Raw genomic sequence first — 284,928 nt, 5'->3', positions numbered from 1 at the left:
TGATGCTGTGGTGTATGGGAAAGTGTCCTCATTGAGTGACTGTAGGAGGATACATGATGACTTAGACTAAATTTATAGTTGGTGTGATGAATGGTAGCCAGTTTTAAATGTAGAAAAATTAGGTTAATGCCAAAGAGTAGGCCCCTGATATTCAAGTACAACATTAGTAGTCTGCTACTCAACACAGGCATAATATTCCAATGTGTTATTAAATGGTATGAGAATATAAGGATTGTGGCAGGGAAAGTGAATGTTCAACTTCAGTTTATTAGGAGAATTTTATGAAAGTGCAGTTCATCTGTAAAGGAGAATGCATATAGATCACTAGTGCAATCCATTGCTGAGTTTGGAATCCACACTAGGTCAGATTACTGGAAGACATTGAAGCAGTTCAGAGATGGGCTGCTAGATTTGTACAATGTACATTTTGCATTAGGGCATGAAGATAAGGTTAGAGAAATTAGGGCTCATATGGAGGCATATAGACTATCATTTTTCCCTCACTCTGTTTGCAGGTGGAACAGGAAAGAAAGTAACTAGTGGTGGTATAGAGTATCCTCCACCACACACCACACTGTGGCTTGTAGAGTATGTATGTAGATGTAAATGTAAAATAAAATGCAGAAGTAGTTGTAATAATGAATAAGAAATTAGCAATGTAGGTAAGCTTCTATTAACAACAGACTTATCGCATTATCATAGTGAACATAGACACAAAGCCAATACTCACCACATCAGTAAAAGTTTATATGCCAACTAGTTCCATAGATGATAAAGGTGGAAGGGATGTATAATAAGATAGAAGAAATTATCCAGATAATTAAGGGAGACAAAAATCTCAGTGTGATAGGGGACTAGAATTCAGTAGTAGGAAAAGGTAGAGAAGTAAAACATAACAGCAGAACATAGACAGGGGGAAGTGAATGAGAGAGGAACCCATCTAGTAGAATTTTCCACAGAGCATTCATTGCTAATATTTGGTTTAACAATGCTACAATTGCTAATATTTGGTTTAAAAATCATAAAAGGAAGTTGTATACATTGGAGAGACCTAGAGAAATACGAATGCTTCAAATATACTACATAATGATAAGATAGAGATTTTGAAACCAGATATTTAACTGCGAAACATCTCCAGAGACAGATGTGGACTCAGATCATAATTTATCAGCTATGAACTGCACAATAAAACTAGACAAATTGCAGAAAGATAGGCAGTTAAGGCATGAGACCCGGGCAAATTGAAAGAACCAGAGCTTTTTGAGAGTTTTAAAGAGAGCACTTGGCAATGATTGACTAAAACAGGAGTAGGGAATGGGAATGAAGATGAATGTGTGGATTAATGAAAGTAGAAAAAGATGAAACAGGCAAAAAGACCAAGTCTAGTCAATATCCTTAAAACAAGATATCACCCTAACTCATGTAAAGATAAAATATAAAAATGCAGCAAATGATGAAGAAAAAATGGAATACAGACGTTTAAAAATGAGACTGACAGAAAATTCAAAGTGGGAAAGCAGGGATGGCTAGATGAGAAATGCTAGGGTGTAGAGATATGTGTAACTAGTGCAAAGATAGATGACATCTATAGGAAAATTCAAGAGAAATTTGGAGAAAAAGAGAAGCAATTCTAGAATATAAAAAGTTCAGTTAAAAAAAATAGAATGGAAATCTGAAAGGTGGAAGAAATATATAGAAAGATTATATAAGGGAAATGAATTTGAATTAAATATAGAAAGGGAAAACAAAATAGATGAAGATGACATGAGAGATATCATATTGTGAGTAGAATTCATGACTTCAAGAATAATGTAACCATAGTGACTGTGATTTGATGAAAGATCAAAAATGACCCAAGAAACCAATTAGAGCTGGCCAACTGGCCTAGAGTTGTCAACAGTGGAACAGTCAATACAAACAGAAGACAACAATGAGGAAAATGGGCAGTGGAGATGGCATTAAAAAACAAACAAGTCCATTGGGAAACCATTAATAGTGAAAGGGGACCAAGGAACAGTTGTGTGTAATGGCTAGTGATACATCAGCAAGTGAGTACACCAATGAAAGCACGACCACCGTGTAGCAGAACCAGCATGGCGATGTTTGCACTCACAGTTATGCCTAGTGGCCGTGGTTGAGATCCATGCCTTCTGGCAGGCCTTCACAGTCTCTGGGCCAAGACACAAGAGTAACAATTCCAAAAAGGCAAGTGCTGACAGGTGTGATTATTACTGTGTCAGTTTAATTTGTCATGTTTGCTAGTACTAACATGAATTTGTACAGGAGAATGGAAAAACTTGTAAAGGTTGATTTTGAGGACAGTCAGTTTTGTTTCCATAGCAAAGCAGGAACATGCAAGGCAATACTGGCCATTAAAGAAACCAAACCTACATTTATTGCATTTGTAGATTTTGGCAGTCTGACTGGAATACATTCTCTGAAACTCTAAGGTGGCAGTGGTATAATACAGGGAGCAGAACATTATTTATAATTTGTACTGAAAACAAAGTGTAGTAAAAAGGACTGAAGGACATAAAAAGAAAGTAATGTTTGAGAACAAAATGAAGCGTGGTTGTCCACTATCCCCAACTTTATTTTCCCTCCAATCTGTACATTGAACAAGTAATAAAAGCAACCATAGAAAAAAATGGAGAAGGAATTAAAGTCCAGAGAGAAGAAATAAAAACTTAGTAGTGTGCCAATGACATAGTAATTTTATCAGTGGCAGCACGGTATTGAAAGAGCACTTTAACAGAATCAACAGGGTCTTAAAAAGAGGTTGTTAAGATGAATGTATAAAAAGTAAAACCAGGGTATTTATTTATTTATTCATCCATGGAACAATAAATATTGTATGGATGTCGTCAGTTTACAACACATGAGCACAGATTTACATTTACAATTATACAGGTTTCTCATATTTTGTGTAGTTTTTATAACTAGTCATACACACATTTATAATTACATAATATTTTGGTGATAATGTCATATGTTGCTAATAATCTACATCTATGTTAAATATTCTTTTACCGTATAACAACTTTTACTTACTAAAAAGGTTTCAAGCTTTTGTCTGAAAGTGAGGGGCTCATTTATTTCTTTAATTTCTTGTGGTAATTTGTTATACAGTTTTATCCCATTATAAAATACACTTTTTTGCGTCTTTGCCTTGTTCTTTCTGTGTAGATGGAGGTGGTGACAAGCTCTTGTTTCATGGTCATGTATTAGGCTGTTTGTGTTGTACATGTTGAGATTTTTCTTAATGAACATTATGTTCTGAAAGATATACTCACAAGAAACAGTTAGAATGCCTAGCTTTCTAAATAATTCTAGACAGTGGGCCCTGTTGTTGCTGTTTGTTATTATCCTTATGGCTCTTTTTTGTACTTTGAACACAGTTTGTATGTTACTGGCACTTGTTCCCCAAAACATGATCCCATAGCTGAGGACTGAGTGTAGATATCCATAATACGTTATTTTAAGACAGGTATTATTGCAGACCGGTGCAAGGATTCTGAGAGCATAGCATGCTGTGGATAATTGCTTTGCCAAAATGTTGACATGGTTTGTCCATTTCAATTGGCTGTCTACATTCATCCCTAAGACTTTGGTACTTGTTACACGTTCTAATTCATCATTATTAACTTTAATTCTAGTGGAATTGTGTTTTTTGTTCAATTGGAAGTTAATATAGTTACTTTTCTTTACATTTAGGGTTACTTTATTTTTTAATGACCAGTGACAGTTGTGTTGGATTTTCACCTGTTATTACTATGTTGCTGTCATCAGCAAAAAGTATTTTTTCTCCATGTCTGATACTTTGTGGGAAGTCATTAATGAATATAAGAAACAATATTGGGCCTAATACGCTTCCCTGTGGGACGCCTGTATTCACATTTTCTGGGTCAGACAGGTGTTTTATAAGGGAATTGTTTGAAACTTGTGATATCTCAACTCGTTGGACTCTGTTTTCCAAGTATGATTTGAACCACTTCTTTGTCACACCTCTTATTCCTATTTGCCCTAATTTATGAAGTAAGATTTTGTGGTCAACTGTATCAAAGGCCTTGGACAAGTCTGAAAAGATACCACTTACATTTTCACCTTTGTCCAGTGCTTCTAAAATTACTTTAGTGAACTGTGCTATAGCAGATTGTGTGCCTTTTCCGGCCCTAAAACCAAATTGGTCATTAGAAAGAAGGTTATATTTATTCAGGTAATTTAGCAGTCTCTTTTTGACTAGTATTTCTATCATTTTAGAAATTATAGACACTATAGATATCGGCCTGTAGTTCTCTACATTTTCCACATCTCCGTTTTTAAGGATAGATACAACTTTTGCTTGTTTTAGGTACTCCGGAAAGTATCCAGATTCGAAAGATTCATTAATTATGTCTGTTAATGGGCCCTTTATGGAGTCTATACATTCTTTAATTACGCAGACTGGGATTTCACCAAGTCCTACTGAAGTTTTATTTTTTTAGATGGTGTACTACTAGTGCCACTTCCCTTTCTGTAGTTGGCAAGAGCACCATTGAGTTTGTTGGCTGGTTCTGAGTAGGTAAATCATATGTATCTGGAAATTTCTGCTGTAATTTTTTTGCAATACTACTGAAATATGAGTTTACAAAATCAGTTAATTTTTTAGGGTTACCTACTGGTACATCTTTGTTTTTAATATGTGAATTGAGGTCCTTTTTAGCAGAGTTAGATGTTTCCTGTTTGACAATGTTCCAGGCTGCTTTGCTCTTGTTTTCAGCTTCAAGTAATATTTTTTTGTTTGAAAGTTTTTAGATACAGTCAAATTAAATTGTTATTCTAAAGAAATTAGAAAAGGAAGTAATACACTAAAAGTAGTAGTTGAGTTTTGGTGTTTGGGGTGCCAAATAACACATGATGGCTAAGGTAGAGAGGATATAGAATGCAGACCTGCTGCAGCATAAAAAGCATTCCTGAAAAATAGAAAACTGTTAACATCTGATGTAAATGTAAGTGTTATGAAGGTATTTATCTGGAGTGTAACCTCATGGGGAAATTTGTGGTGAGTTCCTATGGGATCAAACTGCTGAGGGCATTGGTCCCTAGGCTTACATACTACTTAAACTAACTTATGCTAAGGACTACACACACACCCATGGTCGAGGGAGGAGTCGAACCTCCGACGGGGAGAGCCACATGAACCATGACAAGGCACCTCAGACTGCACAGCTACCCTGTACGGCAGCCTCATGGAGAAGAGAAACAGGGATGATAAGCAGTTCATACAAAACTGGAATAAAAACTTGAAATATGTTGTTGCAGAGGAATGTTGAGGATTAAGTGGGTATATTAAGTTACTAAAGAGGAGGTACTGAATAAAAGAGTGAAAAAGAGAAATTTGTGGCACAAATGGATTAGAGAAGGGATCAGTTGACAGGTCACACCCAGCATCTTGAAGGAATCATCAGTTTGGCAATGGAGAGAAGTGAGGGAATAAATATTGCAGAGGGAGACCAATGATGAATATAGTAAGTAGGTTCAAGTGGATATAGGTTGCGGAAGTTATTCAGAGATGAAGAGGACTGCACAGGTTAAAGTAGGCTGGAGAGTTGCCTCAAACCACTCTTCATGGTGAAGATGTCAACAACAACAACAAATAACTGACACACACATTGGTTTACAATCATTTGACATGTGGGCCAGAAACACCAAGTAAAGATGTTTTAGTGGAAAGGTATTTTATTCAATAGAAAATTTAAAAAAGTGTGTTATAAATGACTGATGTATTAATCAAACGATGAAAAATCCAGGTTAAGGCCAGGAGGGCCATGGGAATGTAGGATATATTGCAGTGAAAGTTCCCACCCGCACAATTCAGAAAAGCTGGTGTTGGTGGGGAGGATCCATATGGTACAGGTTGTGAAACAGTTATTGAAATGAAGTGTGCTCAGCAACGGGGTGGTCCACTTGTTTCTTGACCACAGTATGTCGGTGGCCATTCATGTCGACAGACAGCTTGTTGGTTGTCATGCCCTCATAGAATGCAGAACAGTGGTTGCAGATGAGCTTGTCAATCACATGATTCATTTCACAGGTAGCCCTGCCTTTGATGGGATAGGTGATGTTTGTGACTGGACTGGAGTAGGTGGTGGTGGGAGGATGTATGGTACAGGCCTTGCATCTAGGTATATCACAGGGATATGAGCCACGAGGTAAGGGGTTGGAAGCAGCGGTTGTGTAGGGATGGACGAGTATATTGTGTCGGTTTGGTGGACGGTGGAATACCCTTGTGGGAGGGGTGGGGAGGATAGTGGGCAGGACATTTCTCATTTCAGGGCAAGGTGAGAGAGATAGTTGAAACCCAGGAGGAAAATATAATTCAGTTGCTCCAGTCCTGGGTGGTACTGAGTTACTAGGGCAATACTGCTCTGTGGCCAAGCGGTAGGACTTTGGGAGGTGGTGGAAGATGGAAAGATAAGGTACAAGAGATTTGTTTTTGTACAAGGTTAGGAGGATAATTATGGTCTGTGAAGGCTTCAGTGAGACCCTAGGTATATTTTGAAAGGGACTGCTTGTCACCGCAGATGCAACAACCACAGGTGGCTAGGCTGTATGGAAGGGACTTCTTGGTATGGAACAGGTGACAGCCGTCAAAGTGATGGTGGTCAGTAGGCTTGATACGGACAAAGGTACTGATGTAGCCATCTTTGAGAATCTTTGAAATGGAGGTCAACATCTAGGAAGGTGGCTTGTTGAGTTGAGTAAAACCAAGTGAAGCAAATGGGGGAGAAGTTGTTGAGATTATGGAGGAACGTGGATAGGGTCTACTCACCCTCGATCCAGATTGCAAAGATGTCATCAGTGAATCTGAACCACGTGAGGGGTTTAGGATTCTGAGTATTTAGGAAGGAATCCTCTAGATAGCCCATGTACAGGTTGGCATAGGATGGCGCCATGTGGGTGCCCATAACCATACCCCAAATTTGTTTGCAGGTAATGTCTTCAAAGGACAAGTAATTGTGGGTGAGGATATAGTTGGTCATGGCGACTAGGAAGGAGGTTGTTGGTTTGGAATCTGTCGGGCATTGTGAAAGGTAGTGTTCAATAGTGGTAAGGCCATGGGCATTAGGGATATTAGTATAAAGAGAGATTTCATCAATAGTGACGAGCAGGCCACTGTGTGGTAAAGAGACATGAACTGTGGAGAGTCAGTGGAGGAAATGGTTGGTATCTTTTATATAGGAGGGTAGGTTCCAGGTAACAGGTTGAAGGTGTTGGCCTACAAGAGCAGAGATTCTCTCAGTGGGAGCACAGTAAATGGCCACAATGGGATGTCCTGAGTGGTCGGGTTTATGGACTTTAGAAAGCATGTAGAAGGTAGGAGTGTGGTGAGAGGTAAAGTTGAGGAGAGAGATCGACTCTGGAGAGAGGTTCTGGGATGGGCCTAAGGATATGAGGAGTGACTGGAGATCCTGCTGGATTTCTGGAATGGGGTCACTGTGGCAAGGTTTGTAGGTGGAAGTATCTGACAGCTGGTGGAGTCCTTCTGTCAGGTAATCCTTGTGGTTTGAAACAACAGTGGTGGAGCCTTTGTCCACAGGTAGGATTATAAGGTCGAGATCAATTTTTAGATGGTGGACTGTGGTATTAACTAATGGTATTTCATTTATGCTGTACATGGATGTGATGCATATTATGTATTGTATGGTGGCTAAACCATATTTTTATCAGTAATAGTAAATGTCTACTAACAATGTTCTGATATCTATTTCACAGTGTATTTACATATTCATACTTGTATGTGTATACATACACAAAGTAACACAATCAACTGAATTTATTTGCTTAAAGATGGATAATAAATAAAATAATTAGCAACAGTTATTTTACAGTATGACACTGCTCTACAACTGAACTGCTCGTGTAGTTTAATGCACTGTGTATTTGGTTTACAAGGCACATATGTCAGCCAGATTTCAATCAAATTTGCATGACAGTCTGTCCTAGCACACTGGCCAACTTGAGCGTGATTTTGATGCAGTTTGCCACACTCTTTTTAGACAGATGCTGATTTGGTTCCCAATCTCCATGTCATGGAATGCAATACACAAACTGTTAAAATATGATAACACACAGGACAAAGTTGATACTATTCACAGAGAGAAGACACACCTAACTTCCCTCCCTTAGATTAACTTAGGGCTGTGGCAACAGGGAGGACTTTTGATTCTAAATTAAAATAAAATAAATTTGCCAGATCATGTCAAACAGGAGACCCCCAATGAAGAAATAAATACTAAGAACGAGAGTGAGGGAGGCACTGCTCTAGACTCAGAAAACATTTTTGTTAACTGTAAAGGAAGCTTATGAGAATGTGGTCCAAATTACATAGTTACTGAAGCAGCTGTTCTACATCTAGATCTATACTTTGAAAGTAAGTTGTGGTATGTTGTAATTAAATAGGTGCATAGTGGTAAGAAATGTACAGTGGCTCCTTACGAACTTGAAAAAGGCATTTTCATACCTTTGTTTAACTCTGAATGTTCTGTGGAAGATGTAGATGTTGGTAGTGATTACTCTGGTATTGGTATTTTAATGCACTCTCAGCAGGTGACTTTTGTGGCTAATTGTGATGAGGAGGGGAGACTTCTCCTGTGTCAGTAGTGGTGGAAGTGTGTGACACCCATGTGAGTGGTGTTAGCACTAATGATTTAGTGGTTGTGGTTGAAGCTGAAGCTGATACACTTAATTGAGGAGAGCTGAATGGCTGAATGGCATGGTTTATGTTGAAGTAATTGATCATGATCGGGCCAGTGTTGAGGCTGAGGAGAATCAAATTGTTCCAGTCGACATTAGTCATATTTTGTGTGAATGACAGGACATTAGAACACAGCATTGTGAGGTAAATAAGAACATTTAAGAGGTGTTGATAAGGATGAGTCAGATTCCACTTCAGATAAGACAGTTTATTGATCATTCTCAGCCAGATTTTACTTGCAACACTAAGGAGTACACCTATTAAAATCCAATTTGTGAGTCTGATCAAGCATTAGAAGTTATTCATGACACAAGCACATAGGTACCACTTTGCCCTATGCAGCTATATAATGATAATGAGAATCATTTGCAGAAAGATTTTTATTTTGAAGACATAGAGCATGATTTGCTTAGAGAAACTAATATTAACAAACAGCAGGATTTATGTGGCAGTTCATACATCAAATTCAGAGTTGGTGATTAGCATTGTTATTGTTTGAGTGACACAAGTAGTGCAATTTCTATTAATTCTGAAAAATTCAGGAATAGAGTTAAGCAGAGTTCTGAGTACATTGTATTTCCTATAACAGGAGCTAGGATTAAAGGTGCTACAGGTAAGTTTAGTAAAGTTGTAAACAAACAAGCTTTAATCAGATATCATGTTGATAATGCCATTTTTGAGCAAGTACGCTTAGTGTCAGTGATCTGAATAAGGAGATATTGCTAGGCAAGGACTAGATATTGAAAAACAATGTAACATTTGACTGGATAAAGTTCAGAGTAAATTTTTCTAATGCCAGTACACATTTTTCTGGTTATATTAGGTTACACTTAAGTGACATAGATAGAAAGATGCTATATAGATGATGATGATGATGTTGATGATGACAGTGATGATGATGATTTATCCAGTAATGATTCAACTGATAGGGATTTTGATCAACCTGTTACTGACAAAGTAAAAGAAGCAGACAAGCTTACTGGAGATGATAAATCAGAACCAGAAGAAGTATTGAGATCCTATAAAGATATATTTAGTGAGAAACCAGGTAGAGTTAAGAACTATGCATCCAAGGCTTAAAGACCACCAGCCTTTCTTTATAAAACTGTACTCAGTTCCTATTTGTAAAAGACAGGTCATGGAGAGAGAGATTTGCAGAAGATGCAAAAGTGGAGGATTATTGAAAGGAGTACCAGCCAATACAACAACCCTCAGGAGGGTGTACAATCTTTGTGTACCATGCATGTGGCAAATGCAAGGTCCGTAGCTAAAGCCCGGGTCATGTAGGGAGATGGCCCAATTTTCAGCCATTCTGCATATCCCCCTCCATTAGCTGCTGACAGCCACTAATATTCATTCTCTATCCGAGCTGATAGCAGTGAGTTAGGCTGCATTCACAGTGGTACATACTACTGTCTTCAGACATTGTCCCAGAGGTCGCCTGATAACATCGTCCGACAGCATGGTCATAGTGCATCTGATATCCATCATCAGTTTTTGGCAGGGTCAAGGAAGTTAGGTTATGTTACATCAGAATCTATTTTATGTATGAAGTAGGTTGGATTTTAACCTCTTATGGTGGGTACCACAATGCCTCTGTGCTTGGATATAAGTGCTGCATAGTGGTTTCCGTTATTAAAGAGAGATGCCGAATGCATGCGAATGAGCTTTCCTCTCTTGTTAAGAACATGGCTAGTACTGTACACTATGTCCTCAGTAATTGGAATAACCAGACAAGTTTCACAAGTATATGTGATGACAGGAGAAACATACTGTTATACACTCAAAATAATCCACAGTGACCTTGCAAAGCAAATTATAAACACTCTGTTTCACTGTACTTATTTAAAGTTGTGCAGACATACATCAGTTAACCTGCAATGGCTGTTATTTAGCACATGAGTGCAAGACAAGCCTAAGGTTGTGCATGAGATACTCCAAAAACCTAAAGCACTTAATGGTGGAAATACATACCATACACCACATTTGCAAACCTTTTCATATTAATAGAATCATTATCCTACTGGTATAAAATGCTAATAAGCAGTAATGATAATAAAAGAACCAGTACAGTAGCTATAAGCATATAAGGTACATCATCCTTTCCACTTGAACAAATTATTTTTTGAGGTTATAATCTATGCCTAATATTTCCAGTAAAGATTTTGCGTATTTGAGGTTTCGATTGAATCTGCGATTTCAGTGCACAGATTCCAAACTGTAACCCGATTATGATATTTTCATCCTCAAGATGCCACAAACTCACTCTTTCTTGGACTAAACTCATCAGTTTCTCACGCTCCAGATTTCATGTGTGAGAATGTTTGTCAATTTGACTGAAGAAAACAAACTGATTTGAATTTCATCGATTGTCATTGGAAGCCTATACATACTGGATCAGCTATAGTGTGACCGCACATCTAGTGGCATACTGATTTGAAAAGATGGGCCTTCTCCGGCCGATGTCGGTCGTCGATGGAATCCACCGGTATCAGAGCCACTGTGACTGCAGCCTTACAGCTAGATTGCGAAAATCTCACTCCTGCATGCTGCACTGTTGCTGTATATCACTACAGCCAATTTATTCATTCAACAGTCAGCTGTTTCTTCTTTTTCTTTTGTTCCTTGTACCAATATAGCTATGAATGTGTATCTGTAAAAGTTTTAGTGCAATTAAAAAAAAAGTCACATGACAGCATAAACGTGAAGTCTTCACATGCAGGGGAGGGGTATTATTTACCACATTTATAAATTCCTAAAACTTGAATTTGAAAGCAGGTCTCCTACCGTTGACATTTGAAGATGCAAGAACAAACTACACAAGCATGAGAATTGTAAACGAAAGTGTCAGAGCTGTAGAAAATGTTGGTTTAGTGTCACCTGGAAAGCATCAAAATCGCAAGAAACCTGTAACACAAATGGATGGTTTTAACAATGATATTTTAAAGTGTTCCATGTAAATTGTAAATGCTCACCATCACAAAAAATAGTTATGGTTGTGCATGAGAAAATTGGCTTTAGATGTAGCACTTTGTCAATGTAAAAGAATGTTAAAAGACATTGGTTCCAGATATGTTAAGATTGAACCTGTTTTTAGCTTAAAGAAGTTACACAGATGCACCATGAACTACATCCCTATAAAGAATCATGATAAAAGAGAAAGAGGTAGTTCAACTGTGTATTACCTTTATGAAACATGGGTTGATCAGAATCATTCTAGGAAGACCTGCTGGAAAATGAGTGACTGTACTGGTGGTTTTAAAGCTTCTATAGTAATAGGTATTCTGCATGCTGGCTCTTCTTCTGGTTTTGTTCCTGAGAGTAAACAGCAATGACTACCATTCAGAAATGAACGGTCAGATTCATGACAGGGTTCACAATTCTTGTCATACCTTGCTTCAAACTCAGTTATTGTAACATGCCTTGCCAGTTATAATTCAGCTGTTATAGAGAAAACACCAAATGCAAACACCAGAAAAGCAGATATTTTTCCCTGGCTTAAAAATAAAAATATTTTGTACAGTATAAACTGGACTCGTGCTGATCTCCTGCAGTGCAGCTTGTTATTTATACAAATCACATGACAGGATGTACAAACTTGACTTCCTTGCATAGGTATGGGGTCATACAGTTTTAAATTTATCCACATATCACTGTCAGTATAACCCCATGGTATTAATTTGGGCATAGGATAAAGGCTGTGTGGGAGAAAAAAAAAAGAAGGAAAAAAAAAGCAATCAAGATAATAGACACTGAATCACTTGTGCATGAGGCAATAGACAACATCGCCCCTTTACTGTGGGTACAGTCTGTGCGGCATGCTGAAAAGCTTCAGAAAGAAGAATTGGACAGGAAAGTGATGATGGATGAAATAGCAGTGATGATGCTATTACGATGTAGACGTCGGAACAAATTAAAGTAATAATATTTCTTAGATTTAAGGACTCGTGGTTTAAAAATGTGTTTGTCAACATATCAGTTGCATACATAGTAATGAGAACTTCCTAGCCTTTATTGATTAGGAATTTGTATCCTATGAGTTATGCAGACTATAATGTTCAACATACTGCCCAAGGAGAAGTTAAGCTTCTCCTAGCATGTTGTATACTCTAATAACACATGAGAATGTGACCAGACAAATTCGCCAGAACTACGATATTTATGCAGGTAAATCCCTGTCATTTTCAAGGCACAAACTGGAAAATGCGTTAAAATGACTGTAACTGTTCCTTGCCAAGATATAAGTGGTTTTCAGTGTTGATGGCCAGCAATTCCTTGAGTTACTCGCAGGTGATAGTTAATTGTTTGTTTGTTCAATGATTATAAATGCAGTCTCTCACTTTAATGTCAAACGCGTTAGTTTACATTCATAATGCCTACTGACAGCAAACAGTATGAAAACACACTGTTCATTTTTACAGACACACATTCACACATACACCTTATAAAGATTTTTAAAAATTCTATTTAATAGAAACAGTCATCAAACAAGTACAATCATTTCCGTTTGTGCTCGAAGTTAATTTTGTTGTGTATTAAACTTTCACTTCTGAAACAGTTTAAGTCCCAAAAATGACAATTACTGCAAGCAGTTTCAATGCTCTTGTCGTTAGACAATTGTCATTTTGAGAAAACTTGTACTTCACATCTTCACAAAGCTTTGTCAGCTGTTTTCGCCTCCTGACATCATGCGGATTAAAGCTGTGGAGCAGGAATGGAACATTGTCAATATGTGAATTAATATTTCTCTCATGATGTCTGATCAAAATCAGTTTTAAAATTTATTATTCCCCTTATAGTTTTGAATGTATAGTACAATGTACTATAGGCAAATGAACCTGTTTATTGTCCGCAGCATCACAGTTTGGAATTGTGGACTTTGTTTATCTACTCTGTGCTGCCACACATGCGCAATTCTCATCCCTCTGCACTTGCACAGTGCTCCACCTCTATGCGCAGAAGTGCCATCCAATGTGATGCGGGGTATAGTGTGGTATTTGCTTCTACAGTTTTACACATCAATACCACATTCGTTTTACACGAGATTACATAAATCTTTCCTTATGATTCTGGATATTATGGATTGTCAGTAGAACTGTGGAGGATTTGATAACTGAGCTTACCTTATACTTGTTACATAATCATTGGGAATATACCCATATACATGAATATAATACTCCTGAGAGGTACTTATGCTTTGATAATGGTTATGATTGACACATGCTTATTATGCTTTTTCACTAATATGCCTTTATGCTTTTCACGTACATGAATACAATACTTTTGAATGACTGTTATGGCTTGTATTGACAGTCATTATACACCTGATACACTTTCATACAGAATGTTATGCTTACTGGATGATGCCTTGACAAGGAGGTAATGAACCATATTTATTATTCTGTAGATTTTGATACAATCGTTCTTTGTGGTATGACTTTATGAAGTATATGATGGGATTCTGTCATTCTATTGAATTCTTATGAGGAGGATATGAATGTAATGATTTTGTTTCTATAACTGACTCCATCACTCTGCTGAGTGTTTGGTAGTGTGTTCTCTGATTTGACCTTTATGCTTGTAGCTTTCTGCATTGTGCTTGTGTGACAACAGAAAATGTACCTAATTATTCTCTGACTTGACCTTTATGTTTTGCTTCTTTCTGTTTTGTCCTTGTGTGACAACAAATAATTCACTTAATTGCATTATATTTCATTCTTTATTTTCATTTTTATCAGTGTTTGCCCATGACTCTATGAACTTGCTCAACTGTGTATGATATTTAGATCTATTGGACTAGGCACTTATATACTCTTGGATCTTTCTTGTTTTCTTGTATTTAATGGTACTTTTGTCTAACTTGAATTTCTTCTTGTTTCTGGCTTTGGTGCAGGAAGCCTTTTAGATTTCAAACATTTTGTGTGTGGTTGATGAACCTTGGGTGTTTGTTCACTAATACTATTCTGTATAGCGGAAATAAGATTTAGGGAGATGGTATTTTTGGTATTTTGAGTTGATATTTGATGTGACATTCTTCAAATGAACTGTTGATGATATCTGAAACTGATTGTTCCATATACTAATGGAAAATCCAGAATGGAATGTAACAATGCCAGAGAAGGAAAGTTGCTTCTCACCATATAGCAGAGATGCTGAGTCGCGATAGGCACAATAAAAAGATTCACACACTCATAGCTTTTGGCCATTAAGGCCTTTGTCAGCTGTAGACACACATACACACACGCACACATGCACTCACGCAAACGCAAATTGCACACACGTCTACAGTCTCAGAGAGCTGAAACTACACTCTCTGAGACTGCAGATGTGTGTGCAAGTTGCATTTGCGTGAGTGCGTGTGTGCACGTGTATGTTTTTGTGTCTACGGCTGACAAAGGGCTTAATGGCCGAAAGTTATGAGTGTGTGAATCTTTTTATTGTGCCTATTGTGACTCAGCATCTCCGCTATATGGTGAGTAGCAACTTTCCTTCTCTGCTATTGTTCCATATACTGATGTATATGCTTTAGTCCTTCTTGACTCCTGGTATCTTGTTTTGTAATTTTGACTCTTATGTTTGTATCTTATGCTATGTATAATGACTGTGATAGTGGCATGAACTTTATGTTCCACCTTATGGTTTTTTATGTCTAGAATTTTGGTTTTCTTCTTGTGTAGACACAGAGAGTATTTAAGTTTGTTTTCAATTTTCAGTAGCATGTTAGGGTTAGTCTGTTTAAACCCCATCTTGTAGTATTACCATGTTAATCTTATATTACACAACCTCTTATGCTAGTTTTTTGTAAGTCATTGTTTGTAACTGTATGACAACACCTAAACACCTACATCCGGGAGCACCTTTATTGACATTGGGGGGGGGGGGGGGGGGTGTATTCAGGAAAATATATAGGGGAATCTGTCTTCTATTTTTTTGCATTGGTAACATTCAGAAAGTTTTTTTCTATCTTTTATATTATGTCATCCGTATGATGATCACCCAACGGGTTTATCTCTTTTTCTTATGCATATGTTTGTATCAGTGAAATCCCTCTCATTGTTATTGTTATTGTCATTGTGGTCTTCAGCCCAGAGACTGGTTTGATGCAGATCACCGTGCCACTCTATCTTGTGCAAGCCGCCTCATCTCTGAATAACTACTGCAACATACATTCTTCTTTATCTGCTTAGTGTATTCATCTCTTGGTCACCCTCTACAATTTTTACCCACCACACTTCCCTCCAATACTAAATTGGTGATCCCTTGATGCCTCGGAACATGTCCTACCAACCAGTCCCTTCTTCTAGTCAAGTTGTGCCACGAATTCCTGTTCTCGCCAATTCTATTCACTACCTCTTCATTAGTTACCCATCTTATCTTCAGCATTCTTCTGCAGCACCACATTTTGAAAGCTTCTATCCTCTTCTTGTCTAAACTATTTATAGCCCATGTTTCACTTCTATACATGGCTACATTCCACGCAAAGAGTTTCAGAAAGGACTTCCTGACACATAAATCTATACTCGATGTTAATAAATTTCTGTTCTTCAGAAACACCTTCCTTGCCATAGCCAGTCTACATTTTATATCCTCTTTACTTTGCCATCATCAGTTATTTTGCTCCCCAAATAGTAAAACTCATCTACTACTTTGTGTCTCACTTCCTAATCTAATTCCCACAGCATCACCTGATTTAATTTGACTACATTCCATTATCCTCGTTTTGCTTTTGTTGATATTCACCTTATATCCTCCTCTCAAGACACTGTCCATTCCGTTCAGCTGCTCTTTCAGGTCCTTTTCTGTCTCTGACAGAATTACAATGTCGTTAGTAAACCTCAAGTTTTTTATTTCTTCTCCATGGAATTTAATTCCTACTCCAAATTTTTCTTTTGCTTCCTTTACTGCTTGCTCAGTATGCAGATTGAATAACATCAAAGGGATAGGCTACAACACTATCTCACTCCCTTCTCAACCACTGCTTCCCTTTCATGCCCCTCGACTCTTATAACTGCCATCTGGTTTCTGAACAAATTGTAAATAGCCTTTTGCTCCCTGTATTTGACCCTTGCCACCATCAGAATTTGGAGACAGTATTCCCAGGATAGATACAAGTTCTGGAAATCAGGGAATTCCAAATGTGACAGGGTAAACAGGGAAATTCCGGGGGGGAATGGAAAAATCTCATTTTTGTATTTTTGTATCAGTATATGAAATGGTTTGTTTACTGAGATGTCATGCACCGTTGCTGGTTGGGTGCAGCTGAGTACATGTACTGCTTCCCTACTCCCTCATTCTTATTGCTTCTCCCATTTCTACCATACACGTCATCTTGCTGTCAGTGCTGGCACCACTTCTTACTGCTAACCTAGCAGCTGCTGATGAGAGGCAGGCAGGCATGAGGAGTGGTTTGTTTGGATCTGATTCTCAGACTGTTGATGCAGCGGCTGGAGATATGGTCATATGTGCATGAATTGTCTCTTAGTGATTGTGTGAATGTGTATGTACTTTCATTTTCTGACAAAGGCTATGGCCAAAAATTTAGTTGTGAGACTGTGATTGTCTTTGCTACATGCCTGTCTGTGGCTCAGCAATTATCTTTATGGTGAGTTGCTACCTATCCTCAATAGTTTTGATTATCAGAGTATTCCCACAAGTTATCTGTTGCATGGATTGATCACTGCAGTCTCATTTCATTTCATCAACATGGTGTCTGTGACACGTGAATAGCTGGCCACACGAGTGGACTTCAAAACAGGCCAAAACCAATTTTTGTGGGTATCTCTAATGGATCGGGACTGCCGATCTGAAGCCCATCGTTTCCCACTAATGTGCAGGCCCTGCCCGTTGTATCTAGTCTCACTAGTCTCACCGATCTACCCACAGCCCAGGTCTGTTTGTGTGTGGCATAATGCAGTGGATTTTCATGGTTTATCCATGGATCCAGCATGCAGTGCTCTTCGGCAAGCCAGAGAGTGATGGATTTCAGAACTGTGACTGTCTCACTGCAAGTCCATTGTACAGTGCAGGCTTTTACAAACATTTTATTTATTCTAGTACATTTTGACACTTCAAAAGTAGTTTATATATTAGAAAGCATGGACGATAAAAAGAAGTAAATTTTGGCAGTTGCTGGCAGTTCGTACACTATGTGCTCATGTATTTCTTAATAGAAAAATTGCACAATACTTGTAAAGTAATAGACATAACACAGTGAGTAATAACTGACAATAACAAACATAATAGAACCAACATTTTATTGGCAGTCACCTATAATGTTGGTTTACACAGCTCTTCCCCACTTTATGCATATCTTTGAAGAGGCCCACTTTTTTGTTGTTGTCGTTGTTGTTGTTGTTGTTGTTGTGGTCTTCAGTCCTGAGACTGGTTTGATGCAGCTCTCCATGCTACACTATCCTGCGCAAGCTTCTGCATCTCCCAGTACCTACTGCAGCCTACATCCTTCTGAATCTGCTTAGTGTTTTCATCTCTTGGTCTCCCTCTACCTACATCCTTCTGAATCTGCTTAGTGTATTCATCTCTTGGTCTCCCTCTATGATTTTTACCCACCACACTGCCCTCCAGTACTAAATTGGTGATCCCTTGATGCCTCAGAACATGTCCTACCAACCGATCCCTTCTTCTAGTCAAGTTGTGCCACAAACTCCTCTTCTCCCCAATTTTATTCAATACCTCCTCATTACTCATGTGATCTACCCATCTAATCTTCAGCATTCTTCTGTAGCACCACATTTCGAAAGCTTCTATTCTCTTCTTGTCTAAACTATTTATCGTCCATATTTCACTTCCATACATGGCTACACTCCATACAAATACTTTCAGAAACGACTTCCTGACACTTAAATCTATACTCAATGTTAGCAAATTTCTCTTCTTCAGAAACACTTTCCTTGCCATTGCCAGTCTACATTTTATATCCTCCCTACTTCGACCATCATCAGTTATTTTGCTCCCCGAATAGCAAAACTCCTTTACTACTTTAAGTGTCTCATTTCCTAATCTAATTCCCTCAGCATCACTCAACTTAATTCAACTACATTCCATTATCCTCATTTTGCTTTTGTTGATGTTCATCTTATATCCTCCTTTCAAGACACCGTCCATTCCATTCAACTGCTCTTCCAAGTCTTTTGCTGTCTCTGGCAGAATTACAATGTCATTGGCGAACCTCAAAGTTTTTATTTCTTCTCCATGGATTTTAATACCTACTCCAAACTTTTCTTTTGTTTCCTTAACTGCTTGCTCAATATACAGATTGAATAGCATCGGGGAGAGGCTACAACCCTGTCTCACTCCCTTCCCAACCACTGCTTCCCTTTCATGTCCCTCGACTCTTATAACTGCCATCTGCTTTCTGTACAAACTGTAAATAGAATTTTGCTCCCTGTATTTTACCCCTGCCACCTTCAGAATTTCAAAGGGAGTATTCCAGTCGACATTGTCAAAAGCTTTCTCTAAGTCTACAAATGCTAGAAATGTAGGTTTGCTTGTGTCTGGATATGTGTGTGTGTGCGTGAGTGTATACCCGTCCTTTTTTCCCCCTAAGGTAAGTCTTTCCGCTCCCGGGATTGGAATGACTCCTTACCCTCTCCCTTAAAACCCACATCCTTCCGTCTTTCCCTCTCCTTCCCTCTTTCCTGATGAAGCAGCCGTTGGTTGCGAAAGCTAGAATTTTGTGTGTATGTTTGTGTTTGTTTGTGTGTCTATCAACCTGCCAGCGCTTTTGTTTGGTAAGTCTCATCATCTTTGTTTTTAGATATATTTTTCCTACGTGGAATGTTTCCCTCTATTATATTCATATTTATTTATTTATTTATTCCATGTGATCTGATGGTACACAGTGTGTTGCAGATGTCGGAAAATATCATTTAACATTGTTAACATATATTAACATAGGCCTTAGTATCCTAATGTATTATATTGCTCAATGTTTTCAATTTAACACAAACAGCAAGGTTACTGTTCTAAGTATTCATTTACAGAGTAAAAACAGTGACACAACAAATATGACTTCATGACACAACAAATATGACTGCAAGTACATTGTACAGCATGGTATTTTATACACATTTTATTTGTTATAGTACAGTTTGGCACTTCAAAAGTAGTTTATATGTTAGAAACTATGGACAATAAGAAGAAGAAAACTGTCAGTTGCTGGCAGTTTGTATGCTATGTACTCATATATTTCTCGAAAGTAAAATCTCACGTTATCTGTAAAATAATAGACATTGCACAGTGGGTAATAATCAACAATAATGAAGATAGCAGAACCAACATTTTATTGGTGGTCACCTACAGTGTTGGTTTACACAATTCTTCCCCACATTATAAACTTCTTTCAAGAGGCCTACTTTTTTCTGAGGTTATTTCTGAAACCAGTGAAGGTATTTTAAATCTGTCTTGCGACTCCAAGGGAATGCATATTTTTGTCACCAAATGTGTTTCATTTTTATTGAAATAAAGTAACATCAGTGGTCTTAATGATATACCATTTGGCTTCCGCAACTTCACATACAGAGCTTGATTTTGCTGTAGATTAGTTCTCACTGCTTCATGCAATTTAGAATTCTTTCATTTATGTGCTGTAATTAATAAAACATAATTTTGTTGGCTTCCCCAAGGAGTTGTATTAATATAAAGCTCTTGGTCTGCTAGTCAGAAGATTTTGCTAGTTACATCAAAACTTTTGATGACTTGACCTTGATGTAAATCTAAGAAATTTGGCAAAGAAAAGTGATTAAACAAAAGCCCCAAATGTAAACTTATGGAGCCACGTATATACCATGCTGATTCGAAAGAGTGGAAAAAAAAGGCCAGCCCAAAATGTGGTTTTGGAATTTCTGTGACAACAAATCTACTTGTGGATCAACTACTGTAAAATGAACAACTGTGTAAATATTTTCAGCCAGCTGGAGAATGCCACTCACTACACATTTAACATGAACATGAGTTCATAACGTGCTCAGTGAGGAGAGGACAGTCACCAATATCAGTAAAATATACTGGCCTTTAAGACCACCTGATTGCTCTGCTTGTGGTTTTACCTGTGTGGCAAGTTGAATTGTCAAGTGTATTCAGATAATCCCTGCGCACTAAAAGAGCTATGATGGAACAGTGAAAATGCTATTGCTGCTGTTACTCAGTTAGAGCTTTTAAGCGTATACATTGTGATCTCAACAGAGGCCATTTACAGCACTGTCCATGAAGAGCAATTCTCCCTGACTTAACTTATTTCCTGTCAGTCTGATATACACATTTCCCAGCCAGTTTTCTCTTGACCACTGTACATGTCATATGAGTGCATCATGTCTGCTGAAAACATTATAATGTAAGTCAACTGTGAAGTTAGAGTAAAGCTGTGTATATAGATGATCCCCCCTTTTTTATTTTTATATAAGTTCCAATACAAGTGAGAGCCAAACTTGCTATTGAACTGGTTGGTATATGTTCTTTGCTGTAACTGGAACAAACCAGGATATGACAACATTCTGCTTCTGACTGATGGATTATAGAACAAATGTAACAGTTCAGAAAATATTCACTTGGTTCCTAGACTAAACTCCTCTCTCTCTTTCTTTCTCTCTCTCTCTCTCTCTCTCTCTCTCTCTCTCTCTCTCTCATTCTCTCTCTCTCTCTCTCTCTGGTATCTGGCAATTGTTGTTGTGCTGCTGTGAACTTTTCTTTACATACTGTGATAATTCCACCATTAAAAAAGCTTTTTTTTCCTTTTCTTTAATATTTCAACATCTACATACAAATTGTGTAGTAAGTCCTGCATCAAAAGTTTTTTTTTTTTTTTTTTTTTTTTTTTTTTTTTTTTTTTTTTTTTTTTCATTATTCAATATCTACATACAAACTCTGGAAACCACTCTCAAGTGTATGGCAGGTGATAAGCGCAGCATCATCTGTTATGCTTTCTTCCCATACAAGTCGCATATGGAGTTAAGGAAGAATGACTACTTAAATGACTCTGGCTGTGCTGTAACTAGTCTAATCTTACTTTCACAGTCCCTACAGCACTGATACACTGAGAGATGAATATTTCTCAACTCTTCACTTAATATCGGGTATAAAACTGTATAATAAACATTTTTGAATTAATCGATGTCTGTCTTCAAGCATTTGCCAATTCAGGCTTTTTGTGACAGAAAAAATAAAGGTAACCGTCCACTGTAGAGTTGCAGTGGTGTAAAGTCAATGCCAGGTATGCAGTATTTGACAATGAGTGAAATTACAAAAATGTGTGTGTATGTGTGACCCCTCCCCCCATGTGCGTGCTTGCATGCGTGGGAGTTCTTCCAATGCACCAATTTGCAGTGGGTGCACGGGGGCACACATGCATGCCCACCCACATGCATGCACCCACCCACATGCATGCACCCACCCACATGCCCACTCATGCAGCTGCAAATTGGTGTGTTGGAAGAGCTTCCGAGAGTCTTGAACCTGTGATACCTCTACCTGATTACTACCCTCTCCCATGGATCCTGTACCCTCTGCAGAAAGTACAGGACCTGTTATACTCATCCACTTGAGTGCAAGTGGTGTGTCAATTGTAGATCTAGGCATCCTGTACTGGGTGGATGGGAACCAGGGAGGACTCAGGGTGCTGCACCGATCCCCCTAACCAACAAGTTTGAGGTGCTGTCTTTCACTGAAGCTGAAACTGAACCAGTGGGACTCACTTCACCTGTTTTGGGAAACCTGTTTTGTACAGTGTCAGGAGGAGGCAAAGGCAAAAGTGTAGGGGTTTATAAATCATCAGCAGTTCAAACATATGGCAAATGATGGTAACCCTTAGGTAAATAGCAGAAAGGGACGGGAGAGGACACCAGGTGCACTCAGTGTGTATGCCAGGGGGCCTCATTCAACATGCTGAAGAGGCTACTCCAGCAGCCATTGAGGGAAAATAGTGCAACCAACTGCAGATTGTGTTGCACATAGGAACAATTGATGCCTGTCATCTGGGCTCTGAGGCCATTTTTGGGTCACTCCAGTGACTGGCAGAGAAGGTTGAGAAGACCAGCCTTGCACATGGAGTTTCAATGAAGCTCACAATTTGCAGCATTCTCCCTAGAACTAATTGTGCCCTTTGGTTCTGAGTCAAGGAGGAGGACTGAACCAGAGACTTCAAAGGTGCTGTAACAAGCTATGCTGTGACTCCTTGGACTTGCACCATAGGGTTGAGAACTGTAGGGTCCCTATAAATGGGTCAGGTGTACACTACACATCAGAGGCTGCTACTCAGGTACCTGAATATGTATGGGGTGCAGACAAAGGATTTTAGGTTAGGTGACTCTCCATCCAATCCAGATAATCATAGCTGTATAAAATACCACCTTTAAATGTCGGAGAGGAGAGAAGCATTTTAATTATCACTAATGTTAAATGAGAATAAATTACATGGTTTCTGTAGTTCTATCTATTATTGGACAATGGTAATAATGAATTCTCAGTCGTGCCAGTGGATCAACTTGGGACATTACTTATTGAACGACCGTCGTAGTTTGGGCCTCCACCATTCACCACTACAAAGACAAGTGAAAACCAGAAAATTTCTCTCACAGTTAATAAAAGTTCCATATCTTACCTTAGCTGCTGCATATGATTATTCAACTTTGGTATCCTCAGGCATTGTTGCTTCAGGAAGTCCCAGTGTTCGAAGTTGCTGATGTACTAATTTTTTAAATAAAACATGGCGTATATCACTTTTCTTGTTTTGTATTATGAGCAATTTGGATGTACATTGAAGATGTATACATTTCTTGTCTGACAGACTCCGAAAGTGTCTCTCACAAACAGCTTCTGAAAGACAATAATGCAGACTCACTGACTGACTGACTCTCTCCCTGCCTCTTTTACGTGCCAATTTCTTACTGATTCTCTTCGACTTACTCTATCCCTCGTGGCTCATGAACCATTTTTTTTTAAAATATAAAACTGAACAATCGAATGCACTGTTAAATGTAAGATTTACAAATTAACAATTAAAGACATTAGAAGTTTTTCATTACTTACATCAAAAAATGGGCCACATATTGCCTTACATGTTCTGATGTGCGTTCTGGACGAGTTTACTTAATTTCATACACAATTTGAATTAATTTTACAGAACAACAATTTAAATTACATTTTAGTTAATTATAAACTTTGAATAAAATATTGTTAAGGGTATTTTGGACAGCTCTCAAGTAGTGCTATCCTTTTAAATAACCATAATGAGTAAACATCATAGCTTTTCAGAAATAGGGAAGAAGTAAATTTTCATGGCTGCACAGTTCATATCACAAAATTTCAAAGTAGGGTTATTAACAAATGGCTTATCCCTTTAGTTGCTGATATAAATCGAGTAACATATTAATGTGAAATTTGATCTGAGGTAGTAAACTCATGTGTACTATTTTTTTAAAGGGCAGTTTACTACTGGAACTGGGTATAGACATAACAGTGTAAAGTCCAGAAAGCTAGAAATTCAAGCTAAAATGACCTCTTCAGAGAATTTTTGATGCGAGGAAGGAATTTCAGATACGGCTGGGAAGGTTGTCCCATTTCAGTACCCCCTCAAGAGGTTTTCCTAACCAAAGGTTAGTGAAATGCTCTTCTACTATCCTGGAAGTGGAATGTAGACAATTTGGAAAAAGAATTACAAGCCAGTACCCAGAGGTAAATTACCGAATACAAAAATAGTGAGATACAGGTGGTGTCAAGCACCAAAAACATTAAATCATTAAATTATATAAAAGAAATCATGGGTGACACACAAAACATATAAAATTATACAGGTATAGCTTTAATAGTGTGTAACACTTTATAGACAAACAATCTGAAATATAAAAATTTACTGTGGTATGAGAATTCAATTACAACAAAACATCCTAAATAGCACATATGAGACACACCCATGGTGTGAATCAAAATGAAGTCCAAAATAGGTAACATAGGATTCCCACCTAAGTTATAGAAAACACATTTTTACATTCATCTTGAAATTTCATTTCCTTATGTAAGTTATTTCTTCTGGTGGGATCTCCATCCTATACAGTCCAATGTGGAACTTCGGGCAACACTGTCTTTTCAGCACCTGATACCACACACATTATAAGTTTGCATCCTAATGGATGAGATCACATACAATAAACAAAAGTTTCAGTCATTTATGTACATTCATGATATTATTTTTCTATTTAACTCACTTCTCACTTCAAAAAGTAGTTCTTGAAATAGGTCATATCACCACAATACTAGGCAAAACACATAGTAAAAATAATATATAAGAAATAGTAAGATATTGACTTAGAAAAGTGTAACCATCATATTACACATTGCATTGGTATCCTAAAATTGGATGATTTTCCTTCCCCTGTATACACAGAAACTCAGAGTCAACGGATAAGTCTAGTATGAAAGCAAACAGGTAGATCAGCATCAACCTCACAGTGGTCCAAACAGGAAACTTCCATGAGACAAAACGCTTAGTCAGCCTGACACCTACATAATATCTCAAGTGTGACTCTAACCCAAAAATATATGTATGTGTAATATCAAAAATCATACATAATGATTGTGTATAAAGTGTCCAGATCAGAATTATCATCTTTGTGTTATAGAAGTACAGTCTCAATGTACGTTTTACCATCTTCAATCTGCATCACAGGATCCACAGCATCATCTTGAAGTTTCTTGAAAAATACATATTTTTAGAAGAAAGGCTGTATGACATAGCAGTAAACTTAGCTTTAAATTCCAAATTTTCCATACAGCACTTAGGATCTAGAATGCTCATACATATTATATTATAAAAGTGAGAGTTCCTTGACCTAGTCTTGGCCAGATGTGTCATTCAGTTAGCATATAATTAATCAGTTACTTATATAATAGAGGGAAACATTCCACGTGGGAAAAATATATTTAAAAAGAAAGATGATGAGACTTACCAAACAAAAGCGCTGGCAGGTCGATAGACACACAAACAAACACAAACATACACACAAAATTCTAGCTTTCGCAACCAACGGTTGCCTCGTCAGGAAATAGGGAAGGAGAAGGAAAGACAAAAGGATATGGGTTTTAAGGGAGAGGGTAAGGAGTCATTCCAATCCCGGGAGCGGAAAGACTTACCTTAGGGGGAAAAAAGGACAGGTATACACTTGCACACACACACATATCCATCCACACATACACAGACACAAGCAGACATTTGTAAAGGCAAAGAGTTTGGGCAGAGATGTCAGTCGGGACGGAAGTACAGAGGCAAAGATGATGTTGAAAGACAGGTGAGGTATGAGCGGCGGCAGATTGAAATTAGAAATTAGCGGAGATTGAGGCCTGGCGGATAGCGAGAAGAGAGGATATGCTGAAGGGCAAGTTCCCATCTCCGGAGTTCTGACAGGTTGGTGTTAGTGGGAAGTATCCAGATAACCCGGACGGTGTAACACTGTGCCAAGATGTGCTGGCCGTGCACCAAGGCATGTTTAGCCACAGGGTGATCCTCATTACCAACAAACACTGTCTGCCTGTGTCCATTCATGCGAATGGACAGTTTGTTGCTGGTCATTCCCACATAGAACGCTTCATAGTGTAGGCAGGTCAGTTGGTAAATCACGTGGGTGCTTTCACACGTGGCTCTGCCTTTGATCGTGTACACCTTCCGGGTTACAGGACTGGAATAGGTGGTGGTGGGAGGGTGCATGGGACAGGTTTTACACCGGGGGCGGTTACAGGGGTAGGAGCCAGAGGGTAGGGAAGGTGGTTTGGGGATTTCATAGGGATGAACTAAAAGGTTACGAAGGTTAGGTGGACGGCGGAAAGACGCTCTTGGTGGAGTGGGGAGGATTTCATGAAGGATGGATCTCATTTCAGGGCAGGATTTGAGGAAGTCGTATCACTGCTGGAGAGCCACATTCAGAATCTGATCCAGTCCTGGAAAGTATCCTGTCACAAGAGGGGCACTTTTGGGGTTCTTCTGTGGAAGGTTCCGGGTTTGAGGAGATGAGGAAGTGGCTCTGGTTATTTGCTTCTGTACCAGGTCGGGAGGGTAGTTACGGGATGCAAAAGCTGTTTTCAGGTTGTTGGTGTAATGGTTCAAGGATTCGGGACTGGAGCAGATTCGTTTGCCACGAAGACCTAGGCTGTAGGGAAGGGACCGTTTGATGTGGAATGGGTGGCAGCTGTCATAATGGAGGTACTGTTGCTTGTTGGTGGGTTTGATGTGGACGGACGTGTGAAGCTGGCCATTGGACAGGTGGAGGTCAACGTCAAGGAAAGTGGCATGGGATTTAGAGTAGGACCAGATGGAACCAAAGGAGTTGAGGTTGGAGAGGAAATTCTGGAGTTCTTCTTCACTGTGAGTCCAGATCATGAAAATGTCATCAATAAATCTGTACCAAACTTTGGGTTGGCAGGCCTGGGTAACCAAGAAGGCTTCCTCTAAGCGACCCATGAATATGTTGGCGTACGAGGGGGCCATCCTGGTACCCATGGCTGTTCCCTTTAATTGTTGGTATGTCTGGCCTTCAAAAGTGAAGAAGTTGTGGGTCAGGATGAAGCTGGCTAAGGTAATGAGGAAAGAGGTTTTAGGTAGGGCGGCAGGTGATCGGCGTGAAAGGAATTGCTCCATCGCAGCGAGGCCCTGGACATGCGGAATATTTGTGTATAAGGAAGTGGCATCAATGGTTACAAGGATGGTTTCCGGGGGTAACAGACTGGGTAGGGATTCCAGGCGTTCGAGAAAGTGGTTGGTGTCTTTGATGAAGGATGGGAGACTGCATGTAATGGGTTGAAGGTGTTGATCTACGTAGGCAGAGATGCGTTCTGTGGGGGCTTGGTAACCAGCTACAATGGGACGGCCGGGATGATTGGGTTTGTGAATTTTGGGAAGAAGGTAGAAGGTAGGGGTGCGGGGTGTTGGTGGGGTCAGGAGGTTGATGGAGTCCGGTGAAAGGTTTTGTAGGGGGCCTAAGGTTCTGAGGATTCCTTGAAGCTCCGCCTGGACATCAGGAATGGGTTACCATGGCAAACTTTGTAAGTAGTGTTGTCTGAAAGCTGACGCAGTCCCTCAGCCACATACTCCCGACGATCAAGTACCACAGTCGTGGAACCCTTGTCCGCCGGAAGAATGACGATGGATTGGTCAGCCTTCAGATCACGGATAGCCTGGGCTTCAGCAGTGGTGATGTTGGGAGTAGGATTAAGGTTTTTTAAGAAGGATTGAGAGGCAAGGCTGGAAGTCAGAAATTCCTGGAAGGTTAGGAGAGGGTGATTTTGAGGAAGAGGAGGTGGGTCCCGCTGTGACGGAGGACGGAACTGTTCCAGGCAGGGTTCAATTTGGATAGTATCTTGGGGAGTTGGATCATTAGGAGTAGGATTAGGATCATTTTTCTTCGTGGCAAAGTGATATTTCCAGCAGAGAGTACGGGTGTAGGACAGTAAATCTTTGACAAGGGCTGTTTGGTTAAATCTGGGAGTGGGGCTGAAGGTGAGGCCTTTGGATAGGACAGAGGTTTCGGATTGGGAGAGAGGTTTGGAGGAGAGGTTAACTACTGAATTGGGGTGTTGTGGTTCCAGATTGTGTTGATTGGAATTTTGAGGTTTTGGAGGGAGTGGAGCTGGAAGTGGGAGATTGAGTAGATGGGAGAGACTGGGTTTGTGTGCAATGAGAGGAGGTTGAGGTTTGCTGGAAAGGTTGTGAAGGGTGAGTGAGTTGCCTTTCCGGAGGTGGGAAACCAGGAGATTGGATAGTTGGATAGTTTTTTAAGGTGGAGGGTGGCATGCTGTTCTTAAAAAACTATCCAATCTCCTGGTTTCCCACCTCCGGAAAGGCAACTCACTCACCCTTCACAACCTTTCCAGCAAACCTCAACCTCCTCTCATTGCACACAAACCCAGTCTCTCCCATCTACTCAATCTCCCACTTCCAGCTCCACTCCCTCCTAAACCTCAAAATTCCAATCAACACAATCTGGAACCACAACACCCCAATTCAGTAGTTAACCTCTCCTCCAAACCTCTCTCCCAATCCGAAACCTCTGTCCTATCCAAAGGCCTCACCTTCAGCCCCACTCCCAGATTTAACCAAACAGCCCTTGTCAAAGATTTACTGTCCTACACCCGTACTCTCTGCTGGAAATATCACTTTGCCACGAAGAAAAATGATCCTAATCCTACTCCTAATGATCCAACTCCCCAAGACACTATCCAAATTGAACCCTGCCTGGAACAGTTCCGTCCTCCGTCACAGCGGGACCCACCTCCTCTTCCTCAAAATCACCCTCTCCTAACCTTCCAGGAATTTCTGACTTCCAGCCTTGCCTCTCAATCCTTCTTAAAAAACCTTAATCCTACTCCCAACATCACCACTGCTGAAGCCCAGGCTATCCGTGATCTGAAGGCTGACCAATCCATCGTCATTCTTCCGGTGGACAAGGGTTCCACGACTGTGGTACTTGATCGTCGGGAGTATGTGGCTGAGGGACTGCGTCAGCTTTCAGACAACACTACTTACAAAGTTTGCCATGGTAATCCCATTCCTGATGTCCAGGCGGAGCTTCAAGGAATCCTCAGAACCTTAGGCCCCCTACAAAACCTTTCACCGGACTCCATCAACCTCCTGACCCCACCAACACCCCGCATCCCTACCTTCTACCTTCTTCCCAAAATTCACAAACCCAATCATCCCAGCCGTCCCATTGTAGCTGGTTACCAAGCCCCCACAGAACGCATCTCTGCCTACGTAGATCAACACCTTCAACCCATTACATGCAGTCTCCCATCCTTCATCAAAGACACCAACCACTTTCTCGAACGCCTGGAATCCCTACCCAGTCTGTTACCCCCGGAAACCATCCTTGTAACCATTGATGCCACTTCCTTATACACAAATATTCCGCATGTCCAGGGCCTCGCTGCGATGGAGCAATTCCTTTCATGCCGATCACCTGCCGCCCTACCTAAAACCTCTTTCCTCATTACCTTAGCCAGCTTCATCCTGACCCACAACTTCTTCACTTTTGAAGGCCAGACATACCAACAATTAAAGGGAACAGCCATGGGTACCAGGATGGCCCCCTCGTACGCCAACATATTCATGGGTCGCTTAGAGGAAGCCTTCTTGGTTACCCAGGCCTGCCAACCCAAAGTTTGGTACAGATTTATTGATGACATTTTCATGATCTGGACTCACAGTGAAGAAGAACTCCAGAATTTCCTCTCCAACCTCAACTCCTTTGGTTCCATCTGGTCCTACTCTAAATCCCATGCCACTTTCCTTGACGTTGACCTCCACCTGTCCAATGGCCAGCTTCACACGTCCGTCCACATCAAACCCACCAACAAGCAACAGTACCTCCATTATGACAGCTGCCACCCATTCCACATCAAACGGTCCCTTCCCTACAGCCTAGGTCTTCGTGGCAAACGAATCTGCTCCAGTCCCGAATCCTTGAACCATTACACCAACAACCTGAAAACAGCTTTTGCATCCCGTAACTACCCTCCCGACCTGGTACAGAAGCAAATAACCAGAGCCACTTCCTCATCTCCTCAAACCCGGAACCTTCCACAGAAGAACCCCAAAAGTGCCCCTCTTGTGACAGGATACTTTCCAGGACTGGATCAGATTCTGAATGTGGCTCTCCAGCAGTGATACGACTTCCTCAAATCCTGCCCTGAAATGAGATCCATCCTTCATGAAATCCTCCCCACTCCACCAAGAGTGTCTTTCCGCCGTCCACCTAGCCTCCGTAACCTTTTAGTTCATCCCAATGAAATCCCCAAACCACCTTCCCTACCCTCTGGCTCCTACCCCTGTAACCGCCCCCGGTGTAAAACCTGTCCCATGCACCCTCCCACCACCACCTATTCCAGTCCTGTAACCCGGAAGGTGTACACGATCAAAGGCAGAGCCACGTGTGAAAGCACCCACGTGATTTACCAACTGACCTGCCTACACTGTGAAGCGTTCTATGTGGGAATGACCAGCAACAAACTGTCCATTCGCATGAATGGACACAGGCAGACAGTGTTTGTTGGTAATGAGGATCACCCTGTGGCTAAACATGCCTTGGTGCACGGCCAGCACATCGTGGCACAGTGTTACACCGTCCGGGTTATCTGGATACTTCCCACTAACACCAACCTGTCAGAACTCCGGAGATGGGAACTTGCCCTTCAGCATATCCTCTCTTCTCGCTATCCGCCAGGCCTCAATCTCCGCTAATTTCTAATTTCAATCTGCCGCCGCTCATACCTCACCTGTCTTTCAACATCATCTTTGCCTCTGTACTTCTGTCCCGACTGACATCTCTGCCCAAACTCTTTGCCTTTACAAATGTCTGCTTGTGTCTGTGTATGTGTGGATGGATATGTGTGTGTGTGCAAGTGTATACCTGTCCTTTTTTCCCCCTAAGGTAAGTCTTTCCGCTCCCGGGATTGGAATGACTCCTTACCCTCTCCCTTAAAACCCATATCCTTTTGTCTTTCCTTCTCCTTCCCTATTTCCTGACGAGGCAACCGTTGGTTGCGAAAGCTAGAATTTTGTGTGTATGTTTGTGTTTGTTTGTGTGTCTATCGACCTGCCAGCGCTTTTGTTTGGTAAGTCTCATCATCTTTCTTTTTAAATATAATCACTTACTTAGTTAAACAAGCAAAAATCATCACAAATGGTATTCTCAAAATAAATGAACGTAACACACTAGCACTTAGTCTAAATGGGTCATGAAAAATCAGATAAGTATATATAATTCCAGGGTTGCCACAAGTTTCCCAAAGTGAAATTCCCTGATATTTCGCTGATTTCCAGGCAAGTTTCAACATTTTTCCCTTACAAATTTTGAGATCTCGAGGGTAAGTTAAGACAGAAGTCTTTGCAACTACAGTATAGGAAACAATAGTACAAATGAGGAGAAAATATCTATTAAAAAAAAAATTGCAAGAATATGGCATTTCCTGGTGTGAGCAAAAATCTTAAATACTAACTTCGACATCTTTTGTAATGAACTTTTTTTAGATGGAGAAAGCAAGCCAAACAGTATATCATTAAGACCACTGATGTTACTTTATTTCAATAAAGATGAAACACATTTGGTGACAAAAATATGCATTCCCTTGGAGTCGCAAGACAGATTTAAAATACCTTCACTGGTTTCAGAAATAACCTCAGAAAAAAGCAGGCCTCTTGAAAGAAGTTTATAATGTGGGGAAGAATTGTGTAAGCCAAAACTGTAGGTGACCACCAATAAAATGTTGGTTCTGCTATCTTCATTATTGTTGATTATTGCCCACTGTGCAATGTCTATATTTTACAGATAACGTGAGATTTTACTTTCGAGAAATATATGAGTACATAGCATACAAACTGCCTGCAACTGACAGTTTTCTTCTTCTTATTGTCCATAGTTTCTAACATATAAACTACTTTTGAAGTGCCAAACTGTACTAGAACAAATAAAATGTGTATAAAATACCATGCTGTACAATGTTCTTGCAGTGAGACAGTTGCAATTCCTGAAATCCATCGCCCATGGCCTCCAGCCTGCTGAGGAGCACCACAGTCCTGGATCCATGGATAAACCACGAAAATCCACTGCATTACGCTACACACAAACAGATGCAGCCTGCAGCCAGATTGCTGAGACTTGACCCGAGGGGCAGGGCCTGCACATTAGAGGGAACTGGATGGCTTCAGATCGGCTGGCCCAGTCCATTACACATACCCGCAGAAACGGCCTGCAGTTTCCAATGTTACGGAAATCCAATCTGTGGCCAGCTATTCACGAGCCACAGACAGCATGTTGATGAAATGAGACCAATCCATGCAACAGATAAGTTGTTCAAATACTCTGAGAATCAATAATAATGAGGATGGGTAGCAACTCACCATACAGATGATTGCTGACCTGCAGACAACCACACAGAAAAGAAAATCACACTCTTGCAATTAAATTTTCAGCCATAGCTTTTGTCAGAAAACAAGAGCACACACACATTCACACAATCACTCAGACACAATTCATGTACACACAACCACAATCTCTGGCCGTCCCTCCCTCTCTTGTATAATTATGATATGACACCCAATGACTTCTCCCTCTTTCCTCAGATGAAGAAACAATTACATAGGAGGTATTTACAGGATGACACCACGGTGATTTTCAATGTAGAACTTTTCCTGATCAGCCAAAATGCAGACTACCGTATTTACTCGAATCTAAGCCGCACTTTTTTTCCGGTTTTCGTAATCCAAAAAACCGCCTGCGGCTTAGAATCGAGTGCAAAGCAAGCGGAAGTTATGAAAAATGTTGGTACGTGCCACCACAGCTAACTTCTGCCGTCGAATATATGTAGCGCTACGCGGGCATGCTTTGTAGGCACAAAGATAAATACTGGCGCCAAAACCTCTGCGTCAGTAAATAATTTTTTTTAAAAAAAGTGGAAGACGAGCTTTTTTTCTCCGCTGCGAGTTTCGACCGCTGCATTTTCATACATTATCCAACGAAGTAAATACAAATTCCGTGTTGTTCATCTTCGAATGTAGCACAATTTCAGTGTACTACGAAAATCTGACTGGCAAGACTGTTTGGGATGTTTGTCAATATGGCCAACTCTATGTTCTGAATTTTTTCCTATCTTTGAGAAGAGATGGTTGCTAATACGAACCTGATAAAATTTGAATCACATACAGTATTCTCTTCACCATAAGAATAATACGAATTAAACATTTTGCCATGTATTCTTTCGTGTTTGCTGCTATCTCATTTAAATCCTTCTGCCTAATAAACTACGAAACTAGAGTGAGACAACAGCAAACGCGGAAGAATATACGTATCGTGTCATGTTTATATTCGTATTATTCTTATGCCTAATAGTGATACAGTCAGAAATGAAGCACGGCAAGTGACTAGATTTTTAAATCTAAGATGACTCAAATTTCTGTGCAGAATTTTATGTAATAAAGAAGCGGCCGCAAAGATTTTCAAACGGAGAAAATTTTCGCCAAACTCTCGTTCAGAACATGTTCCATCATACGCAGTCTATTATTTGATTCTTGTTGATCATTATCAAAGAAAGCAGCAGTGTAAGTAACGTCTCTTGCCATTGTTTCACTAATGAGACGATTCCTCTCTCTCTCTCTTTTGTACGCGGCGGTAGCGCGCGTAAAAGCAAGCCATACCGCGAGCCGCGACAGGCCGTTAAGCACGCACTATCAGAATGCGACAAACAATGCATGACACAGTGCAGTAATGCATTTTCAGCTTAAGAGTGACGCAAACACCTATAACAAAGAAAACGGCACTTATCAAATCAAAGCAAAATAAACAATCGATTCAAACCAGCCGAAGCACGTGAAAAAGGAGGGGTACCCGTATAAATACGGACGGAGCGCCTGACGCATAGCAATGGCTACCTGGTAAAGCTTAACTGCTAAGCTTACGACTCGAACCAAACTACTGTAGCTGTATCGTCATTCATTCGACCTAAATTGTGTCTCATATTACAATGGACCAACTTTGTTTCGATTTGGAGGTGCGGCCTAAAACTTTTCTCTCCCCTTGAATTTCGAGTCTCAAATTCCAGGTGCGGCTTAGATTCGGGATTTTTTTTTTTTTTTCCCTTTATTTCGAGTCTCATTTTTCAGGTGCGGCTTAGATTCGAGTGCGGCTTAGATTCGTGTAAATACGGTATTACCAACATGGTCTTTGCCAAATCACCCATCACTGGGAAAAATGTATTGAAGAGTACATATGTCAGAAAGGAGTAACACCATCAGCAAGTTCTGTGGTTGTAGCTTGATTTTTTCAGTCCATTAATTATAATTTAACGTCTACCCTTCACAAACATTAATGGCCATACACTAAACAAATATTTTATGTACAAAATTAAGTAGGGCTTTGCTAACTAACAAGCTAAAATTGAGTCAACATGTACATGTAGTCAAATTAATCAGGAAATGCAATCACCACGTTAGTTCTCTCATTGAGTTGGCATGAGAGGCGGGTGTTATTTTGTATGCTTTAACTCCCTGTTGTCTTATTGATTTATCCTTTTGTCAATGCATCTACTGTGGGTAGTACACTCACTCAGCAAAAGCAAGAAAAAGGAATGTTGTGCAAAGTAAGTAATAAGACAAGCAGTACAGTCCATTGTGAACTGCCATCTATTGTTCCAGCTACTGTTCCCTGTTAATCTTTGAAAAATATTTTTCAGGCATTTGATACCAACTTCAATATAAAACTGCCTCTAATCATTTTCTAATTTCATCCAATAATTTTCTATTATGTCTTTTTGTATCTCCAGAATACAGCAAAATACTCCCTTGGTTCTACCTATCATCCATTTGCTGGCTATGTGATGCACCCATTTCATTGTCATTGCAGTCATAATTAATTCCACTATGGTCTGTTCCCTGAACAATTTGTTTGTTTTCCTCTCTCTTCTAGACATGTCTTGCCATTGGTCACATAGCTGAACATTAGCTTTGAATGGGTTTCACACTATTGTCTGTGTGTCATGGCCAGAAGCTGAAACTGGTAATACACTCTGATAGTGAACTTTCTGTTCTAGACACAATTGAGTCTCCATTTTGAACACTTTACTATGTAACTAAAGTACTCCAAGCCATTTTTACTCTTCTATTTATTTCTTTTGCTTTCAATCTAGTCTTTATCTACAACTGCCCTAAGAATAAAAACTCACTAACTATTTCTATGACTTCATTCTAGAATTGTACTTTTTGTACAACTTAGGAAACTGCAGTTTCTTTCATAGTGGCACCTTCCCTGCTAATCTTGTTGTACTACATCCACATCTATAGATACTCCGCAAGCCACTGTACAGTGCATAGCGGACGGTACCCTGTAACACTACTTTCCCCTCCTGGTCTCCTTGCAAATAAAGTGAGGGAAAAATGACTGACTGTACGCCTCCGTATGAGCCCTAATTTCTCATATCTAATCTTCGTAGTCCTTACGTGCGATTTATGTTGGTGGCAGTAGAGACGTTTGGCAGTCAGCTTCTAATGCCAGTTCTCTAAATTTTGTCAATAGTGTTTCTCGAAAAGAACATTGCCTTCCCTCCAGGGATTCCATTTGAGTTCCTGAAGCATCTATGTAACACTTACATGTTGTTTGAATCTACCAGTAACAAATCTAGCCGCCGGCCTCTGAACTGCTTCCATGTCTTCCTTCAATCCGACATGGTACAGATCCTAAACACTCGAGTAGTACTCAAGAATAGGTCACCCAGGTGTCCTATATGAGGTTTCCTTTACAAGTCAACCACTCTTTCCTAAAATTCTCCCAATAAACTGGAGTCATCCATTTGCCTCCTGTACCACAGTTTTCACATGCTTGTTCCACCTCATATCACTTTGCAACATTACATCCAGACATTTAACCCTTTGTCTTACAATTTAAGTTCCGTTAGCGTTAGCCGTAAGTGGCTGCAAGATACAGATGCGCCTTACGATTCCCAGTGCTTACACATGCTAAGGCTGCGGTGCACTACGCCTGGTGGCATCCGAAGTCGTGCAGACGCCCTCGGGATTTGTAAGTACATGTGTGAGATACCAGTAACGTGACATTTCTACAGGTATCATAAATAATGACGATTAGTTGCCCATTGGAAACGAAACATTCATTGTCTCAAATGCAACAATATGTTCACAAGCATCTTATTTCCCTTTATAAGCAAAGATACATGGATGAAATACATCTTAATAATAATATTCACAACAATGCAATGATCTAAGACTGTATAATATTTTGTTCAAAACATTCTGGGACCTGTTACATTAGTACGTTGGCAAACATATTTTCAAATGCAACGGCTTCACAATGATGTGTACATGAATTTAATAGTCTTTGATTGTATGACATCGTTCAAAACAATCTGTCACATGTAATGCAACCCTGCACTTTTTGCATTCCCAACTTGTTTTGCTGCACACTACACAAGCTCTCACAGGATTTACTTTTGTTGGTGTTGGATCAATACATTTGGGAAAATGCGCCCAATGTTACACATGCAGTCTTTGTGGTATATCGCCGGATGCTAATCGTCCCTTTCGATTATATTCCGGTAAAGGTATAGTTTTCAACAATGATTCTGCAATGTGAATCCTATATTGTGCGTAGCTCTGTTGTTTGCCGCAATGTATTTTGTAATACAAAATGTACGTGTTAAATAAAGCAACATTAAATAGGTAAAAGAATATCTTGCGGTATCCTTTCATACATTTTCTCATAGCAGGGAAGCATGAGCATCTGATCTTGACGATCAATTCCAATAATGCCTCTACTGTATTCGATGACACATTTCGGTTTCCACGACACATTGCGGAGAGGTGTATCTGTGGCAATCATTTCTGCTGTTGAATGTTTTGTGGAAAGCATGTAAACATGTCATTTATCTTTCCATTTTAGTGCCAATATTCCATTACAACTCCGCACTGTATATTCTCCCTTCTTTAATTTTGTCTTCAGGAAGAATGTGGGCATATTTTTTCTGTTTGAGCACACTGTTCCAATCACATTAGTTTTATTGGTGAGGAGAGTTTTGTAATGTTTTGGTGAAGAAAACCAGTTATCTAAATACAGAGTATACCATTTGTGTAATACCGACTGTGATAGTTCTAGAACTACACTTTCAAAGGCACTACTACTAGCATCACGTTTGTTACTACCCGTGTATATCTTAAAATCATAGCAGTATCCTGAACTTGACTCACACAATTTATAAATTTTAATACCAAATCTCGCTCTTTTTGATGGGTTAAATTGTTTGTAGGATAAGTGCCCCTTAAATTTCATTAATGATTCATCAATGGCAATATTCTCTTGCATTGTGTACACTTCCTTACATTTTTGATTGAACATATCTATGACTGGTCTTAGTTTGTACAGCTTACCTGTGTTGTTAGCTAAACTGTTATTCGCTAGATGCAGAAATCTACTAATGTGCAGAAGTCTCCTGAATGGTACCGTCTTCCTAAATATTGGCATTTCTATAACGGTTTCCTTACTTCAGCCATGATCATACATAGAGCAATGTATATTTTTATTTCATCACACCCGATAGGAGACCACTTTTGGTCTATTTTTCGTCTCTTCCGTTCATTGTTGAGTATGTCTTGTGCATATCTATTCGTCTCACTTACGATGTTTTCCCAAAATGTACTATTAAATATTAAATAGAAAACGTCTAATTCTATTATGCTTGTACTCAAATGCTGTAAAGCTGCTTCCTTTATTCCGCATAGTTCCATATATGTCCAGATTGTTGGTTCATTGTCTTCCTTTTGCCACATCCACAACTCAGATTGTTGCTGGTAGGTTTGCTCTTCTTCGTCGGTATCATCTTCAGTCACGAGCCACTTACACAGTTTTCTTACAGGAGGTAAAACATCGCTACCACTGTCACTGCCGCTGTCAAAATATCCTGCAAAATCATTGTTGGCTATGCCACCACATGTCTCCCTTTCCTCATGAACACGTTTGCTACACGTCGGGAACATTGTGAGAGTATTTTATGATTAACCATTAATACCATACATTTTCTGTCTTTCTTTTCTGAATATGCTATTTGATAAGCTACATTTATTTCTCAGTCATTAGTGTCAACTTTTAATGTATAAAATGTATTTTGCAATGCATTCCAACATTTATTACATCAATTTATATTTATTGCGTTACATAAATGTATTACATAAATGTGACACAAGAATTGCACTTGGAGAACAAGAGCCATAACACGAAGTATATGATATATATATATATATATATATAGACACACACACACACACACACACACACACACACACACACACACACACACACACACACACACACACACAGGGAGAGGGGGGGAGAGAGAGGGGGGAGAGGGGGGAGGGAGAGAGAGAGAGAGACAGAGAGAGAGAGAGAGAGTGAGAGAGAGATTAAAAATCAATCTAAGTCAGACAAACATATCAACCTTAACATTACTGACAAAAATCTGAGCACCATATAGAACAACATCTTGCAACCAACCTACATATCTGAAATACAATGCCAATGCATTAATTTTCAGTCATAAGCTCCACTCACATATTAGTCAGTATTACACAAATGACAGAAGAGAAAAATATGGAAAATAAAATTCTCATCCACTTTCACCCAGTAACACCTGAAGCCAATGTATACAGCAAAACATATTTTGCTGGTGCAGTTGTACTTAAATGTTTTGTCAATCATCCAATGCTAACTGAGCAAAGTAAACACTTACAAAAAAGAAACAAAAACAGTAAATGAAACAACTATTTCTAGAATATAATGTGACAGCATAACTTCAACATTATTAATAACATAAATAGTGTGATAAACTCTCTCAGTACAGTAAGACAGTTTTAAAACTTTTTGAAGCAATTACAAAAAATAACATTATGATTATGACAGACCTAGTAACACAAGCAGAGCTAAAAGACCATTCAGTCATAGACAGCTATATTGTAAAGCTTTAAGTATTCAAGCCTTTAATTTACTCCCTCTACATACTAGAACAACAGACAATAACAACAGACAATATACATATGACATCAACAAAATATTTTTAAACTACAGTTGCACTACATAGACCAGTCTTGAGGCATGTAACATAATTTATCAGTTTATCTAGGCACTTATAATAACAAAATTGTTCTAGAAGCATTACAAAAAGAAGCTTCAAATTTTATGCAACGCAATTTGAGTAAGTGATAACTACAGTCAGTAAACTTTTTCTTTGGGCTCATATGGAGTGTCACGCAGGAAGCAGAGAGACAGAGACTGCTATGAGAAGGGGGAAGTCCCCACCTTCTTCACACATTACACCCACTAACACTTAGGCTTTGTGCTTCATACTGATCATCTACTGTCATCATTGTTAACAAGCTTTCTTTTTAAGAAGGAATTGTAGGCAGTGCCCGTAATGGAACTATAATCGCCAAATGTACATTTGTAGCATCTGTAGATTTAGAGATAGCTTTTGACAATGTTCACTGGAACACACACTTTGAAATTCTAAGGTTATCAATAATAATTTACAGAGAGTGAAAGTTGTCTACAATTTCTACAGAAACCAGACTGCAGTTATGAGATTCTTACATGGAGACCCCCCAACACAACACAGAAAAATGAAACACAGAACTCAATATTGACTACTACAGTGCCACTGCACACAGTGTTATTTGATAACAAAGGTTGGGAGGGTTGGACACAAAAAAATAGTGCCTCAAAGTCTTCCAAAATTTACCAATTCTTAATTATGGAGACACGATCTGTCCCAATTAGATCACTGTCTGGGATACATCAATAAGTAAATCATAGATAAAGTTCTCCCTTTTCTGTTGTAACAATTGCTTATTATGAAAATAACTTATCTTACAGAATACAGAGAGAACATTACACTCTGAAAAATAAATGCATTATAGATCTGTAAAATCTAAACATTCTAACCATAAAAATAGTCACAAATGATTGTATCAGGTATACTGTCATGTTTGGCAAATGTAGAATTGGGTTAATGCCGAGGTGAGAAAAAAGTTACACTCTTACAGCACTGTTGGGTAGGGCACCCCGAGATGTAAGTTGGGACACCTAATTGGAAAGGTTTTCTTTCTTCACACACAATGGCACTTTTCCTTTGTAAAGTACGAGTGCGGCATCTCAAGTGTATTAGTGGAGTGTAGGTGACTTTGATGAGTGCATTTATAATGTAGTGTAATGTCTGTGTTGTTGTTGTTGTTGGTGGTGGTGGTGGTGGTGGTGGTGACAGAGAATGGGGAAGATGAAACCCTCTGCCAGGAAACTATGCTAGTAACATCAACAGGACAGGAAAAGTTGAAGTCCCCAGTTATGTAGTTACAAGCCACTAGTAATTCACTCCTATTCCTTGTAAAATAAAGAGGCAAAATAAATAAGCAAAAGTAGGCCCCATGGTTTGCAGAGGACTGTGTAAACATTCAAAACACAGAAATAGAGCAAAAGGGAAACATTAGCTGATATTTAGTTGTTTCTCTTGATCTCTTATAATGTATGATGTATTTAGCCACATGAAACCTCATCCTATTTTTGTTCTTTTCTCCTTCCACTCTTCTTGATATTTCAAAAAGAAACCTACTCATCTGGAAATTAAAAACAAACTGTAATCATTCTGTGGGATTGGCAAGCAGATCACAATACATACATTTTATTACTGTGTTATCTTTTATACAAACATGAAGCTTTCCATGTTACTTTCTTTTGCTCTTTTTCTGACACTTCTATGAATTAGTTGTTTGTATGAACTCTCCACTACATCAGAAAACACAAAAAATACATATTAATGTAACAAAACAATTTTCACCAGTCCCAAATGCTTCATACTTTGACACACTTCCCATGCTATGGTATGCAACTACTGCAGAAAATATATAATTGAAAACATGTCACTTATCAATATACAGTACTTGTCAATGGAATATAGTTACAAAAATCACCAACTCTATTACAAAATTTATGCATAACATAGATATTATATAGCACCATAAACTAGATTAGTAAAAGAAATGAGCATATGTAAACAGTCTTTATAACAAAGGAGATTTCTTCAATTGAGAGTTTTGAGAGGCATTTCACTGGAAGTGTTGTGCCTGAATATCTAGCACTCACTCTGAAGATAAGGTACTTGGAATCAAATATATGAAAGCATTGTAACACCTTTTCTCAGGCTTCATGAAATTTTAAACCAACTGCCACAGATCAATAACTTCTTGTCACAACATTCAGACAGTCTTCTGGCCATCTTCATGTGTATTCAAAATATTGTGGCAAGAAATTATTGACATCTGGCAGTTCACCTGACATTTCATGGAACGGCCTGCACTGTCTGTCCAGAAAGTTCCAAGACTGATTTTATTCCCACCAGTTACAAGAAGAAGTACCTCCTCCTCCTCCTCCTTCTTCTTCTTCTTCTTCTTCTTCTTCCTTTTTTTAAAGTAATTAATGAACTTTGAAGTCCAAATTCTTTATTTGCTTTCACTTCTCTCCTTCTATTAGAGATCCAACTGAAGAGTAAGTATCTAGCCTCATGTATATATTAAATACAAATAAAAGTTTTTGCTCAGCATTCTTGAGATCACCGACTTCATCCTCTACTTTTTTGCAGCATTCTTATTTATGTAACAATATTAAGTAAAAAGATATACATTTTATCTTCATAACTGTTCCCAAGACAATTAGTCCATCTAAGGATATACTTTCAAAAAGTCAGGAAAGCATTTCATCAGAGCCTATGTTCATTAACACTGAGCTTTACAAAAAAAAATCATAATGCTTCACAGAAGAAACATGTTTGTGATCTTCTGCAGTTATCTTGTGAATGAGCAACACTCACTCATAATCAGAGTGAGTGTTCAAACATAACTAGGCAATTCCAGTAGTAAGTGAAATCTAATACATTCAAACAAATGAGATAAAATTTCACAGAGAGGCTAAAACACTAGTGGCAGTGTTTTTGTGGCAGCTAATGCCGACTCTACCACACTTCATTTATTCATAACATTATGAAAAGCCAGTCTACTTTTTGTGTCTGAAATGTTGGCTATTTTGTATTAGTGAAATACTTAATTTTCCTGAGGATTTGTGCAATAAAATATAAATTAACAATACCTGCTGCGCCTTCATCAACTGCACGAATCAAAGTGATGAAACAACACATTTTTCATCTTACAACTAAGCACATTAGTATAAAAATAAAATCTGACACATATTTTTAATGTTAATGAAAGAGTCATTGACTATATCGGAATTGGAATTATGCTTAAGATAATTGCAGGAAAGTAATCTGGTTTTTAATAATTACAGATTTCCTTTAAACAACAAGGAGCTTGCAAAAATATGGGCTGTAACTATGAAACAAGACTAATGGTTTCTACTATAGCCAATTATCTCTGCTCAACTCATTTTGAAGAAAAATACATATATCAGACAAATGGGCAAAGGTATGTTTTGCACAAATCAATACCAACTATTAACTATTCCACCACATAAAAAAAATCTTATAACCACTAGACAGAAAGCAAGTTTTCGACAATTTGCAAGACAATGGTATCAATGAAGCATCAGTAGCACAGAGTAAGTCTATAATTTAATTTTATTCCATGTTCTTATTACATTAACAATATAATGAAAATGATAGTCGCTACTCACCATATTGTGGAGATGCTGGGTCGCAGAAAGGCACAACAAAAATACTGTTGGAAAGTAAGCTTTCAGCCAACAAGGCCTTTGTTGAAAGTACACAACATACAAACATGCACATCCTCGGGCAAACGCAACTCGCACACACATGACCACAGTGTCTGGCAGCTAGAGCCAGAGACTGTGGTCATGTGTGAGTGAGTTGTGTTTGTGTGAGGGTGTGCATGTTGTCTGCTTTTGACAAAGGCCTTTATGGCTGAAAGCTAACTTTCTGATAGTCTTTTTGGTGCCTTTCTGCAACTCAGCACCTCCACTACATGGTGAATAGCAACTATCCTTTTCATTATATTATTATGTTCCATCCTGTATTTTCCTTTGTTTTCTTATTACACTGATACAGATGATTTCTATTATTTTTATGTAGAAAAATTATTATTAAAGCCTTATGGTGGAAGTTAATTCTTCCCGTGCCAAGTTCAACTGTTCATGAACAGTGGTTCTTTACAACAACTGAATTTGGTGAAGAAACTGATAATGCGAAACTTACAAAACGGCTCCTCAAGTATTATTTTATCTGCAGAATAGATAATTTATGTGAATCTGAAACGTTTGAGCAAAGAGGCAAGGTTGTAAGATAAGTATATACCAAGCCTATCGGAATGTGAAAATGCAATGTTAATGAAAACATTGTAAAAATGAAATGCCCATGAAAACATTGTAAAAATGTAATACCCATAAAAACATTGTAAAAATGTAATGCCCATAAAATCATCATAAAAATGGAATTCCAACTAAACATTCAAAAAATGAAACATCATTAAATTGTTTTGTCATCTTATAAGTCATTGTCATTATTATTATTATTATTATTATTATTATTATTATTATTATTATTATTTAACTTTCTTGTATTAGTTACTTGTAACATGTAAATTTATTTTTTTTTTTTCAAATATTCTCTTCTATAATGGACTGGTTTTTGTGGCTTACGCTTAAAATACCAACAAAAGTACAGAATTTCTGTGCCAATCACCACAAAACATTTCGAAGTTTACACCATAATCTTCAGGTGGTATCTGTTCAAATGGCATTGATTTATGTTCAGCTTGTGAACAATGAGTACAGTTATTATGGTAGGACAAACATGATGTTTTCAGTCATCTTGCAGCTTTATATGCATAGAAAAGATTCCACATTTTAACTAAATTTTCCTTGTTGTAGCCAATATACACAGAAATTGTCACTGTCTATAGTTTTTTGAGATAAAGTGACACTAGTGTACGCTGTTTCAACTTAGTTGAAGGCAATTTCAAGGGCACATGGCACAGCATTAACATCCCTGTCCGAAAAAGTGGCAGACGGGGTTTCAATTTGTTTCACACATGGTGGACATATGGCCACTCTATGAAAGTTTATCTTGTTGATTCAAACAATACAGTCTACAGTTGACTCTGAAACTATACTTCTCATAAAAATGTTGATCATTATATTAATGACAAAAAAAGTAGATTAAAATCAACTGAATTGAGCAAGAACAGCTTCTGAGGCAGCACATGTATATCTATCTCAGGAGCCCACAAGGGCGGGCAAGTGAGGGCATTTGTCACTGCCTCCCTCCCGGAATCAGGAGTATAGGTGTTTTATTCATATATTGAGTGAATAACCACCAGTTCTCTAGGATATAGTTAGTTTTTTTTTTTTTTTTTTTTTTGGTGTCACCTCCAAAAATTAATTCCTGTGGCAGGATATGTCCTGCAATTGACCAACTCGTCTATATTAAAAAATGACAATTTTACAGTCTTGTAAGCACCCAGCCCCCCCCCCCCCCCAGGAAAATTTCTGTGGATGACAATGACTGTGGTACTTAAAATCAACATCAGAGGAAACAGTTCAATGTATCAGTACAAAGGCAGATTCCCCACAGCTAATCAGTTACAATTATTTCTTGGTGACATGAAGAAAATACCTACTATCAAACTTAGTGTGCATTGTGGTGTTCTGATTTACATGAGATTCTATATCTGGATCAGAATGCCAATGTGATCTGGCAGTCGAGCACAACAGAGTGATATTTGGGCAGATATTGTCAGTTCACGATGACTTGTGCATAAAATATCATAGCTGTAGCAGCCACTGTGTGGTTCTGAACTGTGTATGTTAACACAGCTCCCATTAATGAACAGTATTGAACCCGCTTTGCAGGACTGTAAGTGACTCAGCACTTTTCTGCATGCTCTTGCTGGTAGTTGAATGCATCAGTTGTATTAAATTAAATTCCTACACAGAAAAAAAGAAGTTCACAGTAGAAACAAATCTTACATTTATGTTATCAGCCACAATCATAATCTGTAATTGATGGCACCTGCGCAATATGATTATAGTGGAACGAGTACATGATGTGATATACCTCATTCTCTGATTGGTTATTGCTATGGCATCTGTCCAGGTAGCAAATTACTGTCAAACACTGCTATCCTGATCTAGGTATAGAAGCATTTACTACACTGGCAGTGAAGCTCTTTAAATTATTCCTTCTTATGTAGTGAAATCCTTTCTTTTTTGTTATACTAAGTACCATATTGATATCCGTCACCCTGTCCAAAGGGTATATGACAAAATGTTTGGAGCTATGAAACATAAGCGGAAAAAGTCATCTGTTGCCAAGTGATAAAATAAACTATTGATGAAGGAAATTTTGTGCCAGGGGAAGAGTGGGACAAGGGAGATACTACTATCCTACAAGAGAATAAACAATGGCAAAAAAAATGGCACATTTAAATCAGAGGACAAAATCATGTAAAAGATCCTGCATATCCTCTTCCTGCACTTCTTGTTGCTCATCTGGCTCCTTTTCCTCATCATCAGACTTCAGTAGGTTAAGTTCATCAATGCATCCAGGAAACGCCTTATTAGTGACAATCTGCCTTTGTCCAGGAAGCTCACCAGTGGATTTCTCAAGGCTAATTTCCATCTGAAGTGGAGATTTTTGTTTTACTGGAATTTCCAATTTAGATAAATTTGAATGCTCTGGACATGGTCGTTCCCAGGGAGAGAGGGACCCTGGTGCGGGTGGCCGTTCCCTCAGATCTCGCTCTGCTGCCTTCATGGCAGCCCACACTCGAGTGTGGGCTTCTGCTCTATTACGTTCTGCTCCAGGAGGTGGTGGCAAGCATGGAAGAACTGTACCAACACCGCGCAGTGCTCGCAGCATGGGTTCCAGTTTTGTGGGCAAGCAGTAGGTACGAAAAGTGCGGATTTCTGGTGGCAAATGCTGGACAGTAGTGCCAGGAGGTAGGCAAACTACAACGCGAGGTCGTCGTCTAGCTAGACAAGGTGCTAGTAACTGCATCGACAAAAGGTCCGGATCAACTAATGATTCCCCTGCTCCATGTTCCAGGTTGAACGCCGGATGTAGACAGCCAAATTTATCAGGAATCCCTGGAGGAGGTGGTGAAGCAACCATCAGAACATAATCTGCAATTCCCAAGGATGTGGTGTACCAGCGGACGGGATCCTGCACAAAATCACATACATTTCAGTTCATTGATTTATTTAAACACATAATACTAAGATAAAATGCACCAAATCTCACAGCAAGCTAGGCAATATTACTTGCTTCAACAACTATTTTCACATACTTCCAACTTCAAATCCAATAGCTAGTGTGAGCATTGCACTATTCTTAATTATTAGTCACACTTACATCTGCTACTTTATTTCCAATCTTAACGACATAACATGAGGACTCTATATGAACTTGAAGGCTGGCATGAGTTGCACAATATTCACTAGGCAAGCCTTCTTGAGGCAGTGTGGCACTGTTGTATTTTGATGATCTGATGACGTGAACTGACTTATCCAACCAGTTATACGAGAACCTACAGTTAAATATGGGATTTATAACACAGTTCAAAAAAGTTTTCATCATGTCTAGCTTCACCTTTGCCAGACATGAAAGTTGTATTAAGCTGAACAAAAAAATCAGAGAGCACACAATGGATTAGATGATGGACTACTGCATTTGTAATCTGCTCATAAGCTTCCTTTAAAAATGATAGGTTATGAGAATAAAGCACAAAATTAAGACAATTGTGGCAGAAAGCGAAATTTCATATTATGGGTATGATTATTATATCTATGAAAGCTGGACAGGCATAACTGATTGCTATTATAATGGAAACACCAAGTTAGAATAACAACAATATAAGGAATAGGATAGATTGCTACTCGCCCTAAAGATGACCCTCGAATTGTACACAAGCGCAACACACATATTCACACTAGTAAGTACACCTTACGCACACTTGGCTGCCACCACCGGCAGCTTTGGTGAAATGTGAGTGTCATGTGAATAGCAATCTGGAGTGGGATGTTGAAGGGAGAGGGATAGTAGGATATGGGTGGAGGAAGAGAAGAGTGCTGTCTGGCACGGCGTGCAAGGACTAGAGACTGCCAGGCACAGTGTCAGGAGGTGGGGTTTGGGGGAGGGGAGGAAAAGGGGGGAGCAAAAATGGAGGAGGGCAAATAAGGAGAAGGGTGGAAGAGGAAGGGAGTGCAAGAGGAAGGAGAGCACAAGGGGAAGGAGAGCACAAGGGGAAGGAGAGCACAAGGGGAAGGAGAGCACAAGGTGAAGGAGAGCGCAAGGTGAAGGAGAGCACAAGGGGGGGGGGGGAGAGCGCATGAGGAGGAGAGCACAGGACGAGGAGATCACGAATGTAAAATTAGAGAGATTAGAGCGCGCACAGAGGCTTTCAGACAGTCGTTCTTCCCGCGAACCATACGCGACTGGAACAGGAAAGGGAGATAATGACAGTGGCACGTAAAGTGCCCTCCGCCACACACCGTTGGGTGGCTTGCGGAGTATAAATGTAGATGTAAATGTAGATGTAGACGAGGAGAGCGCAGGAGGCGGAGAGCGCAGGAGGCGGAGAGCGCAAGAGGAGGAGAGCGCAAGAGGAGGAGAGCGCAAGAGGAGGAGAGCGCAAGAGGAGGAGAGCGCAAGAGGAGGAGAGCGCAGGAGGAGGAGAGCGCAGGAGGAGGAGAGCGCAGGAGGAGGAGAGCGCAGGAGGAGGAGAGCGCAGGAGGAGGAGAGCGCAGGAGGAGGAGAGCGCAGGAGGAGGAGAGCGCAGGAGGAGGAGAGCGCAGGAGGAGGAGAGCGCAAGAGGAGGAGAGCGCAAGAGGAGGAGAGCGCAAGAGGAGGAGAGCGCAAGAGGAGGAGAGCGCAAGAGGAGGAGAGCGCAAGAGGAGGAGAGCGCAAGAGGAGGAGAGTGCAACAGGAGGAGAGCGCAAGAGGAGGAGAGCGCAAGAGGAGGAGAGCGCAAGAGGAGAATGGACAAGTACATTGGCAGAGAGCGGCACACAAAGGGGATGAGGGAATGTGAGAGGGGAGGAGATGATAGGACAAAGGGCAGAAACTATTGGGTGAGGTGTGGGGCAGTAGGTTACTGTAGGCTGAGGCCAGGGTAATTTCAGCAGCAGTGAATGTCTCGTAAGGATAACTCCCTTCTGTGTAGTTCAGGGAACCTGGTGGTGGAGGGTAGGATCCAGATGGCTTGGGTTGTGATGCAGCCATTGAAATCAAGCATGCTGTGTCTGCAGCATGTTTGTCGCAGGGTGATCTACTTTGCTTTTGACCACAGTTTGGCACTGCCCCTTCATCCTGATGGGACAACTGGTTGGTAGTCATTCCAATATAAAAAGCTTTGCAGTAGTTGCAGCGGAGCTGGTGCATAACATGGCTGCTTTCACAGGTGGCCCGGCCTTTGTTGGGGTGAGTAAGCCTGTGACAGGACTGGCATAGGAAGTACTCGATGGGTAGATTGAGCAGGTCTTGAACCTAGGTCTTCCACAGAGATATGATGCCTGTGGAAAGAGATTGGATTGGGAATGGCATAGGGATGGACTAAGGCATTTTGGAGGTTGGGTTGGTAATGGAACACCACTTTATGAGGGGTGGGAAGGATCTTTGGTACGATGTCCCTCATTTCGGGGCATTATGAGAGGTAATCAAAGCCCTGACAAAGGATGTGGTGCAGTTGTTCCAGTCCAGGATGGTACTGGGTGATGATGAGAGCATTCTTTTGCAGTTGTCTCACCCAAGAGCACAACATGCTTGATATCAATGGCTGCTTCACAACCTGAGCCATCTAGGAGGAGTCAACTACAGAAGAGTGCTCTCTTCGTCACTCAGTACCACTGCAGAATGGAACAACTAAACCACATCCTTTGTCAGGGCTCTGATTATTCTCATCATGGCCTGACATGAGGGACATCCTACCCAAGATCCTTCCCATCCCTTCAGAAATGGTGTTCTGTCGCCCACCAGGCCTCCACAACATCCTACTCAATCACTATGCCACTTCCAATCCCAATCCCTTGCCTCAGGGACTATATCCCTGTAGAAGACCTAGGTGCAAGACTTGTCCAATCCACACACCAAGCACTTCCTATTGCAGTCCTGTCACAGACTTACCTTACCCCAACAAAGGACGGGCCACCTGAGAAGGGAGCCACGTTGTGTCGCAGTCGTGCTGCAACCACTGCACAGCTTTTTATATTGGTACAACTACTAACCAGCTGTCCTCCACAATGAACATCAACCGCCAAACTGTGGCCAAAAGCACAGTAGACCACTCTGTGGCAAAACATGCTGCAGAACATAACATCCTTGATGACAATCCAGGCCATCTGGACCCTCCCCTCCAACACCAGATTTTCTGAACTACACAGATAGGAGTTATCCTTACAATACATTCTCCGCTCCCGATATTATGCTGGCCTCAACCTATTGTAACCTACTGCCCCCACACCCCTCATTCAACAGTTTACACCCCCTTCATCCTATCACCTCCTCCTATCTCACATTCCCTCATCCTCTTTGTCTGCCACTCTCTCCCAATTTACCTGTCTGTCCTTTCCACTTCCCTGCTTTTCCACTCCTTTCCTTCTCTGCTCTGCTCTTTTTCCCCTCCCCTCCCCCTTTTTTTTATGCACCCACACCCCATGCCCTGATGCTGTGCCTGGCAGTCTCTAGTCCCTGCATGCCCTGCCCTGCCAGGCAGTGCTCTTCCGTCCCCCCCCCCCCCCCAACTCCATACCGTACGCTGCTATCCCTACCCCTACCCCTTCCCCTTCCCCGCCCCACTCCAGCTAGCTGTTCACGTGAAATTTGCATTCTGGTTCAAGCTGCCAGTGGTGAGGCTGAGGATGCCTGAGGTGCGCTTCCTTGAGTGAGTGTGTGTAAGTTTTATTTGCTGAGGACGGCTCTGGCTGATAGCTGCATGTGTATCAGTCTTTTTGTTGTGCCTGTCTGCAACTCAACAGGTCATCTTAATGGTGAGTAGCAATCTCCCTATTCCTTATATGGCTTACTATTATATTAATGATGACATTGATGATGATGATTTGTGGTGGAAAGTACAAAACAGCAAGTTCATAAGGGTCCTTGCATTAAAGATATACTGATGAAAATTGTGAAAATCTATAGAAAACTGTCAAATAAAATGGAAAACCAAGTTTCAGCCCCCCGCAAGAATCGTAAGGCAACCCCAACATGATGAGCTTCAGAAAATCCCGTAATAAAATCCCAACGTTGAGTCTCTGTATGAGTAATAAAATTAAATCTAAAAACATGATTAATAACGGTGAATTCCGCTTTAACAAACTGTATTGTGTGTCGTCATCGGGCAAGAACTGCTCAACCCTGGAGACTTGTGTGGTGAAATTAGAAGTCGGGCATCTAAAACAAACTTAAAAATCCATTCAAGCTACAGTGGAGTCAGCACAACACAATGTGGGCAGTTATAGATGGTGCCCAACGTTCCTTTGTTTAACTGCGCGTCATCAAAATAAGTATGAAATGCTAATGTTCTTGCAATACATAATGTCGACTGTTGAGTGAAAGTTCGTACCTATTTTGCCATTTTAGAGAAGAGAAACCTTAAGCGCTTCTGCTTCTATAGTCTCAGTATCAAATGTTCACTAATTTCAATTTACTTCCTATCTCAGTTCAGTATTTAACACAAATTATATATCAATGTCATTTCAGAGATATTATGTCGGTTCCACACTAACGGAATAACACGTAATTGTCATTTAACATCACTTTTATTAATAATCCTTTTTCTTATGACGTAAATGTTAATGAATGATCACTATCTAGGAGGAAAGAGGGATTGATCCTAAACATGAGATAATAGCTTTTAATGAGCCCGCAATCATTAATTAAACAAAAAGTCACGTTCAAGGATGATATGCGAACAACTTTCGTTACGTCCATTTTCACATATGTGTCAAAACTAATCCTGTCGCCCGCAATTCAAATTAGCACTGACATTAACCCCTTTTGTCTGAACATCGAATCATAACTATTATGTGAAAGTTTATTATAGTCCCCGAATTAACTCCTTTCAGATACACGCACGACCGAACAGCAGAACGAAACACAAACGACTTGTTTTAACAACTGAACAACGCAATGACGTTACATTACGACAATGTCCGCCCAATGAACATCTCTTTGACTTTATCTTCTCTACTCTGCTTACTTAAATTATTCCTAATTACAATTTATTCAGCTATTTAACGAAAACATCTAACAAAAATTAAATAAATTTATCCCAACGTAAAAGATCCGTTATAAGGAGGAGTGAACAGCGAGCAGGAGGAGGAGGGGGATAGCCTTAGTAGTAGCCAGAGGGATGCCCTACTCCACCCCTGCCTTTAGACATTAATGCCCCTCACCTGTAATAACTCAAGGATTTCCTTTGCACTGATCCCAAATAGCTTTGTTGCTTGTGGCCGATGATTGAATGGCCATTCCAGTAGCGGCTGTACAATGTAGCTGGATGCTGGCCGTGTAGGAATGGACAATGCCCTATATGCTTGGCATACCACAAGAAGGATACATTGAATAGGCATCGGAGGTTCACCAGCCTCCACACACAAGCTAACAACAGCGGTCATGCATTAGGCCCCTGTTGACAGCCTAATACCCTTGTGGTGGACTACATCCAGCATTTTGAGGTATGGAGGCTTTGCTGGCCCACAAATCTGGCATCCATATTCAAGCCAGGGTTGCACAAAGGCCTGGAGCAGATGTGCCCTGTCAGCTCCCCAAGATCTATAACTGACACATTTAAGGATGCTTAAGGCCTTGAGACATCTAAGTTTCAATTCTTTAAGGTGTGGCACCCATGTTAACTTATCATCAAAAGCAAGGCCCAGATACTTCACCTTTTCCTTAAAAGTGAGAATGGTGTCCTCCAGTTTTAATACAGATAAATTAAACAGACAGCAGAAACAATTGAAATCAACACAAACTGTTTTCTCCAAAGAGAATGTAAATACCTGTAGTGTAAGATCACTCATCCAACTGCCTGATCGTCATTCGCAATTGCCGAGTAGCCCTTGCAAGGCAGGAGGATGCACAGAAAAAGGAGAAGTCATCCACAAACAAGGAACATAGTACAGGATGTTGCACTGTGGATGTAATACTGTTTATTGCAAAGGCGAAGATTAGAGATTAGATTAGATTAGTACTTGTTCCATAGATCATGAATACGACACTTCATAATGATGTGGAACTTGTCAGGTTAATAAAAGGTGTCTATAGAAGATATTACATTACACAAAATATTACATAACACTTAATTTTTTTTCCTTTGCTGTGACACTGAAAGCACTCCCTTAAGGGATACCCCTCTTCTGCTTAACATGGTCAGACAGAACATTCCCAACCTTGTATCTAAAGTATCTGTCTGAGAGAAAGGATTGTATGAGGGTGGGTAGGCATCTACAGAACCCCCACTGATACAGTTGCAATACAATATTACGCCTCCAGGTAGTATTGTAGACCTTTTCCAATTGAAGAAAACACTGATATGGTGTTCCTTACGAAGGAACACTTGAATTGCTGCTTTGAGCAGGGTAAGATTATCGAGTGTGGATTGATATCTCTTGAACCCACACTGAGAGTGACTGAGTAGGGACCTGGTTTTGAGAACACACACAAGGTGCTGATTGACCATACACTCCAGTGTGTTTCCTACACAGCTTGTCAGGCTAATAGTATGATAACTACTGGGGTCTATCCAATCCTTCACTGGTTTTAAAATTGGGATTGAAATACATCCTTCCCGTGAGTTGGGAAATTCATCCATCATCCAACTGTTTCAACAAGCTGTAGGTTATCAGGTGGTTTTGCAGGGCTGTATCACATGCTACTGACAATGCAGCATACAGCTCCCACAGAGAGAAAGGCTGGTTGTATTCCTCTATGTTGGTGGAACGGAAATCAAAATCAGCCTTCTCCTGTGTGTCTCAATATCGACGGGAAGTAGGATCCTGGCTAGAATCAGCCATTGTCTGAGATATGTCTGTCAGCAATGTTACAAGAGACCCCTGGTCGAGAGTTGCACCTTGAGATTCTCCTGAAAGCTTCCCATACTTTACTTGTGGATGTGGACCTATTGATGGAATTCAGGAACTCTTGCCAAAACCTCTGCTTTCTTTCCCAAATTACTTGCCTCGCCTTTGCACACACCATCCGAAAGTTTGCAAGATTCTCATCTGTAGGGCATCGATTCAATTTGTGCATAGCCACCCTCCTATGCCCGATTTCAGAAAGATACTCATCATTCCACCAAGGGACAGGTCACCTCCTAGGCATTTCCATTGACTTGGGATGGATGTATCAGCAGCACAGTGAATCACAGCTGTAATGCAATCCACGCAGTCTGGATGCCATCACACTGCTTGAAAACTGCTAGCTGCCTGCAAAGCATCCAGTTAGCCTTTCTGAACAACCATTTCGGTGGCTTCCTTTTGAGATCTGCTCCATCAGCAGCAGATGGATCCAGATAGGGTAGTGGTCACTATCATGAAGCTCATTGTTCACTGCCCTCTGAGTAGTGTGTGCAATGGCAGGCAAGCAGAAGGTGAGGTCTGTGGTTGGAGAGGAACCAGTAGTAGTGCTAAAATTTGTAACTTGACCCATGTTCATCATTATGACATCTATTGTGCGTATCAGATACTTGGAGCAAGTAGTGTTAGAGCCCCATAGTGCACCGCGTGCATTGAAGTCCCCTAAAAGGAGAAAGGGAAGGGACAGTTCATGAAGAAGATGAAAGAGGATCCCACTGTCAAGAGGCTCACGGGTTGGTAGGTACATAGAGCACACCATGATGACAACATGGGCCACTATTCAAACGGGAACCGCTTTTAGTATTGTGGTTAAGGAAACAGGTGAGGAGTGAAAAGTGTTCTTGATGAACACTGCAACCCGACGTTTCACCCTGTCACCAGTAAGATCGCCTTTTCTGTGAAGATGATAGCCTCCAAATACAGGTGTGTCATTCTATTTAAAACGAGTCTCTTTAATACACAGGCAAAAGGGTCTGCCCCGTACAAGGAGTCTCAGTTCCTCCAGATCCTACATCCATTTAAACTCCATTGGAGTAAGGGAGCCAATTCACCAACATGGTCTTGATTTGCCCCTGTCCTTGCAATGATGTCATAAAGCACTTGTAGAGGGAGGTGGGGTGGAGGGGCTGACTGAGTCTGGTAATGAGGCATAAAAATCCATGATGTCTGATGGTGTCTGGGACAGCTGTCGACCTGAATGCTGAGATCCTTTCCCTGCTCCCTTTCCCAGCAGGAATGAGGGGGAAACTAGGAGGTGAGAGCCACTTTTCCTTGAAGAAAGTGGGTGTTGAGAGGCACTGCACTTTTGGGATGCCTTTGGGATGCTCACTGCGAAAGCATTACTGGTCTCTTCCATCATAGCTGCCTCAATCACTATGTCTTTAACTTTGCTTTGGTACATGCAGGTACAAGTACAACTGCTGGTGGTGGATAATGTTATGCCGGATGTCATCTGTGTTGAAGAGTCAAGGGGTTTGATCATCTCGTATTCCTTTTTGGCTTCTGCTTAGGAGATCTGCTTGGTTACTTTTATTTCCTCTGCAAAAACAGGGCCATCTTGGCTCCAGACTGGGTGGCTCCCAGAGCAGTTAATGCAGACTGCTGGAGATGGACAGTCAGTCCCAGCTTCATGGGCTGGCTTTCCACACTTCCCCCACGTTGCTTTGCCTCTGCAACTCAACACTGTATGACCAAAACACTGGCATTTCAAGCACCACATAAGGTTAGGTACATAGGGCTAACCCTAAGTCAGAGGAAATCTGCCATGATGTGTTCAGGTAGTGTAGGAGTCACAATGAAGGTGGCAGTCTTATCAATTTCTTCATTGTTCTTGTGTGTCCTTTGCTCCATGTCTACTATCCCCTGTGATGCCTATTCTTGTTTGAGTTCGGCAATGTCGATTTATATAATATCACGGCAGGTGACCACCTTTGCCGGAGTTAAGGGAGTTATGCAACTCAACAGTGATGTCATACTCACCCAATTTTTGTGACTTCCTAAGTAGTGCCATCTGCTTTGCCTGGTTAGTCTTGACCAGCAAGGCACCATTTCACACTCACTTAATATACTTTAGGGTACTAGCAAGCCCTTCTAACCCTTTATGGATATAGAAGGGGGACACTTTTTCAAACATCTCCTCCTTCCTCTTGATCACTACAAAGCCATTCTGATTCATGACTCCTTGAGCCACTTTACTAACGACAAAATGATTATCAGGAAGACTAGCCTCCCTCATTCTTTTTGAAGAATGGGTGTGAGTACTCCCAGGCAGTACACCTTTCCCACTGGGAGGAGAAGAAGATTTCGAGGATTCCATCTCAGTCCCACGAGCAGCTATCAAAATAAGGGTCCATTCAGACGGAGATCCATGTGCCTGAGTAAGCCTCATACAACTGTTCCACCTCAACAGCCGTACGTCTCATCAGCTAGCAGCACACCTTGAGATTGAGAGGTATTTTTTTAAATATTATTATTAAAAAAAATAGAGGTTTATTCCATCCTCAGGATCTGGGTGCTAAAGCTAAGATCCCCATTCCCTGTGACACACAAGGTTCCTCTGCCACATCATATGGTGGTCACTGAATCATACTCAGAACTCATGGTGACAGGAATGGCAGTGCTTCACAGTTCCCAGTTCAGGAAATCTAGGTTCACCAAGCCCATACTCACCGAATGAGAACTGAGCCCCTGAGGGTATTATATTTTAATGACAATGATAAAAACCACTAAAATCAATCATACTTTTGTCAAACAAACAATTGATTTGGATGTAACTATGATCTAAGACAACCTTTAGGTGGCAGCTATTTATCATCTGAAAACTTCATGTTACTACAGAAAAAGAGTGCTTTTTCAAACAATTTATGAATACAAATGTGCCTTATAATTCAAAACAATGTACAGAACACATTCTGCAGTTTTTTTCTGTTGTAAATGTAAGTTGTGCATGTTTTACAACATATATTTGTTTGATCAGTCAAAAACCAGTTGACAAAGTAAATAAATATTGTAGATATACTATTTAATCAATCTGTGTTTGAGTAATTCATTGACACTCAAACCACACGAACTGTTAATTCAACAAAAATATTGTTAATTTTTTTTTCAATTTCATCCATTCAATGGCTGTAGTAGAACCAATTATTGCTAATGTAGAAATTACTAGCAAACAGGAACATGCAGTTAACAGTTTTAACGTAAAAACTGATGCCAGACATAATAATGCTGTCGAGATGTGAGCACATGGTATTTCAAAATGACCTAAGGCCAAAATTGTACAGCAGTGCATAAATGAACTAGAAATTAAACAGTTGCAAGTGGCAATGAGTTATTTAAGAAACTAGTTACAAAGTAAGATAACTACCAACAACTCAAAAATTGTGCTAAAATGTCATCCTGGAAAAAGTACTATTCACAATTTATTTTAAATATTTCAACCAGTTTTTAACTAAAGCATAAAATAACACAAATCAACAGAAATTTATACTATTTCTGATGACTTCACTACCAATGAAATATTACGCATGTCACAAGAACAGAAATGAAAGGAAATGATTGAATAATGACAAGGAGGTGATGACATACTGTATCACTCAACATTTCACTTACTGGATCTGGGCTGACTTTTATATCATCCAAATCAAAAAGTACATTCATACGACAATGCTCTCGTAGGAAGTTGACCAACTCTCGAACAGCTTTCACATGGGCACCTCTTGATGGGGAATACATAACCAATACATTCGGTTTACCTGAAACAAAATTGTTGTAAATTGGTTTTTGTCAATAATAAGAGAGTAAATGAAGCTTCATGTTGCATCTAATTTACATCTAACAAATAATTAGTTCATTCCATACTGACTGGCACTCCCTCTAAAACTCCTGTACAGTAGAAGTTTGAAATGTGTCTCAAGGTAAGCATGAGACAAACTATAGTGCTGTTTACTGCCACCAGATGGTGTTGCTGCTTCCCATAGGTGATACATTGCAGCAACATTTGTTCTGGCTCATGAATATGTGATAAGACAACGTGGAAGCAGACAAGCACAGGTAACAGTGGACAGTATGATTTCTCTGGAGGGAAGGCGTGACTGCTTCAGACATCCACAAGAGTTTAGTAGCCACGTGTGGGGACACAGCACTAAGTTGGAGATCAGTGCTGATGTCTGTCCAGTGTTTCAATCACTTGTAATGGAGCACAGGTGAAACACATTTGATGAACTAGAGACGACATCAGGTCCATCACGGGGAGCACTCCACACCATCATCCATGAAAATTTGAGGATGAGGAAGGTATGTACGCAATGGGTGCCCCAATCCCTCACGACTGTGCAGAAACAGAAGCTTGTGGAGATATGCCAACATTTACTGCAACAGCAGAGTGCAGAACCTGTTGAGTTCTTTGAGTGTCTGGTCACCATTGACAAGTCATGGTTCTTGCACGAGACTCTAGAAAAGAAATGTTAGTCTGTGGAGTGGAAGCATACTGATATTCGCCAGACCATTGCCACCATATGTAAATTATGGTTTAGGGTTTACTGTGCTGCTGTATGCTCCATATTTGCCGGATCTGGCTCCTAGCAACTATGCTCTATTCAGCGCAATTAAAAAGGTCATGTGAAGTAAGAAGTTCATCACCAATGACAAATTTCATGCAAAATGTGGCAGCTGCCAGAATGATGGCAAAAGTTGGGAATATCTGTGATATAATCCTTATTCATTTTTTCAATAAAGGGTTCCCATAAACAGAAAAAAATTGTAGTGCCAGTTGTGTTTACGCGCCCCAGTACATTCCTCATCCTAAGGCAGTATTGAAAGCATGCAGGTTTATAACTGATACTATGCTATTTTTTAATCCTATTTGCAGATGGCAATCAGTTGAAGTTATACATCACATGACAGATTACTTCTTATCTTTCTAAAGACTTGTAGCCACTTGAAGAATAATTTCCAAAAGCACTATGAACTAATTTATCTAATTTTAAATATTCATAAAATTAAATACTCATTAATAAAATATTCATTAAATATTCAAAAAATTGGTGCCTATAGTTCTTTCTCAGAGGAGATGTAGTATGATAAACAACTATATCGATGAGCAACTCGTAATCATGGATGAACGTCACCACTACCACTCACTGATAAGTTCTTTTATGACTTGACAACATCAATTATATTGTTTGTCGTGTCCTTCAGTTCAAATGCTACAGCCAGTCTGCATTTTATATCCTCTCTGCTTCAGCCATCATCAGGTATTTGCTGCCCAAATAGCAAAACCCATTTACTACTTTTAGTGCATCATTTCCCGATCTCACTTGATTTAATTTAACTACATTCCATTACCCTTGTTTTATTTTTATAGATCATCACCTTATAATCACTTTTCAAGACACTATCCATTCCAGTTAGCTGCTCTTCCAAGTCTTTAGCTGTCTCTGACAGAATCACAATATCACTGGTAAATTGCAAAACTTTTATTTCTTCTCCCTGAACTTCAATTCCATTTCTAAATTTCTCCTTGGTTTGCTCATTGTACAAATTGAATAACATTGAGGATATGGCTTCCCTTTCATGTCCTTTGATTCTTATAATTACAATCTGATTTCTGTACAAGTTATAAATAAATTTTTAGTCCATGTATTATATTCTTGCTACTCTCAAAATTTCAAAGAGTGTATTCATTTACTACAGGATCCTTGCTTGGACTCAGGTCTTTCTTCCAACTCACCTTTGTCTATTTCCTCTTCCCCTTCCATAATATTACCTTCAAATTCATTTCCCTTTTTATCCCTTCAACGTATTCTTCTCATCTTTCATATTTCCCTTCTTTAATGGCTTGGCAGTTGGGCTCTTGATATTCATACACTGCTCCTCTCTTCTTCAATGGTCTAAATTATTTTCTGACAGGTAGTTTCCAGCTTTCACCTAGTTTTATATGGCTTCTACAGCCTCGCATTAGTTTTTGAGTCCTGCTCAGCCATTTCTCACTTTCTACCAATCTCATTTTCCAGACCTCTGTATTCCGTTTCCCCTGCTTCGTTTTATTTTCTCCTTTCATGAACTGAACTCAGTATCTCCAGTGTTATCCAAGAATTTCTACTGGGCCTTCTCTTTTTGCATTGCTGTTCCTCTGCTGCTTTCACTATTTCATCTCTTTAATCTTTTTCTGTGCCTTCCACTTTATAGTCATAAAACAGCATGGAGTTTAATTCATGCACTGGCACCCTGTTGCAACATCTCAGTACCTCTGCTTTAGGTCAGAAAACTCTTTGGTTGAGATAGTTCAATATCTGTGGCTACAGAGAACAGAAAAAAATGGTGCACACTCACACCACTGAGTTTACAAGCTCTGCCGATGTGAAACGAAATAATTTTGAGTGTTTTTGATTTTTATAATCTGGTTTCGTATTGTTTTACTTAAAGTGAACTGATATTTCTAAAGCAAAGTAAATAATACTATCAGATATGATGAACACGTCCTTATAGGACTCAGAAATGACTTGTGTTTCATACATAAATGAAAACAAGAAAAAAGCAGAATCAAAATCTTTCCATTTAAGGGTGTTGCTGTGGCATATATGCAATGTAGCATGACTCCGATGAGCGTATATAAGAACTGACATGTAGACAAGGGATTAGTGTGGCATCCGTGTCCTTCGATGTACATGGGTTAAATGCGGAAATACGAACTACGGAAACATCGTTACCAAACATGTCCACACAGGACCAACGTTCTATCATTCTTTTCTTGGCTGCCAAAGGACAAACATCAGTAGACACACATCAAAGCATGAAGAATGTGTATGGGACAAATTGTCGAAGACCACCATGTGGAAAGTGCACCATGTTCTGTGCTGATAGATGCACGACACCATACCGTAAATGTCACAACACAGAAGTTAGACCAACTCAGGTGAGAGAAACTCGAGCACACGCCCTATAACCCTGATCTCTACAATGTGATTATCACTCCTTCAGTCCCTTAAAAAAGGCCTTGAAGTGTCTGCAATACCTGTCAGACAAGGAGGTGCAACAGGTGGTTACGGACTTCTTCACACATCAGGTCACAGTGTTTTACCAAATGGGTACTTCAACATTTCCATTGCTCGGACGACTGCCTCAATGCTCACAGTGATTTTCCCTAGTTGGTATAATGATTCTGGACTGTACAGCCTTTGGACAGAAACTTTTTTACTGTCCCTTACATATGTATTACATTGCGCTACTCTACTTTTAGTTGCATTTGTAATATTATCACCAAATATCAAATAATTTGGTACAGTTTTTGATACTTTGGCCAGAAAAGGGTTTAAGTCACCCATTTGTCTTCTAGTTATTCCTTTCCCCTGGTTTCAGTCAACTGTTGTCTCAAGTCCCCTCTAAAACTATCTACAACACCTGTTTTTTTTTTTTTTTCACCACATCCCATATCCTTAATTTTCAACCTTTCTGCTAGTTCTTCAGTTTTAATCTGCAGTTCATAAGCAATAAATTATAATCAGAGTCAAGATAAACCCCTGGAAACATTTTGCTGTTTAAAATCTGATTTTTACACCTCTGTCTTACTGTTAGGTAATCTATCTGAAACCATCTGGTGTCTCAAAGTATCATCTACACACAAAACCTTCTTTCACAATCCTTCAACAGAGTTTCAGCAATGATTAAATTATGCTCTGTCAGAATTCTACCAAGCAGCTTTCTCTTTCATTCTTTTCCCGCAGTCCATGTTCTACTATTATTTTTCCTTCTCTTCCTTTTCCTATTATTGAGTTCCAGTCACTCCTCACCATTAAATTTTGATTTTGTATTTATAACCTCATGTTCATCCTGCCACCATATTTCATAAATTCCCTGTTACAACTGAGTTCAACTTTTCACTTTTTAAATTTTCTAACCTAACTACCTAATTAAGGGATCTAACATTACTTGCCATGACCTGTAGAATATCAGTTTTGTTTTTCCTGATGATGACATCCTCCAGAGGAGTCCTCTACTGGAGATGAGGATGGGGCATTATTTTGCCTCTGGAATATTATACCCAGGGAGGTGCCATTATCATTAAGCCATACAGTAGAGCTTCATGCCCTCAGGAAAAATAACAGCTGTAATTTACCTTGGTTTCAGCCGGTCACCATACCAATAAAGTGAAGCCAATTGGTTAATGTTACATGGTCAGATCAGACAGCCAACCAGACTTTTGACTGTGCCACTACTGAAAAGGCAACAACCCAACTTCAGGAATTGTATGTTTGTTTGACCTCTCTCAGATTCACCTCTGCACCTATGGTATGGTTATCTTTACTGTAGAAGCTCACAAGCCACTCCACCATTGCAAGATGCTTGGTTCGTGGGGGACATCAATTACACCGAGAAGAAATGATTCACTCTGGAGCAGAGGGTGCATCAATTTGAAACTTACTGGCAGATTAAAACTATTTACCAGACTGGGACTGAATCCAGGAACCTTTGATTTTTATGGATAAATGCTCTGTCAACTGAGTTATCTCGGCACGAGTCACAATTCTCCTTCACAGCTTTTGCCTGGGTAGGGTAAAGGTTCTCAGTTCGAGTCTTGGCCTGACATACAGTTTTAAACTGCTAGTAAGTTTCAGATCAATGATATCTGTAAACTAGTAGCATAATGAAAGTTAGTGTGCCACTTTTACTCAAATTTCCAACACTGTTTCACGGCAAATGTATGTCTTCAAAACCACATTAATAAAGTGTCTTGTTTTACTGGATTGGCTTAGAAGGGTCACTTGCAGAAACTTTAGAAAAATGAATTTCTGCAATTACTAGACCAAGTCATAGTCATAGCATTTCAGTGTGCTGGAGACCCTGCACATTCTAATAATGACATGAAATGACTTTGGTCAAAGGTAACTCACATGCAAGTCCAGTAGCGGAAAACATTGAGGAGTATAAGAGCAACTAAATCTTACAAGTCTTTTGCATTACAATAATGGATGACACGGCGGTCAGTCGCCAGTCTGTGACCAGAACGGCAGTGCTGCAGATCCCTTATGAAGTACCTTTAGCAACAAAGGCTGACTAATACATTACGTGGCCTTAAGCAAACTGGGAGCAGCAGCAATTTTTTATTAAAAAAATGGAAAATCCAGGACTGAATGTAACAATATTATGAAAACCAAAGTTACAATTCACCATATAGTGGAGATGCTGAATTGCAGACAGGCATAAATTAACAAAAAGCCAGTAAGACCTCTCCCCTGCCCTCCGTCTAGCCTCCCAAATGCACATAGCTGCCCTAACCTCTCTCCACCTTGTCTCTGCACACTCCCCAGCAGCAATTCACTGTCCTGTGCTATGGGCACCTACCTACTCATGCTCTGAAATGAGAAATGTCCTGCCCACTATCCTTCCACCCCTCCCACAGTGGTATTCCACAGTCCATTGAACCTACACAATACACTCGCCCATCCCTACACAACCCTTGCCTCCAACCCCTTACCTCATGGGTCATATCCCTGTGATAGACCTAGATGCAAGACCTCTCTCTACCATACATACTTTGTTCATGATATCTGTATCATTAAATTACTCAAATCCCGATTTATAAGTATCATTACCCAGTCACCATCTGTGTCTTCATAGCCAGAGATTTGTTTCATAACATTGCTCAGACAACAAGGTGTATCACATTCCTCAGTTATGGTACTTTGAAAGCCATTTTTCAGCAGAAGATTTTGTCTTTTTTGTTTGTAAGTGAGCCATTTTCGCTAGCTTCACATTGTCCAAAACCCTATGAACACCACTGACTGCAATGGGTAAGTTCAGTGATTTCTAAACACTGGGATGTAGGAACCTTCTCACACAAGCTGTTTCATGATATTTGACTGGCAACGTTGTTTCATGGCCGTGGTTAGACCTTGGCCCACTGGCAGTATGAGTGATGTAACACAAGGTGGAAGGTAGCGCATAAAAGTCATTGTGTCATCTGAAACAAACACGTCATATGTAGGATGGCAAGATGTGTTGTGGAATAACAGAACATCTCTTTAAGGTAAACCTTTCCCTCCAAATATGTATGCACCGCAGGAACAACATAAAATGAAAACAGTTGCCGAAGACAGTAATGTACAGGGTGATTATAATCAAAGTTAAACTATCGAACCGCTATAGAAATAACACCAGTGGTCAGAATGACATCAAATTGCAATGGAATATTATCAGACTAGGGGGAAAATGTATGGTAGAACAAAAAAAATAGTTACAAAATGTAGCAACAGAGAGTGCTGTAAGCATCAGAATTTAATAGTAGTAGACTACAAATGACAAATAAATCATACAACAATGCCTAAGGTGTATGTCTGACATTGACTAAACTGTACTACTCAGTGTACATGGGTGTACAGGTGAGATACTGTCAGTTACATAATCCCATCCACCACAGCAAGATCTCATCACATCGGATGGGAAAAATCAGTGTTTTGTTGTCCTGAGACCAAAAACCACATAAAAAGCATCGATCACATGGGTTTTTAATTGTCCTCAGGTCAAAACTGCATAAAAAGCATCAATCACATTGGTTTTTAATTGTCCTGAGGCTAGAAACTGCATAAAGAGCATCAGTCAAAATCAAATTGGATAATTAATTTCCGTATGACTGGTGCAAAACATGTTCAACATGCTGTCCACACTTTTCTGCAACAAGTTGAAATCGAGAAACAGCATGTTCCACAACTGATCGAAGTGTTTCCGGGGTCATGTTCAGAATGTGTTGCACAATGCATGCCTTTAGTGCAGCTAAGTTTGCAATCGGAACACTGAATAGAACATCTTTCAGACAGCCCCACAGCCAGAAGTCACATGGATTAAGATGAGGTGATCAGGACGGACAGGCTGTAGGGAAATGGCAGCTGATAATTCTAGCATTTCGGAAATGGTGCTTCAGCAGCTGTATAACTGAATTTGCAATGTGCACAGGTGCACCATCTTGCATAAAAATGATCCCATCCACACTGTTAGAGAACTGGAATGACATGGTTGGGCAAAAGACATTCATAGCGCTTACCAGTGACTGTACAGATAACAGGACTGGAAGCACCTGTCTCTTCGAAAAAATATGGCCCTCTGATAAACGATGCCGTAAACCTGCACCACACAGTGACCTATTCAGGATGAAGTGGCACTGATTGATTTGTGTGTGGATTTTCCATTGCTCATATTCAACAATTCTGTATATTGACATATACTGTCAGATGGAAGGGGGCTTCTTCTGTCCACAAAATCTTCCACGCGAGCAACAAATTATAAAGCAAAGGTCTCTCTTGCTGGCAGATAAACAGGAAGCAACTCGTGCACACGGGTAATTTTGAATGGATAGCAAAGAAGGATATTTTGTAGGATTTTACGCACTGTGCTCACGGGTATGTCCAATGTTCAGGCAATTCTCCATGCACTTAATGTTTGCACACCACCACACATCCCCTCTTGCACTGCTGTGGCCACTGCTTCCACCGACAATTCATTTACTCCCTCTATCAGGTTGCACACCAAAAGAAACTGTCTTTTAAAATTTCTGAATAATTTTCTCCAGATCTATGGAAGTCATCAGACCAACGTCTTTTTTCAAATCCTTCAGTGTCCAGAACTTCTGCAGAGTGACTTGTGCAGTCATCATTCTCGTAATACAGCTTTCCAAGCAGAGCGCGATCCTGCATTGAGGCTGTCATGGCGAACGTCACAGATGTGAAAGGAGGGAAAGCCGTGTACCCGGTGTGTTTATACCAACTTCAATTGGTCGTGCGAACGACAGGTGTTTTCTTTTTCATATTCTAACACATACTGCACCATCTACTAATCAATTTTCACACTATTCTTTTTTCTTCTGTTATACTTCTCCCCCTTCTCCGATAAATATTCTGTTGCAATTTGACATCATTCTGACCAGTGGTGTTATTTCTACAGCATTTTGAAAGTTTACGTTAAATTATAATCACCCTATACATAGGGGCTTCTTTCTTATATATGTATTAAAATGGTAAATTATTATTTCTTTGAATTCATGTGCTTTTTTTATTTACCAATAATGACTGGCAGCAATTTCTGTTCACCAACTGAATTTGTGCAGAAAACAACATTTAGCTTTCTTTACTAGACTCATGTCTGGTAGTGTACATTTCAGTCTGAGGGGCTAAATTTAGTATGAGCATGCCCTTCCAGGACAGTCCAGATTCATTGGTGTTGTAAATCTGCTCCGATAGAAAATTGTTCTGTTCAATGTAATCATATAATCCATCACAGAAAGCATCAGTTAGGTCTTTGTTAGGACTAAGTTTCTCGCCCTGGACAACAATTTTTTTGAATTCCATAGTAATGAAGCATTAAATGTTCCTTCAATCTTCAGGGCTTCATGTAGCTCTTGTGTTTCCCCTATTAACAATGGACCTGATATTGGAACTCTTTCTGCTGGAATCAGTGCAGTGCAGTGCAGTGCTTCATCTAGTTTTGTCAAGCTGACTTCTTCAGATACTTATGCTGAGATAATATGTCTTGGCTTACAGCTCTGGTTGCAAGATTTAACACGTTTTAAAAAATTCTGTTTATTTCTCACTGTTTGTTTATCCGTCCCATAAAGCAGAGAAAGGTTTACTGCTGATTCACCCTTTTCTAATTTATCTTCTTCTATCTGTATCAATACACATATAAATCGAATCCATTATAGTGGTTGTGCCTGTATGTTCCAACTTATCTCAGGAACTAATATAGGGATTCTGACATGATTTCACTAACAGATAATATGATTTATGTGGAAGATTTGCATGTATAACTTATGAATATTTCATGCAAATTGGCCAAACTATGATGGACTGATGTTGTCTCCCATTGTGAAAACAATGCCATTGCCATCTAGCAGTGAATGTCGGAACTCCTTAGAATTGTGGTAGCTCACATGTTGTGGCACTGTAATCCAGCAGCTTTATGCATATCTCCTGTGCACTTAGAGCACCCATGTCACTGTTGGGAGGCAGATGGTGCTATTAATACTGATGCTGTGTGTAAGAGGTTGTTTCCAACCAGTGTTGCATGGCAGAGGGTGTTTCATACTGATGTTATGTGACAAGGGGAGTTTCATACCAGGGCTGCCTGCAGGTTTTCATGTGGGTATGGGCAAACATTTTTTCCCTATGCATGTGATTTTAAAATTTTGAGAGCACTGTTATTTGATCATCATTTTATACGTATGTTAGTAAAACCTATTTTTATATTCTCAGAGTTTACATCTTCCCACCATTTACATTATTTTCTTTTGGTTTCATCATAAGCCCTGTTCCATCAATAAACTGTTTTCCTGCCATTAAAAATTATTTGAGAACATAAAAATATTTTTAATGTATACTTTACATAATAATCACTACTTATGCTGAGAATGCAACTGGATTTAAATTAACCGTCCGGAAAAAAACTGGTCATTACATTCAACTCTGTAAAGTTGGTTGAATTTACTTTCATTGCAGTGAAAGTGTCATTGAACGCAAGTAAAAACAGTTTTCTGAAATTATGATGTTAACTAACTGGAAATGACTGTTTCTAGTGATACACCCCACTCTGAAGTATGTACATCCCGAGTGGGCCTTCACTGTCTCAGACAAGGTACGAAGCTGCAGGTGCTATAGAACACAGCCTTGCAATCATTATACCATCTGTACTTCAATTAGATTTGTGAGTTGCCTACAAAGTGGGCACTCCATCCTTCTTCCAACAGTACAACGTGCTTATCTTTCCTGTCGAATGTCTATAAACCAGCACATTCGGAACCTTGGGACGTGTAACAGGAATGAAGCCTGGAAAAACAGGCAGCCCTTGTAGCTGCTAAAGTGACCGTTCGTTTCCAAGTCTTTTCCATTACAACTGGCACAAAAAAAGACTGAATAACCAACAAAGGGATAACATTCTATGTGTCGGAGCATGGGATGTTAGAAGTCAGAAGTAGTAAGTGAGCTATGCAACATTCTATGCATCGGTACATGGGGTGTTAGAGGTCTGAAATAGTAGGAAAGCTAGAAAACCTGAAAAGGGAAATGCAGGATTCAATATAAATGTAGTAGGGGTCAGTGTTGTAAAATGGACAGATGATAAGGATTTCTAGTTAGACAAATACAAGGTAATATCAATACCAGCAGAAAATTGTATAACTGGAGTAATACTCACTATGTATGGAAAGAGAGGGCAAAGAGTGAATACTGTTAGATTAGATTAGATTAATACTAGTTCCATGGATCATGAATACGATATTTCGTAATGATGTGGAACGAGTCGAATTTTTCAATACATGACATAATTAGGTTAATTTAACAACATACTTAAGTTAATATAACAACTTTATTTTTTTGTGTTTTTTATTTTTCTTTATTTTTTATTTTTATTTTTTTTATTTTTTAATAATTTTTTTTCTTAATTTATATCTAAAAATTCCTCTATGGAGTAGAAGGAGTTGTCATTCAGAAATTCTTTTAATTTCTTCTTAAATTCTTGTTGATTATCTGTCAGACTTTTGATACTATTTGGTAAGTGACCAAAGACTTTAGTACCAGTATAATTCACCCCTTTCTGTGCCAAAGTTAGATTTAATCTTGAATAGTGAAGATCGTCCTTTCTCCTAGTATTGTAGTTATGCACACTGCTATTACTTTTGAATTGGGTTTGGTTGTTAATAACAAATTTCATAAGAGAGTATATATACTGAGAAGCTACTGTGAATATCCCTAGATCCTTAAATAAATGTCTGCAGGATGATCTTGGGTGGACTCCAGCTATTATTCTGATTACACGCTTTTGTGCAATAAATACTTTATTCCTCAGTGATGAATTACCCCAAAATATGATGCCATATGAAAGCAATGAGTGAAAATAGCCGTAGTAAGCTAATTTACTAAGATGTTTATCACCAAAATTTGCAATGACCCTTATTGCATAAGTAGCTGAACTCAAATGTTTCAGCAGATCATCAATGTGTTTCTTCCAATTTAATCTCTCATCAATGGACATACCTAAAAATTTGGAATATTCTACCTTAGCTATATGCTTCTGATTAAGGTCTATATTTATTAATGGCATCATACCATTCACTGTACGGAACTGTATGTACTGTGTCTTATCAAAATTCAGTGAGAGTCCGTTTACAAGGAACCACTTAGTAATTTTCTGAAAGACAGTATTGACAATTTCATCAGATAATTCTTGTTTCTCAGGTGTGATTACTATACTTGTATCATCAGCAAAGAGAACTAACTTTGCCTCTTCATGAATATAGAATGGCAAGTCATTAATATATAATAAGAACAACAAAGGACCCAAGACTGACCCTTGTGGAACCCCATTCTTGATAGTTCCCCAGTTTGAGGAATGTGCTGATCTTTGCATGTTACGAGAACTACTTATTTCAATTTTCTGCACTCTTCCAGTTAGGTACGAATTAAACCATTTGTGCACTGTCCCACTCATGCCACAATACTTGAGCTTGTCTAGCAGAATTTCATGATTTACACAGTCAAAAGCCTTTGAGAGATCACAAAAAATCCCAATGGGTGGTTTTCGGTTATTCAGTTCATTCAAAATTTGACTGGTGAAAGCATATATGGCATTTTCTGTTGAAAAACCTTTCTGGAAACCAAACTGACATTTTGTTAGTACTTCATTTTTACAGATATGTGAAGCTACTCTTGAATACATTACTTTCTCAAAAATTTTGGATAAAGCTGTTAGAAGGGAGATTGGATGGTAATTGTTGACATCAGATCTATCCCCCTTTTTATGCAAAGGTATAACAATAGCATATTTCAGCCTATCAGGGAAAATGCCCTGTTCCAGAGAGCTATTACACAGGTGGCTGAGAATCTTACTTATCTGTTGAGAACAAGCTTTTAGTATTTTGCTGGAAATGCCATCAATTCAATGTGAGTTTTTGCTTTTAAGCAAGTTTATTATTTTCTTAATTTCAGAGGGAGAAGTGGGTGAGATTTCAATTGTATCAAATTGCATAGGTATGGCCTCTTCCATTAACAGCCTAGCATCTTCTAATGAACACCTGGATCCTACTATATCCACAACATTTAGAAAATGATTATTAAAAATATTTTCAACTTCTGACTTTTTGTTCGTAAAGCTTTCATTCAATTTGATGGTAATACTGTCTTCCTCTGCTCTTGGTTGACCTGTTTCTCTTTTAATAATATTCCAAATTGTTTTAATTTTATTATCAGAGTTGCTGATTTCAGACATGATACACATACTCCTGGATTTTTTAATAACTTTTCTTAATATAACACAGTAGTTTTTATAATTTTTGATAGTTTCTGGGTCACTACTCTTTCTTGCTGTCAGATACATTTCCCTTTTCCGGTTACAAGATATTTTTATACCCTTAGTAAGCCATGGTTTGTTACAAGGTTTCTTATGAGTATATTTAACTATTTTCTTGGGGAAGCAGTTTTCAAATGCATTTACAAAAATGTCATGAAATAAATTATATTTTAAATTGGCATCAGGTTCACGGTACACCTCATCCCAGTCTAACTGCTGTAGGCTTTCCCTGAAATTTGCAATTGTTAAATCGTTGACTGAACGTACTACTTTGGAGGACTGTTTAGTATTGCTGAATGGAGCTATGTCATATATTGTAACTAGATGTGCACCATGATCAGAAAGACCATTCTCAACAGGCTGAGCATTTATCTGGTTAAACTTATCTTGGTCTACAAAGAAGTTATCTATCAGTGAGCTGCTATCCTTTACCACCCGAGTAGGAAAATCAGTAACGGGTGTCAAATTGAAAGAACCGAGTAATACTTCAAGGTCATTTTTCCTATTACCCTCTTTCAGAGAATCTACATTGAAGTCCCCACAAATAATAATTTGCTTCCCCCTGTCTGACAGATAGCACAACAAGGAGTCCAAATTTTTCAGAAATAAATGAAAATTTCCTGATGGGGACCTATATACAGTTACAATTATAAATGTGCCTTTATTTAATTTAAGCTCACAGGCACATGCTTCTATATGTTTCTCTACACAAAACTTTTTTGTTTCTATACTTTTTGCACAATGATAACTTTTGACATATATGGCAACTCCTCCTTTCTCCATATTTTCTCTCATTACATGTGCAGAGAGCTTATAACCACTTACATTTACCTTATCCATATCAGTAACAATGTGATGCTCAGACAGGCATAGTATATCTATTTCATTCTCAGCTTCTAAATCTTCTAAACAAACCAGAAGCTCATCTACTTTATTCTTTAAACTCCCAATATTTTGATGAAATATACTTACATTATTTTTAATTATACTTTTATGAGAACCTTTCCTTATTCTAACATTTGCAGTACTCTCCTGTCTGAGTTTCTCATTGTGCTTAGGCCTAGTTCCTATACCAGTGGTCACATGGTGTTCAGAGAGGCAGATTATGTCAACTGGGTTGGGTGACTTTAATTCATCAATGCAATTACCTAGGACTGACATACAACTTGGTGGAGATAAAATTTCTGGTGATTGGTGAAAATTTATAATTGGTAGCTGTGATTGGTGATCTAATGTGCTAGAATTGTGCTGTTTAATTTCTTTCCTAAACTGAAGATTTGTTTCAATCCTGACCTCTCGTAGAACTTGACATCTTTCTGTCTTACCTATCCTAAAAAAGGTGCTGCTCCAACACCTGTAACCACTGGTATTTTACCATTCATGGCAGTGCCTCCCCCCCTTAAATTTCCTGCTATTACCCCAGCCAGTTTCCCCTTCCCTTTCCTGTTGAGATGTAGGCCGCGCCTGGTATAGTCCCACCTACTGAGATAATCAACAGGAACCACACCAATATGAGCCCCCGCACCTGACCCAAGCAGCCGTTCCAACTCCAAATTAACTCTCCCAACAGAAGAGTCCAAATGAGGCCGGTCATGGCGTCTCAGGACAGATACAAATTCAACATTGGTGTGTCTCGATGCCGACGCAATCTTTACCAGGTCACACTCTATACTGTACCCAGGATCTCTGTCGATGCTGTTCCCTGGCCCTCCCACAATAACCACGGTGTCTTCCCTGGTAAATCCTTTACAGAGTGAACCTAAATCCTCTGTCACCTGATCCACACTAGCACTTGGTTTGAAAAAAATTTGTGACCTGGTATTCTGGTCCTAATTCCTCCTGCAGAAGTTGGCCTACACCTCTGGCATGAGAACTGCCTAACAACAAAACTTTCTTCCTTTTCGATGACTTTCCTACATTTTTTTCAATTTCCTATTGAAAGTTTGTTGTGTCCTGTCTACACCTACCTACTGTGAACTGTTCAGTGACAGGGTTAGTCTCATCAGATTCAACACCAAGCCAACGCCAACAATGATAGTGTAGGTACACATAACTACAGTGCAGGCCAAAGATGAAGAGGTGGAGAAAGTATATAAGGATACTGCACAGGCTGAAAATCTAAAACCCATGGGGGATTGGAACGCTGTCATAGGAGTAGGTAAAGAAGAAAGGGCTGTGGAAGAATATGGGCTTGACAGTAGAAATGAGACAGCAGAAAGACTAACTGAATTCTGCAATAAATTTCAATTGGTAATAGTAAATACTCTGTTCAAGAATCACAAGAGGAGGAGGTATATGTGGAAAAGACCCGGGACATGGGATTCCAGCTGCATTAACCATGGTCAGAGAGAAATTCCAAAATCAAATACTAGCTTGTAAGGTGAATCCAGTAGCACACATAGGCTCAGATCACAATTTAGTAATGATGAAGAGTGGACTGAAGTTACAGGGAATCACCCAGAAGAATCAGTGTGGAAGGGAGTGGGAAACTGAATTACAGAGGAATGATGAGACATGCTTGAAGTTTATTAAGGATGCAGATACAGTGATAAGAAATACCACAGTTGGCAGTTCAGTTAAAGAGGAGTGTACATCTCTAAAAAGAGCAATTACAGATTTCAGACAGACAAACACATGTACAAAGAAGGTAACTGCAAAGAAACCTTGAGTAGCGGAAGAAATACTTCAAATAATTGAAGAAAGAAGGAAGTACAACAATGTTCAGGGAAAGACAAGAATACAGCAACATATAAGGTGCAATCAAAAAGTTTCCATTGTAAGGTTGTACAGCAGTCCAGAATCAGTACGCCAACCAGGCAAAATGGTCTTGAGCATTGAGGGAATGATCCCACTCAAGCACCAAGGTCAAGATACCTATTTGGTAAAATAACGTGTCTTGCTGTGCAAAGATGTCTGTAATTGCCTGCTGCACATTCCCATCCGACAGGTATCATTGACCCTTTTTGGTGGACAGAAAGCATTTTAATTGCATGGGGAAAGTTTACGTATCATTAGCCACCTGCTTGTCCATAATGGATGGGGCTGTCCTCTCAAATTGACTGGAGTCTTATGTCGAATCCTGACCAGCACAGAACTTGGTGCACCAGTCCATAACAGTGGTATTCGAAAGACTTGCTGTCCCATATACATTCATTCTCCAACAGATGTTTACTGGGGTTTGTCCTTTGGCAGCCAGTATGTTGGTCCTGTTTAGACACATCTGGTAATAAAATGACCGTAGTCCATGTTTCCACATTTACCGCTTATATGTCGGAAAGACACAAATGCCACACTAATCTCTTGCCTATATGTTGGTGCTCACTCACACACACACACACACACACACACACACACACACACACACACACACACACACATTGAAGTTGTGCCTCGTTGCATACACTCTGCAGCAAATAACTTAGGAACAAAATAAATAGGGAGCATATGGCAGCCAATGAGAAATGGCTGCAGGGAAAATGTGAAGAAATTGAAGAGAAAAGAAAAAAAATAAGATCATCAGAAGGATTGACTCAGCATGTAGGACAGTTACAACAACCTCCAGTGAAATTAAAAGCGGGTGGTAATATTAAGAGTACAATGTGAGTCCTGCTGTTGAAAGTAGAGGAGAGAGGGGACAGAAGGAAAGGATACAGAGAAGACTTCTATGAGGAGGAGGACTTGTCGGATAACTTGACAGAAGAAGAAGCTGGATCGATAAGGTAGACAAAAGTGAGTCACAGCATAAAAGAGCTACAGAAGGCATGAGATCAAATAATGTAAGAGGAATAAATAACATTCCATCAGAATTTTTAAAATCACTTGGAGAAGTCGCAACAAAACGACTATTCATCTTGGTGGGTGGAACCTATGAGACAGGCAAATTACTATCAGACCTTTGGAAAAATATTATCCACATTATTCTGAAGATATCAAGGGCAGGCAAGTGTGAGAACTATTGAAAAATCAGCATAACAGCTCATGCATCCAAGCTGCTGGCAGAAAAGTATACAGAAGAATGGAAATGAAAACTGAGAACCTCTTAGATGATGACTAGTTTGGCTTTAGGAAAGATAAAATCACCAGAAAGGCCATTCTGACATTGCGCTAGATAATTCAGCAAGACTGACAAAAAATCAAGACATTTTCACAAATATACAATATGTGCAAGACCCAAGAGGGAACAATAAGGTATGAAGGCCAAGAATGAAGTGCTCAGATTAAAAGGAGGTAAGGAAAGGTTGCCAGCTTTCACCTCCACTGTTCAATTTACACATCAAAGAAGCATTGACAAAAGTAACAGGCAGGGTCCAAAGTAGGATTAAAATTCACGGTGAAAGGATATCGATGGTAAGATTTGTTGACAACATTGCTACCCTCAGCAAAGATGAAGAAGTCTTACAAGATCTTTTGAAATGAATGAAATGTCTAGTAAACACAGAATATGGACTGAGGGTAAACTGAAGAAAGACAAAAGTAATGAGAAGTAGCAGAAATGAGAATAATGAGAAACTTAAGATCAATATTGGTGATCACAAAACAGACAAAGCTAAGGGATTCTGCTATCTTGGAACCCACGAGCAAGGAAGACACAAAAAGCAGAAGAGTACAAGCAAAGAGGATACTGCATGTCACGAGAAGTCTACTGGTGTCAAACATAGGTCTTAATTTGGGGATGAAATTTCTGAGAATGTAGATTTGGAGCACAGCATTGTGTGATAGTGAATCACTAACAGAGGGAAAACCAGAACAGATGAGCTGTGGTGCTACAGAAGAGCAATGAAAATCAGGCAGACTTCTAAGAGAAGGGAAGAGGATGTTCTCCGCAGAATCAGTGAAGAAAGGAACACATGGAAAACACTGATAAGAAGAAGGGATGAGATGATAGGATGTGTTAAGACATCACGAAATAACCTCCATTGTGCTAGAGAGACTGTAAAGGGTAAAATCTGCAGAGAAATGCAGAGACTGGAACACAACCAACATATAAATTAGGATGTAGGGTAGAACTGCTACTCTTAAATGAAGAGGCTAGTGCAGAAGAGGAATTTATGGTAGGTTGCATCAAATTAATCAGCAGACTGATACATCACAACAAATCCCACCTGTCACATCCAAACCATCATTATTTCACTAATCATCTCTCCCTAACCAAGTACTGGCATATCATGCTGTTCAGTGCCTCAATAGTTAACGTTATTCTCTGGTGTGCAATATTGAACTAAATGCCAACTGGCAATAAGCATTTGAGGTTTATGAAGATGTGCACACCTAGTGAAATGGGAACTTTCTGGTAGTTTTTGCATTCTCTAGAAAGGCGAAATTTGCAGATGGAATTCTCAACACGGATATCATTCTTAATGGGACCATGTGTGCAAATATAGTAGATTTTGAAACTTCCTGGTAGATTAAAACTGTGTGCCAGACCGAGACTCGAACTCGGGACCTTATTTTGTTACTCTGTCAGTAGCTCAATCTAATGGTGCCTTTCTAAAGCTGTACTGAGATCAGAAGACATGTCACCTTCCAAACCATCTGTCACCCTAATGCTATCAATAATACTTCCTACCATAACAATGTTCTTGTAAAGTTTTCTTTCCAGAATTCTCTTGATGCAGTGGATCAGCTATGCAGTGCACCAACTCTTGCCATGTGGCTCCTCCATCTGCAAACGGTCAAGGGCCAGAAGAGAGCTTTGTGGTATTTGAGCTACGAAATGATGTAACTGCCTTTTAAAGACCTCTTCTGCTTTTTGTTGTTCTGTAACAATTACAGCACTGGGTGAACTGATCTCTTATTAATCAAAACAACACCTCTGAACTGAATCTCAGAATGGAACAGAAGAGAATGACATTCCTCTTCAGCTTCTTTCAACTGTTTCTGGGCATTGTCATTGTAGACAGCACCTCTTGTTCTCTGCTTTGCAATACACTGCCAAGCGATGACACCAAAACATAAGCAATCCCTTCACGGCAGAAAGAGATACCCAATCGCCATCATGCCGCACTGACATTCAGCACTCACATGTCTCCTTCCAACTCTGTACATTTATCAAATCAGGGTGCACATAGTGTAAAGTTCTCTAGATGCAAACTATCTAAACATTTTTACATGAACATCTTTCATCTGATTGTGAGGAAAGGTGGAACAACTTCTTACACCACAGATCCCTCACTAAGAAGGAAGATGTCATGGAAAATAACTTACTAATTACAGTCCTTTTATAACCTTTAACTTTTGTTAACGTATCATCATGATTAAACTTAAGATCCATTAAAATCAAACTCAGTTTTATTCTTTCACAGTACAGTGCATGTATATTTCTTACTTCTGTCTTTTCACTTTTAGATTAATATCTTCAACAATGACTGCATTTCCCTTTGATTATGTCTTTAGTATGTATTTATGCTTATTTAGTTAAAAGATAAAGTGTCTTTTTCATTATCTCATATCATCAACATTTATAGTTTTCTTAAACCATTATTTCCAACTACTTTGTAACTACACTGTTAGATTTTTATAAATACAGAAAAGAAATTTGCCCTATGTGACCGGGCTTGATCATTATGTCATTACTTTTATTCAAAGATAATTTGCATCTCACTATTTGTAAATCATTGTCTACAACTGTACAAGGTTCTAAAATCTACAGAGCAAGAAAAGGTTCATGTATTTAACTAATGCAAGTAGTTACATGCTGACATTTTGCTCTTCACAACTTTCCACTAATTCAAATCTCAAATTTGTGATAAGTCAACACATACAAAAACAAATATTAAAATCATTACCCAGGTATGTCTACTTCCTTCTGACTATTTTGAAGAACACTTCATTAATTTGACTAGCAGTCACATTACAGTTTCCCACCTTTGTAAAAACTGCACTTACACCTTATACCTCAGGCAGATACTGTGTACATACATCATTGTCTTTGTGATGCAGCTGTCCCCTCTCCTTACTCCTATACATAAAAAAAACGGTACAGGTCATTTCTTCCATGGATTCATTTGACCAAGTGTTAGACCATCCTTTACCTGGGTTCACCTATCCTTTATCTCTCCCGTACCTATAAAAAACTGGATCCACCTCATCTTAATAATCTGAAATTGTGTGTACATTTCAAATGTGTATTCCCTAAACTGTGCTCCTGTCTCTATACTTGTCTTTAATAACTATTTGTTAGAACCTATTTACTGTTGCTAGAATATACTATTTTCTTCATTCTTTATTACTACCACAATTATAATCCTTACATTTGAAAAACCAGGCAAAAATATGTTACAGATGATTGTGATCCAATGTACGAGTATTGGTTGTCTCTTTTCCATTTATGCACACTCATATTCGCTACATTTATTGCATCATACATTACTATATCCTGTTGAGATACTTGCAACTTTGCTTTTAATTTTTCTTTGTAATTTTTAATAATTATAGGATACATAACCTTTTTTTAGCTCTATAAACCTCCCACTTTACATTAAAAGATGAAATATGTCATTAACCATTGCAATCTTCTAACATTTAGGCATTAGTGCACTCTCATAAGAGGTAATTATAATTAACAAGTCACTGGTGCTCTATTATCGTGCATGATATGAATGCCATCTACTGTGGAACCAGAAGAACAGTTCATGTTACATGCTATTTCATTTTCATGTACATGTTAGCACATCACCTTCTGCTTTAGGAGCAGTACTAGCACCCTTCCTCTACCCTCGTTCAAGTGAAGTTGCTAATACATGCTTCATACCACGATACTAACGATTTTCTTATGTACTTTGTGACACAAAAAAATACATCATTTGAATATATTTGCACACTGTTGGAAACATTGCTGCACACTGTACAGTATAGTCATAATGTACTGCAATACTGGCAGACTTATTGTACCTCTCCTATAGCAGATACATAAACTATCAATTTTGTAGAATAGGAAAGAAAAGGTAGAAAATGCCATGTACAAACATACTGAATCACCTCTTCTATATTCCATTTATGTAGATAAACTTAGTAACAGTATCTTATTATCGGTTTATTTAATTCAGTTTACAGTAAAATCTCTTGTTATTTTTAGTTTCAGTAATGCTGCGAGTCCACATAAAGGTTACTTTATACATCACTACTAAAAATCTACAACAGTTATGACATTTCTTTAATATCCATTCCCAATAAAGCGAATACCAAATTAAAATGATGTAACACCTTAGTATTTGTGATAAAAGTTGTCCAATGTTGAGCCTGTGCTCTATTTCTGAATAGTGCTTATATTTAACACTAAACTTTCTGCTAGAGCAGATGAAAACAAATGACCACCTAATATCATTCTTTACATTACATTTAAAAAATAAACTTTTGCATTCTTTTCATGTAAGTATTAATAGGTATTAAAATAACGCTAAATGCACATCAGGTAAGTAACTTCAATAACGAAAATTATTTAAGTCTCTATAATCAATTCCTGGAAAAAAAAACAAATTCTCACCCATTCTAATATGGACTATTTGAGTAATACTGCATCCATACTAATTATATGTGTACTAAATAGGAGGTCACATGATGAACACCAGGATTTGGACTGTAAATATACATTAAATCTTTCATCTTCCATCGGCTAGCAAACAATACAGTTCTCATTGTTAGATACAGTACACCTATCTGATGTAGGATACTTGATACAGTACAGAGTCATCTACCAATAACTCCTACTCACTTAATAAAGAATAAATGACTTGGAAATTTATGTAACTTGTATTCACAACTGAATTATCCACATAAATATTCATTCATACTCGTATGCTTACTGTAACAGAACTTAAAATTAGTACATACTTCAATATCTCCACTCACAGTTCTATTTTTCTGACCTCCAGTGTATCTCAAACCAAAATCTTCATTTGAAAACTTGTTATAGCTTAAAGCTTCCTTTAAATATTGATTTCCATTTGCAAATTATACCCACAAAGCTTAAATTCAGTAGACCTATACCTAGGGTTATTTTTACTAGTAAGATTACTTCTTCAACATGTGTTCAAATCAAAATTCATTTCCGTATTTATGTATTCACTGCAGCATAAACATTTCTCATAATGAAGTTTACGACAGCAGTACAATAACAGGTCAAGAAGTTGTTAAATTCTGTTACTGCTTTTGACCTGCAAGGCTGACTCTACAGTACGCATACAAATATTTTCTGGAATAAAAACTTCTCAGGTTTGCTGCTGGGTCACACTGTGTAAATTTCACAATATTTCCTCAAAACAACTCTTTAACACCTCTAGCAAGTAGCTATAGCTTGTGGCCACACTGTGGCAGTCTCCTCATGGATGTTACATTCTGGAAGTCGCACATGCATGATGAAATTGCATCCAGAACAATAACAGTAGAATGTTGAGAGTCTATATTGGGAACAAAGGTGTGGCTTTCTACATATACCAATGCTGATGCCGAGCATTTTTGTAGTAAAGTACCAGTCCTCAACTATGTTGTGTTGGTGTCATTATAGGAAATTCTTGTTTTTCTCATTGTGATCTGATGACAGTAAATTAAGGGTTCACTGCTGTATTTAATTGGAATACCAAATCAATACTGATAAAGGTGAATCTCTATCACTTCTTTTTATAAAATAGTCCCAAAAGAACAAAACTGACAATATAACCTTGGCCCTCTCATATATCATGTGATGACCAGTACAAATACAACACTTTGTTACTAGAAATCTGTCGATTTGGAACTCGCATGTATGACAATGATGTTGATAATAGTCTTGTATCTGCCCCATGTATGGCAAATATACTTGGTGTTTCAAAATGAATATGGTGGTTTTAAGGCTTTGTAGTATTTATTACATTCAACTTACATTTATAAATAATACATCAAATGAAAGAGCAACTCAAACTGTTTTTATTACAAGTCTTCAATGAGAGCAGCTTTTGTCACGTGGTGCACATAAAGTTGATAAGTGAGTTCTTCCCAAATCTTAAGCTGTGTGTCTAGAGTAATTGCAATACCATTTCAGTCCTGTTTCGTAAGTCAGGTAGAGCAGCTCTATGAAACACCAAAGGTAAAAATCACATGGCATCAGAATAGACGAATGTGGGGGCCATGCAAAACAAGTTTAGCCCTTTCCAGCCAATCCAGTGGTCAGGACAACAACATTTAACCAATCGTGTACTGACTTATGCCAGTAAGATGGGGCACCATCTTGCTGCTAAATAAAGTTCTGTGGTTCAGCTTCTTCCAGTTCATGAAAAGAGCCATAATTCTAGCATGTCAAGATAAGAAATACCAGCTGCAGTTGCTTCACTTAATAAGAGTGGATCACAAACTTTCCATCAACATAAGGCACAAGAAACATTCAATTAGGAGGATCTCATTGCAACTGTACCATCTCATGGAGATTTTCTGATTCCCAGATGTGCACATTATGCCACACAAATGTCACTGAAATTGCTAATTCGTGACTAGCCTCCCAATATGATTTTTTAGGGTTAGGTGTGAAAGCTCTCTCTGTTGTCCAACAAGTTCTTCAGTCACTCTTGGTCATCCCCTACTCTTTCCTTTGCAAAGACAACTGGCGTCTTCAAACTCATGATACCACCTACAGATACTATTTTTACTATTCAGTCATTGCAAACTGTAAAACATGAAGAGCTTTCTGTTCACTAGTGACCATCCTTGCTACTAGTGCTTTCTAACAGAAGACACAGGAAACAGCACATGAGCACAGGTACACAAACAAAATTGAGTTGCTCTTCCTTTTGCTGTATTATTTACTATTCTAAGTTGAATATAACATTGCTACAAACTCTTAAGGCCTTGATATTCATTTTGAAAAACCCAGTACGACATTCAACACTGATACATAATTTTGTAAATACCTTGTTTCTTAAGGCTCATATCATCTTTCATACAACCCATTATGTTCCTCAGTTTCACTGGTGGGTGAAATACACATCTTATGTTTTGTCTGTAAAATATTTTTCCAATTCTAGATGAATTACGATTGAAGCATGGTGGGAAGGCCATGACAGTGAGTGCCTCATCTCAGCCCCGGATATACAATATTTCCGAACTGGGGCAAAGACTCAATAGTGGTTCATCCCCCCACCCCCCACCCCTTCCACCACCATCAAGTGTTTGACATAGGATGCCAAAAATTTAAAAATAAAATTGATTTTTCAAAAATATATTCCTTTGTAGCGAATACCTCTGTGAAGAGATTGATAAGAAAAACATCTATGTTCAAGGAAATGTAAGACATGTTTTTTGGCCTTAATTATGCCAAAGCACAGTGCCACACCTCTTTACACAGCACACTTCTATCGCATATCATTGTGCTTCGCTCTGTGGAATTCAAACATGTATATTTTCTAATGGAAGCCATCAAACCCATATTCAGAACAGTGGAAATTAAATTGTCCTGCAGTGCCTCTCCTGCTCCTAATCAGATGATTTGACCTCCCTTACAAAAAAAAATTCACAACTAATAGTGGTTGGGATTACCTGTGACAGAGAGAATAAGAACTCATCAGAAAATCTGCTCTCTTTATTGCCTATTAGCTAATAACTTTCTCTTTTATGTGACATAAAATTAAATATAGGAAACACAAAACCAGACAATGGGAACTCCAGGATGGAATGTAACAATACCAGAGAAGGAAAGTTGCTACTCAGCATATAGCGGAGATGCTGAGTCGCGATAGGCATAATAAAAAGATTCACACAATCATAGCTTTCGACCATTAAGGCCTTTGTCAGCAGTACACACACACACACACACACACACACACACACACACAAACGCAACTTGCACACATGTCTTCAGTCTCAGAGAGCTGAAACTACACTGCAAGCAGCAGCACCAGTGCATGATGGGAGTGGTGACTGGGTGGGGGTAAGGAGGAGGCTGGAGGGGGGGGGGGGGGGGGGAGGGGGAGGGATAGTATGGTGGGAGTGGTGGACAGTGAAGCGTTGCAGTTTAGACAGAGGGCAGGACAAAAGGTGCGGAGGAGGGAGGGAGTAAGTAGCGGAAAGGAGAGAAATAAAAATAAAAATAAATTAAAAGACTGGATTTGGTGGTGAAATGACGGCTGTGTAGTGCTGTAATGGGAACAGGGAGGGGGCTGGATGGGTGAGGACAGTGACTAACGAAGGTTGAGGCCAGGAGGGTTACGGGAATATAGGATGTATTGCAGGGAAAGTTCCCACCTGCGCAATTCAGAAAAGCTGGTGTTGGTGGGAAGGATCCATATGGCACAGGCTGTGAAGCAGTCATTGAGATGAGGGGTATCATGATTGGCAGCGTGTTCAGCAACAGGATGGTCCACTTGTTTTTTGGCCACAGTTTGTCAGTGGCTGTTCATGTGGACAGACAGCTTGTTGGTTGTCATGCCTACATAGAATGCAGCACAGTGGTTGCAGCTTAGCTTCTAAATCACATGACTGGTTTCACAGGTAGCCCTGCCTTTGATGGTATAGGTGATGTTAGTGACCGGATTGGAGTAGGTGGTGGTGGTAGTAGGATGTATGGGACAGGTCTTGCATCTACGTCTATTACAGGCGTATGAGCCACGAGGTAAGGGATTGGGAGCAGGGGTTGTGTAAGGATGGACGAGTATATTGTGTAGGTTCAGTGGACGGCGGAATACGGGTGGGAAGGATAGTGGGTAGGACATTTCTCATTTCAGGGCACGACGAGAGGTAATCGAAACCCTGGCGGAGAATGTAAGTCAGTTGCTCCAGTACCGGATGGTACTGAGTTGTGAGGGGAATGCTCATCTGTGGCCGGGCGTTGAGATTTTGGGAGATGGTGGATGACTGGAAAGATAAGGCGCGGGAAATTTGTTTTTGTACAAGGATGGGAGGATAATTACGGTCCGTGAAGACTTCAGTGAGACCCTCGGTATATTTAGAGAGGGACTGCTCGTCACTGCAGATGCAACAACCACAGGTGGCTATGCTGTACGGAAGGGACTTCTTGATATGGAATGGGTGGCAGCTGTCAAAGTGGAGGTATTGCTGGTGGTTAGTAGGTTTGATATGGACGGAGGTACTGATGTAGCCATCTCTGAGGTGGAGGTCAACATCTAGGAAGGTGGCTTGTTGGGCTGAGTAGGACCAAGTGAAGTAAATGGGGGAGAAGTTGTTGAGGTTCTGGAGGGCTGTGAATAAGGTGTCCTCACCTTCAATCCAGATAGCAAAGATGTCATCAATGAATCTGAACCAGGTGAGGGCTTTAGGATTCTGGGTTTTTAGGAAGGATTCCTCCAGATGGCCCATTCTGAAAGCTATGATTGTGTGAATCTTTTTATTGTGCCTATCGCGACTCAGCATCTCCGCTATATGGTGAATAGCAACTTTCCTTCTCTGGTATTCAAACATAAAACCAGTGAAGACAAGAGACAAGCAAGACTACACATTTCTTCAATCCTTAGACCCCAGCTTTTTTTTCTCTCTCTCTCTACTCTTGCTACAGCTTTACATGGTGTGCTTTCCTTTCTGCAAAAGAATCTATTAATCACCAAAGTTCGTCAAAAGTTTTGTTACATGAAAAGTCAAAATGTTGTCTAACACCAAAAAAGCTGTTAATATGAATAGTACAAACAACTGGTGTGGTTTCTCTTTTTGATTACATCTATTTTGTTACTTTCTCCTAGATAAAACAAAATAGGCCTTCCTAATATTGTACCATTTGTAACGCACCCCAAATAAGTGAGACTGTTTTGGCACAAGTGGTCATTTTTGTCTACCTCATTTACATAAATAATACAACAGAATTTAATTCATGACATACCAAGGCTGGCTAAAAGCAGATAGTTTTGTTAGGAAATAGTTTCACATTTCACTCTTATGCTCCCGTTTCTCAACCATGAGGTCAAAAAGAAGCTGTAGTACAAAATTTTTATATAAATTTGTAATCGTCACATACTTCGATATAATTCATGTGATGTCTCTGTTTCTTCTCCTTCCTCAATCTAAAAAACAATCTTGTCATCACTATTTCTATAACTATTCCTCCCATCGTCAAAACTTATTCTCCGGTTAACCTCACTAACCCTGTCAGAATCACTGGTTCAGTTATCCCGTATTTATTCTGCAGTTAGGCATTATTACATTTCTGTACAACGCGTTTTCCGTGGTGTTCCAGAACAGAACTGAAAGCGGCTGCTAACCAGGTACCGCACAACTGGCTCTTAGTAGTGTAGCGAGCTGGCAAAAAATTTTCTGTAAAAATTTCATTTTCTTGTATACACCAAGAAGATAAGACATAATCTTTCTTACATTTTATCCCTGTTAGTCATTTATTTCCACTCTGGTAGTCTGAATCTATGGATTTTGCTAATAATTATAACAACAATTATCATTCACACACCCAACGAACCACATAAACAAACAGAAATTGCCAGTCACCCTTTCCAGTTTGTTTGGCTCAGCCCATGTAGTTCCGTCCCTTTTTGTCTGCAGGAAAGTTTTTTATTTCTAGATGCGATGGGGATTCCCCTGACAGAGACATCATGTGCACTGTGCACACATTCAAAAGTCAACTTATTATCTGTTCAGAAATCAACTTAGAAAGTGTTCAAAAATGTTTAAAAACCAGTAGGGATGCATTTCAAAACCATATGAATAATCAATAGACCAACATGCACTGGATGCTAGGCGCTTTGTGAAACTAAGTTTTTTTTCTTCAAGAATATGAATTTTGTGACCCCTGAAGTTGGTGCCTGGGGCAGACACCCTGGTTTACCCCCTCCTAGGTCCGGGCCAGCCTCCATTTCTTAATTTTGTTCTCTGTGCTGGATTTGGCTTAGCTGGAATGCACAATGAATTTGTTTTCCTGTACAGCCATCCAACTGAAAAACTGTCCTCTGATGCTAAGGGTCACGCAACAAGCTATCAGGATAAGGAACAAGGAGCATTTTCAGAACCAGAGAGCACAACACAGCAATACATTGTGCAAAGTGGTCACACTTTGTATTACACAAATACAGACTAGTAAGAGTCTGCTTGCAGTACAGGCTATGCTTAACATTATGCAGCTGCAGTGATACTCAATTTTCTTGCTGGGTGAATAGCATTTCTATCAATAAATGATACGATGAGTACTCAGCTATGTCATTGCTGCAACAGGTTGAGATGAGCTGAAGCAGGAAGACAGAGGCTAAAATATTAACTGGTGGAAGGATAATTCATTCTGAAGACTGTCAATTTATCCTTAAGATTGTGGACTGTGCATATGAGGAAACCTACTTTATCACAGGGTCCAAAATTAGTTGTGTATCCAAATGAGAAATAGTTTAAATATGGGTATCCATATATATTCATGTGTGGTACTGTGATCTGCCAAAAATGTGCAGATGACTTTGACAAGAAACTCAACTATAGAAGCTGAAACATGGTTCAAAGTAAGTCTCTGCTATTCATGAACTGAGACCAATGAGAATAAGAAAAGGAAAAGACACTGTTGTGAGAAAGATTAATTTGATCCTACTGATGACTATGTTGTTGTGGCAATTATCCAATCAGCACAAGAGAAACCACAGGATAGGATATCTTATTTACACACTCAGCCACAAAGCTGGTGTGGAGAATTTGCTGTTTATGGGGATCAAGCCAGACAGCACATAAGGTTTAATCTCATCTAGCTACTGCTGCAACAGTACTATTAAGGAATCCCATGTCTTTAGGGATCAAAACTATTTGACTTTACTAGGTGTGGTCAACTTATGTAGTTCTTGAGTCATTGTGTCTGGTACCTGTTCCCTGCACTACTCTGTCACTAGTAGTCAGCTGTGTGTGTGTGTTAATTTACTTATTAATTTACACATCTGGTTTTGCAGGGACAAATTGAGGAGCCAGTCTCCATGGTCGTGAAACAAGTCAATACATTAAACTGCATTAGAAAATGTAATAATAAATTAAATAAAATTTACAAATCCTATGCACGTAACAAGCTGCTGAGTATATATTAGCATAATCAATAATATACCACAGGAATTCTGTTAAATTTTTTACTAGAACTCCCCTGGCAGAATAGACTGATTGAGCCACAAGAAAATTCTTTGATTGTCACTTGAAAGTGCAATGATTAGTACTACGGCTTTTTAATTCTCATCGTAGCTTATTGAAAAAGGATGGAGCAGAACACTTTATCTTTCTGCACAAGAGTTTGTGGATTCAATACGTTGTATCAACCATGATTAACACCATCCTTGGACTCTTATTGCTCTACCGAGCCTCCACGTTAGTTTTTAGTCTGTTCTGTATCTCCAGCTGTGTACACGTTTATGACTAACTACGGAATATATCTCTATGTGGAATTTAATGGGGATAGTTATTGCATTCGACCAATAATCGTATCCTGCTCCCATACTGTTGACCCCGAAGTTTCTACGTCTTCCGCGACTTCCACGCCGGGTGTTGTAAATCAACAGGTTATGCGTACAACGCCATGGCTACCTCACTCAACACTTTGTTCGAAGATTTGGGGGCCCAACTGCGACAAACAGACCACTCCAATCTTTCGCCAATGGCCGGCTCCCCACTAATCGACAGTGATTCGCGATCTCCAACCAAGTTAACCTCAAACTTTGTTGCTCTACAACAGTTAAGTGCTACACTGTTAACTCAAACAACGGACTCAGGTTTCGTGTCGCCGGACTGTGCTCGCCAACATGTGAAATGTGAAGTGGATAATTTTCAGAACTGTGTAACTACCGATCGATCATGTAATGTTCAAAGTGATCTACATTTGCACATGTACTTTGACTGTCAATGTGCTGCAACATCAGTTACAGTCGTGCAATGTGCAATGCCGCCATTTGTGCAAAACGCACATGATATCAACCTATTCTGGCTTTGCCTCATTCACAAACTAACGATGGAAATTTTCATGCAGCAAATTCCCCTTTCTCACCCACCAGGCCTGTTGCTCAGTTTTTTGACCATTTGGGCTCGAGCACATCTTACGGGGCTTCGCCTTCCAGAAACATTTTACCACAATAATGTGGTCCTCAGCAAGTTTCACCGGTAATTTATAGTCCAACCACACAGGGCGTGTTCCCAATGTGCACAGAAGACTTACACTGCTGTCGCACGAAGTACCAACTCCCCCACCCCCCACCCCCCCACCCACACACACACGGGGGGGCCCCGATTCCGACTGTTCAGCCGCTCGCCTCTCCCACAGTTCCGCCTGTGTCTGCCGCACCAGGTGGACAATTTCAAATCTGTACCTCTAACCTCCGGTCCAGTTTATGGGACCACTACATATGTTGCGCAACCGCTCGTGCCCACAGTACCAACCGCGCCAGTCACATCGTGTTTTCCGACACGTCAAGGACAATGCAACCCGCTGTTGTTCGGACGTGCTTGCCAATAACACACCTACGCCTATGGCGACGGGCTGCAGTATGGCCCCACCTACCATGGACCAGCAGGCCTTCCAAGATACACTGAAGCCTCCTTCATCCCCCCCCCCCCCCCCCACTCCCCCGTCTCTCTGCCGAAACTGCTCCCTTTATACGAGGACAACCCCGTATCATGGTTTGTGCGTGTGGAGCATCTGTTGGAGTTAATCATGTGTCCAACTACAACTCTAAATTCCTATGTCTCATCACGCACCTATATGATCACTCGGACTTAATTTGTGATCTTCTCCTCTTGCCACCACCTCCACCGAAGTATGAGTTTGCAAAAAAAACAATATTGGACCGACTTGCCTGCGCACCACAAGAATTAATCATCAAGATCTTGTACGAGAAGCACCTGGGGGACCACACTCCATCACCATTCTTGTGAGTGAACACACGATGATGGACGTTACTCTGTAGGCAGTATGGTCCACCAAGTTACCTACCGACCTAAAGATTCACCTGGTACCACACTCCTTTGAGTCAATTGGCTCTCATCTTCTTATCGCAGACCAGCTGTATGCACTGCTACGACAACACCAACCAGCACACCACTCACCACTGGTTGGCACAACTGGTCCTGTTTAACAGCCGTCTGCGGGGCAAAGGCAGAGCTCGCTCCACCTCCGCGCCATCTACATTGCTGGCAGTATCAGCTCACTCTCTCCTACATCTGAGCACTCAAGAATCGTCCACGTACCATACGTGCCAGAATACATTCCAGAACAAATCAGTGAGGACAAGCCGCCTCCGCTGCCGCAGTCGCCGCCACCACCACATCTGACTCATCTGTATTGTTGGTACCACAAGATTTTTGGCGATGATGCCAAGAAGTGTCGATTACCTTGCCAGCACCAAAACGCTGACCGCAGGATCTAGAAGACGCTAAGTCCTGTGGGGAACCTCACAGACGTCCTCACACATTGCACTCTGTCCACTCGTCCACCCAACCAAGCAGTTGTTTATACGTGACCGACATTTCATCACAGCTTGTCTTCCTAGTCGACACAGGTGCTGACGTGTCTATCATACCCACATCGTTGGCTCCTCCCGCCTTTTCACCGATGAGGTCACTTGTACGAGCTGTCAACGCATCAACGTTACAAACCTCAGGCTCTGTCAAAGTTACGGTGCACCTAAATCCTTCTCTGTGTTTTCCGTGGACTTTCTACATTGCCGACATCAATGAACCAATTCTTGGTATGGATTTTTTGTCACATTACAAACTCTCTCCGAATGTGGTTCAGGGCTCAGTGCTACATCATCCCACTAACACTCAGATACTGCGCTCCTGCACTTAGGTTCCGTGTTCTGTTTCTCTTGAGACATGTGAGTTAGTACACGAGTGCTCCGCCCTCGCGGGCGACATTGTGACCTGCCTTACTAACCTATTGCCAGGATACGACTCGGCGGCACAACTCCGCTGGGAAAACAACAAGCTGAAACAACAAATAGCACACAATTACAATGAACTCGTAGCGGCTCGTACCTTGCTGCTGAAACTGCAGTACACAGTGCTGCCACCTAATTGTGTTTCTCCAGCAGACACCAGATCGGACACTCAGCAGGTTAGTCCAAAAACATTAATTGCATGTGACGATTTGCGTCCGGTAGACACCGCACCCCCGACGTGCTTGCCACATTCAGTGCCTTGTGTTTCAAAGAGTGCTTCTAATGACAGTCGCTCACGTGATACAACCACGTCCACCGCGCAGGCAGCCGCCCCCGCATGTTGATAAACATTCCTCCTCTCCCACGTGGAAGCCACGTGACTCGGCGGCCATCGCTCCCCCTGCACGACGCCAATGCCTGTCACACCCTCGCCAGTTACCCAAGGCCAGGCTGACAACAGAAAGTCGCTGCGCGTCCCGACCCACTCCGTACTGCATGCGCAGCTGACCTCTCTGAACAAGCGCACACCACGCTCACGTAATAGGCATGTGACTTTTGTGCTACCTTTTCCCACTTGCACTAACAGTTACGCCTCGTCACACCCCACTCATCCAAAAACTTCATGTCAGGATGTTGCTCAGTCTTGTATGCAGTTCTCAGTTTCTTCCATTACTGATGGAATGACACACAAGATAGTTACCACTGCAGGCCCTCCTATCAAGCACAAGGTTAGATGCCTCAACCCCATTAAGTTGCGTGCGGCCTGGCAGCAAATTAATGAACTTTTGGAGGCACGTATCCTGCAACTGTCGGACAGCAACTGGTCTTCACCGATTCACCTCGTCGCCAAATATGACGGTTCTTTCCAAATGTGCGGCAACTACAGACGCTTAAACACCCGTACCATTATGGAAAATTACCCAGTGCCGAACATAAAATGATTTTACTCATATGTTATCAGGCGTCACAATCTTCAGTGTTATTGACTGTAAATGTGCGTATCACCATATTCCCATAGCACGGGAAGACATTCCAAAGACAGCTATTATCATGCTGCTTGGTTTGTTCTGACAGTTCAAGTTTTGCTTTGCATATCTGGATGACATATTCATTTTCAGCAACTCGACTGAGGAACACGAAAATCATTTATCTAGGGTCCTCCAGACCTTGAACTCCAACGGCATCGAGGTCAAAAAGGACAAATTCCAACTGCGCCTGTCTTCTGTCACATTTTTTGGGTTACATCATCTCCACAGATGGAATACAGCCTCCCAAATCCCACGTGCAGGCCATTACGTCACTGCCACCTCCAGCTACTTACAAAGAACTCCGACATTTCATGGGTACAATAAATTACTACCGTCAGCATCTGCCTTCTGCCGCTGCCATGCAGGCCCCGCTGACAGACTCGCTGTCGGGCAAACAGACTATAGGCCTTAAACCAGTTTGCTGGACTGAACCTATGCTTGAGGCCTTCAAGGCTCTAAAAACTTCCTTAGCTCATGCCATGACACTCACCAATCCTGACACATCGGCCGTGTTGTTCATCACTACGGACGCCAGCGACATCGCGGTGGGGGCAGTACTACAGCAACACAAAGGCAACATGGTTTCTCCCCTTCATTTCTTCTATAAAAAACTGTCCACAGCTCAGAAGAAATATTCCGCTTTTGATAGGGAACTACTGGTGGTCTATGAAGCCATCGAGGGCCGTTCTTTCTTCATCCTTACTGATCACAAACCACTAGCAAACGTTTTCTGCAATCTTCCTGAGGACCCACCCCCTTGGCGTTTCCACCACTCTGATTTAGTCTCTCAATTCACAACAGACGTTCACTACATCGAAGGCACAGAAAACATCCCCGCTGATTTTTTCTCGTGGATCAATACTGTCTCACACATCATCGACTTATCCAAACTGGCCGCTCTCCAGGACTCTGATAAGGAATCTCAAGCACTCCTCGCAGATCCTCACACATCTCTTATGTTTACCAAAGCCAAGTTCCCCGGCGTTTTGGAAAAGGTGTGGTGTGATTCTTCTACCGGCACCCTGCGGCATTTGCTCCTGCCCATATTGCACCGGCAAGCCTTCGACGCCTTGCATAATCTCAGTCAACCTGGCGTCCGCACCACCACACGGCTCGTATCCGAGCATTTCGATTGGAAAAATATTAAACGGCACTGTCAGACCTGGGTACACAGCTGCGTCTCCTGTCAACACAACAAAATCAGCCGCCACACCTCCCCTCTACTAGGCAAGTTCTACATTCCACAAGAAAGATTTCGTCATGTACATATGGGCCTTATCGGTCCACTACCACTGTTGGAGGGCCACAGATATATTCTATCCACAATCGACCGCATGTCTTGCTGGGTAGAAGCTGTTCCTTTACCCAACATCACCGCTGAAACCGTGGCCAAGGGTTTCGTCTCCTCATGGATTGCCAGGTTCAGTTGCCCGACCACCATCACAACCGACGAAGGCCGGCAGTTCCAGTCCATCCTGTTCACCATTTTATGTAACATCTGCAGCATTAAAAAAATTCATACAACAACCTACCACCCGCAAAACAATGGGTTAGTTGAACGGGGGCACCGCACCTTCAAATCTGCCCTCAGGTGACATGACCGCCTCTGGTCCGAGGCGCTTCCATGGCCATTACCCGGTCTCCGTCCGACCTTTAAACCAGACTTATAGGGAACCATCGCTGAATTCGTTTTCGGGGAGAACCCAATCCTGCCAGGGGAACTTATCCTGCCTCACCACCTGAGGATTTTCCCCCCTTCCTAGATTTCATTAGTCGCATGCGCACTCACTTCAAACATGCACGGCTACACCCTCCTATCAGCCATTACCCGCCAGACATTTACATGCCAACCGCACTCAACATTTGCTCCCACGTTATGCTCAGGGATGATTCCGTTACACAACCCCTGCAATTACCCTACCTTGGTCCCTTTAAAGTACTCCAGCAAGGCGAACTAACGTTCGACATTATGGTTAAAGATCGTCCTCAAACTGTTTAATTGCACAGGCTCAAACCTGCTTTCGTGGACTCCGATGGCCCTCTGCCGTCTCAGTCGGACCCTCCTGACAACTTTTCCATCGCGGAGCCTGAAAATACTTTGTCTCATCCCCCAGTGCTGTTTCCTCCAACTCACAATTAGTTGTCATCACTCGCAGGTTTTCCAAGCACGTTGCTATCCACCCCACGAGTGGGTTACGCCGCCACTTCACCGACTGTGGAGACTCACTCTCCCACATTCAACCTGTGCTGTAACGTGCCACCACAATGCATGAACGACGTGTTTATCATCATCTTTGATGACCGTGTGCTCGTGCTCCTAACAGACACCACGGCCTCGCCCTCCAATGGACAGTTAAATGTCAGTGTAGTGCATAGCCTGTCCCTCCCCAGTGAGTGCGACCCATCAGAAATTCGCTCGTTCATCTCCTCGGATGGCTTGATCTGCATTTGGGGCAGGCACACCTGCACCACACCATAGGCCATTCCACATGCCTGCTCTTGAGCCGGCCGATGCATCGTCCATCCCCGCTGGTTGACTGACTATAACGTGGACCTCCGCCTCCGCACTCCGCCTCGACCGAGATGGAAATCCTGGTCGTGTGCCTGCCGCCTTGCATGACTACTACCGACGCCGACACCCACATGACCTCCACTGAAGCCTCACAGGTGGTACTCCGTACTGCGGGAGGGCTGTGTGGCATCGATAGGTCATATCAACCACAATTAACACCATCTTTGGACTCTTATTGCTCTGCCGAGCCTCCGTGTTAGTTTTTAGTTCTGTTCTGTATCTCAAGCTGTGTACACAATTATGACTAACTGCGAAATATATATCTATGTGGAATTTAATGGGGATAGTTATTGCGTTCAACCGATAATCATATCCCGTTCCCGTAAGTTAAACAGCTGTGATCCACATGCAGGTTATATTTCTGCCTAGTATAAGCACAGTGAAAGCAGTTAATTCTTGGAAACAAGTTCATACTGCTGACAACAACTGATGTAACAAAAAATGTGTACTGAGGCACCAGTGTCAGAATTTCCAGACTCTAGAACAGGGGTCAACATGAGATTCATGGATTTACACCACATATTGGTCGGACTCCCCATTTGTAAGCAAAAAATGCACTTTGTGGAATGAAAATTACACCCTCGAATTTGATGATGTAAGTCATAAGTGAAAGAGAATAAGCAAAGTAGACTAATTTTCATATTGGACTATCACTTACTGTAGATGTTGTCCTGATGGAAAACATAGTAGCATACAGTTTTTGAACAAAATGCTGAACATGAGTTTTCCATGACAGCTTAACATCTACCTGAAAACCTATGAATTTTGATTGTACAGACTCACTTATCGCAGACCGATTCTGTGTTATCAAAATGTCAGTTTTAGCTGAGTTGTGTGTTAGAAAGTGTAAAAATTGAGTCTTCCAGTGGTTTAGCATCAATGCTAAACCACTGGAAGACTCAATTTATTATCTGCAAGCCATGAACATATGTCCGGAACTGCACTATTTGACTGCCTATTTTACACTTGACTACAAGTTAGAAATATTTTAGAATCACCTACATTTAAATGTCAGAGCTTGAATCATCCGCACAAGACAGATGTATTTGTAAACATAAGGGAGTTCCTTGTGCAGATCCACACGAGTTCCAAAATAAATCCATTGGAATTCGATTACTCGATAAATAGTACAATTCTCAAGGCTGTCAATTCAACTAAGTACCTGGGTGTTAAAATTACGAACAACTTCAGTTGGAAAGAACACATAGATAATATTGTGGGGAAGGCGAGCCAAAGGTTGCGTTTCATTGGCAGGACACTTAGAAGATGCAACAAGTCCACTAAAGAGACAGCTTACACTACACTCGTTCGTCCTCTGTTAGAATATTGCTGCGTGGTGTGGGATCCTTACCAGGTGGGATTGACGGAGGACATCGAAAGGGTGCAGAAAAGGGCAGCTCATTTTGTATTATCACATAATAGGGGAGAGAGTGTGGCAGACATGATACGCGAGTTGGGATTGAGGTCATTAAAGCACAGACGTTTTTTGTCGCGGCGAGATCTATTTACGAAATTTCAGTCACCAACTTTCTCTTCCGAATGCGAAAATATTTTGTTGAGCCCAACCTACATAGGTAGGAATGATCATCAAAATAAAATAAGAGAAATCAGAGCTCGAACAGAAAGGTTTAGGTGTTCGTTTTTCCCGCGCGCTGTTTGGGAGTGGAATGGTAGAGAGATAGTATGATTGTGGTTCGATGAACCCTCTGCCAAGCACTTAAATGTGAATTGCAGAGTAGTCATGTAGATGTAGATGTAGATGTAGTTATGCAGGACCATACATCACGTATCACACGTAAGAGAGTGCTAGGTTTCCAACAGAACTTCCAGATATTTACTATAGAGAGTGGTGTCTATGAGGGTAATGAATGAGTTTAGAATTGTTGGATAGTGAGGGTATGCCGTGCTCGAGACGCTGTACTGGCTTCATCATATCTCATCACAAACAGCTCAGTGTTTCTGTACTGCTTAGCATTAGCATGCAGCCAACAGCAAAAGAAACTTTGATTTACTGCAATAGGTGGGTGTACTGCCATTTTTTCTTATTTTCATTATTTTTTAAATTTAACTAAGATACTTTGGAGTTATTTAATTTTTAGCTGGATTTGTTAGTAAAATACTTATATTATATGGAAGCTACGCTGAAAGGCACAATGGAACTTCAACAACTTTTATGGATTTGTAGTCCCCGTATACCAGCTGAAAAGTAATCGGTACCATAGAATGGACAGCCCCATCCATGTCATCTGCCGCTTCATGGGAAGGCCTGGGAATCAACATACATATCTTAGAGAAACCCCCCCCCCCCACACACACACACACTTTAGGACTACTACGAGGGTGGTTTGAAAAGCTCTCAGAATCACCATGAGAGGTCAGTGCTAGCAGAAAAAGTTGTTCACGTGACGTTCACTGGACTGTTGCCTGTAAACACGTGCCACATCTTCAGTGTTCTTGGAAGAGAGCTGTGGCGGTGAAGTGGCTCTGTTGTTGTTCCCGCTTAGTGATTTGCGAAGATGGAAAATAGAGATTCGAGCAGTGGTTAAGTACTTCATAAAGAAAGGTATGCAAGCAAAGGACATTCATGCCGATTTCCAGAATACACTGGGGGACTCTGCTCCTTCATATTCAACTGTTGCCAAGTGGACAAATGAATTTAAATTTGTTCTGGAGAGCTTAGATGATGATCCACGGAGTAGACTACCAAGATGTGTTGCTACTCTAAAAGCCATTGCAAAAGTGCACAAAATTGTCATGGAGGATCGATGATTGAAAGTGTGTGAAATTGCTCACACTTGCCAGATGTCATCTGAAACAGTATGTTGTTGTTGTTGTTGTTGTTGTCATCAGTCCTGACACTGGTTAGATGCAGCTCTCCATGCTACTCTATACTGTGCAAGCTTCTTCATCTCCCAGTACTTACTGCAACCCACATCCTTCTGAATCTGCTTAGTGTATTCCTCTCTTGGTCTCCCTCTACGATTTTTACCCTCCACGCTGCCCTCCAATGCTAAATTTGTGATACCTTGATGCGTCAGAACATGTCCTGCCAACCGGTCCCTTCTTCTTGTCAAGTTGTGCCACAAACTCCTCTTCTCTCGAATTCTATTCAATAACTCCTCATTAGTTATGTGATCTACCCATCTAATCTTCAGCGTTCTTCTGTAGCACCACATTTTGAATGCTTCTATTCTCTTCTTGTCCAAACTATTTATTGTCCATGATTCACTTCCACACATGGCTACACACCATACAAATACTTTCAGAAACGACTTCCTGACACTTGAATCTATACTTGATGTTAACAAATTTCTCTTCTTCAGAAACGCTTTCCTTGCCATTGCCAGTCTACATTTTATATCCTCTCTACTTCGACCATCATCAGTTATTTTGCTCCAAAAATAGAAAACTCCTTTACTACTTTAAGTGTCTTATTTCCTAATTTAATTCCTTCAGCATCACCCGACTTAGTTCGACTACATTCCATTATCCTCGTTTTGCTTTTGTTGATGTTCATCTTACATCCTCCTTTCAAGGCACTGTCCATTCCATTCAACTGCTCTTCCAAGTCCTTTGCTGCCTCTGACAGAATTACAATGTCATCGGCGAACCTCAAAGTTTTTATTTCTTCTCAATGGATTTTAATACCTACTCCAAATTTGTCTTTTGTTTCCTTTACTGCTTGCCCAATATATAGATTGAATAACATCGGGGAGAGGCTACAACCCTGTCTCACTCCCTTCCCAACCACTGCTTCCCTTTCAAGCCCCTCAACTCTTATAACTGCCATCTGGTTTCTGTACAAATTGTAAATAGCCTTTCGCTCCCTGTATTTTACCCCTGCCACCTTCAGAATTTGAAAGAGAGTATTCCAGTCAACATTGTCAAAAGCTTTCTCTAAGTCTACAAATGCTACGGAATCCAAACTGATCTTCCCCGAGGTCGGCTTCTACCAGTTTTTCCATTCATCTGTAAAGAATTCGCTGCTGTGACTTATTATCTGATAGTTCGGTAATTTTCACATCTGTCAACACCTGCTTTCTGTGGGACTGTAATTATTATATTCTTCTTGAAGTCTGAGGGTATTTTGCCTGTCTCATACATCTTGCTCACGAGATGGTAGAGTTTTGTCAGGACTGGCTCTCCCAAGGCTGTCAGTAGTTCTAATGGAATGTTGTCTAATGCCGGGGCCTTGTTTCGACTCAGGTCTTTCAGCGCTCTGTCAAACTCTTCACGCAGTATCATATCTCCAATTTCATCTTCACCTACATCCTCTTCCATTTCTATAATATTGTCCTCAAGTACATCACCCTTGTATAGACCCTCTATATACTCCTTCTACCTTTCTGCTTTCCCTTCTTTGCTTAGAACTGGGTTTCCATCTGAGCTCTTGATATTCATGCAAATGGTTCTCTTTTCTCCAAAGGTCTCTTTAATTTTCCTGTAGGCAGTATCTATCTTACCCCTAGTGAGATAAGCCTCTACATCCTTACATTTGTCCTCTAGTCATCCCTGCTTAGCCATTTTGCACTTCCTGTCGATCTCATTTTTGAGACGTTTGTATTCCCTTTTGCCTGCTTCATTTACTGCATTTTTGTATTTTCTCCTTTCATCAATTAAATTCAATATTTCTTCTGTTACCCTAGGACTTCTACTAGCCCTCGTCTTTTTACCTACTTGATCCTCTGCTGCCTTCACTACTTCATCCCTCAGAGCTACCCATTCTTCTTCTACTGTATTTCTTTCCCCCATTCCTGTCAATTGTTCCCTTATGCTCTCCCTGAAACTCTCTACAACCTCTGGTTCTTTCAGTTTATCCAGGTCCCATCTCCTTAAATTCCCACCTTTTTGCAGTTTCTTCAGTTTTAATCTACAGTTCGTAAGCAATAGATTGTGGTCAGAGTCCACATCTGCCCCTGGAAACGACTTACAATTTAAAACCTGGTTCCTAAATCTCTGTCTAACCATTATATAATCTATCTGATACCTTCTAGTATCTCCAGGGTTCTTCCATGTATACAACCTTCTATCATGATTCTTAAACCAAGTGTTAGCTATGATTAAGTTATGCTCTGTGCAAAATTCTACCAGACGGCTTCCTCTTTCATTTCTTACCCCCAATCCATATTCATCTACTATGTTTCTTTCTCTCCCTTTTCCTACTCTCGAATTCCATTCACCCAGGACTATTAAATTTTCGTCTCCCTTCACTACCTGAATAATTTCTTTTATCTCATCATACATTTCATCGATTTCTTCATCATCTGCAGAGCTAGTTGGCATTTAAACTTGTACTACTGTAGGAGTCATGGGCTTCGTGTCTATCTTGGCCACAATAATGCATTCACTATGCTGTTTGTAGTAGTTTACCCGCATTCCTGTTTTTTTTTTATTCATTATTAAGCCTACTCCTGCATTACCCCTATTTGATTTTGTATTTATAACCCTGTATTCACCTGACCAAAAGTCTTGTTCCTCCTGCCACCGAACTTCACTAATTCCCACTATATCTAACTTTAACCTATCCATTTCCCTTTTTAAATTTTCTAACCTACCTGCCCGATTAAGGGATCTGACATTCTACGCTCCGATCCGTAGAATGCCAGTTTTCTTCCTCCTGATAACGACGTCCTCTTGAGTAGTCCCCGCCCGGAGATCCGAATGGGGGACTATTTTACCTTCGGAATATTTTACCCAAGAGGATGCCATCATCATTTAACCATACAGTAAAGCTGCATGCCCTCGGGAAAAATGACGGCTGTAGTTTCCCGTTGCTTTCAGTCGTTCGCAGTACCAGCACAGCAAGGCCGTTTTGGTTAGTGTTACAAGGCCAGATCAGTCAATCATCCGAACTGTTGCCCCTGCAACTACTGAAAAGGCTGCTGACCCTCTTCAGGAACCACACGTTTGTCTGTCCTCTCAACAGATACCCCTCCGTTGTGGTTGCACCTACGTACGGCCATCTGTATCGCTGAGGCACGCAAGCCTCCCCACCAATGGCAATGTCCATGGTTCATGGGGGAGGGTGCTGAAACAGTATATCAAATTGTCAAATTGTAATTGAAATGGAAAAATTATCTGCAAGATGAGTGCTGTGACTCTTGATGCTGGATCAAAAACACATGAAAATGGACTTCAGAACAATGTTTGGCCCATTTTTGGAGAAACGAATAAGATTTTTTGCATCGGTTTGTGACCGCAGATGAAACTTGGGTGCACTACTAGACCCCAGAGACAAAACAACAGTCACAGCAGTGGAAACCTGCTGTTTCTCCGGCACCAAAGAAAGCACAGACAATTCCTTCAGAGGGAAAGGTCATGGCATCTGTATTCTGGCATGCGAAGGGGATTCTGTTTGTAGATTATCTCCCCACTGGACAAACAATTACTGGAAAATATGATGCTAACCTCCTGGACAAATTGCAATAAAAGATACGTAAAAAAAAAGGCCAGGTTTATCAATGAAGAAAGTCATCTTCCATCAAGACAATGTGCACCCACACATGTGCCGTCGCCATGGCAAAATTACACGAACTAGGTATGAATTGTTGCCAGACCCACCTCATTCATCTGCTATGGCTCTGTCAGACTTCCATCTCTTCCCAAAACTGAAAATTTTTCTTGGTGGATGAAGATTCACTTTAAATGAACAGTTGATAGCCGGAGTTGACAACTATTTTGCAGGCCTGGAGGAAACTCATTTTTGAGATGGGATCAAGGTACTGGAACATCTTTGGAGCAAGTGCATTAATCTACAAGGAGACTACATTGAAAAATAAAAAAAGTTTCAGTGATGTAAGTACTTTTTTTTTTCTATTCTGTTCCGAGAACTTTCCAAACCACCTTGTATATCTCATTGCCGGTAAACCCATAGTGACTGCCATTTTGAACTGGTGAAATGAACTAGTATCAGCAATGACATCCTTTTATCATCGTTGGTCACTGGCATTCTGAATTAATTTACTCACTACACTAAATTCTTCAAAACTGTACCTAGCATCAACAGGTACATACTGACACCTTCAGGTAGAGTGAGATGGTGGATAAATAAATTGACAGTGACAGAAAATGAACATCTCTTTTATCTTTGGTTGTTTTCAGGCTCGACTAGGGTCATTATCATATTATATAGAGTGAGTCACATAAGACATAACACCCCTTTTATTTCATGAACAGTGACAAAGACTGAATATGGTTTTCAACAAATGTTAGAGTTCGAGGGGCATGTATGGTTTTGTTTGGTTAATGTTTTTAGTGCTAATATCAATGGAGATATTGAAGCTAGTATTTTTTTTAAATGGAAGTGTATACTTTTGAGAACTGCATTTGATAGCTCTTGAGAAGACAATTATGTTTGTTAATGTTGACACTGAACTCTGTTGTAAAGAAATTCAAGAAATGTCCTAGAATTGAGAGCATTATGGCTGTAAACGGCATTTGCAGTGCAAACAATGCCAAGCAGGCATCTCGAACTCGGCTGTGTAGTTTTATACCATAAGGCAGGTCTGTGCTACAAGAATAAAGCTTAATTTCCCCTTGAACCAACTTACGACTTAGATGCAGGTTCACCTATGAATGTTGTATACATACATACGACACAGGCCTACAATCTAGCGTATAACAAAGGACTCAGGAAAACTACATTTGTGTATCCACCCAGGTGTACTGGAATTGAAACAGAGAAGTCAACTTGTAACACTGAAAATGCGGATAAAATACCCTCTGCACCATCCAAAATTTTCGCTGTTCAGTATCTGTTGATAAACTTGCACTGTGCTTTTGCTTCTGAGCTGTAAGCTATTACAGAAACTATATTTAATACATAATCGATGTATTAGTGTATTTATTTTCAACTGGATATGATTGATTGTAACTATAATGAAAATACTGTAAACTGCTGGGTAACAGCCAAGGGAACTTTATTGAAATTTATCGATAGCAATGACAAAATGGCAGTAGCAGTGCCGTTGTTTATCTTTGCATATGGAAAGTCTCTGTCGCATTGTAAGCAGAGAGTAAGCAGAGCAGCTTGAGTCATGAAAAAGAGCAAAAGTGTCTGTTGGGCACTCCTGCCATTGCAGTGAGCAGCTATGCCCGTGCCAATGTAGACGTGCCTGATTTGTTAACTCACGAGTATTGAGAGCATGGTAGGAATGGACAGGCGGAGGAAGCTGTAATTCCAACTATAGCCTGTCCCGCAATTATCCATGGCTCTGGAGACGACTCAGGGTTCTCATCAAACTGCAGCAGCAGCAACCACGGCAGTTCAGCATTGTCGTCAGCTACATTCCTCACTGTCCACACAGCTACAACATCGTAAGACTGTTAAGTGAAAAATTATGAATTTACCTTGGCATTGCCCAGTAACATTTCTTTCACAAAGTGTGAATAACTTGAATAATAACTTGAAATTGTTAAAACTTGCAGGGTGCCTGTGTTGTCATTGTCCTCAGACATTATTACCGAGTAGGGTATCTTTCCTTTCCATACAATCACCGATTGTCATAATAATTTGAAAACTGATTAAATATTTACTACCAATTTTGTATGTTTGCTAATGACCAGTTTCAGACTAAATTTTCTGCCTCAGTGACTGTTCATTCTTGTGTCACATAACGGAGGCTACTTAAAGTAAAGTAAAATTTCACTGGAAAAACTAATAACTAAAAATACAGCACAAATAAAGAGTGTGCAATTTCATTTATTCTGTATGTAGCTTAGCGAGTGACTTCTGCTGTCTTGGTATGTATTTTATTATTGTTATTTTAAAAGTAAAATCAATTGCTCCCTTGCTTAAGGTAAATTCAATTCAACCTATCAATAACTCTCTTGCCTTTTTCTAAATTTTGCATTACTTTACACTGAATTTACTGAAAGTTATTTTTTTTATATAAGAAAGTTTAAGCTAAGCCAGTCATTTATTTAACCAATAATTTTGTTTAACATTACTTTCAAATTTTAGTATTTCAAAATAAGTAACTGCAAACTCAGTGCTTTCTGACTGATTTATTTTCTCATGATATGTTGTGCTGTGGAAAAGCTGACAACCTTCTGCTGCCACACCAGTGATTATTTGCTTAAATTTCTATACCACTACCTTTCTCAAGATTCTGGAGATTCATTGCCCTAGTGGGCTGGCAGCCATTTAATTATCCCTTCTTTTTAGTTAATCAGTGTTTTCTTTGTGTTATCATTGATTTTTGTAGTAAATATTACATGGTACCCTTTTCCTCCTGCATAGTTCATGAGCGGTTGCACTATATTTCAAAACTATCATCAGTATTTACCTTAAGCTAAGAATAGATTCTTCCTTCAGAAGAGTCTGTTGTACACTTTCCTTCCAACTAAGCGGTGTTATTTTCCTCTGGTAATGATAGCCTTACTTACTGTACAATTTCTTTAGGCATATGAATCATGATCAGTTACCTCGCAATCCAGTACGTTGATTAGGAAGGGGGAAGTTACAAACTGTTCATTCTTCATAAATAAAGAAGTGTTATACACTGCAAAAAGCAACTACTGTGTTAAATACCTAACTGTTAGATGGATGATTTGACCTCTCTTTTCCTGTATGCGACTGTGTGTTCTTACACGTAAAACACATGCTGTCGGACAACTGTCTCTACCTACACCGCTCCGAATTACATCACACGCAATACATTCATTGAACTAAACATTTTATTAATAATACTTCTGTGATGACATGTACACCACAAAATAAATATTCTTCTTAATGAAACATCATTTCATATTGAATGTAAGTGCATAATAATAGTGTTACCAGCTATGCGCAATACACGCTGTTGACTTATTTGACATTGAAATGCAATTTCGCACACATATAAATGAAATAAACAAATTACTAACAATGATTTGGTAACCATCCAAATCATATAACATAAACGTTGTCTTCCAAAAAATAACTTTATCCTTTATTTCAGCATGTGTTCAAACTGTTGGCCATGGACTTGAAGGAACATTTGCAATTGCCATTTGAAGGAACAATGAACAAATGTAATTTCAGTGGATGATATGGAAGAGCATGCACTGGCGATTCGAGGGCAGATATCTGGTGTAGTCGGGGCTTCTTCATAGACTGCATCTTCAAATGTGCCCCAAAGAAAGAAATCGAGAAGAGTCAAATTGGTGGAACTCACAGACCATTTGACAATAGAATTATGTCTTAATCAACGTCCAGGAAAGTTCTCATTCAATATTTGAATTTAAAGATGGGATGAGTGAGCTGGACAACCATTGTGTTGCAGCCACATACACTGTCTAATATCTGGTGGTACGTCTTCTAGAAGAACCAGCAGACTGTTTGTAAGAAAGTGTGCATACAAATGTCCATTTACAATGCCTGTGATGAAATAAAGTACCACAATGCAATTTTCTATTATGCTGCACCATAAGTTGGCCATTGATGTTGCACCTGACAAAATCGGTGTGGATTTTTGGCTACCCAATAGTGCATATTACGCAAATTAGCATGGTTCATAAATGTTGCTTCATGGATAAAGAGCACAAATTGGAAAAATGTAGGGTTGTCTCTCAGTTGCTGAAGGGTAAACTGACAAAATTCTGTACAATGTTCAAAATCACAGTCATCGAGTGCCTAATGTAGTGATAGATGATAGGGATGAAAACTCTGTCAATGCATGATGTGAATAACACTCATCTGGCTGATTCCACATTCTTTGGCAGTGTGTTTCTTACCATTGCACAGATTCATTATTGTCATAGCCATAACAGCTTCTTTGTGCTCTCTGTCACTTGTAGTCACCTTTCTTAGTCTCCTTTTGATGTTCAAGCAGGTTGTCTGTACTAGTATCTTAATAATTCATGCAATTGCCTGGCATGGTGGACACTGGCAGCCCAACAGATAACCCTACACTGCTGTGCTGTTTTTATGGAATTTCTTTTACATTCACCATATATAGACAGTACATCCAGCTTCTCTTAATTGGCGCATGTCTGCATGCAATGAATGTTGAATCAGAAGTGAGCAGCTTGCAGTGCAGACAGTTAACAGGCAAATGTACTGACATTCTGACACAGCGAAGCACAAGAGGTCTGCTTGGCGGTGTTTCCACCACTAATGCTGATTCCAGCTAACATTCTCTCAAATTCTAGGACATTTCATGAATTATTTTTATGACAGGTTTCAATGTCAACGTTAACAAATGCCATATCACTGTAATTGTCCTATCAAGAGCTACTGAATTGTTTCAGTATTTCCATTGATACCAGTGCTTTTAAGAGAAAAACATGTCCCTTGAAGCTCTAACATCTGATGAAAACTGCATTTCGATATGTGTAACAATTCACGATATAAAAAGGGTGTTATGTCTTATGTAACTCATCTTGAGTATACATGACCTTTTCAGGATGGGTAAGTTTATAATGAACCATTATTTCCACTACTGATGCAGGCCATGTCATACATCATAACGAGCATTAACAGCACGTAAAATTTCCCCAGTGATGGATGCAGAAGTATTGTGTGTAGTGACTATAGTATCCTGTTTCTTGTCTATGGAAATTTGAAAAATTGCATGTTTGCCATCAGTTGTATCAATTAATTATTTATTTTCTACTAGTTGTGCTTGTCATGACCATTTTCACAGGAAGAGAAAAGGATGTGCACTAGATAGATTTGCAGTTCAACTTTCCTTTGCATATATATCTTATGTGCATCCTTTTTTTCCCTGGTAAGATGGCTGGTATGATCAAAACTGTTACAAGATAAATAATAAATTTTTACAGCTGATCGCAAGCATGCTGTTCTTCACAGTCTTGACAGGTGTATCAAGTCACCTCATTAAATTATCTGGAAATGTTTTATTAATCGGCTAAATCTTGGAAGTGAGGTAAGTGAACATTCACCCAGAGCAAAGATTGGATACATAACTGATATATTGAGCTTTGAATCAAGAGACAAAGTACTTCCTTTTTAGATCAATAAATCACATCACAAAATATTGTAGTCTTTTATTCTAATCAGAGCTGTGTAAAATATTTGTAAAACAAAGCAGAAGAAAAGAAATTACCTGAAAATGCACGGTACCACTGAGCTGTCATCCACAGAATAATCAGTACTAGAACAGACTGCAGGAATAGAACACTCAGGCTGATATACTGCAGCAAACGGGAGACAGGAGCTGCAACAAACAAATTTCAACATAACAAAGATGTACATCAAAATGCATGCAGTTCAAAAGCATTTTATTTTCAACTGCAAGTACAGAAAAATTAACAAGAAAAAAAACATTGCTGATTAAATTATCCATCTCTATTTATAATTAAAATAACTGAGTTTATGGAAGAATCAATGGGATATGACCCATCATCTACAATGGGAACTATATTTTAATTCCAGGAACCAAACACTGTTCCTAATTTTGTATTAAGGTACACAGAGTGCTCTAATAGGGCAATGTACAATACACTACTTTTTAAACCTATGTAAGTGATATCTAAAATGCTATTGTTAGGGAAAAAAAATTTATGAAGTTAATTGTCATTACTATATAACTGGCATCCTGTTTGCAGAAAATTTCTCCCGTTACATTATGTATGTCTTAATACAGGCATGAGCAACTGGATTACAGACAGCTACAGTGTTGGAGTGAGAGCACACCACATTTTGCACATCAGGTTACTGTTAAAGGTCACCAAACCTTTAACAGGAGGCAAGACATGGACATCAGTTCATTTGATTGTGTGTGCCTAATAGATAGAATGCTCCATCTCGAACGTGATGCTGGCACTGGCCTTTGCACATACCTCTATTTCAAGTATCTGTACTTGAGCAAAAATGCTTCCACCGGAATATAGTCAACCAGAGTGGGCAACACTATGTTGGCAACTGGGGTCACCATCAACTACAGGGGTTTGTAACAGTGGATAAAGCAATGAGCAGCTGTGCCATCTACAATCACCAGTTTGCCTTGCAGTACAAAAGCCATCACTCTGTGTACACGTGCGTGCGTGTGTGTGTGTGTGTGTGTGTGTGTGTGTGTGTGTGTGTGTGTGTGTGTGTGTTTGTTTTTGTTTGATACAGCCTAAGATTTCAAACAAGAGTAGACAATACATGATATTTTCTGAATTAGTCAATACATTATATATTTCATTGTTTTATACTTATGTTTGTGTTTATTCCTCTAAAAATATTTGGAATAATTGAATATCCTTTAAATAACAAATTAGCTACAATATTTCATCTGCAAAATTAATGACCAGAAAGTTCTACAAAAACACATCATAATAATGTGACCAATTATTGAAATTAAATAGTTCAATACATAATAATCTTTGACATGGTTTGTAAGACCGTTGGTTGTACGAAATAATGTAACTTAAGCATTAAAGCTTCTGTAAATGGCAGCAATTAAAATAATTGAGACGTTCATCAGTGATTTGCATATTTCAAAAGTAACTGTTCAAAATCATTATTTTATGTAATGTTGTATGAAAAACAAATGGTATAAGAAAACAAACTGTGTCAAATATTTTTCATTATCATAACATACACTCGAGTCTTTTCGACTGTGTAACTTTTCATTGTAACTTTACAGAAGCATCAATGCTAATAATAAATTTGTCAGCATGGATTTTTATGTTTTTATATAAGGGACAGTGCAAGATAGTTGTCAAGAGAAATGTTGTGGTGGCTGTTAAGATGTTATAAACATTTGAAATGAAAAATGAAAAAAAAATTATGCAAACAGAAAAATTTGTATGGATATGTTTCTGAAGATTGGGACAGCACAAGTTTTCACAAGCTCAAAATCAGCATTTCATTCTGTAGTCTGAAACTACGACCTGGACCTCTTGTTAAAAAAGATGCCAAGTCTACTTCAACAGATAAATACACTCCTGGAAATTGAAATAAGAACACCGTGAATTCATTGTCCCAGGAAGGGGAAACTTTATTGACACATTCCTGGGGTCGGATACATCACATGATCACACTGACAGAACCACAGGCACATAGACACAGGCAACAGAGCATGCACAATGTCGGCACTAGTACAGTGTATATCCACCTTTCGCAGCAATGCAGGCTGCTATTCTCCCATGGAGACGATCGTAGAGATGCTGGATGTAGTCCTGTGGAACGGCTTGCCATGCCATTTCCACCTGGCGCCTCAGTTGGACCAGCGTTCGTGCTGGACGTGCAGACCGCGTGAGACGATGCTTCATCCAGTCCCAAACATGCTCAATGGGGGACAGATCCGGAGATCTTGCTGGCCAGGGTAGTTGACTTACACCTTCTAGAGCACGTTGGGTGGCACGGTATACATGCGGACGTGCATTGTCCTGTTGGAACAGCAAGTTCCCTTGCCGGTCTAGGAATGGTAGAACGATGGGTTCGATGACGGTTTGGATGTACCGTGCACTATTCAGTGTCCCCTCGACGATCACCAGTGGTGTACGGCCAGTGTAGGAGATCGCTCCCCACACCATGATGCCGGGTGTTGGCCCTGTGTGCCTCGGTCGTATGCAGTCCTGATTGTGGCGCTCACCTGCACGGCGCCAAACACGCATACGACCATCATTGGCACCAAGGCAGAAGCGACTCTCATCGCTGAAGACGACACGTCTCCATTCGTCCCTCCATTCACGCCTGTCGCGACACCACTGGAGGCGGGCTGCACGATGTTGGGGCGTGAGCGGAAGACGGCCTAACGGTGTGCGGGACCGTAGCCCAGCTTCATGGAGACGGTTGCGAATGGTCCTCGCCGATACCCAGGAGCAACAGTGTCCCTAATTTGCTGGGAAGTGGCGGTGCAGTCCCCTACGGCACTGCGTAGGATCCTACGGTCTTGGCGTGCATCTGTGCGTCGCTGCGGTCCGGTCCCAGGTCGACGGGCACGTGCACCTTCCGCCGACCACTGGCGACAACATCGATGTACTGTGGAGACCTCACGCCCCACGTGTTGAGCAATTCGGCGGTACGTCCACCCGGCCTCCCGCATGCCCACTATACACCCTCGCTCAAAGTCTGTCAACTGCACATACGGTTCACGTCCACACTGTTGTGGCATGCTACCAGTGTTAAAGACTGCGATGGAGCTCCGTATGCCACGGAAAACTGGCTGACACTGACGGCGGCGGTGCACAAATGCTGCGCAGCTAGCGCCATTCAGCGGCCAACACCGCGGTTCCTGGTGTGTCCGCTGTGCCGTGCGTGTGATCATTGCTTGTACAGCCCTCTCGCAGTGTCCGGAGCAAGTATGGTGGGTCTGACACACCGGTGTCAATGTGTTCTTTTTTCCATTTCCAGGAGTGTATTATTAAAAAATTCAATACATACCTCTTGTCATAACAAAATGTGAATAATATGATAACTCTAGTTAATCTGCAACACATTTGCAGTTACATACACTGAGGTGACACAGGTCATGGGATAGCTCTGTACACATATACAGATGGCTGTAGTATTGCATACACAAGGTATAAAAGGGCACTGCATTGGTGGAGCTGTCATTAGTACTCAGGTGATTCATGCAAAAAGGTTTCCAGCATGAATATGGCTGCACGATTGGAATTAACAGGCTTTGAAAGGGTAGTGGTAGTTGGAGCTAGATGCATTTTCGGAAGCCGTTACGGAATTCAATATCCCGAGAACCACAGTGTGCTGAGAGTACCAAATTTCAGCCATTACCTCTGACCAAGGACAATGCAGTGGCCAATGGCCTTCACCTCATGCCCAAGAGCAGCGGCATTTGCATAGAGTTACGAGAGCTAATAGACAAGCAACACTGAGTGAAATAAATGCAGAAATCAATGGTGTACACATGGGAAATGTATCTATTGGGATAGGACGGCAAAATTTGTGTGTTAATGGGCTATGGCACCAGATAACAGATGTGAGTGTCTTTGCTAAAAGGACGGCATCACTTGCAGCTGCTCTCCCGGGCTTGTGACAATACCGGCTGGATCCAAGATGACTGCAAAACTGTGGACTGAAGGAGTTACATTTGAGTGCTCATCGCATGTCACTCATAGGACAAATGATCAGCTTAATTGGACCATCACCAGTAGTTTGGAAAAACACAGAAGAAAAAAATCAATTGATCTGTTGAGTCATTTACACCTTAGTAGACACCGTCAAGAACCAAATGAGGCAATACTTCCTGCATGCCAAAAGGGCATGTTTGGAACAGGCTTTTGCCTACTGCACCCCACAGAAGAGAATGCACCACTCCAGTGCTTCACAAATATGGTAGAATTGCTACAGGAACAATTTGTGGATATGAAAGAGGCTGTGTAGTTCTTCTCGTCACCTGACCTTAACCTCACTGAAAGAGGTTGTGTAGTTCCTCTGGTCACCTGACCTTAATCTCATTAAGAACGTGGATCAAACTGCAACCAGCATCTCTGATTTGTGGACACTAATTGAATGGTCATGAATCAGTATGGATTCCAACTGGTTTGGTGTCTTCCAGAATACATGTGATAATATGTTGCCACTATCTACATGGATGAAAGGGATTGCTATAAATGAAACAAAGAAAAAATGACTGTGTATGAGCTCTGATTCCTCTTGTCTTGTTTTCATGTTATTAAATGAGCTGTATGTTGGTGGCAGTAGAATCATTATGCAGACTGGCACAAATACCAATTCTTTAAACTTCACCAGTAATTTTTCACAAAACGAACATCCTTTTCCCTTCTGGGATGACCATTTGAATTCACAGTGCAATTTCATAACACCTAACCTACTGGTAGCTAACCCAGCATCTTCAATGTCTTTCTTTAATCCAAGCTGACAGCAATCCCAAGCACTCTAACAGTGCTCAAGTATGGATCATGCAAGAGTTCTGTACACAGTGTCCTTTACACATGTGCTACATTTTCCTAGAACTCTCCCGCTACCTCAAATCAGTCAACCACGTTTCCTGCAACCAACTTTATGTGCTCATTCCATATCATGTCATTGTCACATTCCAACTAGATATTTAATCAACATGACTTAGTCACATAGCACACCATTAATACTGTATTATAACATTACAGGATTGTTTTTCCTACTCATCTGCATTAACATTTTTTTCACATTTAGAGCAAGCTGCCATTCATCACACCAAATAGGAACTCTGTCTAAGTCATCCTGTATCCTTCTACATTTTCCTGCACACTACAGAATATTCAGAAAATAGTTATAGACTGCTACTCCATCCATCAGATCCTTAATGTACGTCGAAAACAATAGCAGTACTATCACACTCCCATGTGGTACTGTTGATGATACATCTGTCTCTGATGAGGCCTCACTATCTAGAACAGCAGAATGAATTCTATTATTTAAAAAGTCTTCAAGCCACTTACATATCTGAGAAACTATTCCGTATGCATGGATTTTTGTTAACAATCTGCAGTGTGTCACTGTGTGAAATACTTCCCAGATACCTAGGAATATGAATTCTGTCCATCAACCTTCATTTATGGTTCACAGGGTGTCTTGCAAGGAAAGGGTACACTAACTTTTGCACAAGCAATGCTTTCTAAATCCATGCTGATTTGTGGACTGAAGCTTTTTTCTCTATCCATGAAATTTATTATATTCTGAGTCAGAATATGCTCCAGAATTCCATGGTAATCTGTATTTTAGGATATTGGTCTGTAATTTTGTCAGTCAGCTCTTTCACCCTTCTCATGTGTGGTGTCATTTGCCCTTTTTTCCAGTCACCTGGGACTTTTCAGCGGGCAAGACATCCACAATAAATGCAAGCTACGTAAGGGGTCAATGACAAAGAGCACTCTCTGCAAGACGGAACTGGGAGTCCATCCGGACCTGGTGACATATTTATTTTCAACTATTTCAGTTGTTTCTATAGGCCAGGGGTGCCTATTTGTGTGTCCTCTGCATGGAAGTTTGTGCACCTGTTGAACAATGGATGTGTAACAATCTTCCTGCATGAATGATTTTTTTTTTTTTTTTTTTTAATGCAAAATTTAAAACCTTGGCTGTTCTTTTCCTGTTATCTATTGCTGCACCACACTGGGTTATAACTGACTGAATAGCAGCCTTCTATCCACTTATCAGTTTTATGTAGTAACAGAATTTTCTAGGATTCCTGGCAAGATCTTCCACTTATATATGACACATGCACTACGGCACAGTGGTGATCATCTCCGGCTGGCATGCTGCAGGTCACCAGTTCAAATGCAACTACCTAACTTGACCTATTTAGTATTTATCATTTCTGGAAGGTTCTTGAAATACTTCCTGTTTTTATATTCTCAAAGATTTGATGGTTGTATAAATAGCTGCTCTATCCGTCTAGGAGGTCATTTCTGTTCTGGCTATACATCAGCATCAATGATAAATGTGCTTTCATTTCTAAGTGTTGTACTTCACTTATGACTTTGCATTCAGATTTAGACTAACTAGCTTGTGATTTTGAAGTGACACTGTTTGGTGGAGAAGCTAGGTATTTCAAAACATCTGCAACACTGTGGTTTGAACACAAACACAATTGCCTGTACAGACAGGAACTGGAAAACAAGTAGTAAATCACTCCAAAGACCTCTATTTCGTTGAGGAGATTGATTTTAAAACATCAGTAAGTCAGATGAACATCAGGCATCCATCACTGTTTCCCAGAGACTCTGGTCAGGACATGACAAAATGGCTGAAAGGATTCAACTGAGATGCCAAATACAACAGGTGGGATAACATGATGTGTTCAGCAAATGCATACTTTTCCTTTGAGAGCACAGTGGTTTGAGATCAGTGAAGAGATGCTCAATAACTGCAACAAATTCCAGGCCACACTCAAGAAAACACTAGGTCAAAATTAACAGCACGCCCACTTAGCAGGAGAAAAATTTAAGAACAGTGCCCAGCATCATGGCAAAATGACATAGTCAAACATACAGAATGTTTTGGACCTTTACAATGTTGTGGATCAGAATACAAACAGAAACTGAAAAAATCTCACCTGATGAAAGGAGTCACTGAAGACAGTTACAAATCTCTTCTAGCAAAGGCTGTCACAACAACAGAAGAATTAATCTAGTGGTGCCAGCACATTGAGGGAATCACAGATACAAGTCGGACAAAAGAGACATGATTGACTGTCAAATGTGGTCCCTACAAAATCTGTGAAAGGCCACCATGATCTCACTTCTCTGACATGCCAGACTGCTGGACACAATTTTCACCAATCTCAACCACCAGGCGAATGACCCCTGAAGAATGAAGTCAGACTTATGTCACCACCATCAAACAGCAAAAAGCATCCAATCAATTCAATTACAACTAACTCCTCCACCAAGTAAAATGTCCCAAAAAAGAGCTCACATTTGGAGAAAAGTGTGCAAAAAGCCAGTCCGTTTTCACTGTGGATACCCTGGCTACATTGTATGGTACTGCAAAGAATGAAGACAAGTGTTCAATGACTATTATGCCTCAAGAAGCCAACTGTCACAACAGTTCCATTCATGTCAGTCAAATGCAAACACTTACACTGAGGTGACAAAGTCATGGGAGAGTGATATGCACTCATATAGATGGCTGTATTATTGCATACACAAGGCATATAAGAGTGATGCATTGGCGGAGCTGTCATTTGTACTCATGTGTTTCATGTGAAAGGGTGCCTAACATGATTATGGCTGCACAACGAGAATTAACAGAATTTGAATGTGGAATGGTAGTTGGAGTTAGATGCATGGTACATCCCAATTGGCAAATCATTAAGGAATTCAATATTGCAAGATCCACAGTGTGAAGAGTGCTCTGAGGATACCACATTTCAGGCATTACCTTTCACTACGAACAATGCAGTGGCCAATGGCTTTCACTTAATGACCGACAGCAGCACCATTTGTGTAGAGTTGTCAGTACTAGGGTGTCCTTGCCAACAGCATGACATCGCTTACAGTAGCTCTCCTGGGTTCATGACAATATCAGCTGGATCTTAGATGACTGGAAAACTGTGGCTAGGTCAGATGAGTCCTGATTTCAGCTGGTAAGAGCTGATGATAGGGTTCAAGTAGGGCACAGACCTCACAAAGCCATGGACCCAAGTTGTCAATAAGGCACTGTGGATGCAGATGGTGGCTCCATAATGGTGTAGGCTGTGTTTATGTGAAATGAACTGGATCCTCTGGTGCAACCGAACTGATCACTGACTGGAAATGGTTCTGTTGGGCTACTTGGAGACCATTTGCAGCCACTCACGGACTTCACGTTCTCAAGCAATGGCGAAATTTTTATGGATAACAATGGGCTACATCACCAGGCCACAATTGTTCTTAATTGGCTTGAAGAATATTTTGGACAGTTTGAGACAATTGTTTGGCCACCCAGATCACCCAACCCAACATGAATCCCATCGAACATTTGTCGGATATAATCAAGAGGTCGGTTCATACACAAAATCCTGTACCAGCAAGACTTTCGGAATTATGGATGGCTATAGAGGCAGCACGGCTCAATATTACTGCAGGGGTCCCAATGACTCACCGAGTTCATGCCACAGTGGCTGCACTATGCTGGGCAAAAGGAGGTCTGAAACAATATTCCAAGGTATCCTATGACTTTTGTTATCTCAATGTATAATCGGCCTGTGAACAAAGCCATTCCCGGCTGCCCTACTGAGGTGTCAGCCACTCACCTAGCTTCCAGATTCAAAAAATCTAAGCAAGACAACAATCGATGGAATCCTCCATGGATGACAGTTACCAAGATGACAGGGAATCTCACTGGTATCATCAATGGCCAACCAATCCAGGCACTGTACTGATCGATTTGGGGAACCTTTTTTTTCTGTACTGTTGAATGCTTATCTTCCCCCTCTAAAGGAGGTTACGTTCTGTGATACGAAAGTAATTGTGCTGAAGATCACAAATGGGAAATACGTCCAGCCAAAAGGAACATGTGTTGCAACAATAACTATCACTGACACTTAATGTACGGCTGAATTAACATTACAATGCTTGCAGGAGAAGGGAACGTGTCGCGGACATAATGTTATGTCATGCCAGTTATGATTTTCCATGGTGCTGAACACAGTTTTACAGCTCTCAGAATCATCTGTTAGGTCTGGAGGCGACATAGATGACAATAGTGGTATCACTTGAACAATTCAACATTTTTGAAACCTTTGTTATTGTCATTTGCTTCACAGACATTAAGTGATGTTCGAGTTCTGTTTCGTGAATTTTGTGTGCTTTTGGGTTGATTTTGTGTTCAAAATGTGCAGTGAAGGGGAGAAGTGATTGGAGAAAATGATTAACAAAGCCCTTTACAAGTTTACACATGATGAAAACGAAGTATTTGATGATTATTCAGATTACACATCATCTGAAAATTGTAATAATTCTAGACTTTTTGATGATGAATTGCTGCATACATTTATCATATTATTTTCACACATTAAGTTGCTACGCAAGATACATCAGGAACTGAATGCAAGTGTAACGGTACAGTAAAAGTAGTGTTGGGCTGTGTTTCTCTACATGTTTCAATTTGCATCACACCGCACTCCAATATGAATGCAAAATTTTGCTTTTATCTTTCATTTTGTGTGTTTGCTTTGATGTAGATTGGTTCTAAAAGAAATATAAACAAAAAGATCATGCATTTTCTTACATATCTGAATATTAGAATTCCTTTTCAATAGTTTTTCTGAGATAATTACTATTAACTTGACATTTCATTTGTTTATTCGAGATGTAACACTACCAATACCAAATTTGTGTTTTTAAAGTAGAATGTCTAATAAACCTAAAACTGTTTTGAAATTCCAACTATATATTTGTACACATGAAAAAAGAGTCACATATTTTAGCCAGGCCACAGTTAATAGAGGCTACCTAAGAGACCAGAACCGTAAGTGTTGAGAGAATGTAGTTATGATGTCACTTGTCAATGGCACTTCTTGTAGGCATCCTAAGCAATCATAGAATGTAGAAAGTCTGAGCTTCAGATTGATGAGGTCTTTCCAACAAGTAGACATATCAAAGATTGCTCTGGGTGATCACATCTCTCTGAAGACACGTTATTCTGTCTTCATCAATTAGACGAGTTCCAGTTGTCAGTTAAGATGCATAGTTGAACTGTTAAGCTTTTGATGATTGCAGAAGGCTACTCAGAGTCACAAAATACACCCAAACATCAGCAATGATCATACATACTGTTACTGGTCACGGAGAACTTTGGATCACTAATTGTCTTGAGCAGCAACAGCTCATCCCTAAAGATATGTTTGTCGGGACTGCTGCACCCATCCAACAAGGGCAGCTTACTGTCACTGACAAAGAATTGTGCTCCTTTACAACAACAGACAACACATGGGAGGAAGCTACAATCAAACTACCAATAGGATCAGGCCTGAGTGAGGAACAACACTGGCGACTAATAGGTGTTGTGCATCAGTTTTTGAATGCTTTCAAATTCAGAGTGGAGAAAAGACAGTCCAAGTGGCTCATGATACAACATCATATCAACACTGGCGATCATTCATCAATCAGCCAGTGCTAATACAGATTTTCGCCGGATGAACAAACACATACTCCAGGAGGAAGTGGAGAAGATGCTGCAAGATGACATCGTTGAACCTTTTGAGAGTCCTTGGTCCTCTCTGGTGGTCTCTGTGAAGAAGGATGCAAATGCTACTTCTGCAATGACTCTCAATGACTGAACAAAATCACAAGGAAAGATGTCTACTCACTGCTGTGAACTGCTGACATCCTGCACTGTTTGAAAGGAGCAAAGTATTTCTCAACTATAGACATGCAGACAGCCTATTAGCAAATCGAGTTTGATGAGACTGACCGTGAAAAGACTGCCTTCACAATTCCTGATGGCTTCTATGAGTTCAACGTTATGGCGTTTGGACTCTGTAACACTAACCATCTTTGAACATGTGATGGACAACTTTGCTTTGACACCTTAAATGGACAATGTTTCTTTGCTATCTGGATGAAGTTTTTTCTAATACACCTGAAGAACATCTAAACTGACTGACAACTGTGTTGAAGCATGTTCGCACTGCAGGTCTCTACATGAATCCAAAAAAGTGTTCATCACCCCAGAAATAAATGCATCACAATGCATCAATCCAGGGAACATAAGAGCAGCCACAGACTTTCCATCTCCTCAGCACACAAGTTTTCTGAGAATGTCTTGTACTATCAGTGATTCATGAAGGACTTCTGTACCAATCTTTGCAAGAACTACCACAGGGAGATGCCAGAGTTTCCTGGAATGAGGCATGGGAAAGATTCTTACTCGTCCTTATGGAAGTGCTAACATTTTATCCAGCTCTAGCATTGTTAGATGAGAATGCTGAGACAGAACTTCATATGAACACTAGGAGTTTTGGGGTAAGGGCAGTTCTAGTACAAATTCAGAAAGGTGCTGATAAAGTGAGAGTGTATGCTACCAGAGTACTCCCTAAGTCAAAGAAGAGCTACTATACAACTGAGACTGAGTGCCTTGTAGTTGTTTGGGTGATCAATAAGTTCCGGCCCTATTTACTTGGCTTACAACTCACTGTTGCAATAGATCACCACTCTATATGCTGGCTGATTACACTGAAGGATCTGTTGGGTCGATTGCTGAGATAAGCACTGTACCTTCACGAGTACATCACAAGGGTGAACAAAAACTGACACAAACACAAGGAAACTGACTGCCTTAGGGAATCCTTTGGTGAAACCAGCACCATGGATGATATCTCAGTCATCAATGCATTAAATGACATTGCTGCTGAATAGAGGGAAGATTCAGCAATACTGAAAACTACAGAAGCATTGAAGAATGTGTGATCAACCGAAGGAGGATTCCATTAGTAAATAGAAAATTGTGTAGAAGTAACTATGATCTTATGGGGTGGAAATGGTTGCTCATCATTCCAGCTCATCTACAGCCTGTGATCGTGAAGTATTTTCATGATGTCCCCGCATCTGGTCATCTGGGGGTTCATGAAGACTCTAGGCCAAATCAGATGCAGTTGCCACTGTCCAGGTGTCTACCAACCCTTTAGACATTGCAATTAGCTCTGGGATATCTGGTACCACTTGCAGCAGTACTGAATTGGAATAAACTCTTGGGGAGGCTTCCGAAGTTGACAAATGGGAAATGATGGATAACAGTTTGCACCGACTCGCCTGCTATATTGTCGCCAAAATTGTGCCGACTGCCGAAGCTCCAGAAATCACAAAGTTTCTTGTGGAAGATGTTATTCTGAGGAAAGCACTCTGTGTGATGATCTACGATTGCGGAAAAGTTTTCCAGTTGATGCTAGTATCAGAGGTAATTTCACACTGTGACAGAACCTGCTGGATGACAACTACCTACCATCCCGTAGAACACTTTAATAAGATGTTGGCAGACATGCTCTCAATGTGCATCTATTTCAAAGAGAGAGACTGGCAAACAGTACTGCCAGTTGCAAAGTTAGCTTCCAATACAGTGAAGCGAGAAACTACAGGCTTCATACCTTTGTTTTTTTTTTCTTTTTATTTTTATTTTTATTTTTTTTCCTGCTCCATTGTGAGGCCAAAATGACTATAGATACACTGTTCCTGAGTCAACTGGATGATATTCCGGATGACTTCATGAAACACATCATCAGGAGTGAGGAAGCGAGGCAGCTGGGTCACATACGGACCACAAACACACAGTGGAAAGAACGAGAGCACTATAAAGCCAGCAAGATACAGCCCAGGAGACATAGTATTGATTTTTCCACCTTTGTAGAAAGTGGGCCTAACTGAAAACTTACTTAAGTGCTACCTTGGGCCCTATCATATACTTTTATCCTCCATTGCCTGCTGGAAGTTTAGGATTATGACCATCCATCAGGAAGACAGAAGTGCTGACATATCCTCCACGCCCTCTGTATGAAGACATACTGCAGTCCAGAGGGCAAATCAATGATGGGAGGTTCACGGAGACTTAAGGCCCACTCAATAATCACAAAGATCTGACAGGGGGGCTACCTTCAATGCTCATCATAGTGCCGAGGATGTAATAGCATGACCACAATTCGAGGATCGAGGATCCGTCAGCGTTGATTTCAGTTCTAAGCATCGAACTTCACTGATGACCCCACCCTCGAAAGTGCACTTGGCTGTGGTTATGACATGACAATTTGATGACGGAAGTTGTTGACTGCTTCACGCATAAATTTTTTTTATAGGTGCACAACCTTCTATCTTCTACCTAATGACAGTTCTGTGTTCTTTTTTGAACCAAGAGTGCAGCTATCTCTGTTAATTTAACATTATTTTCTGAATGTTGTTGCTACATCATGGTGTTTTTTCTGTCCTTAATCCACTCACTCAGCACATACTTCTGCAGAACCTAATTTACAATCAGTTGAAACTTTGCCCATAATTCCTCTACGTCCATCATATTAGAACTAAATAATGCCCGTTCACTGTCTACCCATTCATTGTCCAAGAAGGAGGCAAATAAGTGCTATCTGTTCTTTCCAGCACAAAAACTCTCCTATCTTTCTTGATAGGTTTATTAACTTTTGTAACCATCATACTGTGATTGCTAATCCCTGTCTCAATACTGACACTGTTGATAATGTGAGGTCTATTTGTAGATATGAGGTCTAAAATATTTCCATTTGTAGAACTATTTGCTCAAGCCAGTTTTCAGAGAATGTGTTCAGAACTACTTCACAAGACTGTGTCTGTACAATCTGCAATGAATCCATAGATGTTATCCCACTTAAACTTGGTAGGTTACAGGCACCTCCACCTATTATTGTATGATCGAGGTACTTCAGCACTATTGACGATGGACATTCTGACATCCCTTGAATCATTTTAAAACTGGTACAGTGAATGTGAATTTTAAAAATTTCCCAGTGAACTGAAAATTCAAAGGGTTTTTGAGTTTGCTGCCAGCTGTCCATGATATTTTGACTAGGACCTGCCTGTAATCTTCAGCTGAGCCATAGATGACTGAAGAGGACTTCCCCTGCCCCACAGTTTGATAGCACACAGTGTGTATTCCACACAGGCATTAAGATAGTGATGGCACACTGCCAGCTGGCTAGTTTGGTCAGCTTGCCACTACTATCTTAACATGTGTGCAAATAAATTGTGGGATAAGTAAAGTCCTCTTCAGTCTTCATTAAAGAAAAAAAAAAAAAGGTGACGGGCAGGTTGTAACACTTATAGTTAATTGGCCCAGCGTAAACTCTAATTCTGTGCAATATGGGAAAATTTCTAGTGACACAGCCTATTGCATCATGTTATTGCAAGCTAAAGTGTGGGTTTCATGTGAAGACTGTTTTCTCACCATTCATTTGTTGGTCATAGCATGGTCTTATGTGGCAGTGTTGTCTTTCCTGGCCTCTGATTGGCCAGAACTGAGAGACAGACTCCTCAGAACAGTTTGGAGGCATCAGTCACCACTAATGATCTTTAGTGAGGAGTCACTGCGGAAAGCCCTTGAAAGGAAGTTTGTGGTCTGAGCAGAAGTGCTAATGACATTTATTTTTAACACAGCATTATTCAGCTTTAACTGCAATTCAGTGAGTTCATGGCTTGTGCTCATACGATATGACTGAATGAATATATGTGAATGTAAAGCATTTTCAATATGCATATGATATAGTGCAATAGTTCACTGCAGTTGTGATTGTCTCAGGAGTCATCTAATTCCTAAAGCAGATTCACAGAGCTATATCATCAATACAACTGCAACTGTGCAAGATATGTGAGATGAGGAAAACTTTAGAAGGCCAGTCCCCGCTCTAGACATGTACAGCATGTACAGCATCCCCGGTGGGAATGATTTTGTGTGTCTGTAACTGTTACAGTTTGTGTTCAGAGGGATAAATGAACAAGGACTTGGTACAACCTGTAACACTGTACAAACAGTGACTTTGTCTTGTTGAATGGTATGAAGTGTCTCATTGATCAATAATAAAAGTGTGGACTGTGGAACACTGATGTTTAGTGAATCTGCAGCTTGGGATCAGTGACAATTTTAACTGTTGTTCAAAATTACACAATAACATGGTGAATAGTGAGAGTATGACAGTGTAAATTTTGGTAATGAATGATAAGCACTGATTTTTATTTATTTATTTACAATGCAGCCCTCCTCAAATGCAATGCGAGGCAGTGAACTGGGAGTAGGGCATGATCAGCATGTAACCGGCTCAGCAATATACCAAGATTAATTATCACTTTTCTACATCCATAAACAGCGTGTTAGTCCATCTCAAGAAAGATACCGTGGTAAATATGAGATTAGTATATGTTTGCACCATACAGCAATAGTCCTACTAGCTAACTGAATAGGATGTGCCTGAAATGTGTGCTCTTCCAAGCTCAAGCATCCAGCAGCAATTATTGTGACTAACTGCCGACTTTAATTCACTGCATACCTTTTGTAATAATTGCAAGGTGTGTTCAAAAAGTAATGAAACACATCTTTTTTTCCGAAAGCAGGTTGGTTTTATTCAGGATTCCAATACACCACATTATTCCCCACATTTTTGGCTACAGTACCCTATTTCTCAACATAATCTCCATTCAGTGCAACAGCCTTATGCCACCTTAATGGGAGGGCCCGTACACCTGCAAAGTATCACTCTACTGGTCGACGTCTGGGCCGACATCTGGCTGCATCAGTAACATTCCCATCATCCACATACTGCTTCCTTTGGAATGGATCCTTCACTGAGTCCTACAGACGGAAGTCCAAAGTTACGAGATCCGTGTGGTCGGGTGGATGAGGAAGAACTGTCCAGGAAAGTTTTGTGAGCTCCTCTCGGATGCGCAGACTTGTGTGTAGACTTGCACTGTCGCAGAGAAGGGGAAGTTCGTTTGCACTTCTAGGGTGATTAACTCGCTAAGTCATTTCTTCAATTTCCGGAGGGCAGCACAATACACTTCACATTTCATTGTTGCACTAGGAGAGGGACATCACACAGAATAACCCCTTCAGAGCTCAAGAAGAGTGTCACCATGACTTTACTGGCTGAGGGTGCAGGTTTGAACGAGGGTGCAGGTTTGAACTTCTTCTTCAGAGGAGAAGTGGTATGGTGCCACTCCATGGATTGCCATTCTGTTTCTGGTTTGAAATGGTGAAACAACATTTCTTCAGCTTTGATGATGTTCAGCAAAAAGATGTCATGATCAGCCTCATAAGCCATAAGCAGTACTGTACAGATGGTCCTCTGTTGCTCTTTATGGTCTTCTGTTGGGCAGCAAGGATCTCATCGAACACACACCTTTGAGCACGACAACTTGTGGACAAGTCTGTCAACACTACCAACAGAAATGCCCAGTTGGGCAGCTACGTGTTTGATTGTGATATGTCAATCACCTCAAATGAGAGTGTCCACCCACTCCAACATTGCAGAAGTCACAGCTGTTTGCGGCCAGCCGGCACACGGGAGATCGGAGAAGTCTGTGCGACCTTGTTGCAATGATGACAGGTGCCTTTCTCAATGATTTACCATGCTTTTGTTGACTGCCAGGTCTCCATAAACATTCTGCAAGCTCCTATAAACATATGTGATGCTCCAGTTTTCCATCAAAAGAAACTCAGTGACAGCTCTCTGCTTGAACGGCACCTCCGTTACAGAGACCATTTTGAAGGCTACATGTACTGCTGTCACCAATCGGAACGTCATGAAACTAGAGGGGCTGAATCAGGAATATTCCTCAATGTCCCATGACAAATTCCACATTTTTTCAACCAAAATTGGCCGAGCAAAAAAGTTTGTTGCATTACTTGAGCACCTCTTGTATTACCTGCAAAGTTGTATTTATTACTAGTGTAGTATTCAGTAATTAATCAATATGAGTATGGGACAAACAGTCAAATAATATGTTCAAGTTAAAGTGTTTATTTAGGGAGAGAACAGTGCTCATACAGAAACCTGAGAAACCACAATACGAGAATTATCTCATTAACTCATCTTTTTCATAGAGTTCTTTGTGAGAAAGGATAGTGAGCAGCCGTGTACCCATTATTTGAAGAAAGCCTATAATTTTCAGTTAGATAAAACACAACACTGGAGCTGCCAAGTACAGTATGTTGTAAAAGTCTGTCAGTATTATGCATGATGTTTGCCAAATATTCTAGAGTGATTTAATAGCCAGTTGCATTAATGATTAAGTGGAACTCAAGAAGTGACTTAGTCTGATTGTTGGCTAACTGTACAAAGGAACCTGCATCTTACATGAAATCTTACCTACTGGATGAAAATGAATATCTAAATTGCTGCAGTTGCTGGAATTAGGTAGCAATGGCTCTGGAGGCATGAGACTGTTCATTAAAGTGACAGCTGTAGTCAAGTACTCTCATAACAAGTGTTGTATTAAACAGTACATATGTTCTCAGGGTGCTGCTATGTGAAGTTTGGGTGAACTCATCAAAATAATTACTTACACGAAAAGTGGTTCTGTCATTACAATTTTTGAATTCTCTGTGTATTCAATGCACTAAAGTAATTTGCGTTTCACTGTTCTATTTGTTAATGCTGGTACCAGGCAAATTAATACATTATCACATGCAGAGTCAGGTAATTCCATTTGATTACACATTTACAAAACCAGCTTTCTGTCAAAATTATACGGCATGCAGTGAAAATAACAACAACTTCAACTACATTAATTACTCTTCAAAGAGTGCACTGTGGTAATACTAATTATAGCAAAAACAGTTCTTTCCCAATATGAGTGTGAATGTTCAAAGTCTATGTATAAGTGAAACATTTCTGTTAACTTATGTTTCCTAAAATAATTATTAAAAAGTGTTAAAAACAAACATATAAGTATTGATTCCGAACTTCACACAAAGTTTTCAACCACAACCTTCATTAGCAAAAGAGGAACACACACCATTCCAGCCTCAGCTGCAAGAGTTGGCAGCCATGTGTGCGTGAGGTGTGCTTGCTTGCGTGTATGAATGGTGTGTGTTTCTCTTTTGCTGATGAAGGCTTGGCTGAAAGCTTCATATAAGTGTCTTTTAATTGTGTCTATCTGCAACTTAATGTGTCTTTTTGACTTGATTATATACTTATGACCTCTAACATATGTTCAAAATAGTTGATGAGCACATTTTCAGAGCTTCTCACAGAGATAAGGTGGTAGATATAAAGTAAGAATTTATCACCTATTCAGAGAAATATTTCGAAGTAGTTATACAGTATATCCAAATAGTTTCATGGTAAAATTTAACAATATTCAAGAACATAGTTTAAATTTGTTTCAAAGAATAAATATGATAATTCATTCCATCACATAATCATTTTGAGGAGAGTTGTTATAAGTCGACAATGGAGTTTATGTTTTTGTTCCCTTTTTCCAAAACTTTTCAACTGTCTTTGAGAATTTCCAACTTTCAAGAAATGCAATGGAGGTTGTGCATAAAAAATTTATGGTTAATTGTATAAAGTTGTGCAGTACTGCTGAAATCAGGGTGTATACGCGGACAAGAAAAAAAATTCTCGGATTTTTCCCGGATCTCCCGGTTAAAAATGCACTTTTCCCCACATGGAAATACACTTCTTTCAAGGTGAAAATACACTTTATCCATGATAAGCGACCATGCAGTTTCCCTCAGAGCAGTAAAAACATCAATCCTTTCAATGGTAAAGGTTTTATAAACCAGCATGGAATTTCCCAGCACTTTAGAAAATGAAACTTTCATATTAAGATATGCTGCATATCTTTGTATTACAAAAGTATTAATTTGAATTCCACCAAACACAGCATGTTAATTTTCAAAGCATTGAAATAAGAGATTGCAATGTGCTTTTATAAGTCAGTCATAGCAGATGTCATGTGCTTTCACCAGCCAATGACAGCAGATATTCAGAGCATAGGACGTGATGTAGTCAGCCAATAGCAACACCACTGTTAAGTAGCATGAACATACAAATAAAAAAAGTTAATAGTTTAAATTAATGTAAATAGTGTAGTTACAAGAAAAACTAAGCCTTCACAAATATTATTGACCTTGAAGATCAATAAACTAAAAGAAAAGCTAAGCTTTCACATATAATATTGGTCTTTCCAGTGTGTTACACTTTAAGAGACAATACACAAATGTGCCAGTAAAATGACATTAATGTCTGATCTTCTGGGTTTGAAATTATTTCAAGTGGTTAGTACTCAAAGTGTTAAGTTTTAAATGAGAGTCAAATGCTCTGTAATTTAAGAAATTCATTGCACATTCTCACATGTAACATAATTCATAGTGGGTAGAAGGAAATTTCCTTTGAAAATAATGCTTTTCAAAGAACCATTCATAATATTTTGCAGCTACGATGACATAGGAAGTCCACATGTTTGTATACATATAGCACTAAGAGTTCTTACATGATATCATAAAGGAAATAGGACATCAGAGGATACACCAAGATCATAGGAATTTCGTACCACACTAAATTCATAATTTGGATTGCATATGCCCAGATTTACAATGAAGTAGGCCTCAACCTGATATTAAGCTTTTCAGTGCACTTTTCTGGATACAAATTTTCTTGGAGTATCAGTACTGTATTGTCTCATGTTTAGCTCTTTATTATGGCATAATGCCATATGTGCCATAATATGAAAATGTGTGCTTGAAATTCGGTGAACTGTTGAAACTAGCCAATAGTGTGGAATGAAACTTTTCTTTTCTGATCTCTTCCACATCTGGGAGAAAGATTAATAAAAGCCACATTTATTTAGCCACCGACAAATATAACTTCGTTCTTGTGCAATGCGATTAATGCTTGACTGCCAAAAATGTGGAAATCAAATAAAATTAGAAAACTGAAACTAATAACATACTTTAGCCTTCTGCAATTATGTGAATTTATTTTAATTCACATGACAGCTCCCGGTCACACAAAGCCGTTTTGTTTTCACTTGATGTGTGGACTGTAAACTAAGACAAAGCAGCAAACTCACTAAACACAAACACAGGTCTTTATCTAACTCCCCTACAACCCAGAATGCTCTGCGAATGGGCAAATCTGGCAGCTTAGGCGTGCTACAAAAAATTTTCTAGGTAGCAAGACTGCTTCTTTCTACTGTTATAACCACACTTCAAGTAGCCGGAAGTGGAAGGTACTGCTCATATGCAACTCAACTGTGCATGCACATGAGCCTACTGGCAAATGCTCAAAACAAACTTAATGTAAACCGTTAGAACGTCATGTTCATCAGAACTAGTTTGCTGTTATGGAGTAATTGTCTTCGTCTTCAAGCCTTTGACACATTTTGCTTTGGGCAGGTTCTCGTGTGTGCACTGTGTTTTCATGTTGTAAGTGGCACATTTCCTTTGCAACTTAAGTTTTAATTTGGTTTCATTCCGTTCTTACATTTTCTTGCTGCAGTATTACTCTGCAGAAGCAGTATTACTCTGCAGAAGCAGACTATCAGATTTTACCAATCACAATTAATAAAATTTAACTCGACTAAAAAATGAAAAATTCCACGAATCCTAAAAAATTCCGGGTTTTCCCAGTTTCCTTGTGGATAAAAAATTGCCGGGTTTTTCCCAGGGCATATACTCTAACGTTCTGATGACTTACAGTGAGACTGTAGATCTGGATTATATTGGCTTATTCCCCCAAACCACCTTCCACTTTTCCACCTCTTTATGAGGTGACATACTTGCAATTTGCAGCCACTCTTCTTTACTGAATAGCCGAGTGCTGGAAACCCTCTTCACTTCTTCTCTGTGTCAAATTACACTAGGTGCACGGATTTTTAGATTCTTTCTACTTATGACCCCCCACCCCCCATGAACCATTGACCTTGCCGTTGGTGGGGAGGCTTGCGTGCCTCAATGATACAGATAGCAGCACCGTAGGTGCAACCACAACGGAGGGGTATCTGTTGAGAGGCCAGACAAACGTGTGGTTCCTGAAGAGGGTCAGCAGCCTTTTCAGTACTTGCAGGGGCAACAATCTGGATGATTGACTGATCTGGCCCTGTAACACTAACCAAAATGGCTTTGCTGTTCTGGTACTGCGAACGGCTGAAAGCAAGGGGAAACTACAGCCGTAATTTTTCCCAAGGGCATGCAGCTTTAATGTATGATTAAATGATGATGGCGTCCTCTTGGGTAAAATATTCCGGAGGTAAAATAGTCCCCCAATCAGATCTCAGGGCGGAGACTACTCAAGAGGACGTTGTTATCAGGAGAAAGAAAACTGGCGTTCTACGGATTGGAGCGTGGAATGTCAGATCCTTAATCGGGCAGATAGGTTAGAAAATTTAAAAAGGGAAATGGATAGGTTAAAGTTAGATATAATGGGGACTAGTTAAGTTCGGTGGCAGGCGGAACAAGACTTTTGGTCAGGTGAATACAGGGTTATAAATACAAAATCAAATAGGGGTAATGCAGGAGTAGGTTTAATAATGAATAAAAAAATAGGAGTACGGGTAAGCTACTACAAACAGCATAGTGAACAAATTATTGTGGCCAAGATAGGCACGAAGCCCATAAGCCCATGCCTACTACAGTAGTACAAGTTTATATGTCAACTAGCTCTGCAGATAACGAACAATTTGATGAAATGTATGATGAGATAAAAGAAATTATTCAGGTAGTGAAGGGAGACGAAAATTTAATAGTCAGGATGACTGGAATTCAAGAGTAGGAAAAGGGAGAGAAGGAAACATGGTAGGTGAATATGGATTGGGGCTAAGAAATGAAAGAGAAAGCTGCCTGTAGGAATTTTGCGCAGAGCATAACTTAATCATAGCTAACACTTGGTTTAAGAATCATGAAAGAAGGTTGTATACATGGAAAAACCCTGGAGATACTAAAAGGTATCAGATAGATTATATAATGGTAAGACAGAGATTTAGGAACCAGGTTTTAAATTGTGAGACATTTCCAGGGGCAGATGTGGACTCTGACCACAATCCATTGCTTACGAACTGTAAATTAAAACTGAAGAAACTTTAAAAAGGTGGGAATTTAAGGAGATGGGACCTGGATAAACTGAAAGAACCAGAGGTTGTACAGAGTTTCAGGGAGAGCATAAAGGAACAATTGACAGGAATGGGGGAAAGAAATACAGTAGAAGTAGAGTGGGTAGCTTTGAGGGATGAAATAGTGAAGGCAGCAGAGGATCAAATAGGTAAAACGACGAGGGCCAGTAGAAACCCTTGGGTAACAGAAGAAATATTGAATTTAACTGATGAAAGCAGAAAATATAAAAATGCAGTAAATGAAGCAGGCAAAAAGGAAAACAAACATCTCAAAAATGATATCAACAGGAAGTGCAAAATGGCTAAGCAGGGATGGCTAGAGGACAAATGTAAGGATGTAGAGGCTTATCTCACTAGGGGTAAGATAGATACTGCCTACAGGGAAATTAAAGAGACCTTTGGAGAAAAGAGAACCACTTGCATGAATATCAAGAGCTCAGATGGAAACACAGTTCTAAGCAAAGAAGGGAAAGCAGAAAGATAGAAGGAGTATATAGAGGGTCTATACAAGGGTGATGTACTTGAGGACAATATTATATAAATAGAAGAGGATGTAGATGAAGATGAAATGGGAGATATGATACTGCGTGAAGAGTTTGACAGAGGGCTGAAAGACCTGAGTCGAAACAAGGCCCCCAGAGTAGACAACATTCCATTAGAACTACTGGCAGCCTTGGGAGAGCCAGTCCTGACAAAACTCTACCATCTGGTGAGCAAGATGTATGAGACAGGCGAAATACCCTCAGACTTCAAGAAGAATATAATAATTCCAATCCCAAAGAAAGCTGGTGTTGACACATGTAAAAATTACCAAACTGTCAGTTTAATAAGTCACAGCTGCAAAATACTAACGCGAATTCTTTACAGACAAATGGAAAAACTGACAGAAGCCGACCGCGGGGAAGATCAGTTTGGATTCCGTAGAAATGTTGGAACACGAGAGGCAATACTGACCCTATGACTTATCTTAGAAGAAAGATTAAGGAAAGGCAAACCTAAGTTTCTAGCATTTGTAGACTTAGAGAAAGCTTTTGAATATGTTGATTGGACTACTCTCTTTCAAATTCTGAATGTGGCAGGGGTAAAATACAGGGAGCAAAAGGCTATTTACAATTTATACAGAAACCAGATGGCAGTTATAAGAGTCGAGGGCTATGAAAGGGAAGCAGTGGTTGGGAAGGGAGTGAGACAGGGTTCTTATTCAATCTGTATATCAATCTGTATATTGAGCAAGCAATAAAGGAAACAAAAGAAAAGTTCGGAGTAGGTACTAAAATCCATGGAGAAGAAATAAAAACTTTGAGGTTCGCCGATGACATTGTAATTCTGTCAGAGAGAGCAAAGGACTTGGAAGAGCAGTTGAACGGAATGGACAGTGTCTTGAAAGACGGGTATAAGATGAACATCAACAAAAGCAAAACGAGGATAATGGAATGTATTCGAACTAAGTCGGGTGATGCTGAAGGAATTAAATTAGGAAATAAGACATTTAAAGTAGTAAAGGAGTTTTGCTATTTTTGGAGCAAAATAACTAATGATGGTTGAAGTAGAGAGGATATAAAATGTAGACTGGCAATGGCAAGGAAAGCGTTTCTGAAGAAGAAAAATTTGTTAGCATTGAGTATAGATTTAAATGTCAGGAAGTTGTTTCTGAAAGTATTTGTATGGAGTGTAGCCATGTATGGAAGTGAAACGTGGACGATAAATAGTTTAGACACGAAGAGAATAGAACCTTATGAAATGTGGTGTTACAGAAGGATGCTGAAGATTAGATGTATAGATCACATAACTAATGAGGAGGTACTGAATAGAATTGGGGAGAAGAGGAGTTTGTGGCACAACTTGACTAGAATAAGGGATCGGTTGGTAGGACATGTTCTGAGGCATCATGGGATCACCAATTTAGTACTGGAGGGCAGGGAGGAGGGTAAAAATCGTAGATGGAGACCAAGAGATGAATACACTAAGCAGATTCAGAAGGATGTAGGTTACAATAGGTACTGGGAGATGAAGCTTGCACAGGATAGAGTAGCATGGAGAGCTGCATCAAACCAGTCTCAGGACTGAAGACCAGAACAAAAACAACAACAACAACAACAACAACAACAACAACTACTACTACTACTACTACTACTACTACTACTAGGAGGCATACAACCCTTAATTTTTGTCAACTAACGAAGTATTTGACCTCCATACACAATAAAAAATTCACTTTCCAATGAATATGTAACTTCCTGCAAGTCTCTCATACACTCGGACATTAGAAACAAATTGAGTTACAGTTAAAACAAAGTTGGCTTGGATACCATGACCTTTCTTAACATGAATCATAAAATGAGTCTTGCCTCTAACAAAGTTGCGTCAAGAGTCTACAAGAGTACTTTTTGCAACTGTTCTTGTTTTAATAACAATAGTCAATGACAACATAAGCACAGAGCTGCAAATAAACTCCATGGTTCTTCCTTACACACTCACTAAAACATCTATGGATTGTCCGACAGGTACTTGTCGGTGCCGTCCGACCACTGTGTCTACTTTCTTCACGTGACAGATTTTAAACCTGCACACACAAACATGTGATGTGCAGTAGGTAGGATTTTACCATCCCACACTCATATCCAGAATATCGTGTGTTCAAGATGGTAGAAGGCTAAGTGGTTCTAGAATTTACACAGAAATTCTCAAATCACTACATATCCCCCGCCCCCTCAGATCGAACATGCGATATTTTATACATAATCATTATGCAAATAATACCACTCATAATAACATTTCATACCTTAACAGTATACATTTCTTACATATGTTTATATACATATCTTGCCTTTCCATAACAATTCTCTGTCCTCTCTTGAGCAATCTTTCGCTTATTGTTTCTCTATTCTTTCTTATTTTACTTTGTTATTAAGACATAAGCATTTACTCATGGTTTTAGTCAGCTTTACTAAAATTTAGGAATTGTGAGGACTCTCTTTCTTTTCTTTATTTTTTTCAAGTGTAAACTTCAGGTTTTTATGACACATGAGTAAACTATTTTCTATTATTATCTTTTGTACTACCTTTTTGCTAGTATGTACCATTTTCATTATTTGTAGCTTGGAGGAACTCTGGACAAAATGAAAGTGTTCTTTTGACTCTCATTTAGTTCCACGAAACATAATAATACTAGTCGTTCATAGAATTCACACTCCCCAGAATAATCTCTATAAAACTTGTGACTTTGTCACGATAATGTTCCCTTTCCTAGTATCAGCACCTATTCCTTGTTTGTGGGTTGACCTTATGAGAGTACTTCCTCTTTCCCTTCTGGTAGCTACGCCCATTACAAAACATCCCTATTTTTTAGGCCACAGATCATCCTATCTCCACGTAGGTACGCCTGCCCTTTATACTTAGTGAATACCGGGTACACCCCCCTTATCCTTTCTGAGTAGGCCTCACGGTTCATTACCCTAGTATATATTTATATGTATACCATAATTAAGTCTCTTCCAGTAAAGATATAAATCTATTTTAAACTTCACATTCATTCTTTAATATACCATTTACTACTTAGCGTCCTCCTCTACTTATCAACTTTCATATTTTCAATAGATACTATGTCTACATTAATTTATGTCCCACTATCCTTCAATTCATCAGAGTACTTATTAAGCTGATGTTTCTTAATGATCAACATGACTAATTCTATTCCTATTTTCGTTTTCTTCTTTGCTCAAGCCTCTCTCTTATTTATCCATCACTCATTAATACTTTATAATTGTTTGTTATGGATGTGAACCTCTTTTTATGTATATTTGATGTATAACCATCATAGCTTCCTATATATGTGTACATATTTCAATATGTACACACATTTTCCCTACAACACCTGGCGGTTCTCACATCGTGACAGGCTTCCTCTTATGTGATTTAATGTTTGTTTACAAATGTATATTTGTGTATATGTGGATGTGTGTGTGTGTGTGTGTGTGTGTGTGTGTGTGTGTGTGTGTGTGTGTGTGCGCGCGCGCGTGCGTGTAGTCTAATTCTTCAGCCTTCTTATTAAAGATAAGACTTAGGTTTTTAGTAACCATGGAAATAAAAAAGGACTTCAGCGATGGAAGTTTGTGAATATGGAAAGAGGGGAAAAAAAATAGACAGGTCCTCAAATGAGAAGTAAGAAAGGAAAAAAAACAGACATGGATGCTAGGATCGAAGAAGAGAAAGAAGATAGCCCCAAAGACAGGAAACCCTTCCCACCCCCCTTCCCTAGTATCCCTACCCCTCAGGTACTTGAGTGAGACACTGGAGGAGGTTTGGTGTTAAATCCTCTCCTACAGAACGGACTTGTCCCACCTTCACCCTTTGAGGTCCCCGAAGAAAATCCTAGCAACCCTATGGAAACATCAAATGATGAAAAATCAGGCACACTTGTTTGTGAGGGTTGTTTGAAAGATGATTGTGTGTTTTGTGTTAATCATGATTTATCTGTTCTTGTAAATCATGTGTTTAGTACGATACCCACCCATTTCAAAATTTATACAAACCCTCCCATCTATATCACATCTCATAAACAGTATAAAATACTCTATACAAAATAGAAAATCTATACACTATGGTAAAACAGTTGTTCAGCAAGTCACATCTTATCATATTTTCCACAAATATGATACTATATTTAGTTTATTTCGTCTAGATATCACTTTTTTTCTGTGGTTCTCTTTAGTTGTTCTCCATTTCATAGTCATATCCAGTGTTCTAAGCAGTAAGATTACAGAATATTTCTAGATTTTAAAGGAATTTGATGCATGACACTATTTGGAAAAAAACACAGAAAACAACTCGGGATCCGACAGTCGTTACTCCACCCGTTAATTTAGATGTTAACGTCCCTGGGGGATATACAATTTTACATCCTTTACATTGCATTTACACTTCTCTAATCCAGTTGTGAGATCTACTAAAAATAATGTCTTAGGATGGACTGCCATTTGTACCCGGTATGGTCCCTCATATTTTTGGAAAAACTTATAAGTCTCTTTCTTCAGAGTCGACCTGGGAAGATGATGTTTTATGAGAACCAGGTCATCGACTTGGTACTTAGGTTCACAGCCTTTTCATTATGCTTACTTACTATTTGTACCACCTTTTCAATTAAATTTTTAGAACCTATTTCCTGATTTACTTCGTAATTGACACTAGGTTGCTCAGGCCAATTAACACACTTAGAGGTTCCCCTACAAAAGATTTGCCTATAACTTCTAAAGATGTCAACACAGTCGATTAATGGGGTAATTCATTTATGGTAAGTTTAAAGTGCCTAATTTTTGTCGCCCACGAAGTATGTTTTTCATGGCAGTAGCACGACATAATTTTCCAATTTCCTTCATTACTCGCTCACATGGATTTGATGACAGGTTATAATTGGATATTAACACTTGTTGAATACCTTCCCACGCTAGGAATTCTCTAAATTCGTTACTCACAAGTTGTGGTCCATTATCTGTAAGAAACCATTTTGGTTTACCTACTTCTAGAAAATAATGTTGTAAACAGTGTATAACTGTCTGTGTATTTGCTCTTTTAATGGGATATAGTTTAACATATTTTGACCAACATTCTATGATAACCAAAATATATGATACTTCTCCCTTTCCTTGTGGAATTGGTCTAAAAAAAATCTGCCGCTGTGAGGTTGTGTAATGACTTAGGAATAATAGGATACATTTTGTATTTCACGTGAGTATTATTCTCTTTTACTTTCTGGCAAGTTTCACAGGTTCTAATCAAAGATGCTATTTTATGCCTTAGTTTCTTGAAATAATAAAACTTATTCGTATGGGATATACATTTTTTGATTCCGAAATGTCCACATCCTGTGTGAACGTACCGTACAAGTTTACAAGTTTGTCTTCCATTACCTTCGGAACACATAAGTGCCACCGCTTTGATGCTACGCTGTCTCTCCAAAACAAGTTATGAGCTATAATTTTCCATTTTCCTAATTGATTAGGAGGTAACAAGTTCTGGATACACATAGAAAATATTTCTTTGAAATAAGGATCATGGTGGATACTCCCTGTTATTCTTTGAGCCATTTCCTTTACAGTGATGTTCGAATATTCTGCCGACATAAAATTAATGTCAAAAATAATGCCGAGCCCTTCCATCCATTTTAATTCTTCCATTCCTATGGGTAGCCTCAATAAAGCATCTGGTACAATATTTTCAGAATCTTTTACATATCGTATCTTAATATCGTATTCCTGCAGGAAAAGCATCCATCTCATCAATCTACTGTTTAGTAATCAACTACTCATCAGAAAGGATAAAGCTTGATGATGTGTATAAATATGGATTTCTGATCCCCATACTAGTGTTTGAAACTTTTGAATACTCTACACAATTGCCAATAGTTCCTTTCCAGTAGCTGTGCAGTTTAGTTCGTGTTTATTTAGGCTATGTCTAGCAAAAGCTATGGTTCTGTGTTCTACATCACTTGGATCCCATTCTCCTTGGAAAAGTTCAGCAGCAACACCGTAATCAGATGCATCTGTTGAAAGTTTAAATGGTTTGCCCATAACTGGATGATGTAATATGGGTGACTCAACAAGCGCTCTTTTAATGTTTTCAAACACATCATTTACACCTTGATCCCAAGTCCACGGTACTCCCTTTCTTAATAAATGTAAAATTCTCAGGTCGCTTAACCCTTGCCCCAGTACATACCATTGATAGTATCCGGCCATACCTATAAATCCTTTTAATTGTCTTACTGATAGCTTTTATGCATTCAGAGTCCGGTCTAATTCCCTTTACCCCTATAATATGATCTAAGAACTTAAGTTCTTGGCACGCAAAAAATGATTTTGACAGCTTCACTGTAATACCCTTCTCTTTAAATTTTTTTCAGAGTCTTGCACAAAGTTAGACAATGTTCCTCCCAAGTAGCTGATATAATTAGCATATCTTCTACGTATATTATCAAATCCTTCAACAAGTCTCTCCCTAGTGCTTCATCTAATGCACGTATAAATACAGACACAGAGATATTAAGTCCGAAAGGCAGTACATTGAAATGATATGATTTCCCATCAAACAAAATGGCGGTATACTTTTTGGATTCTGGATGTAATTTTATCTGCCAATATCCCGTGGTCAAGTCCATTGTGGTAAAGAATCTTGCCTTTTCAAATCTGGATAACACTGGAACTTCGTTCTATAATATTAGTATCAATCACTTTGTTAATCTCATCCCAAACTGCTTCCTTCAAACTCACTGTATTGGATATGGTTTGCAAAAGAATGGAGTGTTATCTTTGATTTTGAACTTACAGATATAGTCACTGATGTTATATGGACAATCGAAAAACACCACTTCATACTCCATTAAAGTTTTCTATAAATCTCACATTAGTTGATTGGTTAATATTAGGGATTCATTAGCTTTGTCTTGTGTATCAGTTCGACATGTTCCTTGATCCACATTATCAATTTTTGGTGATAATTGGGCTGTAGCTGTTAATCGCAGACACCGACACTCAGTTGTTTGTCCCTCAATGTGACCATTTGTCACAAATGGTGCCCAGCATCTACTGTCTTCTCTACCAAAACAAAGGAGATGTTTGTCAAAGTTTAAGATGACTTTAAACTCTAACAACCAATCTAAACCAAACAGTACATCTCTATTCACGTTCTCTACCATTAATACCATTTGATGAAATAACATATTTCCAATACTGCAGTTCACTTGAGTTTCGCATTTTACAAGTTTACTTTTTGTTCTTGTTATCCTGATTAAGTATACTCCAGTCACTCGCAATAACGGTAAGTGCTGTTTATTCTGTAGCGAGTTAAAAAATGTGTTTGAGATGAGTGATACCTCACTTCCCAAATCTATAAATATGTTAACCTCAGAATTTTCCACTGACCCCGCCATTTTAGGTTGTGGGTTTTTAGTGGCTAAGTTTGGTTCTTCAAGCAGCAACCATTCCTTTGCGGGTATTTTGTGAGTAAAGTTAACATACTGTATATGGAATAAGGCATCCTAATGTATATCCACGACCTGGGCCCCGGCCCTGGATCCAGGTAGAACAGCGTTTTCCACATTACTACAAATTATGAGTTGGTTACCGAAATGAGATACTACATTTCCATTCTGCGTTTTATGGTACTCGGTACGAATACTTGAGAAACTACCAGACCTAAATTTGAATGTGGATGCTTCTTTCGATAATTGTCGTTACAACTTTTCTTATTGTACTGGTGTACTTTTGCTAATTTTGCCTCATGCTTTTTGCAATTATTTCTGCTATTTCTTTTATAGTTTGAACTTTCACCTTGGTGTAAAGTTTCATTGAGGACCTTATTTATTGCATCAAGTGTGTCAACAAAAGACAACAACTCTTGTATCATTTTCCAACCACTACATAAGATGTCTTTTTGGCAATCTTCTAATTAAAATATGTACTAATCCTTCTTCTTCCATTGGCTTATCTAAATACCTTGCTCATGTTAAATGCCAATCGAAATATTTCCTCATAGTACCCCAAGTATTATTACAATATTGTCATGTAGAAGAAGGTGTAATTAGATGAATGATGAACACTAACTTAACTTAACAAAGGTTTATTCATCACTTGCTCATACAAGAGTGTGGAGCGAACTACCTCCAGCCAGAACACATACAATATATATAAAGGTACAGAACATTCCAGTACAATGATTCTTGACATTTGTGGATACTTCTAGAATGTCCTCAAACCAAATACAGAAATTAAAATCTTACAGCTCAGGTGAGCTTTGAACTCATGACCCTCCATGCAACAGTCTAGTATCATAACCACTACACCACAGTGACAGTGCTACAGCTTCTTCTGCGACACTGCTCCCTCCTGAAGGGAACAGCATCTCACATCTCAGTGTTACGTCGTCCTAGTCCGGGAACGAGTCATCGGTCCTGCATACTCAGACTCACAATGACTGATGTTTGCCCTGGAGGTTCTACGTAGAACTTCCTTTGACGCTACACTCTTAGTCACATTTCTGCTTGTTGCCTGTTGCTGGAGCTTCGAATTTACCCTGGGTTGCAGGATTGTTATACGGCTTCACTTGAAGGACGTGGACCATATCTCTGATCTCTTGTCTTGCGTAAGGGTAGAAATCTTCAACTTCATAAGTAACATCAGAAAACTGTCTTACAACCTTATAAGGTCCAAAGTAGTGCCTGAGGGGCTTCTCAGAGAGACCAACCTTCCGAACAAGAGTGAAGATCCAGAAGAGGCTGGTAGACAACAAAGCAGTGGCTCACGTCATACCTTCGGCGATCATTTTCTTGAGCCTGCAGCGTGCGGAGTTGAGCTAACTGTCGAGCTTCCTCAGCTCTGGTTAACACCTGGCCAATGTAGTTGTCGTCCACGTCATCAGGATGTAACAGAAACACAGTGTCCATCATCGTAGTCACTTCACGCCCATGCACTAGAAAAAATGGTGTAAATCCTGTGGTGTCTTGTTTGGCAGTGTTGTAGGCAAACGTCACAAAAGGTAGCACCTCATCCCAGTTGCTCTGCTCAACAGTGACGAACATTGATAGCATGTCAGCTAAGGTCTTATTAAGGCGTTCAGTAAGCCCATTAGTTTGCGGATGGTAGGCTGTCGTCACGTGATGTTGCACCGATGGTTTATCTCTGTCACAAGATTCGACTGAAAAACTTTCCCTCGATTCATAATTAACGAACTTGGGGTACCGTGTTTTAATACAATGTCTTCCTCGATGAATTTGGCTATGTCAAATGCTTCGGCTGTTTCCACGGCTTTTGTAATGGCATAGTGTGTCAGATAATCAGGGCAAACAATAATCCCTCTATTGCCACTATCAGATGTTGGAAATCATCCGAGGAGGTCAATCTCAACAGGCTGGAATGGCGTTTTGTTTGGTGGAACTGGTATGAGTCGGTCAGGTGGTTTCTGAGGAACTGCCTTTCTCCTCTGGCACTCTCAACAGTGTGACACACAGTTACAGACACTCCTAAATAAACCTGTCCAGAAAAATCTCTTGCAGATCCTATCGCATGTCTTAATACATCCTAAATGTGTGGCCTCAGGTGAGTCATATAATTTTTTTAGAACATCTAAGCTAATGTGTTTAGGAATTGCTGGTAGCCACCTCTTCCCAAACAGATCAAAGTTTTCTTGCAAAGTAATCCATTAACTACCTTAAATTGTCCTTTCACATCCTCTGACCGATTTAAGGCAAACATAATTTGAGATATCTTGGTGTCCTCCTCCTGCTCAGCAGAGAGCTCCTGGAGTGCAGCGAGACAGTCACCATCTTTATCAAAGCCTTGAGGGTCTTGCACAGGGTTTCTTGAGAGACAGTCGGCATCTTGGTGTTTTCTTCCATTTTTGTACACTATGGTAATGTCATACTCTTGAAGATGTAGTGCCCACCTGGTGAGTCATCCTGTTGGATCCTTAAGACCTGTCAACCAACAAAGTGAATGAAGGTCTGTAACAACTGTGAATGGCCTTCCATAGAGATACTGTCAAAATTTGCACATGGCCCAGATAACAGCAAGACATTCTCTTTCTATAGTTGAATAGTTTCTCTTGGCTTTTGGAGGTTTCCTAGAAGCACAGGCTGCACCTTCTCTTTTCCATCCGAAATTTGCACAAGAACAACACCAAACCCATACCCACTGGGATCTGTGTGTAGTTCTGTAGGTGATCTCTCATCATACAGGCCAAGTATAGGGTCAGTCATCAGAGCTTTTTGCAGCACATCGAAAGAATCTTGTTGAGCACCACCCCAGATAAATTTAGCATCGGCTTTTAACAGCTCGTGGAGTGGCCTGGCTTTGATACAAAAGTCTTTGATAAAATGAAGGTAACAAGAACATAATCCGAGGAAGCTTCTCAGGTCTGGCCACACATCTTCGTTTGATACAAGGTGTCCAAGTATTTTGATTTCTTTTGCTCCAAAGAGACACTTTCATGGATTAAGTTTCAGTCCGTCTTGTTGGAGACACTTAAGAACAGTCCTCAGTCTTTTGATGTCTTCATCAAATGTGTCTGAGAACACTATAAAGTCATCTAAATAACAAAGACACATCGTCAACTTCAGGTGACTTAGAAGATCATCCATCATCCGTTCAAAAGTTGCTGGTGCATTACACAAAGCAAACAGCATTACCTTAAACTCATACAAGCCCTCAGGGGTGATGAATGCAGTTTTCTCATGATAAGCCTCATCTACTTCGATTTGCCAGTATCCCGAGTACATGTCCATGGTTGAAAAAAAATTGGCCCCCTTCAGACAATCTGGTGTACCATCAAAAAAGCACCAACTGCCATCCTTCTTCCTGACAAGAACCACTGGTGACGACCATGGGCTCTGCAAAGGCTGAATGATGTCATTCTTCATCATTTTCTCTACCTTGTCACGAATTATTCGACGTTCTGTTGCTGACACATGGTATGCTCTCTGGCTTATTGGTTGATGGTATCCAGTGCCAATCCGGTGCTTCTCTGTTGATTTGTCTAATTTGCTCTTCACCTGTGGATCGAAGCATTCAGAGAACTCTTGACGAATGGCAAGTAGCTTCTTCGGTTGTTCCTTAGTGAGATCTGGTGACAGTCGAGCTAGAAGATCTTGTCTCGTAGTGGTAGTGCTAATTTCGCCCACAGACTCAGCATGGGAGGTTTCTATGGCACTCAGCTGTTCTGTAATTGATGGCTCAGTGTTTGCTATGCACATGCGTCTTGGAAGGATCTGCGGTTCTCGGCGACAGTCAACTATCCACAGTTCACCGAATCCATTCTTAAATGAGATGACAGAGGCTGGGATGACCAAGTTATTCTTCAGTGGTATGCTTCTCTAACATTTCACTACGAGACCATGGGTTGATGCATGGCATGACACACGACAGTTACCTTTCTAGCTTTTACTGCAGGAATTATCACTTGATCCAGCACACATAGTCTCCACACACTCGGATGCACATCTTCCTCTCCACAGTATCTCATCTCGTCTAGCATAATCTTCGAGTGACCACAATCTATAATTGCCTGAGAAGCTTTCAAAAAGTCTCATCTAAGAATTACGTCATGACTACACTCTTGTAAGACGATGAATTCTAAGGGCGGAGTATGGCCACTTATACCCACATGAATGACACATCTTCCTGTAGGTTTTACATATTTCCCATTAGCCACCTTCAGCAGAGATGTATTGTTGTCGATGAATACAGTTTTCGGCAACTGGCAACAGTACTCCTCCAAAATGACTGAATATGATGCTCTGGAGTCCACAAGAGCTTGGGCTGGTTGGCCATCCATGAGGATATAGATGTAGTTTCCTATCATTTTTGTAGTGGTCGAAGGCGGAGGATTTTTCTCTTCAGCGGCCTCACCTCCAAGGAAGGTCGCACCCTTCAGTTTCCCAGGTTGCGGCAGCTAGGTGATCGGCTGCTTGCAGCGATGGTGCCCTACATCGTCCTGCACCCACATCTTATTGTTCATCTTCGTCGTCCCAGAGTTGGCGTCGACTAAGATTGGTCTGCCGTCTTCTGGTGCAGGTGTCATCAAATATCCACCACTTTTCTCAACAATAGTGCACCCCATGTCCCAGTCGTCCGCAGTGGAAACATACTGGATGGTTGTCTTGAGTCCTCCAGACATCACTCTTTCTTGGTGCCCAAACAGGTTCCTCATGTGGCATTGTAGGAACATAACTTTGCCTGGATCTCGACTTTTTCACTGTTTTAAAGGGAAATGAAGGACGATAGATTGGGTTCAATGTCTGTTCCATTTCCTCCCTTATGACCTCTTCGAGCATCTCAGCTTTTTGCTCGTTGTGCAATCCAAGTGCCTTCTGAACTTCCTCTCTCACTACCTGATGAAGAACACTTGTGAAATCGGTTTCTTTCTCCACCACAGTCATTGACACAACGTTTGGCAGCCATTCAAACTTCTTGCATGTAATTCTTTTGTAATGCATTGTCTCGATATACTGGCATCATTTTATGAATTTGTCTGCTGGCGAAACCTCCTTCAGAAGTAGGGCTTGATACATGTCCTCAGCAACACTCTTCATGAGATGTGCAACCTTATCTTCCTCCTTCATTCTAAGGATCCACTATTTTACACAGCTCCAAGATGACCTGAATGTAGCATGCTGTAGTTTCTCCTGGACACTGTGCCCTGCACTTTAATTTATCTTCTGCCTTGCACTTCTGTCATCGTGTGTCGCTGAAATACTTGTGCAGTTCCGCCTGGAATACTTCCCAGCTTGTGAACTTCTCCTTGTTTTTCTCATACCATTGCTTGGCAGTGCCCTCCAAGTAGAAAAATATGTTAGCCAAACACATGGTGCCATCCCAGTTGTTAAATTTGGCTATATGCTTCAACCAATTGTTTTGACCTTGGCCATCATCACCAGAGAACCTGGAAGGATGTCTCATGTGGCGGCACACAGTTGCTGTCATCGTAACGTCCTCTTCTTCTTCTGTCTCCGATAGATTGCGATCTATTGAATGTGGGTCAAACTTGGGTTTCTCGCCATGTAAACAGCGACTCTGTCATAGTCCGATGGGAGTCACTGTGTCGTTGATAATTTGCACTATCACAAGTTCCAATACCCGGCACCTCCACCAGAATGATGTCACGTAGAAGAAGGTGTAATTAGATGAATGACGAACATTAACTTCACTTAAAGAAGGTTTATTCAGCACTTGCACATACAAGAGTACGGAGCAACCTACCTCCAGCCAGAACACATACAGTATATATACAGTTACAGAACATTCCAGTACAATGATTCTTGATATATGTGGATATTTCTAGAATGTCCTCGAACCGAATATAGAAATTAAAATTCTACAGTTCAGGTGAGTTTTGAACTCGTGACCCTCTATGTAACAGTTTAGTGTCATAACCACTACACCACGGTGCTACTCACCTTCTTCTGCGACAATATTTTGGGTACCACAGATCTGATATTAACTTTCTTGAGCACTGGCAGACCAGTACTTCTCTTTAAATTTCTTTTGAAAGTCTTCACACGAGGAAAAATTCTCAATATTTAATGTTCCACATTCTGAGGCTTCCCCTAGAAAGTACCCCACAGCAAATTCGATCTGGTTGGAATCTTCCCAATTTTTTGGCAAAGCTTGGTTAAATCTTTTTAAGAAATGAGTCAGATGTACATCTCCGTCTGGCTTAAATTTAGGGAATTGTCTAGATAACCCTGAATTAGCTCCCCACTGCAAATCAGTCACCGCTTCACTAGTTAGCACAACCTTAGGTGAATTTACCCTTTTTTTCTACTTTGTCTTGGATAAGCTTAATTTCTCTCTACAGGTTGTCAATCCCTTCCTGGTATCATTAAGTTCGGAAGAAGGAATAGGCAATACATTCCCGCATGTTATTCTCTCGGTAACCTTTCGATCTATAATTTCTCCAAATTGTTCCTCCACACTAATTACATTTATAATATTGGAGTTAGCTATTTTCTCTTCGAAATTCCTTTCTACATTATCTACCCGTGTATTGACACCTGTAATTTGCAACTGAATAATTGGCATTAATTCATTATGCTTATCTACACTCTCTTTCGAAGTATTCATTCCCTGTCTTACATCATTATATTTAATATTGTACACATTTTCAAAAGATCCTAACTTTTCAATAAGTTCTGATTCTACATTATTATGTTTGTTCTCAATGTCAAGTTCTAACATTTTCGATAAATCTTGAAAAGTGTCATTCTGTTTCTGACTAAGGTTATACATATATACCGTATTTACTTGAATCTAAGCCGCACCTGAAAAATGAGCCTCAAAATAAAGGAAAAAAAAAAAAATTCCCGAATGAAGACGCACCTGAAATTTGAGACTCGAAATTCAAGGGGAGAGAAAAGTTTTAGGCCGCACCTCCAAATTGAAACAAAGTTGGTCCATTGTAATATGAGACACAATTTAGGTCGAATGAATGACGATACAGCTACAGTAGTTTGGTTCGAGTCGTAAGTTTAGCAGTTAAGCTTTACCAGGTAGCCATTGCTATGTGTCAAGCGCTCCGTCCGTATTTATACGGGTACCCTTCCTTTTTCATGTGCTTCGTCTAGTTTGAATCGATTGCTTATTTTTCTTTGATCTGATAAGTGCCATTTTCTTTTTTATAGGTGTTTATGTCACTCTAAGCTGAAGATGCATTACTGTACTGTGTCATGCATTGTTTGTCGCATTCTGATAGTACGTGTTTACGACCTGTCGCCGCTTACGGCAAGGCTTGCTTTTGTGCGCGCTACCGCCGCTTACAATAAAGAGGAATCATCTCATTAGCGAAACAATGGCAAGAGACTGCTATTTGTTGTTACTTACACTGCTGCTTTCTTTGATAATGATCAACAAGTACCAAATAATAGACTGCGTATGATAGAACATGTTCTGAACGAGAGTTAGGCGAAAAATTTTCTGCATTTGAAAATCTTTGCGGGCGCTTCTTTAGTACATCAAATTGTGCACAGAAATTAGAGCCATCTTAGATTAAAAAATCTAGTCAGTTGCCGTGCTTCATTTCTCACTGTATCACTATTAGGCATAAGAATAATACGAATATAAACATGACACGATAAGTATATTCTTCCGCGTTTGCTGTTGTCCCACTCTAGTTTCGTAGTTTATTAGGCAGACAGGATTTAAATGAGATAGCAGCAAACATGAAAGAATACATGGCAAAATGTTTATATTCGTATTATACTTATGGTGAAGAGAATACTGCATGTGATTCACATTTCATCAGGCTCCTATTAGCAACCATCTCTTCTCACAGGTAGGAAAAAATCCAGAATGTAGAGTTGGCCATATTGACAAACATCCCAAACAGTCTTGCCAGTCGGATTTTCGCAGTACATTGAAATTGTGGTACATTCAAAGATGAACAATACGGAATTTGTATTTACTTCATTGGATAATGTATGAAAATGCAGTGGTCAAAACTTGGGGCGGAGAAAAAAAAGCTCGTCTTCCACCTTTTTTATTTTAATTTATTTACTGACGCAGAGGTTTTGGCGACAGTATTTATCTTTGTGCCTACAAAGCATGCCTGTGTAGCACTACATATATTCTACAGCAGAAGTTACTTGTGGCGGCTCCTACAAACATTTTTCAGAACTTCCGCTTGCTTCGCACTCGATTCTAAGCCGCAGACGGTTTTTTGGATTACAAAAACCAGAAAAAAAGTGCGGCTTAGATTCGAGTAAATACGGTACTCCGCAATCCACCATATGGTGCGTGGCAAAGGGTACCTCGTACCACAACTAGCATCTTCTCTCCCTGTTCCACTCCCAAACAGAACGAGGGAAAAATGACTGCCTATATGCCTCTGTACGAGCTCTAATCTCTCTTATCTCATCTTTGTGATCTTTCCACGAAATATAAGCTGGCGGCAGTAAAACTGTACTGCAGTCAGCCTCAAATACTGGTTTTCTAAATACTGGTTTTCTAAATTTCCTTAGTAGCGATTCATGAAAAGAATGCCTCCTTTCCTCCAGAGACTCCCACCCAAGTTCCTGAAGCATTTCCGTAACACTTGTGTGATGATCAGACCTACCAGTAACAAATCTAGCAGCCCACCTTTGAATTGCTTCTATGTCCTCCCTCAATCCAACCTGATACGGATCCCAAACGCTCAAGCAGTACTGAAGAATAGGTCATATTAGTGTTTTATAAGTGGTCTCCTTTACAGATGAACCATATCTTCCCAAAATTCTACCAATGAACCGAAGACAACTATCTGCCTTCCCCACAACTGCCATTACATGCTTGTCCCACTTCATATCGCTCTACAATGTTACGCCCAAATATTTAATCAACGTGACTGTGTCAAGTGCTGCACTACTAATGGGGTATTCAAACATTACGGGATTCTTTTTCCTATTCATCTGCATTAATTTACATTTATCTATATTTAGAGTTAGCTGCCATTCTCTACACCAATCATAAATCCTGTTCAAGTCATCTTGTATCCTCCTACAGTCACTCAACAATGATACCTTCCCGTACACCACAGCATCGTCAGCAAACAGCCGCACATTGCTATCCACCCTATCCAAAAGATCATTTTATGTAGATAGAAAACAAAAGTGCACGTACCACACTTCCCTGGGGCACTCTAGATGATACCCTCACCTCCGATGAACATTCACCATTGAGGACAACGTACTGGGTTCTATTACTTAAGAAGTCTTCGAGCCACTCACATACTTGGGAACCAATCCCATACACTCGTACCTTAGTTAGGAGTATGCAGTGGGGCACCGAGTCAAATGCTTTCGGGAAGTCAAGGAATATGGCATCTGTCTGATACCCTTCATCCATGGTTCACAAGATATCATGTGAAAAAAGGGCGAGTTGCATTTCGCAGGAGTGATGCTTTCTAAAGCCGTGCTGATGCATGGACAGCAACTTCTCTGTCTCAAGGAAATTCATTATATTCGAACTGAGCATATGTTCGAGAATCCTGCAACAAACCAATGCTAAGGATATTGGTCTGTAATTTTGAGGATCCATCCTTCTACCCTTCTTATATACAGGTGTCACCTGCACTTTTTTCCAGTCGCTCGGGACTTTACGTTGGGCAAGAGATTCGCGATAAATGCAAGCTAAGTAAGGAGCCAATGCAGTAGAGTACTCTCTGTAAAACCAAATTGGAATCCCATCAGGACCTGGCGATTTATTTATTTTCAACCCATTCAGCTGCTTCACAACCCCAGGGATGTCTATCACTATGTCCTCCATACGGGAATCTGTACGAGACTCAAACGGTGGTATGTTTGTATGATCCTCCTGCATGAAAGATATCTCAAATGCTAAATTTAAAATTTCAGCTTTCGTTTTGCTGTCTTCCGTTGCCAAGCCACACTGATCAGTGAGTGACTGGATGGAAGCCTTCGACCCGCTTACCTATTTTACGTAAGACCAGAATTTCCTTTGGTTTTCAGCAAGATGATCTGCTAAGGTATGACGGTGGTAGTGGTTGTATGCTTCGCGCATCGCTCTTTTTACAGCAGCACGAATCTCTACTAACTTTCACCTGTCCTCATTCTCCCGATCTTTCTTGTACCACGAGTGCAACTATCTTTGCTTCCTGAGCATTCTCCGAATTGCGCTGTTAAAGCACGGTGGGTCTTTTCCGTCCCCACTTTTTCGGCACATACTTCTCCAATGCGTGGTTTAAAATGTGTTTAAAATTTGCCCATAATTCTTCCACGTCCATCGTACCGGAAGTAAATGAAGTCGATAGTCGATTCATTTACTAAGTGGGATACTAACAACTGCTTATCTGCTCTTTCTAGTAAGAATACTCTCCTAGCCTTCTTGACCGACTTTTTAACTTTCGTAACCATAGTCGTAATGACAACATCATGATCACTAATCCCTGTCTCAACACTGACACCGCCGATGAGGTCTGGTCTGTTCGTGGCTACCAAATCTAAAATATTTCCATTACGCGTTGGCTGTCGATTTAGTTGCTCGACAGTTTTCAGATAATGTGTTCAAAAGTAATTCACACGACGGCTTGTCTGCACCACCTGTAATGAATCCATAGACATCCCAGTCTATACTAGGTAGGTTGAAGTCGCCTCCGACTAAAACAGCATGATCCAGGTACTTCTGCGATATAGAGTGTAGACTCCCTTTGAATGATTCTAGAACTGTCATGGTGGAACCTGGTGGCCGGTAATAACACCCAACAATTAACTTTACTTCTCCTAGCCCTGTTAAACATGTCCAGATAACTTCACAATCACACTCTACTTCGACCTCAGTAGACACGATATTTTTGTCAACTGCAATGAAGACACCATCTCCTGCGGTGTCTAATCTGTCTTTCCGATACACGTTCCAACCCTCACTAAATATTTCAGAACTTCCTTTCTCAGGGTTCAGCCAGGTCTCAGTCCCGAGAATAATTTGCACGCCACACGCTTCCTGGAGGGCAGTAAATTCAGGAACTTTATTCCGAACACTCTGAAAATTTACTGCTAATATCTTGATAGCTGAAGTGTCTTTACACTGAGCATGTCCTGATTTCCCTGCCTCCACGTCGACTGGTGAGTGTTCATCAGGACACCTCACACTACCGACTAGCCTAAAAAAAACCCATGTGCATGCCACAAGTACTCTGCTATCCAAGTAGCCGCTTCCTTTGTGTAGTGTACCCCTGACCTATCTAGGGGCATCCTAAAATTCCCCACCCAATAGTGCAAGTCTAGAAATCTGCAGCCAAGACCATCACAGAGTCGACGAAGCCTCTGGTTGAGACCCTCCACTTGGCTCCAAACCAAAGGACCCCGATCCACTCTGGGAACGATGCTGCCAATAGAGAGCTCTTGCTTGCACCCCACGTGCGAGGCCAGCGGTCTTCACCAAATTCGCCAGCGACCTGTATGAACTGAGGATCACCTCAGAACCCAAGCGACAGCCATCACTGGTGCCGACGTGAGCAACTACTTGCAGACGACTGCACCCCGTATGCTCAATAGCCGGCAGACAAACCGAGTGCACGTTGGAATTCTTTCCAGCCCTGTACGCTATTTCCCTAAGTGGCTCCATCACCCGCCTAACGTTGGAGCTCCCAATAACCAGCAAGCTTTTGCCCCTGTGTGCCTGCTCGGGCCCTGCTGAAGGAGCGGCCACCTGCCCACTGACAGGATGAACAGGCAATGCCACCCTCCACATTGACCCTCCACCTCGAGCAACGTGAATGCGTTGCAGTCCGCCACTCCCCCTGAGGTAAGGGTGGCCCCAATGTGCTGGGTACACTAGGAGGTGCCTCGGCGGCTGAGTCAGCGGACGCAGCAAGTGACACCTGGGGTGTCTCAAGCAACACGCCAGACCCTCCGCCATCACTACACCTCAAGGCAGCAGCCTGAAGGTGGCTGACCGTGGCCAACAGCACGCTCAGCTGCTCGCGAACCGTGGCCAGTTCCTCCTGTGCCCGCACACAGCACGCACACACCCTATCCATCCTACTGCTAATATCTGGACATATACAGCTGTGACAAATAAAACAGCAATATGAGACTGCACAGTTGCATCACCAGTGCCAGATTGAGCTGCGATATTACTTACAAACTAAGTAATCAGATGACCATGACTACGCCGCTATACAGATATTACAATGCGATCCTAACCCTGTCTTAGCACAAATGAAAACCGCCTACGCGATGTTACACTCTACCGTTATTAAAATTTGATACTACCCCTTTCTAATTTGAAAATACGCAAAGATCTGAAAAATTTCACCAAACAAGCACACAAACACACAAAGTAATTTGAATTAAACCTGCGGAACTAATACGAAAAACTGAATACACGACTAGTTTCTGCTACTGCTGCTTGCACACATCACTCTGCAAGCACAGATGAATCTGCACTGGCCTCTGTCTGCTGCTAACTGACTCTGCGAAATAAACAGAAAGCACTGGCTGTCCAAAACAAACAACTCACTAACGACTCCGCGAACTTACACTTTACAGCTATCAATAAGCAATATAACTCCTCTCAAATACGAGAATAAGCAAGGATTTTATGTAATTAAATATGCAAGTGCACAAACACTTGGAAAGAAATTAAGAATCAAACTACAAAACAAATATGAAAGCTAAATACGCGACTCCCTACTGCACTGCTGCTGCACTTTTACACATATGATTTAAATTCTCTACTTTATTACTTATGGCATCAAATTCAATCTTCAAAGCACCCATGTCTTCGCTTAGATTACTACATTCCTTGCTTTGAGAGTCGACTTTGGCGTTTAACAAACCTAAATTTGTCATTTGAGTATTTAATTGAGAATTTACTAAGTCTAGTTCTTTACTTAGAGTCGCACTCTGAGCATTTAATTGAGGATTTAATGAGTTTAACTTAAGACTCTGGGCTTTGATTAAATTTATCAACTCAGCCCAGTCAGGCACTTCTTTGCAATTCTTCATGGCCATTCTTCATGGTCTGGAGTTTCCCCAACCTGTTGTATATTTTCCATACTTTCATATGCCTTAGCTCTTGTAAGCATTTAAAGCTAACTTTAAATATGATAATTACACAGTAACAGTTCACTAACAGTATCTTGTACCACTTCATACTAAAGTAATCAAGTTTTGTTTTACGCTGACCCAGCGTAGAATTCTCGTTGCGTGGGTGAGCGGATATGGAAGCAGGTCAGCACTGGTGAACAGCAGCTGGTGCCAGTGGCATCGGATGTATGTTGGTTTCTGCGTCTGCATCCCTGCAATGTGTTTGAGAGCTGTATATTCCCCGCAATGGATCTTCTTAGCTGAAGCATTCTATGCGTACTGCTTCTTAGACAAATACATCGAAATCTTCTTTACTATATTTATCATTGTGAATTTTTCACTTCTTCAATGTTTTTCGATTTAAATTTTGCTCCACTGGATACCTGAACATATTCCAATTCCCTTGTATTATTATGTTTGGTTATTATGGCAACTCATAACAGCTTCTCTCAGTTTTGACTTAATGTTTTCTTGGTCCTTTCACATAGGTCTCCACATTCTAGTGTTCTGACGAATTAAAGTGTGAGTGTGGATCTGGGTTATATTGGCTTATTCCCCCAAAACATCTTCCACTTCTTTATGAGGTGACTTACTTGCAATTTGCAGCCACTCTTCTTTACTGAATAGCCGGCTGCTGGAGACCCTCTTCACTTCTTCTCTGTGTCAAATTACACTAGGTACAGGAATTTTTAGACTCTTTCTATTTATGAAATAAGTAGACATACACACTTTACTTTTCGTCAACTAACGAAGTATTTGACCTCCATACACAATAAAAATTTCACTTTCCAATGAATATGTAACTTCCTGCAAGTCTCTCATACAGTCGGACATTAGAAACAAATGGAGTTACAGTTAAAACAAAGTTGGCTTGAATACCATGACCTTTCTTAACATGAATCATAAAATGAGTCTTGCCTCTAACAAAGTTGCGTCAAGAGTCTACAAGAGTACTCTTTGCAACTGTTCTTGTTTTAATAAGAATAGTCAATGACACAATAAGCACAGAGCTGCATATAAATTCCTGGTTCTTCCTTACACACTCACTAAAACATCTATGGATTGCCCGACGGGTACTTGTTGGTGCCGTCCGACCGCTGTGTCTACTTTCTTCACGTGACAGATTTTAAACCTGCACATACAAACATGTGACATGCAGTAGGTAGGATTCTACCATCTCACACTCATATCCAGAATATCATGTGTTTGAGATGGTAGAAGGCTGAGTGGTTCTAGAATTTACACAGAAATTCTCGAATCACTACAATAGACCCTGTATAAGCCTACTACAGCATAGTCTACTGCATCACATGATCATGAGCTAAGGTGTGGGTTTTCATGAGAAGACTATTTTCTGACGACTCAATGGTATGTCACAGTGTGGCCTTATAAGATAGCATTCCCTTTCCTAGCCTCTAACTGGCCACAACTAAGAGACAGAGACTCCACTGCAGCTTTACAACAATTCTGTGACATCAGTCACTGCTAACAGTCTTTAGTGATGAGTCACTGGGGGGAGTCACTGCATGGAAGTTTGTGGTATGAGCAGAAGTGTGTTCACTGCTAATAATATTTAGTTTTACTACAGTATTATTAAGCTTTAGTTACAATTCAGTGAGTTTGTAGCTTGTATTCAGATGATAAGGTAGAACACATATATGTGAATATAACATAATGAATTAGTGCATATAACATAATGCAAGAGTCCACTGTCATTAATTTGTAAGTTCATAGCAAGGGGTATTGTGATTGTATCAAGTGCAAGAGTTCACTGTCATTAATTTGGAAGTACATAGTAAGGTGTATTGTGATTGTATCAGGCATCATGTTAAATGTGCGTCAAACATCTCAACACAAAATTCCTGATGACCATTAAAAAATTACACACTCATTATTGCAAAACAGACCTGCACATTCCTATAACAGATTCACAGACCCGAATAATAAACAGAACCATGACTGTGCAAGATCTTCTGTGAGAGGGGACAGCCTTAATGACATCAGGTGATCAAACAGAGCTCTGGCGACATGTGCCTGATGTATATGTATCCATGAGAAAACCCCCTGTGAACTGTTTGGTTGTTACAACAACCCACACCCTCATGTTTTTGAGATTTGCATGGTGCCCAGTTGAAATATAATGGACTTTAATTTATGGTGACTGGCAGTAAATTGGAAACTTCTTTGAACATTACATCAGAACTAGGTTGCTTGTAAAAACATTCAATGATTAATGTGAGTTCACCTACGCCAGCTGCTCAGTTCCAGATAACTTCACAATAAGACTTAATTTTGACCATGATCTGCATAATGTTATTGTCAATTGCAATGAACACTTCTCCCCCCCTTCCCCCCATGATGTTCGATGTCTAACTTGCCATTTCCAGGAACATTCCAGGACTTGAGTGTGGCAGCATTAACACTGCAAGAAGATGAGAAAATTTTCAGAACAAAGATGCACAGAATAATAAGTTCTTACCTATTTTGACAGTTGCTGTGCTGGGATCGTCACAATCTTGCTGTGGTGCACACTTCTTCGTAACTTCAAACATATAATAACCTGGGAAGTGCATTGTATCATACTTCATTTCCATTCCCAAGTCAGCAATATTGCTGTCATTGTCAGAGAAAAACTTTTCCTTCTGTTTTATTTTACCATCTCTCCTCACAACCACTTCATATTTTGCAGGCTCTTCACTAAAGGGATGATGCCAATGAGCTATCAGCAATGGCAGCTGCCATTCAATGTACACAAATTTATTTTTCCACTTTGGTGTAAAGCGCACTGCTGAAATAAGAATATTAAATCAATTCATACTCTATTCCTGCACACAGAGGGAAGGTGTTAGCAACGGACATACAACTGTACAATTATTCTTGCAATGACAAAAATTCTCTTATGTTTTACTTGTAACAGAGTTAATGTTACAGTGTTATACTTTAAAACAAGTAATGACAAATGAATACAAACATATCATCAGGAAAATTATCTTTTAAGTACAGTGGACTCAAAAAATGAAATTATAAAGCTACTCCAAAGTGATACTGAAACACTAAAAACAGAATTATTCACTATAAAGAAAGAAAACGATAGATTAATATGTGAAAAGCAGTCCTGAAATACACCAAATGGAAAAGCAAGACAGTGAAAACACATGTGCCCCTACGACCACTAAAAACAACAGATACAGCATTACCGATGTCATGATAAACTTAGCAAGCCAAAAATCTGTAGATAAATACAAATGGAAGACGGAGACATACTATAAAAGTAAAGAAAACACCACAGCTGTGCAAAGGGATGACAATGAGTTTCTAATAATTGGCGACTCACTGCTGAAAAATATTGCTGTCCCCAACTGCAAAATCGACATCAAACTGCGAATTAGAATGCAAAAAATCAACAAATATTTTTAAAAAATGGTAAATTCAAAGCAAACAAATACAAAACCAGATTCTGGAACCAAGGTTAATTACAGTTGTATCTTCATACATGGAACAAATTCATTAAGAAGCAGAAGTGATGAAGGAATTATTAACGAAACAAGGAATGTGATTTATTCGGCAAGACGTATCTATGCGGGATCCTGGCTGATACTTAGCAGAATCATCAGAGTGACAAATATATCTCCAAAACAAATTATGCTGCCAAAGTACAGTGTGATCATCTTGGTGCCGTTTTCATAGATCCAAACAAATTTCTGAGTGAAAACTGCCTCGGAAAGGATGGCATGCATTTAAACAGTTAAGGGTCTGTAACACTCAACAGAATGTTTACAGATGTCTGCAAAGTGACCAGAAGAAAGGGAAACTAATATGGCCTGATGGGGGTGAAAAACCAATTGCTAAAGCAAAATATAAGCACCACACGAAAAAGGAGGAACTACAGAATATGCTCTCAGAATGCAGCCCAAAACATCTAAGTCAACAAAAGAAAAATTACATAAAAGTACTACATCAGAATATTCAACACGATGGTAACAAGAAACTAGAAGCAGAAGTAGTTCTAAGTGAAATACAACCAGACATACTATCAGACATGTATCAGTGAACATGCTCTAACTGAAATCCAGATACCTAACTTGACAATAAAGGACTGTATCTTATCTAATTACTTCTGTAGAACTGAACATAAGGGTGGTGGAGCTTCCATATATATTGAAACAGGAAAACTCCTAAAGACAGCAAACAGTAAAGGTTTGAGATGACCTATAGAGAAAAAGACTTTGAAATTACTGGTGTAGTGACTGATGACTTTAGATTGTTTTGTGTGTACAGATCACCAAGCGGCAAAATTACCATCTTTCTGAAAAAAAAAAATGGCCAACTTACTAAGAAGGAATATGAAGAAAAACATTCTTATATGTGGAGACTTCAATACTGACATGGGAAAAGAATCAGAACCAAGATAATATTTTGAAGAATTGTTAATACAACACAATATGGAGGCAACAATATATGCACCAACAAGAGTGACTTCTCAAAGCCAAATAGTTATTGACAACATCATTACTAATGTTAATAGGTCTAACTATGAGTCACATGCAGTCCAAACAGAAATATCTTATCATCATAGACAGCTGATCTGCTTCTGCATAAGTAAGGACATAATATCTGACTCAAAACAGACAACCAAAGCAGTTAGGAACATCAGTAACAAAATATTAACATATTTAGAACAATATGAAGCAGGGACAACTGGAATGAAGCCCTACAGATGCAGCATGTAAATGAAAAATATGATTAATTTATTACAAAAATTAAACACCATTTTAATGTAGAATTCCACAAAACAAAGACATAAAAAAAGATGCAGGATCAGACAAAGTGGATTACTAGTAAGGTAACAGAACTGCGAAGGAAGCTGCAGGATCTGAGATGGAGGGGTGAAGATGAAAATTACAAAATGCTGCAAAGGAAGTATAGAAAAATTATAGGAGAGGCAAAATCAAGAGCAATATATGCTACCTTACTAAACTCAAGAAGCAAGACAAAGACAGCCTGGAACGCAATTAATGGTGAAAGACAGGAACAACCTGGACCAAACAAAGAAAAAGATATCAGGTCAATGAAAATAAACAACACAGTGATTACAGATGGTAGATAAATAGCTAACATAATCAATGATAACTATATACATGCAAGTAAGTGAGCAAATAATATCAGCTCTCTCAGAGAGGGAATTTTTCCAGTAAAACTGAAGATAAGCCGGGTGGTACCACTGTACAAGAAAGGTGATCAACTACAAGCCAGTTTCACTGATATCAGGTTTCTCAAAAATCCTAGAAATGGTTGTGTATGATAGATTACTTGATTGTCTGGACAAATACAACATTCTCATACCATCACAGCACGGTTTTAGAAAGAGTAGATCTACGGACTCAGCAATTGCGTCTGACAGAATACATTATACAGTCCTTAGATGAAAAACACGTTGTATCTGCAATGTTTCTGGATCTCTCCAAAGCATTCAACACTACTGACAATGAAATACTGATAAGAAGATTGGAAAAGTATGGTACCCGAGGGCAAGCAGCTCCGTCATATTTATAATGAGGCAGCTACCACAGTATGCAGACAAACTGCTTCTGTGCACAATATACCATGGGCTCTTCGAACCATAGCTGCAGTATGGAGTGGTAGTGTGGGGAAACTCAAACATTCAAGAAATAAAAAGGGTGTTCACAAAAAAAGAAGACGAAGAAGAAGTAAGAATCATATTAAGAAGAAAGATTCCTGAAACATGCAGAAACTGCTTCAAATGACTGGGCATCTTAACTTTTTCCTCCTGGTTAATGTATAAAACTGTACTAAGTGTCACAAAAGGTAGTGCAGATGGGTTACAAATGTTAGTGTACACACCCGCAACACATGGAGGAAGAATGACACACAAAGCATACTCCACTGATTGACAATGCTTGAAAGAGGACCCCAGTACTCAGGTATCAAATTACTAAGAAGTCTGCCTCAAAAAACTGTGTGATAATGTACAAGACACTAAGTTTTCAAAGAACATAATTTAAAAGACTATCTGGTGGAAGAAGAATTTTACAGTGTTGATGAGTACCGCTCAAATTATATTTGTAAATATTGTTGATTATAATCAATGATGTTAGAACAGTTAGGAAGTATGTGATAATGAAGGTTTTTGTGTTTCTGACATGTCCTAGATTACATCTACAATTGCTAGACACCATGTAATCCAGGATAAAATAAAATTCAATTCATATTTACATCCTTCTCCTATACCTGCTATGTTAAATTTAAGTAATACTTTTGTTACAAAATTTGTGTGAAGCATGTGCAAATGAGGAAAGCTGCCCACCAATTCCAAAAGATACATCAATTCATGATTCTCAACCTTGACAACAGAAATGCCACAAAGCAAAAACTACCAGCACTCTGATCTACATCTGCAACAATAAGAACTATGCTTTTCAACTTCTGTTAGGTAAAGCTGCAGTTATTAGCTTCAAATATAGTTTCAGAGAAATGAGTGGTAAATAATTGAAAAATATACTTCTAAAAAGATGTACAAAGAAAGCCTTTGGTCATCTAAAATGGAAGGACTGACTGAAGGAACTGAAGAAAGCACAGCTAGACTACAAAGATCACAGACCAATACAGAACATGCAGAAAACAGTTGTTACTGGTGGACCAACAACATCAGAAGCAGTACAGATTCAGGTACGAGCCTGGTAAGGATGGATGTTACGAGTAATTAGTTTCAACCTATTAAAGTGATGGCACTTAAAAAACTCAGAGAATGCTTAAGAGATGTAGTACCACATGAAAAAGGACAGCTGCCTTGTAAGTTCCCAATAACAGAGCAGCATGCAGCCATATTTCATCGCAAGCTGAAGAAATTATGTCAAATTCTGACAACAATATAACCACTTAATATACTACATATTTTTAAAAAATTGGGCCTATCTGACAATAGATATTCAATGTAACAATAAAAGAGTTCAAAAGTTATGGTACACAATATACAAACTTACAGTGCAAACAATTGCTAAGTGTAACATCTGATTGCCAATACTTTCTGAATCACTACTTTAATTGTTCAGTATTTATATGAGAGTGTGATCATCAATTATTAATTATCAATGTCTCAAAAAATAAGTTAATGTAATTTTGCCAACTTGCAACCAAGCTATCACCTTCCAGATTAGCCTAGACTTCTGTTATAGCACAGATCAATCTGTCACCACAACTTCTGTTTCAAAACTACAGAAAAAAGTGATGCTGCTATGGTGGCAATTGAAGGTAATGTCAGATGACCTAACATAACAATAAACACCTGTGAATGACACTAAATGACTCCAATTTTGGTACTTAAAATACATTGCTTCTCATTGGTTACCTACAATTATCCTCCTACTGGATATACAAATACACTGTATACCAATCCGTGTACTGCATAGGAAATAGCCTTGGCTGACTCTACTGCTGTACTTGGCTTAAGCCACTTACTTGTGTCTTGTGTCTGTTTACACTTGGAAACATTTATTCCACAATAGTTTTAACACAGCATAAATATCTCAAAGAATTGCATTTTTAACCATCAGCTGTAGAAATAAACCTTTATTCTCAATATTATTTACCAATTTCAGAATAAAGATTTATTTGTACAGCAAATGGTTCAAAATGCAGTTCTTTAAGTATTTGACAGTTTTAGAATACCACTTCACTAAAATATTAACATTTTTTTCAATTACTGCTGATAGTAAGGACAGATTTCTAATTTTATTATATACTTTTTTTGTTACACTAACCCAAAAATTAAAAACTTTTCCATCTGATCTACAACTACATAAACATATATGTACATATATATGTATATAGTAAATCTAATCTAATCTAATACATTACATACAATGCAGTGCACAGCAGAGGGCATTTCCCATTGGCCATTGTACCACATATTATAATTTCTTCCTGTAGAGGGTGCAGGAAGAATTACTGTTTAAGTGTGTCTGTGCATCACCTTTCTGTGGTTTGTCAGGTGCACAATTTTTACATTTCTGTACATTCAAAACAAATTGCCAAACTTTGGAGCTATCTGAAGTTTCTTTGCACTGGATATTGAAAAGCTACTATCTCCTTGCACCCAATCTCACAACTGGCAGTACAATTGTTATTTTTGTACCTTCTTGGAGGTTTCTTGTTCCTGAAAGTCTGTTACAGTATACGTGCACTGATCAATATACGCTTTATAGTGCTAACAAAGAATAACTGTAGTTAAAATGTTGTTGCTGAGACCCTCCACTCAGAAATGAAATGACAGCTAAGTACGATGTGTAACTTAATTGTGGGACCATATTCAAAAGTGTTTTTGAGTTACTGTACATTTAAAATTTTTCATTACAAGGTTCTGTGTTCTCTTAACCTATGCCACCACAGCTATTTAATCGAGAGTAGCAGACGAAGAGTTTGTTCGAAAGTATCATGGTAAAAGTCTGGTTTTGTAATAGTCAGAAACTTACTGCAGTTTCTTTATCCACTAACTACGCTGATCAGCAACACAAATACTGTGAGTAATGAACCCAGTAACTGAGTAACACGTACCTCTTATTTTGTCAAACACTAAGAGTTTAAATATTACAAAATATTAGTTATTCAGAAAATAACCAAACCACCAACAGAAAAATATTTAGCCAAGAAACTCACTCAAGCAATAAGTACAGTGACTACCAAAGAAGAATAAAAAGGTACAATAGCATACACCTGTCTACTGGTGTGTCCAGCCTGAAGGTAAATCTACCAAATTCATGCTGTGTTCCACGAGATGCATGGTATTCTAACATGATGTTTTGGTCAGTCATATTGGGACTGAGGAGTCGGCAACTGTAAAACAACTCCTTAATATTGAACCACTTTGCTGCTCTCTTACTCAGTTCTATGGTTCGGCAAAGAGACCAACTCCTCTCCATGCCACTCAGACGAAACTGCAGTTCTGCGAAAATAAAAATGTGTCATTAGAAATAGAATAATCCTGTCACAATGATGTATTACATCTCAGATGGTTTACTGAAATATAAATATTAAGATTCAAACAACATTCATGTATATATAAATAATTCATTTTGGTGAGTGGAAGATCTGTTTCTCTTCACTCTGATTCTGTTTTGTATTTGTATGATTATCTTAACACACAGTTAACAGGAGTCTACTGTATATATTTTACACCCTAAATCAAATAATGCTTCAGTATAGCCATTTAAGTGTATACAGTGCCAGGAAATTAGAGCCATAACACCATCAGTTCAAGATACAAAGAGTTTGTAAAATCTGAGGATATAGTGAGAATATGAATCATTTAAGATTATTGTAGAAGTTCTGCTGTAATTCAGTCTGTAGACTGATAACTGCCCTGCATCTAAGAAGACATACTTTGCTGGAGAAGTTACTGAAGTCTTGAAAGTTAGAATCATTACAGAACAAGCAAGGGGATAAACTGTGTTGTTATTTGGCATGGTCAAAGTGGTTATTTGTGGATCATAATGCATACCTCATTTTCTTACAGTTGGAGGAGTAAACATAACAATTCATCAAATAGTTGAAGTGCCACTGGTGAGTGGCTTTACTCCTCATATTAATTATAATCCACCACCGGTTTTTCATTCCAGTATATCTTACAGTTTCCATTTGTCATCTGTATGACAGAGTATTTGTTTTCTCTCTTGTTTTCTGTACCCTCTACATTTATCTCTTCAATAGAGGACTGCTAGCAAAAGCATACAAAGTATATACTGTTATTATGTGCATATTTCTGCTATCATCACAAGAAGTTCATCTAGCAGTTGATGTTGGAGTGAATGAGCATAGTTAAGTCATACCATACATCAATAATAAATTTATGGTACGTTTTGCATTATATACTGAATAAGATGTTGTTATGTTCTCTATGTGGACTCGCATTCGGGAGGACGACGGTTCAATCCTGTCTCCGGCCATCCTGATTTAGGTTTTCCGTGATTTCCCTAAATCGCTTCAGGCAAATGCCGGGATGGTTCCTTTGAAAGGGCACGGCCGATTTCCTTCCCCATCCTTCCCTCACCCGAGCTTGCGCTCCGTCTCTAATGACCTCGTTGTCGATGGGACGTTAAACACTAATCTCCTCCTCCTCCCTCCTGTTCTCTATGTAACAGCAGGAATAGTTCACATAATTTTCATTTATTTTATTTTCAGAGTTAAGTAACAAACACACACACACACACACACACACACACACACACACACACACAGGCTAGTGTGATTATTCTAATCGTTTTGTTTGTCTAATCACCACTCACCATTTAAATGTCATTGTCTCTCCCCATTTTTATTTGTGAACAATGTGTATTTAGCTAACATTCTCTTGTCAGAAAAGAAATTAATGAATCTTCCATCATGTTTCATTCAAGCAGCACTCCTTCCCATCTTCACTGCACCAGACAGCAGTCACTATCATTTGACGGAGATGAAGGAACTTACAAACATGATTGCATACTTTATTCATTGCTTAGCTATGGAGTATTAACTTTTCAGCCGTATGTATTATATCAAGTTTGTTTTGACACTTTGTGGTGAAAGTAAATGTTGTAAATGGTAACTAACATCACTGAAGTCAGTTCTTCAAAACACTATTTAGTTAGTTAATTAATATAAAAAAATGTGACAATGCAAAAGAGCGTAAATTATTATGAAAATGATAGATTGTTACTTTATAGAGGAGACATTCAGTCATAGACGGGCATAACAAAAAGACTGCTACAAATTTGAGCTTGCAGCCATAAGGTCTTCTTCTAAAGTAGAAAACACACACACTCATTCAGTCACAACTCACACACATAACTGCTGTGTACAGCCACTGAGGCCAGCCTCAGTGGTCTTTTGGCTGAAAGCTCAAATGTATAGTAGTCTTTTTGCCGTGTCTGTCTGTGACTCAACATCTACTCTTTATGGTGAGTAGCAGTCTGTCCTTTTCATAATACTTTCATCATTCCATCCTAGATTTTCCACTGTTCAAAACAGTTTAAGGTAAAACGTAATGTTAAGTACAGACAATTCCCCTTAGAGCCTTTAAATTTCAGGGACAAAATTGCTGCTCAATATAAAGCTTCCATACTTTTGCAACAGCAAAAACTCCTTTAAGTTCTTGACATCTTACAAGAAACACAAAGAAAGAAAGAAGACTAAACGCCCATTGACGACACTGTTGATGACAGGGCAGATGCTCAGACTGAATAAGGATGGGGAAGGAATTTGGGTGTGCTCATTTCCTCTCAGCATTTGCCTTACGTGAAACTAAGGATCATCTGAACCTATATTAACCTCCCTCCTGAATGTGCGTCCAGTGTCTAAGCCATTGCCCATGTCATTTTGTAAGAAACTAGAGAAGATCTTTAACTGCTTACAATGTAGAACTTAGTGTAAGCACAAAGGGGCAGAGTGGAAGAGAGGAGTGGTGAAGGGAGGAGAAATGTCAGAGTAACTACAACATTCAATTGGCAATTAAGAACACTACAAAATAAAAGGCTTATAATAAACTCTCTGTAAAAAAAAAAAAAAAAGAAGCAGCATATGTGTATTCAAAGTTACCCATGACACACATGCAATTACAAATTAGCTTGCAGTCACTGTGAAAGAAATTAACTACGAATGAACATTATAGTGACAGATGGAAATGTGTAATGAATAAGTTTTATATGCCATGTAACAATTCCATTAATATATTTCTAACTGGGTCGACTCCAAAATGCTCAACATGTTTTGTGTTGAATATTATATCATTACTAAAGTAGCAGATAGTAAACACACAAAAAATTTAATGTTATTTAATGAGATGCTGATTAAATTATGTGGAAGTTGCATCTGAAATACAAAGTGATCATTCTGAGATCAAGTTAATAACCTTTTTAACACACCTGATTAGTCTGTAACAGGACGATTACAATATCATGCAGACAGCAGCCATTTCTACAACACATGTACTTTCTACAAATCAGACAAAACAGAAAGGTAAAATAATGTGATACATTGGTTGTTCCTCAAGCTGGTTCATTGAAGATGGTTCTAGCGATAACTGCAGTTGGACAACCTACTGCATACAGACTAATCATATTCTGCCTCAAGATTTTACATATATCACTGAACAGGAATTCTCTGTCATGGGATGACAATGTTCCAGCAGTATCTGCAGAATATGCACTTAATGACAAGCATTTTGTGTCATCTGAATCCTGACAATGTAGTAAATAGTAATAATTCATTCTTTTTTTATGTGTTGGACCAAAATAAAGTTATATTTATGTTGGATCTAGGAGAACTGACTCCCAAAGCCACATAAATCACAAGATGAATAGTAAAATCTGACATAGTTAGGATAAGTTGCTCACTAGGTATTTTATTATGCCAAGGAAACAGTGCTGTGATTTCAGGTCTTCAGCTGTAGTAAAAATGTTATAGGACATTAAGATAATACTGCCACCTTGCAAATTACTGATAAATTATAAAAGGGATACCTCTGCAATTAAACAGGTAACTCCAAACTCAGTTTAAGAAGGACCCACCTTCCACGAGAAGATAGGAAGTGAAGATTTCCCTTCCCCTCATAAGAGTTTGTTCAGTAAGAGTTTGTGTTTGGAATGAAGACTTCTTTTTTCCCAAAAACAATTATTTCCTTTTCATCATTGTTCCCTTTCAGAGATAAGCACTTTTCCCTGTTTCCCAGTGTAAAATGATATGTTATCTCATCTGACAGTGAAATATGAGTATGGCAAAGGGTAGACATGGCGTGCTCCAGCCAACGTAAATGAACCAGTGCAGATGGATAATGTGGAGAGATTGACAGCTATCAGAAGTTGCAGTTTCACCACATATCTACCAAGCTGTGAGTTGTTAGCATGGATAATAATGGTGCTTTAGTTGAAAACTTGAAAATGGGGGAATTCCATAGTCCCTAAGATAATAACGACAACAAAGAAACTGAACATAACAGATATTTAATAATCAAGACCATTCTCCAAAAGAGAAATCAAAGCCTGAATTAATTAGAAATGCACCCATTTTGTCAAAAGAAAGGTTAATAAGTTACAGCAAACTGACTTTTATTAAATTTACAACATCTATGAAAATTAATGACAGCTAAACTGGATCATAATTTAATCAATTACTTGTTAAAGCTATCCAATATCTCACTGCAGTATTGTGAAGTAAACATTTTTCCTTTTCTTATTAAGTCTGTTAGTATGGCATCCTCTGTGTCTCAAAAATTTGTAACTACAATTTTTCCAGTTGATTGGACAGTCTTTGCTGTCTTTGAAGCAGATTCACCACGAGTAACCCATTGTTTTGATTCTTGTTGAACTTCTGGAGAATTCAGTTCTCATTGCTGATGAAAACTCAATGTAAAAATTTGTTTAGATCTCTCTTAAATTGTTTCAAACACAGCTTCAAAGTTGAAAGCCACATCCACTCGCTGTTCACGATCACCTACTGTCGCACTGGGTGGGGATATGGATGTGCCAGCATATGCATGTACACATGCATTCTGAATACGAAACAAATTTAAGATATGTTACCATGTTCAATTAGTAGTTTGCGTGGCTGTCTATTACTCAGCATCTCTGTTATGTGCTGAGTAGTTATCTTTACTCAATCCAATGTTTATAACCAGCCCTGGAATTTCTGGTAGCCTATTAGTTTTAACTTTAATCAGTCAACCAGCATGTAAACATATCACTGTAATTATAATTCAATATAAACTTTCTTTGGACAAAATCAATTACATTCATAAATGTCTGAAAACGGATAGAACAACTGTATTTTATTCTGTTATCTTCTGCTAAGTGACATAAGGTGAATGCAGAAGCACATATCCCAACAAAAACAAAAAAAAAAAATAATCTTAGTAATGCCATGTTTAGATTGTAGTATACGAAGATTGGCAATGGAAAATGTCCTGACTGCCATTTCTTCCCAAAATGCATTTTCAGTGCTGTTGTGTTCTCAGTATACTGCTGCATGTCCCTAGACTTGATCCAGATGCCAAAGTAAGTAAATGGTGTATGTGATCTGTGCCAAGCTGTGCTTCCCTTTGAGTTCCAAAATTTAAAAGATAGAGAAGTGACTTTTGTTGACTACAATTCTACCATTTAAAAGCTCAATGCTTATTTCTGTACTGGTATTAACATAAATAATATATGGTGCCTCAGTATTAATGGCACAGTGGAACAATAACTTTCTTCCTGCTATTTTGTTGAAAACTGATGTTCTTGAGATCGTTGCTGTGTACAAAACACAAGTTGATTTACGCAAATAACAAAACAGGACCGCCCCCTGTTCATAGTGCTATTTATTTACACAAATAGTGTCATTAATAGTTTTGAATCGACAGATTCATCTTCAGGGAGCTGTTCATGTTACATTTATGTTGCATTTGATGTTTACATTCATTGTGAGAAAAAAAGCCAAAACTAATGTAAACAACTTCAAATGTAATATAAATGAACTTGTTGTCCAAAACTGGTAACCGCACTATTTGTGTACATAAATAGCATTCTTAACAGTAACTTGTTGCTGTTCCCCTCTTTGCACTAATCAACTTGTAAAACCCCTCTAATTGGCACTTAGTGACATTCAGTTTCCTGGTACGGCATTTAGAATGTTCTTATTAAAGTACTTATTTTATAATTTGAACAATGCAAAATCCAAGATGGAATGTAACAATATTATGAAAAGGATAGTTGCTACTCAGCATATAGTGGAGATGCTGAGTTGCAGATAGGCACAACAAAAAGACTGTCAGAAAATGAGCTTTTGGCCAACAGGGCCTTTGTAGGAGACAGGAAACAAACACACACACACACACACACACACACACACACACACACACACACACACACACGCGCGCGCGCGCATGCAGGCGCACAACTCACACACCCATGACTGCACACTCTGGCTGCTGAGGCCGCACTGCGAGCAGCAGTGCATGATGAGAGACACAACCAGATGGTGGGGGTAAGGAGGAGGCTGGGGAGGGATAGCAGGGTAGTGGTGGTGGTGGTTGGGGGGGGGGGGGACAATGCTGCTTGAGGGAGCATACAGTGATGAGGTGAAGAGAGGGTAGGGCAGTTAGGTGCACTCAGGAGGTTAGACAGAGAGCGAGGGAGGTTTACCAGAAAAGAAGAGAGGTAAAAAACTGTGGCTGTGTTGGTGGAATAGAGAACTGTGTGGTGTTGGAATGGGAACAGAGAAGGGGCTAGAGAGTAAGGACAAAGACTAACAAAGGTTGAGGCTAGGGGGACTATGGGAACGCAGGATATATTGCAGGGAGAGTTCCCACCTGTGCAGCTGAGAAAAGCTGGTGTTGGTGGGAAGTATCCAGATGGTACAGGCTGTGAAGCAATCACTGAAATTAAGAACATTGTGTTGGGCAGCAAGCTCAGCAATGGGGTGGTCCAACTGTTTCTTGGTCACAGTTTGTCGGTGGCAATTCATGTAGACAGACAGCTTCTTGGCTGTCATGCCCACATAGAATGCAGCACAGTGGTTTCACAGGTAGGCCTGCATTTGATGGGATAGATTATGCTTGTGACCAGATTGGAGTATATGGTGGTGGGAGGATGTATGGGACAGGTCTTGCATCTAGGTCAATTACAGAGATATTAGCCGTAAGGCAAGGGGTTAGGAGCAGTTGTTGTGTAGGGATGGACGAGAATATTGTGTAAGTTTGGAGGGCGGCGGAATACCACTGTGGGAGGGGTGGAAAGGATAGTGGGTAGGACATTTCTCATTTCAGAGCACTGCAAGAGGTAGTTGAAACCCTGGCAGACAATGTGATTCAGTTACTCCAGTTCTGGGTGGTACTGAGTGATGAGGGGAAAGCTGCTCTGTAGCCAGACGATGGGACTTTGGGAGCTGGTTGGTGACTGGAGAGATAGGGCATGGGAAGTCTGCTTTTGTACAAGGTTGAGAGAGTAATTATGGTCTGTGAAGGCCCCAATGAGAGCCCCGATGTATTTTGAAAGGGCCTGCTTGTCACAACAGATTCGACGGGCACAGGTGGCTAGGCTTTATGGAAGGGACTTCTTGGCATAAATGGGTGGCACCTGTCGAACTGGAGGTATTGCTGGTGATTGGTAGCTTTGATATGGATGAAGGTATTGATATAGCCAACTTTGAGGTGGAGGTCAACTTGAGGAAGGCGGCTTGATGGATCAAGTAGTACAAGGCGAAGCAAATGGGGGAGACGGTGTTGAGGTTCTGGAGGAATGTGGACAGGGTGCCCTTACCCTTGATCCGAATCATGAAGATGTCATCAATAAAACTGAACCAGGTGAGGGGTTTGGGATTCTAGGTATTTAGAGAGGATTTCTCTAGATGGCCCATGAATAAGTTGGCATAGGATGTTGCCATGCATGTGCCCATAGCCATACCCCAGATTTGTTTGCATTGGTAATGCCTTCAAAGGAGAAGTAACTGTGGGCGAGGAGATAGTTGGTCATGGAAATTAGGAAGGAGGTTGCAGGTTTGGAAAGGCACTGTTAAACAGTGGTAAGGCCAGGGGCATTAGGCACGTTAGTGTAAGGGGAGGCGGCATTAGTAGTGATGAGCAGAGCACCATGTGGTAAAGGAACAGAACTGTGGAGACTCGGGGAAGGAAATTGTTGGTATCTTTTACATAGGAGGGTAAGTGGCAGGTATTAAGCTAAAGGTGTTGGTCTATGAGAGCAGAGTTACTGTCAGTGGGGGCACAGTAACCAGCCACAATAAGGTGTTCTGGGTGGTTGGGTCTATGAACTTTAGGAAGCATGTAGAAGGTGCAAGTGTGGGGAGTGATAGGATTGAGCAGAGAGACTCCGGGGAGAGGTCCTGGGATGGGCCTAATGATTTGAGGAGAGACTGAAGATCCTGCTGGATTTCTGGAATGGGGTCACTGTGGCAGAGTTTGTAGGCAGATGAATCTGACAGCTGGTAGAGTCCTTCCACCAGGTAGTCCTTGCACTTCAACAGAACAGTGGTGGAGCCTTTGTCAGCAGGTAGGATTTTAAGGTTTGGATCAGTTTTTAGGTGATGGATTGCAGTTCTTTCTGCAAATGTAAGGTTAGATTGCACATTGAGGGATTCGGGGCATTACGATGAGGTGAGCTTTGAGGTTAAGAAATTATGTAAAGTTAGCGGGGGCTGATTTGGTGGCAGTGGGTGTGGATTACGGTTGGATGGAGGAGTGAACTGAGTCAGGCAGGGTTCAATATTGGTCTTTGGTTGAGTCTGGTTGGTTGGGTTGGTGATGAAAAAGTGTTTCCATTGTAGGGACAGGGAGAAGGAGAGAATGCTGTTAACAAGTTCTGCATGACTGAATTTGGGAGTGGGGTAAAAAATTAAGCCTTTGGGAAGGCCTGATACTTCTGGGGGGCTAAGGCTTTAGGACAAAAGGTTCATGACTGTGTCTCGGGTCTGTTCAGGTTCTGGATTCTGTATGGTGGTGGGAGGGAGTTTTTGACGTTGAGGTAAATGTAGTGGGTCTGAGAGCCAAGGTTTGTCAGCTATGGCGGGATGTGGGGGAGGTTTGGAGGTTGTTGTTGTAGAAGTGGTGGACAGTGGTAGTCCAAAACAAGAGCAGAAAGTGAACAAGGTCTCGGGGTGTTTTTTTTTTTTTTTTTTTTTTTTTTTTTTTTGTGGTAATGCTGTGTATAAAATGCTTTCAAATTCTCCTGGCAAATGTCATATTTGCCGCCTGGTATGTTTTCAATTTTTACTCTTCATATATCAGCCATCAATATTTTTCATTGTGGTTTGATAGTATAGATTAAAGTGCACTAGTTTGAGACTTTCTGGCAGATTAATACTGTGTGTAACATTGGGAGTTGAACCAGCAACCTTATCTCTCATGGGCAGCGCTCTTACTGAGTTATCCAGGTATGGCTCAACACCTGCCCATCCAGTGTCACTACTGCTGGTATCTCATCCTTTCCAAACCTGACAGATGGCCTTCCATATACAGGTTCAGATAGTAAGGAAAGTTGCTAGTCTAGCAAGATATACACTACAGCTTATATGGCATTTGGAAAGTGGAAAGAGATACTGGTGTAACAAACTGTCAGGAAGGGTCATTAGTTTTGCCTGGATATCTCAGTCAGCAAGCACACTGCAAGTGAAAGACAAGGTTCTGCTTACAAGTCTTGGAGCAGTTTTTGCTCTTTCACTTCTGACTAAGAAACATGACTGAAAACCATCGCATCCTCCAGACACTCAAAGCTCTAAGCATGACTACTACATATTGAAACATAAGCAAATTACACATATTACTTATTCAAATTCATACAATTATAATTACAATCAATGGGAATATGCCTAACTCCTGTGACACCACAAGTGCTAATTGTAATAATTTTGCTATAATTTTTGTCTTCCTGTTGTCTAAATTTAGCAATGTATTGAGGGAATTTTCTGGTAGACATACAAATATATTTATTGAACTTAATTGTATAATATTGCAAATGTATTAATGAATAGTCTTTGGCCAAGAACAGCTATCATGAGCTCTGTGCTGTGCTGGAGCTGTCCCATTTGGTCAGTGAGGCAAGGCAATGTGGTGGAAAACAGATATGCAGACTCGCTGATGTTCAAGTCACGTTCATGCCAACCTTTTCTTTTTCCCTCAGTTAAAATATCAAACTATATCCAATTTACACCTACACAATGCAGTATCTTGTGTATTTATTTGTGTTACTGTTACCTTTATTTAAACATTAAGGCATAACACAAACTTCCTACACACGTAAACAACCACTTTGTTTCGTCCACGACATAAACAAAGCCAATAGAAAATAATAGTGAACACAATATCATCATATGCATCCAATAAGGTACAAAAAACACCACACATAAGCTACACAAGATTGCACAATACGCTATGCACAATAATTCCATTCTGTACGTTTGATGTTGAGGCTTCTCGTCACACAGTTGGTACAGACATGCAGTAGCAATGTTCACTTAACAGATGATGTTCAAAAGTGACCACCTTGCATTTGCAAACACTTAGCCACTCACTCGACTGTACTTTGCTGGACTCTATGCAACACATCTGCACCCACCATTGCCCAAAACGTATGCATGCGATCTATTAGGTTGTGCCCATACATGGGTGGAGTACTATAAACTTGTTACTTTAAGTGTACCCACAAATAAAAATCTAGTAGATTAAGTTTTGGGGAACATGGAAGCAAGAACACTGGATCTCCACAGCCACCATATTTCACGGGAAACACTTCATTTAGTTACACACATTTGTTCCACAGTGTGGCAGTGCACCGTCATGCTGGAAATGTAACTGTCACTGAACACCAAGTGGAACATTTTCTAATGTGTCAGGCAAATTATTGCAAAGAAAGATATGATGCAGGGGCACATTAAACTTGTCAAGCAATAGGTAGGGAACCAAAAGCACTCCTCCCATGATTCCAGCCCACAAGTTTATTCCAAAGCATGCCTCAAAGCCACATTCACAGGTGGCATGTCGGTTCTGTTCCGACCAACCCAGTTTTAGTCGTGCACTGCACAAACAGTAGACACATGCATGCAGTTTGATTGATTCCTATGTCATATAATAAGCCACTATCATTGACAAAATTATCTGCTTTCAAACAACGAGAACTAGGGAACAGACGTCTAAAGAATAAAAATGATCCTGACAAGGATTCAAACCACAGCTCTGTGGTGGATGTGGGTTTGATGTCCTAGCAATCTACTCAGTGAGCTACAATGACTGGTATGATAGTGTGGGCTGATAAATGTTGTTCTGTACATTCCAATGTGCTGCGCAGTGTGACAAGGTTCCCAGGTTCTTGTTTTCATACACATGTTTTCAAAATGCACCTGATCCGATTTTGCTAGACAAACTTTTGTCTTGAACCTGGTTGAGGGACCATATGCAGACCTCCAAGTGCAGCATATTTTATTCACTCTGCATTACTCCAGTTGTGGATTACTGTAAACTCGGACAAAGGAATAACTGCTCAAAATGTGACATATTTCTGAAGCCATTCGTGCAGTCACTACTACATTTACACACAACACTCCACTAATACTACTATGTTAACTGCATTTCAACAAAATACTCACTTGTCCAGTTCACATTGATGAAAGACATATTGAGATTTGAAGAGAAGTTTATTACAACCGGATGCAAACGTACTGAGCCTAATCTCCTTTCATTCATGTTGCCGTCAAATTTGAAGGAATCACATTCTGAAACTTCAAAAGAAAAAAAAAAAATTGAGAACAGAGTTAACAACAAAAAAGTAACATGTAGCAAGCAAAAATTCAATATAAAACCTTCACATCAGTAAAACATGGAATATTTTAAATGTTTCAATGTGACATATTAAATAACTTAGATGAAACAGCAGCAATACTCTAAAAACTTCCCAGTAATCCATTAGAAGAGCTTCTGCATAAACTCTCAACTAACAAACAAAAAAGGATGATAATAATAATAATAATAATAATAGGAGGAATGAACATGGATTCTTTAAGCTACAATGAAAATTATCTTAGGTTTTCTGACATGTTTTACTGCTATAAATATATCCATATAGCCTTGTCACCAACAAAAGCACCTGATGCACAGACTTGCAGTGACCATGTTGGTACAAATATACACAGGAAAGGATTAGTGGTAAAAACTATTGAAAGCTCTCTCCTGGGTAACAGAGTTCTAGTCAAGGAGATTGGTAAAGATCATGAAACAGTGACACAGAGTGACATTTGCATTTATAAATGATAAACTGACCATAAAAAACTTAGAGGTTCTTGCAAGAAAACTGTCAGCAGGAACACGAATTCATGTTATTGAAAATCAAGGAAATATCTGTGTAACATTAAACTACAGTTTTAATCACTTAAGGCCAATGTTAAAATTGTTAATGAAATCAGATAATCTACAGAATCTTAACCTTCCTTCAAAAAATTATAAATTTACAGAGAGGTATGAAGGACTCACATCGATGAGCCAGAACATTATGACCACTGCCCACCACAAGACTGAATGACACCTGTTGGCACTGTACACACCTTACACTTAAAAGAAATTATGTAAGTGTAACATAGCAAAGTGGAGAACAGTCTAGCAACAATAGGGCCACAAATGGGTACATCCACTAACATAAACAACTTTGACGAAGTGCAGATAGTTATGGCCTAGTACTTGGGAATGAACATCTAGCAAACAGCAAAGCTATCTGACTGTTTAAATTTTACTGTTTTGAGTACCTGTTGAAAGTGCTTGAGGTACAGTGAACCCACAAGTAGGCTAGAAGGTGGATATTCAAACCTCAGCATAGAATGTGGAATTCATAGGATTTCCACTCTATAAAGCAGGACAGGCAGTGATCTGTGGCAGATATGATAACAGAGTATAATGCTATCACAGGCAAAATTGTTTAGGAGCACACTGTTCAGCGCACATTGTTGAACATGGGGTTCCACAGCAGGCAACCCATGCATTTTCCCATATTAACCCAACAGCACTGTCAATTACTACTGCAGTGAGCATGGGATCATCGAGATAAGACCAAGAATCAATGAAAAAGTGTCACCTGGTTTGATGAACCATGTTTCTTGTTACAGCAGGTTGGTGGTCATGTCTGAATAGGCATTATCTGCTGGCCAGTTTATGACCCAAGTGACTCAAGATGCCGCTTGGGACATCAAGCGCGAGAGAGGTATTAGAGGTGCCACATCTGTTGGATTTACATTCAGAACATGTCACTATTAGTAATAAAAACTGACGGGGGTGAAAGTGTATGAGGGAAAGAGAGAAGGGGGGGGGGGGGGGGGGGGAGGTCATCATGATAAGTCGCCTATGTGGAAAAATTTTCTCAAACTGGCCCTGGTCATCTAGGCACATGACTACACAGAACATACACTGGACGTGACTGCTGGGACAGTATTATGCTACGGGGGACATTGTCTTTGATTACATGTGAGCTGAGGAAGGAGTCAAAGACACCATGACAGCTGTGGAGGATAACTGACTGTACCAGAAGGCTACAATCAAGCTTTCAGTGGTTTGAAGGATGTGATAGTGATCTCAAGAGTGATGCCTTGGCCATCAAATTCGCCTGATCTGAACATGATGGAACCCATCTGGGATAATCTCAAGCACTCTCTTCATAGTCGCCAAGCACTGGCCTTTAATTTACGACAATGAAGTCACCTGTGCAGGAACTTGTTGTATCCATGTCACGTAGAATCACTGCTGTGTTGTTGTTGTTGTTATTGTGGTCTTCAGTCCTGAGACTGGTTTGATGCAGCTCTCCATGCTACTCTATCCTGTGCAAGCTTCTTCATCTCCCAGTACCTACTGCAACCTACATCCTTCTGAATCTGCTTAGTGTATTCATCTCTTGGTCTCCCTCTACGATTTTTACCCTCCACGCTGCCTTCCAATACTAAATTGGTGATCCCTTGATGCCTCAGAACATGTCCTACCAACCGATCCCTTCTTCTGGTCAAGTTGTGCCACAAACTTCTCTTCTCCCCAATCCTATTCAATACTTCCTCATTAGTTATGTGATCTACCCATCTAATCTTCAGCATTCTTCTGTAGCACCACATTTTGAAAGCTTCTATTCTCTTCTTGTCCAAACTATTTATCGTCCATGTTTCACTTCCATACATGGATACACACCATACAAATACTTTCAGAAATGATTTCCTGAAACTTAAATCTATACTCGATGTTAACAAATTTCTCTTCTTCAAAAACGCTTTCCTTGCCATTGCCAGTCTACATTTTATATCCTCTCTACTTCGACCATCATCACTTATTTTGCTCCCCAAAAAGCAAAACTCCTTTACTACTTTAAGTGTCTCATTTCCTAATCTCATTCCCTCAGCATCACCCGACTTAACTCGACCACATTCCATTATCCTCGTTTTGTTTTTGTTGATGTTCACCTTATATCCTCCTTTCAAGACGCTATCCATTCCATTCAACTGCTCTTCCAAGTCCTTTTCTGTCTCTGACAGAATTACAATGTCATTGGTGAACCTCAAAGTTTTTATTTCTTCTCCATGGATTTTAATACCTACTCCGAATTTTTCTTTTGTTTCCTTTACTGCTTGCTCAATATACAGATTGAATAACATCGGGGACAGGCTACAACCCTGTCTTACTCCCTTCCCAACAACTGCTTCCCTTTCATGTTCCTCAACTCTTATAACTGCCATCTGGTTTCTGTACAAATTATAAATAGCCTTTCGCTCCCTGTATTTTACCCCTGACACCTTTAGAATTTGAAAGAGAGTATTCCAGTCAACATTGTCAAAAGCTTTCTCTAAGTCTACAAATGCTAGAAACGTAGGTTTGCCTTTCCTTAATCTTTCTTCTAACATAAGTCGTAAGGTCAGTATTGCCTCACATGTTCCAGTATTTCTACGGAATCCAAACTGATCTTCCCCAAGGTCGGCTTCTACTAGTTTTTCCATTCGTCTGTAAAGAATTTGTGTTAGTATTTTGCAGCTGTGGCTTATTAAACTGATTGTTCGGTAATTTTCACATTTGTCAACACCTGCTTTCTTTGGGATTGGAATTATTATATTCTTCTTGAAGTCTGATGGTATTTCGCCTGTTTCATACATCTTGCTCACCAGATGGTAGAGTTTTGTCAGGACTGGCTCTCCCAAGGCCGTCAGTAGTTCCAATGGAATGTTGTCTACTACGGGGGCCTTGTTTCGACTCAGGTCTTTCAGTGCTCTGTCAAACTCTTCACGCAGTATTGTATCTCCCATTTCATCTTCATCTACATCCTCTTCCATTTCCATAATATTGTCCTCAAGTACATCGCCCTTGTATAGACCCTCTATATACTCCTTCCATCTTTCTGCTTTCCCTTCTTTGCTTAGAACTGGGTTTCCACCTGAGCTCCTGATGTTCATACAAGTGGTTCTCTTATCTCCAAAGGTCTCCTTAATTTTCCTGTAGGCAGTATCTATCTTACCCCTAGTGAGATAAGCCTCTACATCCTTACATTTGTCCTCTAGCCATCCGTGCTTAGCCATTTTGCACTTCCTGTCGATCTCATTTTTGAGACGTTTGTATTCCTTTTTGCCTGCTTCATGTACCGCATGTTTATATTTTCTCCTTTCATCAACTAAATTCAATATTTCTTCTGTTACCCAAGGACTTCTACTAGCCCTCGTCTTTTTACCTACTTGATCCTCTGCTGCCTTCACTACTTCATCCCTCAAAGCTACCCATTCTTCTTCTACTGTATTTCTTTCCCCCATTCCTGTCAATTGTTCCCTTATGCTCTCCCTGAAACTCTGTACAACCTCTGGTTCTTTCAGTTTATCCAGGTCCCATCTTCTTAAGTTCCCACCTTTTTGCAGTTTCTTCAGTTTTAATCTACAGGTCATAACTAATAGGTTGTGGTCAGAGTCCACATCTGCCCCTGGAAATGTCTTACAATTTAAAACCTGGTTCCTAAATCTCTGTCTTACCATAATATAATCTATCTGATACCTTTTAGTATCTCCAGGGTTCTTCCATGTATACAACCTTCTTTAATGATTCTTAAACCAAGTGTTAGCTATGATTAAGTTGTGCTCTGTGCAAAATTCTACCAGGCGGCTTTATCTTTCTTTTCTTAGCCCCAATCCATATTCACCTACTACGTTTCCTTCTCTCCCTTTTCCTACTACCGAATTCCAGTCACCCATGACTATTAAATTTTCGTCACCCTTCACTGTCTGAATAATTGCTGCTGTGATGTGTTCCAAATGTGAACCAGTACACTATTGAACAGCTGGTCATCGTATTTTGGCCCATCAGTCTGTGGGGGTGAGGGGGGCAAATTCATGCTGATCACGGATGACAGACTGCAGTATATTTAGCATACTAAACAATTCGCACCATGGATTACAAAAAATATATTTTACAGTAACAGTAGTAGCAACTTATTTCCATGAAGTGTTGCACAGACTCAATTCAATTCAATTCAATTTTTATTATCACATAACATGCCTTATACAATCAAAGATTGTGACATAGGTGACTTGTCAGTTTTTACACTATATATAACAATACTAAAAATAGACAATAAACTAATAATATACATGGTGTAACATCTTCAAAGAGGTATTTTAATTATAATTATAATGCATTGTTACCATTCATGAAATCTTCTACACTATAGTAACATTTATCTTTCAGATATTTTTCCAGGTCTCTTTTGGTGCCTTTTACATTTGGGTCATCCATATCTTTCCATATTTTATTTACAAATTTCATGCCCATATAGTATGGGGTTTTTTCATATGATTTTAAACGGTGGGTAGGTAACATGTAGCTCGTTCTATGTCTTGTATCATATTGATGCAAGAAGAAGTTGCCCTCAAAAAGTTGTGGGTTTCTTTTCGTGAAAGTGAGAGTTTCATAGATGTATATGCTTGGAATGCTCATTAGATCCAGTTTTACAAATAAAGGTTTGCAGTGTTGCTTTGGTTTTGCTCCCACCATTGCTCGGATGATTCTTTTTTGTAGTCTAAAAGCTCTAAGTAAATTTGTTTTTTCAGACCCCCAGAAAATTATACTATACCTAATGACTGAAACAAAATATGCATTATATACAGTTTTTCTTACAGCTAAATCAGTAATACTATACAAGATATTCATAATATATACAAGGCTATTCAGTCGACCCAGTATGTTGTCCACATGGCGACTCCATAACAGGTTTTTATTGACTAACACGCCAAGGAATTTGACACAGTCTGCAGTCTCTAATTTTTTGTCCATATACCTTATTTCACTTATAGACTGTGCAGATTGTTTTGTGGTAAAATGAACAATTTCTGTTTTTGTAATATTTAATGTCAAGTTATTGTTTTTGACCCATGCCTCCACTTCCCCAAGTGTTTGTTCAATATGACGAATTAGGTCTACCTCATTTTTACAACAGACTACAGCTGTTGAGTCATCTGCATAGAGGATAGTATCAGACTGGACCTGACATGGCATATCATTAATATAATATAGAAAAAGCAGTGGCCCTAATATTGAGCCTTGTGGAACACCTAATTGAGTGTTTTTCCAGCCAGAGAGAAATTTCTTGCCGTTGATGTTAATAAGTACTCTTTGTTTTCTGTTTGCCAAGTATGATGACATCCAGCTAAGAGATTTGCCTTGAAAACCATAGCGTGCCAATTTTTGGAGAAGCAGGTCATGATTTACTGTGTCGAAGGCTTTGGACAGGTCACAAAAGATGCCTGACACACACATTCTATCATCAAGACATCTGCTTACTTTTGTGACTAATTCATTTATTGCATGGATTGTGCTGCGGCCTTTTCTGAAACCATATTGATTGCCTAAGATAATGCTGTTAGATGAATTGTGATTTTCAATCTGATCACATGCAGCTCTTTCAAATATTTTTGAGAAAATTGGTAACAGTGAGATTGGCCTATAGTTGCTCAATTCATCTTGTTTGCCTTTTTTGTGTATGGGCCGAACTTCTGCATATTTTAATTGATCTGGGAAACATCCCTCATCAAATGATTGGTTGATTATGAAAGAGAGTGGGTATGCAATACTGTGACGGACTATTTTTATTATTTCAGTGGGGACCTCATCCCACCCCGCAGATTTTGAATTTTTTAGGGACATTATGATTTTGATGACATCTGAGATGGAAACATGAGAAAACTTAAAACATGTGCAATTGCTATCTGTCATATTGGGCTTTGTATTTGGTGGTGAATAGTCACCAAATTTGTTACAGTTTATGAAAAAGTCATTGAATGATTCACAAATGGCACTGGGTTCTGTAACAGCTCTACCATTTATCACTATTTTAGAAGGGCATTTTCTCTCTGCCTCACTGCCAACTTCACTTCTTATAACAGACCAAACAGCTTTTGATTTGTTTTTTGCATTTGAAATGAAGTCGTTATTTGCAGTACGTTTTGCTAGTTTAACTATTTTGTCAAATGTTTTTTTGTATGTGCTTACATACTTAAGAAATTGAGGGCAAAGCCTTTCGGACATTTCTACATTTGTTGAAGGCTTTCAGTACTCTTATGGAAATTAGAGACTTCTGGTAACAGAGGAGAAGCACTGAATAGGTTAAATTTTTTTCTTAGTGGTATAAAATATTGTGTTAAACTACATTATAAAACTGAAGAGGTCATAATACTGAAATCATCACCGAGGATTCTAAGTTACATGGCGCAGTGGGGAAACAGTTTCAAGCCATTTTGTTTCTTGTGTATATTTATGATATAATACAGCTATCAAACTTGAAGTTAGTGAACTAAGCTGATGATGCACCATATATTATATGGGGCTGTACTGATCAGTTAGTAACGCAAATCAATAAACAGAATTTGATCACAGAAAACCTTGTCAGTAATTTCACTTAATAATGATAAAATGATCATGAAGAAATATTTCTTAAATTATAACCCACCCCAAGTGGACATAAATTCTGAATCAATGTTTTTAAGTATACAAGCTGATAAACATAAATTTTAGGTTTTGTGGTGGTTGAGCATCTTACATGGAAAAGGCATATGAGCTACATATGTAACAATATTGGTTGCAAGATTTTAATAACTAAATGTCTCTCAACCATAACAACTTCTCCTACCCTTAAACAAACCTACTACAAATTAATTTACTACAATATGGGACTGAGATTTCTGGCGGGACAACTGCTGTCAATATGGAGGGGTTTTAAGCTTCAAGAGAGAGCAAGTACAATAATTGTTAACATAAGTAAACAACAATCCTGTAAGGACCAATTCCTCGAGAATAATTTACTAATGGTGTATTCACAGCTTGCTTCCTGATATAAAGCAACGAAATGGAAATCAATTTAACAAGAAATTAAAACAGATATTAATTAAAAGGTGGTAAAACTCACTCAGATTTTTTTACTCCATAATTATTAATGTCATTATTATTACCCTTGCAAAACTAGCTTCCTTTACTTTTTATGACAAGACTAGTGCACAAGACCCTCTTTTACATTTAACCATGCATGCTTCACATTTTATCACTATATACATCATGAAACAAGCTACAAAAGGTCTTACATTTAGCACACACTCTAATGCTTAGAAGTTATTACAAAAACTGCATAACTGGAATATTCATTTACTAACAGGATGTGTGGAGAACATAGTAACAATAGGTCTAAACATTAAATTAACAACAACATGAAATGATAAGTGCTACTCACCACAAAGTGGGACCATTGAAGGCCAGGCAGGCACAATGAAAAAGAATGCTGGATAAAATTCAGCTATTGGACTAAGTTCTTCCTCAAACATGGACAACAAAACTTGCACACATTTACACAAGAACAATTCACACACACAGGGCCAGTAATGATGTGTGTGCTACACCATAAATTTTACATACAACAGGTGTGTAAAAACAAATTATAAGGGCTGAGCAAAAATAAACTGGCCCAGAAATTTTTTACAATAACACTAACATGATGTTGTTGTTGTTGTCGCTGTTTTTGTGGTCTTCAGTCCAAAGACTAGTTTGATGCAGTTCTCCGTGATACTCTATCCTGTGCAAGCCTCTTAATGTCCGAATAACTACTGCAACCTACATCCCTCTGAATCTGCTTACTGTATTTATCTCTTGGTCTACCTCTACAATTCCCCCCCCCCCTCCCTCCTGCCACACACACACACACACACACACACACACACACACACACACACACACTCTTTCCTCCAGCACTAAATTGGTGATCCCTTGATGCCTCAGAACATGTCCTACCAATCGATCCTTTCTTTTAATCAAGTTGAACCACAAATTTCTCTTCTCCTCAATTCTATTCAGTACCTCCTCATTAGTTATGATATTTACCCATCTTATCTTCAGCATTCTTTTGTAGCACCACATTTAAAAAGCTTCTATTCTCTTCTTATTTAACCTTTATCATCCATATTTCACTTCCATACATGGCTATACTCCTAGCAAATAGTTTCAGAAAGGGCTTCCTGACACTTGAACCTATACTCAATGTTAACAAATTTCTTTTTTTCACAAATGCTTTTTCTGCCACTGCCAGTCTCCCTACTTTGACCTTCATCAGTTATTTTGCTTCCCTAATACCAAAACTCATTTACTACTGTAAGTGTCTCATTTCCTAATCTTATTCTCTTAGCATCACCTGATTTAATTCAACTGCATTCCATATACTATTTCCATAATACTGCCCTCAAGTACATATCCCTTGCATAGACTCACAATATACTCCTTCCATCTTTCTGCTTTCCCTTCTTTGCTTGGGATTGGCTTTCCATTTGAGCTCTTGATATTCATACAGATGGATCTCTTTTCTCCAAAGGTCTCTTTAATTTTCTTCTAGGCAGTATCTGTCTTACCCCTAATGACATATGCCTTTACATTTTTACATTTGTCCTCCAGCCATTCCTGCTTAGCCATTTTGCACTTCTTGTCAATCTCATTTTTTAGACGTTTGTATTCTCTTTCATCTGCCCATTTGTTGTATTTTTATATTTTCTCCTTTCATCAATTAAATTCAGTTTCTCTTGTGTTACTCACATATTTCCACTAGCCCTTGTTCTTTTACTTACTTGATCCTCTGCTGCCTTCACCATCTCTCAAAGCTACTCATTCTTCCTCTACTGTAATCCTTTCCCCTTTTCTTGTCAATCATTCTCTAGTGCTCCCTCTGAAACCCTTTACAACCTCTGATTGTTTCAGTTTATCCAAGTCCCATCTCCTTAAATTCCTGCCTTTTTGCAGCTTATTCAGTTTTAATCTGCAGTTCATAACCAATAAATTGTGTTCAGAGTCCACATCTGCCCCTGGAAATGTCTTAACAATTTGAAATCTGATTTAGAAATCTCTGTCTAACCATAATATAATCAATCTGAAACCTTCCAGTGTCTCCAGATCTCTTCCACATATACAACCTTCTCTCTCATGATTGTTAAACCAAGTTTTAGCTATGATTAAATTATGGTGTGTGAAAAAATTCTATGAGGCAGCTTCCTCTGTCATTCGTTTCCCCTAGTCCATATTCACCTACAACTTTTCCTTCTCTTCCTTTTCCTACAATCAAATTCCAATCCCCCATGACTATTAAATTTTTGGTGCTCATAACTATCTGAATGATTTCTTTTATCTCATCATACATTTCCTCTACCTCCTCCTCACCTGTGGAGCTAGTTGGCATATGAACTTGTACTGCTGTAGACTTCATGTCTATCTTGGCTACAAAAATGTATTCACTATGCTGTTCATAGTAGCTTATCCACATTCCTATTTTTTATTCATTATTAAACCTATTCCTGCATTACCCCTATTTGATTTTGTATTTGTAACCCTGTATGCACTTGACTAGAAGTCCTCTCCCTCCTGCCACCAAACTCCACTAATTTCCGCTTTGCCCAACTTTAAACTACCCATTTTCCTTTTTAAATTTTCTAACCTACTTGCCTGATTAAGGGACCTGACACTCCAGACTCTGATCCGTAGAACAGCAGTTTAGTTTCTCCTGATAATGTCGTCGTCCTGAGTAGCCTCCGCCCAAAGATCCAAAAAGGGGACTATTTTACCTCCAGAATACTTTACCCACGAGGATGCTATCATCATTTAACCATACAGCATGCCCTCAGGAAAAATTACGACTGTAGTTTCCCCTTGCTTTCAGCCGTTCGCAGTAGCATCAGAGCAAGGCCGTTTTGGTTGATGTTACAAGACAACATCAGTCAGTCATCCAGACTGTTGCCCCTGCAACTGCTAAAAGGCTGCTGCACCTCTTCAGGAACAACACATTTGTCTGTCCTCTCAACACATATACCTCTGTTGTGGTTGCACGTACGGTATGGCTGTCTGTATCACTGATGCACACAAGCCTCCCCACCAGCGGTAAGGTCCACCGTTCATGGGGGGCAAACTAACATGGTACTGACACTTATTAATAAACATAATGGGCCTTTTCCACTATATAGCCCATTTCATGGTATTCTGCCACTAAAGTTTTGCTTGCAGACTTTGCTGTAGGTTGAGCCAAAACACTTCCAGTCTTAACACATTCAACACTGCTATCTCTCATCTTTGATCGCATAGGTGTACCGGTGATTTTCTACCAGATTTAAAGAATAATTACACAACAGTCAAGCATCTTAGATGCACACATCTAGCATCATTTTTAAACCCATATTTTATAGATTAGGAAATATGTTGCTTATATATGTATTCACATCAGAAAGAGTTACTCCCCAGGAAAGGTTTTACATTTGCTCACAAAGACTTCAAGCAGACATAAAAACAAACACGAAATTACTTTGCAGATGCCAGCTGTATTTTATGATAAAAAATGTTTACATGTGATGTGTACATAATTTATTTCCAAATGGTAGTCTTGAAAACACTGTGGTACATGAAGTCCAACACTGCAGTGTTTGTCCCCCATCTACTTTCTTTTCTTATCCGCTTCCCAGTCCTTTTCTTTCCTTTGTTACAGAAAACTTCACAGTATCATGTTATGTTAATTCTGTTGGCTGTGGGTGGCACCTTTTCTGGAGAATGGTGGCCAGAATTTCTATTTGGACTAATGGTTGGTGTTAATTCCAATGATCAAATTTCTCCTCTTGCTGCTACCAAGTCAATGCTAACTTTTTTTACGCACTCCACCAGAAATATATTTTGCTTCGTGACATTCTTGTACAAAATAAAATCCAACAGCAGATGTTAGGAAATTGTGAAAGCAAAGTTGTTTTTGTCTATTCATTGTTTTGCTTGTGAATGAGTAGTAGCTGTAAAGTTGATTGACACATTCTACACCAGCCTTGTTCATGTTAAAATCTATGACAATGTTTGGGTTAATTGTTGTTATAAAACCCCCTTTTGAACATATGGGAACCTCTTTGGTAGTCACCTGATATTTTTCAGAGAAGAAATATACATCATGTTTATTTTTCCATTTGAACACTACAATAAGACCCTTTCTCAAAAGTTCATTTTGCTTCAGCTTCCTCGTTATGAAGCTTGCTGGTATGCCCTATCAGTTCTTCATGACAGTTCCAACAACTAGTATCTGATGGTCCTGCCACATGTTCATTAAAGGTACAATTGTTAATCAACTCCTGCTGTATTTAGAGGTCAACATATGAACTACTATGGCTATCCTACAGCCAGCAGTCTTGCAACATGTGGGAACACACATTTCAGTGAATGGAAAACCTGTGCCTGTACTGGATATGGGTGGCAACCACACAGCTGATACATGTTTGCCCCTTTTGGTGTATCGGTATAGTGCTGAACTCTTGGACAAGAAGTTACACACACACATTTACTATGAACTGTGCTTTGCATAACACAAGAAAATGAATGTGTACTGTTTTATCATGAGCACCACTTTGTGTTACATTCAACTGATCACTAAACATGTCTGCTCCTCTCACTTACTCAAACATAATGACACAACAAAATACTCTCAACAGAGCATGTAGGAGATATCCGTGTCCAGACATGTGGCAGCAACCAGTTGGTGCATCGAAATCACATTTTTCAACATTTTTTATGGTAGCAGTTCTCCTGTTCATTAAGAAGGATCAATTCAGTATCAGTTTTATACATATTTTTGGACAAGTTTTATGTTGTTTGCCCTGTATAAGTTACAGTTAGGCTGTATAAAAGTTTAAGACTAATATAAATACTGATGATGTTATAATCAATAATGGTGGAACGATAACAGTAGAGCTATTATGACAATGAATTCATTAGATAACAATTAAATGCCAAGAATGAGTATGGACTGCAGACTATACTGAAGACAAAAAATAAAAAATACCACCATGACATGCCAAAGGACAAAATAGAAACTGGAGGAATGCAAGAGGGAGGACAAACGTAAGATGAAGTGAGGAACTGAAAACAAAAAAGGAATTCAGATACAAGAGGAAGTAAATATGACAGGTTAGTACTTTGTTTGTACATGTGTGTGTTTTCTAATGAAATGCTGTTGTCATGATATCAGCTTTCTTCACTACTGTCAATATAGCAACAAAGTAAAGGATGTCCGTAAAAAAATGTTATTCTTTTAAATTTTAGTAGTATCAATGGGAAGCATTTGAGGGTGTTGGTACAAGACCACAACTAAAGAGAAACTCAAAAGTTTTAGATAAGCACATGTCTGAGAATTGCTTTGTTGTTTTCCCATTCGTAGCACCCCATACACATAATAGTGACTCCTTAGTGTACAGCTTTTTGTGTTCTCCAGTTTGCTAAGAGTGAATCTGTAATTTCAGTTTACTGTGTGTTTCGTTTAAAGTTTAACTGTTATCTGCCAAAGTAGCAAAAACATTTGTCGATGGTATACAGTCAAGATGTGTGTGTAAGGGGAAAAGCATGTGATGACTAAAAGTGTCTGAGAAGGATGACGACAATGTCAGAGCATCTTACCATTGTAGTCTTTAGAATTCTGTTTGGAAAGCAAGTCCTGAAGTGAAGCATTGCAGTGGGAGGGTAACCTTCTTGACTGCTAGTGTTCAATGATGAGGCAACTTTTCATCTAAGTGGAAAGGTAAATACCCATAATGTTCATACCTGGGGGTCAGATCATCCTCATGAACTTTCACAATATCAAACAGATTCTCCAAAATTAAATTTTTTCTGCACAGCCTCAAATTCAAGTATACAGACCACTGAAACCCCTCTCACCCCTGCTGAAGCTACCATAAAAGGTGTGGCTTACCTAGATATGTTGCAAGTGTGGCTCTTTCCACATGTAGAAGGTGAACCCAAAAACTTTATTTGGCAACAACATGAATCCCCTCCCCATTGGAATCTCTTTGTGAAAGAGTGGCTGAACATTGAAATCCCTGAACGTTGGATTGGAAATAATTATCAATGGAACAGAGTTTTATTCCACTGGCCTCCACATTCACCTGACACCAGGTCATGGGACTTATTTTTCCTTTGGGGCTTTATGAAAGATTTTGTCTACATTCCACCACTATGTACTAATTTGCCAGAGTTGAGACACATAACTGATGAGGTTATATCTTCCATCACTCTGAACTTGATAACGAAACTGAGGGAAGAATTGGACTTTAGGTTGTATGTATACCGTATGACTAAAAGTGCACACACTGAACATTTGTAAGTAAAACAAGGTTTGTTTACCATCAATTTGATCCATAACTTGTTGTAAAAATCCAGTCTAAATTAAACTGTTATAATATACATAGAAACTGGGACATTCTTTTTTGGACATCCTGTACTATATATATAACCATAGAAGGTGAATGTTTCCAGACAAGGGGTCTGATCAGCTTCCACTGTGCTACGGAAATCATCATGGACCTCTTCACATTTCATTTAGCACCAAATTCTTGAACTACATGTAAATGAGCATGATGCACAGCGAGTCAGGATAAATGACATAGAGCCTTACAGTGTGGATACACATCAGTGGCAGTCAGTCAGAATCATTAATGACTACAGGCAAATGTTTTAACGAGCAGTTTACAAGAAACAACCATTGACAAATCAAGATGAGCAAAAACATCTTTTACAACACTAAACAGAGTGTGATTCGGTGTTGGGAATCTCATATAAGCCAATAAAGTCTTCATTAATGATTGACAGTAAGAATACAAAAGACACTTGTTTGTGAATCGAAGAATCACTTGTTTCGTCAACCATAATAGAAAAATGTTCAGTCTTCTTGATTGAAGCCAATACCTTTCTCAACACAGACTTTCCTAGTAGATCAATGATCTCATTTTGAATATTGTGGGACATCCACTTATACCTCGAATGCACTAAGCAATCTTTAAACTCAGGTATGTCATTCTTTTGGAGTTCCAACAACTGAAAAAAATTGGAGTTTGTGCCCTCTAATTGCTAGTCCTTGTCAATATAGAAATTGCACAGTAGCAAAAATTGTCTCAAGAGCTAAATGGCCTTTCTTCATATCACTATCTAACTGTTCATTCAACTGAGAGGCCACACTTTGGTTAGTGACAGAATTTAGTTTCAGAACACCTTCTTTGTGTGTAAACGTATTTTCATGAATACTGAATTTTTCCGAAGCCTTTTCCAGTTAGAAAACCCTATGGAAGTAAATACACCTTCTTTTTCTGAAGAAAATGGCACTAGATTTTTAGCATCTGCCTCTTTGCAGATTTTGCAAAAACTTTTTCGGTAGATGCTCCATATTCTAGCAGTTTATATTTGATCAACCAAGACTTCTGAAATGATCTTCCCTTACTGGATTGTCCAGGTTTTGGCTGTGAATCGTACTCGCCTGAAGATGACGAAACAATTGACGACACAATAATTATTGGAGGTTGACTTGCAGTATCATTAACTTCCCAGCACGCCTTTTTGGTAACAAATTTATCCACTGCGAACTTAATTCACAATACACTAAGAGACTAAAGTAAACAAATAAAATATAGTCATATAAAATAGTCCACTAGACACTAAAGCTGGAACACTAAACACATCTGCAGCATGCACTGAACAAAACTATACACACTGAATGACTGCGACAGCAGGGTGGGCTCTATATAGACACAGCGTCATAATGTCTTGAAGAGTCACGGTGACGCGAGGCGGATGGTTCCAAATGCTTCTGCTCCAGTCCTTTTGATGTTGCTGCGGCTACAGTGCTGGCCTGCCGGCACCAGACTTTACCCACAGGTTTGTGTACCGGTACAAATTCTAAGTGTGCCCACAGCACCATAACACTATCATGATACACACCACTCATTTTCAGTTAACATGGTTACTACCATAATAATTATTTGATTTTTGAGAGGTCTCGGGCCTGCTCAGGCCCCATGGAGCCGGCGCCTGTGTAGAGCACTAAAGATTTGTTGCCATATAATAAATCTCCTACTGTCTGAAATGTGTAATGCATCACTAACTCAAGGCATTTTTCCAGAGACTAAAATATGCCATTGTTAAACCCCTCTTTAAGAAAGTGATAAGAGAGACATCAGTAACTACTGACCTATTTCACTGCTGACATCATTTTCCAAAATTTTTGAGAATGTGATGTATTCTAGAATAGTATCTCACCTTGGCCAGAATAGTATCCTCAGCAAATCACAGTTTGGGTTTCAGAAGCATTGCTCTAATGATAAAGCCATTTACATGTTCACATGCCAGATATTACAAGATCATTAAACAACAAAATAGCACCACCAGTAGATGTTTTCTGTGACCTATCCAAGGCATTTGATTGTGTGAATCATAGTTTACTCCTAGACAAATTGAAGTTGTATGGGATTGATGGTATAGCCAACCAATGGATCATGTCATATCTAACCAAAAGAATGCATAAAGTTGTACTTAATTCAACCAACAGAATCCAGGGACATAATTCTGACTGGGGAGAAATCATGTATGGGGCTCCCCAAGGCTCAATCTTAGGTCCACTACTGTTTCTCATATATGTACACAATCTACTGTCTAATGCACCACAAGCAGAATTAGTTCTTTTTTCAGATGACACCAGTACTGTAATCACTTCCAGTATACATACAGAAATGGAAGAAATGATGAACAAAGTTCTCAAAAGTATCATTGACTGGTTTTCTGCAAATGGTCTCACCCTGAATTTCACAAAGACACATCATATTCAGTTCTGCACCTCTGGGGTACAGCACCAGTGATAAGTGTAACACATTCTTAGGTGTCCATATTGATGAGAATTTAAAGTGGGAAAAACACATTTTGGAACGCCTAAAACAACTTAGTTCAGGCAACTTTGCACTTAGAATCATAGCAAATTTTGGGGAGAGAGAAATTTGTAAGTTGACATATTTTGCTTATTTTCATTCAGTAATGTCATATGGAATAATGTTCTGGGGTAACCAATCTTTAAGAAAGAAGGTCTTCATTGCCCAAAAATGTGATGTAAGAATAATATGTGGTGCTCACCAGTGAACATCTTGTAGACATCTGTTTACAGAGTTGGGCATTCTGACTACTGCTTCACAGTATATTTATTGCTTCAAGAAGTTTGTTGTAAACAATCCACTACAGTTCAAAAGGAACAATGTGGTACATAATTACAATACTAGAAGAAAAAATGACATTCATTACTCAACATTAATGTTGTCTTTAGCACAGAAAGGAGTGCACAATGCTGCAACAAAAATTATTGACCACTTACCCAGAATATAAAATGTCTAACAGGCAGCACGATGAAATTGAAAAAGTTTCTCCTTGAGAACTCCTTCTATTCCGTAAAAGAATTTCTATGTTTGTAATGTGTAAAAGGTGGTAGGAAGGAATTGCTAACTCAATTTGTATATCTTGTTTTCATTTCAGGGGGAAAAGAAAAGTAATTATATGGGGATGTTTAGAGTACAATCAGACATACAAATTAATTTGCAATATGAATGTAAAATGACTCGTTCCATATCACGACGATTTATCATGTAAAATCATCCATGGAATATGAAAGTAACTACCTCACGGAAGTACATTTCACCTCCATCCCAATTCCACCCACGGTGGGAAGGAAGATGGTTGGAGCCATTGTTGCAGTTCCTATTTATTGCTGTCTGCACTTTTCATAACATAAAACATGTAATCATGTTTATCACATCCTTCACAGAGAGGATTAAAAACTATGCTAAGATATTTATCGCAATTTGTGACACTCCCACATTTCTTTTAACAGCCTTTAATATCCACTGGGAGAGGTACTATATGACATTGACATCATAATCAGCAACTGAACACGCAATTTTACACAATTTTTGTCTTAAAAAAGCATATGAATCAGTTATAAACATAAAACATACCATTTCGTATCTTGTAGACAAGACAGTCACTGGAGTTGATATGCACGTTCCCCTGGCACAAAACAGTAAACCAATATTATGAAAGTTTTATTTTACAAAATAAAAACTTACAGATAACAAATGTAAATGTGGGCTACACCACTATTTGCATAGCCAATCTTACCAATAAAGGATGAGATCAATGGGGAAAAAACTAGCCATGAATACACTAATGTAGTCCACATAACTATCACAGCTACATTCATTTTATCACTCTTCAGTAAGAATGAGAAAAGTGCAATAATAGAGGGACATGTATTTGCGCTTGGCAATCAGTCAATATTGACAACATTAAAAATATGTATCTGCTGAAAATGGATGTCAGCCATAAGGAATTAGATGACTGTAGTTTCATCAATTACTGCCAGTATAGAATTCAAACCACACAGCTCTGATCTTAACATCCATATTTTTCTATTGCTTCACTTGATGATATTGCTCATCAGATTATATCTACTTACAAAAGAATTCTACTATTCCTTTTGAAACAAACTAAGCATTAAATGTATGTATACATCTTCATTTCATAACCCATTTCAAAGCTTCAAATATAGTGTAGCCATGGAGTGAAAAGTGTTACAGTTTCGATTATATCAGACGATGACATCTGCTGAACATTCATGTTTAATATACTGTGTGATTATAATTAAAGTTAAACATTCAAACCACTGTAGAAATAACACCACTGGTAAGAATGACATCAAACTGCAATGGAATATTATTGGAGAAGGGGGAAAACATATGGCAGAAGAAAAATAAATAAGCCTAGTTACAAAATGTAGGAATAGGTGGTGCTGTCAGCATCATAATTTAATAGTGATCACCTAAAAATGACAAATGAATCATACAACAATGACTTAGGTGTACGTTTGACATTAAACAAACTGTACTACTCAGTGTGCATGGGTATACAGGTGTGATACTGTTAGTTACGCAAACCCATCCATCACGACAAGGTCATATCTCATCAAACAAGAAAAACTGGTTTTTAATTTTTCTGAGGCCGAAAACAGCATAAAAAGCATCAACACATCGGTTTTTAATTGTCCTGAGGCAAAAAATCACATAAAAAGCATCAATCACAACAGTTTTTAAGTGTCCTGAGGCCAAAAACCGTATAAAAAGCATCAATCAAAATCAAATCAGATTATTAATTTCCATGTGACTGGCACAAAACATGTTCAATATGCTGTCCAACATTTTCCACAACAAGTTGAAATTGAGAAACAGCATGTTCCACAATTGATCGAAGTGTTTCCAAGGCCACATTCAGAATATGTTGTGCAATACGTGCCTTCAATGCAACTAAGTTTTCAATCGGAACACTGAACACATCTTTCAGATAGCCCCATCACCAGAAGTCACATGGATAAAGATCAGGTGATCGGGACAGCCAGGCTGTAGGGAAATGGCGGCTGATAATTCTAGCCTTTCCGAAATGGCGCTTCAGCAGCTGCTTAACTGTATTTGCAATGTGCGGAGGTGCGCCATCTTGCATAAAAATGATCCCACCAACACATCCATGCTGTTGGAGAGCTGAAGTGATGTGATTGCACTTACCAGTACAGGTAACAGGACCTGAAGTACCTGTCTCTTAGAAAAAATATGGCCCTATGATAAATGATGCCGTAAACCCACACCACACAGTGACCTTTTCGGGATGTAGTAGTGCTGGTTGAATTGCGCATGGATTTTCCATTGCCCATATTTGACAATTCTGACATCTGTCCACAAAATCTTTCATGGCCAATCACTGTCCACTTCCCTATGAACAAGAAATTCTAAAGCAAAGGTCTCTCTTGCTGGCAGGTCAACAGGAAGCAACTCGTGCACATTGGTAAGTTTGAATGGATAGCAAAGAAGGATGTTTCGTAGAATTTTACCCACTGTGCTCACGGGTATGTCCAATGTTCGGGCAATTCTCCGTGCACTACACGTTTGCACACCACCACTCATGTCCTCCTGCATTACTGTGGCCACTGCTTCCACTGACGCTGCATCAATTCGTTTCCTCCTGCATTACTGTGGCCACTGCTTCCACTGACATCAAATCAACTCACTTCCTCCCTCTACCACGTTGCACACCAAAATAACCCATCTTTTTGAATTTCCAAATCATTTTCTCCAGACCCCCGGCAGTCATCAGACCAATGCCTTTTTTCAAACTCTTCAGTGTCCAGAACTTCTGCAGAGCGACGGGAGCACTGTCATCATTCTTGTAATACAGCTTTACAAGCAGAACGCAATCCTGCATTGAGACAGTTATGGCGAGCGTTGCAGACGCGAAAGGTGGAAAAGCCGTAAACCCGGCATGTTTATACTGGCTTCAATGGGTCGTGCACATGACAGGTGTTTTCGTTTACGTACTCTTGAGACATGCAGTGCCATCTATTGATCAATTTTCACACAGTTTTTTTTTTTTTTTGTTCCGCCGTAAGTTTTTCCCCTTCTCTGATAATATTCCGTTGCAATTTGACATCATTCTGACCAATAGTGTCCTTTCTACAGTATCTGAAAGTTTAATTATAATCACACTGTACTAGGCCTAATATGTTACCTGCAATTCACATACGTAATTGTATATTTTGAAATTTTCTCCTGTGTCTTATTTTTCTGTAGCAGTTAGTCATGGACATTTTGAAGAAATGTGGTTTCATTTATGAACATTTTCAACAGACAACAAAGGTAAAGTTAATGTTTTCATAACTTCGCCTTTATACACAGAAAGTCTACAAATGATTATATTGATTCCCATAATGGCATACAACAGCACACTTATGTGTATATTTGTTCACACATCATATCAATGAATAAAACTGAACTGTTCCTCATCTATGTAAATTATCTTCCATGTAGAATTAGTTCTTTTTGCAGATGATACTATAATTAATCCAAGCATACATACAAAAACAGGAGAAATTGTAAACTATGTTCCTGAAAGTATCATTAACTGGTTTTTTGTGAATGGTTTCACTCTCAGTATCAAAAATTCTGCACATCTAGCGGTACTACACCAATGATAAGTGTAACACATGGTGAGGAAATAATAAATAGGCTAGAAACTTCAAAATGTTAAGGTGTCCATATGATGAGATTTGTACTCCTAAAACACATTAGTTCAGTCACTTTTGCACTCAGAATCACTAAAAATCTTGGGGAGGGACAAATCAGTTCGCTGACACATTTTGCGTATTTTCATTCAAAATGGAAATATATACTGGAATAATGTTCTGAGGTAACTCATCTTTAAGAAATAAAGTCTTCATTGCTCAGAAACATGCTATAAGAGTAGTAAGCTATGTGGTGTTCACCTATGATCATCATCTAGACATCTGTTTAATGGGTTTGGCATTTTGACTACTGTTTCACAGTATATTTATTCCCTTGCAAAGTTTGTTGTAAATAATCCACTGCATTTCAAAAGGATCAATGATGCACACAATTACAACACGGAAGAGAAAATGACATTCATTACTCCTCATTAACGTTGCCTTTAGCACAAAAAGGGGGTGCACAATGCTGCAACAAAAATTTTTGATCACTTACCAGTAATACAGAATGTGTGAGAGACAGAAAAGTAAAAATCTGAAAATTTGAAAAAAGTTTCTCCTTGACAACTCCTCCTATTCTGTAGAAGAATTTCTCTTACTGCATACATACAAACGAGGAAATGGGAATACCAAAGACCCATGTGGGGGACAAAAATGACAACAGGACTCAATTGGACTGCCTAACCTTTGCAGACGACATAGCAATAGTAAGTGAGATGGAAGAAGACGCAAAGACACAACTCGACATCTTAAGTATGGTAGCCAGAAAGGTGGGACTGAGGATTGCCTATGACAAGACAAAGACATTAAATACCACTGCAGACTGGGAAACACCGGAAGGCACTGTGCAAATGGTGGACAGATTTAAATACCTGGGAGAATTTATAACAGGAAGGAGCAGGAGCAAGGAGGGAACAACAGAGAGGATAAATAAGATGAGGTCAGCCTTCTGCATGACAAAAGAGATATACAATAAAAAGAATATATCCACAGAGGCAAAGACAAGCCACTACAAGGCAACAGTGAGGAATGCAGTATCATATGCTGCTGAGACAATTGCACTAGGAAAAAATGGGGCAGAACAACTAGAGAAAGAAGAGAGAAAAATACTGAGAAAAATACTAGGTCCCAAAAGAGGTGGATGCGAAGACCTGTGGAAGAATTGTACCGGAACATGAGAAAAATATCCAGGGAAATCAGACTCAAAAGGGCAATGTTTGCTGGACATGTAGTTAGGATGAGTATGGACAGAATGACGAAGACCGTGTGGGAAACAACGGGGAGGATAAGGGGAAAGACAGGAACCAAGTGGGTTGTTGAATTTCGGAAGGACTGGTTGGAATTGGGGATCAAGGTCGAAGGAAAGGAAAATTGGAGGAACAAATATACACCGACCAATATGCCAGAGATCAATGACAGAGAAGAATACAGGAAAAGATTAGAGTGTCACTAGAGGAGCCGACAGGAGAAACAGACAGCCGTAATGCAAGAAGAAGAAGAAGAAGAAGAAGAAGAAGATACAAAAGTATTAAAGTCTGCAAGCTTTCAGAACTAATGGCACCTACAACTGTCAGAAGCATTGAACGGGAAGGAAGAGGAGTGAAGGAAAAGGACTGGTGAGGTTTAGGAAAAGGGGTAGAGTGTGGAAAAGTCACCTAGAAATCCAGGTCAGGAGAGACTTACAGCACAGGATGAAAAGGAAAGACTTTCCTTCTGATCCCGCCCAATAAGTCTCCCCTGACCTGAGGTTTTGGCAACTTTTCTGAACTGTATCCCACCAGTCCTTTTCCTTCACCCTCTTCCTTCTCCTTCAATACTTCTACCAGAAAAAGGAGCCACCAGTTCCAAAAGTTTGCAAACTGTAACACCTTTATATGTTTATCATCACACCGCTGCTTGGTGAGTAGATTTTTATATCTAGACAACTACATTATATTTTCAAAAATTTATTATGTTTGCTGATATAACTAATTACCTTTTACAGCATTCACTTTTTCTAATATTTACATAGGCTAAAAGGTAAACAGAAGAAAGAGGTACACCCTCAAGTAAAATTAAGTGAAGGTACAGTAGTAAACATTAATTTATACACATTATTAATTTATACATGTTATTAATAATAACAACATTATTCTTATTACTCATAAAATATAAAACTAATTCCAATAGTCCATGTACAAATTACAACAGTTTGTAAAAGATATAACATAGAATTTAAGTTCCAAAATTCAAAGTGATAGTAATCCAAAATAAATATCACTTCAGATCTGGCAATAGCACAGCAACCAGCATGGCCACACAAGTTGGACAGACTTTGGCAGAGGAGCCAGATGGAGAATGTCTCATAGTGTAGGGTAGGGAAGCCTCAAAGTGTGTAAAGAAGTCAACCTTCCTAAGTAAGTAAACCTGCAACAAAAAATCTTTGTCTCCCCCAGGACAGGGTCTGGCTATGGGTCAATAACAAGACACTGTAAGAAGATTATATTGTGTATTACATACCTACAGCAAAAGCCTTGAATAATGACTGGCACACCCAGAACAAGACTTTGGTGGCAAAAGAGGACTAAAGACTTGGCAGAAGAAGCTGGGAATAAACAAACTATGTTAATGTCTGCAAAAATGAAAGAAATATCAGAAAAGGCTGTGACATTTAAGTATAATATTGTGCCACTACAAGAAGTGAGTTGCGCATGGAAAGAACACACAGATGATTATGTCTCAATATTTTCTGCTGTATAATGGCATAGTGAGAAGAACAGGATTTATAATTTCAAAACTGATAAGGAAAAGTCATTGGAATTTTGAACCAATAAATGAAAGACTGAGAATAGACAGGAAAACCACTGAAGGAGTAGAACAGTATACACCCCAACAGAAGAAATAGAATACTGATTTAAAGAGAAGTAGTAAGGCACAAAAATACAACCTACTCCTAGTTTTAAGAAACTTACAAATATCCTAAGCCCAGAAATAAGGTTTCTAATAAATGGCAGAAGACGCTTTATATTGGATAAGATAAATAATTGTAAGGTACAAACAGAACAAAAGTAATTAAAATTGGAGAAAAACTAGGAGAAAATAGGAAGGGTGGAAAAATCATACCAACATAATGGGTAGGGAAGATTTTTTTAAGGTGACACAGGAGTACAGACCTTAGGGATTTTGTAACTTTGGGAAAGATGGGAACAAATCTCCAGATGTCAAAAGTAGGCATTTTGCCTAAGATGATGGTGAAAGCAATCCCAAGGGGCATGGGGCATAAGTAGTATTGGAGGTAAGTAGTGTGAGTCTCATCTTAAGGCACACACTGGAATTGATAGTATACAAAATACCTCTATCAATAAAAGCAATACCATCAGGAAGAAAGTTAAGGATTTACTAATTAAACATGCTTTTTATTGCGTTGATGAATACCTGAAGGAGATACTGCCATATATTTTCTAATTTTAGTATATTAGAATAGACACTGAATCTCTTGTTACTCATGTTACTGTAGTCACTATTCTATGTCACATAATATGCATGCTGAACTTTCCTGCATATTTTAATCTATTCAGCTTCTTAGGTTATTGCTGTCAGTATCAAAAAGTCTGCTGTTGTTTATAAATATAATGTGTAAAAATGTAATTAATATCAGCTTCATATCACTGTGGTTACATGATATAAGCTTTCTGGGCTCCAAATAAATCAAAGTGGAAAGACAATATGATAAAACTCTCCCACAGACTCAGTTCAGCATTTTTTGCTCTGAGAATCATTTCAAAAGTAAGCTCCTCAGACAGTGCTATAGTGGCTTACTTTGGTTACTTCCAATCCTATGTACCTTATGGAATAGTCTTTTGAGCATAGTCCATATCAATTCAGGCAGGCTAGGAAAAAATCTTACCTTCATAGTCTCGGATGTTATTGAATTTAGCATATGTTAAAATGAAGGGCTAAGTAAGGAACACGTATTTTTTTGTTTTCTCCAAAAAAATTTCTGCTCCAAAATACAGCCCTCCAAAAATGACACTGTGAACACCATTTTGAAGACGCGAATTTTGGAAAAAAATTTAAAATGCTGTATCTCTGGAACAGTTTTAGATATATTTTTTAATGATAATTGCTTTATGATACAAAGAAATAATCCATTTGGGCTTATCTGTCGAAGTTCTTTTACTGTAGCGTTCTGAACCAACTTTTTATAATTTATGGAAAAAATTTTTTTTTTCAAAAATGCCAATCCATAAAATTTTGATTTTTTTCTGTTGATTAGTACCATTTAGTTCTACATTCCCAGAAAAGGACAGCTTCCACTTTTTGGTTGAACAGGTTTTACAAACAATTGAAATTTCTGCCATGCATAAAACCTTTTTTTATTACCACATTATCACATAACAGGCTCATAAAAATCAAAACCTAGCCTTATTTAACATAATTTTAGTTTTGAAAGATGAGTAAGAGACTCATTTTTCAAGCATTTTAAATGGTTCCAAAATGTACATGAAAGGTCCAAAGATTTAAAGGTTTCAATTTATGCAACTTCTGTGCACTCTTGTTTTGTACTGAAATCAGCCAGTCAATGAACTAAAAATGTGTTCCACTGCTTCAGTATCTTACCTTGATGTAGAGTGATGCCTTCCTGTTGAACCAATAGGAACTGGAGCACTTACAATCTCCAAAACATTGTGAACAGGAAGTGAGCACTGATGGCATTGTTGCTGTCCTTCAGCTGGAAACCTATATCCAGCAGCTGATCCATGTGGTAGCATAAAGTTCACTACAATTTCGTTTAACTCATAACTGATGTCTATAATCTCTGCAACTCACCAGTCACAGTCATACACACACGCCACAAACATCCTCATTCTCAGGTTGTGAATCTAAATATTATCCTGCTGTTTCTGAGGTGTTGGCCGAACGAACAAAATTTCTTCTTTCTTACTCTTTAAAGGGCTTGCAATTTGAGTTCATCCATCACTGAGTCCAAAATTGTGTTTTCTGAATTCCTTTCACAGGAGGAGTTTGGATCATTCTTCTTTTTCTGCTCACGGAATTCTTCAATTCCTTTTTGGACACAAGATTGTGGGCTGTGGACGTGTAAGATTTCACGACTCTCGTAAGATCCTCAGCATTCTGAATCACAGCTGTATTCGGTCAGGAAATTTTATGTTTTGTAGCATGGTGCTTCAACAGGCCTCCTAATCCATCACAACAACACCCATTCCTGTGACCAGCAGCACTGTATACTCAGTCAGTTGGCACAAGCGACTTACTCAATTCAAACAGCTGGTAATGATTTTTAAAATGACTAGGAGCACCATGAGAAATAATGATGATTTTCTCTGCCCCTGTTTGCAGTTGAAGAATTTAGTGCATTGCTAGCAAAGCATGTGCTAAGGCATGTTGTGTGTCCATCATTTATAACTGCAACACTTATGGTCTTGTTTTGAAAATATGTCAGTCCAGTAAAAATTGAAACCTGGTCATTACTCTAATGAAACCCTTGTACTTCTTGTGGGAGAACTACAGACCAGTTCTCAGCAGACTCACAGTGAAGCACTAAACATAGTTCTTCAGCCTGTACGCACGCTTTCACTTCTGCAATGTGTTGTTCTTGCAATTTCTTCAGATGCTCGTATGTTACCGCTTTCACTGACCAAGCATCAATGAAACTGTCAAAGGCAACAGTTTTCTTAATTAGTTTATTTTCCTCCCATGTTGCATACATAATTTCTGCAGAGTTATCGTCTACATTTTCCAGGCCAAGTGTCTGTAAAGACAGTCCTCCCTTTCCAGGGCAGTCACCACATTCTTGAAAAAACATGTCTCTCACTTTACGTCACAGACTACTAATGACTTCACATTCCCAACCAAGGAGTCATATGGCACATGCTCCAGTAAGTTCTCAAAGTTACCACACACAGTTCAAAATTTGTACACTAGACACATAAACAGACATCTCTAGGTTAGTGTGGAACTACCCACTTAGGTCATAGTGCATAAAATTTTGATCTTCCAATGTGTGAAGTTGTATAGTTGCTCTTATAAATTGCACAAATTTCTCGAATACTACGAGTCATGTACCTCTTCACTTTCACAACTTTTGACCTTCAAAGGTTACAGGTACACCATCTTTTTTGTTGGCACTCTGGTGAGAAAAGTCCCATTTATCTTCCAGATAAAATAGGGCTTCCAAAGACTCCTTTTACAGACCTCATATTTCTGGATTTGTCTAGCATGTACTTTGATACTGATGGAACGTGGTTAAAAATAGTTTTCTTTGAAAATGTCTCTGGAATAATAGTTAAAACTTGCACCTTTTCACTGTAGGATGCACAATATTCAACAGCTGAATTCTTATTTGTGAATGACATGACATAAAGGTGTTGTGGCGTGTGACGTCATTAAGGCGCGCGGAGTTTATGAGTTAGTTGTGTTTGTTGATGTTTTTGATGGCGCCGTGTGTGTGTGTGTGTGTGTGTGTGTGTGTGTGTGTGTGTGTGTGTGTGTGTCTCTACAGGATGACCGACATACTTTGCAGCACTGAAATTTTTTGGTGGCAAATAATTTTTTAGTGTATTTTTCTCAAGTTGTAATGTTTTGTGTATTTATTATGCATTGAATGTATTTTAATTTAGTTTTGAATTTTTGAGATGTTGTGGTTTTGGCTTCATTTTTAATAGTTGTAGGTGTTGGTAGGTCAAGGGAAATGACCGATTCTTGTTTTCGTAGTTTTATATGTAGGTATTGGTGTTATGGTATCGTCAACTGTGGTCAAGGAAAATGTCTAATTCCAATTTCCGTAGTTTTAACTATAGGTGTTGGTGTTTTGGTATCGTCAGATGCGGCTGACCTATACAGATCAAGGGAAGTGTCCGATTCCTCTAGATTTTTTTTTTTACTGTTATATTTAGCTTGTCCCCCCCCCCCCTCCCCCGCTCCAAATCCCTAATTTCCCACAGTGGGCCCATTAGTTTGATTTTATTTTAGGAGGGAGACATAATTGTCTTATTTACATGTATTGTCATGTTTGTTGTCATGTGTATGTAGTGACACTACAGGCGCCATATCGGAGACACTTAGAATAGTTATTTCCGCCATATTGATGATATCATGGGTCAAAGCAGATGGGTGGAATTCGGCATTGCCCATAGAGCTTATGACTCTATTTCACTGACCATGGTTTCATAGCAGGACTAACCCCTATCTCAGTGGTTGACTGATTCAGGGTATTTAATTCTTCCTGTATTGAAGCAAAATCTGCTGTTATTCTGTCAAAACATTTAGAACACAAAAAGTCATCATTGGATACATATTCACTTTGAAACAGAGTCTTCAAATGAGAACACGTATTCCCAACCTGAATGAGGTCATATATATATATATATATATATATATATATATATATATATATATATATATATATTTCCCACGTGGAATGTTTCCCTCTATTATATATATATATATATATATATATATATATATATATAATAGATGGAAACGTTCCACGTGGGAAAAATATATTTAAAAAGAAAGATGATGAGACTTACCAAACAAAAGCGCTGGCAGGTCGATAGACACACAGACAAACACAAACATACACACAAAATCTAGCTTTCGCAACCAATGGTTGCCTCGTCAGGAAAGAGGGAAGGAGAGGGAACTCTCCTTCCCTCTTTCCTGACGAGGCAACCATTGGTTGCGAAAGCTAGATTTTGTGTGTATGTTTGTGTTTGTCTGTGTGTCTATCGACCTGCCAGCGCTTTTGTTTGGTAAGTCTCATCATCTTTCTTTTTAAATATATATATATATATATATATATATATATATATATATATATATATACCTAAAAACAAAGATGATGTGACTTACCAAATGAAAGTGCTGGCAGGTTGACAGACACACATACGAACACAAACATACACACAAAATTCAAGCTTTCGCAACAAACTGTTGCCTCATCAGGAAAGAGGGAAGGAGAGGGAAAGACGAAAGGATGTGGGTTTTAAGGGAGAGGGTAAGGAGTTATTCCAGTCCCGGGAGCGGAAAGACTTACCTTAGGGGGAAAAAAGGACGGGTATACACTCGCAGACATATGTCTGCTTGTGTCTGTATATGTGTGGATGGATATGTGTGTGTGTGCGAGTGTATACCCGTCCTTTTTTCCCCCTAAGGTAAGTCTTTCCGCTCCCGGGACTGGAATGACTCCTTACCCTCTCCCTTAAAACCCACATCCTTTCGTCTTTCCCTCTCCTTCCCTCTTTCCTGATGAGGTAACAGTTTGTTGCGAAAGCTTGAATTTTGTGTGTATGTTTGTGTTCGTATGTGTGTCTGTCGACCTGCCAGCACTTTCATTTGGTAAGTCACATCATCTTTGTTTTTAGGTATATTTTTCCCTCGTGGAATGTTTCCTTCTATTATAACTATATATATATATATATATATATATATATATATATTATTCTTTTACGGAAACGCAAATAGTCAGCAGAATTCACTCTCCTGTGGCCCCAGTCAGAAGACATTTCACACAGTCCTTTTCACAAAACACACTGTAACTGTGCCAATTGGCAAATTCCTCATGAAAACACAGAACTCACTGGATGGTCTCAGATTTCTTACAAAGTTCTTCAGTAAACAAATTAGCACTGAATAACTACAAGACAGAAACCTGCACTGAACAACCGCAACAAAGAAACTGACAAGAAACTACAACAAAGTTTAAGAAATATCTGCAACAATGAAAGTGAAAAGAAGTAACTGCAACAAAGAAAGTGATGAGAAATAACTGCAAGAAATACAATAGAAATAAACATTGTAACAAAGAAATTAGTAAGAAAAATCTTCAGTGAAGACATACATTACGCTTGAATGTTATAAAAAAAATAATTTTTCTTAAAAAATAAAACTTGTCAAAGTGGAAGCTCTCCTTTTCATGGAATGTAGAACTATGGTACTAATCAACAGAAAAAAACTAAAAATTTTTATGGACTGGCATTTTTGGGGGAAAAAACAGAAATTATAAAAAAGTTCAGAATGTTATGGTAAAAGAACTTTGACAGATAAGTCCAAATGGAGGATTTCTTTGTAATCATATGGCAATTATCTTTAAAAATATATATATAGAACCGTTCCAGAGATACAGCATTTTAAAATATTTTCCAAAATTCACATCTTCAAAATGGTGTTTGCAGTGTTATCTTTGGAGGCCTGTATCTCGGGGCAGGAATTTTTATGGAGGGGGCAAAAAAAAAAAACCTGTTTCTTGTCCGAGACTATGAAGGTAACCCCCCCCCCCCCCCCCCCCGCGTCACCAGATGTGATACAGATGATTACGCTTTTGAGGTAAAACTAATAGTTGATTAAATTAAATTTTTATATTACAGAGAAAGTCTATACAAATCTTGTCACTGCTTAAAAAGTTATGTGTGCTTACCAAACCATCCAACGAACAGTACATATACAAATATGAGTGGATGACAAGAGCTGAACTTTGAGACCTGCAAACTAGCAGTGATTACCGCAGTTAAAGCACTTGCAAGTGTGGATCCCTCCATGTAAAATGAGCTATAGCTGTTGTGGTCTTCAGTCCAGAGCTAGTTTGATGCAGCTCTCCATGCTACTCTATCTTCTGCAAGCTGCTTCATCTCCCAGTACCTACTGCAACCTACATCCTTCTGAATCTGTTTAGTGTATTCATCTCTTGATCTCCCTCTACGATTTTTACCCTCCACACTGCCCTCCAATACTAAATTGGTGATCCATTGATGCCTCACAATATGCCCTACCAACCGATCCCTTCTTCTAGTCAAGTTGTGCCACAAAATTCTCTCCAATTCTATTCAATACCTCCTCATTAGTTATGTGATCTACCAGTCTAATATTCAGCATTCTTCTGTAGCTCCACATTTTGAAAGCTTCTATTCCCTTCTTGTCTGAACTATTGATCGTCCACATTTCACTTCCATACATGGCTACATTCCATACAAATACTTTCGGAAACGACTTCCTGGCACTTAAATCTATACTCGATGTTAACAAATTTCTCTTCTTCAGAAATGCTTTCCTTGCCATTGCCAGTCTACATTTTATATCCTCTCTAATAAGACCATCATCAGTTATTTTGCTCTCCAAATAGCAAAACTCATTTACTACTTTAAGCGTCTCATTTCTTAATCTAATTCCCTCAGCTTCACCCAATTTAATTCGATAACATTCCATTAGCCTCGTTTTGCTTTTTTTTATGTTCATCTTATATCCTCCCTTCAAGACACTATCCATTCCGTTCAACTGCTCTTCCAAGTCCTTTTCTGTCTCTGACAGAATTACACCGTCATCGGTGAACCTCAAAGTTTTTATTTCTTCTCCATGGATTTTAATACCAAATCCGAATTTTTCTTTTGTTTCCTTTACTGCTTGCTCAAGATACAGATTGAATAACATCGGGGATAGGCTATAACCCTGCCTCACTCCCTTCCCAACCACTGCTTCCCTTTCATGCCCCTCGACTCTCATAACTGCCATCTGCTTTCTGTACAAATTGTAAATAGCATTTCGTTCCCTGTATTTTATCCCTGCCACCTCCAGAATTTGAAAGAGAGTATTCCAGTCAATATTGCCAAAAGCTTTATCTAAGTCTACAAATGCTAGAAACATAGGTTTACCTTTCCTTAATCTATTTTCTAAGATAAGTCATAGGGTCAGTATTGTCTCACATGTTCCAACATTTCTACAGAATCCAAACTGATCTTCCCCAAGGTCGTCTGTAAAGAATTTGCGTTAGTATTTTGTAGCTGTGACTTATTAAACTGATAGTTCGGTAATTTTCACATCTGTCACTTGTTTTCTTTGGAACTGGAATTATTATATTCTTCTTGAAGTCCGAGGGTATTTCACCTGTCTCATACGTCTTGCTCCCTAGATGGTAGTTTTGTTAGGCCTGGTTCTCCCAAGGCTGTCAGTAGTTTTAATGGAATGTTGTCTACTCCCAGAGCCTTGTCTCAACTTAGATCTTTTAGTGCTCTGTCAAACTCTTCACACAGTATCATATCTCCTATTTCACCTTCATCCACATCCTCATCCATTTCCATATTGTCCTCAAGAACATCACTCTTGTACAGACGCTCTATATACTCCTTCCACCTTTCTGCTTTCCCATCTTTGCTTAGAAGTGGCTTTCCATCTGGGCTCTTGATATTCAGGCAAGTGGTTCTCTTTTCTCCAAAAGTCTTTAATTTGCCTGTAGGCAGTATCTATCTTACCCCTAGCAATATGTGCCTCTACATCCTTACATTTGTCCTCTAACCATCCCTGCTTAGCCATTTTGCACTTCCTGTCGATCTCAGTTTTGAGACGTTTGTAATCCTTTTTGCCTGCTTCATTTACTGCATTTTTGTATTTTCTCTTTTCATCAAGTAAATGCAATATCTCTTCTGTTACCCAAGGATTTCTATTAGTCCTCGTCTTTTTACCTACTTGATACTCTGCTGCCTTCACTACTTCATCCCTCAAAGCTACCCATTCTTCTTCTACAGTACTTCTTTCCCCCATTCCTGTCAATTGTTCCCAAATGCTCTCCCTTAAACTCTCTAAAACATCTGGTTCTTTCAGTTTATCCAGGTCCCATCTCCTCAAATTCCCACCTTTCTGCAGTTTTAATCTACAGATCATGACCAACAGATTGTGGTCAGAGTCCACATCTGCCCCTGGATACGTCTTACAATTTAAAACCTGGTTCCTGAATCTCTGACTTACCATTATATAATCTATCTGATATCTTCCAGTATCTCCAGGATTCTTCCATGTATACAACCTTCTTTCATGATTCTTGAACCAAGTGTTAGCTATGATTAAGTTATGCTCTGTGCAAAATTCTACCCGACGGCTTCCTCTTTCATTTCTTACCCCCAATCCACATTTACCTACTATGTTTCCTTCTCTCCCTTTTCCTACTCTTGAAAACCAGTCACCCATGACTACTAAATTTTCATCTCCCTTCACTAACTGAATAATTTATTTTATCTCATCATACATTTCATCAATTTCTTCATCATCTGCAGAGCTAGTTGGCATATAAAATTGTACTACTGAGGTAGGCATGGGCTTTGTGTCTATCTTGGCCACAATAATACGTTCACTATGCTGTTTGTAGTAGCTTACCCACATTCCTACTTTTTTTTATTCATTATTAAACCTACTCCTGCATTACCCCTATTTGATTTTGTTTTTATAGCCCTGTATTCACCTGACCAAAAGTCTTGTTCCTCCTGCCACCGAACTTCACTAATTCCTACTATATCTAACTTTAGCCTATCCATTTCCCTTTTTAAATTTCCTACCCTACCTGCCCGATTAAGGCACCTGACATTCCACGCTCCGATCCGCAGAACGCCAGGTTTCTTTCTCCTGATAACAATGGTCTCCTAAGTAGTCCCCGTCCGGAGATCCGAATGGGGGACTATTTTACCTCCGGAATATTTTACCCAAGAGGACGTGATCATCATTTAACCATACAGCAAAGCTGCATGCCCTCGGGAAAAATTACGTCTGTAGTTTCCCCTTTCTTTCAGCCGTTCGCAGTACCAGCACAGCAAGCCCATTTTGGTTAGTGTTACACGGCCAGATCAGTCAATCATCCAGACTGTTGCCCCTGCAACTACTGACAAGGCTACGGCCACTCTTCAGGAACCACACGTTTGTCTGGCATCTCAACAGATACCCCTCCGTTGTGGTTGCACCTACAGATGGCTATCTGTATAGCTGGGGCACGCAAGCCTCCCCACCAATGGCAAGGTCCATGGTTCATTGGGAAGAGGAGGGGGGGGGGGGAAGGGGGGGGTGGGAAATGAGCTGTAACAACTCATATTCAAAAAATTGTGAGCCACTTTGATATCATTTCTTATAATGGACTAGCTGTGATGGATATAGTGTTGGCAGGTGTTTGTTTGTTTATATTTTTCAGTTTCGTGTTACACTTATATCACTGAACACACTTTTTGTGCGTGAGGTACGCTCCTTGTAAAATGGTACATGCCCCCCCCCCCCCCCCAAAAAAAAAAATAAAAAAAATAAAAAATAACATACCAAGCAAGGAAGCTACGGAAGAGTTAATGCACTGTACTTCAGTTTGGGAGCACTGGGGTCCGTACTCTGTCTGGCTATCCTGACTTGAGTTTTCCATAAATGCAGTGACAGTTGAAATGATAAGGCCATGGCCAACTTTCTGCACTATACTCGCCTAATGCTATCCTAGTCTGTATTTGTTTCATACATGTGTATATTATTTCTGTAATGCATGTGACAAGTTCTATACTATTGTGCCAAGTGGTCAAAGGATGAATACAAAAATAAATAAATGTAGGTACGTAAACTATACCCAACATTCACAACAAGATAATTTTCATCAAGCTGAAGCAAAAACATTGTATAAATTTTTTTTTTTTTTTTTAGTAAGCAAGTCTGGAATACAGACAAGGCAGTGAATACCTTCACAATTATTAAAAGATAAAACAACTGTACACTATTCAGAAGAAACTAATAAAACGTCTCTAAACAATCTAGATGGCTGTGTGGTGATCTGCTCTTTCTATGTTCGAATTACCACATTCTGGTTACCAAAGAAAGGACGACAGCATTTATGCCTATTAAGTAACTCAATGTATGATCGACCAGGATGAAATGGCAACCTTATATTTCAATGTATCTGTTTCCTGTACTAATTTGCAAATCGTGTAATTACAGTACTCACATGGGTTTCGCCATCAAAATTTATATGGGAAGCACAAGAACACACAGGCCCACTATGGCAGCACGTACTGTAGTCTTCCTGACCAAGAATTTCGGATATCACTGTGAGCAAGAACAGCCAGATGATTGCAGCTTTCTTCATTTTTCCTTGTTTGACAGGGGTGTCACTTCACTGCTTCAAGTACACAGCTTCATTTCTAGCAAATACGACAGCGCATGGCATGTTGCAGAAAGCAAACTTTCCCTAAACATACATAAGTCACTTTCATGTAAATAACTTTAACTGTTCTAATGTTTATAAACGACTAGCATCGAACACTCAATACGACGTTCGCTTCCACAATGCGATTTGCCAATGACAGCGACATAAACAATCTCTCATCGTGTAATGTTGCCAACGTTTGAAATAAAATTTGTATTTTGCGTTTCACAGTAGCAGTGACACTGTTAGAAATAAACTGTGGCCACTAGTAAGGAAAATATTAATGTTTTGACATATACATGGAAAGATATTAAGTCAGAAGGATTTAGGACTGGCACGATTCTACTACTGCTATATTACGAGCAATGAAACTTGGTTAGGCTGAAATCGATCGAATGGCGCGAACGTATAAAAGGACTACGCTACAAGTCAGTCTGTTAACACAACTTTAATTTGACATTAACATTCTTTGGCATCAGCAACTGACAACATATTATCACCTTTCAACTCAACCTAGATCTTCGGCTACGCTACAAATCAGTCTGTCACCAAACGACCTCTTTCAGCCGAACACCAGTTCTACTGTATTGGTACTCATTTTGGCGACTCATCTTTACTTATTTAGTTATCAGATTCTGTGCGTCCATGCGGAAAAACTATTTGGAACGGAAGGAGGCAGTAGGACCTACATTGTTACAGAATGGCGATTCAAAACTTTATAAACAAAGGATTAATGAAACACGAAGAAACAGAGCGTATACGAATAAACGAAGTGTTCTCAACTACCGAAAGGAACTTCTGCACGGAATAGAAGAGTGTGCCTTAAGGAAACCTTTCAACTTGGATTCGAATATTTCCGGTTTATCATTAAATTTTTCCAGTTCTCCTGGTAGCCTATTGGAAACGCAAACTTCGGAATAATGCACACATTTCAGTATAATGCTTAAGAAAGTGTTAATAATAACGGACGCCACAATGAAACGTATTGTTTGATAAACCTGGAAGTTCACGTTACGTTAGGAATTAGAAAATGGGAATAGTGCAATCTGGGTAATAAATCTTTACCGTTGAGTGGCCCTGGTATCGATGCTCAGTCAAGAGGGCGTTGTGGGCCAGTGAACAATGCACTGTTGCCGTGAAGCCCGTTTACAAAAACAATATCTACGTGGCCTCGCAGCATGTTATTTCGTGTTCATTAGAAACTCGTACGTCATTCCCCAGTCATGTCGGCACATGCTATCAAAGTATGTGTACAGAACTCTGAGGAAACGGGTAATACGGTGCGAAAGACATGTCGAAGAGAAAAACTCATGTGCGCGCCAGAGAATGACGCAGGAGTGGAAGAAGTGTTCAGTCGAAGTCCCAGGAGTATTGCATGTAAGCATGCACTGCAAATTGTCGTACTGGATCGCAGTGTACGGCGAACATTGCACAACTAACTGCTACACCACCCACACAAAATTCAGACAATACAAAAAATAAATGCAGACGACCTCCCCGTGAGACCATGCACTTTTCGGGAGTTGTTGGAACTCATGAACGATAACATAGGCCTGGGCAAAAATCTGGCCATGAGTGGTGAGGACAATTTGTGTGTGTCTAGTTATGTTAACAAGCAGAACTTTATATGTTGGTCACATGAAAATCCTGAAATGTTTCAAGAAATGCCACTTCACAGTCAGAAAGTGGCTGTGTGGTGTGGCATATCGTTATTTGGAACCTCTGATTGTAATACATAATATTAGTGTCACATGTCGAAACGTTTTGTAGAGCGAAAGCTTGCTGATCTTCCCGTAACTGCGAACACATTCTTCCAACAAGAAGGGGCCAGGTGTTACACCTGACAGCATTCCATTAACATATTAAAGAACGCTTTCCTGGCCTTTCATCTCCAAGACAGGGGACATTTCATGGCCTCCAAGGTTCCTCATCTTTCAGCATGTGATTTCTTCCTTTGAGCTCATTTGAAATCTCAGATCTTCCGGTCTGTCCCACCACATACCACCCAGAAGGATCAAATTTAGTAGTAATTTAGTCGAATTCAAATGCTAGTCCTGCAAGATGTGATGTCTAACTTTCGTAAAGGACTTGAAATGAGTTTGAAGGAAAATAGTGACCCAAGTGATGTAGTGCAGCAGCAGCAGTACTACTAGTAGTAGTAGTAGTTTTATTTACCTGTAGATCACTTTGACAAGAATATTGGACATATCTTGGTACTACAAATTAAGAACAACAAAAACAATGGATCCAGAATAAGATTTTCACTCTGTAGCGGACTGTGCGCTGATATGAAACTTCCTGGCAGATTAAAACTGTGTGCCCGACCGAGAGCACTTGGTAGAGCACTGGCCCGCGAAAGGCAATGGTCCCGAGTTCGAGTCTCGGTCGGGCACACAGTTTTAATCTGCCAGGAAGTTTCAAAAATAATGGAGTTTATGTGTACTGGTACTTTCATACTCAGATGTCTTCTTTGACAGGGTTGGTGTAGGTAGTTGGATGCAGACCCATTGTAGGAATCATAACAGCATTTGCCTGAGGAAATGTAGGAACACCTAAGCCAGGATGGCCAGATGAAGACTGAAGTTTCCACTCTCCAGAATACAAGACAAGTCTGTTTCAAACAATGCTAATTCATTTGGTTTAGCCTATCCCTAATGTACAGTAGTGTTTTGTGAAGAAGTTATTTAATAACATAAAAGGCGAGTGATGCACTTTTATTAATTTCTCACACTCAGACACTACACACTGCACACGGTAACACATATTGTTTCATAATGTAGCACTACACACACTATCACCTGATGTCAGGATCATAGCGACAATGTTTGGTTTTCATTTTGTCCTGCAGCTGCCCGTTTTGTACCCTGAAAAGCTGAGTCAGCATCCGTCTGTAATGACTGATCCCAGAAAGAGAATAATGGGTTATTATCATACAACAAATAGCTTTGGGAGTAAGTTTTTCCAGGAAAATACAAAAAGAAGGAAAAACACGGTGTGAAACTGCGACAGATATATGGAATGATAGATATTTCGCTATTGTTATTGTAATTTATTTGTGTTACATTTTATATCAAACCCATACCTTCGTTATCTAAGTAATCCTTCATGAAATAAAATATACATTTTAACTTCCTTTTCAAACAGTTCGTTTTAGAAATCTCTTTAATCTACCTGGTCAATTTATTGCGTAGTTTTGTTCCTAGGCAGAAAGGGATGTTTTGGGTTTTATGTTTATTGTCTCTTGGTAAATGTAAATTCCATCTAGATCTTGTTCCATGGTCATGGTCAGAGGTGTTTGTGCATTAATTATAATCAATGTTATTTTTGTTGTAACAACTGAGTGGTAAATGTACCCACATAGTCTAGTTAAAGTCCAAGTGTTCTGAACAGATCTACATAATGAGCGCTACTACTATCTTTGATTATTGTTGCCGGCCGGTGTGGCCGTGCGGTTCTATGCGCTTCAGTCTGGAACCGCGTGACCGCTACGGTCGCAGGTTCGAATCCTGCCTCGGGTGATGTGTGTGATGTCCTTAGGTTAGTTAGGTTTAAGTAGTTCTAAGTTCTAGGGGACTGATGACCACAGATGTTAAGTCCCATAGTGCTCAGAGCCATTTGAACCAATTTGCTTATTGTTTTCATGGCACTTTTCTGTGGCTTGAAAACTGTACTTCTGTTTTGTGCATTTATGCTCCAGAAAAGAATTTTGTAACTAGGAACTAAGTGTAAGTATGACTAGTGTTTAGCTAAAAGACAGCGGCTGTTTTTATACACTGATGAGAAGACCCTAAGGACTACTGATGAGATTCTGTTTGCAAGGAACTTTCCTCACAACATTCACTATGTGATCGTTCCAGTTCACGTCAATAGTAGTTAAATCACTAAGTATTCACTTGAATCGAACGCCTTCAGATTTGTGTGATTTATCGTGTTACCTTGGAGAAATTCTTTTAGTACTCATGTGGATGACTTCACACATTTCATTATTTAGAGTCAACTGCCACTTTTCGCCCCATGAAGATATCTTTTCTAAATCGTATTGCAACTGGTTTAGATCATCTGTTACCTTTACAAGACGATAAATGACAGCATCATCTACAAACAATTCAACGGAGCTGCTCAGATTGTCTCCAAAAACCCTTATGTACATCAAGAAAAGCAGCGGCTCTATAACACATCCTTGGGGTATGCCAGAAGCTGTTGTGACTCCCACTCTCTCCACACCATTCCCCTCCCCCCCCCCCCTAGAAACCTACAGGAATTGATCAAGGTCACCCAGAGGGAAACCACCACCCCCTAACGGGCATTAGGGCTGATACTCGTGGGAACCCCTTCCCTCAGCCCCTCAGCCAATGTGAGCACAATACAATAGTGGAAACAAAATAGACCAATAGTAATCCAGCTCTCCCTTCCCCTCTCTTTATTATATTATGAACTCAGCAGCCTGAATCTCCATCCTGAGCCTCCCCTCCTCCTCCCCCCTCATTCAAGGTCTAAGCTTCATAGTGAAGGAATGCTGTAGTGCCAGTAGCATCAACAGGAACCAGCCAGTGCCCCAGGGCACAAGAGGAATAAGACTGTTAGACGTGAAAGTAACTATTTAATCCTACTACTACTACTGCTACTACTACTACTACTAATAATAATAATGTAATAATTATAGTTATTACTATTGTTAATAACAAATATAATTTCAAATATGTACTTACGAACTGTTATTTTGCCAGCAGGGCAACATTCCCCTGAACTGATGGTAGCGGAATTGTTGGATGAGGGTACCCACATTCTACTGGCCACACTGCCGCAGCAGGAGTCTGCAGATCGGCTTCCCAGGGGCGGTGGCAGGGTTCAAAATGGCTCTGAGCACTATGGGACTTAACATCTGAGGTCATCAGTCCCCTAGAACTCAGAACTACTTAAACCTAACTAACCTAAGGACGTCACACACACCCATGCCCGAGGCAGGAGTCGAACCTGCGACCGTAGCGGTCGCGCGGTTCCAGACTGTAGCGCCTAGAACCGCTCGGCCACCCCGGCCGGCGGCGATGGCAAGGGGGAGGGGGTTATAGCCCCCACCCTCAATGGAGTATCATATTACACTGTTGCACTGGATAAAATGACTTCAGAAATCAGCAAAAATATTACTTCAACAGATTTAATTTTTTTTTTTTTAATAATTCTTTAGCAATATAGGTTGCAATGTATTTCAAACATTTTAACAAAAGCATAAGAGCGGCAAATAGCTTACTATCTAAACCAATAAATATCATTTAACTTAAAATGGGCGTCTTGTTATTTATTAATATACACTGGATGTATATTAATGTACGAGTACCGTTTCCAATAATCAAGAAAGCTAAATATGCCGGGTATGCCTACCAACACTCATTTTGCTGACCCCAGACAAAAACTTGGAAATCGCCGGACATCTGGGTCAAATCGTATTATTTTACCGCACACACACATTCTGTAGACACGTTTTTACCCTGAACTCCAAAACAGTTACCAAAAACTACTTTAAACAACACCAAATTTCACCAATTTGTCGGTTCAGGACCCCATCTCTCCTTTTGTTAAGCGATATTCCATTGCCCCGCTCCCCTCTGCTCCCTGCCCCCCTTGACCGACTTCTAGAATCGCCCCTGGAGCTTCCCGATTTATCAGACGTGGTATCTTTCCACTGTACTGCAGCAGCAATAGCTGGCACAGATTGCAGAACACCAGGCGAGTCCCCCATCAAGAGCACTACTGTTCGTAATCACATATAACGTTACTGCAAGCGGATCTAGATGAGCAAATGTGCATTTATCACCGGACAATGACTTTTAAATTGTTATTGAAGTTGAAAAAGCAGGACGCATTGGTAGCAGAGTTCAGTATTAACGGTACGAGTGGAAATATTGATGTAGTATAATGGGTTATGTGAAGAATAAGATGACAGGAGAGTATGATCAGTCCCATACACCAATTGACATTCAAAAGTCTCAATAGTTGACATGTACGACGAGGCCATGTTAGAATTAGGTTCGTGGGATACAAGCATATACTTGAAATATCCAAATGTTGTGAAATTAGATGATATGTATTGTGCAATATCGATCGCTACAGGAAGTTTGTATCATTGGCAGTTGCGTGTAAGAGCTGCATACTATCTATGGGTTTGTACACAATGTGAGCAAAAATAGTGTCACTGGCTGGTTCAAATGGCTCTGAGCACTATGGGACTTAATATCTGAGGTCATCAGTCCCCTAGAACTTACCTTAGGACAGCACACACATCCATGCCCGAGGCAGGATTCGAACCTGCGACCGTATCGGTCGCGCGGTTCCAGACTGAAGCGCCTAGAACCGCTCGGCCACACCGCCCGGCAATAGTGTTACTAGGAATAAGTGGAACCGTGTATAAATGCCTGTATACCCCCTGTGCCAGAGGGTATAACTGTAGAACGTGTAAAGACTGTAAAGGGTGAGTTTACAGACAGAACTCCTGTGTGGGAGATGCAGCCTATCAGCTTGAATGCCGTACGGGCTGAATTTAAAGCCCATAGATAGCACTATTTTCAAAATTTTGCGCTGCTACCATGTATTGTACCTAAAAACTAATAAAGAACTGTGTGTTTTTGTTAAATATTTGTTTCAGTCATGGAGCCTTACACATGTTCCATCCATCAGTCTATTAAAATGAATATATAGCTTCTTACCAGGAGTCAGAGCACTCAGCCAATCGCAGTAGCGCATGTGTCCGAATTATTTAGTGTTGCTATTGAAGTACCCCTCCCCGCATTTTCATCTTTTATAACTGGGACACCTGAGTGAGCTGCACAGGGAGAGAAGGCACCTGTGCCTATTTGTTAATAAAAAAATACGTTAAGTCATATAATTCGAAATCTATTGGCTAATAACAATTTAATATTTCGTCATTGGAGATACAAGCAGAGACTACACCCAAGCTGATACGTTAGAACATCAACCCACCCCAATTTTACATATTTTTCTCCCATTTTCGTATTTTCTCCGTTTTTTCCACAATTTACGTATTTTTCTGCATTTTTCCAAAATTTCTCTTGACCTATCAGAAATGAGATCCCCCTCCCCTTCCCCCTCGCCGCACACAAATGAGACTGACCAATAGCCGCAGCGCTGCAAAGTTAAATTGTTCCTACATACAAAGTCACAGCATCTCTCCCGCTTTATGGCAAAAAAAGATGCTGTCTGAGAGAAGAGCAGAATTTGCACATTGTCTGCTGATAAACCGCGACTCCAAAGATAACAATTAACCTACCACCATGTGGTTTCCAATTGCGACCATTACATACATACAATGACTGCTGAAAAAAATGGGCTGCACATACCTGATAATAGTACAATTACTTCCATATTTATGATGAGATGTTGCATGCGTCTGCCAGGCCAGTGGCCGTCTCGCCGACACCGCCAATGCAAAGTCTGCAGCAGTCCTGGTAATAGTGACCAACTGCAGCTGTCCATCACCTCTCTGTATGTGCGGTTGCCAGTCCTGGGGAGCAGTTGTCTCATTGGCTCTCTAAGTAACCACGAGAAAAAACAGCTTACGAAATCGATAAAGGGGGGGGTGGGGGGGGGGGGGGGGGGGCGATCCCCAACCTTTATAAGTCATTAGCAGCAATAGTTCAGAATTTCTTCCAGTGGCTCACAACGCGAGCAAAAGTTTTCACTAGAGAACCTGTGCCGCCTCTTTAAGAGGGCCACCAGATGAAAGAATCCATGCCTCTCGAAAGGCAGTATGAATATGACATTAACAAATGTTCTAAAATGATACATAAGAGAAATTAGAGGTCAATAGACATGTCCCTCTCTATCACCATTATTGTGAGATGCACAAGGTACCATACTGAGTATGTTTGTTTTTGGAAGGGAGACATCATTTTCCTGTGATCCTCTTGCAAACAATAAGTGACCTAGAGTTCCGATGAGCATTTAAAAAACACAATGAACCTGTGTCTAATATATGTTCAGAAATACACACATGTAAGCACCAGATTGCCAGTAAAATTGATTTCTACCGAAGTACTTCTCACGATAATTATAGCCCACATAATCCAACCTCATAACTGTCTCAGACTATCGATCAAAGCACGTAGTTTGATAACACTAGACGAAAATCCTGAACATATTATGTATGTGAAAAATAATTATGGATTCGAAGGCCAGTCATAGATGTTTATTCACAACACCATACTGACATTAGCACTGCTTGATGGAACCATAACACTTACGGAAAGGCTATGTTTCTGCCAGTTATAACTGTGAGCACATAACAAAGCATGCATTCCAGTGTTGGTGCCATTAGGAAGTGACAAGGGCAGACGAAATGATTTCAGTGATCCATATTAGATCAGCTACGAAATAACCTCTAGTATAGCTGTTTTTGTGGAATCGATTTCTGTGTTAAAACTGTAGGCATATGGCACACAGTTTAATAAACCGTTATTGGTACTGATTTTCTCTTTTTTTAAATATTGAGATATTGCGTTCTCCATTTACCAAATAAGCCATTAAAACTAGTCTTCCACAACATGTACACATCTAGCTTAAAATATAGCACTTACATATTCTAATTGAAAGAGTCATAACCAGAAAAGATGTCATGAGAACAGCATCTAAACCAATATTACTCCTCAAGCAGGGCGCGCGGGGTGGCCGCGTGGTCTTAGGCGCCTTGCCACGGTTCGAGCGGATCCCCCCCCCCCCCCCAGCCCCCACCCCCGTCGGAGGTTCGAGTCCTCCCTCGGGCATGGGTGTGTGTGTGTTGTCCTTAGCGTAAGTTAGTTAGATTAAGTAGCCTAGGGACCGATGACCTCAGCAGCAGCAGTTTGGTCCCATAGGAACTTAGCACAAGTTCCCAAAACATATTCCTCCAGCAGACAAACCACAGAACGATCTTAGAGCTGCACATACAAAGCCTATAACAGCTGACGGTGTAAGTCTGATTGACGCACATTGCCTCCTTTATGTATCAAAAGGATATAATCTGTTCCATAGCTCTGCCAGTCAGGCCATCTAGAGATGCATAGATGTTGTTTGCATTCTCGTACTTATGCTCACCATATTCTTTTATATTTTTAACACCATCAAAAAAAGAAACATCTGAGAAGGTACTGTATCCCACACTGTTCCGCTTACAGTGAATAGACAGTCATCCAGCCCAGGGAGGAGATATTCAACAGCAGAACTGTCAGCATCGCTGTTCGGTAGATCATTTAATTGATTTTTTAGGTTACATAATTAAAACTATAGACATACAGAGCATAGAATTATAACCAGTTATCTGACCTGATTATATGGAATGTATGCAGAGCACACAAGTCAACAGTATTTTATCCTCCAGAAATACTTAAGCAATCTAAAGATGCCACATCACTTTGCCTTAGTATTCGTAAAAGTGTAGGACAAATATGGAACTCATCCTATCACGCAGTATGAGCACCAACAGCAAATACTTTTTTTACTAATGATGATTATTTACTCTAGCAGCAAAAAAACATTGGGTAAAGATTATGATGGCTGTACCAGTCATGTGATCTTCTAGTCATACCTCCTAAACGTGATTTGAGTTGCAATTCAATTACACTCAGTCAAGATGACAGCACTTTCGGTTACATCCTCTAAGTGTGGATGTAATTATATTCTTTTTCTGTGTGTGTTTTAACGGAATACCCCAAATACCAAGGCACAGGGTGGATGTGACTTTTTTTTCTGTATGCATGACGTTACACAGAACACATATAATGGAGGAAATTCGCTTTAAAGACACCCTAGCCACTTTATAACAAAAAGTAATTGCTTCTTTGAGTAATAACGCATGACCGTAAAATGTTACAAAGAGAATAGAGACAAGAGGTTGCAGGATGACAGATAGAAGTATCAGGCGACGCTGGTGATGCGGCTCAGACTAACCTACCACAACGGAGCTGATGATGAGATATGAAGTGGGCTCTGCACTGACTGTAAACTAGACCAATGTGTGTTTACCCTCCACTAAATCATTCAATGTTATAAGCAGTGCTTTTTTTCTAAAAAAAAGTTTGAGGGTACTCCGTCATTGGATATAACGCAGAAAAAATTACTTATAACTGAAGCATGGGATACCACCCGTTTGATTTTAGCCATGATGCCATCAACATGTCGAACTACAAAAAGAAAAAAAAAAAGAAAAAAATATATCGGGCTCTTCAGTTGACTTAGCTCAAATGAAGTAGGCGGTACCGGGAAACACCCAAACATACAAAAGAATGTGGTATCGGACACTTTAGTTTACATCACCTCAAAGGAAGCACAGTTTGTTAGTTTTCTGCTCATCTCTCAGCACCAACTTAACTTACAAGTTGCAACGAGAAACAGTACACACTGTAAAACTTCGCACAACCGACAAGAACGGAACAGCAAGCGCAAACGAATAAAGAACAACAAAACAAAGATGGCAATGAATCGCGAAGGATCATGGTAGCGGGACCGTAGAGAGATCCATCGGTAGCTCGGCGTTTGAGCGTACGGATACCCGTGTAGCACTACCATCGCCCACTATTAGCGGGCGAGGGCACTACACGCTTGTCGAACTGGCTGCCAGCGATTCAATTGCCTAGAACGGTTGCCGCAGCTTCGAGATGCTTGAAACAGTCAATGACATCGCTTTTCCCACCAAAAACTGCACTGGTATTGTTCGTATTGCAATTACCAACAGGAGAAAATTAAATAAAAAAAATTACGTCCGTGAAATAAATCTTTGGCACTCTTCCAAGTTCTCAACATCGTAAAAAAGTTACTTTGTCGACGAAAACGTTTAGGGGTACGCATCCCCCAGCGTTCCCCCAGAAAAACAGCACTGGTTATAAATGTCGAAAATAGCAAATTTCCGGCAACTGATACCACCAGCAGTGGTATTAGAAACTAATCTGAGTCATGTATATAAAAATTACGCTGTTGATGTTCTCCACGGAGGCCATATTTATCTTCTATCAGCAACTTCAAGTGATATCATCTACAGTAACGTCCGTATACAACCGATTTGTGAAAGGTGGCAAGTCTGGTCGTGTGCCCTTTATTTTTTTCATTTATAATTGTAACTGGAATGTTAAGGGAGGTTTCGAGGTGTCAAGATTCAGAATTACAGAGACTGGATGTACTACTTTAGAGTTCATGATTCATTTTTCTTCACTACTGTGGTGATGGCTAGATTATTTTCATAATTGCGTGATGTTCGGGAAATGCAGAGCATGGTGGATTTGCGAGTGGGACCGGATGGGCAGAAGACTGCAGCTACAAAACATACGATGCTTTGTGGAGATCTTGGTGTGGCCTACAAGCGGCTCCGTGTGACTGGAGAACGACGGCGAGGTGGTAAGGAGTTCCGCAGGGCATTGTGCATTTTTATAGCAAGCGACAGGTTGAAGGCCGAAATTCTGATCTTCGCAGTTTTCTACCCTCGGATGAGAGCCACGTTCGGATGTTTTTTTTTTTTTAACGCCTTTGTAGATGGGCATTCGCCGCTTTCATCTAGTAGATAGTGTCGGAAATTCCATCCGGCTTTTCGCGGATGTTGCTGTAGTATACAGAGAAGTTGCAGCATTAGAAAATTGCAGCGAAATGCAGCAAGATCTGCAGCGGATAGGCACTTGGTGCAGGGAGTGGCAATTGACCATTAACATAGACAAATGTAATGTATTGCGAATACATAGAAAGAAGGATCCTTTATTGTATGATTATATGATAGTGGAACAAAGACTGGTAGCAGTTACTTCTGTAAAATATCTGGGAGTATGCGTACGGACGATTCGAAGCGGAATGATCATATAAAATTAATTGTTGGTAAGGTGGGTGCCAGGTTGAGATTCATTGGGAGAGTCCTTAGAAAATGTAGTCCATCAACAAAGGAGGTGGCTTACAAAACATTCGTTCGGCCTATACTTGAGTATTGCTCATCAGTGTGGGATCCGTACCAGGTCGGGTTGACAGAGGAGATGGAGAAGATCCAAAGAAGAGCGGCGCGTTTCGTCACAGGGTTATTTGGTAAGCGTGATAGCGTTACGGAAATGTTTAGCAAACTCAAGTGGCAGACTCTGCAAGAGAGGCGCTCTGCATCGCGATGTAGCTTGCTGTCCAGGTTTCGAGAGGGTGCGTTTCTGGATGAGGTATAGAATATATTGCTTCCCCCTACTTATACCTCCCGAGGAGATCACGAATGTAAAATTAGAGAGATTCGAGCGCGCATGGAGGCTTTCCGGCAGTCGTTCTTCCCGCGAACCATACGCGAGTGGAACAGGAAAGGGAGGTAATGACAGTGGCACGTAAAGTGCCCTCCGCCACACACCGTTGGGTGGCTTGCGGAGAATAAATGTAGATGTAGACACAAAGAACACGGTGGGCTGAAATAATGGGCCTAGACTCGTAATTCTATTGTTACAAATTCTCAGCACCTCTGTAGCTAGGCTAGGGGAAAACGCAAGACGACACTTTTGGCAGAAGAATCAGTGACGTCAAAGGGATGTTAGTGAAATTCCTATTTCTTAGAAGTGGGGAGGATTCTGAATGTCCATTGATTTTGTTTGGAGACACGTTGTTATGGCGGTATTTTCGATGATAAGGGAGGTCCAAACGATTGGAACTGAGGTCTCCACACATTTTTTTCGAATGGTGGACTGATCTTCATTGGCGGCAACCTGTAAGAACCCGAGCATGAGCGCGATGAAGCTACCTTCGGCCTCCGGGCTTCGCGGAGAGAGATTGACCTTGCCTCTGTGGGATTAAGTTAGACGTTGAGGACTGTATTTACCGCTGTGTGTTGTTTGACACAATCCGCATTTTGAAGATCGTTTTGACACGAGGTTCGGAGTCGGCTCCTGCACAGACGCCCAGTGTGACACCACCATCGTATTCTGCGTCCGCCCCCGTTAGTTGAGTGGTCAGCGCGGCGGAATGCCACGCCAAGCGGCCTGGGCTCGATTTCCGGCTGGGGCAGGAGATTCTCTTCGCTCAGGGACTGGGTGTTGTGTTGTCCTCATCTTCATCCCCACCTCCGACGCGCAAGTCGCTCAATGTGGCGTCGAATGCAATAAGTACTTGCCCTCGGAGGCTGAACTTCCCCGAAGGGAACGATCTATCGATACGTAATCAGCATGGTTTCAGAAAACATCGTTGTTGTGCAAAGCAGCTAGCTCTTTATTCGCACGAAGTAATGGCGGCTATCGACAGGGGATCTCAAGTTGATTCCGTATTTATAGATTTCCGGACAGCTTTTGACACCGTTCCTCACAAGCGACTTCTAATCAAGCTGCGGGCCTGTGGGGCATCGTCTCAGTTGTGCGACTGTATTCGTGATTTCCTGTCAGGAAGGTCGCATTTCGTAGTAATAGACGGCAAATCATCGAGTAAAACTGAAGTGATATCAGGTGTTCCCCAGGGAGACATCCTGGGACCTCTGCTGTTCCTGATCTATATAAATTACCTGGGTGACTCTCTGAGCAGTTCTCTTAGGTTGTTCGCAGATGATGCTGTAATTTACCGTCTAGTAAGGTCATCCGAAGACCAGTATCAGTTGCAAAGCGATTTAGAAAAGATTGCTGTATGGTGTGGCAGATGGCAGTTGATGCTAAATAACGAAAAGTGTGAGGTGATCCACATGAGTTCCAAAAGAAATCCGTTAGAATTCGATTACTCGATAAACAGTACAATTCTCAAGGCTGTCAATTCAACTAAGTACCTGGGTGTTAAAATTACGAACAACTTCAGTTGGAAAGACCACATAGATAATATTGTGGGGAAGGCGAGCCAAAGGTTGCGTTTCATTGGCAGGACACTTAGAAGATGCAACAAGTCCACTAAAGAGACAGCTTACACTACACTCGTTCGTCCTCTGTTAGAATATTGCTGCGCGATGTGGGATCCTTACCAGGTGGGACTGACGGAGGACATCGAAAGGGTGCAAAAAAGGGCAGCTCGTTTTGTATTATCACGTAATAGGGGAGAGAGTGTGGCAGATATGATACGCGAGTTGGGATGGAAGTCATTAAAGCAAAGACGTTTTTCGTCGCGACGAGATCTATTTACGAAATTCCAGTCACCAACTTTCTCTTCCGAATGCGAAAATATTTTGTTGAGCCCAACATACATAGGTAGGAACGATCATCAAAATAAAATAAGAGAAATCAAAGCTCGAACAGAAAGGTTTAGGTGTTCGTTTTTCCCACGCGCTGTTCGGGAGTGGAATGGTAGGGAGATAGTATGATTGTGGTTCGATGAACCCTCTGCCAAGCACTTAAATGTGAATTGCAGAGTAATCATGTAGATATAGATGTAGAATGCTGTACGCTCATTTCCATCGTTCTGCAGCACAACCAGCAGCACGTCAGCGGCGCCATTTCAGCACACAGTGAGCACAATTCGCAGCAGTGGCGTGTAGGGAAATTCTTGAGTCATCCAGTAGGTTTTGTGTCATAGGTAAGTTTCTCTCTATCTGTTGAATGAATGTGGATTGTCGATAATTCGGCAGATGTCAGATCATTTCGTGCAGTTGATCTGAAGTTAAAAGGGTTTGGAGTGAGTCAGGACTCCTTTGCAAGGGCCTAATTATTCAGCAGTGGGATAACTCTGCGAATCAGTGAACACACAGTCACTTTGATTTGAACATTAATGTCAGTGAACAACCTCATCGTGCTGCTGATCCTTTTTGATAGGTAATTAATGTGTCCTGAGAAACGTAATAATCCTACTACGCTTCCTTGGAGAACAGCATATTTTGCTTTCGTTTGAGTACAATATTCGCCGTCCATTCCTCTAGGTTCAGTCATCGAACCAGTCACATATTTGTGATTGGTACCATCTTGTTTAATAGCCGACGCTGGGGTACGGTTCTGATTGTTTTTCGGAGGGGAGGGGTTATCTACAGCTGGTCAGAAAACCAGTCTGCAGTTGCAAGAGTCGAAGTATATGAGAGAAGGCGGTAACTGCGTAAGAAATAAGACAGGGCTGTAGAGTATCTAACATGTTATTCAGTGTGTGCATGGAGCAAGCAGTGAACGAAACGAAAGAAAAAAATGTAAAGTAAATTTAAGTTCACGTAAAAGCAATAAAAACTTTGATGTTTGCCGATGACGTTGTAATTCTGCCAAAATCGGCCAAGGCTTCAGAAGGTGAGTTTAACGGAATGGATAGGATCTTGAAATGAGGTTATAAGATGAAGACTAACAAAAGGAAAACAAGAGTAATGGAGTGTAGTAAAATTAAGTCAAATGATACTTAGGGAATTAGATTAGGAAATGAGACACTAAAAGTTGTAGAAGAGATGACTTTCTGTTTGGGTATCAAGGTAACTGAAGATGGCCACAGTACGATGAACATGGAGTGCAGACTTGTAATAGCAAGAAAAGCGGTTCTGGAAAAGACAAAGTCGTTAACATCATACGTAAATTTTAGTCTTCTGAAGTCTTTTCTGAAAGTATTTGTCTGGAGTTATGTCCTTGTAACGGAACGAGATGTGGACCAGTTCAGACAAGAAGAAAATAGAAGCAACTGAAACGCGGTCTTATCGAAGAGTGTTGAAAAATAGATGGGTGGATGGAGCAATTAATGAGAAGATGCCGAATCGAATTAGGAAAAAAGAAATCTGGGGCAGCACTTGAGTAAAAGTAGGGATTGCGTGATAGGACACAGCCTAAGCCACAAAGAAAGTTGAGAGGCTCCCACATGCCTTGCTCATACTGTGGCATCGAGCAGTCAGGCCTGCAAGATTAGTGGTCTGCCAAGCGAGTGGATTTGTTCTTATTTATCGCAAAACATCAGTGACTGATTATGAGCTCTAGTACTCACAATTAAGCTAGAAATTATTCTCATGTTTGAATATTACGCAACGGAAACAGATAACGCACATCTGACTATTAGTAATTTACACAACTCTGACTGTTCACTACGCACTGGCAATACCACATTTTCTTTCTTACACAACGGCTTTGATCAACACGTGGCCATCGCACTGAATGTGAATGGCGCACACATTATAAATTCTGGATATCATGACTACACACTATTCGAAGAACAAGGCCACCAATGTTTTCCTTTTCACTATCTTTTTTTTTATTCCGATAAATTCTATTATTCTATATTACATTTTTATACAATAATTACACATGAGAAACTCCGCCCAGTGGGCATGGCTTTACATTGGTGATTCTCTATCTTATGGTCTCGTAATTATCTAACGCTACAGTGCACTTTCTGGATAGTATGGTGGATCTTTTGCTATATCTCACACTTCGACTCTCACACCCATCATCACGAAAATTTACTCCAGACCGAGCGGTACAAAAAGGAACATGCATAACCCACTGCCTCTGAACCTATCTTGCTACCTTCCCATGCAAACCACACATACTTAAATTACATGAAATACATCACACTGGCAACATACAATACATCACAAAGAATAGTCACAACGTTAGAATCACTTCACTTTCAGCTTTCCCACTTCAATTAGTATTCATCCCAGTTTCACACGACACTACCCCACTTCGTAACTTTTCTTTCCTACTACGAACTCTGGAGGATATATGCACGTCTTCCTGTGCAATGCAAGCCAAATGGGGCTGCTGGATAGACGGCTGACTCACCTTGCTTCTCTCTCAGAGTATTAGAGTTTCAATCCAGCGTCACACGGAAACATAACACGCAGAGTAATATTAAGAACATATTCGTCACACATACGAGTCCTCAACTGATACCATGGACGAGTACTTCTCTTTATCCTTTGTCTCATACACAGATTGAGACTCACACAGTACTCACCACGTGGAAGTACTCGTCTCTGATTTCAAGTCCTGCACACGCCATTTTTTAAATATTTCCAACTTATAGTACACACGCCAGTAATCCAGCTTAACTTTAGCACTCGGAAGTATTTCAACTTAGTACTAGCACTTGCAAGTATTCCAACTTAGTATTAGCACTCGCAAGTATTTCAACTTATTGTTACACGTGGTTTCACTGTGACCGTTGGTCACTTCTGAACATTACTACGATCCCTGCCTGTCATTTAATTCTCTCCCCAAAAGTTACTGAAATAGGGAAATAATTATTCCAAACTACTCTTAAGATTTTTACATGCATACCATTTTCTCCACTCTTTTGTCTTTACGGAGCACTCCTAAGACAGGTCTTACCAACACAAGATCCAGCGCCAGAGTGCTGAAACATGGCCGTTCTTCAGGTCAGCTCGCACCTTTACCGAAGTGGGGGAGCACCTTGCTACCGTATTGGTCAGCCACATTTCAGGCGCTCAAAGCTCAGGTAAATTTCATCTCTTTGGTTCCACCAAAGGTGACCAAAGGACCGTCTCAAAGATGATCATATATTGCACATTCACTATCTGCGGTTAGCAGACGACCATACATTCATTCATTTCACAGATCTTACCAAATTGGATGTAGGGATTTATTTTGTGGGAGTGCACATGTGATCAATTAAATAAATAAATTGTCATTCTTTCCTACACTGGTATCCGGCTTCGGTGTATTAAACGAAATTGAGTTATTATTACAAAAATATGTTGTTCTGACAAGCATAACGAAGAATGTTGTACCTATTTTCAATGTCGGGCGGTGCTGTACCCTTTCAAAGTTAGTTTTGTTATGGAGGGAAATGTTGCATGTAAAATTTGTAGAGGTAGACCAAAGTTTACTACATTAAGCAGGCCGGCCTGTGTGCCCGAGCGGTTCTAGGCGCTTCAGTCTGGAACCGCGCGACCGCTACGTCGCAGGTTCGAGTCCTGCCTCGGGCATGGATGTGTGTGATGTCCTTAGGTTAGTTAGGTTTAAGTAGTTCTAAGTTCTAGAGGACTGATGACCTCAGAAGTTAAGTCCCATAGTGCTCAGACTATTTGAACCATTTGAACATTAAGCAGGCCCAAGCGGCTGTAGACTGTAATACGCAGTGATGAAGAGGCCTGCACAAAACTGACTCGTGTGGATAGCTGCATCAAACCAGTCGTCAAAGTGAAAACTACAACAATACGAAGACCGTGTCTATCTGTTCAGCTGCATCTACTGTTACCCAGTTAGCGTGTGAAAATAAAGCAAGCTGTATTTTGCAAGAGTGACGTTTTCCTTAATCCCTGCTGAATCTTTGAGGAAAAAGTCTCTTCCTCCAGAAAAATCAATATGTTCGAGCTTTTTCTTACGAACTGTCAATGAGAGTACAGCCGTAATATATCAGGTGTAGAAGTATAAAACCGGAATTTCCCTACAGATGGTGCTAGCCCTCAGTGCTATATATAAATGGTGTTAGCACGTGACACCGCGTCTGCAGCGCCATCTGATTCCTGTAACGGCTGACGACGAACGTCAACACACAATAACCCAAGTTCCATACATCGGTATCTCTTTTAAACCCGTAAACATGTCGAGTTTTGTGCCTACGAACTACGATTTGCGAACAGTATTGGTTTTCTGTTACCGTTTGAAGAAAACTGCTGCAGAATCGTATCGAATGCTTGTCGAAGTTTTCGGCGAACATGCTCTTGGAAAACACAGTGTTTCGAGCAGTTCAAAAAATTCAGGAGTGGTGATTTTGACGTGAGAAACGACGAGCGCTGGGAACCATCGAAAAAGTTCGAAGGCAATGAATTGCAGGCCGTATTGGATGAAGATGATACTCAAACTCAACAGGAACTAGCGGAACAATTGAATGTGATGCAGAAAGCGCTTAAAAGCAATGGGAAAGGTGCAGAAAATGCAAAAATGGGTTCCGCATGAGCTGAATGGAAGACAGCAAGCAAATCGGAAGACCACTTGTGAAATCTGCTGGCCAGATACAAAAGAAAGTCGTTTCTCCATCGAAAAGTGACAGGTGATGAAAAATGGATGTATTTTGGAATTCTAAGCGCCGTAAATCATGGGTGAATCCAGGCAAACCATCTACGTCCACTGCAAGACCAAATCGCTGTGTTTGGTGGGATCAGGATGTCATCTATTATGAGCAGCTAAAACCTCGTGAAACCGGTAACACTGATCGATACCAATAGCAAATGATCTATTTAAATCGAGCTTTACGTGAAAAACGACGGAATATGGAAAAGGCAAAACAAAGTCATATTGCTCCATGACAACGCCCCAGGGAAACGACCAAGGCGTTCATTTGGGAAATACTAGGGCATGCGGATTATTTTCCAGACTTGGCTCCGTCCAGTTATCATCAATTTGCATCAGTGAGACACTCTCTCGCTGAACAGTGCTTCAACTCGAATGAAAATGTACGAAAATGGCTCGCTGACAGGTTGGCTTCAAAAGAAGAACTGCTTTTTTGGCGTGACATTCATAGCCTGTCGGAGAGGTGGGGGAAAAGAATAAATAGCAATGGAGTCTATTTTGAATAAAATATTGTTTATCAGTTTCAAACAACAGACGTGCAATTATTGCAACCAAATTCCGGTTTCGTACTTTTACGCCTGTAAATCAAATAAAGATGAACGGAAAACTGTCCTCAGTGACTGGAAGAAAGAAGAGGTCACAACTGTCTACAAGAAGGGTAACATGTAAGTGATCCGCAAAACTACCATGTAGTCTCATTGACGTCCACCTACTGTAGAATCCTAGAACATTTTCTGAGCCCAAACATAATGAGATATCTCGAAGAGAACGACCTCCTCCGTGTCAGCCAGCATGGATTTCGCAAACATCGATCATGAGAATCAACTCTTGTTATCCTCACATGACGTACTGAAAGCCACGCATCACGGCAATCGGCAGATGAAATATTTCTTGACTTCAGAAAGCACTTGGTTAGAATCACAGCAACGTTTATCATCGAAAGTACGGTAGTATGGGGTATCAAGCGAAATCTATGAGTGAACTGAGTATTTCTTGGTAGATAGGACGCACCGTGTTATTTTGGGCGAGGAGTCATGGAGAGAAGTAAAAGTAACTTTAGGTGTGCCTAAGGGAAGTGTGTTGTGGCGCTTGTTTCTCGTGTTGTATGTTAATGACAAAAAAAAAGGTTCAAATGTGTGACTCTTTGGTGGAGAGGAAGGATTTCATAACAGAAAATTCAAGGGTATATTGTTTAATTAAAAAATAATTCAGTTTGTGGGGGTTGGATTTCTCTTGCTCAGCATTCTTTGCTGTTTGGAAACATGTAGGTCTTGTAAGAAGTAATTACATGGGGGAAACATGTTGCATAACCTAAAGTTCGGCTCAAAAATGGCTCTAAGCAGTATGGGACTTAACATCAGAGGTCATCAGTCCCCTAGAATTACTTAAACCTAAGTAACCTAAGGACATCACACACATCCATGCCCGAGGCAGGATTCGAACCTGCAGCACTGTGGTTCCGGACTGAAGCGCCTAGAACCCCTCGGCCACAGCGGCCGGCTGTTAATGACCTTGCAGACATTATTAATAGCAGCTTCAGATATTTCGCAGATGATAAAATAATATATTATGAACTACGGTATGAAACAATCTGTACAAATATTCACATGGGATCTTCATAAGATTTCAAAATAGTGCAAATATTGGCAACGTGCTTTGGAAGTACAGAAATGTAAAATTATGCTCGTCGAAAAACGCAAAAAAATTGTATCCAGTGACTACGATACTAGCGACTGACAGTTAGCATCTGTCAACCGATGCAAATGTCCGCCCCCGGTAGCTGAGTGGTCGCCGGCACGGTATCTCAGCGCATTCGGTCAGAGAGCAGGCTGCTCTCTGTAATAAAAAAAGCTGAGTGAAGGGATCAACAACGAACTTCAACGGATGTCATGTGACGTCCGCTATAACAAAACACAACGAACAATAAGGAACAAAATGTTAAAAGAGTGTTCAGCGCGCAGAATGTCAATCCTAAGGGCCCGGGTTCGATTCCCGGCTGGATCGGAGATTTTCTCCGCTCCGCGACTGTGTGTTATGGTGTCCTAATAATCATCATTTCTTCCCCATCAACGCGCAGATCGCTGATGTGATGTCAAATGGAAAGACTTGCACACTGCGAACGGTCTGCCCGACGGGAGGCCCTAGTCACACGACATTTACTTTAACTGATGCAAATACCAAGGGCGTAACAATTTGGAATGATTCGAAATGGAGACATCACATAGGTAAGGCAAGTGACAGACTACGATTAACTGACAGGACACCGGCAAAAAGCAGTAATCTACAGAGGAGATTGCTTACAAATCAATTAGTTGTGGCATTTTAGAATATTGCACAGGAGTGTGGGATCCATAGCAAATAGGATTAACAGTGAATATTGTTCGTATACTGGAAGGGGTGATACTAATGGTCACAGATTTGTATGACTCGCACATGAGTGTCACGGACCTGGTGAAAAACCTGAATTGGCAGCCACTTGAAGGTAGACAAAATTTCGGAAACCATTACCAAGTGAATAATCTGGAGATATTCTTCGTCCCCTACGTATTGCTCCTTACAGGACCGTGAAGACAATACTAGACTAATCGCAGCATCTACAGAGCCATTTAACAGTCTTTCTTCTGGTGCTTCAGACGCCATCAGAACCTATACACACTGATGTGCAAAACTTAAGAACGAAAGTAACTTTCTCGTGAGCTGTCACTGCAAAGCAGCGTAGCTCGATGAAACTTGGACCACACATAGAAAGGACTGCTATAGCAAAATACAGAGAGTGACTGAAAGAAATACACTATAAGAGGAAGAGACATGACACTTTTATTCAAAGACAATAACTGCACGAAGTCACCGCCCACTGGACGTCACACAAGGCGGGACTTGGTTCGTAATAGGGTGGACGATTACCATGGACAGCAATTCATGCTCTGCAGCGCGCTCCCATGCTAGCCACAAGGCTGGTAAGGAGTTCTTGTGGCAGGTCGTTCGTGCCTCCGCTAGCGCGGTTAACAGCTGCTGGATGAACGGTGGCGCATGTGGACATGCTGCAGTACGTTTCTACACCGCATTCCACACGCGTGCCATGGGATTTAAATTGGAAGAACGGCCAGGCCAGTCCATTCGCCGAATATGCTCTCGAGCCAAGAGCCCCTCCAGCTGCGCTGTTCGATGCGCTCGCGCATTGTCATCCTGAAGTTAGGGCCGAATTCACCCCTAAAAAGACGTACATGGGGAAGGCGAATCGCATCACAACAACGTTGATCGGTGAGTACACCGTGTTCAAAGAGCTGGAGGTGAGTAAAGCCATCAAACACTATGCCTCCCCACATCATAGTATCCATGCGAGCAAAACGATCATATTTGACAGTGTGACTTCTACATCTATCTACATGGATACTCTGCAAATCACATTTAAGTCTCTGGCAAATCACATTTAAGTCTAAGCGCTACAATCTGAAACAGCGCGACCGCTACGGTCGCAGGTTCGAATCCTGCCTCGGGCATGGATGTGTATGATGTCCTTAGGTTAGTTAGGTTTAGGTAGTTCTAAGTTCTAGGGGACTTATGACCTCAGAAGTTAAGTCCCAAGGTGCTCAAGGCCATTTGAACAATAGGGTTCATCGACCCACCTTCACAATTCACAACTCTCTATTGTTCTAATCTCGAATAGCGCGAGGAAAGAACGAACACCCATATCTTTCCGTAAGAGCTCTGATTTCCCTTGTTTTATCAAAAATGTTCAAATGTGTGTGAAATTTTATGGGACCTAACTGCTAAGGTCATCAGTCCCTAAGCTTACACACTACTTAACATAAATTATCCTAAGGACAAACACACACACCCATGCCCGAGGGAGGACTAGAACCTCCGCCGGGACCAGCCGCACAGCGCTTCAGTCCGCACGGCTAATCCCGCGCGGCCCTTATTTTATCGTGGTGATAGTTTCTCCCTATGTAGGTCAGTGTTAACAAAATATTTTCGCATTCGGAGAAGAAAGTTGGTGATTGGAATTTCGTGAGAATATTCCATCGCAACGAAAAACGCCTTTCTTTTAATGATTTTCAGCCCAAATCCTGTATCATTTCTGTGACACTCTCTCCCATATTTCGCGATAATACAAAACGTGCTGCCTTTCTTTGAACTTTTTCGATGTACTCCGTCAGTCCTATCTGATAGTGATCCCACACAGCGCAGCAGTATTCGAAAAGAGGACGGACAAGCGTAGTGTAGGTGGTCTCCTTAGTAGGTCTGTTACATTTTCTAAGTGTCCTGCCAATGAAACGCAGTCTTTGATTAGCCTTCCCCACAACATTTTCTATGTGTTCCTTCAAATTTAAGTTGCACGTAATTGTAATATTTATCAAGTTGAATTTACGGATTTTAGATTAGACTGATTTATCGTGTAACCGAAGTTTAACGAGTTCCTTTTAGCACTCATGTGGATGACCTCACACGTTTCGTTATTTAGCGTCAACTGCCACTTTTCGCACCATTCAGATATCTTTACTAAATCGTTTTGCAATTTGTTTTGATCTTCTGATGACTTTATTAGCCGATAAACGACAGCGTCATCTGCAAACAATCGAAGACGGCTGCTCAGATTGTCTCCCAAATCGTTTATACAGATAAGGAATAGCAAAACGCCTATAACACTACCTTGGGGAACACCAGAAATCACTTCTGCTTTACTCGATGGCTTTCCGTCAATTACTACGAACTGTGAGCTCTTTGACAGGAAATCACAAATCCAGTCACATGTTGTTGTTGTTGTTGTTGTGGTCTTCAGTCCTGAGACTGGTTTGATGCAGCTCTCCATGCTACTCTATCCTGTGCAAGCTTCTTCATCTCCAAGTACCTACTTCAACCTACATCCCTCTGAATCTCCTCAATGTATTCATCTCTTGGTCGCCCTCTACGGTTTTTAACCTTCACGCTGCCCTCCAATACTAATCTGGTGATTCCTTCATGCCTCAGAACATGTCCTACCAACCGATCCCTTCTTCTAGTCAAGTTGTGCCACAAACTCCTCTTCTCCCCATTTCTGTACAATACCTCCTCATTAGCTGTGTGATCTACCTATCTAATCTTCAGCATTCTTCTGTAGCACCACAGTTCGGAAGCTTCTATTCTCTTCTTGTCCAAACTATTTATCGTCCACGTTTCACACCCATACATGGCTACACTCCATACAAATAGTTTCAGAAACGACTTACTGACACTTAAATCTATATTCGATGTTAACAAATTTCTCTTCTTCAGAGACGCTTTCCTTGCCATTGCCAGTCTACATTTTATATTCTCTCTACTTCGACCATCATCAGTTATTTTGCTTCCCAAATAGCAAAACTCCTTTACTACTTTAAGTGTCTCATTTCCTAATCTAATTCCCTCAACATCACACGACTTAATTCGACTACATTCCATTATCCTCGTTTTGCTTTTGTTGATGTTCATCTTATATCCTCCTTTCAAGACGCTATCCATTCCATTCAACTGCTCTTCCAAGTCCTTTGCTGTCTCTGACAGAATTACAATGTCATCGGCGAACCTCAAAGTTTTTATTTCTTCTCCATGGATTTTAGTACCTACTCCGAATTTTTCTTTAGTTTCCTTTACTGCTTGCTCAATATACAGATTGAATAACATCGGGGAGAGGCTACAACCCTGTCTTACTCCCTTCCCAACCACTGCTTCCCTTTCACGTTCCTCAACTCTTATAACTGCCATCTGGTTTCTGTACAAATTATAAATAGCCTTTCGCTTCCCGTATTTTAACCCTGCCACCTTTAGAATTTGAAAGAGAGTATTCCAATCAAAACTGTCGAAAACCTTCTCTAAGTCTACAAATGCCAGAAACGTAGGTTTGCCTTTCCTTAATCTTTCTTCCAAGATAAGTCGTAAGATCAGTATTGCCTCACGTGTCCTAACATTTCTACGGAATCCAAACTGATCTTCCCCTAGGTCGGCTTCTACTAGTTTTTCCATTCGTCTGTAAAGAATTCATGTTAGTATTTTGCAGCTGTAGCTTATTAAACTGATAGTTCGATAATATTCAGATCTGTCAACACCTTCTTTCTTTGGGATTGGAATTATTATATTCTTCTTGAAGTCTGGGAGTATTTCGCCTGTTTCATACATCTTGCTCACCAGATGGTAGAGGTTTGTCAGGACTGGCTCTCCCAAGGCTGTCAGTAGTTCTAATGGAATGTTGTATTCTCCTGGGGCCTTCTTTCGACTTAGATCTTTCAGTGCTGTCAAACTCTTCACGCTGTATCAAATCGCCCATTTCATCTTCATCTATATCCTTTTCCATTTCCATAATATTGTGCTCATGAACATCGCCGTTGTAAAGACCCTCTGTATACTCCTTCCACCTTTCTGCTTTCCCTTCTTTGCTTAGTACTGGGTTTCCATCGGAGCTTTTGATATTCATACAAGTGATTCTCTTTTCTCCAAAGGTCTCTTTAATTTTCCTGTAGGCAGTATCTATCTTACCCCTAGTGAGACAAGTCTCTACATCCTTACATTTGTCCTCTAGCCATCCCTGCTTAGCCATTTTGCACTTCCTGATGATCTCATATTTGAGACGTTTGCATTCCTTTTTGCCTGCTTCATTTACTGCATTTTTATATTTTCTCCTTTCATCAATTAAATTCATTATTTCTTCTGTTACCCAAGGATTTCTACTAGCCCGCGTCTTTTTACCTACTTGAATTTCTGCAGCCTTCACTACTTCATCCCTCAGAGCTACCCATTCTTCTTCTACTGTATTTCTTTCTCCCATTCCTGTCAATTGTTCCCTTATGCTCTCCCCGAAACTCTGTACAATCTCTGGTTTAGTCAGTTTATCCAGGTCCCATCTCCTTAAATTCCCACCTTTTTGCAGTTTCTTCATTTTTAATCTACAGGTCATAAACAATAGATTGTGGTCAGAGTCGACATCTGCCCCTGGAAATGTTTTACAATGTAAAACCTGGTTCCTAAATCTCTGTCTTACCAATATATAATCTATCTGAAACCTGTTAGTATCCCCAGGCTTCTTCCATGTATACAACCTCCTTTTATGATTCTTGAACCAAGTGTTGTGCTCTGCGCAAAATTCTACCAGGCGACTTCCTCTTTCATTTCTCACCCCCAATCCATATTCACCTACGATGTTTCCTTCTCTCCCTTTACCTACTACCCATGACTTTTAAATTTTTGTCTCTCTTTACTATCTGAATAATTTCTTTTATTTCATCATACATTTCTTCGATTTCTTCGTCATCTGCAGAGTTAGTTGGCATATAAACTTGTACTGCTGTAGTAGACGTGGGATTCGTGTCTATCTTGGTCACAATAATGCGTTCACTATGCTCTTTGTAGTAGCTGACCCGCACTCCTATTTTTTTTATTCATTATTAAACCTACTCCTGCATTCCCCCTATTTGATGTTGTATTTATAACCCTGTATTCGCCTGACCAAACGTCTTGTTCCTCCTGCCACTGAACTTCACTAATTCCTACTATATCTAACTTTAACCTACCCATTTCCCTTTTTAAATTTTATAACCTACCTGCCCGATTAAGGGATCTGACATTCCACGCTCCCATCCGTAGAACACCAGTTTTCTTTCTCCTGATAACGACATCCTCTTGAGTAGTCCCCGCCCGGAGATCCGAATGGGGGTCTATTTTACGTCCGTAATATTTTACCCAAGAGGACGTTATCATCATTTAACCATACATAAAGCTGCATGCCCTCGGGAAAAATTACGGCCGTAGTTTCCCCTTGCTTTCAGCCTTTCGCAGTACCAGCACAGCAAGGCCGTTTTGGTTAGTGTTACGAGGCCAGATCAGTCAATCATCCAGACTGTTGACCCTGCAACAACTGAAAAGGCTGCTGCCCCTCTTGAGGAACCACACGTTTGTCTGACCTCTCAACAGATACCCCTCCATTGTGGTTGCACCTACGGTACGGCTATCTGTATCGCTGACGCACGCAAGCCTCCTCACCAACGGCAAGGTCCATGGTTCATGGGGGAGGGGGGGTCCAGTCATATAACTGAGACGATATTCCATAAGCACGCTATTTCACTACGAGCCGCTTGTGTGGTGCAGTGCCAAAAGCCTTCCGGAAATCCAGAAATACGGAATCGATCTGAAATCTCCTGTCAATAGCACTCAACACTTCATGTGAATAAAGAGCTAGTTGTGTTTCACAGGAACGATGTTTTCTAAACCTATGTTGACTGTGTATCAATAGACCGCTTTCTTCGAAGTAATTCATACGTTCGAACACAATATATGTTCTAAAATCCTGCTGCATATCGACGTGGGCCAATAATTTAGTATATTATTCCTACTACCTTTCTTGAATATTTGTGTGCCTTTGCATCTTTCCAGTCTTTGGGTACGGATCTTTCGTCGAGCCTTAGTGCATTACATGTCCCCACCTCTCGCCATACAAGGACACGTCCAGAATCGCTGTTCAGGACTGAATCTGGTCTTGTCTGGTAAGGACAAGTGACACCACTCCTCGTTGGTTCAACACCTGTGCCCTTCTACATCTACAACTACATCAGTGCTCCGCGAGGCCACCTAACAGTGTGTGGCGGAGAATATCTTTCCCCTCTTTCTCTGTTACATTCGCGAATGGCGCGTGGGATGACCGATTGTCGGTAAACCCGTGTGTTAGCTCTAATTTTCGAATTTTCTCGTTGATATCACATCTCGACACGTATGTGGAAGTAAGTAATATGTTGTTCGACTCTTCCCGGAACGTACTCGCTCCGAATTTTAAATGTAAACCACTGCGTGATGTACATCATCTCTCTTGGAGCTTCTACCACTTTAGTTTGTTGAAAATCTCTGTAACTCTCTCGCACGCATTAAATGACCCTGTGAAGAAATGCATTGCTTTTCGTAGGATATTCCGTACCTCTTCCATTAGTACTACGGTGTACGGTTTCCAGAGTGATGATCAGTACTCAAGAAGCGGTCGAACAAGTGTTTTGTAAGCCACTCCCTTCGCGGATGAGCTACATTTGCTTAATAATCTTTTCAAGAATCTCAGTCCAGCTTCCTGGTTTCCTACTATTTGTATGATGTGGTAATTACAGATAAGGTGCTCCGGTTGGTTGCCCCTAGATACAATACTGGCCATTAAAATTGCTACACCAAGAAGAAATGCAGATGATAAACGGGTATTCATTGGACAAATATATTATAGTAGAACTGACATGTGATTACATTTTCACGCAATTTGGGTGCATAGATCCTGATAAATCAGTACCCAGAACAACCACCTCTGGCCGTTATAGCGGCCTTGATACGCCTGGGCATTGAGTCAAACAGAGCTCGGATGGCGTGTACAGGTACAGATGCCCATGCAACTTCAACACGATACCACAGTTCATCAAGAGTAGTGACTGGCGTATTGTGACGAGCCAGTTGCTCGACCACCATTGACCAGACGTTTCCAATTGGTGAGAGATCGTGAGAATGTGCTGGCCAGAGCAGCAGTCGAACATTTGCTGTATCCAGAAAGGCCCTTACAGGACCCGCAACATGCGGTCGTGCATTATCCTGCTGAAATGTAGAGTTTCGCAGGGATCGAATGAAGGGTAGAGCCACGGGTCGTAACACATCTGAAATGTAACGTCCACTGTTCAAAGTGTCGTCAATGCGAACAAGAGGTGACCGAGACGTGTAACCAATGGCACCACATACCATCACGCCGGGTGATTCGCCAGTATGGCGATGACGAACACACGGTTCCAATGTGCGTTCACCGCGATGTCGCCAAACACGGATGCGACCATCATGATGCTGTAAACAGAACCTGGATTCATCCGAAAAAATGACGTTTTGCCATTCGTGCACCCAGGTTCGTCGTTGAGTACACCATTGCAGGCGCTCCTGTCTGTGATGCAGCGTCAAGGGTAACCGCAGCCACGGTCTCCGAGCTGATAGTCCATGCTGCTGCAAACGTCGTCGAACTGTTCGTGCAGATGGTTGTTGTCTTGCAAACGTCCCCATCAGTTGAAACTTCCTGGCAGATTAAAACTGTGTGCCCGACCGAGACTCGAACTCGGGACCTTTGCAAAGGCAAAGGTCGCGAGTTCGAGTCTCGGTTGGGCACACAGTTTTAATCTGCCAGGAAGTTTCATATCAGCGCACATTCCGCTGCAGAGTGAAGATCTCACTCTGGAAACATCCCCCAGGCTGTGGCTAAGCCATGTCTCCGCAATATCCTTTCTTTCAGGAGTGCTAGTTCTTCAAGGTTCGCAGGAGAGCTTCTGTAAAGTTTGGAAGGTAGGAGACGAGATACTGGCAGAAGTAAAGCTGTGAGACCGGGCGTGAGTTGTGCTTCGGTAGCTCAGGTGGTAGAGCACTTGCCCGCGGAAGGCAAAGGTCCCGAGTTCGAGTCTCGGTCGGGCACACAGTTTTAATCTGCCAGGAAGTTTCATATCAGCGCACACTTCGCTGCAGAGTGAAAATCTCATTCTGTCCCAATCATTTGACTCAGAGATCGAGACGTGACTGCACGATCCGTTACAGCCATGCGGATAAGATGCCTGTCATCTCGACTGCTAGTGATACGAGACCGTTGGGATCCAGCACGGCGTTCCGTATTACCCTCCTGAACCCACCGATTCCATATTCTGCTAACAGTCATTGGATCTCGACCAATGCGAACATCAATGTCGCGATACGATAAACCGCAATGGCAATAGGCTAGAACCCGACCTTTATCAAAGTCGGAAACGTGATGGTACGTATTTCTCCTCCTTACACGAGGCACCAAAAAAACGTTTCACCAGGTAACGCCGGTCAACTGCTGTTTATGTATGAGAAATCTGTTGGAAACTTTCCTCATGTCAGCACGTTATAGGTGTCGCCACCGGCGACAACCTTGTGTGAATGTTCTGAAAAGCTAATTATTTGCATATCACAGCATCTGTTTCCTGTCGGTTAAATTTCGCGTCTGTAGTACGTCATCTTCGCGGTGTAGCAATTTTAATGGCCAGTAGTGTATTTTACACTAGATACTGTTTCTAACAGTCTTCTGGACTTGCTACTTTCCCGTAGATAACAGCTCCCCATCTGCTAATAGCCTTATGGACCTTCCGAATTTTCTACTAGATCATTACGTCGCACCCAGAAGGAATTATCCAAACGGGAAGGAAATCAGTAGATGTGATGTACGTGTACAGAGAAACAAATGATTACTAATTCAGAAAAGTTGGATGATTTATTCAAGAGGAAGAGCTTCAGAAATTGAGCAAGTCAATAACGCGTTGGTCCATGCAAGCATGGACCCTCATGCAAGCAATTCTTCGGTTTGACATTGATTAGTCGAGTTTCAGAAATTGAGCAAGTCAATAACGCGTTGGTCCATGCAAGCATGGACCCTCATGCAAGCAATTCTTCGTTTTGACATTGATTAGTCGAGTTGTTAGATATTCTCCTGAGGTGTATCTTGTCAAATACTGTCCAATGGGCGCGGTAGATTGTCAAAATCCCGAGCTGGTTGGAGGGCCCTGCCAATAATGCTCCGAACGTCTTCAGTTGGGGAGAAATCCGGTGACACTGCTGGCCACAGAAGGTTTTGGCAAGCACGAGGACAAGCAGTAGAAACTCTCGCCTTGTGCAGAAGACCATTATCTTGCTGAATTGCAAGTGCAGCATGGTTTGCCTTGAAAGACAATAAAACGACTCGTAGAATATCGTCGACGTACGCTGTGCTGTAAGGATGCTGCGGATGACAACCAAAGGGGTTCTACAAGGTGCATTCAAGTTCCGAGGCCTCCGATTTTTTTTCTCCGGACTGAAAGAGATAGAAACATGCGCATTGTTTTAAAATGAGGCTGCGTTCATTGTCAATAAGTCCCAGAGATGGCAGCACCGTACGGAAGATGGAATTTTACCGCCAGCGGCGAGAATGAGAACTGTTTTAAATACTTAAAATGGCGACCTTTTCCTTACTTGAACAGCGTGCAATCATTCTTTTTCTGAATTTGTGTGCTGTGAAACCAATTGAAATTCATCGACAGTTGTAGGAGACATGTGGTGATGGAGTTATGGATGTGTCGAAAGTGCGTTCGTGGGTGCGACAGCTTAATGAAGGCAGTACATCGTGTGACAACAAACCAAAACAACCTCGGGCTTGCACAAGCCGGTCTGACGATATGATCGAGAAAGTGGAGATAATTGTTTTGGGGGATCGCCGAATGACTGTTGAACAGATCGTCTCCAGAGTTGCCATTTCTGTGGGTTCTGTGCACACAATCCTGCATGACGACCTGAAAATGCGAAAAGTGTCATCCAGGTGGGTGCCACGAATGCTGACGGACGACCACAAGGCTGCCCATGTGGCATGTTGCCAAGCAATGTTGACGCGCAACGACAGCACGAATGGGACTTTCTTTTCGTCGGTTGTGACAATGGATGAGACGTGGATGCCATTTTTCAATCCAGAAACAAAGCGCCAGTCAGCTCAATGGAAGCACACAGATTCACCGCCACCAAAAAAATTTCGGGTAACCGCCAGTGTTGAAAAAATGATGGGTCCATGTTCTCGGACAGCGAGGGAGTAATCCTTACCCATTGCGTTCCAAAGGGCACTACGGTAACAGGTGCATCCTACGAAAATGTTTTGAAGAACAAATTCCTTCCTGCACTGCAACAAAAACGTCCGGGAAGGGCTGCGCGTGTGCTGTTTCACCAAGACAACGCACCCGCACATCGAGCTAACGTTACGCAACAGTTTCTTCGTGATAACAACTTTGAAGTCATTCCTCATGCTCCCTACTCACCTGACCTGGCTCCTAGTGACTTTTGGCTTTTTCCAACAATGAAAGACACTCTCCGTGGCCGCACATTCACCAGCCGTACTGCTGTTGCCTCAGCAATTTTCCAGTGGTCAAAACAGACTCCTAAAGAAGCCTTCGCCGCTGCAATGGAATCATGGCGTCAGCGTTGTGAAAAATGTGTACGTCTGCAGGGCGATTACGTCGAGAAGTAACGCCAGTTTCATCGATTTCGGGTGAGTAGTTAATTAGAAAAAAAAATCGGAGGCCTTAGAACTTGAATGCACCTCGTACTATGAAAAGAAGCGGCACCAGAGACCACCACTTCTGATTGTCGGACGGTATGGCGAGCGACAGTCAGGTTGGTATCCCACCGCTGTCCGGGGAGTCTCTAGACGCGGTTTAGGCCTGGAATCTCACTGGCTAAAGCAGAACTGCGTTCAGCGGCGAGTCCCGCTTCGAACTGGGCCCCGATGCTTGCCTGGACAGAATCTGGCACGATATCCCTCAGGAAGACATCCAACAACTCTCTCAATCAATGGCAAGCCGAGTAACTGCCTGTATAAGAACCAGAGGTAGTAGACCAATGCGCTATTCACTTGCTGACTTTGTGAAGCTCTTATTCATGAATATATCATCCATTTTTTCTGAAATTGTAACTCTTCGTCTGTCTGTACAAGTGCATCACATCTAACGATTTTCATCTCATCAGATAACTCCTTCGTGGTGCGTCTTTTCTTTCTCTTTTTTCGTCTTAAAAAGCGTGTACTGTTAACAGTAACGGTCCTATCACATTTCTTTTACGTACTCCTGAAAATACATTGGCACTATTTACAGGCTCCAGTCATTGGGCAAAGAGACCACCCCAATGCAGTCACCGTGCCACTTGGAATGTGAGATTGCGTTTCTTGCAGTCCTGCTAAATGTGTTTGCAGCTACATCCGCTGTTTGACGTGTGCCCCTTCTTCTGTTGCACGAAGTAGCAGTCATCTGTTGCTGTAGTTGACCGTGGTCGACCAACTCCCCCCCCTTCGGTCAGCAGTGGCTTGTAACACCGAAAATGCAGGATGCATGGCACCTGCTACCGATATATATTTTTTTGCTGAATTTTATGTAAATATTTGTAATTTAAATGCTTTCTTTTAATAAGTAAGGACACTGCTTCACTGTATGTGTAAATTTAGGTAGAAGTCTGTTGACATTTCATTGTGTTTATCTGTGTCTTACTGTGAAACTTATAAGCTCTGGGAAAAAGCCAAAGGAACTGTTATTTGCATCGACTAGCAACGATAACAGCAGTGCTTGTACGTTGTAAAGTCTTTGGGTAAGTGGTTGTTGGCGCGGAGCTCGCGGAGAGAGGGAGACGGGTTCCAGCGCTTGTAGTGTGCGGAAGTGTGGTGTTAACGCTCTCGCAGTAGAGAGTACCATTTCGGCGGCATCATGTACGCTCGCCGGCCAGATGTCTAGTAGCAGGAGTAAGGACAGTGGACGGGCGGAAGAGGCTGTATAAATTACGATTGCCCGTTCCTGTAATTAGCCGTGTTCCACAAGATGCTACTGTCTTCAACAACAGTAGCAGTTCCAGCAACACGGATTCATCGTTGGCTCCGAGTTTCATCGCATGCACAGTGCTGAAGTAAGACTGTTCATTGGTAGAAAGTATTAATGACTAACCCAGCAGCACAACTGAATGTGATTTGATTGATAAAATTTATTTAAATATTAAGCAGTTAAACTCAGGAGGATTGTGTCCTCAATGTCCTCAGACACTGTTCCCAAGGAGGGTCCTTGTTCCTTTTTTTCCTTATATGCTAACCGATTGTCATAAGAAACAAATTGAATAGTTACAGCCAGTTTATCAATGAATAATTTCACTTTTAAGAATTTTAGCCTCAGTCTACTTTCAATTAACTGTTTACAACAGAGGTTTCAGCATATCAATAAAGTAAAGCAATTTCATTTTTCAAGTTTGAGAATCAATCAATGGAAAAAATCCAAATCTAAAGAAATGCACAAATTAAGAGTGCAGAAGTTTTATTTATTTTACATACGGCTTGGTGCACATAGCTGTTTGGTTTGGCAAGTATTCTATTATTTATTTCTGTCCAAGTCAGTAAAAAAGGCTCAGTTATTCAGACAATAATTCTGAAATCCAATTTGCAAAATAAGTAACCGCAAAGTAAAAAGTGCTTCTTTTTTTCTAAATTTCTTTGATGACGTTACGTTGAGGTCACTGAAAGTCATTGTTCACGTAACGGAGTTCAATACCAACATACAGTTTAATAGCATATTTTCAAATCTAAACTCGATTTTTTTTTCAAAATTTAATGACAAACATAACGTAAGAGTGACTAAGTTGCGACGTCAGTGTTTAACAATACATGTTTTTATTTCTTTTCATTTTGTACAGGATTTTGGATGTAAATTGCCCTATTGGGCTGGCGACCGTTAATTATTTCTTTTTCGTTCATTAGTGTAAGTTTTGGATTCATGATCAGTGGTGCCCCTTTTCTGTCCAGTTTTGTTCGTGAGTGAATGCACAAAATAACTTTCATTTTTTCAGATTATAACCCTGTTCGGTTTAATTACTTTTTAATTTTAGTTGACTTTTCCATCAGAAGGGTCTATTGTACACTTTCCTCCTACTTATCGGTATTATTTCTTCGGGAAAGATAAACTTACCCGGTTAGTATAAATCCATTAGACATACACGCGATCCACGGCCATATTCTATATCGCAAGCAGGAGAGGCCGATTAGTAATGGGGAGGTTACAGGCTGTGGCTGGGAACGCTCCCATGGAACGTGGAAGAATGCTGTGAGCAATACCGAACTCCTGAGCAACACCCGTCACTCTTCGCCCTCCTTCCAGTTTCTCGATGAGTCTTCCTCGTGTGAAGTCATATAAAAGTTGTTTCCGGGACATGTTGTTACGAAGAACACCATCACAATGCATCGAGACTGCTAGCTGATTGACACACATTTCGTTTTCTCGTTCCATGAACTGCCTCGTGTAGCTGGAACAGCCCAGTTTGGTGCTGTAGTCACAGTGACCACACGCCATGTGACGTCCAGTTTTCTCTGCACAACAGGAAGACCTCCGGTAATAAGCTCCAGCACTTTCGTTCACTTACAATGAGCACTTAATACGTTATGTTACTTTATCTACCTCGTTGTTAAGTTTCGCAGAGCAATGTATGGTAGCACTTCACAGTGGTATGCTCAGTACGTGTGTACATTGAGGTCATAAAAGTCAGGAGATACTTTCAAATATCGAAAAAAAAATGGTTCAAATGGCTCTGAGCACTATGGGACAACTTCTGAGGTCATCAGTCCCCTAGAACTTAGAACTACTTAAACCTAACTAACCTAAGGACATCACACACATCCATGCCCGAGGCAGGATTACGAACCTGCGCACGTAGCGGTCGCGCGATCCCAGACTGTAGCGCCTAGAGCGCGACTGCTACGGTCGCAGGTTCGAATGCTGCCTCGGGCATGGATGTGTGTGATGTCCTTAGGTTGGTTAGGTTTAAGTAGTTCTAAGCTCTAGGGGACTGATGACCTCAGCAGTTAAGTCCCATAGTGCTCAGAGCCATTTGTAGCGCCTAGAACCGCTCGGCCACTCCTGCCGGCTCTAATATCGAGTCCAACCTTCTTTTGCCCAGCGTAGTGCAGCAACTCGACGAGACATGGACTCAACAAGTAGTTAGAAGCCCTTGCAGGAATACTGAGCGATGTTGCCCCTATGGCCGTCCATAATTGCGGAAGTGTTGCCGGTGCGTAATTTTTGTGCACGAACTGACCTCTCGATTATGTCCCATAAATGTTCGATGGGACTCATGTGGGCGATCTGGGTGGCCAAAGCACTCGCTCGAACTGTCCAGAACGTTCTTCAAACCCATCGTGAACAGGTGTGGCCCAGTGAAATGGCGCATCGTTGCTTGGAAGCACTAGTCCATGGTCCCCCAAGTAGCCTAAAATAGCCATTTTCAGTCTGGTGGACCAGAGAACCCTGTCCATTCCATGTAAACACAGCTCACACCACTATAAAACCACTACCAGCTTACACAGTGTGTTATTCACAACTTGGGTCCACGGCTTCGTGGGGTCTCCGCCACACTCGAACGCTACCATCAGCTCTTACCAATTGAAATCGAGACTCATCTGACTAGGTGACGATTTTCCAGTCCTCTAGGGTCCAACTGATATGGTCACAAGCCAGGAGAGGCGCTGCAGGAAATGTCGTGCTGTCGGTCGTCTGCTGCCGTAGTCCGTTGAAGCCACATTTCACCACACTGTCCTAACGGATGCGTCCGTCGTACTCCGCACATTGATTTCTGTGGTTATTTCATGCTGTGTTGCTTGTCTGTTAGCACTGACAACTCTACCCAAACGGTGTTGCTTTTGATCGTTAAGTAAGTGCCATCGGGCACTGCATTGTCCGTCGTGAGAGGTAATGCCTGAAATATGGTATTCTCGGCACACCCTGGACGCTGTGTATCTCGGAATATCGAAAATCCTAACGATTTCCGAAATGAAATGTCCTGTACTTTTAGCTTCAACTACCATTCTGTGTTGAAAGTCTTTTAAATCACGTCGTGCGGCCATAATAATGTCGGAAACCTTTTCACATAAATCCCCTGACTATACATGACAGCCCCGGCAATGCACTGCCCTTTTATATCTTGTATATGCGATACTACCGCCATCTATACATACAGGGTTGTCCATTGATACTGACCGGGTGAAATATCTCACGAAATAAGCATCAAACGAAAAAACTACAAAGAACGAAACTTGTCTAGCTTGAAGGGGGAAACTATATGGCGCCATGGTTGGCCCGCTAGATGGCGCTGCCATAGGTTAAAGGATATAAACTGCTTTTTTTTAAAGTAGGAACCACTATTTTTTATTACATATTCGTGTAGTACGTAAAGAAATATGAATGTTTTACTTGGACCACTTTTTTCGCTTTGTGATAGATGGCGCTGTAATAATCACAAAGTATAAGTACGTGGTATCAATAACATTCCGCCAGTGCGGACGGCATTTGCTTCGTCATACATTACCCGTGTTAAAATGGACCGTTCACCAACTGCGGGAAAGGTCGATATCGTGTTGATGTATGGTGATTGCGATCAAAATGCCCAACGGGCGTATGCTATGTATGCTGCTCGGTATCCTGGACGACATCATCCAAGTGTCCGGACCGTTCGCCGGATAGTTACGTTATTTAAGGAAACGGGAAGTGTTCAACCACATGTGAAACGTCAAATCACGACCTGCAACAAATGATGATGCCCAAGTAGGTATTTTAGCTGCAGTCGCGGCTAAACCGCACATCAGTAGCAGACAAATTGCGCGAGAATCGGGAATCTCAAAAACGTCGGTGTTGAGAATGCTACACCAACATCGATTGCACCCGTACCATATTTCTATGCACCAGGAATTGCATGGCGACGACTTTGAACATCGTGTACAGTTCTGCCACTGAGCACAAGAGAAATTACGGGACGATGACAGATTTTTTGCACGCGTTTTTTTAGCGACGAAGCGTCTTTCACCAACAGCGGTAACGTAAACAAGCATAATAGGCACTGTTGGGCAACGGAAAATCCACGGTGGCTGCGACAAGTGGAACATCAGCAACCTTGGCAGGTTAATGTATGGTGCGGCATTATGGGAGGAAGGATAACTGGCCCCCATTTTATCGATGGCAATCTAAATGGTGCAATGTATACTGATTTCCTACGTTATGTTCTACCGATGTTACTACAAGATGTTTCACTGCATGACAGAATGGCGATGTACTTACAACATGATTGATGTCCGGTAGTGCGACTGCTACGGTCGCAGGTTCGAATCCTGCCTCGGGCATGGATGTGTGTGATGTCCTTAGGTTAGTTAGGTTTAAGTAGTTCTAAGTTCTAGGGGACTGATGACCACAGCTGTTAAGTCCCATAGTGCTCAGAGCCATTTGAACCATTTTTGATGTCCGGCACATAGCTCTCGTGCGGTTGAAGCGGTATTGAATAGCATATTTCTTGACAGGTGGATTGGTCATCGAAGCACCATACCATGACCCGCACGTTTACCAGATCTGACGTCCCCGGATGTCTTTCTGTGCGGAAAGTTGAAGGATATTTGCTATCGTGATCGACCGACAACGCCTGACAACATGCGTCAGCGCATTGTCAATGCACGTGCGAACATTACGGAAGGCGAACTACTCGCTGTTGAGAGGAATGTCTTTACACGTATTGCCAAATGCATTTAGGTTGACGGACATCATTTTCAGCACTTATTGCATTATTGTGGTATTTACAGGTAATCACGCTGTAACAGCATGCGTTCTCAGAAATGATAAGTTCACAAAGGTACATGTATCACATTGGAACAACCGAAATAAAATGTTCAAACGTACCTACATTCTGTATTTTATTTTAAAAAACCTACCTGTTACCAAGTGTTCTTCTAAAATTGTGAGCCATATGTTTGTGACAATTACAGCGCCATCTACCACAAAGCGAAAAAAGTGGTCCAACTAAAACATTCATATTTTTTACGTAGTAAACGAACGTGTAACAAAAAATGGGGGTTCCTATTTTAAAAAACGCAATTGATATCCGTTTGACCTATCTCAGCGCCATCTAGCGTGCCAACCATAGCGCCATCTGGTTTCCGCCTTCAAGCTAGACGAGTTTCGTTCTTTGTAGTTTTCTCGTTTGACGCTTATTTCGTGAGATATTTGGCCCGGTCACGATCAGTGGACCACCCTGTACATATATGCATATCGCTATCCCATGACATTTGTCAGCTCACTGTATGTAGATGTAGAAAACGATCCCAGCTGTGCTTACAGTGCGAATGTAAACTAGACCCTTTCGGAGCGACGGTAGTTACAGCCTGAGCTCCTGGCCCGAGCGAGGCGGCACGGAGGTGATATCATACGGCGACAGCCGCAGCGCTCGATAACCACGGCTGCTTCCGCGTACGTTTTGCGGAAAGCCGATTGCAACACGCCTGCCACCGTCGCGGCCTTCGGGAAGCGTCCTGCACCGGATGGATCGACTAGCAGACCGCACGTGCAACACCGGCCTGCCTGCGCGCGTCATATTGCGATTACTGTTTTGCGGTAATCTCGAGGAAAACCGCGAAACGGCGAGACGAGTGCTCTAGGCGGACTTGTGGGTAGTGAAGACGGCATAGAGACTTGGAACTGAGTGGTGTAGTGTATGCACGAGGAACAACATACAGTTCTGCTTATCATCTCGAAAAGATACAGCTACGATCATGCATCTCCGTGATTGTATTAGATCTTCTCTGCATAGCTTCTCTTCGGTGGGATGCACAGGGGGTGAACTAAAATATGGAAACACCGAAAAGACAACACATTACCATGCCTAATATAGTGCAGAATAGGGCTGGCCGCGGCGGGCCAAAGTTCGTGTGGGCGAGCCACGGGAGGGCCAAGGCTCCGCCGGTATCGTTCCTTCCAGGAAGAGCTCGCTACAGCTAGAGATTTCATTCAGAATTGCGGCATGGCTTTTTCGGTCGGCACGAATCTCTTCAGGCCGGCAGCATCGTGGTGTCAGCGCTGTTTACGTACGTTATTTGTTCGTGGTATGAAGCACGTTCACAGGTCCAGTGGATATTTGCAGAAAAAAAGGCAGTCTAGCGATCTATCGTCCCAAGCCTTTAAAAATAAATGGGAATGAGAGAATAAAGGGAAGAGAATTCTCAATGTATGTTACGCAGTCGCATAAGCGACGGGTACTGCGGATTTGCTGGGAAACGAGATTGCAATACCACGCTAAAAGAATTTACAGATTTGGTTGACAATGAAAGAGCAAAAAATTACAACGGTTGGCAGACGGGATTCATTGTTCAGTGCATGAAGAAGCACTTTGTGATAAATTTGCAAGCATGCAGTATGTGAAGATGGTTCAAATGGCTCTGAGCACTATGGGACTTAACATCTGAGGTCATCAGTCCCCTAGAACTTAGAACTACTTAAACCTAACTAACCTAAGGACATCACACACATCCATGCCCGAGGCAGGATTCGAACCTGCGACCGTAGCGGTCGCGCGGTTCCAGACTGAAGCGCCTTTAACCGCGTGGCCACACTGGCCGGCGTATGTGAAGATATTGGTGGTATGAATGGTAAAATTTCTGATGTCGCACGCATTATTCCACTGTCATTTGCAGCTGTTTTAGTTGGATTTGCACGAACAGTATGGAGACTTTATACACCGATGAACCAATGAACCAATACATTATGATCACATGCTTACTATCTTGTTTGTCCGTATTTGGTACGAAATACATCACTGATTCTCCCAATCAGTGATCCGACAGTTTGTTGGTCGGTTTGTGGAAGTATGCGGCATTAGACTTCTACCCACAGGTCACGTAATTCGCATAAATAACGGGCCGCTGATGCATACTCGGTGACGGCGCCCGATAGCAACCCAAATGGGTTCCATAGGTTAGATATCAGGAGAATTTGCTCCACGAAACATCAACGTGAGTTCTCTATAGTGCCCCTCAAACCACTACAGCACGGTTCTAGCTCCGAGACGCGGACAATTATACTGTTGAAAGATGAGATCACCGCCGGGGAAGACATTAAGCATGAAGGGATGCAGGTGGTTCCCATTACTACCACAGGTCACTTGCAAGCGCAGGGGAGTGTCTCCCGTAAGATAATACTGCTTCCACCATCCTGTATACGTGGCGCTTTGCACTTTTCGAGCCGCCGTTCACCTCGACGACGGTGTTTGTGGAGACGACCAGCGACTAGTGTATCAAAAATTTGAATCACCCGAAGAGCCAAAACGTTTCCATTGATCGACGGTCGAATCCTGATGGCTCCGTGCCCAAGGGAAAAGAAACTGACGATATCGTTCGGTCAACGTGTGAACACGTAAGGGTGGTCTGCTGCGGAGTTCCGTGTTCACCAATGTACGATGAATGGCGTGCTCAGAAACACTTGAGTGTACACAAACATTGAGTCTTTTCGGCAGAGATGCCACAAATCAACAGTTATCCTACTTTACAGAGCTGACAAGACTCCGAACCCCACGTTCTGCGAAGAGTCGTGGCCACCAAACCATTTACCCCTAGTGGTCATTTCACTGTCCTTCTACCTCTTTCCGAAGATGCTCAGATACTCGTTCACAGGCCCTGCGTAATAATAATCCGCCCTTTGTGAAAGTCGCTTATCTCAATGGATTTCTCCATCCGCAGCCCGCATCTGCGCTAGGGCGCTCCCCCGTCCCTGTCTGGTCCGCTTCCATGGTATTGTTACCACGCCATGTGCTCACATAGCCACCAGGCGGCACCCAAGGTCGCGGCGGGGAGTGATCATAATATTTCGGCTCCTCCGTGTATTTTACCGCAATGTGCGTTGGTTAAGAGTCAAAGGGCAAGCTGTGGAACGAGATTTCGCTTTACAAGTCGCTATTGTTGAATTTATGAAGGAAAAAGGAGTGCAGGAAGGAAAATTAGAACATCCGGAATGGATTGCAGATCTCGCATTTTAAGTGGACTTGACTGCACACTGCCAAAAGTAAGACACTGCAAGTTGGGGAACAACTTATTTCTGATTTAATGGAGGCTCATTTAAAAAGAAGATCGCGTCATAGTGAGGGACAGTCTAGTTGCTTAAGCTCACCGCCATTAAAGAAAACGTGAGAGTGGAACAATTAATTGTGGCATTACAAGGATAGTTTTCTAAGCGTTTCGAGGACACTGTCAGTCTTATATCTGTTTTCGAGACCGTTTGCCGTTTCAGTTGAGAGCGCCCCTGTGCATGTGCACTGATTGACTTGCAAGGGAATTCCCATTTAATGACAAATCCTTTTACACTGAAACTGTTCTGGATGTCTACATTGCTCTCCTCAAGTAGTTTCCACGTCCCCATAATGAGGTTGCAAGAATGCTACGATATTTCGATCGGCATATTCGTGTGAAGGACCGTTTTCCATTATGAAACTAAATAAGTCACGATTACATGGCAACTTGAGTGTGAAAATCTGTGAAATTCTCTACATCTGTCCGTTCGCCGACAGTTTGTAGCAAATAAAAATTATGTCTTCAGCAAGCCAGAAATTATTAAATTAAACTGAAAATTTGGTTTGTTTTTGATCTATGTTGTTGAGAAATGTGAAACATAAAACCGTGTGCCGGCCGCGGTGGCCGCGCGGCTCTAGGCACTTCACTCTGAGCACTATGGGACTTAACTTCAAAGGTCATCAGTCCCCTAGAACTTAGAACTACTTAAACCTACCTAACCTAAGGACATCACACACATCCATGCCCGAGGCAGGATTCGAACCTGCGACCGTAGCGGTCGCGCGGTTCCAGACTGTAGCGCCTAGAACCGCTCGGCCACACCGGCCGGCAATTCACGTATCATGTCTGTGACACTGTCTCCCCTATTTCGCGATAATACAAAACGAGCTGCCCTTCTTTGCACTTTTTCGATGTCATCCGTCAGTCCCACCTGATTCGGATCCCACACCGCACAACAGTACTCCAGAATAGGGCGGACAGGCGTGGTGTAAGCAGTCTCTTTAGTAGACCTGTTGCACCTTTTAAGTGTTCTGCCAATGAATCGCAGTCTTTGGTTTTGATCTACCCACAATATTATCTATGTGATCGGTCCAGTTTAGGTTATTTGTAATTGTAATCCCTAAGTAGTTGAATTTACAGCCTTCAGATTTGTGTGGCTTATCGCGTAATCGAAATTTAGCCGATTTCTTTTAGTACTCATGTGAATAACTTCACACTTTTCCTTATTCAGGGTCAATTGCCACTTTTCGCACCATACAGATATCTTATCTAAGTCATTTTGCAATTCGTTTTGGTCATCTGATGACTTTACAAGACGGTAAATGACAGCGTCATCTGCAAACAATCTAAGACGGCTACTCAGATTGTCTCCTATGTTCTTAATATAGATCAGGAACAATAGAGGGCCTATAACACGTCCTTGGGGAACGGTGGATATTACTTCTGTTTTACTCGATGACTTTCGGTCTATTACTACAAACTGTGACATTTCTGACAGGAAATCACGAATGCAGTCGCACAACTAAGGCGATACTCCGTAGGCACGCAGTTTGGTTAGAAGACGCTTCTGAGGAACGGTGTCGAGAGCCTTCTGGTAATCTAAAAATATGGAATCAATTTGACATCCCCTGTCGATAGCACTTATTACTTCATGAGTATAAAGAGCTAGTTGTGTTTTCGCAAGAACGATATTTTCTGAATCCGTGCTGACTACGTGTCAATAAATCATTTTCCTCGAGGTACTTCCTAATGTTCGAATACAGTATATGTTCCAAAACCCTACTGCAAATCGACGTTAGTGATATAGGCCTGTAATTCAGCGGATTACTCCTACTTCCCTTTTTGGGTATTGGTGTGACTTGAGCAATTTTCCAGTCTTTAGGTACGTATCTTTCTGTGAGCGAGTGGTTGTATATACTGTAATTGCTAAATATGGAGCTATTTTATCAGCATACTCTGAGAGGAACCTGACTGGTATACAATCTGGACCGGAGGCGTTGCCTTTACTAAGTGATTTAAGCTGCTTCGTTACTCCGAGGATATCTACTTCTATGTTTCTCATCTTGGCAGCTGTTCTTGATTGGAATTCAGGAATATTTACTTCGTCTTCTTTGGTAGGCCAGACGTAGAATTGAATCATCGTCCTCCCAAATACGATCCCAGTATGCTATCATTACGCCATCTCGCTCGGTAACTATGATGGAGGTAGACAGTGGTCATAAATGCTTCCCCTCCAAAGTATATCTCAAAGGCTTAGTAATAGTGGGATCTGGTGACTGGTGCCCAGGTAGATGCAGTAATTCATCCTCCTATTCACAAAACCAGTCCTGCATGATGTGGGCTGCGTGAACAGCAGCTCTGTCGTCTTGGAGCACAGGTTCACTATTGGGGAACAAACATTGTACCATGGGATGGACCTGGTCAGCCAAAATGGTCACATAATGTTTGGCAGTTTTGCGACCTTGCAGAGGCCCGTGGAATACCACGATATGGCTGCCCAAATCATCACCTGTCATTTACATCTTCATCATAGTCCGCAAGTCAGCTAACGTTGTGTGGTGGAGGGTACTTCTGGTACCGCTAACTAATCCTTCCCTGATCCACTCGCGAATGATGCGTGGCTGAACGATTGTCAGTAAGCCTTTGTATTAGCTCTAGTTCCTCGAATTTACTCGTCGTGGTCATTTCGCAAGATGTGTTTGAGAGGAACTACTGTGCCGTCCAACTCTTCGCAGAAAGTGCTCACTCAGTTTCAATAGTAAACCTCTCCGTGCTGCACAACACCTCTCTTGTAGCGTGTGACCCTGGAGTTTCTTGAGCATCTCTGTAAAGCTTTCGCGCCAGGACTAGACGAACCCGTGACGAGAGGATGCCGTTCTTCATTCGATCTTCTCTATCTCTTCTATCAATCCTACCTGTTAAGGATACCATATTAATTAACAATACACAAGAATCGGTAGGACAAGCGTCTTGTATGCCACTTCCTCCGTGGAGAGTTACATTTCCATAAGATTCCTTCTCTGAATCTCGGTCTGGCGTCTGCTCTTCCTACTGTTTGCTTTATGTGGTCATTCCACTTAAGGTCGTTCTCGATAGCTACTCCTAGATATTTTACAGTAGATACTGTTTCCAGCAATTTGTCATCAATAGTGCGCTTGTGCAGTAGTGGATTTCTTTTCCTATGTATGGGCAATGTATTACATTTATTTACGTTCATGTTCAACTGCCAGAGCTGCATCATTCATCAACCGTCTTCAGGTCATTCTGCAAATCGATATTATCTTCTGGCGTTGCTGCTTTGTTATAGACAACTGCATCATCTGCGAACAGTCTTAAAGAGCTTCCGACGCTTTCATTTATGTGTTCCATTCTTGGGACGTAACGTCGGCCAGAAGTTGGAAACAATGTGAAACAAGATTAATCCGATCAAATTATTTTCTTCCATTACTCAATAGTCTCGATTTTATGTCTTCGGCACCACGTTTTCTCTTATGGGTATTTGAATCACCGGCGTGTGCTTTTGGAATTTCAGGTAGCACTGCAGTTCCCTGCTTATGCATCTCCCTCCCTGTTGGTGTGGTGCTAACAGAGTTTGAAATTTTGTTCCGCAATGATTTTTGCAGCTGTCGTCCTTCTATTTTTTTGATGACTGCCCGACACAAAACTTCACGCTTCGCTTGGGTTCGGCAACATCGCCATTGGACTGTTGATGACTGGAAGCCGACTGCTGTGACCGAGCGGTTCTCGGCGCTTCAGCCCGGAACCGCGCGACTGCTACGGTCGCAAGTTCGAATACTGGATGTGTGTGATGTCCTTTCCTATGGGACTGATGATCTCAGATGTTAAGTCCCCTTCGTAATGGTGTGCGGCATGTGCAGTTGGAGTGATGTGGGATCCCTGATACTTCTGGATACGACTCTGACAGGTGACATGTACGTAAGCATCCTGTCTGATCACCCGCATCCATTCATGTCCATTGTGCATCCCCACGGACTTGGGCAATGGCAGCAGGACAACGTGACACCCCACACATCCAGAATTGCTATAGATTGGCTCCACGAAAACTCTTATGAGTTTAAACACATCTGGGACGCCTTGCAACATGCTGTTCAGAAGAGATCTCCACCACCTCCTGCTCTTGCGGATTTATGGACAGCCCTACAGAATTCATGGCGTCAGTTGCCTCCAGCATTACTTCAGACGTTAGTCGAGTCCATGCCACGTCCTGTTGCGGCACTTCTGCGTGCTTACGGGGGCCCTACACGATTAGGCAGGTGTACCAGTTTCTTTGACTCTTCACTGTATGTTTTCGATGGTGCTGAACCCGAATTTTCAAAGACTCACCGAAATTTCGACACGGAAATGTGTGAAAAATGGAAAATAACGCGAGAAAATGGGACTTTTTTGATGTTTTCACTTGTAACTTGGAAAACTACGCAATTTTCGACAAAATTGACTTTTTACGATAACAAAAGAGGATAAAATTTCCCACAAAATAGGTCTCAGTGGTATTTTTCCCGTCGCCAAGTTTATGGCGTTTGGCATATGTTGAAGTCAGCGTAATTTCTGACACCACCACCAAAACCCAACTCCTCATCTCTATGATTTTCACTCAAACGGCAAAGTGAAAGGTTTCATGACTACTACAATTACAAAGTATTGAAATAATTTATGTGAATTAGACAATAATTATACTTATGTTGCATCTAATCATCACAACATTATATTATTAATATAATAATTTTAAAGAAATTTCAAAGAAGTTTCATCCTCTTCATGCTTCGTTGCACCACTGCCCTCGTCTTTACTTTGTTCATCTAAATCTGCTTCTAGAACTACATGAGCACTCTGCAGTTCAAAATTAAATATCTGGCAGCGGGTTCATCGAACCACCTTTAAGCTGCTTCTCTACCAGTCCACTCTCTCGGCAAAAACAAATTTCCTCGCGAGCTCTGATTTGTCTTATTTTATTATGGTGATCATTTCTTCCTATGTAGGTGCACGCTAACAAAATGTTTTCATACTCTGAGTAGAAAGTTGGTGATTGAAATTTCATGAGAAGGTCCTGCTGCAGTCAAAAATGACTTTGTTTAATGACTGCCACCCAAATTCGTGTATAATATCCGTGGCTGTTTCTCTCTTACTTTGCGATAACACAAAACAAGCTGCCTTTCTTTGACCTTTTTCGATGTACTCCGTCAATCCTATCTGATGCGACACCACAAGTGTAGTGTGAGCAGTCTCTTTAGTAGACCTGTTACAGTTGCTAAGTTTTCTGCCAATAGATCGCAGTCTTTGGTTTTCTTACCCCACAACATTATACATGTGATCAGTTCAATTTGAGTTATTCGTAATTATAATCCCTAAGTATTTAACTGAGTTTACAGCCATTAGGTTTGTGTGATTTATCGTGTAATTGAAATTTAGCGGATTCCTTTTAGTACTCATGTGGAGTCACACTTTTCATCATTTAGAGTCAATTGGTACAATTGCGACAATCGATTACCTGTGATCGAGAGTAATGACGTTAGTCAGAGATAGTTTCACTGTCGACTGCACCTGACGAGTGGTGGCGCCCTCTATGTGTTCTATATAAATGGGACCTCCATAGACCAGAAGCCAGTCGTTGACTCACTTCGGAAGATGTTGCCCGCAGTTGGCAACGAAATTTTAGGAGGAAGTATTTCTACTGTTCGACCACAGCCTCTTAGCCCGGAAGTTTTAATTAATAAAGACGCCGGCCCGAAAACCTATACGTTGTGATATCGAGAGTAGATTGGTCACCACTAACTATATGAGTGGAGTACCTATTTGAAATGAGACTCAAGTTTTCTTTGAACTGTAATGGAAATGTATCATATGAGTCGGAGGTCGGTAACATGAACCAATTATTAATTTATTCCGGTTGTCAGGCGTAACCTCCACCCACACACTAACTCACAGGAACGATCTGCTTCAATTTTACTACAAGGTTTACTACTTCTGACAGAATAAATGCAGGCCGGGGTGGCTGAGCGGTTCTAGGCTCTATAGTCTGGAACCGCGCTACCGCTACGGTCGCAGGTTCGAATCCTGCCTCGGGCATGGATGTGTGTGATGTCCTGAGGTTAGTTAGGTTTAATTAGTTCTAAGTTCTAGGGGACTGATGACCTTAGAAGTTAAGTCCCAAAGTGCTCAGAGCCATTTGAACCATCTGAACAGAAGAAATACTCCGACAACAACTGTATTTAACCTATCCTTTCTGAAGACGATTAGGTCCTTTGTAAAAATCTGGGCTGAACTTGTTTCCGGCATCAGCCAGCTTTTCGTACCTATAGCAATTTGAGATTCAGAGCTTCCTGTTAGTGCTTGGAGCTCTGGTTTTTCTCCGACACAGCTACATTATTGATTATTGTTTTGTCTACCCTGTTACTGTGTTCTTCCTGTATCCCCTGAAACTGAACTCCTTTCTACAATTTCCTGAAACCAACCAATTCCCTCCACACAATCCCCGCTATACTCGTAGCAAAATGATAATGTATATGGGGATGTTACAGCTAAGTAAGATAATAGATGACTAATTTCCGTTAATTCCAGATAAGACGTCTATAATTAGAGCTGAAACCAATTTACAATGTTTGTTACAATAATGAGGGCATGAGATTTCACAATGGCAAATTTTAATAATAACAAAAACGTGAAATACGGCATATCTTCGATTGGTGTGGTACATTGGATTCCCCTATTACGTGGAAACCGTCGACTCCGTCAGAAGTGGGCGTATCGTGGTCAGCATTGCCCAAGACTAACTGAAATGACGCTGATGGATCAGACTCCAATCCTATTGCCATCACTGTTGATACCTCACAACGTACTGCTACCGTGTAAAAGGTACTGTATCTTAAAGCAGACAATATATCAACTATTTTTTGAGATCCATACTTCTTGTAGATGAATGCAGCCAGGCCAGCGTGAAAAGCTGACAAGGGAGAATTATGTCTGACGGCTGCCACTGTGTTGTGTGCCATGGCCATACTTTTGGTCTTCCATTCATCATCACTAGTCGATTAACGAAATTTTGGACAGTATCAGAAATAAGGACAGCGTCCTCTGTAAGAAAATCGTCTGGAGATGGGATACTGCTGTGCTGCGATCGAATATCTTCAACAAGTTTGTCTTCTGCTGTTTCGACCTCATCCTTTATGGAGTTTTGATCACTTTATTGTTTCCGATAGTGGAACTGCGAACGCATTCCATTCAAACACTGCCCTGTCACCTGCAAATAGTTTAAGGACGTAGCACAATCGATCTGAAATTTGAAATTCTCACTACCATTTTCTGCTACCTCCAACGTGACGGATTGCGCGCCAGACGACCTGACCATAGCAATATCCACCAACAGGATGCAAGGAAAATCCAGAAGGGGAGAGAGTAGGATTTGGAATCCAGGCAGTTGCGTAGTCGAATCCCGGATAGCCCCAGATTTTCCCGCCAAATATGCCAGTCCTAGTGTCTACAAATCGGAAGTAAGGAAAAACTGTCCCACACAGGGAGTATCGATTTAATTAATTAGTCAGACAATCTGACTGGGTAGAATTGAGTGGAGGTAGCGCAAATGACTGTTTCCAAAACATCCACAGGGATAGGTAGGGCTGGGTATTTACCTGGTACCCACTATATCATTCAGGACAAAAGATGGGTTAGTGTGGTTTCTGGTGACACACGGCACATGCTCGCTAGACATTTTACAGAGACAGACAGAGAGAGAGAGAGAGAGAGAGAGAGAGAGAAGAGAGTGCGAGAGAGAGAGGGAGTACGTGTTATGACAGTACTTTCCCAGGTATCAGTATTAAAGAGTTGCTGCCACCTGATGCTTTGTCTGACAGGAAGTAACCGGAGGGGAGTGGGGGAGAGGAAGAGGGGATTGGAGGGGAAGTGTGGTATTGTGAACTAACACAAAAAAAATGGTTCAAATGGCTCTGAGCACTATGCGACTTAACTTCTGAGGTCATCAGTCACCTAGAACTTAGAACTAATTAAACCTAACTAACCTAAGGACATCACACACATCCATGCCCGAGGCAGGATTCGAACCAGCGACCGTAGCGGTCGCTCGGCTCCAGACTGTAGCGTCTAGAACTGCATGGCCGCGAACTAACTCAGTCAGAATCTGCACAGCAGGGCGAGCATGTATAGTAACTGCTTACACTAACCTGGTGTGGAAGGTGAATGTTTGAGAACAAAACAGGAAATGAGTCTGGTATCAAATTTCAAAGGAAGCCGACATCCTGTATCACACACTCCGCAGGCGACTGGCGTCTCCAGTCCAGCAGTCTGCACTCAAAGTTTTACTCGCAGTTCAAGCCGTGTGGTGCGGCGCACGTGAAGACGTGATTTGGAGGTTTTTAACAGTGTAATTATGTGCAGTGAGTTATGTTGACGTAGATTTCAAATGGCTGGCTCTGAGCACTATGGGACTCAACATCTTAGGTCATAAGTCCCCTAGAACTTAGAACTACTTAAACCTAACTAACCTAAGGACATCACACACACCCATGCCCGAGGCAGGATTCGAACCTGCGACCGTAGCAGTCCCGCGGTTCCGGACTGCAGCGCCAGAACCACTAGACCACCGCGGCCGGCACGTAGATTTCACGACGGTATTTCTTGCGCGATCGGAAAAAGCAACATCTTCAAGTATTTCTTTTTTGTGTATTGTATAGGACCTGCGTCTTCCAAAATTAAATAAACAGCAGAGAATGATGAGCTTTTTCCTGCAAATAGTGAGATCCAAGCCCTGCAATTTGGTATGCAAATGGAATTTTATGAATAAACAGTATATTATTATGCCCTCTGCATTGTAGCTTTGAATTCCAGCCCACCAGCTCAGCGATTTTTCCCGCCAATTTTTTCTGGGAGGGGTCGTGAAGGAGGGGTCGAGGGGTGTGGGTTGGGATCAGTCGATCCCTGCATGTGAAGGTGAGTGCACACACGAAAATTTTCCAACAAGATAACGCCTCTGATCTGCATCAGTGTAATTATGTAAGTAGGACATGTAGTTGCTGGACAAGGTACTACTTGCACCTTCCAGTCCAATAGCCCAGTACAGAGTCCAATAGCCTCTCACCCCACTCCTGTTGGGCGAGAGGGAGGGGAGGGGAGGACAAGCTTCTCCTGCTACTTTCCAAGAGGGTATCACCCAAAATAAAGAAAATAAACTATCCTATACCCCTCCTCTCCAGTAGCTCAGCACCAACCAAGTCTTTACTGTTTTCCAAATGGAGGAGGGGAGGGGGAAGTGAAGGAGGGGAGAAGAGGGCTGAGGGATTTTCCAGAGGGGGAGGAGGTAATTAATTGATCAGTTTAATTAATTAGTCAATTTATTTCATATCAAAAGTGAGCTTTTAAAGGCTTGGGGGAGGGGGAAGGTTTTGGACTTCTCATAGGGCTGGGGGAGGAGGAGGGAAGAGGGACAGGTGGTGGGTTTCTCAGAAGGACAGATTAACTACAGCAGATCATAAATGAACCCTTATGGGGTCATAAAGCAATCAGCATAACATTAAGTTTGCCTCTGCATGTAGGCAACCCACACAAACAAAATGTTTCAGAACTCTCTTTGCTCTGGCTACTCACGCCAAGTTACTGGGCCTCAGTATTCATGATTGGTTTGAAGTTCATTCTTCGCATTTCGAGCAAACAATCGGGCCCCCCACCTGACATGAATCCCATTGAACAAATATGGGACATAATGGAGAGGTCAGTTTGTGCACAGAATCCTTCACCAGCAACTCTTTCGCATTTATGGACAGCTGTAGAGGCAACATGGCTCAGTCTTTCTGCAAAGGACATCCAGTGACGTGTTGAGTCGATGTTAAGTCGAGCTGCTGCCCTACGTTGGGCAAAACGAGGTCAGACACGATATTAGGAGATATCCCATGACTTCTGTTACCTCAATGTATACGGCTGTAAGTGGAAACATGGGTAGCTAGTCCACTTCAAATAAATCCAGGGACGACATTACAGAGCATTTATTGACAAACACATTGAAACAGCTATCAATCATACCTCAAGACGCAAATAATTTTAAAATAACGCAAAACTGAGAGCATGGCTAGCACAGACACCAGGTCTACATTGCGTCCTAAGGCCTGCTTCTAATAACTTTGCAACTATATGTATACTACACTCCTGGAAATGGAAAAAAGAACACATTGACACCGGTGTGTCAGACCCACTATACTTGCTCCGGACACTGCGAGAGGGCTGTACAAGCAATGATCACACGCACGGCACAGCAGACACACCAGGAACCGCGGTGTTGGCCGTCGAATGGCGCTAGCTGCGCAGCATTTGTGCACCGCCGCCGTCAGTGTCAGCCAGTTTGCCGTGGCATACGGAGCTCCATCGCAGTCTTTAACACTGGTAGCATGCCGCGACAGCGTGGACGTGAACCGTATGTGCAGTTGACGGACTTTGAGCGAGGGCGTATAGTGGGCATGCGGGAGGCCGGGTGGACGTACCGCCGAATTGCTCAACACGTGGGGCGTGAGGTCTCCACAGTACATCGATGTTGTCGCCAGTGGTTGGCGGAAGGTGCACGTGCCCGTCGACCTGGGACCGGACCGCAGCGACGCACGGATGCACGCCAAGACCGTAGGATCCTACGCAGTGCCGTAGGGGACCGCACCGCCACTTCCCAGCAAATTAGGGACACTGTTGCTCCTGGGGTATCGGCGAGGACCATTCGCAACCGTCTCCATGAAGCTGGGCTACGGTCCCGCACACCGTTAGGCCGTCTTCCGCTCACGCCCCAACATCGTGCAGCCCGCCTCCAGTGGTGTCGCGACAGGCGTGAATGGAGGGACGAATGGAGACGTGTCGTCTTCAGCGATGAGAGTCGCTTCTGCCTTGGTGCCAATGATGGTCGTATGCGTGTTTGGCGCCGTGCAGGTGAGCGCCACAATCAGGACTGCATACGACCGAGGCACACAGGGCCAACACCCGGCATCATGGTGTGGGGAGCGATCTCCTACACTGGCCGTACACCATTGGTGATCGTCGAGGGGACACTGAATAGTGCACGGTACATCCAAACCGTCATCGAACCCATCGTTCTACCATTCCTAGACCGGCAAGGGAACTTGCTGTTCCAACAGGACAATGCACGTCCGCATGTATCCCGTGCCACCCAACGTGCTCTAGAAGGTGTAAGTCAACTACCCTGGCCTGCAAGATCTCCGGATCTGTCCCCCATTGAGCATGTTTGGGACTGGATGAAGCGTCGTCTCACGCGGTCTGCACGTCCAGCACGAACGCTGGTCCAGCTGAGGCGCCAGGTGGAAATGGCATGGCAAGCCGTTCCACAGGACTACATCCAGCATCTCTACGATCGTCTCCATGGGAGAATAGCAGCCTGCATTGCTGCGAAAGGTGGATATACACTGTACTAGTGCCGACATTGTGCATGCTCTGTTACCTGTGTCTATGTGCCTGTGGTTCTGTCAGTGTGATCATGTGATGTATCTGACCCCAGGAATGTGTCAATAAAGTTTCCCCTTCCTGGGACAATGAATTCACGGTGTTCTTATTTCAATTTCCAGGAGTGCATGTGATTAAAAGTATCCGAACACTCCCAAAAACATACATTTTTCATATTAGGTGCACTGTGATGCCACGTATTGCCAGGTACTTCATATCACCGACTTCAGTAGTCATTAGACTTCGTGAGAGAGCAGAATGGGGTGCTCCGCAGAACTCACGGACTTCGAAAGTGGTCAGGTGATTGGGTGTCACTTGTGTCACACGTCTGTACTCGAGATTTTCACACTCATAAACATCTCTAGGTCCTCTGTTACTGATGTGATAGTGAAGTGGAAACTTGAAGGGATATGTATAGCACGAAAGCATACAGGCCGACCTCATCTGTTGGCTGATACAGCCCACCAATAGTTGAAGAGGGTCGTAATGTGTACTAGGCAGACATCTATCCAGACCATCACACAGGAATTCCAAACTCCATCAGAATTCTCTGCAAGTTAGGCAGGAGGTGAGAAAACTTGGATTGCATAGTCGAACGGCTGCTCATAAGCCACACATCCCACCGGTAAATGCCAAACGACGCCTTGCTTGGTATAAGGAGTGTAAACATTCGACAATTGAACAGTGGGAAAAACTTTGTGTGGAGTGACGAATCACTGTACACAATGTGGCGATCCGATGGCAGGCTGTGGGTATGGCAAATGCCCTGTGAACGTCATCTGCCAGCGTATGTAGTGCCTACAGTAAAATTCGGAGTCGGTGGTGTTATGGTGTTCAAATGGTTCAAATGGCTCTGAGCGCTATGCGACTTAACTTCTGAGGTCATCAGTCGCCTATAACTTAGAACTAATTAAACCTAACTAACCTAAGGACATCACACACATCCATGCCCAAGGCAGGATTCGAACCTGCGACCGCAGCGGTCGCTCGGATCCAGACTGTAGCGCCTCGAACCGCATGGCCACCCCGGCCGGCTTGTTATGCTGTAGTTGTGGTTTTCGTGGAGGGGGCTTGCACCCCTTGTTGTTTTGCGTGGCACTATTACAGCACAGGCCTACACTGATGTTTTAAGCACCTTCTTGCTTCCCACTGTTGAAGAGCAATTCGGGGATGGCGATTGCATCTTTCAACATCGTCGAACACCTGTTCATAATGCACGGCCTGTGCCGGAGTGGTTACACGACAGTAAAATCCCTGTAATGGACAGGCCTGCACAGAATTCTGATCTGAATCCTATAGAACACCTTTTGGATGTTTTGGAACGCTGACTTCGTGCCAGGCCTCACCGACCAATAGCCATACCTCTCCTCATTGCAGCACTCCATAGAGAATGGGCTGCAATTCCGTAAGAAACCTTCCAGCACCTGATTGAACGTATGCCTGCGAGAGTGAAAGCTGTCATCAAGGCTAAGGGTGGGCCAACACCATATTGAATTCCAGCATTACCGATGGAGGGCGCCAAGAACTTGTAAGTCATTTTCAGACAGGTGTCCGGATACTTTTGATCGCATAGTGTGTGTGGGTAGTAGAATAATTGTCATTTGTTTCCTGGTATAAGTAGTTTATTGCACATTGACAATAGAGCCTCAGAGCTTTAATGATAACTAGGCTCTCCCTAGCATTCATATACTTAATACTTGATAGACAAAAGTGCTCACGTGTTCTAGAGGTAGCGTCTTTGACTAAACATTAAATATCCTTGTTTACGGGATAACCTTTTTGAATAAAAGTAATCAGTAATGGCGGCTGAAGACTTCCGGTCTAGGTAGATACCCTCGTACTGCTAACGACATTTTCAAAGAGGGCGGAGGAGCGGACAGAGATTCAGGGCACTCTCTTGCCCATGTTGCCCATGGGGTGGGAAACTGCCCCTAAAACTCGGAAGAATCAGCAATGATCGACGACATGAAGAGGCAGAAGGCAATGGGAACTGCTACATAAATACACGTAATGTGTGTGTATAGGTCATATGGCTTGTAACTGAGAAAGTGTCATGATGATCTCTCCTTGACAAAAGATTCCGCACTAGCCCCCTTCCGGATCTTCGGGATGGGACTGCCAAGGTGGAGGTGACTACCAGAGAAAGACTGAATAGTCAGAGAAAGGATAACGTTCTACGAGGCGGGAAATGGAACGTCGGAAGTTTGAGCGTGATAGAGAAGCTAGGAAACCTGAAAAGGGAAATATTAAAGCTCAGTCTAGATACAGTGGTAATCAGTGAAGCGAAATGGAAAGAAGACAAGGACTCTGGTCAGATGAGTATAGGGTAATATCAACAGCAGCAGAAAATGGTACTGCGAGAGTAGGATTCGTCATGAATAGGAAGGCAGCGCAGAGATTTAGTTACTGTGAACAGTTCAGCGATAGGATAAGAATCGACAGCAAAGCAACACCAACAACAATAATTTAGGTATACATGCCGATGTCGCAAACAGAAGGTGATGAGGTAGAGAAAGTATTGGAAAACGCCAGAAGATACAGGAATATTCTAGTTTCATTACATCATGGACGGCCAGAAATTCCAAAATCAGATACTGGATTATAAGGCGGACCCAGGAGCAAATATATATAGTCTCAGATCACAATTTATTAATGATGAGGAGTAGGCTGAAGTTTAAGGGACTAGACGGGAAGAATCGATGGGCAAAGAAGTGGGATGCGGAAGTAATAAGGAATAAAGAGATACGCTTGAAGTTCTCTGAGGCTATAGATACTGTGATAATGAATATCTCAGTAGGCAGTTCAGTTGAAGAGAAATGGGTGATCACAGAATTCGGAAAGAGAAGAGTAGTTACGAGGAAGATAACTGCGAAGAAACCATGGGTAACAGAAGAAGTACTTCAACTGATCAACGAAAGAAGGAAGTACAAAAATGTTCAAGGAAGTTCAGTAACAAAAATATAAAAGTCAACTAGATACGAAATTAACAGGAAGTGCAATGAAGCTAAGACGAAAATGCTGCCTGAAAAATGTGAAGAAATCGAAAAAGAAATGATTGTCGGAAGGACTGACTTAGCATATAGAAAACTCAAAATAACCTTCAGTGAAATTAAAAGCAACGGCGGAGTGCGATGGGAATACGCTTGATAAACGGAGATGTTTAGCAAACTCAAGTGGCAGAACCTGCAAGAGAGGCGCTCTGCATCGCGGTGTAGCTTGCTGTGCAGGTTTCGAGAGGGAGCGTTTCTGGATGAGGTATCGAATATATTGCTTCCCCCTACTTATACCTCCCGAGGAGATCACGAATGTAAAATTAGAGAGATTCGAGCGCGCACGGAGGCTTTCCGGCAGTCGTTCTTCCCGTGAACCATACGTGACTGGAACAGGAAAGAGAGGTAATGACAGTGTCACGTAAAGTGCCCTCCGCCACACACCGTTGGGTGGCTTGCGGAGTATAAATGTAGATGTAGCTGTAGAAACGCAGAGGAGAGAGAGGATAGGTGGAAAGAAAACACTGAACGCCTGCTAAGAGGCGGAGAACTTGTTTGTTGGTGTGATATATGTAGGAAGAAATAGGAATCGACAGCAAGGGCCAGGAGATCCAGCATTAGGAAAGGAAGATTGGTTTTAACGTCCCGTCAACATCGAGGTCATTAGAGACGGAGCACAAGCTCGGACTGTGTCAAGAATGGGGAACGAAATCACTGTGCCCCTTCAGAGGAACTATCCAGGTTTTTGTTGTTGTTGTTGTTGTTGCGGTCTTCAGTCCAGAACTGGTTTGACGTAGGTCTCCATGCTACTCTAACCTGTGCAAGCTTCTTCATCTTCAAGTACCTACTGCAACTTACATCCTTCTGAATCTGTTTAGTGTATTCATCTCTTGGTCTCCCTCTACGATTTTTACCCTCCACGCTGTCCTCCAATACTAAATTGGTGATCCCTTGATGCCTCAGAACATGTCAAGTTGTGCTACAAGTTCCTCTTCTCCCCAATTCTTTTCAGTACCTCCTTATTAGTTACGTGATATTCCCATCTAATCTTCAGAATTCTTATGTAGCACCACATTTCGAAAGCATCTATTCTCTTTATGTCTAAACTATTTATCGTCCATGTTTCACTTACATACATGGTTACACGCCATACAAATACTTTCAGAAACGACTTCCTGACACTTAAATCTATACTCGATGGTAACAAATTTCTCTTCTTCAGAGACGCTTTCCTTGCCATTGCCAGTCTACATTTTATATCCTCTCTGCTTCGACCATCATTAGTTATTTTGCTCCCCAAATAACAAAACTCATCTACTACTTTAAGTGTCTCATCGGCAAACCTCAATGTTCTTATTTCTTCTCCATGGATTTTAATTCCTACTCCAAATTTTTCTTTTGTTTCCTTTACTGCTTGCTCAATATACAGATTGAATAACGTCGGGGATAGGCTACAACCCTGTCTCACTCGCTTCCCAACCACTGCTTCTCTTTCAAGCCCCTCGACTCTTGTAACTGCCATCTAGTTTCTGTAAAAGTTGTAAATAACCTTTCTCTCCCTGTATTTTATCCCTCCCACTTTCAGAATTTGAAAGAGAGTATTCCAGTCATCATTGTCAAAAGCTTTCTCTAAGTCTACAAATGCTAGAGACGTTGGTTTTCCTTTTCTTAAGCTATCTTACAAGATAAGTCGTAGGGTCAGTATTGCCTCACGTGTTCCAACATTTCTACGGAATCCAAACCGATCTTCCCCAAGTTCGACTTCTACCAGTTTTTTCATTCGTCTTTAATGAAATCGTGTTAGTATTTTGCAACTGTGGCTTATTAAACTGATAGTTCTGCAATTTTCACATCTGTCAACACCTGCTTTCTTTGGGGTTGGAATTATTATATTCTTCTGGAAGTCTGCCGGTATTTCGTCTGACTCATACATCTTGCTCACCAGATGGTAGAGTTTTGTCATGGCTGGCTCCCGCAAGGGTATCAATAGTTCTAATGGAATGTTGTCTACTCCTGGGGGCTTGTTTCGACTTAGATTCTGTCAGTGCTCTGTCAGACTCTTTACGTAGAATCGTAGCTCCCATTTAAGCTTCATCTGCGCCCCCTTCCATTTCCATAATATTGCCCTCAAGTACATCAGTCTTGTGTAGACGGTCTATATACTCCTTCCACCTTACTGCCTTCACTTCTTTGCTTAGAACTGGGTTTCCATCTGAGCTCTTGATATTCATACAAGTGGTTCTCTTTTCTATAAAGGTCTCTTCTATTTTCCTGTAGGTAGCATCTATCTTACTCCTAGTGATATATGCCTCTTCATCCTTACATTTGTCCTCTAGCCATCCCTGCTTAGCCATTTTGCACTTCGTGTCGATCTCATTTTTGAGACGTTTGTATTCCTTTTTGCCTGCTTTATTTGCTGCATTTTTATATTTTCTCCTTTCATCAATTAAATTCAATATATCTTCTGTTACCCAAGGATTTCTACTAGCCCTCGTCTTTTTACTTACTTGATCGCCTGCTGCTTTCACTAGTTCATCTCTCAAAGCTACTCATTCTTCTTCTACTGTATTTCTTTCCCCTGTTCTTGTCAATCGTTTCCAATGCTCTCTGTGAAACTCTCTACAACCTCTGGTTCTTTCAGTTTATCCAGGTCCCATCTCCTTAAATTCCCACCTTCTTGCAGTTTCTTCAGTTTTAATCTACAGTTCATAACCAATGGATTGTGATCAGAATCCACATCTGCCCCTGGAAATGTCTTACAATTTAAAATCTGGTTCCTAAATCTCTCTCTTACCATTATATAATCTACCTGAAACCTTCCAGTGTCTCCAGACCTCTTCCACATACACAACATTTTTAATTATTCTTAAAGCAAGTGTAAGCTACGATTAAGTTACACTCTGTGCAGGCGGCTTCCTCTTTCATTCCTTACTCCCATTCCATATTCACCTACTACTTTTCCCTCTCTCCCTTTTCATACGCCGGCCGAGGTGGCCGTGCGGTTAAAGGCGCTGCAGCCTGGGACCGCAAGACCGCTACGGTCGCAGGTTCGAATCCTGCCTCGGGCATGGATGTTTGTGGTTAGTTAGGTTTAACTAGTTCTAAGTTCTAGGGGACTAATGACCTCAGCAGTTGAGTCCCATAGTGCTCAGAGCCATTTGAACCATTTTTGAGCCTTTTCATACTATCGAATTCCAGTTCCCCAAGACTATTAAGTTTTCGTCCCCCTTCACTATCTGATTAATTTCTTTTACCATCATACATTTGTTCAATGTCTTCCTCATCTGCGGAACTATTTGGCATATAAACTTGTACTACTGTGGTAGGCGTGGGATTCGTGTCCATCTTGGCTACAAGAACGCGTTCACTATGCTGTTCATAGTAGCTTACCCGCGCTCCTATTTTTTTATCCATTATTAAACCTACCCCTGCATTACCCCTATTTGATTTTGTATTTATAGCCCTGTATTCACCTGACCAAAGGTCTTGTTTCTCCTGCCACTGAACTTCACTAATTCCCACCATATTTAACTTTAACCTATCCTTTCCCCTTTTCAGTTTTCTAACCTAACCTAACCTAACCTATCCATTTCCCTTTTTAAATTTTCTAACCTACCTGCCCGATTAAGGGATCTAACGTTCCACTCTCCGACCCATAGAATGCCAGTTTTCTTTCTCCTGGTAAAGACGTCCTCCTGAGTTGTACCCGCCTGGAGAACCGAATGGGGGACTATTTTACCTCTGGAATATTTTACCTAAGAGGACGCCGTCATCATTTAACTATACAGTAAAGCTGCATGCCCTCGGGAAAAATTACGGCTGTAGTTTCCCCTTGCTTTCAGCCGTTCGCAGTACCAGCACAGCAAGACCGTTTTGGTTAATGTTACAAGGGTAGATCAGTCAATCATCCAGACTGTTGACCCTGCGACTACTGAAAAGGCTACTGCCCCTCTTTAGGAACCATACGTTTGTCTGGCCTCTCAACAGATACCCCTCCGTTGTGGTTGCAGTTACGGTACGGCTATCTGTATCGCTGAGGCGCGCAAGCCTCCCCATCAACGGCAAGGTCCATGGTTCATGTATGGGGGAGGGGGGGGGGGGGTATTTACCTGGAGCGAGTTAGGAAATAACGGAAAACTTAACCCTGGATGGCCGAACGCGAGTTTGAACAGTCGCCCTCCCGAACGCGAGTCCAGTGTACTAAGCACTGAGCCACCTCGCTCGGTCCAGTATAAGGGTCAGAATTTAAAAGAGCTGTGGACGACTTCAGATCAAGTAAGGCACAAGGGATTTATAACATTCCATCCGAATTTCTAAACTCATTGGGGGAATGGCATCAAAATGACTATTCACGTTCGTGTGTAGAATGTATGAGATCGGCTATCTACAATCCGACTTTCGGAAAAACATCATCCACACAATTCCGAAGATTGCATGAGCTGAGAAGTGCGTGAATTATCGCTTAATTTGCTTAACAACTCATGCAATCAAACTGCTAACAAGGATAATATAGAGAAGAATGAGAAAGGAAAATTGAGGATTTGTTAGATGATGATCAGTATTGCTTTAGGACAGGTAAAGGCACCAAAGTGGCAATTCGAACGTTGCCATTGATAATGGAAGTAAAACTGAAGAAAACTCAAGACAAATCACAGGCCTTGTCGACCTGGAAGAAGCATTCGACGATTTAAAATGGTACAAGATGTTTGAAATTTTGAGGAAAAAAGTGGTAAGCTATAGGAAAAGACGGGTAATGTACGACACGTACAGTAACCAAGAGGAAACAATTAGACTGGAAGACCAAGAAGGGATTGCTCGAAATAAAAAGGATTTAAAACAAGAACGTAGTCTTTCGCTCCTACTGTTCAATCTGTACATCGAAAAAGCTGTGATGGAAACAAAAGAAAGGTTCAAGAGTGGGATTAAAATACAGGCTGAAAGGATATCAATGATAAGATTCGCTGATCACAGTGCTAACCTCAGAGAAAGTGAAGACGAATTAAAGGATGTGTTGAGTGGAATAAGCAACCCAGTGACTGCAGAATATGGACTGAGAGTAAATTGAAGAAAGACGACAGTAATGAGAAGTAGCAGAAATGAGAACTATGAGAAACTAAACATCAGGATTGGGGATCACGAAATGGACGAAGCTGAGGAATTGTGCTCCTAGGCAGCGAAATAACCCATGATCGATGGAGCAAGGAAGACATAAAAAGCAGATTTACGGCAAACAGGGCATTCCTGGTCAGGAGAAGTCTGTTAGTATCAAACATAGACCTTAATTTGAGGGAGAAATTTCTATGAATGTACATTTTGTTGTGTGGTATTGAAACATAGGCTGTGGGAAAAATGGAATAGAAGAGAGTCGGAGCATTTAAGATGTGGTGCTATAGAAGAATGTTGAAAATTAGATAGATTGATAGGGTAAAGAATGAGGAGGTTCTCCACAGAATCGTCGAGGAAAGAAATATATGATGGACACTGATGAGAGAAGGGACAGAATATAGAACATTTGTTAAGATATAAAGGAATAGTTTCCATGGTATCAGAGGGAGCTGTAGAAGAAGACAGAGATTGCAGTACATCCAGCAAATAATTGAGGTCGTAGGTTGCAAATGTCACTCTGAAAGGTTGGCACAGGAGAGGAATTCGTACCGAGTCACATCAAACCAGTCAGAAGACTCACGACAAAAAAAAAAAAAAAAAAAAAAAAAAAAAAAAAAAAAAAAAAAAAAAAAAAAAAAAATCTTAGTTTCGCGCCTAAATGTCGGCCTACACATAATCTCAGTAGAGCCGTATCGCAGATTGAATGCGGGTGGACGCCGACCCACCACCTTTCCTCCGAGGGATATAACGCCCCCTTATTACTTTATATGGAAAACATTTACTTCCCACAGTAATTCTTCCTCGCCGTCTCACGTAATTAAATTATTCTTACAATTAGTGCTGAATTATAAAAATGGTTCAAATGGCTCTGAGCACTATGGGACTCAAAATCTGAGGTCATCAGTCCCCTAGAATTCAGAACTACTTAAACTTAACTAACCTAAGGACATTACACACATCCATGTCCGAGGCAGGATTCGAACCTGCGACCGTAGGAGTCGCGCGGTTCCGGACTGAAGCGCCTAGAATCGCTCGGCCACCGCGGCCGGCAGCTGAATTATAGCTCACATAATATATTAGATGTGACGCCAACTGAGCATTGGTAAATGGGCAGTGCAAGTAACGCAATAAAAAAAGAACAATTAAATGGGACCACATGCAGTCGGACATACACCGAGATAGTGTACGTCGTCACCTTAGATACTCACAGTACGGAACACATCCCTCGAAAATAATGTCGGACAATACATAACTCCCTTCTTCATCATCCTTGTTTATTGATGCAACCAAACTTGATTACTATCTTAAACCTAAGCTGTGCGATAAGACATTGCTGGCAGATTAAAACTGCGTGTCGGACAGAGATTCGTGGCAGATTAAAACTGTGTGTCGGACAGAGATTCGAACTCAGGACCTTTGCCTGTCGCAGGAAAGTTCTCTACCAACTGATCTACCCTAGCACGACTCACGACCCGTCCTCACAGCTTCAATTCTGCCAGTACGTCGTCTCCTACCTTCCAAGCTCCAAGCTCCGAGTTCGAGTCTCGGTCCGGCTCACACTTTTAATGTGCCAGGAAGGCTCATAACAGTGCACACTCCGCTGCAGAGTGAAAATCTCATTCTGAAGCATTGGTAAAATAACAAATTTCCCACTTCCTTATACTGATATTGCGTTCTTCAATAGCACAACAATAACATGGAATGTTGTCTGTTGACTTGACCATCTGCTGTGATATTATTCTGCTGCAAAGAGTAGACCAGTTTATTATTTTCAGCCATTGTCGTGTGTTTGGTCTGTGCGTTTACAGTCCGACTGTTAGCAGCTCCGCTGTTTCAAAGCTTGGTGTATTAACTGCGTAAATTGTGCTAGCAACTGAAAGGTGTCATTTACAATTCGGAACGCAGTATAGGAGATTATTTTTAATGCATTTACTGCTAGGATTCAACTAAAGAAGGTGGTCAATGTGGTTTGAACGAACGTGAAACTGATAACTGTCCATTTACGTCATATACAAGAAGTAGCACCGAAACAGGTTTGTAGAAGATAAAAGGCAGTCACGTGAAGTTATTGCTTGTTATCTGGAGCCCCGACGCACATCTAATTATCATGTTTGTTGGCAAGACAGTACATGGAGAGAGTGTAAGATAAAATAAGAGCGACTGGTGTACAAGGAAGACAAGCTGGGTTGGTCAATATGAAAAATGTGCAGAGTAAATCACAGGGAGTGTACATTTCTAAAGAACGGAGTAGTACTTCGGCAGGTCCAGTTAATAGAAGTAAACAAGCTCAGTAAACATCACTAAGAAAAAAGATTCATGGAGGAAGGAATTCGGAAGCTCATTTAATTGCACATAGACAAGGGAAAAAAGACGGTATCATGTTCCAGTATACCTTGTAGTTGAACAGCAGACATTTTTGAAAGTACAAGCAAAGTGTTTCGTGCAGTAGACTTTCCAGCAAAAAATAACAACCCATGTTTATACTTTCACAAAGTAGTGGATTTGAAAATTCAAAATGATTTCCACATGGGCAAAACACTACATAGTAAACTCATTTGTGCCAACATCACAGACTGCATTGCGTACGCTATCAGGAAGGAGTTCTGTTCATCCATAATGTCAAAGAATTCCAAGATTTCTGTGTTCATCGATGAATCTATATCCATCGTGTACCATCAGTTTTCACAGTGTATTTAAGATCAGGAATTACTGACGGTAGTGTAAATGACTTTTCTTTGGATATCACTCAACTTCAAAAAACATATACACAAACAATAGAAGACGAACTTTTAAAATGGCTCTCTAAGTGTGGTTTTTCTTCAAGTTATTTGAATGACAATTTGACTGAAAGCTGCAATGATGAAAATTTGATTTAAGCATACAATGAAGGTGCTAGTGTAATGCTAGATAGGAATTCAAGTGTTTTACAACTACTTAAGAACAAGCACAGCAAACTACAGTATTCAAAGGACATTGCTTGTGCCACCGCATTGAACTAGGGAGTGCTGATGCAATTGAAGTGAATGGTGTGAACCACATTATCATTTTTTTAACAAGCTGTGTGCATTGTAGCACCCACATCCAAAGGATCAACATGAACTGTCAACTGTTACACAAGAGTTAGATGCACAACCTAAAAGAATACCTGAAGTATTCTCAGTTCGTTGGGTGGCCTCGAGCTTTAGAACAGTGGAAGCAGTATGGAAGTCCTACCAGGCTTTGAATGTTCATTTCAATAGATGTTTGCAGGAAAATTAAACTTAAGGGAAGAGTTCAAGGGATTGCGGACCATCAAGCTCCGAGTTCGTGTGCAACAATGGAAGCTGCTTTCTGGTGTTCTGGTAGAGATTAGTATTCTCTCACAACACTTCCAAAAGTATAGTGGTAATATTCCCTGATGATACGGGTAATTACAAGGTCAATAAGAGCCACTGAACAATTGAAGGAAATGCTAGGGGCTTGCATGAAGGAAGCAGGGAAAGGAATTTCGGAATGACACTTTAAAGATATTTCACTAATTACCAGAAGAGAATCAAACAGAACGACTACCCAAATTAATAACAAACGGTTCTTCCACAGCCTTAGTGTCAATTTGAGACGAAGGCTAATTTCGAATGACAACAAGTCTTAAATTAGGCCAGCCGCGGTGGTCTAGCGGTTCTAGGCGCTGCAGTCCGAACCGCGGGACTGCTACGGTCGCAGGTTCGAATCCTGCCTCGGGCATGGGTGTGTGTGATGTCCTTAGGTTAGTTAGGTTTAAGTAGTTCTAAGTTCTAGGGGACTTATGACCTAAGATGTTAAGTCCCATAGTTCTCAGAGCCATTTGAACCATTTTCTTAAATTAGGGGTTGCTGACGCAATTGAAGTCGTTTGTTTTGGATGGTAAAAGAATGGCCCGTATGACATTGGTAAAAGAATGGCTATATTACATTGCGAGCCCAAGGCTAGGAGTAAAAGAAAATCTAACAAAAGTACCTGATCGTTTTCTTCCTTTTTCTCCAAATGTAAGAGAAGGTTTCAGAGAGAACATTTCTGATAGCCTGAATACTTTTGTGTTTGTGTGTTTATACGCTCCCTGTGAGTGCTTCGGAATGTGGAAGAGGCTTCAGCACAGTGGGGTTAGTTGTGGCAACATTGCGGAATTCGCTTTCTCGTCTTTAACGTATATTTCAATTGCGGAACCTCCGCTACATCTGTGGAATCCCGAAGGTTACAGTAAAGCTTGGATCAAGAAGGCTAGGAGTGACGAAAACAACCAATGCAAGAAGGCTAATCTACATCTGCAGTAGTCTGATCGATATTCCACCTTATGGGTGAGCCGTGCGCCGAGTTCGATAGCTCGCATTCGGCGAGTTGAGCATGTTCTTTGCCGGTTGGAGGGTCTTTGGTTTTCTCTCTGGTGGAAAAGAGGAAGTGGATTGAGCGGAAAGGCAGGACAGCTGTGGGCACTGGAAGGTGTCTCCAGTGGAACGTAGGGGCGTCCTGGAGAGCAATTAGTCAGCTTTGCCGGCGCATCGTTTTCCTGGTGTGAGCGCTGAAAGTCGGCGTTCTCAGTGCACGGCAGTGCGGCTGCTGCCGTGCCGTGCTGGGCCAGGCTAGTGCTACCCTGACTGTACTTGTCCGCGTAGTACCCGGTTTCCTCCCGGAGAATTTGGCTCGATTCAGCGAAGCCCACCAGTGTAGAGGAAAGAACCCCGTTCCGTTTCCTTATGTTTGTGGTGAGTCCAGTGACTTGTCTCCATTGCCTACTGTTGATTGTGTTTGAAGCAGCTTGGCACTGGCCTTCAGCTTGGTTTTTAAATTTTTTTTAGTTGTGCTACTCTCTCCCATTTTCCATGTGATTCTGAAACGCTTGGTAGCATGTGCTCAGATCTCTCCCTTAGGGAAATTGTTTACGTCTAGAGCAAATGTTTTTAAAAACCTTTTTTGGTCGCTTGGTTTTAGTAAAGTGCAGCCTGCTGTTTTGGTGATTTAATTTTAAGGTCTAGAGATCTGTCCCCAATTCTAAGGCATATTTTGTGACTATGTTGGTCTTAAAAAAGAGAACCGCTTTATTTAGTGACACAGAGTTGTTTCTTGCAGCCAGTAAGTTGCCCCCCTCCTCCCCAACCTTAGATACCACGACACCCTTTAGGAGAAATAAGTGGAATATTTTATATTATGTTTAAGTGATGCTTGCCTCAGTTAATTGTATGTAAAGGTGTGCTAAAAATAATTCCATGAGGACAACTGAAGCTCTTGAGAACCTCTGATTTGATCATTAAGCTAATACAAGACCATTTGTATACCTTACATAGTGGATACAAGTTTGAAGTCTGCTTCTGCATTAATTAAGATCGTGGCGATAGTTGTTTACAGTTAAGATACAAATAATTTTTGATCTTGGCCAGTAGAAATACTGACTTTAAGTGAGTACCTCGCTCGAACCTGTTAACTTCAACTAGCATCGTGAGGGAGTTAACACTCAGTGGCGCTTTAATCCTAACTTAATATTAGTTGTTGGATTTGTTTTAGAGTTGGGGCAAAGGCTTTGGTTTTATTTAACCTGTTCACTGCATAAGAGAGCTTTGCTGTATATGTTGTAGTGCACAACCTATCCTCTCTAGGCTTTTTGTTGCCAGCGGGCTGAGACACCACTCTATTGTAATTTTCAGGTTATGGCGTGCCTTGGCATGACTTTCAATGTAAATTATTAATATTTAATGATTTTATGAATTGTAATTTTTAAAATAACTTTAAAGGATATGTAAACTGTTTCTCTTCTGGTATTTCACGTTTAACGCCTATTCTTAAGGGTGAAAGCTCAAGTTTAATCTTTAATGTGTTTTTTATGTTGAGTCTTGTACTTCGTTGTTGTCGAGGAAAAGAAATTATTGTTGGCTAATAAATCGTTTCAAGTGTAATTGATAACAAATGATGTTGAATAGTTTTCCCCAGCCCTTCTTCTGGTACCTGTTGGTTGATGTCCTCCTTAGATACAAGCGCTTGTTGCCTATCAATAGGATCGTCTTTAGGTGAATACCCTCACTATTTTTGTTAGGAATACAGCACTGATAAACCCCGACACCACTGACATACGACGTTGCGATAAGTCGCGTCCAATATCGCTGCCTCCGTTTCGATCTTAGACGTCGCTACTTACTCGTCAATATTGTACTCTTCATTGCTGCTCAAGAAAGTGGGTTATGCATATTAGCTGCTCCGTCCCAACACACTATTAAAATTAGCAAAGAGGAACATCAGAACAACAACGTTTTTGTTCATTTGTCTCGATGTGATGGCGATATACCCAGTCCATATATTTCAATCCATCGTCCTTGGTCAGCAAAGAAAGCCATCTCGATTGGCCTGATACACAGCTGCAATATTTCCACTTTGGCGGGCTTTTTGAATAAGTTGTGAGCATTCGCAGTACCCAGCAGGCGGCGACCCTGTCATGTTCAAAATGTCACACAAGATGAGGCGATTCACGACTGATTTTCACTTTTCTCGACTATTTCTTCGACTGTAATACGTCGATTTTCGTGTAGTAGAGCCTTACTTCTCTTGCAATTTCCAGTTCTACGTCATTGACACTTTGTCCACATTGGGAGCGTCTGTTCTACACTAGAGTTCAATTGATTTTCTATCGTCTTCCGTAACTATGGATTTGTGGTTAAAAGAGGGATATCGTTTTGAATATTCTATAATATCTGTATGATTCTGATAATAAAGCAAGTGTAAATATGTAAAGACTAAGCGCCTCTGTTGTGGTGTATCTGACTGATTGTGCGCTTTGAAGGTCGTTGACGAGTATTCACAACACTGGCGTGCCTTTACCTGAGACGGTTGCAATAGAATGGGCCTAATTCTTTCGGCTGTCTGTTTGACAATCAGTTCAAATTAGTTTACGGTGTGTTCGTACAATACTACTTCCTAGTGGGACGGAGATGGGAACTGAAAAGTACGCTGTAACTGAAATTAAAATCCTGCAAGTGTGAAGCAGAACAATACGCAAGACGGCAGGCCTCATACACTTATTAAGGGCCATCGAATAAGTCCATTTTGCATTTCTGAAATCTGAATGTCATTTCGGTTAAATATTATGGACGGAGTAACGACCTGTCCGTGGCTGGTGGCTCTCTTTTGTAATGCCGAATCTCAGGAGTCTTGCCGGACAATAGCAACAAAAGTTGCCGTAGCCCAATTTACAATTGTGCATACGCTGCAGTGGTTCAAGCAAACTCATACCCGGGCAAGTGTTTTTGCGATCTGGAAGACCCTGAGTAATATTGTACAGGGAAGATCAGGTCTTATGTGTGTAGGGTAAGCGTTCTGCTGCTGAAATTCGGGAAGAAGTAAACAGTATGCGAGCAGATTCAGTCCCTGTCTCAGCAGCGCAACATCGTCTTGGTGAATAAGGTTTAAAAGGCTGCATAGCGTCCAAGAAACCTCTATTACACAAGCAAATTAAGACAAATGACTGCAACGGCCACAGCAACATAAAAACTGGAGCGTGTGGCAATGGTCCAAGGTGTGTAAGTGTAAGATGTGTGTATGTGTGCGAAACCATGTTTGTTCATGGGCTTAGTGGAGAATGAAGAGTCAGTGTGTGACGCGAATGGTGAAGCATAGTATCATATTGCTCCTGATGTGGGGATGTTTCGCGATTGATAAAGTTTGTGATCTACCGAGAATTAACTCAATGTTAAAGAAGAAAGGACGTCACACGATACTGATCAACAGCGCAGTTACACCTGGCAAGAGACTTATTGGCTGTGGATTTGTTCTTAAGTAGGACAATGATGCCAAACATTCTTCCAAATTGTGCAGAAGGTATGTCTATAGAAAAGAGAAATGTGGAGACCAGAAAATATGACTTGGTCAAATCAGTCACCTGACTTTAGTCCCATTGGATTCTTATGGGATGAACTTGACAGGGAGGACAGAAAATGGTGAGCATCTGATGTTGAACGTGTGTGGAATAATTTACAGTCGGTCTGGACTGCAATACAGAGGGGTCCAAAAAATGTATCCACTGTTTAAAAGTCCATAACTTGCAAACTAATTGACGTAGTTGTCTCATTTTTGGTGAAAGTGTAGCTTAAAATCCAACTTAAAGATATCACTGTAGGTGTTCCAAATGGTCACCATTAACATCCACACACAAACGATGCCGGCGAACTGCAGCACGAACTACTGACTGCAACGTGTTCAGTTGGATATTTACCATGAATGTACGATGGATTCTCGAAGTTCATCCAATGTGCGTGGCTTTTGTCTATAGACGACGTCCTTTAGTGTTCCCCACAGGTAAACGTCCAGAGCAGTTAGGTCTGGGGAACGTGGTGAATACTCCAAAGGACCTCTACGGCCTATCCGTCTTCCTAGCAGATTTTCGTCGAGATACGCCCTAACACGATTTTGGTAGTGGGCTAGGGCACCATCTTGTTGAAAGTAACCTCTTAATCGTTGCGCCCCACGTTAGTAAACCACTCGCAGTACTTCATCCTATGATCTGGGTTCTCCTCGTTCATTGCGAGTAGCAATCGTGGAATGTAGCACTTCCACTTCGCTGTCTTCACTCCAGTTTCACGAGCACACTGTCTCACAGACTTCTGTGGTGAGCGAGTGAATTGTTGTAATACACGACAGGAGTTAGCTGGACTTGTTACTGTTACAGGTCGTCCAGATCGTTGTTTGTGTACTGTACATCTTTAACACAGTCTTCGGCTTCAAATTTGTCTCGAATGCGACGAATCGTTAAACGTGTCGGTGGCTCTATTTGATACTCATTTCACCATTGCCGTTGAACCTCATTAATGTTTTCGTACTTAAAATACCACTTCAAAACTGACTTCCTTTCATCGAATGTAAGCCTTGCGCCAGGCATGTTTACTCGAGTAACTAGGTGTAACTAAGAACAAAACACTGACTCTCTGGTGACTGTCATCTGACAAAACAAAACAACGCAATACAATGCTTGTGTGGCGATTGCCGGAACTACAAACTACGAGGTGCATTCAAGTTCTAAGGCCTCCGATTTTTTTTCTCCGGACTGGAAAGAGATAGAAACATGCGCATTGTTTTAAAATGAGGCCGCGTTCATTGTCAGTACGTCCCAGAGATGGCAGCACCGTATGGCAGATGGAATTTTACCGCCAGCGGCGAGAATGATAACTGTTTTAAATACTTAAAATGGTGACGTTTTCCTTACTTGAACAGCGTGCAATCATTCGTTTTCTGAATTTGCGTGGTGTGAAACCAATTGAAATTCATCAACAGTTGAAGGAGAGATGTGGTGATGGAGTTATGGATGTGTCGAAAGTGCATTCGTGGGTGCGACAGTTTAATGAAGGCAGAACATCGTGTGACAACAAACCGAAACAAAATCGGGCTCACACAAGCCGGTCTGACGACATGATCGAGAAAGTGGAGAGAATTGTTTTGGGGGATCGCCGAATGACTGTTGAACAGATCGCCCCCAGAGTTGGCATTTCTGTGGGTTCTGTGCACACAATCCTGCATGACGACCTGAAAATGCAAAAAGTGTCATCCAGGTGGGTGCCACGAATGCTAACGGACGACCGCATGGCTGCCCGTGTGGCATGTTGCCAAGCAATGTCGACGCAACGTCAGCATGAATGGGACTTTCTTTTCGTCGGTTGTGACAATGAATGAGACGTGGATGCCATTTTTCAATCCAGAAACAAAGCGCCAGTCAGCTCAATGGAAGCACACAGATTCACCGCCACCAAAAAAATTTCGGGTAACCGCCAGTGCTGAAAAAAATGATGGTGTCCATGTTCTGGGACAGCGAGGGCGTAATCCTTACTCATTGCGTTCCAAAGGGCACTACGGTAACAGGTGGATCCTACGAAAATGTTTTGAAGAACAAATTCCTTCCTGCACTGCAACAAAAACGTCCAGGAAGGGCTGCGCGTGTGCTGTTTCACCAAGACAACGCACCCGCTCATCGAGCTAACGTTACGCAACAGTTTCTTCGTGATAACCACTTTGAAGTGATTGCTCATGCTCCCTACTCACCTGACCTGACTCCTAGTGACTTTTGGGTTTTTCCAACAATGAAAGACACTCTCCATGGCCGCACATTCACCAGCCGTGCTGCTATTGCCTCAGCGATTTTCCAGTGGTCAAAACAGACTCCTAAAGAAGCCTTCGCCGCTGCCATGGAATCATGGCGTCAGGGTTGTGAAAAATGTGTACGTCTGCAGGGCGATTACGTCTCGAAATAACGCCAGTTTCATCGATTTCGGGTGAGTAGTTAATTAGAAAAAAAATCGGAGGCCTTAGAACTTGAATGCACCTCGTATTACACTACCAAAAACGAGACAACTTCGTCAATTAGTTTGTCAGTTATGGACTTTTAAACAGTGGATACATTTTTTTGGACCCCACTGTATATGCAGGGGCACAATAGACTCTTCTCTTAAGAACGCTAAGTGTTTGTGCAGTTATTCTGAAGGAAAAAAGGTGGATACTTTGAAGAGGGTAAAATCTAAACCATATTCTACTATATACTGAGCTGATAAAAGTCACGGGATACCTCCTAATATTGTGTCGGACCTCCTTTTGCCTGGCGTAGTGCAGCAGTTCGACGTGGCATGGACTCATAAGTCGTTGGAAGTCACCTGCAGAAATACTGAGCTCTGCTGTCTCTATAGCAGTCCATAATTGCGAAAATGTTGCCCGTGCAGGTTTTTGTGCAGAAACTGACCTTTCTGTTACGTACCATAAATATTCCATGGGATTCATGTTATGCGATGTACCTGGCCAAACCGTTCGTTCGAACTGTCCAGAATGTCCTTCGAACCAATCATCAACAACTGCGGCCCACTGACGTGACACATTGTCATTCACAAAAATTCCATTGTTGTTTGGGGATGTGATGTTTATGAACGGCTGCAAATGGTCTCCAAGTAGCCGAACATAACAATTTCCAGTCAACGACTAGTTCAGTTAAATCAGAGGACTCAGCCCTCCCCAGGTAAACACAGCCCATCCCATTGTGGGTGACTTATTGACAACTTGGATCCGTGGTTTCAAGGGTTGTGCACCGCACTCAAATCCTACCATCAGCTCTTACCAACCGTAATCGGGATTAATCTGACCAGTCTGCGGTTTCTCAGCCGTCTAGAGTCCAACCAACTTGGTCACGAGCTCTGGAGAAGGATGCAATGTTGTTAGCAAGAAACTTGCTTCGGTCGTCCATTAACGCTAAATTTCGCCGCATTGTCCTAAGGACACGTTCGTATTACATCCCACATCGCTTTCGGTGGTTATTTCACGCAGAGCTTCTTGTCTATTAGCACTGACAACGCTACGCAAACGCCGCTGGTCTCGGTCCTTACGTGAAGGCCGTCGGTTACTGCGTTGCCCGTGGTGAGAGGTAATGGATTTTGGAACACGTATTATGTTCGAGTATAATGACTTTTCTGGAGACTAGAAATCTACTCTGTAGGAATCAGCATGGGTTTCGAAAAAGACGGTCGTGTGAAACCCAGCTCGCGCTATTCGTCCACCAGACTCAGAGGGCCATAGACACTGGTTCCCAGGTAGATGCCGTGTTTCTTGACTTCCGCAACGCGTTCGATACAGTTCCCCACAGTCGTTTAATGAACAAAGTAAGAGCATATGGACTATCAGACCAATTGTGTGATTGGATTGAGGAGTTCCTAGATAACAGAACGCAGCATGTCATTCTCAATGGAGAGAAGTCTTCCGAAAGTGTGATTTCAGGTGTGCCACAGGGGAGTGTCATGGGACCGTTGCTGTTCACAATATACATAAATGACCTGGTGGATGACATCGGAAGTTCACTGAGGCTTTTTGCAGATGATGCTGTGGTGTATCGAGATGTTGTAACAATGGAAAATTGTACTGAAATGCAGGAAGGATCTGCAGCGAATTGACGCATGGAGCAGGGAATGGCAATTGAATCTCAATGTAGACAAGTGTAATGTGCTGCGAAAGATAGAAAGATAGATCCCTTATCATTTAGCTACAAAATAGCAGGTCAGCAACTGGAAGCAGTTAATTCCATAAACTATCTGGGAGTACTCATTAGGAGTGATTTAAAATGGAATGATCATATAAAGTTGATCGTCAGTAAAGCAGATGACAGACTGAGATTCATTGGAAGAATCCTAAGGAAATGCAATCCGAAAACAAAGGAAGTAGGTTACAGTACACTCGTTCGCCCACTGCTTGAATACTGCTCAGCAGTGTGGGATCCGTACCAGATAGGGCTGATAGAAGAGATAGAGAAGATCCAACGGAGAGCAGCGCGCTTCGTTACAGGATCATTTAGTAATCGCGAAAGCGTTACGGAGATGATAGATAAACTCCAGTGGAAGACTCTACAGGAGAGACGCTCAGTAGCTCGGTACGGGCTTTTGTTGAAGTTTCGAGAACATACCTTCACCGAAGAGTCCAGCAGTATATTGCTCCCTCCTACGTATATCTCGCGAAGAGACCATGAGGAGAAAATCAGAGAGATTAGAGCCCACACAGAAGCATACAGACAATCCTTCTTTCCACGAACAATACGAGACTGGAATAGAAGGGAGAACCGATAGAGGTACTCAGGGTACCCTCCGCCACACACCGTCAGGTGGCTTGCGGAGTATGGATGTAGATGTAGATGTAGAATGACTGAAATTTGGTGTTTTGCGCACACTCTTGACACTGAGGATCTCGGAATACTGAATTCCCTAACGATTTCCGAAATGGAATGTCTCATGCGTCTAGCTCCAGCTACCATAGCGCTTTCAGAATCTGTTAATTCCCGTCGTACGGCCGTAAGCACATCGGAAGACTTTTCACATGATTCATCTGAGTACAAATAACAGCTCCGCCAATGCAATTCCCTTTTATACCTTGTGTATGCGATACTGCCGCCAACTGTATATGTGTAAATCGCTGTGCCAGTATAACTTAATGATAGACAGAGAAAATATTTATTTTGTTGGACTATTTAGTTTCTATGATGCATTTTTACATTGAAACAAAGTATATAGTTATTTTCACAGGTGATCAAAAACTTTTGACTGGTAGTGTTCAAAAAATGGTTCAAAAATGTTCAAATGTGTGTGAAATCTTATGGGACGTAACTGCTAAGGTCATCAGTCCCTAAGCTTACACACTACGTAACCTAAATTATCCTAAGGACAAACACACACACACACACACCCATACCCGAAGGAGGACTCGAACCTCCGCCGGGATCAGCCGCACAGTCCATGACTGCAGCGCCCAGACCGCTCGGCTAATCCCGCGAGGCAAAAAATGGTTCAAATGGCTCTGAGCACTATGGGACTTAACTGCTGAGGTCATCAGTCGCCTAGAATTTAGAACTACTTAAACCTAACTAACCTAAGGACATCACACACATCCATGCACGAGGCAGGATTCGAACGTGCGACCGTGAAGGTCGGGCGGTTCCGGATTGTAGCGCCTAGAACCGCTTGGCCACCTCGGCCGGCGATTGTTAGTGTACCAAATTAATGTATCGTGTGGTCCAGCATTGTTCCCCTACATTTACAACAACTCAGTATGGATTGCTGAAGCGTTGTTTCCCTTCGGCTGCGGAAAACGAACTCTCACACGAAATCCACTCTATCTATGGCCTGCGCCATTTTGTTTTTCTCCTATAATGGCGTGCTACAGTATACTGGCGCGGGGAATTGCACTGTGAGCCAGGCTGCAGACATGTACCTCAGACGAACCAAAAAATTAATTACTTGTCACCTCGTAAAATGAAAACTGTATGGCAATATCTCACACAAACGATATAAGGATATAACAGCAAACCCCATCACAAGAGGAAAATCAGGAATTTTTAATCTGTAAGTGGACCTCAATCTAAACAACGATATCGAAATGAGAAACACCGGAAGTGTCACCGAAAATGAGTGAGGCCATACGTTAATAGAATTTGATGAAAAGAATAAGACGTTTTGCTGTTTTTCTGAAGAAAACAAATAACGCGATGAACTGTCAGCTTTGTACCGCGAATATTTTAATCTTATGTTTGAGAGTTGAAAATTAATTATTTAGTTGACACCAGCATTCAGTTCCAACAGTAAGAGAGCAGTTTACATTTCCAGCTCTATCATCTGGGCTGTTCAGTTGTACATTGACAAATAATTGTATGATGTATCCAAGTGTGTATACACTGCTGATCATTAAAATTGCTACACCACGAAGATGACGTCCTACAGACGCGAAATTTAACCGACAGGAAGAAGATGCTGTGATATGTAAATGATTTGCTTTTCATTGCATTCACACAAGGTTGGCGCCGGTGGCGACACCTACAACGTGCTGACACGAGGAAAGTTTCCAACCGATTTCTCATACACAAACAGCAGTTGACCGGCGTTGTCTGGTGGAACGTTGTTGTGATGCCTCGTGTAAGAAGCAGAAATGGGTACCATCACGTTTCCGACTTTGATAAAGGTCGGATTGCCGCCTATCGCGATTGCGGTTTATGGTATCGCGGAATTGCTGCTCGCGTTGGTCGAGATCCAATGACTGTTAGCAGAATATGGAATCGGTGGGTTAGGGAGGGTAATACGGAACGTCGTGCTGGATCCCAACGGCCTCGTATCACTAGCAGTCGAGATGACAGGCATCTTATCCGCATGGCTGTAACGGATCGTGCAGCCACGTTTCAATCCCTGAGTCAACAGATGGGGACGTTTGCAAGACAACAACCATCTGCACGAACAGTTCGACGACGTTTGCGGCAGCATGGACTATCAGTTCGGAGACCATGGCTGCGGTTATCCTTGACGCTGATCCCAGACAGGAGCGCCTGCGATGGTGTACTCAACGACGAACCTGATTGCACGAATGGCAAAACGTCATTTTTCGGATGAATCCTGGTTCTGTTTACAGCATCATGATGGTCGCATCCGTGTTTGGCGACATCTCGGTGAACGCACATTGGAAGCGTGTAATCGTCATCCCCACACTGGCATATCACCCAGCGTGATGGCATGGGGTAACATTGGTTACACGTCTCGGTCACCTCTTGTTCGCATTGACGGCATTTTTAACAGTGGACGTTACATCTCAGATGTGTTACGCCCCGTGGCTCTAGCCTGCATACCATACCTGCAAAACCCTACATTTCAGCAAGATAATGCACGACCGCATGTTGCAGGTCCTGTATGGGCCTTTCTGGATACAGAAAATGTTCGACTGCTGCCCTGGCCAGCACATCTCCCAGATGTCTCACGAATTGAAAACGTCTGGTCAATGGTGGCCGAGCAACTGGCTCGTCACAATACGCCAGTCACTACTCTTGATGAATTGTGGTATCGTGTTGAAGCTGCATGGGCAACTGTACCTGTACACGCCATCCAAGCTCTGTTTGACTCAATGCTCAGGCGTATCAAGGCCTTTACTACGGCCAGAGGTGGTTGTTCTGGGTACTGATTTCTCAGGATCTATGCACCCAAATTGTGTGAAAATGTAATGACATGTCAGTTCTAGTATAATACATTTGTCCAATGAATAACCGTTTATCATCTGCATTTCTTATTGGTGTATCAATTTTAATGGCCAGTAGTATAGATCCAGGGCGCTGAAACTTTGCACTTAGCGAATGCGTCTCAAGTTGGCAGCGTCAACAGCGTAGCAACCTGGAGGGGGGGGAGGGGTGGCAGGAAGGGCGGTCGCCCCCCCCCCCCACTTCTAACTCTGGGTGTGCGAGATATGGTTTACCCTAGCCCCCCGCCCTCCCCCCCCCCCCCCCAATACCCAAACTTTATTTGGAGTTTTGTTTGATATGTAGGCAGCCAGTGAATAAACTATGCTGTCGGCAAGAAATATGGGTTCAGTATTTTTGTTGGCAACGATTTTTGCTTTTGACTGAGGCATCTTATAACACCTGCTACATTCTGTCGTCTTCCTTTGTTCCGTTTTTCAGTCTGTGACTCCTAATGGGGGACAGTTCCTGTATGCATATGTAACAAATTCTGCGCAGCAGTTTTAAACAGTATTTGAGACTGAATGGACCCTCATGACACACTACGTCACATAGGCGAACTACAGAGTTGCCAGTGCGCGATACGTAAAGGCAGAAATCTTCACTGTAAAAAATTGGTTTTGCTGTTCCTTTACGTTATTAATAGTTATCCTCTGCACCTGCGTACTAATATACTGATCAAAACAAATATTGTTCCCCATGAATCTAAGTCCACACACCTTCGCAGATCTGCAGGTCGTGCAAAGCTTTTTTTGATCAGTTTCGTCTCGTGGCCACGCAGGAACAAGTGACGTGCGGTCCTGTCGAAAATGACAAACACCGGCCAACAATGCTCAAGCATCAGTCGGTACTCTTGAACTGGCTCGCAGCTGCAACAATGTCCGCCGCATTCTACAAACAACCCAAACTTGGTAGTGTGAAAGAAATCTTTCAGGAAGCTATTCGCCGCATCATTCTTATTCTGACAGTCCAAGTATCGTCCACCTGCTTAGCTGGGTCGTAACGTGCTCGACTTTCATGCAAGCGAGTACTGTTTCGATTCCCGGCCGTGTTGGAGATTTTCTCTGCTCGGGGACTGGGTGTTGTGTTGTCCTCATCATTATTTCATCCTCATCACCGGCGCGCAAGTCGCCCAATGTGGCGTCGAATGAAATAAGACTTGCATTTGGCGGCCGAACTTCCCCAAATAGGGGCCTCCCAGCGAACGATACCATACGCTCATTTCCATTTCGAGTCCAAGTATCGTCAGTATCCTCTGAGAAGTCATTCAGCGCCTTGAGCCGATTTAAAACCTGCCTCAGATCAACAATCACTCAGTCGAGCCTCACCCATCTACTCCTCCTCCAGGTTCATCAAGACATGGGTGGAATAATTAATCTTACGGATGTCATGACAGAATTTTGAGCTGGGGCGCCATATTTTACTTCACTTGGGTCTTGTCTGGAGCCACTGGCTCGGGTTTGCTATCGATTTACTATTTGCTCAGTAAGCATCTTTGGTCGAAGTTGGCCTTGGTGGGGTGGTGCCTCTGGCTGGGAAGACAGTCGGTTGAGACAGCAGAGTTGCACGTTAGAGCCGAGTTGTTTGTGACAGTGGGTTCCTATGTGAGAGCTGAGTTGGGCTGTTTGAGCGAGAGCCGCAACCGTCTGACACAAGAAATTGGCTGTTGGACGAGTGGCGTGTGGGGGGTGTCGGTCGGTTGGTGGGCTGTGCCTTCGTCGCGTCCGCCAGCTAGTGCGGGCCTCCGGCTGTGGAAAAGGGGAAACTTTGTGGTCGTCCGATCGCTGGTTAGTGACACCGCAATTCATCGGGTCGTATGGACTACCGCTTCGCTTTGCTCGCAGCCTGGTTCGCCTGCTTCACCTGGACCGATCGTCCGGATACGCCATCCGACTGTCTGTTTATGAATTACGATCTCAAGACATCTCCCGCATCCATGCAGAGCCGCCATCTTACACAAGATCAATATTAAGTGTGGCTGCATTTGACTGCCGTAGTCTGAAAACAGAAACCTTGTAGTCGTATTTCTCCAACTGCAAACTTCACCTGTACTTTTGCGTAGCTGGCCCTTTTATTACTATTTTATTATTATCATTATTATCAATCTGTATATTGAGCAAGCAGTAAAGGAAACAAAAGAAAAATTCGTAGTAGGAATTAAAACCCATGGAGAAGAAATAAAAACTTTGAGGTTCGCCGATGACATCGTAATTCTGTCAGAGACAGCAAAGGACCTGGAAGAGCAGCTGAACGGAATGGACAGTGTCTTGAAAGGAGGATATAAGATGAACATCAACAAAAGCAAAACGAGGATAATGGAATGTAGCCGAATTAAGTCGGGTGATGCTGAGGGTATTAGATTAGGAAATGAGACGCTTAAAGTAGTAAATGAGTTTTGCTATTTGGGGAGCAAAATAACTGATGATGGTCGAAGTAGACAGGATATAAAATGTAGACTGGCAATGGCAAGGAAAGCGTTTCTGAAGAAGAGAAATTTGTTAACATCGAGTATAGATTTAAGTGTCAGGGAGTCGTTTCTGAAAGTATTGGTATGGAGTGTGACCACGTATGAAAGTGAAACGTGGACGATAAATAGTTTGGACAAGAAGAGAATAGAAGCTTTCGAAACGTGGTGCTACAGAAGAATGCTGAAGATTAGTTGGGTAGATCACATAACTAATGAGGAGGTATTGAATAGAATTGGGGAGAAGAGGAGTTTGTGGCATAACTTGACGAGAAGAAGAGACCGGTTGGTAGGACATGTTCTGAGGCATTAAGGGATCACCAATTTAGTATTGGAGAGCAGCATGGAAGGTAAAAATCGTAGAGGGAGACCAAGAGATGAATACACTAAACAGATTCAGAAGGATGTAGGTTGTAGTAAGTACTGGGAGATGAAGAAGCTTGCACAGGATGGAGTAGCGTGGAGAGCTGCATCGACCAGTCTCTGGACTGAAGACCACAACAACAACAACATTATTATGATTAAAAGCATGTTATATTACTTTTAAAATTTGGCCTTAAAAATTAAATTGCACTATTTGTTTTTTTGATTTTAAGTTAAATTTTATCTTGTTAATAAATTATTTGCATGAAATGGCTCAAATGGCTCTGAGCACTATGGGACCTAACTTCTGAGGTCATCAGTCCCCTAGAACTTAGAACTACTTAAACGTAACTAACCTAAGGACATCACACACATCCATGCCCGAGGCAGGATTCTAACCTGCGACCGTAGCGGTCGCGCGGTTCCTGATTGTAGCGCCTAGAACAGCTGGGCCACAACGGCCGGCTTGCATGAACTAATAACCGGTTGATTTGTGGGCCTGATCCTTCCTGTTTTCCTTAACTTCTGATTGTCCAAACTACGTTTGGAAATCGTATGTAAAATCTTTTAGTCTAAATAAAAACAAAATAAATGCCTCCTTTATTCAAATAAATTGTTTTTCTTTTTTTCATTAAGATGTACCGCACAGGGTTTGTAGAAGAGTATGAATAACAAAAGATGTCTCTCTGGCCTATTGACATTGCAGTCTACAGTAGATATGAACTTCTATTCGTAAAAGGTCTCAGAACAAAGTAGGACCAATGTCATCCGAGGTAAATGACGTATTTTTGAAAATTAAATTAACGAAATTGTTTTCAAGAGCACGACCTATAAAATTGGGTCCATATTCCCATTGATGAGTTGTTTTTCTCTGCAGAACAATACAACGCTGATCACCTATCACACCTTCCCACACTATCGGCATGCACGTATTCTTAACGGTTTTGCTGAAAGACGAAATGAGTAAATGGGTTTGCTTGCCCTCTCCCCCTCTAAAGAAATAGTTGGTACGCCGCTGGGCAGCGTAACAGTTTAACAAGTGAAGAACGCGAGGCACCAGACATAGAGCGCGCCCCAATCACAGTACGATCCGTCGGTGAAGTCGCAGCGTCGAAGCTCCCGTGTTCCGGCTTCCTTCTCTGAAAAAAACAACGTGCGTTTTGTGTGGTTACTACCGCATGCTTCCGTTGTACTGTCCTTTCTTCCGCCGTGATTTATAAAGTTCTGATACATGGAAAACGCCACGAAAAAGACTTTGTTCAGCTAATCACAGTCCTTTGCGCCGAGGTGCACCGATAAACAGTCGGGCACGGGAGTTGCTACGGAGACTCGTGAGTATTACGAGCAGGAGAAAGAACACATGGACAGCCATCAGTTCCAGCGATAAAGCTGCGTAATGAACATAATTAATTTTTGGAATTAGTGCAAGACCAATAGTACGTAAGGGAGTGCTATTACAAAAGTTGAAATATGTAGACGTCAGCGGTAACAATTCACAGCCGTCTGGATCAAATAATATATTTTTAGCTACCATTATTGTATATTTAGTGCATCATCGTCATTATAAAACGTAGAGTGAGAAGCTACAGGCGCGTTATTATTTATTTTGTAACCGTGCACCGCATTGTTTTCAAGGTACTGATCATCGTCAAGTGCTTATTTTCTGTATTTCTTGGCTCAATTATCGAAAGAAAGTGCTTGATGGTTCTTATATCTACATTATCATGCGGTTCTTTATTTGGTGTCATTGTGGCAGCAACTCAAAGATGAATTCTTATATAAACTATTATTGTTCGATACCTTACATTTACGAGATGGAATGGGAAACTGTATCGGCTGTTATATGTATAGAAGCTGCTCTTACAACATCAGTATTGCAGTACACGCAACCAAACTTAATGCAATGTGAACTGTCAAATGCAATGTTTCCCCAGTGCAAGTATTGTTATGTATGTATACTACTGGCCATTAAAATTACTATACCAAGAAGAAATGCAGATCATAAACGGGTATTCATTGGACAACTATATTATACTAGAACTGACATGTCATTACATTTTTACGCAATTTGGGTGCATAGATCCAGAGAAATCAGTACCCAGAACAACCACCTCTGGCCGTAATAGCGGCCTTGATACGCCTACGCATGGAGTCAAACAGAGCTTGGATGGCGTGTATAGGTACAGCTGCCCATGCAGCTTCAACACGATACCACAGTTCATCAAGAGTAATGACTGGCGTATTGTGACGAGCCAGTTGCCCGGCACCCTTAACCAGATGTTTTCAGTTGGTGAGAAATCTGGAGAATGTGTTGACCAGGGCAGCAGTCGAACATTTTCTGTATCCAGAAAGGCCCGTACAGGACCTGCAACATGCGGTCGTGCATTGTCCTGCTGAAATGTAGAGTTTCGCAGGGATCGAATGAAGGGCAGTGCCACGGGTCGTAACACATCTGAAATGTAACGTCCACTGTTCAAAGTGCAGTCAATGCGAACAAGAGGTGACCGAGACGTGTAACCAATGGCACCCCATACCATCACGCTGGGTGATACGCCAGTATGGCGATGACGAATACGCGCTTCCAATGTGCGTTCACCGTGATGTCGCCAAACACCGATGCAACCATCATGATGCTGTAAACAGAATCTGGATTCATCCGAAAAACGACGTTTTGCCATTCGTGCACCCAGGTTCGTCGTTGAGTACACCATCGCAGGCGCTCCTGTGTGTGATGCAGCGTCAAGGGTAACCGCAGCCATGGTCTTCGAGCTGATAGTCCATGCTGCTGCAAACGTCGTCGAACTGTTCGTGCAGATGGTTGTTGTTTTGCAAACGTCCCCATCTGTTGACTCAGAGATCTAGACGTGGCTGCACGATCCGTTACAGCCATGCGGATAAGATGCCTGTCATCTCGACTGCTAGTGATACGAGGCCGTTGGGATCGAGCACGACGTTCCGTATTACCCTCCTGAACCCACCGATTCCGTGTTCTGCTAACAGTTATTGGATCTCGACCAACGCGAGTAGCAATGTCGCGATACGTTAAGCCGCAATCGCGATAGGCTACAATCCGACCTTTCCAAAGTCGGAAACGTGATGGTACGCATTTCTGCTTCTTACACGAGGCATCACAACAACGTTTCACCACGCAACGCCGGTCAACTGCTGTTTGTGTATAAGAAATCAGTTGGAAACTTTCCTCATGTCAGCACGTTGTAGGTGACGCCACCGGCGCCAGCCTTGTGTGAATGCTCTGAAAAGCTGATCATTTGCATATCACAGCATCTTCTTCCTGATGGTTAAATTTCGCGTCTGTGGCACGTCATCTTCGTGGTGTAGCAATTTTAATGGCCAGTAGTGTATGTTAATTCGCAGTTTCTTTTTTTAAATTTAGTTTCTTAGTATACTACTCTTCCACTTTTTCTCTCTTTTTAAACAGATCATCTGATCATGACTTTCTTGGAAGTCTAAATAGGTAACGATACCATTTATGTGGTATGAGCCTGATATATATAACAAAAAACAAAATAAAAATCATTTGTAAGACAGCCACTGTGTTCCCCTAGGACTATAAACCTTGTCTGTGTAAATAATGAAACTGTTCAAACAGTGGCAGCCATTTATCAGATGTGAGTGTTCATAGACACCGCGGATACAGAATTAAAATAGACGCAAAGCAAGAATGAGAGAGAATCATTGTGCAGGATGACGTTAGTGTAGAGCAAGAGAATTTATTTAAATATAGGAAACTCACCATCCTAGGTTCACTTTGGGTATCCAGTCTCCGCGTGTCACAAGCTACGACAGTGGGTGATTCATGGAGACAGGAGTAAAACCTGTTT

The 284,928-nt window shown here is 40.7% G+C and overlaps 1 protein-coding gene across 1 annotated transcript; it reads right to left on the bottom strand.

Moving 5' to 3' along the window:
• Nucleotides 1–44,771: 44,771 nt before the first annotated feature.
• On the bottom strand, nucleotides 44,772–202,087 carry LOC126162708 (uncharacterized). The gene is made up of 8 exons (XM_049919367.1): nucleotides 201,748–202,087; nucleotides 184,930–184,981; nucleotides 167,224–167,355; nucleotides 155,837–156,067; nucleotides 149,588–149,896; nucleotides 104,147–104,257; nucleotides 56,977–57,119; nucleotides 44,772–46,459 (listed from the first exon to the last, which is right to left on the bottom strand). The coding sequence occupies exons 1-8, from the start codon at nucleotides 201,886–201,888 to the stop codon at nucleotides 45,725–45,727; spliced, it is 1,854 nt and encodes a 617-aa protein (XP_049775324.1). The 5' UTR covers nucleotides 201,889–202,087; the 3' UTR covers nucleotides 44,772–45,724.
• Between the last annotated feature and the right edge of the window lie 82,841 nt (nucleotides 202,088–284,928).

The sequence above is a fragment of the Schistocerca cancellata genome, chromosome 2, assembly GCF_023864275.1.
Source record: "Schistocerca cancellata isolate TAMUIC-IGC-003103 chromosome 2, iqSchCanc2.1, whole genome shotgun sequence".
In the NCBI taxonomy this organism is placed as follows: domain Eukaryota; kingdom Metazoa; phylum Arthropoda; class Insecta; order Orthoptera; family Acrididae; genus Schistocerca; species Schistocerca cancellata.
The sequence above is the reverse complement of the archived record's forward strand: the minus strand, read 5'-3'. Positions and strand labels throughout refer to the sequence as shown.

Bases quoted from the DNA above. Each gene is read 5' to 3' on its own strand.
- LOC126162708 (XM_049919367.1), bottom strand. From the start codon at position 201,888: ATGAAGAAAGCTGCAATCATCTGGCTGTTCTTGCTCACAGTGATATCC. The intron at 156,068-167,223 runs GTGAGTATTTTG...TTATTTTCGCAG, and splicing joins CATCAATGTGAACTGGACAA to AACTGCAGTTTCGTCTGAGT. The intron at 149,897-155,836 runs GTATGCTATTGT...TTCTTATTTCAG, and splicing joins GGACACACCAGTAGACAGGT to CAGTGCGCTTTACACCAAAG.